The sequence below is a fragment of the Cryptomeria japonica genome, chromosome 10 (genome assembly GCF_030272615.1).
Source record: "Cryptomeria japonica chromosome 10, Sugi_1.0, whole genome shotgun sequence".
Lineage (NCBI taxonomy): Eukaryota > Viridiplantae > Streptophyta > Pinopsida > Cupressales > Cupressaceae > Cryptomeria > Cryptomeria japonica.
The window spans coordinates 537,991,324-538,279,681 of NC_081414.1; the positions used below are offsets into that span (position 1 = coordinate 537,991,324).

The window sequence follows — 288,358 nt, forward strand, 5'->3', positions numbered from 1 at the left end:
TCATGCCAAAAATTCATTGTCTCCACATGCATTCTGTAGATCATCGTGTCATATAGGTTTGCACACTAGGGGCATAACTAAAAAAAATCCTAAAAATCGGAAAAATTCCTCCAAAAATCAATCAAAAAAACATTCAAATATGTGAAAAACATAAAAATCCTAAAAATCGGAAAATGTCCTTAAAAAAAATCCAAAACATTCAAAAAGAGTAGTGAAAAAATCCAAAAACATTCACATAACGTCCTTTGAAAAATACTAAAAACATCTACGAAATATCCTGAAAAAAATCAATCAAAAACATTCAAATATCGATCCACATAATCCAAAAACATCGAAAAAGCTCTTGGAAACGAACTAAACAATCAAAAATCAATCAATAAAAAAACTTGCAATAAAATATCTCGCAAGAAAAAAATACCCTAGCAGATATCCAGCAAACGCTTCACACGAAGTTAACAAAGGATATGACTATCCAGTCAAACATCTGCAATCAACTGATTGAACTCTCTTATCAATCGTATCATATCAATATCAAGTGATCATTATCTTGTATTAAACAAAAGAGGATACACTCGATATCAAACAGGTCAGTCTTAAATGGGGTCCGCAATTTTATGAGATCAGACATTATCAACCATCACATCAAGCAACTGAGAAGGAAGGCACAAGGTCAGTATAGTTGCTGAATTTTATCTGGGTCAGTCTTTATTTTTTTTCATTTAGCGACAGATTATGTTCCTATGCTACTCAAGGATATCCACAAGTGACTAGAGGAGCTATGATGGGCATTATCTTTTTCTTTGTTTGTTGTTTGTGGTGTGAACCAATGAAGTTCTAGGGAAATTTCTCTAGTGGGTGTTTGTGATAGGAACATTAAGCTATTGAATGCCACACATACCTCGACCCCTAGTGTATTTCCCATAATGGAGGGGTTCACTCCTTGTCTGCTACATGTTTGTTTCTTCAATGAGATATCTTTGCATCTTGGTTCCTTATACCCTGATGTGCTAAGCTCCATTGTTACATAATAAGGCTTAGTGATGAATATATATTGCACAATAAATAATGACACAGGTTCGTGAATCAATCATTCTCATTCATCTCATTTGCTTATTGCTAGTTTGTTGATTCTTTTCTCATCATCTCTTTCTAAATCATTTTCTATCATCTAACATTATTCTATTTCATTCTAAGGTTCATTCTCTCATATTCTATCTCAATATCATCTTCACATCATCTATCTCTATCTCTAATCAACTAACCATTCTTCTATCTTTCATCTCATGTTCTTCTTTTTTCGAGAGATCATTCATATCTTTAATGCACCAACAATCTCTTGAGGGGGCATTAATCCCTAAGCGCCGTTGGGGCATACTGGGGTAGAAATTTTTTATTTTCTTTGAAACAACATCATTCTAACATTTTTTCAAAGAGGGGCAAATGTAGACACCTAAAAATGTCTCATTGATCATGTACTAATTATTCGCCTAATTGATTAAATAATTCTATAATTCTTTAATTAAGTTAATTAATTTTATTCTTCTAATTTCATATTTCCTCATAATCTTAATAATTATTCTATTTCTTATTCTATCATCATTTAATCATTTTAACCATTTTCTAATGTTAATTAAATATTCATTATTTAATTAATTCTGATTAATTCCCCAATTTAAATAATCTTTCTTATTTAAACAAATTCTATTTTCAATTTCTATTCTCTAATCAATTAATCATTAACCATTTTCTAAATATTAATTAAATATTAATTATTTAATTAATTGTGATTTAATCCTTTAATTTAAATAATCTTTATTATTTAATTAAATTCCATTTCTAAAATAATTAAATAGTTTCTTTAAATTATTTAATTAGTTAATTAATTCTTCTAATTCAAATTCAATTTCAAATTCTTCTAAATTCTTCTAAATTCAAATACATGTGCATGATTTCAAAAATCAAATTGAAAATCAAAGTCAAGTTCTAAATATATTCAAATACTAAATTGAATTTAAAATAAATTCAATTATTTGGATAAAATTTCATGCAAAGATTAAATTGAAAATCTAAGTTAAAGTGCAAGAACATGCTAGATTAATTAATTCAATCAATTAATTAATTAAATCATTTATCTCTCCAATCTCTATTTCCATCTTCTAGTTAGCTTTGTCATCTTCTTAATTTCCTCCAATCATCCTTTTTCTTCCTTCAGTTAGCTTTTTCTCAATCAGTTGACTCAATTAATCTATTCAATCTATTCAGTTTCACCTCTAAATCAACAGTTCAACTATCAATTTTCATGTGAGCTCACCCGAGTTCCACCTCTTGATCATTATGTTCTACCTTTCAATCAATCTTCTCCAAAAATCTATAAATTGAGCATTCAATCTCCATTTTCAACAATCTAGAACTTTGAATCTTTGTGTCAATTGCAGGTTGCCAGTGCAATATCTAAGAACCACCATACCACAAAGAGGAGAAGAGCAATGGAATCCATGATGCACAATAGGGAGTTTTATATTGTTTAAATTTAGTCTATTTTGCATCTATTTCATTGGTTTTATGTTTGGATTGCTTAGATAGTTAAGGGATTCGTGCTTTTACTTATTTCCTATTTAGCAATGATGAATTTGTGCATAGCACACATGTCACAATAGGCATTTCTCTTTTTTTTACCATACTAGACATTATTAAAGTGTATGGTGCACATAAGATAGAAATCAATATAGCTTGAGACATGCATTTTGTATTCATAGCATGAGAGGCATTCAAACTCATTATTAAGACCATCACCATACTCAATAAAATCTTTAACTTGCTCTGATGGGAATAAGAAGCACTCAAATGCAACCACATAACTAGGGTCATCATATTTCATTTCATGATCAACTTGCTCATCCAATAAAAAAATATCACATTCATGTTTAGGCAACCCATGCAAGAATTCATGTTGATTTAACTCATGCATTGAAACCTTAGATTGCATCCATATTTCATCTTTTGAACTATCATCCATCTCAACCTCATTAGCAACTTTTGTGCCAACCACATTTGTTTCATGTAGCCCCTTTTGAATAAGGATGGACCCCACCCCTGATTTGCATGATGATATTCATAATTATGAATATCATGTTGAACTTCAAATGCACAACGTTGGTCTCTATCAAATTCATCATCATATCCAAGTGTTAAATAATCACAAATTGACAAATTAGAAATAAAAATATCATCAACCTTTTGACATATCCCATAGGATAACATGATATCTTTATTGTTTGAAAGTGTCTTATCCTCATATAAGGAATTTTTAAAGTAATTGAAACCATATTCAGATGTGGTATGAAAAAACAACAACTAATTATCCTCAATGGTCTCATCATACAAAGGATTTGAAAAAAATATGAGAATCATTTTCAAAATTGGTAAAATTATTTATCAGTTGATCTTCTTCTATTGTGCCTTCACAAAGTGGGTTTGATTCATTATCGGTATAATCAACCTTGCAAACAAAAAAGGCATGAGAAAACTTAACACACTCACCCTCATTGTCAATAAAGGTATCACTATCACTGTCATATTCACAAGCCTCAAACATTTCCAACTCACAAGAGAAGTGTGAGCATCATGTTTACAAGCAATGTGATTCACACCATTAAGTAGTGGCATATGCGCAGATTCATAAGCAATGAAATCACTTTCATTTGCAACTTCGACACAAATACAATCAAGGTCATTATATATATTCTCACTTGTCAATGAATACATCCCTTGACTGCCATCATTACTTAACTACTATCCATCTGGAGCTGAATGCACCATCTCCCTTGTTTAAGTATCTTTGCACTCTTCACTTAGATTATAATTAACAATAGGTTGTTCATGATCTTTGGTTATGTATCTATATTCACCACTCGACAACATCCTTACTTTTTGATCAGTCAAATTTTGAACATAAACCATAGAATCAAGGATATTTGCATATTGTTAATATACACCTTAAGAATCATCCCGGTCTGTAATAGTGAATAATGCATTATCAGGGACAACCAATTTATAATTCTGAAATATTATCGTCAGGCACACAAACATTATTTGGAAATTCATGTGCCTAATCTAGAGTAGACTCGTGAGATATGGCTATTTTCTAAACCTTGTTAATTTCATTCATGAATCCTTCATTAGTATGAAGCTTAGTTATTACATTTGGACAAATATTATCGACAATTATTAAAACTTGGGGTGGCAAACTGATAATTTTTTGGGTAGTTACTTGCAACATCTAGTCCTCTATATTCAAAGTCATATGCATCTTTGTGAGAACCCACAGTTTCAGAACTATGGAATTTTACCAGCCCATATTTCATCATTCCTTCAATGTCCATTGCCATTTGAAATGCCTGGTGCAAACTTTGAGGCTCTTTACTTCTCATCTTGTAACTCATTTTATTGTCAAAGGAACCCAAATACACAACCAAGGCCATTGCATCATGCGGTCTACAATCATCAGGAATCTTCTTCAACATTTTTGCAAATCTGAAACTGAAATCAGGAATTGACTCTTCATTCTTAATATGAATATCTATAAAATCACTAAGCACTATGGACACACAAATTGTCTCACCAAATTGCTCATTAAATGATGATCAAAATTGTTTCCAAGAGCTGATTGATAGTGGAAACAAACTTGAGAACCACTCTTTGGCTTCATCCTTCAAAGACTGAATGGAAAATCTCATAATTACATCTTCATGATCTATTTCATAATCATCCATTAAGTCACTAAATATTTGAAGGTGCATCTCTGCTAATTAATGCTTTATACCACTAAATATTGGTAGCTTATCTCTCACCTCAAGTGGGATAAAATTTGAGTATGTGATAATACTATCAAAATTAAGGGCTCTATACCTTTCACTGCTGAAACTTATTCTATTATATGGCTAAGGATTATTACATGATGTGATCACATTAGGACCCATACAAGGGTACTCATACTGTTGATACATCCTAACAAATATACCCTTACAGATTTTTCTTTGCACAAGGGATCTTAAAATTACATTTTTCATAACATCAGCAACTAAGATCTCATTTCAAGAAACATACATACTTCCCTTCAAAATACACACAAAGTAAATAACAACTGAGAAGTACGTAGAAACTTAACCCCAATTTATCCCTAATTTAGTGCTCAGATCACTTGAAGGGAACATGTTGGAACCATAAATTTTCATAACAATACCCCTGACGTGATCACCAAGCTTTTGTGTTTAAAGTGGTGAAATGTTGAAGCTACAAAAGTTTTATTTTACCTAACACAAAATCCAATATATTGTCTCCATTATGCCCTAATGATATGTGAAAAAATCCTGATAAATCCAAGAAAGATTAGTAAATAACCTCACTAAGAAAACATTTCATGACTATATCGAAATAGCTATTTCGATCTAATAAATCAATCTTAGATACTAATATCGGGATAGCTAACTCGATCCAATGAATTAGTGTTGAATATAAACATTGGGATAGCAATGTCGAACATGAAGTCTTGATTTCCCGTCGGAATGACAAACAAAAGAGGAATAACAATTCTATGTGATTCCCATAGAAAAAGCTATTCCGATAAGCATTACATCGATATAGTTATACCGAACAAGATGTTTGAGGCACCTATCGGAATAACCACCAAATGCGGAGAAGCAGTATTATGTAATGCCGATAGAGTAAACTATCCCGATGCACATGTTTTGGGTTACATCATGCCGATACAAGTCTTGTCGAAATAGTATATGAGATCGGGGTAAGTTGAAAAAGCTATCCAGATGGTGTAACTTATCCTGACGAAAGAAAATACAAGAGGATGTATTATGCAGGTCCATCGGGATAACCAATGAAGTCGGAATAGCACATTAACAAGATTCTGATTACTAAAACTATCCCGATGATGGATAAACATGATGATATTAGGAGAACTATCCCGATTATGAACTTATGACTGAGAAATCAATATCAGGGAAACCTATGGCAATAAAAGGAAAATGGAGAAGGAATCCTTATCGGTATAACCTAATGAAATCGGGATAATGGTGTTAGGTTCTGGAGACAGCTGAGAGGGGGGGGGGGGGTGAATCAGTTGTCAAATAAATTCAAACCAAAATTAACTTAACCAAAACTTAATGCTTATTACCAGTAAACCAAACTTTATGTCGGTAGAAAATTTATCAGTTAATTGCAGTACCAGTAAAGATTAATGCATGAAACAGAAAGACAATAAAATCCACAACACATAACACAAATATTTGTACGTGGAAACCCTGTAAGGGGAAAAACCACGGTGGGAAGCCTTACCCACAATCAAATGATACTACTACAGATAGTATGTGTGTACAATATGGATTTTGCACATGCAGAAAGGCCAGCTGCCTAGAGCTCACTGCTCAATCACAAAATGGGAGTCACACTAACTACAATCGGATGGTTAAATCCAATGATAATGTACTGCACAAAATAACATCTTCATATGCTGGATTCAGTACCGATTAAGCTCTGATTATCTTCTCAATACCTTCCTTCAATCTTCAAATGATGTCTGCGTGTATAGCTCTGCTTATTTTCTCATATACCTTATTCGCACTTACTTACATTCCCCTATTAATCTCACAAATGAGATCTTACATTTATACCATAACCTAAAACCAATTGAATAGGTCGACTCACTAAAGATATTACAATAAAATCATTTACAAATAAATCAATATCCGATGCATCATGTCAAATCCATGCATTTACAATAATAAAAAAGCATCTTCATGACGTGTCGTGCTTATCTAGAATAGATATGCTTGCCGATGCATAACCTAGACCTATTTGCCGAAAACAACAAATATGCAAACCCGAATAAATCAATAACCAAATCGCCAATACCAAGTGATCAAATAGTGTCTTCGACATAACCAAGTAGTCTTCAAGTCATTCCAAGTGCCGATGAACAATATAACCTGTCGGTGAACCAAACACCAGTGACTGTGCATGTCACTGACTTGCCGGTGAACATAACCAAAGATCTCCAAGTGCTGATAAGTGTTGACAAGTGTTAACAAGTGTTGACATCAATGACAAAACCATATCAACATATCCAAAATACCAACAAATAGATTATATATAATCCGATAGTACAACCTATTTTTGTATATGTAATGACATCGGAATAGTTACTCCGACAACACACTCTCGAATGGATACCTCTATTAGAATAACTTACAACGAAAGGCAAAATCAAAGGTGAAAATATTCATCGGGGTGACTTGTGAAGTCGGGAAGACAATTTTTTGGTATCCCGATAGTTAAAAAAATCTCGATGAGCCCCACCCAAGAGGCATTCGACATAGGAAACCCGAACACCAATATCACACTAGTAACAACTCATCGATATAACCTATGCCGAAATGATGAAAAAGAAAGATAGTTTCCACCAGCGACAAAGCAGAAAGGTGCCAAAATAGAAGACATGATGGATGAATCGAAGGGATGTAACCCTAATATATTATATATGTAAAATATTAAAAGATGAAAGGGGGATTGTAATGAATTGTAAGAAGATATATAAAAAAAATAGATTTATAAAATATCATCAAGACGAATAAATAAAATATAGTCAGTGTCCCTTATTCTCTATTGTGTTGTAGTAAATTTCTCTTCAGATCAATTATTTGTTATTAACATTTGAAGAAAGTGCTTGTTATCTTAAATCATTGTGTGAAGATTTTATGTTTTAAATTACAAGTTAGAAAAATATAGAATGCATCTGAGACAAAAGGCGGCTATTTGTATTTTATTCTGATTGGTCTTTTTGTGAGAGTTAAATTCAATTAGGCTAATTGTAACTGAAGATATCTAATTGTAACATTGAGGGTTAGGTAATTGACAGATCTATCCAAGGGAGGATTTATAAATTGTCTTTCAGAGTTATACATAGGTTTTGCAAGTGAATGACTCTATTTCCCAAAATAAATAAGACAATGGTCTAGTTGTTGTAGTCATAAAATTGTGACCCTTGCAATTTTCGATTACATTAGGGTCTTCACATTGGCAAATCAAATTCTCGAGCTTGATCGGAGACCTGAGACTTGCTCAATCCTTGGAAACTGCACTTTTTCTGCCCTTCGCACTGCCTGAACCTGCTTCTTGTCCTGAGATAAGGGTAGGGCAGGGGCGTGGTGCCCCTATCCCCCCTAGGACAGGGGCATGGTGCCCTTGTCTTTGCCCTATTTTTGGGCCCCCTCTTTCATATTTTTGCATTGGACTTCGCACTTAAAGTGAGAAAACTTTTCCTGTGTCGGCCTATGACGAAAAATCAGTCAATTAAACCTAATTGATGAATATATAAGTTGCATTTGTCCTCTCATTTGCAGAAGTTCAAGAGGAAGACGTTAGAATACATGAGATCACACATTCAAGCATTCAAGAGAATTCAAGCATTCAAGCATCCCTTTCAAGCATTGAGTATTCTCAAGTCTCCCTTCAAGGCTAGGTGTTGCATTCAAGTCAAGGATTCAACCATTGAAGAGGATATCCCTTTCAACATGCAATTTCATACAAGCAATTCTATCTACAACCTCCCTTGAGGTGAATTACATTTTAGTCTTTCATTTACATTTACTTGCAAGTACTTTCTTTCATCATTTGGTTAATTTCAAATTTGGGGTTTGACCTGAAGGCAAAACCCCAATCCCAACCCCTTTTCCTCTCTTTTCTGTGTGTAGATTGCAGGTGTGCAACTGTGTTTGCAGATTCAAACTCCATTTGTAGAGGCAGAAAAACCCTTTTCGTTTCACGGATTTTTCGGAGGACTGTGTGCACTTTCAGCACGGTCCCAACAACTTTTCCTCAAATTCGCAAGGTGGCTTCATCTCAACATATTATAGCCAGATCCAGGTGCACAACTTCATCCCACGCTTCTATTTCAAGTTATAATCAGTTCTTTGCTACTTTTACACTTAGTCTCAAAACACATAATTCAACCATTTTCCATTCTAAAAGAAGGGTTAGCTTGTCATTTTAACACCATTATCAATTCATTTAGTATTCAATATCTTCCCTAAGAGATTGGATCTAGTGAATTTACTCCCTGTTTTAGTGTAATGTGGATAAAGTGTTTGAAGGGAAATCCGCAGTGAAACTTTCATCTCACCTCAGAGGGAAGAAAAGCTTTCCTCTTGATCTCTCCATCATTCAATTTCCCCCCCATCACATTTTGGTGAACCTGACATCTTACATGCTTTATTCGAAAAATCATTGCATATTTTTCACTTACAAGTTTCATTTCTCTGCAAACTTAGTGGTTAATTTATTCAAAACCCTAGTTTTTAAAATTAAAATTGAACTCGTGTCTTGTAAAAATTGCTTGTTATTGTCTTATATCTGAAAATTGCTTTGTTTGCCAAATTTAATTTCTTCATTGTCCAAATCAATTTTCAAATCAAATTCATAAAATTAAGAGGTTAATTGTCAAAACTCTAATTTTCAAAAATCATCTTGACATTGTGTAAAAATTGAATTTCCATTTAATTTTCAGATTTGTGACTATTTTTAGAGTTATCTCCTTTCCTAAAATTCAAAATTTCAATTTCCCTCCTTTTTCAAAATTCAAAATTTTAAAAATTAAGTGGTTAGGTCCTAAAACCCTAATTTTCAAATTTAATTAGATTTTGTGTTAATTTCAATCAATTTCAATCAATTTCAATCAATTTCAAATTTCTAAACATTTTTCAAGGTGTCCCTATCCATTAGGTTTGACCCTTTTCAAATTTTCAATTCAATTCCTCTTTTTTCTCAAAACCCTAATAGGGTCCTATTTTCACATTCAAACCTTAATTTCGCCTATCTAGAGATCGTAAAATCCACCAATTTTTTGGGGTTATCTTTAAAATCATCTTAACTTTTATCCTTCAAAATTTCAAAAAAAGTTGGTCGGACCGTGTACACTTTCAACACAGTCCCTCGCTTTTTTGCCAAAATTTTGGGAGATTGTTATGACCGTATTTAATAGCTTAAATCTAGAAAATTGGTTGATTTTGTCATTTTTTGATCCCTCTAAAATTAAAAATACCTTCAAAATTCAACATTTGAAATTTCAAGAAATTTTTTAAAGTAAAGTGGTTAATTGTAATCTACCCTGATTTTAAAATTAAGAGGTATCCCATTGGCCCTAATTTTAAATTCGAATTTCCTTTCATTTACCATAAAATTATTGCTGGAAATTGTGTCATTTTCTTCTTTCAACAAAGGTCAAATTGTTTAATCATTATTTTCTGAAATTTTGCATTATTCAAGTTTGTAAACTTTATTCCCATAATTCAAAATTCAAATTCAAAATTCAAATTTCTCTCTAGTGCATGATTTTTACCACTATTAGTCCTACCTATACTATCCTCATTAGATGAAGCACTAGAATTAAGGCTTCCCAAGGTTTAATTACCGAGGAGATGGAGCTTAATTTGGGTAACTTCTTTAATGAGGATTATGCTAATTCTTCTCATCCTAATCATGTCCCTATCTATGCCATTAATGAATCCAATGATAAAGAAGAAGCTTTGACTAGAGTTTCCATAGATCAACTTTCAAAATTGGATAATCAATTTGATAACTTTCAACAATGGATGTCCCAATAATACCCTAATAGTGAAGCTCTTCCCTTAATTGAAGGCCTTAAACACATGATTCAAAGTGATAAGAATGGAATTGATATATTGTGTGGCATTTCTCATATTGTTGATTCCAATGTCATGCCTATAAAGAGTTGTGCCGAAACCCTAGGTTATTCACAACCTCCTACACATATCAATTCTTCTATTCCTTTGACTACTCTTATGGCTAGTGTTCCTACTTTTACCTCAAACATAATGACTACATCAACTCAAAATGTCACTCCCACAACAATTAGTCATGGGGGAAATCCCTCTTATTCATTTAATCCTCTATCTTTACCTATGTCTTCAATAAGTATTCCTATTATCCCTCACCCAATCAATGTGACACAAGGGGGCAATTCGTTCAACAATTTTATTCCTCCTTTAAGTGTCCCATTTCCTACTCAATCATCACCTATGCCTACTTATCATAATGTCCCACCACCTTATTCTCAAACCATACCTTCCTTCAATAACATCACACCACCTTCTCAATCAGCCATGTCTAACATCATTTCTTCTACTGAAACGACCATTAACAATCTTTCTCAAACTGTGTTTTCCTTACAACAACAAATTTCTTCCATGAGTCAATCCAAGTTTAGTGTGCCCACATTTGATGTTGCAAGCCCACTTTCCCTTGATATTGCTAAATTCGTGCCACCTAAGCATGTTGAGGTCCCTCAATTGGAACTTTGTAATGGAAAAGGTGATCCTCTAACACATGTCAAAACATTTCAAACCTTGTGTACTGATTTTGCTTATGATCAAAGATTGCTTGCAAAATTGTTAACAAGAACACTAAGAGATAAGGATTTACAATGGTATTGCTCTTTGCCTTCTTATTCTATCACTTCTTTTCAACAATGAGAAAATTATTTCATTCAACAATTTCAAAACAACATTGGTCCTACAATCACTTTGACTGATTTAATGCATTGTAAACAAGGTGTTAAAGAAAAAATGTCTGATTTCATTGGTAGATATAAGCATTTGTGTGATCAAATTTATTTTTCTATATCTGATAATGATATTCAAAGAATTTTAATTTTTAATTTACAAAAAGATATTAGGGAAAAGCTTCTTTTGTTTGAGTTTACTTCCTTTCCGCAGTTGTGCACAACACTTTGCAATTATCAATTGGTTGTGAGGCAAATGGAGCAATCTACTCCTATGACTCTGAGTGATAAGGGGGAGAGTGTTCAACAACCGTTTGTGAAGTTCAAACCAACAAAAAGCTACATCAAGTTCAATGATACAATCAACAACAACAATGTGAATGCTACAACAGGTGTGCCTCCTATTTCTAAATTCTTTAAAAGAGAAAGACAATTTACTCCCTTTGAATGAATCTTTACATAATATTATGTCTCAGTTGTTACAAATAAATGTTATCAAACTTCCTCCTATAAAACCAATTGACCCATCTAAGCTTGCATCCCCTTAGTTTGATAACAATTCCTTTTGTCAATTTCATTGACAACCTGGTCATGATACTGAGAAATATTTTGCATTGGAAAGTAAGATTCAAGGTTTGATTGATAATAATACTATATCTATGGCAGATGTGAATGATAAGGGAAACAAATCAATAGCTCCTCCTAATCAAAATCTTAAGATATTTACTGATCCTTTGCCTTCTCATACCTCTAACTTGATTGAGACTGAACATACCTCTTTCTTTCCCTCTGATCTTACTACCACATCTCCGAATTTAGTGAATATGGTAGAGAAACAAGAGACACCTAAGGACCCTTGTATGACATTTGACCCTAGTGAGACCATTAAAGTACCTGATGGCCCTTTATACATAGTTGCGAATGTTAAGGACATACCTTGCCATGGTGCTCTTGTTGATCCCTCTTGCATGGTTAATGTCATCATTGAGGAGTATCGTTTCACTTTATGATTGCATAAACTGATCTATGATGACACTAATATGGTTGTGAAGTTTTTTGATGGATTCTCTTGTCCTACCATTGGTTCTATCACCCTTCTTGTTGAAGTTCAAACTAAATCTATGGATGTCAACTTTGTTATCATTCCCTCTTCCGAGAAATTTTGTGTGAAGTTGGGATACCCTTGGCTATCTTCCATGAAGACTATTGCTTCTCCAATTCATAAGTGTTTGAAATTTTCCCACAACAGAGAAATCATAACTGTTAACCATAGCTTGTTTCGACCATCCAAAAGAAGCCTAGGTGTTGCTATTGAATTCTTTTGGCCTAAGCAATTTTAATCTCTTCCACAAAGGAGCAATTCTCTTTACCAATCTCATAAAAAATGGAAGAAAGATATGATCTTATCCTTAAGTCAACCTAGATCCCCAATAATTGATATCCTCATCCTTCTTGAAGATGAAATCCTTCCCCTAATGGATAGGACTAATCTTCCTCAACCTATTCTTATGGATATAACTATGCCTTCTCCTAAGAAGAACAACAATATTTCTTCTAAGGTTAGACCTGTACCACCTCCCCATGATGGACCTGGTGTCCTTCCTACACCTAATATTCCTCCTTTATAGGGTGCAGTTCCACCTCCTTTCTCTTATAGATAGAACAGGCCCACCTCTCCTCTTTTCCAACCTAAAAGACCTCAACCTAAACCTTCAATTATCAAAGAGGAGAATATTCTTCCTTCAACAAATCTTCCTCCTTCTTCTCATCCTTCCACTAAGACTTGACAAAATCATTGTGCGAGAGAACATCGACGAAGGCATCGTGCTTGAGCTCGTGAAGATGTTCCTCAAACTATTCAATCTCTCAAGACTCCAACAGTTGACATTATTCACTTTTCTGCTAAGAAAGATGTTGAACCTACATCTCCAATCATAAATTACAAAAACATGTGATGGTTTTACTCCTATTCGTATTCGCGCTCCTCTGTCTATAAATCTAGATGAAGAAATGAGTGAAAATGTTATTCATGATGGCAATACAACTCCTAATGCTTTTGATAGTGACTATGAATATGTTGATGTGGACAAGCATTTATCAACTGAATTTTCAAAAACCCTATATCGAAGCTCCTAGAATCGAACAAAGTGACTTATCCCATGAGCATAGTCCTTGTTTGGATCTTGTGTTAACTCCATCTGTTGTGCTCAATGTCACTCCTCTAGTGTGTTGCTCGCCTTCCCGAAATAGTGATCAGCAAGATTGGGAGGCGGATGTCATGCTAGATTAGCAATATTAGTACTACAGATCTTCACCTTCTCTCCTCTCTTTCTCTTTTGTGACTATTCTTCTATGTGTATCCTTATTCTTCTATTTTTTCCTTAATGTCTACTTGTGGACAATACAAAGCATTGAGATCTCTTTTAGTCTCTTTCATGTTGACTCAAAAAGATACTTGTATTCCCTTTCTTCCAAGGTAGTGTCCTTTCTTTGGGGAATGACGATTATTATATGCACATACATATATGATATACATGAGTTATCATACAACATACTGACCCCGAGGAAAGTGAAACTACCTCGTGTTTTGTGTTCATTATCCTTGGTTTTATTCCTTGATTGGGGGCTAAATCCCTGCGATAACGTGCTCCCTCTCTCTCTTTTTATCTTGGGTGTATCCTACCTTAAAGCAATTTCTCCCGATAAGGCGTGCATGATCGCTTTAATGGTGGAGCATACACTCCGCTCATATTTTTCTTCTTGATACTTAAAGTTACTTAGTGAATTGGGCTTTGCTTTGTAATTTTTTGTATCATTCCTTTGATGACTCATAGTGAGGGGAACCTTGCTACTTGTAGTCATGGTTTTCCCTTCTTGATCTTCCCTTTTACTTTGTCAATTGATGTCGTAAGATCCTAAGTCTAGTGGGGGCTTGGTGCATATTGCCTCATTAACGTGGTAGAAGTCTTTCAATCTTGTTTCCTTGTACTTTACCAGTAGTATTGGCATACGCTTATACTCTCGCTAAAGTGGGGGCTAAATGTAGTGTCATAAAATTGCAACTCTTGCAATTTTTGACCACATTAGGGTCTTCACGTTGGCAAATCAAATTCCCAAGCCTAATCGGAGACCCGAGACTTTCTCAATCCCTGAATTTGTACTTTGTCTGCCCTCCGCACTGCCTGAACCTGCTTCCTATCATGAGATAAGGGCATGACAGGGGTGCGATGCCCCTAGGACAAGGGTGTGGCTCCCCTGTCCCCGCCCTATTTTGGGGCTCCCTCTGTCCTATCTTTGTATTGGACTTTACACTTAAAGAGGGAAAAATTTCCCGGTGTCGACCTATGACAAAAAATTAGTCAATTAACCCTAATTGATGAATATATAAGTCAAATTTGTCCTCTCATTTGCGGAAGTTCAAGAGGCGCAAGTTAGAATACATGAGATCACACATTCGAGCATTCTAGAGCAATCAAGAATTCAAGCATCCCTTTCAAGCATTGAGCCTTCTCAAGCCTCCCTTCAAGGCTAGGTGTTGCATTCAAGTCAAGGATTCAACCATTGAAGAGGAGATCCCTTTCAACATGCAATTCCATACAAACAATTCTATCTACAACCTCCCTTGAGGTGAATTACATTTCAATCTTTCATTTACATTTACTTGCAAGAAATTTCTTTCATCATTTGGTTAATTCCAAAATTGGGGTTTGACTTGAAGGCAAACCCCCAATCCTAACCCTTTTCCTCTCTTTTCTGTGTGTAGGTTGCAGGTGCACAACTATGTTTGCAGATTTGGACTCCATTTGTAGAGGTGGAAAAACCCTTTTCATTTCGTGGATTTTTTGGAGGATCCAGCATGATCCTGACAACTTTTCCTCAAATTTGCAGGGCAGCTTCACCTCAACATATTGTAGCTAGATCGAGGTGCACAACTTCATCCCATGCTTCTATTTCAAGTTATAATCAATTCTTTGCTACTTTTACACTTAGTCTGAAAACACACAATTCAACCATTTTCCATTCTAAAAGAGGGGTTAGCTTGTCATTTTAACACCATTATCATTTCATTTAGTATTCAATATCTTCCCTAAGAGATTGGATCTAGTGAGTTTACCCCCTCTTTTAATGTAATGTGGATAAAGTGTTTGAAGGGAGATCTGCAGTAAAACTTTCATCTCTCCTCGGAGGGAAGAAAAGCTTTCCTATTGATCTCTCCATCATTCACTTTTCCCCCCATCACAGTTGCATTCAAATTTCAAATCATTTATCCACATTTTTCAGTTTCATTTTCATGATAGTAGGAGATATAAGTAGAAGTTAGAAGGAAGGATAGTTAGAAATCAGACAATAGGAATTAGGTTAGAGAAAAAGATAATCAGTTAAAGAAGATCACCAAGAGAGTAGGAAAAATCAGATAATTGAACATATGCCACTTTGAGATAAACAATAGAGGTAAAAATTATAATATACAGATCTATAAAAACACCAAGTAAGAGAATCAATTGGTGATTAGGTACACCCGCCTAGGTTTTGCAGAGCCTGAAGTGAGGGAGTTAGCAACCTTGAAAGGTTCACTCTATTATTTGGCCAAATCAATTGGAAGATTTGATCATTGAGCAAGGCATACTCATAGAATTTTCCAATACGTTGATTTGAGCACCAACAAATTAACAACTCTGCTGGGGAACGATTACAGAATCTATGGTCTCCATTGGGAGAGAGTCAAAAATATTTTAAATTTAAAGTTTGTTTCAGAGGATTTGTTGCAATTGGTAAAAGGAACTTTGTTGTGGAGAAGAACTAAGAGGGAGAGAAAATAATTTTGTCCTCCATGAAGGAGGTGGCGACTCTGTTAAAATTATTAATGAAGAAATCAATTACTCCAACAATCTGGCATGCAAAATGTACCAATGCCCATATTCTTATGAAGCTCTATTTTCAGGGATACAACATACACATAAATCAATGTTAGATACTGATATCGGCATAGCTAACTCGATCCAATGAATCAGTGTTGAATATGAACATCGGGATAGCAATGTAGAACATGAAGTCTTGATTGCCTATCAGAATGACTAACAAAAGAGGAATAACAATTCTATGTGATTTCGATAGAACAAGCTATTCTGATCAGCATTACATCGGTAAAGTTATACCGAACAAGATGTTTGAGGCACCTATTGGAATAACCACCAAAGGTAGAGAAGCAGCATTATGTAATGCCGATAGAGTAAACTATCTCGATGCACACATTTCGGGTTACATCATGCCGATACAAGTCTTGTCAGAATAGTATATGAGATCGGGGTAAGTTAAAAAAGCTATCTAGATGGTGTAACTTATCCCGATGAAAGAAAGTACAAGAGGATGCATTATGCAGGTCCATCAGGATAACCAATGAAGTCAAAATAGCACATTAACAAGATTCCGATAACTAAAACTATTCCGATGATGCATAAACAGAATGATATCAGGAGAACTATCTCGATTATGAACTTATGATTAAGAAATAAATATCGGCGAAACCTATGGCGATAAAAGGAAAATGGAGAAGGAATCCTTATTGGTATAACATAATGAAATCGGGATAATGGATTATATATAATCCGATATTACAACCTATTCCGAAAGCGAGTATATGTAATGACATCAGATAGTTACTCTGACAACACACTCTCGACTGGATACCTCTATCGAAATAACTTACAGCGAAAGGCACAATCAAAGGTGAAAAGCTTCATTGGGATGAATTGTGAAGTCAGGAAGACATTTTTTTAGTATGTCGATAGTTAAAACAATCTCGATTAGAACCACCCAAGAGGCATTCGACATAGGAAACCTGAAGACCAAAATCACACTAGTAACAACTCATCGGTATAACCTATGCCTAAATGACAAAAAAGAAAGATAGTTTCCACTAGAGACAAAGCAAAAAGGCGCCAAACTAAAAGACATGACAGATGAATCGAAGGGACGTAACCCTAATATATGGTATTTATATGTAAAAGATTAAAAGATGAAAGGGGGATTGGAATGAATTGTAAAAAGATATATAAAAAAACAGATTTGTAAAATATCATCAAGACAGGAATAAATAAAATATAGCCAGTGTCCCTTATTCTCTATTGTGTTGTAGTAAATTTCTCTTCAGATCAGTTCTCTGTTATAACCATTTGAAGCAAGTGCTTGTTATCTTAAATCCTTGTGTGAAGATTTTATGTTATAAATTGCAAGTTAGAAAAATATAGAATGCATCTGAGACAAAAGGCAGTTATTTGCATTTTATTCCAATTGGTCTTTCTGTGAGAGTTAAATTCAATCAGACTAACTGTAATTTAAGATATCTAATTGTAACATTGAGGGTTAGGTAATTGACAGATCCATCCAAGGGAGGATTTAAAAATTGTCTTTCAAATTTATACATAGGATTTGCAAGTGAATGACTCTATTGCCCAAAAGAAATAAGGCACTGGTCTAGTTGCATACAAATTGCAAATCACTTATCCACATTTTTAAGTTTCATTTTCATGTTAGTAGGAAATATAAGTAGAAGTTAGAAGGAAGGATAGTCAGAAATCAGATAGTAGGCATCAGATTAGAGAAAAAGATAATCGGTTAAATAAGATCACCAAGAAAGTAGGGATAATCAGATAATTGAAATCAATAAGATAGTTTATCCTAAATACATATGCCACTTTGAGATAAACAACAGAAGTAAAAAGTATAATATACAGATATGCTGTAAAAAGAAACAAGTAAGAGAATCAATCGGTGATTAGGTACACCCGCCTAGGTTTTGCAAAGCTTGAAGTGAGGGAGTTAGCAACCTTGAAAGGTTCACTCTATTAGTTGGCCAAATCAATTGGAAGATTTGATCATTGAGCAAGACATACTCATAGAATTTTCCAATCTATTGATTTGAGCACCAATAGAACATTCAACATCATACATTCTCCTAAAAGACTATCATAACATCACTTCTTCAAAAATTAGGAGAATACCTAGAAAATTTTGTAGCAGTTGTTAGTCTCTTCAATTTTTAACTGAGAGCATAGTAGATCTGGAACTTTTCTTCATATTTCCATCAGGTTCTTCATTCAAAGTCCCACCTCTTTAGTAGAGGAAAACTTCAAACAACTGGAAGCCATTTGAGACGTATCTTCATTTTCGGGTTACTCCCAAAAACAAAATCACACAGTTCTTCTCAAATTAGCTGCAAATAATTCTTCTAGGTTTGAAAAACTCAAGATCTGAAACCAATTCCCAGACTCTAGGCTTTCTTTCACACCCTTGAATCTTTGTCGAATTAATTTACAACTTGTTTTTGCTCGATAGATTCACCATTTTGTTGGTGGTTCAAGTTGATGCCTCAGATTCACCTAAGAGTTAGCCTTCTTCTATCAACAGAAATACGAGATCAATGGCCAATTGATAAAAAATACCCAAGAAGTGAGTAATTCTTCTACTCTCCAGGCTTTGCAAGACCCAGGCGGTTAAACCTTTGAATTTCAAACAATTTATTGCAAATATTGCATATAGAAGATGACTCTTAACAAGATGAGTTAGAACATATATGAATTTCCTCATAATTGGCCTTATCCTGAATATATATCATTTAATACACTCCTAAGAGAAAAAGTAACCTAAGCAACATCAACTTAAAATTGATTTGGATAATTCAATATTTTGCTTCAAAAGATATATCAAACTTGAAATAAACCAATGCCTATTTTGGGCCACAAAGTCAAACACAAAAAGTAATTGATCCTTACAAACAATTCTATGCATACCAATAGGTCTCATAACTATCAATATCTTGTATTGACAAACCCATTTATGTGGTCATATGACTTTACTTACAGATCCAAATCATACATCTAATGTTACTGCCATAAGATTAAAGAATTTTAGTTTTCCCCTTGAGAAAAAGAAAGAATCATATGACACAAGATTAGAAGGAATGAAATGAAAAATTAATACATATTTTATATATTAAATTCATGTAGCAGTGAAATATACAAAATGGAGATAATCTTATGATTCTATTTCTTATACTGCAAACTGATATCATTTTTATGTAAGGAAATCCTTTACAATATGAATTTACTACCCAATACCCTGAAAATAGTACTACTCTACTCTACCCTTGCTTGATATTCTCAAGAGTATTTTTCTACGGCCATGATATTCCTTTTATAAGACAAGGAATGCAAATAAGCTACCCATCATTTACATGTGGCAATTTATCGTTTGCCATCCATTCACTCTCAAAAGAAGATTCTATCAATCACAAAATATGTTGCCCCTATTTTGTCCTCGAGTGAAACTACCAGATCATGTGGAGAAATACATGAAAGTGTTGGTGCTGAAACCCAAAAGCTTTCGGAGAAACAAACTGCCCCTTGAGCCATGCTACTATCACACATGTGCGACACCGAGTGTGAAGAGTTGTCAGGATGCAATATTTGCATTGCATCTTATGGTAGGGGAGAACTCTGAGAGTTATGACCAGGCAGGCATGCCTAACTCCAAACCCACATCTTTTGCGTTATTACCTAGTAGCCTCTCCATAGTCCTACCCTCATGTGGGGAATATGATGGTTGGTAGAGAGATTGGAATTATTTGTAACTATAGCTAAAGCTCACATATGTACTCATACCTTTTAATATCCCTCTGGCTACCTATGGCAGTTTTAATATCCTTTTGGCTACACGGTACTTTGTTCCTCTACTTTAATTTGAGGCTTTTGTAGATCTTCCATGATATGATTCCTCCAACACCACTAGATCATCTTTCTTTATGCCAGAACCTAGCTTCACTCTTAATGCACCCCATTTCACAACCTCTGCAAGCACAAGTAGGAACTCCTCCTAGCATAAATAAGTTGTCTATGGAAACACACCTATCTTTCATAGATCAATGATGTATCTTATAACATAACCACCCGAATTAGGAATGATGACTGGAGGTGATTGATTTGCCATCGCATTTAGTTTCCTTTCTTTTCAAACCTTGAAGCGGTTGCAACTAGATATCGAATCTGCACAATTTTATTGCTTTGATGTACTCACATATTGCAACAATCCATGTGAGCTATACTTTTCTATTATTTCCGGATATAGAATAACAGTAAAAACATGCTTTCATTCTCAAATTGTGCCCATAATTCTAACATTTGCACCTGATTCATTGATTCAGAAATCTCTCATGCTAGCATCCATGAGCCTTTTGAAGATTTATTAGGATACTCTTAGATTTTTGGCATCATAACCAATGGTCCTAATATGTCATTGATTGTCAAGGCTCTCTATAAGATAATAACTCTACCTTTAATTTCTAGTTGCATATCCTGTACATTCACACTGATCTATCTAATTGAGATACAACCCTCTCAACAAGTCCCAAGTTATCATACATCATCATATAACTATAGCCTCTTGGACATTTCATCATGGCACAATAAGACTTAGGACTCAGTAAGGGCCTTGAAACATTCCACTGAGTACCCGAGTGATAGCTATTTAAATTGTTTGCAGAAATACCCCACTCAAAACTCAACAAGATACTAAGAAAAACCTCACCGAACCTTGAACTATCATTTTTAACACCACCTAATTGCCACATCGAAAACAACTCAACACTCACCCAAACACATGGACGACTTCATCGAGCTCCCAAGCATATCAACCCTAGCACGATCTCGGAACTTGGCAAGAGCCTTGAAACAAGCTCGCCAAGTGCTTGAGTTGCACACCTAGAAACCTTACAGCCGATAACATTACTCGGAACTTGGCAAGAGCCTTGAAACAAGCTCGCCAAGTGCTTGAGTTGCACACCTAGAAACCTTACGGCCGATAACATTACTCAGAACTTGGTGAAATATCTTTAATAACTTCATCTTGGAGGACATGACCCAACTGCCATGTCAAATAGGACTTGGAGCCTCGGTAAGATGTGCAAATCACTTCAATGCATGCCGATAACTTGTGAAGTTATGACCCTCTTAAGCAGAACTTCTGAAGCACATGCATATAATCTTTATCGCTAGGACATCAAATGAGTAGGGCCAAATACTCTAGATAAATTAGATGAGTGGGGCCAAATACATTAAATAAATCAAATGCCTTAGTTATCGACTGGAAAGGAGGTGCTAGGACATGGGGCTGATTTTCAAATGATAAGAAACCCATGAGAGAACTTAAGTCACGAGTAACCAAAACATAAAGTCCCTAATATAATATAAAAATCCCACCAAAAGGACATTTGAATGCACTTTGTAACTGAGGCTAGGTTCAAGAACATACCCTAAAACATTTAATAGAGGTCCTTGCAGGGGCACATTAGTGTACACGATCTTGATTTTCACATTGGATGCTCATTATTTTTTCTTGAGAATTATGAGAGTGCCAATAGTGAGTATTTGGCACAAGAACATGAGATCATAACTGAAGAAGACCAGTTGAAAATAGTCCTCATTAATCAATCAAAATATGAAGGATTTTGGATCGCTGACAAGATGAACTTTGTGCAAATAGCTAAGTATCCAAAAAATCTCCCTTCTCATAAGAAAAGATTGATAACGAGTGCTTTCCCTCAAGGGCGAAATTGCAAATGAATAAAAAAAATGATAAATGATTACCTCGTGCACAAAATGCTAGCTTGGATCTTATGAAGATGATGTATGCTTGCAAGTCCTCAATGTGACATGATGTCCACACAAGGATGATACTTGAATATGCTTGATGTTGATCTTATGCTTAGATATGTCTGAAATTTGCAATAAATGACTTGAAATGTCTACATACAATTTCTCAATTTAAATGTTTTTGATTAAATTGTTTGAATTAGGAAGTTAGAGATCTTAGACTTTCAAACGGAAAAGTGAGTCACATTTATATGCAACTTGAATCTTTTTGGTTGCAAGTTTCTAGAAGAGGCCAACTAAGGGATACAATCGTTAAGGGCCCAACATCGACTTTCAAATATTTTAAATTGGAGCCAAAATAGGAGGACAAGGGTGCTAAGCACCTTAGTCTAGCCCAATTAGGTTGCACAAAGGTTGAGGCAAAAGTTTAGGTGATCCACATTACAGTTTTGGTCTCAAGGCAAGCACAATCAAACATGTTCAATCACAACCATCGAGACGAGTAATAAACCTAGCATGAAATTGTCAATGGTATATTATTTACGATGCTACATTAGGAGACCCTACAAAATTTGAAAAAGATGTTATACCAGAAAGAAAATACACCAATCAACTCTTCACATTATTTTATGTGATTTAAAAAAAATGACTTGATTTCAACTTCATATGTGAAAGTTAACATGCATTTAAAGTTTGCAAAGAATAGATAAGTTCGAACAAGTATACCTAAACATCTTACAAGAATTTGAATAAAAGATTTACATCACTTTGTAGTACTCTAAAGCAACTATCCTAAACTTGTGAATGGTGAAAATTGTTTGTATATACCTCTATAGCAAACTACATATACCTCTACAGAGGTGTAGGTCTATGTATATATCCTTTGCCGACTTATGCCACACACACACACACATGCTTGTACAAAGAAATGTGTATATGCCAAAAAACACAAATAGGTAGTAGAATCATATAGAATTCCATACAATCATAACTGTTTTCTACTAGGGTCTTTAGGAACCATAAAAAAATTGCAGATTATTTTTGAAATAAACATATATCGAGGTATATGGCAAAAGCTATTTTTCAACCCTCTCGAATGCAATTGTAATGTATATATTGTGACATGAGGCTTCTCTTAAAAAAAATTATCTTTGAAACCACTTCAAAAGATGTCAAAACCACCAATACCAAGTTAACCAAAAGCCACTACAAACAACAAAACAAATGAAAGAGTTAAAGAATCTTGTCCCACTAGGCATGCGAGAAATGTCAACAAAAAATAGAGACTAAAATTAAAATTTCATATACAATATTGCAACCTTAATCTATATCGAATGTGACCTCAGTTAAAGTAAAAAATTAAAATATGCATGGATAAATCAAAACAAAGTTGCCCACATTTTGATTCTTGTTGCACTATAAAAGCAAATTTGGTCAAAACAGTTGAAATGTGGCACTCGCACTTGACAACATAACAATACAAGAATTCAAGATCCAAAAATTGGTTCATGGAGAGTGGATTTATAGGCTTGTCAAGAGGACCAATGGTACAAATCTAAAGAAAAATGAAGAGTTCATATAAGTTGATGATTGAAAGATCTATGGTAGAGAACAATTGGAATTTCTAATTAATTTTTGAATTTTGGTGAGATGGTTGGAAATTGGTTGTGGTATAAATAATGGATTGTATAATGGAAATGGACATGAAATAAGAATTAAGACATAGGAAAGTGGAGTAGGGCATAGAAAAAATAAGAAAATTTAGGAGATTAGGATAAATTCAAATAAAGTCTTGATAATGAATTTATCTTGTTAGTGGGATATCAAGATTATAGGATGCAGGAAATTAAGATTTGGGTCTTTGATGTACAAAATTGAGACTTCTGGGAGATAATCAAGACTTGAAGTTTTGGGTAAATGTCAAGTGTTTAGAATATAAGTTGTAGCCAACAAGAGTGACTTGCATATGCAAAATACCACTAAATTTGTGTAGGTGTTCCTTAATCTTGATGTACCACCACAAAGGATACTTACCTCAACTTGCACAATTATATTATCAATCAAAACACTCAATGATCTTCACCTCAAACTTCAAATCCTTCAATTTGGTTCATATACATTTCTTCCAAGATTTACCCATTTATATACATGCTCCTCACAACCATTAAGGGGATGGGCCATCCAAATTGGCACAATAAGGCTACAAGCCTAATGACTTTTAACTTAGCATTGATGCAATATCACTTGATAGTTAATTTTTTCTTTAAATAATCTTAAGCAACCAAACAAGTCTCGTGTTTGTTAGTGTTACTATCTACCTAATATTTTGTCCAGAACACCTACGTGTATCCAATGAGTTTCTATCCCACAAACATATCGACATTCTATTTGCATTATTTAAGTCTTTTCTTCACTCTAGCTTTGAAAAAAATAAGTGTTGAATATTAATCATATTAATCATGTTTGCATAGTAATCAGCAATGAACAAGAAGTAAGGCCATTGAAAGTAATAAAAATGGTCGACATAGATCATTTTGAGCTATATTGAGTGCAATCATAGTAATATGTGACTTTGACATTTTCAAAGTTCATATTGTTGCCTCTTACCTACCAAATTTAGTTATTGTCCTTGATAGTTTCTAACCCATGGAGCATTTGTTGCTTGCTTTAAGCCACTAGGTAAGCAAATCTTAAATGCCTAAATTGCTAATGTAATAAGGAACTCGCTAAGCATCAAAGATAGAGAGAGATAGGTGTTGTTGAGTAGGTATTACATTTAAGATAAATATGCATCTTTTGTTAAAATTTTCAACAACTTTCGTGTTTGCACTTATTTCAAATCAAACAGGAGTTTTGACCTTCACATCAAAATCATTCATATCAAGCATTTGTCTATCAATGGATTCTTTCATTTGAGCAACAAGCTACATACATTGGGAATCACATTTTATGTGCCTGTGAAGATATCTCTACTAAAGATGCCTCTATATAGGTGAATATGGAAGGCCTCTATAAGTGTACATTGAAAGAAAAATATGCAAGGGAATAATTGAGCATGGCAACATGTCAAAGCAAGACGTAAGGCTATATGCAAGAGCAATATGTTACAACTAGTAATGTAAATATAATCAAACTAGCATGTATGGATAAAATGTAAGGGAGTGGAGAAAATGGATATGTGCACCTAGGATTTACTTTTTGGCATGTCAAAGTTGTCCATGGTTTGAGCACTCTTTTGTAGTAGTTTCTACAAGTGAAGTCAACAAGGTTGGACGATACCCTATTGGACTACAATAGAGAACTCCTAATACTTGGACTTTTCTAGACATGAATTCTTGATTATACAATCTCCAAGAGTTATGGCTTAACCTTCCTCGAGCGAACCTCCTTTACCCTAAAATCCTTAAACATCCACAAAGGAATCTATTACTTTCAACTAAACAACAAAGAAAGATTTGGCAATCTCTCTAGAACTAGATAAAGACAAACAATATATGTGGATGCTAAATCTTTAGTAACATCCCCTAATGGTTAAGATCACCATCTATAGTAAACTTCGCTCAAGAGGTTCCAAAATGCAAAGTGGCACTGGCCATTATAAGTGGCATCACTTCAGTGATTAGTGATGTCATAAAGACCTAGAGGGATAGGGAAAAAGAAATTGAGGCAGGGGAGAAGCTAAAGGAAGACTAGAGAAATTATTATAACATATATGAAGATGGTAAGACATGAAAAATGAATGATGACACATCTATCAATAGGAATAGTCAAGCTAACCCACCTAAATCCTGAATTTCAGATGTTAGTGTGCCAATAATCCCTTGGCAAAATGAAAAGTTAGTAAAGCAAATTTCAAGTGTACACACAATTTTTGTTGTTGAGAAAGAGAAATGGTCTCCAAGGTTGAATTGCCTACCATGCTCTTCAATTGTTTCCATTTGTAGAAGTGTCAGTAAACTTTATTCAACGTGATCACAAACACTAAATGCCACTATCCATTATCAGTGGCATCACTTTGGTTGTCAGTGATGTCATAGAGACCTAGAGGGACAAGGATAAGGAAATTACAAGGGAGAAGCTAAATGAAGGCATGGGAATAATAGCGAGGACAAATAGAAGGAAGGTAAGACATGAAATGATGGCACACAACACATCCATGTACAAGAATACTTGAGCCAAACCATCTCAATCCCAAATTTGGAAGGTCAATATACCAGCAGGTCACTGTATTACTTTCCTACAAGGGCAATAATGAGGAGAAATAGGAGGAAGTAAAGACATAAAACTAGAATACTCAAGCCAACCCATCTCAATCCCAAACTTGGGAAGTCAATTTGCCAACAGGTCCTACTATTTTTCCTAAAAGGGCAATAGTGAGGACAGATAAGAAGAAGGTAAGACATGAAACAATGATCTACAACACATCTCTCAACAAGAATGCTCAAGCCAGTTCATCTCAATCCCAAATTTGGAAGGTAAATGTGCCAACAGATCCTCATACTATTTTCCTACAAAGCTCACAAATATGTGGATAAAGACACAATAGGGGCATCGAATTTCTTCTCAAAGAATCCTTGAATGCTGGGGCATCTTCAAGCATATAACAGACCAAAAAATATCGTTACTGCTGCTTCCTTCTCTTTTGGTTTTGGATTGTTCTTCTCCCTTTTAGGAAGGGTGGTGACCAATTTACACAGCTGCTTTTCTCTGACAAGGGCATTATGCACAAATCAGAACAGAATAGTAGGGATGCCCTCCTTTCACATTTGTGTTTTCCTTTCCCATTGTGGCATCTGCAACCTACAACTCCCTCTTCCAGTTTACTTTTGAGCTGTCTACAACCTTACGTTTTGGAAATAGACTTCAACTGTACTCAAGCAAACCTTGAATAGCTTCATTCTTCAGGCAATTGGCATGGGTTTATTTCGGGACAAAGCTGTGCTCTAATACAAACTGATAGAAAAGCATGAAAATGATCGATGAAAGTAGGATCATAAGTGCACAGAAATGTATCCCAAAAAGCATTAAAAACAACAAAAAACTGGTACAGTTGGTATAATTGGCGACCTATACCTTAACTAATTCTAGAATCTAAACTGACCACTAACTTCCTATTAAGTTATTAACTAGTTAATAACCTAGTTAATATTAAGAATACCCATAAGAGATAAATAATTGGTTTGTAATATGTATAGTTATAAATCTCTCAGGAATATTAACAAATTTAACGATGTTTAACATTGCAATAGGTTTGATTAAGCACTGTTGACTCAATCACTCTTCTGGACAAGTTCCTTCTATTCGTAGGTGACAAAACAATGTGTTAAATATGGGTTTTTGAATTTAACAGGTCACGTACAATCATCATGTGGTAATTGAATTACTAAAGTTAATCATATCTGAAATCATTTTCACCTTTGTTAGTGGGATATTTGATTGTGTTTTTGGCACTCCAGCAGAAATATTTTGTTGCAACTCTGGTTTGCTATCAAAGGCAGAACTTTCTATGATCTTTATTAAATATGTTTGCAGAAAAACTAGGGCAAAATATTGTATTTCTTATTGTAGCAAAAGTCTGATTGTTAAATGTTTGACAGGAGAGGAAAAATGCTCATTAAAATTTGAGTTAGAATGTATGACTAAAAGCCTGCCCACGTAAATGCAATTGTTTGAAGTGATAACATTGGCATTCAACATTCCACATTTTATAAGGGCTTTATTCATTTTAAAAGTCTCAATAAATGAAATGCATCAATTCCTACAACATCCGATTGGCCCAATTAGGTGCCAAGAAGCTCTCATCTAACCTTTCAATATGGATGCCTTCAAATGAAAAACTGGCATTCAAATTCTCTGATTCTAAGAGAATGAGATTATAAACAGATTTTCCAAACAAAAGGTTCACATAGCTTTTGAGATCTTTTTAACTTCAGAAGTTATTGCATAAGCCAGTTGCTCTGCATTATACTCCAAACCAAACACTCTCGCAAATCCCATATTAGGGTTCATCAGGTACCTGCAAATTGTCAATATAATTTGAGTAGCGAGAAAACACAGTAATTATATAATTAAAAATGCTGCCTCAACTCTCCACCAATTCAGCATCATTTTTCTAACAATAAAATTAGAGATACACTCAAGTGTTGACACTAAGCATAAATGACAGATATCAAGTGCCCACTGAGTCCTGACCAAACATGCATGAAGATAAGTAGTATAGACTTCCATATTGTTCAATTCATTGGTGGTAGGGGTTAGCTTACATATCATGAGAGCAATCAATAAGGTAATCTGGTCCTTCTACATCAGTTTTCTTAAAAAAAACACGAAACTCCTGTGCTACCTGCCTTAATACATTTTCAGGTCCAGTAAGACCCATGATCCTTGGATGAAATTCTGCAAGATATAGACTTCAATGTCAAAATGAAACAGAGACACAAACATTCACTATTTCATGTTATTTCTGGGTAATAGATTAACCCAGCTTTCAACTTCTTAATTCCATAATGCAAGTAAAAAGTAGCAAGCCAACTAAACCTCGAAGGTAAGCACGTAAATGAGATGGAGTATCCCGGAAGGGATCGATAGTAAGAAAAACTGCATTGATCCTCATGTTCTCCTTCGTTTCTGAATGACAATTATGATGATCATAAGTTACACATGACTTGCAACTATAAATGATCATAAGTTACACATGAGACGCAACTATAAAGAAATGCATGTGAAAAGATAAATGGAGATTACCATGTTAAAATGATTTTTTACCTGTATAACTGGACAACAAATGATTGGCATATAAAATCATCAAGAGCCCAACAGAGAAGCAAAGCTTACCTAGAGGGAAAGAACCCAAAGGAGAAGCTCAGCTTACCCCAACAGAAAGACACCCAAGGAAAGCAAGGAAGATTACTAAGGAAAATCAAAGCCTTCCGAAGGGGATTTGAGGCCCAACAAGAACTCAACCCACCCAGAAAAGAACTGCAATGGTAAGACTAGAAATCCACTTCCCAAATGATGCTCTCGACAAAAAAATCAGAAAATTCCAGGAATGTGAAATGATAACCACCCCAGATTCACCAGAATGGACTATAGTTGATATCGGAATAACTCCTCATATCATGTTTCGAAGACAAAAAATGAGAAACTGAAATGAGAAACTGTTTTTAAATCATACATCAGACAGTGGGCAACACCTTAACTACATAGTCCTGTTTTTTTCTGACAAACAAATTGTGTGTCCATCTTGAACCATCATACTCATTTCTATGTACAGAATTTTTCTGTCACACTAAACAGATAATCACAAATGTAGCTCATCTGTTGATTCATAACACAGGCTTACAGTTTACTACATTTTGCAATTTTGTAAGCCACTAAAATTTAAGGTAATTTATTGAAAAACCATATTTGTGGATTCACAAAAGGAAGAAAAACCCAAAATAGTAATGCAGATACATTGAATAGCCAAAACTCTTTACATAATTTAGTAGCATGTAACAAATAGGCAGACTAGGCCACAGAAATGTAATAAAGTTCACTGCAGAATTTAATGTACAAAGGTGATTAACATAAAACCTTAATCTACACAATATTAAGTAGAATTTAGTTTCTGATCTCTGCTATCTGATTCCATAGTTCTCAGGAGAACCTACAGTACTTATGAAAACTAGAATGCAACTACTAATACTTGATTATACTCAAGTTGTCACTGTCATGCTAAGTTTACAGCCAACACACTTAACACAAAAAAATGTTGATTGGATGTTAATCCGCTCCAAACACTTATTATGCAACCATTTTCCAGTAGTTACTGTAACATATTTTAACATTCCTGCTATCACTGGTCCTCATAAATATTGGCTATCCCTGTTAAATCACTTGTTAAGGTCAACTCTTAGTAGTAATATTCTGAAGGACATATTTTCAAGTTAGTTCCCTTTCTTCATTGATTTCTTGGCATGCTGAGTGTGAGGAGTCTTACTAAGCACATATTTTAATATTCCTGCTATTACTGGTCCTCAAAAAAACTGGCCATCCCTGTAAAGATCAACTCTTAGTAGTAACATTCTGAAGAACATATTTTCAAGTAGTTCCTTTTCTTCATTGATTTCTTGGCATGCTGAGTGTGAGGAGTCTAGGCATATCAAAATATTATACAAAATTATGCAAGCCTTTGTGTTGTATGGAAACCTGACACAAATGAAGAATCTTACATGAGTAGTTAAAAAATCTATTAAGAATGCAAGAAAGCTTTCTTGAGTACCTATTGGTTTTGTGAGCATTTATAAATGATTTGCCCATAGTAGTAGTAGCCTTGTTTGTGTTGTTATATGAAGCCTAATCAGACTCGGAGGTTAAATTTTCCCTACTTCTATCGGCACGGTTTCGCCCAATATTTTTTGACGGGGGTTTTGGGGCAGCACCCCCAAGATGGGGTCAAGGGTCAAGGGCGAGGCCAAAAAGACACTTATTATTTTATAAAGGCATCGGGTGTTATTTTTCTATTGGCTGACATGTTGTAACCCTAATTTTGTAACCGACATAAATCTTGATAAAAAGGCTAAGGGTTAGGGTTTTCTGTAGAGAATTTTGTAGCATTTTGCAGCGGTATTGAGTTGCAAGAGGATTGCTGGTTGTAATCGGTTTTGATTTACTGGATAATAATATTGGACTCTTTGTTTGGTGGATGTAACCCGAGATTGGGTGAACCACGTTAAATATTGTCTCTTCGCTGTTATTATTTCTGTGTTTTTCATTCCTGAGTTTAATATTTACCTATATATAATTGATATTTTCTGCATGCAATTCCTAACAAGTGGTATCAGAGCTGGTTGTGTTCAATTATCGTTTGCAGGAAGATCTCACGGTTGAGTGGGAGTCTCATGGTTAAGTGGGAGCAATGGAAGACGAGGGTAAATTGTAATACAGATGCAAAAGCATATGGATTTCAAAGAATCAATGTTGTTCAATTAATCAAGGAGACAAAGCTCCTTTAAATAGAGTTACAAAGACGATGTTTCTTAAAGAAACAATTGTTAACTAGAGGCGAAATTAGAAACAACTTAAATGACCATTAATAATACGAAGAGAAAGATATTATTCTAATACCCTCCCTTAATGGTCATTGTTCTAACTACCAAGAGAAATAACAAAGAAGGTTGCCCCCTTCTCAGAACACGCTGCAACAGAAGACAAGAGCCTGCCACTTGAGATGAGTCTGCCACCAACCCTCCTAGAAACTGCATAACTTCTGGAGATACCCAAAACAACACCAACCGTCCAACCTGATGTTGGAGAATTGTTCCTCCCTGTAACTAGAGACACACCAAGAACAGTTGTCACGATTTTGACGAAAAAATCGACAAACCCGAAACTATTGCAGATGAGCAAGATGCCCGAAAATAGACTACAAACAAAAGACTAGTGCAGATGTTCGCACAACAACTCCAAGTGCGACTAAAAAGCAGATTGCAACAAAGTACAATTTTTGAGGAAAAAATCATAAACCCTCCCATGATTTTTTTCATAGACAAAAAATATTTAAAAACCCACAAATAATTTTTGAGGACAAAATTATTAAAACCCATCAGAATTTTTTTCAAGTAAAAAAATATTAAAAACCAAAACAAACATCGATGCCCAGAAGCCATCTTCACGCTTTCGAGGCACGAAAAAAGAGATACTAAGAAGATGTTGAATGCACAAAACCCGAGGTACAAAGTTTGATGCACTGAGACAAGTACAGGCACATTCCAAGGCAAATTCACTAGCACAAAATTCGAGGCACGAAAAACGAGGCACCCAGAAAAATCTGAGACCAACCCAAAAAATCTCTTGAAAAACCCAGAAGGAATCTGTAATTGAAAAAAAATTTCGACTTGAAACAAAGGGTATAAACCCTAGCCAAAAAAACAGAAACCCTAGGTCATGAAATAAAATTGTGCAGGAAGTTGAAAATTTTCGAATTTGATGTAGAAGAAATATTGAAGGGTTAAAAAACCCTAGCCACCGCAGACATAAAGTACCCGGATCGCAAAATAGCCACCATCAAAACTCGAAAAAAAAAATCCTGCCAAAAATTTCTGACGTGCAAACAGAAAATCGCGTTGCAGGCAAAATCGCGTCTAAAGAAAACGTGTAGGTCAAAGGGCATTAGGGTTAGAGTCGTCTCCACAAAATAAATGGTGTCTTTGTTGTAGAAGACCCACACAAAAATTGCACGATATGCAGAGATTATTTCGCATCAAGTTAAACAAAGAGACTGGCCTGAGAAGAATTCGCATCACACAGAGGATTAGTGGTATTGCATGACGAGAGTCGTGGCTAAAGAAAATCCGCGCAGGAGGATAGATGATCTCATAACTTTTTTGTTTTTTTTTCGAACCAAAAAACCGTTCTTCAAAAATTTCTTTCGAAATTTTAAAAGAATAGATTTTTGTTAATCCGGCTCTGATACCATAATACAGATGCAAAAGCATATGAATTTCAAAGAATCAATATTGTTCAATTAATCAAGGAGACAAAGCTCCTTTAAATAGAGTTACAAAGACGATGTTTCTAAAAGAAACAACGTTAACTAGAGGCGAAATTAGAAACAACTTAAATGACCATTAATAACACAAAGAGAAAGATATTACTCTAATAAATTGAAGGTAGAAAAATTCAATGGCCAAAACTATCAGTTATGGAAGATGCAGATGGAAGATTATCTCTATCAGAAGGATTTATGGAGGCCGTTGGAAGCAACAACCAAGAAAGACACAATGAGTGATGAGGATTGGAATATTTTGGACAAAACGGCACTGGGAACCATTCGGTTGTGTCTGGCACCGTCTGTAGCATTCAATATAACAAAAGCAACGACTACAGAACTGATGTTGGCACTGGCTAAATTGTATGAAAACCCTTAGCCTCAAATAAGGTATTTCTCATGAAGCGTCTATTTAATCTGAAGATGATTGAAGGTGGATCTGTGACAGATCATTTAAATGGGTTTAATACGATTACTACTCAGTTGACTTCTCTAAAGGTAGATTTCAATGAAGAAGTTAGAGCTCTCCTAATATTATGTTCTTTGCTTGAAAGCTAGAATAGTTTGGTAATGGCAGTTAGTAACTCTGTTTTTGGTTCAAATACCCTAAAATTTGATGATGTTGTTGGTGTTATTCTGAGTGAGGAAATTCGTAGGAAAAGATCAGGTGGATCCACATCAGGTAGTGTTTTGAAAGCAGAAAGCAAGGGCAGACCAAAGGAGAGAGGAAAAGGTTCTGGAGGTCGTGGTAAGTCACGAGGAAAATCAAAGGACAAGAGATCCCAATCTAGAGGACTGAAAGATTGCTGGTACTGTGAGATACCAAGTCATCTGAAGAAAGATTGCTGGTACTGTGAGATACCAAGTCATCTGAAGAAAGATTGTTGGTCTCGGAAGAATAAAGGAGGAGACAGACAAGAAGGTAATAAGGAGGCAAATGTGGTAAGTAATAAATCTGAAGAAGATGCTTTTATTCTTTCCCTAGATAATGCTGATGATTCATGGGTTTTAGATTCAAGGGCTTCATTTCATGTTACGCCTCATAGAAGTTATTTTCTTGATTATGTCCAAGGAGATTTTGGGCTGGTTTATTTGGGAGATAATGAACCCCGTCAGATTGTTGGAAAGGGAAGAATTAAGATTAAGTTGCAAAATGGCAATCATTGGCTACTACAAGAGGTAAGGCACGTTCCAAGGCTAAGTAGGAATTTAATTTCAGCAGGGCAACTAGGTGATGAAGGTTGCACAGTTACTTTTAATCTAGCTTGCCGGTTCAAGTTCGGGCATCGGTTCGGGTTCAAAGAACCGGTACGTCGATACGGCAAAATTTTGAAAAAGGGTTTGGGTTTGTTAGTACAAAAACATCTAAATTTTATATATATATATTAATAATTGTGCAGCCTGTAAGCATGAATTAAGATTAGCATGTCACATAGCATCATATAAACAACATAACAAACATAAACTTGTAATCATAGCATCATGATCATACCATAATAGCATCATATACATCAAGTTGAATATCAAAATGACAAAATATTCAAGTATCATTGTTTCAACTTTCAACAATATAAAGTTTAATCATCAAATGGATCAGCTAATTCATCATCCTCCTCATCATCATCCTCATCATTGACATTGATATTAGATGAGCCAACGCCACTTGCACTTGCACTATAAGTTTGCTCGCCCTCCAAGTCATCAAGTGTCAATGCAAGAAGCTGAGAAGTGGGAGCATCCAAATCAGTATGCTCTGGCTCTATATCCCACATCTTCGTTTCCCCTTGTGTGTAGTCACGTTGTTTGTGTGAAAGAAGACGTAGGTTGGAATGCACATATACTAAATTCTCCGCTCTTTTTGATAGCAACCTATTGCGCTTTACTGAGTGGATGAAAGAGTATGTGCTCCAATTTCTTTCTGAAGTAGATGAACTAGCAACCTATGAAGACAAAGTAAACAATTAAAGTTATACATTAATAAAATTAAAATTAAAAATTACTGGCAACCTATGAAGACAAAGTAAACTATAAATAAACTTGTGATAATTTTAATTAATTAAACAAACTTGTGATAAAACTTTTACAGCGAGGGGTTGTAGGTGTTGGAAGCATGCACCATGGAAGTACCACCAGCTATGAGCATCCTTCTTGGATCTATGACGAAGTACCTCAACACTTAGACCATTCCCATTTGCGAATTCAATGAACTCATTTGTAACAATATCTCGCAAATCATCATCAGGATATAGTCTAAGAAATGCTGCCTTGTACCCATCAGATACTTCTAGATCTCTCCATGGTAGAATCCTTTCTGGTTTATCAAGAAACTGATTGCTATAGTACTTTGGTGTCAATGCATAGGCAAGAAGATGCAAAGGAGTGGTCATCTTATTCCACCTTTCTACAATAATTGCTTTCACTTTTTTGAAGAGTTGCTCCTCGGGGTCATTCTCTTTTGCATTTATAGTGAACTTTATTTTTTCAAGCATTGAGTCAATGCCATCATAAATCTCACCAATGCAAGGCCTATCCATGTCGGTATAGCGAATCATACTCATAATGGGCTCAGTGATACTTAGGAGATATGTAACAAGATCCCACCATTTCTCATTCAATATTCTCTCCCTAATTTTTTCTGCCCTCTCACTGCTACTTTGCTTCCATACAGTCCGATTGTTGCTGATCACCATATTGCATAGTGCCACTGTAACTTTCACAAGTCGTCTTAAGACGATTGTGTTTGATGCAAAACGGGTCTCAGCAACCTATAACACAAATTAGTGCCAAAATGATTAAAAAATAAAGCCAAACTTTAAAGAAGAATACGCAATATAGCTTACACAATGATATTATGAACATTGAAATTAAAAAAATCAGAAAATGTAAAGTTAATTTATTATTTCACTTACCTTCAATAGATCCAAATTCGAAAAGGATCTAAAAATCCCTTGAGACATGGGGTGGTTTGTGATGAACATCTGGATGTCCTTAGCCTTTGCATACACATCTCTGATCCATTTTATTTTAGTCCCAATCTTTTGTAGCATAAAATTGAGTGAATGGACCGCACAAGGTATCCAAAAGATGTGATCATAGCGTTCCTCAACCAACAAACCAGCAGCTCTACAATTTCTTGCATTGTCTGTTATGACTTGGACAACATTGCGGGGTCCCACTGACTCAATGGCAAAGATGAGAATTTCTGCAATAAATTGGCCATCTTTTACTTGGCCCTCACAATCCACAACTTTCAAAAACATTGACCCTTTAGAGGACACCGCTATGACATTGATCAAGGGACGATTTTTAGCATCTTTCCACCCATCTGAAACAATTGTTACACCTGTATCTGCCCATGAATCCCTTATGGGTTTCAATGCATCTTCAACCCTCTTCACCTCTTTGTCCAATAATGTTCCACGTACCTTCTCATAACCTGGGCCCTTATACCCTCTTGGAGCTTCAATAACACTTTTTATCATTTGCTTCCAATATGGGGAGCGAGCTACATTGAAAGCCAACCCATTTGCACAATGCACCTTTCTATATCTTGGTCAACAATGTCTCTACTCTCATTTTGAAATGCGGTTTCTAAAGGCCCCTTTGTTCTTTTGCGTGTCAAGGGTGGTTCATTTTCAGGTTCATTTGTGGAAAAGAAGGGGTGGTCTTGTACTACAACATCAGGATGAGATGGGGCTTGCATTCCCCTTGTTTTCTTTGCAGAGGTTTGAGTCAATCTACAGGCTTCTCTCTCTTCTGCCTCCTCATGCTCCTTAAAATATTTCATCACTATCTCATTTGGTATAGGGTTACCATCTTTTTCAGGGCATTTTTTGATGCCTCTTCCTTTTATTCCACACAAATGGCCTACTACCTGATAATATGAACTATTACGTTCAATACCACATCCTTGGCATCTCCAACGGAATCCCCCACCTCCTAGAAGTGGGTTTTAAATGTCAACATACTTCCATAAGGGAGAATTCAGATCATTTCTTTGTTTTGTAATTGTTTGTTCATTGCCAACGGAGGAAGAGGTAGATGCCATTCTAGTTCCTATGGAAAGAAATAACATAAACATATTAAAAAACAAAAACAAAATAATGAAAAACAATTAATGTTTCATGTTTGAAAATTTGGGAAACAAAAATAGTTGGAAAAAAATGTTAAAAAATCTACCTCTTGTAGGCAATGGGAGCTTGCAAATGTATGGAAATGATGCTACAGCACTTGTTGAAGTTTCAAAAATTAGTCTTCAACTCCTCCTATTTGATCTTGGAAGACAAATTTTGTTCACCCTTTCTTCAACCTGCTCTCATAAAACTTTTGTTTGCAACACAAATGAGGTGAAATGAGTGGAATATAATGTTTTAGAAGTCACTTTTAGGGTATAAGTTTCACTTTTTACATGGCCGATTTCAAAAAAAACTAAAATTTTGCATAAAAAAGTGCATTTTGGGCTGCCCAACCGTCCGGGTTCGACCTGGGTCCGCCCGGGTTCGACCTGGTTCGATCTTGGTCCACCCGGGTTCGAACTAGGTCAAACCCCCTCTGGGAAATTCGAACCCTGGTCGAACCAAGGCCGGACCGGACCCGGACCAGGGACCCGGACCGTACCGGACCCGAACCAAGGGTGTCTAGGGGCGAACCCGGTAAGCTAGCTTTTAATGATAAAAATTGGAAGGTTTCAAAGGGTGCCTTGATAGTAGCAAAAGGTGTGAAAGCAGGCACCTTATATCTTTGTGCAGGTCATACTGTTCCTTCTAGTTTAGTTGTTGCAGAGAAAACCCAAACACATTCAGGAACAGTTGCTGCAGGTTCGCAGGAAGAAACTAAAACAATTGTTGTAGGTTTTCGAGACAACACAGTGGCACAACAAACTTGGGCATATGAGTGAATAAGGTGTGAAGGTACTTCATTCTAAAAAGGTTTGAAAATTTGAAATGCATTAATATGGATTTTGTGAAAGTTGTGTGTATGGCAAACAAAAGAGAGTTAGTTTTCTCAAGGATGGGAAGCAAAAGAAAGATGAAAAGTTGGAGATTGTGCATACAGATGTATAGGGACCAGCTCAGGTATCTTCCCTCGATGGATCTGGGTATTATGTTACATACATAGATGATGCAACTAGGAAGGTTTGGATTTACTTCCTTAGGCATAAATCTGATCTATTTGAAACATTTAAGAAATGAAGAAGCTTGGTTGAAAATGAGACACGTAAAAGATTAAAATGTCTCAGATCTGATAACGAAGGTGAGTATTGCAGCAAAGAGTTTGAAGATTATTGTTCCATTAATGGAATTCGTAGGTAAAAAACGGTTCCAAGAATTCCACAAGAAAATGGAGTGGTTGAGCGCATGAATAGGACAATAATGGAGTGTGCAAGGAGCATGAGATTGCATGTCGGGTTGCCTTTAAACATGTGGGCAGAGGCTGTCAATACTGTTGTATATTTAATTAATAGAGATCCTTCAGCTCCTTTGGGCTGTGGTATTCTAGAGGAAGCATGGACAAGTAAGAAGGTGAGTTATTATTTTCTCAAAACCTTCAGATGTAAAGCATTTACACATGTAGATTCTAAAAATAGAACCAAGCTGGATGCAAAATCAAAAAAGTGTATTTTCGTTGGATATGGCATTGATGAATTTGGTTATAGGCTTTGACATGTTGAAAATTTTAAAATTGTGAGAAGCAGGGATGTTGTATTCAATGAGAAGGTGTTGAACAGAGATCAGTTGCAACAGCATGAGAAGAAAGAAAAAGATTTTGTTGTGCTAGATGATATTCCTAATAGTTATGTTCTAGTGGTTCCTCATGCTCTGCAATAGCAACCAAAAATACCACAAACTCCAGTGAATGTTAGATGGTCAACAAGGCTAAGTAGACCTCCTAACAGGTTCTATCCCTCTTTGTATTCTATTTTGTTAACAGATGCTGGTGAGAACCAGAAGGATCTGATGAAGCTATGCAGGTGGATGCAAAGGTTCAGTGGGAGCTTGCCATGAAAGAAGCAATGGACTCCTTGCATAACAATTAGACTTGGGAATTATGTAAGTTGCCTGCAGGTAAAAAGGCTTTACAAAACAAATCGGTTTATAGGTTGAAAGAGAAAGATGGAGGTAAGCATAGATTTAAAGCCAGGTTAGTTGTTAAAGGCTTTGCACAGAAAAAGGGCATTGATTTTGCTGAATTTTTTTCTTCAGTTGTTAAGATGACTTCTATTCGTACTGTTTTAAGTATTGTGGTTGCAAAAGATTTGCATTTGGAACAGTTAGATGTAAAAACTGTCTTCCTCCATGGTGATTTGGAGGACATATATATGGAAAAGCCCCAAGGATTTAAGGTCAAAGGTAAGGAGAAATTGGTGTGCAGATTGCGGAAGAGTTTATATGGCTTGAAACAAGCACCTCGGCAATGGTACTTGAAATTTGATAGTTTTATGGTTGAGCAAGGCTACAACAAGTGTAATTCTGACCATTGTGTTTATTTTAAGAGGTTGGATAATGAAAGCTACATTATTTTGTGCTTATATGTTGATGACATGCTTGTAGCGAGGTCTAACATGTATCACATTAAAAAGTTAAAACAACAATTAGCAAAATCATTTGCTATGAAGGATTTGGGGGCAGCAAAACAAATCCTTCGTATAAAAATTTGCAGAGAAATGCAAAACAAAAAATTGACTCTACCAGGCTGATTATGTTGAACAGGTGTTGCAGAGATTCCATATGGAGAATGCAAAAGTTGTCAGCACACCTTTGCCTAGTAATTTGAAATTGACTAAGGATATGTGTAAAGAGACACAAGAGGAGAAAGACAAAATGTCCAAGGTACCTTCTGCTTCAGCTATAGGAAGTTTAATGTACGCCATGGTATGCACGAGACCGGATATTGCACATGCTATTGGAGTTGTAAGCGGGTATATGAGTAATCCCGGATTGGAGCATTGGAATGCAGTAAAATGGGTTCTCAACTATTTGAGAGGTACATCCAGTAAACATTTATGTTTTGGGGGCTCTAATACTGATTTAGCCGGTTAATGTAGACTCAAATTTGGCAGGGGATATTGATACCAAGCGGAGTACTACAGGTTATGTCTTTACTGTTGGTGGGACAACGGTGAGTTGGCTCTCCAGGTTGCAAAAGGTGGTTGCTTTATCCACCACAGAGGCAGAGTATGTAGCTGCAACAGAGGCAAGCAAAGAGATGCTATGGCTGCAATCTTTAATGGAAGAATTGGGCAAAAGACAAGCTAATAGTTATTTGTTTACAGATAGCCAGAGTGCCATCTATCTTGTAAATTTTTTTGCCTTGCATTCAAAGACAAAACACATACAGTTGAGGTATCACTTCATTCGGTCAATGTTGGATGATGGACAATTAAGGCTAGAAAAGATACATACAGATGAAACTCCAGTGGATATGTTTACAAAGGCAGTGACAAGGGAGAAGTTGAGCTCCTCTTCAGCTTCGGTTAGTCTTCAAGACTGAAAACAATAAAACAAAACAGTAGAGTCCAGGGTGTTTCATTCCAGTGGTAGCTACAAGGTCAGCGGTGTTATGATCAGTCTCCAGGTGGGAGATTGTTGTTATAAGGAGCCAAATCACACTCGGAGGTTAAATTTTCCCTACTTCTATTAGTGCGGTTTCCCCCCATATTTTTCGACAAGGGTTCGGGGCCAATGCCCCCAAGATGGGGTCAAGGGTAAAGGGTGAGGCCAAAAAGACTTATTATTTTATAAAAGCGTCAGGTGTTATTTTCTATTGGCTGACATGTTGTAACCCTAATTTTGTAACTGACATAAGTCTTGATAAAAAGGCTAAGGGTTAGGGTTTCTGTAGAGAATTTTGTAGCATTTTGCAATGATATTGAGTTGCAAGGGGATTGTTGGTTGTAATCGGTTTTGATTTATTGGATAATAATATTTGACTCCCTGTTTGGTGGATGTAGCCCGAGATTGGGTGAACCACGTTAAATATTGTCTCTTCGCTCTTATTATTTCAGTGTTTAATATTTAACTGCATATACTTGACATTTTCTGCATGCAATTCCTAATAGTTTGGAGGACTTGTGTAAAATCTGTCAAGTGGTAAATGATGCAGTGGTTACAGAGGCTTCACCAAGCACAAAGATCTTTATCGCAAAACTGATATCATGGAACTGAAATAAAATTGCTACTTCAATGAAAAAAGTTTGCCTGGGTGGGATTAGAAACAATAGGCAAAACTAAATATTTGTGGCAAGTATCATTGTCCAGCTGGTTAGCAAAGCATAATCTCATTATTATGAGGATTCCTTGATTACTGATGTGAGTTTCAACTGTAGCAAATATGAAGATATTTAATGTGTCAGTATGGTTGTCATTAATGTCAACATACTGATTCTGTGTTTCAGTGTTGGGTTTTGTTCCGCATTTTTTATATGGTGCAGATGTGTTCATGGTGTGTTGATGTGTTGTTGGATATTGCCTTGAGATATTTCTCTCATGTTTTGGTGGTTTGGAAGTTGTTCTCCGGAAGTCTACGTAATGACGATGTTTGTCTGGCAGAGTTTGCAGAGTTCTACGTTGCTCCGCATTTCCGGTTCTCTTGTTGTGTGTTTGGATTTATGCTATTCATACATAAATCTTTGTTGTTCTGATTCGGCACGTGTTGGTGTGCTTCGGAAATGTGTTTTTGGCTATGTTCTTTCCTGGTCCGATTGACCCCAAAATGCTTTATCTTTTGGTCCAATGATTGCGACGTTTGGATAACATGTTGCATCGTGGTGTGGTCAACTTCACATTCCTTTCCACCACGGGAATGCTTAGTGAAGACCTATTTTGAATTTTTGTTTCTTTGTCTCCTTTGCCGACTTGAAAATTCTATTTCGGAAATCAATATGAATGAAGAATGATTGAATAAGGAATATATACAGAAAGACAGAAATATAGAGGAATTGGATTGAAAAGAAGATCTATCTCCTATTGAGTTGTGTGAAGTTTTGGTTGCGAATGATCAATATGGTTGTGTGCTAATGCTGTTTGGTACAAGTGGTAGTGAGCCTAAGGTTTCTTCTAGCAAGTCAGTTGTGTGTTTCAGTGGTGGATTCTTTCTTTCAGTGTGTATTTTAGAAACAATAGGCAAAACTAAATATTTGTGGCAAGTATCATTGTCCAGCTAGTTAGCCAAGCATAATCTCATTATTATGAGGATTCCTTGATTACTGATGTGAGTTTCAACTGTAGCAAATATGAAGATATTTGATGTGTCATGTCAACATACTGATTCTGTGTTTCAGTGTTGGATTTTATTCCACATTTTTGATATGGTGCAGATGTGTTCATGGAGTGTTGATGTGTTGTTGGATATTGCCTTGAGATATTTCTCTCATGTTTTGGTGGTTTGGAAGTGGTGCTCTGAAAGTCTATGCAGTGATGATGTTTGTCTAGTAGAGTTTGTAGAGTTTCAAGTTGCTCCGCATTTCCAGTTCTATTGCGGTTTTGGATTTATGTATTCATACATATATCTTTGTTATTCTGATTCGACATGTGTTGGTGTGCTTCGGAAATGTGTTTTTGGCTATGTTCTTTCCTGGTCTGGTTGACCCTGAATGCTCTATCTTTTGGTCCGGTGATTGCGGTGTTTGGATAACGTGTTGTTGCATTGTGATGTGGTCAAGTTCACATTCCTTTCCAAAGCGGGAATGTTTAGTGAAGACCTATTTTGAATTTTTGTTTCTTTATCTCCTTGGCTGACTTGAAAATTCTATTTCGGAGATCAGTATAAATGAACAATGATTGAAATAAGATATATATAGAAAGATAGAAATATAGAAGAATTGGATTGAAAAGAAGATCTATCTCCTATTGAGTTGTGTGAAGTTTTGGTTGCGGACGATCAGTATGGTTGTGTGCTGATGCTGTTTGGTACTAGTGGCAATGAGCCTAAGGTTTCTTCTTGTTAAGGATGTAGCCTCATTAGGATTGAAGCAAACAACATATATATATATATATATATATATATATATATATATATATATATATATATATATTGATTAATAGTAACCGATTGCTTACGGTAGATTAAACCGAGGACTATCGAAGTCAAAGTCAAAGTCAAAGCATCATTAAACCCAGTAACATCAAGCACCATTAAATGTTTTGATGCATAACTAAAAATATGACTCTTGCATACAAAGAGTCATGTTCACGTAGGGTCATGACTCTACGTGGCATAAGCCACGTAGAAGTCATGCCTCTACGTGGACATGACTTTTCACATCCATACATATACTCCGACTTCGATACTTGCTGGTGATGGAAATCAATTACAGTGGAAATTTCATGATCCAGTAAGCAGTCGATAATATAGAAAAAGATTAATTGACAGAATATATTCATATCGGTAATCTCATCAAAAGATTGTTCTTCTATATATAAAATTAGACTATTGTTTTCTCTATCTCTGATCTAGATTCCTTAACATGGTATTAGAGCCAAGTTGGTAGAGAAATAAATAAAAGATAGTGACACTTTTAAATTAAAATTCAGACTTGCATTCAGAATCAAAGGAATAACAACAATCATGGTGAACAGTATTAGAGTGGAGGATAGACTCGAAGGCACATCCAACTTTGTCTCATGGAGAATCCAAATAATTTTAGCAATTCTTCAAGAACTCGAACTAGATGCATACATAGAAGAAGATACAAAGATGCCCGAAGACGAACCAGAGAAAACAACTTGGAAAAGACACAACAACAAGGCTAAGAAAATAATAATTGATGTTGTTAAAGATCACATTCTTCCAACCATATCAAAACTAACTACAACTTATGATATGTTCAAGACCATTCAAAATTCAAATGAAATAAATAATGCAAGCAGATTGCTCACCTTAAAACAGCAATTAATGCATATCTACATGAACAAAGGAGAAACAATCACATCCTATTTCATGAGGATTTCACAGTTGAAAGACCAATTGTCAACTATTGGGAATAATGTAGATGATATGGAGCTATCTCTAATAGCACTTAAGGGGTTACCATCCAGTTGGGAATCCTTTATTCAAGGCATTAGTGCTTGACCAACACTACCGAAATTCGATCAACTCAAGAATGATTGCACTCAAGAAGAATCTCGACTAATTACAAGAGGGATGGGTCCAAACAAAGGAGGAGAAATTCAAGCACTAAATGCTAACTCAAGCAACAAAGGGAAGAAAAGGAAGTTCAAACGGAAGAGAAGAAATAATCACAAAAGCAAAGACTTCTCCAAGATTCAATGCTACAGGTGTGATAAATTTGGACACACTCACAGGTTCTACCCAGAAAGAAAGAAAGCTCAAGCAACCATAGCTGAAGTTAAGGAAGTAGAGAATCCTCTATTCTTCTTAGCCTTATCAAGCGAACAAAACTCAAACAAACATATGTGGATAATCGATAGTGGAGCATCATGACACATAACCGGATTCAGAGATCAATTTGAAACCTTTGAAGGGCACTCAACTGAAGAAGTTACAATAGGAGACAATTCTACCTATCCAGTGAAAGGAATTGGGACCTGCTCAATTCAATTAAGAACAAGAGTTACATTACAATTGAAAGATGTTCTTTTTGTACCAAGTATCAAAAGGAATTTGGTCTCTATATCAGAACTAGCTGATCAAGGATATCGTGTCACCTTCCATGAAGATAAAGTTCTACTTTGACCTAAAAATTCTAACATAAAGAACGCTATTCCTATAGGATCTAGAGATGGTAGTTTATACAAACTATGTAATACTAAAAAACAAGCACTAAATCATGAAGTATCAAATTCTAATGAAATATGGCATAGAAGATTAGGACATCTTCGATTTAGTGCCCTACCTTTCTTTAGGAAATATCACCACAGGATTACCCAATCTAAAATCTGATCATGTTGGAACTTGTAAAGGATGTGCTCTAGGGAAGAACTCAAAAGGGTCTTTTCCATCAAGTGAACACAAATCAAAAGTTGTACTAGAACTTATCCACACTGATTTGTGTGGTCCAATGTCATTACCATCACTGGGAGGATTTTTGTATTACATGATATTTGTTGATGACTACTATAGGAAAACTTGGATCTATTTCATAAAACTCAAAGAATCAAATGAAGTGTTATTAAAATTCAAAGAATTTAAAGTCTTAGTGGAAAATCAAACTGGCAAGAAAATAAAGACTCTAAGATCAGATAATGGGGGTGAATATATCTCTGAAAATTTTAAAGAATTTAGCATTTTTGTTGGGATTAAGAGGGAGTGTACAATACCTTATAATCCTCAACAGAATGGAGTTGCAGAAAGGAAAAATAGAACCATCATCGAAGCCGCTAAAGCCATGATGCATGATCAAAATCTACATATCTCATTCTGGGCTGAAGCATCAAATATAGCTGTGTACATTCAAAACAAATGCCCTCATTCAATCCTAGAGGATATAACACCTGAAGAAGCCTTTGCAAGGAATAAACCAGATTTAAGCCATCTAAGAATCTTTGGTTGTGTTGACGTGTATTTTGTACACTATCAAACCCAGAATAAAATACCCAAGGGTACCTCATCCTCTCTTGAGTAAAGTCTCCGAATGCTGAAGATATCGCGAAAAGGATCAATCGGGATGACTTCAAGGTTCTTGTATGTAGGATCTCTACGTGTGGATAAGCTCTCTGTGGTATGATGTGATTTGTTAGAATCACAAGGGGACTTACACTTGATGACTGAACTTCTGATTTGCTTTGAATATTGCTGGAACACAAGATTTTACTACCTTAGATTTGAAAAAAAAGGAAAAAAGACGAGGGCGAGGAAAGGATCTAATCCTAACACTAAGAATGTAAGAGCAATGAATGATCTTTGATGAAATTCTAACTAAGTCTTGTTTTGACATCCCAGGACCATCTCCACAAGGTTAGTGCGATCTTCGAAGGAAAGCTTTATGATGTTCAAATCATCACTGCAGGCATAGACACCATCAGGTTGATGCATATCAATGAAGAAGCGACAATTGAAGTTAAGCTTAAGCTGAATGATTCCAGTTGACTACACAAGGCAAGTCTGCAATCAACAAACTACTAGTAGTATGGATATACGAATTCCACCATCAATCAAGCACATTTCTTCCATTCATCTAATCATCTACCATCTAGGATTGAAGATTCAACAAGAAACCATGCATATTGCAAGAAACGACACACTTCACCATTACTTCAATGAAAATGGAGTTTGTTTACAATCAATGGCAACAATTTCTTGCCTTGTCCTCCTATTCTACTCTAATTGCGAGACTAATTCGCTATTCTAACTACTGACTCTCTATCTTCTATTCTATTCTCCTTTTTAACTCCTTCTAACTCCCTGCCTTTACAAAATGAAGAGTTGGGGCTTATATAGTGCCCATAATACAATTCGATGGCTCAGATCAATTTGAGATCAATGGCCAAGATTCAATAATGAAAACCCTAATTAGGGTTTGTTACAACCATTACATAACATTTAATGCTCGACCAATGATAAAATTATATCTTTAGGACACATGTCTTCTCTGGAAAATTCCACCAATGGATAGCTGGGGTAGGTACATCGGAGTTTGTGCCACCTTCCATGAGTTAGGTACATTGAATCTGGACATGCTGAGGTGGACCACACTGACTGGAGAAGTGATGACTAGGATGCCACCTCGTCTGACACTTGTAACTTGGCAGATATTCAACTTGATGTTGTTGAGAAGCTAGCTTTAATTAACTCTTCTGGAACTATCTGCTCCTTCAACGAACCCTTTGCTCTGACTCCTTTTGTCTTTGATGTGCAGGATGATTGATGTACCTCGTCTTGGAATGCTGGATTAGAAGAAGTTATTCCTGATGATGCTTGACCGAAGAAGGTCGTCCTTGTCGATGCTAGACTGGAGGAGGTCGCCCTTATCCTTGCTTGATCTTCCAACTTCGGGATCTTCATTTGATGCCTACACAACATTTCACAATTAGTATTATATCTTGAAGTCTAAAAATTAAACTTAAAAGGAAGATTCAAGATTTTAAGTAGGAAACCTCATGATAAATCTAGAGTTATCATTTCCTAATTAACCATGTAATACTTAGATTTTTCCAAAAAATGTCTAAAAAAATCAAACCTTGAATAAGGGTGTCAAGATGATTTCGCCATACCTCCTCTTTTGAGTTTTAAACTCTAAGAAATGATGTAAAAAATAGATTTCGCTAGGCAAAGTGTAGATCAAAGCCTTCTCTTGAACAAATTGCGCCTCCTCTAGCTTGGAAAAGAATAAACTCCACTAGCCTCTTCAAAAATCTGGAAATTATCCTCCAATCTAGCAAGAAAATCGCCTCTCCAATAGCCTTCAAAATGAATTTCGCCCTCCTTAGTCTCCACACTTAGTAGAAATTCGCTCCACTCCAGCTAGATTTCACACCTTCAATTAGCTCTCCAAATTCGCACTTGAAAGGATGATTGAATGATTTGAATGATGAAAAAAAACACACCTCCAATATATAGAGTGCTTTACCTTGATTCTTGTTGAGGCCGACCTGTCAAAATAGGCCTAAAAATAAAATTAAAAAAACCACCAAGAAGAAGGCCGACTTGATAAATAAAGACAAAATAATGCCTTGTTCGCTCAATCTTTAATCTTTTAATTATTTAAATTAATTTTAATACCTCTAAGATGTTTATTTTGATTATTTCAAGGTACAAAAATAATTTATTAAATTGAAATGCCTTTAATTTAATGTGAATTTGATTTAATCTTCCAAAGGCTTCGAAGTGAGCAAATTTGGCGAATTTTAAGAATATCAACGCTCAAACAATGTCAAAATGAAGGATATCACCAATTTCGCCTTGGACCCTTGGTGAAGGTCAGGGGCGACTTTTCAGTCTAGACCTTGCATACCTCCTTTTTTTCACCCAAAACTTCATCTAGACATTTAAATGGCATTTTTAATTGAAGTTTTGAGTTTGATTTCATTTGATCTCTAGGAGGGAAGTGCATTAGGACATTTTCGCCTTGGACCCTTGGAGAGGGACAGGAGCGCCTTTTCACTTTTGTCTTCAATCCTTCATCTTTAATTGCCAATTCTCGTTGCGGGATAAGTGATGATCCCTTTCACTTGTTCCATGCATGCTTAAATTGTTACTGCAAGGCAAAATAGGCTCTCCCAAGATTTTCGCCCTAGTCCTCTAGTGAAGGACAGGAGCGACTTTTGCATTTGGCCTAGGATCATCAAGTTTTTGGAGTCAAACCTTTGTTCATCATGATTTAGAAGACCTTTCCAATCTTGCTCAAATTTGCCCTAGCATAATCTCGGAGGGAATTTGTTGATTTTATAAAAATCGCCCTGGTCCTTCAGTGAGGGACAGGAGCGCTTTTGAGTCCTTGTGCAAATTCTTGATTGTTTCGATCCTCAAATTACCCTTAAGGCGTAGAACATCATTCCCCACTCCTTCTTGAGCCTTGGAAACAAAAATAGCATCTCAAAATGTAAGATAAATGGGCATATTTGGAGATTTCGCCCTGGTCCTTCAGTGAGGGACAGGAGCGCTTTTGCCAATTGTCATCAAAATTTGCAAATCTTGCATCTCGATTCCACCTCGAAGCATTTTAAACATCATTTCAAACTTGCCTTGGCTTGGATTTGTCCCAATTTGGAGAGAAGAGCTAGATAATATGTTTTTCGCCTTGGTCCCTTGGAGAGGGACAAGAGCGCTTTTGTAAATTCAAGCTTATCTGTCCTTTGCTAGCCTTCCAAATTATCTTCAATGGGCTAATCATGCCTTCTTCCATTCATTTCAATCACAACACTTGCCTTGTCTTTGCAAGAAATTTACACTTTTTAGAAAATCGCTCTGGACCCTTGGAGAGGGACAGGAGCGCCTTTTTACATCTTGCTATATTTCTTTGTTCTTTAAACCCTCAATCGCATCTAAGGCATAAAACATCATTGCTCCCTCCTATCCAAGTCAGGATTTGCCTCAAAATCTTAAACAAAGAGGAGAATTTTGGAAAAGACGCCATGGTCCTTCAGTGAGGGACAGGAGCATTTTTTGTCATTTGGGTTGATTTCCTCCTTTGTGGACCACTTAAATTATATTCAATGGATAAATCATGTTTTCTTTGGTCTCTTCAAATCATAAAATTGTCTTGATCCTGCAAGAACAATGCAAATTTGAAAATCAAGCTCTGATCCTTCAATGAGGGACAAGAGCGCTTTTTGCCCTCTAGGCCAAAATGCTTCATCTTTCATCATGAAATGCCTTGGCTAAGGAAGATATCATCTTGTTACACGCCATGAATAAGAGTTCAAGTCCAAGAAAGGTCTAAAAATGTGTATCTAAAGAAAATCGCTCTGGTCCTTCAGTGAGGGACAGGAGCGAAATTACCCTTCTAGGCAAAACTCCATCATTTCATTGTCTTCAATCAAGTCCGGATGCTCTATCACGTTCATTTTGTCCTCCGCCATGCCTTTGATGTCTCAACTTGACCAAACAAGGTCAGGAATGACTCCAATAAGCCTTTTCGCCCTGGACCTCCTGAGAGGGTCAGGAGCGAAATTCGCTCTGGATCCTCAGTGAAGGACAGGAGCGAAATTTGACTTTTTGAACTCTCTAAGTGACATTTCCTTCTATCTTTCTTCTTTCTTATACTTTAAGTTATATTCCATATATACTTTCAGGATGTTTGAGAGTGGTTTCAGACCTCCAGGAGCTATATTGCAAAATCTAGTTTTTTGAGGTTTTTCAGTTTCCAAACTTAGTCAAATTTCAGGATCAGGACTTTCAGACTTAGCCAAAATTTCAGGATCACGACATCACTCAAGCAGGACTTGCTATCCTATTGATCTCCCTTGGCGACACTCAAAATGCAAAGGCTAACGGACATAACCCTAAAAGACCTAGAAAACAAACCCTAGAAAGCAAAAAGCAGGGGTCCCTATTTGCAATGGGGCGATGTGTGAAAACGTCACAACATCTAGCGCCACCTTGAATAAATGTTCGTGAAACATTTCAGAGATAAAGACTCAATCGACACCTAGAACCTCCGGAAAATTCAACCTAGCTCATCAAGAGATTAGAAAATGTACTCAAAGTGGAAGGAAAATCCCTAACCAGATCAAAATGCCTAGTCTTTGATTACCCAGGTGTGTGCAAGTGTATTCATTCCTCTCGACAAGACAATTATAACCTTCAGGTTCCCTTGTGATTAGCTACGTAGTTTATCTGAACTTCAAAAGCATCCTGGATAGAGCCTCGCTGCCAGTCAGACGTCCATAGTCCCGACGAGGTTATCGCCGCAAGCTCACGAACATTGCTCCATTGCTAGCCAGGCGTCTATAGCCCCGATGGAGTTACTCGCATATTCCCCCTTAGCCAGTTTTGATATTTCATTTCATTTCATTTTTATTTTTTTTTCATTTTTCTCTTTCATTTTCTCATTTTTCTTTTGATATTGCTTTTTCAGTCCGTCAATTCCTTTGGCTCGTAAGTAGTGAAGCTTACTAGGGTTTGAGGATTGCGGTGGCACTGAAGTCAGATTTTAGATTTTTCAACAATCACAGCTTTGCCTGAAAACCATAATGATTCGAAGTCTATTAATGTGTAAAGATATAGTAATCGACAGATGTCGGCATCAAGATACGAAAAATGATTCCCTTCCAAGTCAAATACAGGTCCTGATCGGATGATAAAGCTGGAGAGGAACAACCTCAGATTCCGAGCACTTCATGAATAGATATCTAAGAAATGAGTCTAACATAAGATCCAGGATGTAGCCAGTGTGTGAGCAACAACACAAACGCCTTTCTCACAAGATGGAGGCTCCTCCTCAAGACACCTAAACTAAAGCAAACGACCGACGGACTGACACAAAGCAAACTAAGCTAAAGCGCACACCAAAAGCAAACTATCTAAAGAAAGCAAACAACTAAACTACCTGAGACACACTAGATCATGAGCCAAAAGACTCAAGGCAAATCAAGAACAAGGCTCAAAAGACCTCTAACTAAAGACACGAAAAGAAAACCTAAACCTATATACAAGAGTCCTAGACTCAACATGACTCAAAGAAGCAAAATATGTACATGACTTCACATGATTTCTCAGGTTGTGCAACAGGAGCATGGCAAACGTGATGGTTCTCAGTAGGGCAAATTCATCCTTAAATACAGAAAGGCAAACTCTCACCATGCATATCTCATACTCAAGCAAATTTTCACTCAAAATGATCAACTGGGGTAATTCATCAGGACCATGATCAATCCAAATGCAAGTTGTTTTCCCAAAATCCCCATAATCAGAATCATAATAACTTTCAAGGCTAGGATTAAGGAAAGAGACAACCTGGCATATTTCAGGCTCAGACGGAACTGCATTGTCGGAAGTGAGGTCACCAGCTGCTTCAGGAGGTCGCCATTGATGATGAACTATTCCATGAGCATCCACAACATGTTGATCTTGATTTGGAAAGTCCTCTTGAAACAAGCTCAGCGCCCCTTTGAATAACCCAAGATTCTTTGTTTTCATTGAAATATCTTGCATAAACCAGGCATCTTCATGAAACTTTGTGAGCATATCCTCAAAAATGAGTCTCCCTGATGGATCGAGCTTCAAACATCTCCTCTAGTGGATCAAATATAATCTCTGGTGGCCTTTCTCCTTCATGCATAGTCTCAGGAGGTCGAAGTTGATGATGGATCATATCACTCACAATAACTTGCTTATCTAGAAAAAAATTTGGCAGTGATTCCATTTGTGTTTCCTCTACAAGATCCTTCAACACTTCCTCAAATAGCATAATGGTGATGAAATCTTCAAGCGCCCCTTTGAATTGTTCTTCATACCTGGGCTCACTTATGATGATCTGTAATTCTTCATTCAATATCTCAACTTGATTGTCTTCTTCAATGAGGCCATTTGAAAACTCCTGCAATTCAATCTCAAGGATCTCCTTTTGTAGCATAAGCGAGAATTCTTCAAGGAATGAGTCATCTTCTCCTTTGATCGCTTGTTCAACTCCTAGATCTTCCTTTATCACCGTTTGAGTATTCTCAACTGATTCTTCAACTTTTGTTTCATGGTATTCCTTTTCAGGTACATGGCATGGCGAGCTATCCATACATCGATCATTAGGTGTATTTGTATTGTCAACCTGCAACTGATCCTTCTCACAATTAGATGCCGGAACGATGTCCTGTTCATAGGTTCTCCTGAATTCAACTGCAAGATATGCACCCCAGGATCTATTAATAATACATTCTTCCTCGGACAAAGTTGGCATTCCAAACTGGTTTCTGACTTGATTGATAGCCATTTCACATACTGAGCAAGTAAATTCAGAGTGAGGTGAGTTGTGAATTCTACACCACAATGGTAGCAATATGTTTTCTAAGCGCATTTCGCCATTCAAAATGAGTTGACTCTCGATCATCCACATGAAGCTTAGAAGAGGATCTTTGGTTTCTGGGACACTGAAATTGCTTTCTTCTGTTTCTGGCTTGGGGACATCCCAAAAGAAGATTTTTCCCTGCACTGCCGATTCCATCCTTGATAAGTACTTCAAGCAATGCATTTCATCATGTTCTTCTGTCTTATGGACTCGACACCGCCCGGGCCTTGCAAACTCGGACAATTTGCGTGGATAAAGTTGTGTATCTAATCTCCACCAAAGTTCAGGAAAATCTACTTGTTGCTCCTCGTGAAACTGTTGTTGCTCCATTGAGAAATCTTTTCTTTTTTGATTTTGATTTTTTGATTTTTTGGTTTTTTGGATTTTCTATTTTTCACTTTTTTTTTGGATTTTCTGGAATAAGAGAGATCTTGAATATCTCAGATTCAACTTGAACGTTCAATTGGTTCCAGCTTAATTCCTTCTTGCGTAAGTCCAACTGACGTTCTAGCGACCACCTTCCTTCTTTGTATCACTTCCGTCGAGTGTTTGAGAAAAAGCTTTCCACTGATCTTCCTTGGATTCAAGAGTTCGTGTTCGCTCACCTTGCTTAATGCTATCGAGCGTGGAGGAGGGTAAAAGGCTCTGGATAATTTCTTCAAATGCGATGTGACTTGACAGGATCTGACGTTCAAATGCTCAGCCCTCCTTCTAGCGCCAATTCTGTTGACGTGTATTTTGTACACTATCAAACACAGAATAAAATACCCAAGGGTACCTTATCCTCTCTTGAGTAAAGTCTCCGAACCTTGAAGTCATCCCGATTGATCCTTTTCGCGATATCTTCAGCATTCGGAGACTTTACTCAAGAGAGTATAAGGTACCCTTGGGTATTTTATTCTGTGTTTGATAGTGTACAAAATACACGTCAACAAGTTGCCATGTGTATATTCATGTTCCTAAAGAAAAGAGAACCAAACTAGAACCCTCCGGGAAGAAAGGCATATTTGTTGGCTACAGTGAAACCACTATAGGATACAGAGTCTATATTCTAGGACGAAGATCTATTGAAATCAGTAGAGATGTCAAATTTGAAGAAGATGCTGCTTATAAACTCTAAGTGCAGAAGCTGATCAAACCACAGAATCAGATGAAAATCTCACAATTGAGAATCAAAGGGAGAATAGTATAGAAGATCATGAACCTCAATCATCTAATTTTGAGAATGCTGAAAATCCTAACAACAAGAAAAGACCACTATGGGCAAGAAAGATGATTGAGGAAAATAACGTGGAACCTGATGAAATCTTCAAAGAGAATAAGAAAACAAGAAGTCAATCATGCTATGTTGCACTCATGACCGAGCTTACAAAATCTAAACCATCAAATGTTGAAGAGGCTTTAACATGTCAAGCTTGGAAAGATGCAATGATTGAGGAATACCAGTCTATCTTAAAAAATGATATCTGGGACATTGTACCTAGACCAAAAGACAAATCAGTTGTCTCTTCAAAGTGGTTATTCAAAATTAAATATGCACCAGATGGTAGTATTGAAAAACACAAAGCCATATTCATTGCCGAGGGGTTTTCTCAAAAGGCTGGAATTGATTACAAAGAGACATTTGCTCCAGTTGCCCGATATACTTCTGTAAGAACCATTATTTGCATTGCAGTGTCTAAAGGGTGGAAGGTACATCAAATGGACGTAAAGACCGCATTTTTGAATGGTGTTATTGAGGAAGAAGTATATATAGAACAACCTAAAGGCTTTGCTACACATGATAGAAATCTCTCTGTGTGCAGACTGAAAAAAGCCCTCAACGGCCTTAAGCAAGCTCCCAGGGCATGGTACGAAAGGATAGATAGTTATCTCTCCAAGCTAGGATATTCCAAAAATGAAGCAGATTCTAACATATACTTCAAAATATCGGATGGTGACATGTTAATACTTGTTCTCTATGTTGATGACTTGTTGATAACAGGAAAAGATCATCTCATTGCAAAATGCAAACAAGATCTTGTGGCTGAATTCGATATGAAGGATCTAGGTCTACTACACTATTTTCTGGGTCTAGAAGTATGGCAAAAAGAGAATTACATTTTCCTAAATCAAGGAAAATACACCACTGATATCCTGACCAAATTTGGTATGATAGATTGTAAACCTCTATCTATTCCAATGGAAACAAATTTTCATAAGCTCAAAAGTGAAGCAGTAGATTCAGAATCTACAGATCCTACATACTATAGACAAATTATTGGATTCCTTATGTACCTAGTAAACACTCGCCCTTGTTGGTTGAAAATTTTGTACACTTGGGGAAATATACAAAATTGTGGTTTCAACCACAGCACATGAGTAAAAACTCTCCTAATTAAGGAAGGCTCCCCCTATCTAACTACAACTTGGAAAATAAAATGGGATGGGACAACAATCTTTCTTCTTTTTTCAAGAAAGACAATATCCTTTTCTCTTCACAGAAAAGGATAGCAATTGAATAACAACAGTAACCACTTTTAAGTGAAATAAGAGAAAGGAAATGAAGTTTTCTGAAAGCGCAAAGACTTCCGTCACTTCCTTCGGGACGGGACAACAATACCAAGCTCAAAGACTTGACTATTGGAAGTCCTATCTACCCTTTGCTATACTAAATTTTACAACGAATAAAAGATAACAGCTCAAAGACTGGAATAATCTATTCTTTCAACACAAAGACAAGAACTAATGCAAGCTCAAAGACTTGCTACTATTTCTTATCAAACAGTAATTTTTCCTCAAGAATAGACGCAAGCTCAAAGACTTGCTGCTCTTTCAAGAGAGTTTCCTATTTTAATTAATCTTCTCTACTTGCAGCTCAAAGACTTCAAATCAGATTGGACTAAGCTCCTTTAGAAACACTTGGCATAGAAGAAATAAAAGATTCAAACTCAAACATGTAGCTCAAAGACTCAAAACTTGAGTAATCCTTCTTTATTATTCTTCAAAAACTTTCAATCCACATACATAAGCTCAAAGACTTCTTGCTGTAAATTTAGCAGAGTTTTTGCTTGCTTTCCCCAAAAGATAAATATTACAATAGACCCCCTCAAGTATTTATAGAAGAGGAGCCTTGAGAAAAAGGTGGGAGGATCCTAACTAACTTGAGAGATTCTCTCAACCACCAAGACTCATTCAATAACTAACTGAGACTTCATTAACTAACTAAGAGTTACTCCAACTAACTAAGACTTATTCCAACTACAGTCCTAATCGGACACAACTTGTAGTTGCCTTACATGTAATTACAAAAGTGCAAGTAATGTGTAACTTGTATTTTACAAAAAAAAAAAAAAAACTTTTACATGTAACTTGTCAAAACTAAATTACAACTAAAGATTACAAAAAAGGGAAAATTCAACTAAGTGTTGAAAAACACTTAAGTTGCATTTTGTGAAGACACAAATCCTTGAAATTTCTGGATGCTCGCTTGTAGTTCATCGGGATTCGGTTCATGGGTGTTTTTGGCAACAACCATAGTCTTCACAATAGTGTTGTGACAGCGGAGGAGAGCAGAATTGTTTTTATCCAGGATAGACTGGATTTCATGCAGAAAAGCTTGGTGTTTCATCAATGCTTGAATCGAAGCTGCTGAGAATTGTTCGCTCCTCCATTCATTATGAATCCTCATTTGTAAATCAGCAAGAACTTCTTCTTCTGGAATCAGCTCTCCATCCTAACTTACTACGTTGCAAGAGGCCCTTTCACAATGTGAGACAATACCTCGGTAAACTTCACCCTAGAATCTCCTTGCATCACCGATCTCCTCAATGAGGGATTTAAGAACAAGGGTCTTGTTTTCCATGAGTTCTTCAAATTCCAAGTACATGACCCTGGAAGAGATGATGGCATGCTCCTGCAAAATACTCAGCTGTTGTTGGGGCATGGTACGCCAGATTGTCAAACTTTTCTCAACACTTTCCAAGTTCTTTTTGAAAGTATTAGAAGTCTGATCCAGTTTCTCCTCAATAGTCTCTAGTTTAGACATTATTCGAAAAATGTCTTTTATTACTTGTACACATTGATCATGAAGTTGATCAACCCAGGAATCCAGTGCTTGTACTTTTTGAGCAGCCCTTTCCACTCCACAAATCGATTCTTGGGAACCAGAAGAACCTATGGAGTTACTCCCTTCAGTTGTGATTTTATGAATGTCTGCCATAAGCTGTCGGTTTTCCTCTTCTAGCTTGTCTTTCTTCGCTAGAAGTTCATCACACCTTTGCACCAGTGAAGCAACGGAAAACTGAGCATCATGTTTAATGACCTCATGCGTTTGCTTGCCCAACTCTATCCTCGTAACCTTATAATCAGCAGCTAACATTTCATCAAGTGGCTTATCTACAATAGGTTCCACAATTTTAGCTACTTTCATCTTGTTACTGTTAACCGTTACTCTGGAGATAGTCTTGGCCTTCTTAGCAACTTTAGATCTGGACTGTTTTAGTTGCTGATAGTCAAAGGCATCAGGTGAGATCTCTTGCTTCTTCCTTTTCGGGGTGAAAGAACTAAGCCATGGAGGCAAAGTCATCAACTCTCTTCTAGTAGCAGCCGTAGGCAAAGGAGAAGCAGTTTCTATTTGAATTACCCTGGTCATCCTAGGAGGAATATCTATTTGGACAACGACCACGGTTTGCTCAGTTACCAATGGGCATGAGGATTGCCTCATGAATTCTTCAAAACTAGAAGTGGAAGTATCAATTTCTGATAACTGAATGCAAGTAGGAATATCTTCAGGAACTTTCAACACACTTTCTTGTTGATGATCAGGAGATGGCTCGTATGCTAAAATGGGAATTGCATTCTGAGGAGACTCATCCACAAGCAAATCAAGAGGAGAAAGAGGCGTCTCAATGGAAACTGGAGGAATGGCCTCATGAGGCGAGTCTGAAACTGGAGACTTAGGAGCGTCATCAGATTGTTGCCCCTCTTCTGGATTATCCAGATCGATCACCTGAACATGGAATTGTGATTTTTCCTTCCCACGAATAGTCGTCTCCTCAGGAGGAAGCACTATTGCACGATTGACTCGTAACTTGATCCTTGTCCCCGAAGATGAAGTACCCTCCTTGTTGTCAATCTGAATCTCAGATTTCCGTCCAAGAGGCCCCGTAGAATCATCTTCTTTACCAACCTTGATTTTGATAAGTCTAACAACATTACTTTTTAGCCATGCATTAGTGTTGGCCAAGATAGGCTGAAATCTGTCAAGGATGGAGATGCACTCTTTGTGCGACCATTGGATCAAAGGAAGTGGAGCTTCCTCAACCCTCCGTGAAGTGTATTCAGGATCAAGTATATGCCCGTCATCAATCATCCCTTGTGGGATATCCGCCAAGTTCAAGTCAACAATTTGCTCAACAGTGAGCCTGCAGTAATCCATCTTGAGGACTTCGGCTTCTGTGCGGAGATCTACCCAAATGTCTTCAATGCGATAAACATGCACAAAGGATTTCTTGATCTTCTCCTTCATACCTCTATAATCAAAATCAGCTCTAGGTTTAAACCTTTTGAGCTTGATTTCCTGCAATTCAGCCTCCATGGCATTAGCCTTCACAGATGTGACAAGGGAGTATCAGCCAATTTTCAATGGGTTTGTGGTAGAGATCCCCATTCCAACCTTGTGCTTAGCAGACTGAAAAGTGTGAACAGCCATAATCTGTCTTCCCAACTCCATAAGAATTTTCTTATCGGTTGGGTATCTCGGAAGCATGTATGGCTGACCATCATAGCATCCTATCCTCATATAGGTGAAGGTGGGAAATTGCAGAAACAAACACCCATACTCAGACACCTTGACCCATGCCTCATCTGATACTCTTTTGTTCCTGAGATTTCTGTCAAACTGACACATGAAATATCCGAAGAATGCATCTTGGATCCTTCTGAAATGCAGTCTGCTGGGTCTCAACAGCAACTGGTCATAATATTCCCAAACTGGTATAAGCGAGCGATCACCCTTGGTAGAAAGACCTGGAAAGTGTCTAAGTGATGCTGCTAAATATACCAAATAAGAATTCATGAAGAAGGTCATGGTGGTAGGAACTGCTGCAATTTGTTTGCACAAGGCATCGCTGATGACTTCCCCCCATGAAATGTGATGTGACTGCCGTATGAACATAATGAACTGATACATCCATGGCTCAAAGACATTGGAATGCTCAAGGCCCGTCATCCTGCTGAGAAGAGTGATGGTGTCTCCTATCTCCCATTTGAAATCACAATGGTACAACTTTGCCCACCTTGAGAAGGAAGGACGTGGCTCTTGGATCCACCTATTGATGTGCCGCTTGCAATCTTTTTCCCTCTTCACGTAATATTCCGCTGCACTTTCTTTGGTGATTTCCATATAAACAGGTGCAAGAGGTATTCTGAAGACCTTCTCAATTGTATCCGCATCGAGGCGAATTATAGCTTCACCATCATCATTTTTTATGACTCTTGATTCCTTGTCAAAATGATGGGCGCATGCAAGAACGAACTCAGGTTCTAAGGCAGCCACTGGGAAGGAAGATGCATGATGGATATGGCTGTCCAACAGCCGCTGTAAGTTATTATCTTGTGGATCTTCTACCCGGTTGATGAATTCTGCCATATCAACGTGCCCTATCTCCGTGTCTCTGATGCGATCCAAAGGAGAAGAAACCTGGGAAGGTGCAACCTCATTCTGATATTTGTCATATTTGTATTTCATTTTCTTTGGAGTTGGAGATGCCGGCAAATCTAACATTGATTGTGAACCTGGAATACTGTGATGAAGACTTAAAAGGGTTAAGACAACATCATAGTCAGCTGCAAATATCATTCTTTCTTCTCCATATGGGTAAAACTTTGATCCTTGAACTTTACGATTTTGTGAGAGGAAGAGGGGAAATATGTAGAAATGGGAAAATCTTGACTTTGACCAATTTCGGATCTTGGGAGAATTTTCACAAGTATACAAGTTGGAAAGGACATACATGCAATCGGGGTTTTAAAACCCGAAAAAAGTACACTTGTAAATTCAAAAATGTAGAAATGGGCGAAAAATGAGATTTTGACTTACGGGAAATGATGGAAATGGAAAGTACGGATATGGGGAACATGAATGGATAGAAATGGGAAAATCCGGGAAAGTCATTTTCATGAAAATGGGAAGAACTCTTCAACATGTAATCCGGTTTTCAAAACCCGAATTTGCAAGGGAGTGGTATTTCACACTTTTTAATTTGGAATTTTAACCAAAAATGGTTAAATTCCTTAACCGTAGGGGAAGAACAAGAATTTCCAGCGAACTTGTAATCGAGATTAAAAATCCCGAATGCAAGTAAAGAGGGAATTTTTAGGGAAGAACAATGCAATTCAAAAATTGCATACCAAGGGAAGAATCCTCTCACATAAACCAATTTTTTTTGGGGGGGAAGAACAACACATAATTAAAAATGCAACTAAGAACGAAAATTAAGAAAACAAGAAAATAATAAAATGAAGGAAAGAAAGGAAAGAGAACATACCTTTCTTGAAAATGCAAAATGCTTCTCCAATAATGCAACAATTCTTGGAATGAAGAAGCAAAATCAATTAATAGAAGCAATCCGTAATGCAAAACCCTTATCACGTTTTTGCAAGAATGTCTTATATGGAAAAACGTGGCAGCAAACAAGAGTAAAATGTCATGGAAAATGCTCGAATACTTCTTAACCCTCAACGCCTTGGTACTTCAAGCCAAAACGATTCATCCCTTTGAAGATTCGTGGCATCAAATGCTTCCAAAATGGAGACAAAGGAATCACGTGTTAGCTGAAAAACGTGGTATTTGATGCATTTTAGATGGATCATTAAATCGCTTAAATCTTATCCCAAACTCCACGCCTAGGTGAGAGAAGGGAAAACGATTTAGGAGAATGCAGATTTGTGGAGTGAAAAACGCCCAAAATGTGGATTGAAGGAACCACGTGTTAGCTGATTTAGCTCAAAAAACCAGTAACAATAAACCCTAATGGCGTAAAATGTGTTTGTAAATGCATGAGAATAGGATAGAATCCTGAACGCCTTGCATCTCCAACAAATCTCCACAAAAAATCACTTTGACATCTTCAACAAATCCGTTTTTCTTGCAAATCGGGTTTTTGGAGACAAACAACAAGTTCGAATTGCCATGAAACAATGAAAATCGGGTTTTGGAGAGGAAATAACAAATTTGAATTTCACTTTTTCAACTTGCAAGCCAAAATCGGGATTTTTTTAGACAAATGACAAGTTTTATTTTTCACTTTTTCAATTACTAGCCAAAATCGGGTTTTTTGGAGCAACTGACAAGTTTTATTTTGTCAAAAAAGCACTTGCAAGGCAAAATCGGGTTTTTTGGAGAGGAATACAAGTTTTAATTACTTGTATAAGGGAAATAAAATCCCTACAACAAGTTAGAAATACTTGCACATACGTAACGGGGATTTAAAATCCCTATTACATGCAAAAACCCTAAGTTACCGGTTCTTGTGGTTTTAGCTTGGGTCCGGGTCCTGGTTCGTGCCCGGTCCTGGTCGAACCCAGGAGGACCCGGGTGAATCCAAGAGGACCCAGGTGAATCCAGGAGGACCCGAGTGAACCCAGGCCAGTGGGTTCCCAAAAACGGGGCCCATGGGTCAAAACACAATAAAAAATTATTTTTGTATGGATTGTATATATTGAAAATATATATAATATGTGTATATATATAAATTTATAATTAATATATGTATATATGTACGGATGAACCCATACCCGTACCCAAGAAAAAAAAAAAATTGCCGAACCCGCGAATCCGTACCCGAATCTGAACCCAAACCGGTAACTTAGCAAAAACCATTAAAGTAGGGGTTTTTCGACCAAACTACAAGTTTACTTGTAATTGAGTCAAAAAATCCCTATTTTAACTAAACAAGACCAAAAAACAACAAAAAAGACAAAAACAAGAAAGGGAAATTTAAAACAAATTGCAAGTAATCATCTTTTAATAAAGATGCACATGTAATAAGCTAAAAATTCCCCTACAACCAAAACAATGAATATCATTAAAACTTGCAGTTTGAAGAAAATTCTCCACCTGCAGTCGGGGTTTTAAAACCCGAAATTGAAGGAAAGACATAGCGAACGAACCCAGAATTTGACAAAATTCGAAACATAGTTTGAGGATGGACTGAGGATTAAGCCAGTCCAAGGATTCGTCAAAATTCTGCCTCGGGAAGCATGCCATAGAGTAATTTTTTTCATTTTTTCACAAAAATTTCATGTAGTGGTCCTTCATTTTTGGAAACAAAAATGAGGACAACAGCCCTGATATTTGTTATGCTACTAATGTGTTAAGTCAATTCATGTACGAACCCAAGAAGATTCACCTAATGGCTACTAAGCATATTCTGAGATACTTCCGTGGTACTATAGGACTTGGCCTGAAGTATAAAAATGTTGAGATACAACTCCAAGGGTATTCTGATCCCGACTGGGCAGGCAGTTCCATTGATCGTAAAAGTACAACGGGGTGTTGTTTTAGTCTTGGATCGGCTATGATATCCTGGTTTAGCAGAAAACAGTCAGCAGTTGCTCAAAGTTCCACTGAAGCCAAATATATGGTGCCTCCATGGGAGCTCGTGAAGCAGTGTGGTTAAGGAAATTGCTAGTTGGACTATTTGGGAAGCCCCTGAACCCCACTGTGATTCACTATGATAATCAAAGCTGCATCAAACTTTCTATAAATCTAGTTTTTCACAATCGATCCAAGCATATAGAAATCCCTTACCATTACATAAGAGATATGGTAGAAAGAGATGTTATCAAATTGACCTACATCAGCACTGAAGAGCAAAGTGCGGACATATTCACCAAACCTCTTGCAAAGTTGAAAGTGGAGTACTTTAGAGGTAAAATTGGTATGACTAAATTATAATTGAAATTGAGTCTTAATCATATTTAATTTGATATATTCATGAATATCTTGGATGCAATATTGCGTGTATGTGTTATGTCATGAAAGGTGACGATCTTCCATGAGATGTATGTGTAAGATCACTATTGTAAGGTGACGACCTCCACAATAGCCTAATCTGTTATCAAAATTGACTACGTTAAGTTGCTGTCCCGGAATGTGCCGGAAATCTTGATACTAAATTTGTTATGTTGAGTTATTGATTTGTTGTCATTAAGTGTTGTTCCGAAATGTGTCCGAAATTATGATAAGAATCATATCATGATTGACTACATTAATTTGCTATCCCGGAATGTGCCGGATATCATGATACTAAAATTATTGCATCTGTGATAATAACAATTTTACTATTGTCACTAGGATCAAGGATGTTATCTGATAAGACTTCATGTAGTTGTTGTCCCAGAGTGTTGGATATCAGATAATCCATATCTCTCTGAGATATGAAGTATTTCACTAGTAAACATTACTGATTGAATGTATATGATTATGCCAAATGAATATATATATCTAGGATGTTGTTCCTTACACTTAATTATGAAATTCAATCCTCATTTGCTAAGAGGGAGTGTTAAGGATGTAGCCTCAATATATATATATATAGTGACTGTTGAAGTCGAAGTCAAAGCATCATTAAACCCGGTAACATCAAGCACCGTTAAATGTTTTGATGCATAACTAAAACGGTGACTCTTGCATACGAAGAGTCATGTTCACTTAGGGTCATGACTCTACGTGGCATAAGCCACATAGAAGTCATGCCTCTACATGGACATGACTTTTCACATCTATACATATACTCCGACTTCGATACTTGCTGGTGATGGAAATCAATTACAGTGGAAATTTCATGATCCAGTAAGCAGTCGATAATATAAAAAAAGACTAATTGACAGAATATATTCATATCGGTAATCTCACCAAAAGTCTGTTCTTCTATATATAATGTTAGACTATTGTTTTCTCTATCTCTGATCTAGATTCCTTAACACTTCTGGCAAGTTAGTAGTGTGTTTCAGTGGTGGATAAATTCTTTCGTGTGTGTTTTAGAAAGAATAGGCAAAACTAAATATTTGTGGCAAGTATCATTGTCCATCTGGTTAGCAAAGCATTAACCTCATTATTATGATGATTCCTTGATTATTGATGTGAGTTTCAACTGTTGCGGTTTGCAAATATAAAGATATTTGATGTGTTAGTATGATTGTCATTGATGTCAACATATTGATTATGTGTTTCAGTGTTGGGTTTTGTTCCGCACTTTTGATATGGTGCAAATGTGTTCATGGTGTGTTGATGTGTTGTTGGATATTGCCTTGAGATATTTCTCTCATGTTTTGGTGGTTCAGAAGTTGTGCTCCATAAGTCTATGCAGTGATGATGTTTGTCTGGCAGAGTTTGCAGAGTTCCGCGTTGCTCTGCATTTCCAGTTCTCCTGTTGCGTGTTTGGATTTATGCTATTCATACATATATCTTTGTTATTCTGATTCGACACATGGTGTGCTCCAGAAACGTGTTTTTGGCTAATGTTCTTTCCTGGTCCGACTGACCCCAAATGCTCTATCGTTTGGTCCGGTGATTGCGGCCTTTGGATAACATGTTGTTGCATCGTGGTGTGGTCAACTTCACATTCCTTTCCACCATGGGAATGCTTAGTGAAGACCTATTTTGAATTTTTGTTTCTTTATCTCCTTGGCCGACTTGAAAATTTTATTTTGGAAATCAATATAAATGAAGAATGATTGAAATAAGGAATATATACAGAAAGACAAAAATATAGAGGAATTGGATTGAAAAGAAGATCTATCTCCTATTGAGTTGTGTGAAGTTTTGGTTGTGGATGATCAATATGGTCGTGTGTTGATGTTGTTTGGTACTGGTGGCAGTGAGCCTAAGGTTTCTTCTGGCAAGTCAGTTGTGTGTTTCAGTGGTGGATTCTTTCTTTCTTCTTGTTTCGGGCAATGAGCCCTTCTTTCCTTTTCTGGCGGTTTTAGCTGAGCAGTGAGCCCACTTGCAATGAGCATTTCTAGCAGTGAGACATCTTGTAAAAATCACCTTAACCAGTGTCACCCTAACAAGTGTTTTTATATTGAGAACTAACATTCTCCGTGGTTTTTCTCTTCTTGGGTTTTCCAAGCCATATCCGATGTTTTATGTGTATGATCTTTCATGTTTGTATCTGTTTATTTGTTTACCGGATCTATTTCTGTGAGAAAGGTTAAATAGTTTTAATGTACAATTGATTCACGTCCCCCCCCCCCTCTCAGTTGTCCGGGATATTCAACATCTGGTATCAGAGCTTTGGTTCCTAGAAAGTGAGACTAACCACTCGAGGAGATCCTATGGCGCATAAATTGACTATTCCTACTTTTGAAGGATCCGAATATAGTTTCTGGAGAGTGAAGATGCGAAGATATTTGATTTCTCTAAGTTACAAGACCTAGAAAGTTGTGGAGACTATGTGCAACCGACGAATGGACCTACTACACCGGATGAGATTGAAGCCTATGAAGAGAATGAGCGAGCAAGGTATGCTATCTTTAGTGCATTATCTAAGACTGAATTAGCGAAGGTTGTTGCATTAGATACTGCTTATGAAGTCTGGGAAAGATTGAAAAATATTTATGAAAGAAATGATAGAGTTAAGCTACCTACGATGCAGACTGCTAAAGGTAGATATGAGAACTTGAGAATGGAAGGCGAAGATATAACAAGCTATTTTCAAAAGGTTGACAGTGCAGTAAATAAAAATTAGAGATCTTGGTGGTACCTTGGATGATAAGGATGTGATAGAAAAGATCATGAGGACTTTACCGAAATGTTACAGTGACAAGATTTCAGCTATTGAAGAAACTTATGATCCGTCAAAGTTTATTAGAGAACGGTTGTATGACACCCTAACAACATTTGAGATGAGGAAGTTTGGTAAAGACAATAAAAATAGAGACAACTTTTAAAGCATCAAAAGTTGCGGATGAAGATTCAAATGATGATGAGAGCTTGGATGAAATGGAAGCAAACTTTGTAAGAAAGTTGAAGAGAGGAACCGCCAAGTACAAAGATATGTTCCCCCTTAAATGTTTTAAGTGTGGGAAGATTGGTCATTATGCATCTAGATGTCCGAAAAGAGGATAAAAAAAAAACTTAAGGAAAATAAAGGGAAGTTTAATAAGAAAGCATACTATGTTAGAGATGATGCTAGCATTTTAGATGATGAATCAGATTATGAGGATGGTGATAGCTTATTCTTGGTAGAAAAGGATTGACCTAAGTCTAATATTAATTATAAGGTTGTTGAGATTGTTACTATTGCATTGCATGTTAGAAGAGATAGAAATGAATGGTTGATTGATAGTGGATGTTCAAATCATATGACCGGTGACAAAAGTAGGTTTGTAAAACTTGAAAAATATGATGGTGGTTCTATTAGATTTGGAGATGATCAAACTGCTCAAATTCTTGGAATTGGTTCTATTACCTTTGATGGAAAGCATAACACTAACAATGTTTACTGTGTAAAAGGATTACATCATAATCTCGAGTGTTGGACAGATGCGCAAAAATGATTACAATGTTGTTTGTGAGATCCGGAAGAGATCCAGAACTATTATTGCTGCGGGGAAAAAGACAGGTGGAAACATGTATCAATTGGAAGTTGTTGGACACTACTTACTATCTCAAATCAATGAAAGTTGGCTATGGCACCGGAAGATGTGTCACATCAATTTCGCTAAAATGGTGAAGATTAGCATGAAAAGAGCTATGAGAGATTTACTGAGACTAACTAAACCGGATAACAGTATTTGCAAAGAATGTCAAGTGGGAAAGTAGACAAAAGGAACATGTTGGAACCCTAATTATTCACAAAATTTGCAGTTCCATAGAAAATCAGTAATAACCCTAAAAATGCCTCCTTAAATTTGATGACTAACAAGCAAAATTCACTCTTCCATCGTGTTCACTTCTCATAAATATGTATGTGTGTCCATTTCCAACCCCTCACAGTCAAATCTGACATGTTTTTGAAGCACCAAATTTTAGGGTTTTGAAATAGTTTTTACTGTGCATATCCTAAAATCTTTCGAGTAAACCACTCCAAAGTCAATAACTCGGTGCCTAGTGAATTTCCCACCGAACCAATTGCTCCGCACAATTTTCCTTATGCTAATATACCCCTTTACCCATTTTTAGAATCTCAGGACCTCATTTGCTATTTTTCCCAAGGCAATTCCATTTGCAAATTGTTCAGATCTACACAATGCAATGTGCATAAACTTTTTGAAAGGCAAACTTTGGGAATTTATTTCTCAACACCTGTTGATCATCATGAGAAACCATTTTGCAAACATTCTCATGGCACCTTTATGTACATGCTCACCAGTTCCCGTAACCATTGGACATCATTTGATACTTTTTCCAAGCTTCAATTTTTCTTGATTTCAACTGATTTCAGAGCAGTCTTTTGTCAAAACAGCCTCAGTAGCTGACTTTGACAGATAATATCTTGCACTCTAGGATGAATTTCTAACACGCGTTTGTTGTTGTGAATTCTTTGGTCAAATGTCTACATGCCTACCAGTCGTCGTGGTCTCAGGACAAGGTTTGATCAGTTTTCCAAGGCGATTTCAAATGCAACTTATTCAGTTTTAGGGAATTTGAAAAGTGACAAAAAGTGGTTTTTGGTAATCTACTTTGTCTTTTTGGCCCTAGATGCATTCAAGACAAGCGTGGTTACAATTTCAGGACATTTCAAATTCAATTGTTGGAAAATGAAAATTTTTAAGTCAGGCCCACAAGGGGACCCAACATTAATTATGACATCTGAATTTCATATTATTTAAAACCCTTCTAATTTAAATAATTGAGTGCACTGGCATAAATCTCAATATGCATCCTAGCATGGTTCTCGAAAAGTTTTGATTAATAGATGCTTTGAAATGATTTGAAAATATATTATTACAAACAAGAAACTGAAGTTATTTTTAAATCTCTCGAATGATTTAAAATGTATATAGTTTCCTGCAATAAAAGTGGAAAAATAAAAAATGGTGGGGCCATTCAAAGTAATAATGCGAGCACATGATATTGATAGCTCCCTCATAAAGGATTAGGGTTTGAGCATAATGATGGTTGCGATAATGTGGGAAGCCTCGCCATTTTGCAAGAGGCCGGAGGTTTTTTGAAAAGCTACTTGTGAATTTGCAATAGGAAGCGAAAACATTGAAAAGTGTTTTAATTTTTAAATCCGCACTAGGGTTCCATTGTGTTCGTTAAACCTTGCAATGGCCAAGTTGAAGTTTCTTCTGCAATAGTAAGCCAAGCTTATTGTGACCACAAAGTCCGAAATATAAAAGTAAATTGTAGAGAATGGCATGTAGCTGCATAGGCATACAAAGATGAGGCATTCTTCGAGAGTTTTGAAAATATAATACACATTCAATGTGCTCACGCCAACTTCTTTGTGCTCCTCAAGGTGAAGTATGCAAGGAAATTATGATATCAATGTCCAATCAAAAGCACGAGACGAGACATCAGTGAGGAAGCCCGTGCTTATTCGAGATTGCTCCTTCAAAATTGTGCTTCAAGTGCACATTTTTCTAAGTTACGCTTGGATGAGATTTCATTGCCAGCATCAAATGTGAATGGTCTACATAGACAACCATTTGTCATTGGGGTTGCAAGTGGTATAGCTTCTGGAAAGACTACAGTCTGTGAAATGATCATCCAACAACTCCATGATCATCGTGTAGTTCTAGTTCATCAAGATTCATTTTATCATGGTCTAACTGCAGAAGAATTGGAACATGTTCAAGAGTACAATTTCGATCACCTAGATGCATTTGACACTGAACAACTTCTTGAGTGCATCACTAAGTTGAGGCAAGGACAATATGTTCACATTCCAATTTATGATTTTAAGAATCATCAAAGGTGTACTGATAGGTTCTGTAAGATGCTGATGTAAGGCTTGCTAGGAGGATAAGACGTGATACAATCGAGAGGTAGAGATGTGAATTATGTTCTTGAGCAGTATGCAAAATTTGTAAAGCCAGCATTTGATTATTTTGTATTGCCATCAAAAAAGTATGCTGATGTTATTATTCCCGGTGGAGACAACCATGTTGCAATCAATCTTATTATGCAACACATTGAGACAAAGCTTGAGCAACATGATCTATGCAAGATTTATCCTAATGTTTTTGTCATCCAAACAAATTTCCAGATTCGTGGGATGCATACATTGATACGAGACTGTCAAACCACAACACATGATTTTGTTTTTTTATTCTGATCGTCTTATTCGACTGGTTGTTGAGAATGGTTTGGGGCATTTTCCGTTCACTGAAAAGCAAGTGATCACTCCTAATTTTGTCTACACTGGGGTTGATTTTTGCAAAAAGTTGTGTGGAGTGTCAATTATCCGCAGTGGGGAAAGAATGGAAAATGCATTACGTGCATGTTGCAAAGGAATCAAAATTGGGAAAATTTTAATCCATCGTGATGGAGACAATGGTAAATGGCTTACTTATGAGAAATTACCAAGTGAAACATTCAAAGCTTTAAAAAAAAAATATATGCAGTCTGCATGATTTACACAAATGATTTGATGAACAGGCTTTAAAAACTACGAAGCAAATATAAATAACAGACGTGAAACCCTATTCCACAACTTGTACCAGCATCATATGTTGTACCAGAATGGGAGTTACAACATAGGGTGTAGACACCTATCAAAACACATCGAGAGGTAGATTTTTGTTGAGCACTATGATTGAGAATGCTCGGGAGGATATGCACACAAAACATGGAAGAATTGGCATATCGCATGAATTGTTTTGGTGACTTATGTTGAGGAAAAGATAGGGCATTCGAACTGTTATCAAAATACCTCACAAAGATGTGGTTGCCTGAATGCCATGATTGTAAAACGTATGCACAAAATACCTTGGCACAGGTTGTAAGCACATTTGGCACGTATGAAATTGATTTATTGAAGAGTTTCAAAAAGGTTTCAAGCAAATACGACTCACAGGTATAAAGCAAAGTCCACAACTTTTGTTAGCATTTTTCCTGCACACACGGTTATGAGAGCCTTGGGAATAGTATATCAGCATTCATTAAAGTGCATCTAAAAGACTTTTCAAAAGGAGAATAACAATAAAATAAGTTGATAGCTATGTAACAGACTGGTTATTTCAACGGATGCCCAAGATTCATTAAAAGGATTAGGGCAAAAATTAAAGTAAAACCTTGATGTGTAAAAGGGGCAAAATGATCAAATTAAAAACAGATGCAAAGTAGATTGATTATTGTTTTATTCAAAGTAAAAACATTTAACAGAAATTTAAAGTATCAACATAAGATGTTTCCACTCAACAATAAAGTACTTTCACATAAATAGAGAAGGGAAAATAACTTATTTAGAAATGAAGGCAAATTGGCAAAAGATGGATGACTGAACGAAGATGAAGCATAACTACAAGGTAATTATTCCTACTGAAGGGTGAAAGATTTTTACAGAGATGTTAAAAGGGTGAATTTGAAACTAAACATCAGGTGGAAAGCTTACTAATAAAAGGTGAAAGAGTTTACTTGAATGGAAAGAAGGATTTAATCATGAGGCCACAAAATATATAGAAGGGAGATGCATATGAGAAAATTATTCTGCGAAGAAACAAGGCGTGAACATATATCATAAATATGCAACCACAAATAAATGATTATAATATTATTGCTAACCAATAATGTTAAAATGATTAGTTATTTTATTTTTGTTTTTAGTTTTTGGGTGGTAAATGAATAGATTTTCAAGAGATGTAACGATCTGAAACGCTCACTTAAACCTATAAAGGGAAATCAAGACTGAATTATTTTAGAGGATTTAGAGGGAGAACTCTAGGAAAGATAAGATATCTTTTTTAAACATTGTATTATACATTTTTAGGGCTTCCAGAGGAGAACATGCAGAAAATATTTTGTTCTGATGATGTTTTCAATTGTTTATTGGTTTAATGTGAGGATATTATTAAACTGTCTCCACATTTGTATTTTCCTGATTTTATGAATTAATGTATTAAGGATACCTGATTTGTCAGTGTACTTTAAGGCTCTTGTGTATTTAGTTTAGCAGGTCTTTTCAAGGAAGAGTTAAATTTTGTTGAATGAATATAGTGGTTTGGAGAAAACAGATTGGATCAGTAAGTAGGGTTTAGTAATTGACATATTTGCATGTTTATGCTAAGAATACAAAAGAACAGTGCTGAGCAGTTAGAATTTCAAGCATCAGATGAACAAAGATTCATTATGACTCTATGGCCCAGGACAAGGCATTGATTGAATTTTATTTCCCGGATTAATCAAATCAAATCATTACATATTTTATTTTCAGTTGTAGAGATAGGAGTAGGAGTTAGTTTGTATATTATTATCTATTTCAGATATTCATGCCAATCTGAAGTAGAGACTTATTCAAAGTTTTAAAGAGAGTTAAAATCTGCTCAAATTAACAGGTACACCCGCCTAGGCAAAGCACAACCTGAAGTGCAGGAGAATTTTGATCATTTTGATCAATCTCGTTCGTTGGCCAAAATCCAGTGTTGAATCTGATCATAAAGCTTGGCATACTTTTAGGGTTCGACAATCTGCGGATTTGGGAACCAACAAAACATTCAAAGGAAAAGAACAATCTTCTATTGGATTGCTAAACTTAATACATACAAACCTATGCGGTCCAACCAGAACAAGGAGTCTACAAGGTGAGAGGTATTTCATGCTCCTAATAGATGATCATTCTAGAATGACTTTGGTTGCATTTCTAAGGGAAATATCAGAAGCGTTGGAAAAGTTTAAAATATTCAAAGCTAGAGTTGAGAATGAAGTTGATAGAAGGATTAAGTGTCTAAAATCTAATAGAGGAGGAGAATTTACTTCTGATGAATTTGATGATTTATGTGAGAAATATTGAACTAGAAGACATTTGTCAACTCCTAGAACACCTCAACAGAATGACGTAGTTGAAAGAATAAACATGACTATTCAAGAGGTGGCAAGGACTATGACCAAAGCAACAAAACTACCGGAAATTTAATGGAGAGAAGCAATACACATTGCTATGTACACCCTTAACAGAGTTCTATTCAGGAAGAAGTATTGAAAGACATCAGATGAGTTATTGCAAGGAAGAATTTCCTCAGTAAGGTATTTCAAAGTTTTTGGAAGTAACTGCTATATCCGGAGAGATGAAGGAAATCTTGAAAAATTTGATAGTAGAGCTAATGAAAGTATATTTCTTGGTTATCCTACAAAGAGAAAAGCTTACAGATGTTATAACAAGAGGTTGCATAAAATCGTTGAAAGTGCAAATGTGAAGTTTGATGAGAACATTTCAAAAGAAACCAGTATTCAAGCAGGTTATTAATCTGATGAGTCTACAAGTAGAGAATAACAAAAGAACAAAGATGAAGACAACCAGAAAGAAACTCAGGTTGCTCCGGCAACTATATCAGAAACCCCGAGGTATGTGTAAAAAAAACATTCTGAGAATCAAATTATAGGAGACAAAAACAAAGAAGTTATTACAAGAAGCAAAGCTGCCGAAGAGCACATTCTTCTGTGTTTACTCTCTGTGTTGGAACCTAAGACAGTTGAAGAAGCCTAAAAAGATCAAAATTGGATAAAAGCAGTGAAGGAAGAGCTGGATCAAATTGAGAAAAATCAGACTTGAAAACTCGTATTCAAACCGCCAAATAAGAATGTTATTGGAACAAAGTGGGTGTTCTGGAATAAGCTGGATGAAGATGGTCAGGTTGTAAGAAACAAAGAAATATTGGTATGCAAAGGTTACTCACAAGTTGAAGGCACTGATTTTGAAGAGACATACGCTCTTGCTGTAGGAATGAAAGCTATCAGGATGTTTTGGCTTTTGTAGTATATAAAGATTTCAAAGTCTATCAAATGGAGGTGAAGTCAACATTTCTGATGGAGAGTTGAAAGAAGTCTACATCGAACAATTGGAAGGATTCAAGTTATCAGATGTTGTTTGCAGATTGAGAAAGCGCTATATGGGTTGAAGCAAGCACCTAGATGTAATATCCCCCTTAATTTTTTCAATTATTTCAGTTTACAATCAACACAAACACCCGTTAGGGTTAGAAAATGAAATCCCAATACTGTTGAAAGTAACCCTTTCCACCTTTTGATCACCGAGAGCCCAATCTGGGAGGGTGAGAGCATACAGTGTTGAGGGAATCGTTAGATGCAAGAAACTGAAATTGATTACAATACTTGGGCGGCAAGCCAGCCCCTTCCACTTTTCAGCAGGATAATGAGAATACTGAAAGATCACTTGGTGGTAAACCAGCCAAGGACAAGCCAAGAAACTGAAGAAGCAATCACTCAACCACTTATCCAGTGGGAGGACTAGAAATGAAATTACAATCAACTTTACCACTTTTACAGCGGGAGGACAGTATAACAATATTCAAAATAGGCGCAAAGCCAACCTCTTCCACTTATGCAATGGGACTAAGAGCAATAATCCAATTAGATAGTTGTTAGTACTACTAACCAGCTTTACAATGCACAATATGGATTACAATTTAAGGGAAATCACTATTCCAAAGATAGGCGGAAAGGCCAGCCTCTTCCACTTATGCAATGTGACAAGAAAGAACAATAGAAACTGTTGTTAGTACTACTACTAGCATTACAATATGAATCATAGCATATAAGAGTGATGAACCAAGTGTAATAACATGACCAATAGCTGCAAATGAAACCAAGTCCTTTCTCTTCACACCAATGAACTCACACACCCCAAAAACAACTCCAAACACCAAAAACTCTAATTGTGATATACTCCCAGCAAGCTGAAAACACACAGACCAGCAACACCAAAGTAGGCGATCATTCCTAGGACAACAAAACATGGCAAACCGACCCCAATAATTTATGCACTCATTCCAAAGCGCCCAGGCACATGGTACAACCAGCTAAGGTACGATTTTGCAAAAAAAATCCAAAACACCATTTTAAGCTCTAAAAACTTGCAAAATGAATCACCTAAACCATAAAGAAAGATAGATGAAATACCCAGAACGAGCTAACACACACACAAGGAGCTATGAGCGAAAACACACTTCAGCTACAATGCAAAGAACAACTTGTAAACACACTACAACACTCCCAAATATCAGAAATCTAATACATAAATTTGTAACATTATCTTCAATCCACTACTCTAAATGAAGAGCAGTCTCTGGCTCGACTAATTGTTGTATTGCAAGTAAGAAATCAAGCTATGGATAGGAGGTAAGCGTTCCCCGAAGCTATCACTCTGCATTTCGACAGCATTTCGTTATAAGATTGTTCTTGGATACCAAGAATGAGGGCCAAGGTGAATATTTATAGGTTTCTCCTCAAGTCGAACTTCCTTTCCCTTCAATATTGGATTATAAAACCACATTCAAATCTCCTTTAATTTGCACTCATTTCATTTCATCACTTCCTCCACAATTGCCTAAGGGATAATAATATTTCATTTAGAACCGAAGTATTTTCTCCCTTTAGTGGCCGCCCCATATAGACAAATATTAAGTCAATTGCTAGGATATAATTTTAATGAGAAAATACCTCAAAAGGGACGTCCAACCCAACATGAGTCAAAACTAATTCTTAATTCTTCAACTCGACCTCCTCAAGGTAGAAAATATACTTTATGAAGTATTCATAAAGTGAGATATGGCGTCCAAGGAAACAAAGTGAATTATTTTCATTAAATTAACATATTTCTTTCTAAGGCATCCGTCATGCCTTAAAAATATTTTTCCCTAAGCATAAATCGCCCAAAAAAAGCTCCAAGAATGTTGGAAGACAAACTGCTCAAACTGACCTGCCGTTAATAGCCATCTGAACTAGCTTGCTGAAAATAGAACTGAATCTTTGGATCATCATGCCAAGTTGGACTGCCATAAATAGCCTATGTTGCAGTGGCTCAACTCAAAACCCTAAAAATAGTGTCTCCAAACTCCATTAGGGCACAAACCGGGAAGCATCTGCCACTTACTAAAAATAGTAAGTGTGTCCAAATGCAATTTAACCACATATTGAGTAGCCGTCACAACTTACTAAAAATAGTAAGTTCGGAAAAGTCTTCAAATTCGTTTGCATGTCACACCATCATGAGGCTCTTTGAAAACCCAGAAAAGTAAGTTGTGATGATTCAATGATGAACGGATAGTACCAAACTGGTACTGAGGGGGGGGGGTGGTGAATCAGTACAGACAAAAACACAATATTAAACCGGTTTGCCAGCAGATACTATGCTTTGGCAAACAAACAGTAACACCGGTCTTAAACAGAGTACAACCGGCAAAACCCAAAGTAACTGAGACAAGCATAAACTGGTTGACACTTATCTTTTCATACAATCTAATACTTCATTTACATTTCACCCTAGTGCATGAACATGTAATCTATTATCAAAAGATATATAACCAGCTAGATCAACATGATTTACCTTCAGACACAAATTTCTCAAACCGTCACAAGAATATCACCACACATGACACACAGATTTTTTCACGTGGAAACCCAACTGGGAAAAACCACGGTGGGGATGAAAACCCACAAGCTATTTTTGAACTCTTTAGAAGTCCGCTCTGTTAGGAGCCTTGTCCGGTTAAAGACTGATACAATAGGTTATGTTAGGAACCAATCTTGTTAGGGATCACCCGGTTAAGGGATGGCTAGAATACCCAGTTAAGGGTTAAACCTTGTTAGAGGTTACCTTGTTAGAGGATTTCAAGAACTCAATGGTTTTGAGTCACCCTATTAAAAGATTTACAGTAAGCCGGTTAAAGCTACCCTGTTAAGGGATTTTCCAACTGTTGAAGTGGTTAGAGATCAACAGGTATTACAATGATCCGGTAAAAACACTCAATGCCAATGCAGATCCGCTTTAGCTCCTCTTCACCTTCTGCACTTACACTCTGCAGGTATCACTTCTCTCTTTTGGTCTGGCAAGAATCACGTATCTCTTCTCTTGGATACTCACACACAACTTTTGCCAACAACCTCAAAAAGAAACACAACATCGACCTTATAGGAAACAGATAGGTCAGTAGCATAAACCCTAAATCCTAAACCTGTTAAGTTAAGCAATTCAAACGGTTCAATCCTGACCGTTGAGCACATTGCATTAAATGCAACAGTCTTGAACCAATCTCAAGACGTTCTCCATCGTTCGTTTTCCACCGATTTCATGGCGGTTGATAACCCATCACATGTTATCACTGTTTACAGACTTCGCACATTCCCGAGGTAGATAGGAACAATCTCCTTCATGCAAGATCCTTCACGCGCACATTAAGGCTGACGTGGCAACACGATCTATTCTTCGTTACAATGCTAACTCATCACACAAAGTCACCGATTGAGTCACACAGGCTTGAGGCACTTCAATCAGAAACCCTGAAGTTGAGACTACCAACCAGTAGTCATACAAAGCTTCCATGTGCCGGTTCCCATTACCACATGCCGGTTCACCTTAAACAAACACACCGCTTCACTTTGGCACAAATGCCGGTTCACAGTGTTATACCGGTTCTTGGTAACATACCGGTTCTCACATATACCAGTTCACTCCTCTTTAGCATATTGACATCAATGACAACATACAATGTCATTATGTCCTCATACCAGTTCACATAATGCCAACAATCTCCCCCTTTGGCATTGATGGCAATATACAAAGATATCTCTCCGCTTCACATCTTCTCCCCCAATTTCTGTAGATATCTTCTCCGCTTCTCTTCTTCTCCCCCTTTGACAACAATGCCAAAGTGGAGGCACAAGCTTCCCTGTTCCATTATGCTGCTCCCCCTGAGGAGTAGCATCCTTCAACACATCAATCCAAACTAAATTTGACTATGCAATACCTGACTGATGTGGAGCATATACCTTTAGTTTACCTCCTGAAGGGGCAGCACCCCTAATTCACCTCTTAAGTACATAAATGTAGCCTTTGGAAGAGGCTTGGTGAATATGTCTGCTAACTGCTCCTTACTGGAAACATGTTCCAGTGCAATCTCTTTGTTCTGAACCTTTTCCCTCAAGAAATGATACTTAAGCTCAAAGTGCTTGGTTCTAGAATGTAAAACCAGATTCTTGGAGATGTTAATTGCACTAGTGTTGTCACAAAATATACTTACCGATTCAGATACAAGAACTTTGAAGCCATTCAATTCCTACTTCATCCAAATTGTCTGAGTGCAGTTCATGAAAGCTGCAACATACTCTGCTTCCCCTGTAGACTGAGAGATACAACTCTGCTTCTTACTCATCCATGAGACCAGTCTACCACCAAGAAAGAATGTACCATCGGTTGTGCTCTACCGATCGTCCACATTACCTGCCCAATCAGCATCTGTGAATACTTTCAAGTTGAAATCCTTGTTGTATGGATACCACAATCCATAATCAATTGTTCCCTTCAGATACCTAAGAATCCGCTTGACTGCAACCAAGTGGGATTCTCTTGAGCTTTTCTGGAACCTTGCAGTAATGCCAACTGCATGTGCAATATCTGGTCTGCTATGCACTACATAATGCAACTTACCAATCATTGATCAGTATTCCTTCTCATCAACCAATGCTGAGTCATCCTCTTTGGATAGTTTACAGCCGGTCACCATCGGTGTACCAACCGGTTTGCTATCTTCCATGCCAAAGGTCTTCAACACCTCTTTGACATACTTGGACTGAGTGATAAAGATTCCATCTTTCATCTGCTGAATCTGCAGTCCAATGAAGAACTTAATCTCCCCTATGAGTGACATCTCAAACTCTTTCTTCATCTCATCTGCAAACTCATGATTCATCTTGTCATCTCCACCAAAGATAATGTCATCAACAAATACCTCACAGATCAGGATCTGATCTCCTTCAGACTTCAAGTAGATATTGCTATCTTCGCTTGTTCTCTCAAATCCAATCTTCACAAGATAGGAATGCAGGCATTCATACCATGCTCTAGGTGCCTGCTTTAGACCATATAAGGCTTTATGTAGCCTACATACCATGTCACTGTCTTCAGATAGGGCAAACCCATCTGGTTGCTCTATATACACCTCTTCTTCAAGTCCACCAATTAGGAATGCAGATTTTACATCCATTTGATATACTTTGAATCCTTTAAAAGCTGCATATGCAAGAAGCATACAAACTCCTTCCAATCTGGCTACAGGAGCAAAGGTTTCTCCATAGTCTTCTCCTTCTTCTTGGGCATATCCTTTGCACACCAGTCTGACTTTGTTTCTAATCATTGTGCCATCCTCATTCAGCTTATTTCTGAAAACCCATTTGCTGCCAATGACATTTTTATTCTCCGGTCTGGGTACCAAAGACCATGTACCATTTCTCTCTATCTGGTCAAGTTCCTCTTCCATTGCCTTGAGCCAGTCTTCATCTTTATGTGCCTCTTTGAATGATTTAGGCTCAAATTCAGAGATCATACATGAGTTTTCTTTGACTTTTCTTCTTGTGAGAATTCTTGCATCCTTATCTCCTATGATCTGCTTAGGATCATGATTCAGCTTGACATACCGAGGAATGGTCTTGATAGATTCCTCTTGCTTTTCTTCTTCATCCTCATCTCCATCAGTATTAGCATCTACATCTACCGGTGTAGGAACATTGTTACTGGTACTTGGTTGACTGACAACCAGTTCCCATAAGGTTACAACCGGTTCATTTACTGCTTGCTTACTGTCAGTTTCCTCTGTTTTCTCAGAGGTTTCATCAACTCTTACATTGATGCTTTCCATAATTCTCTGAGTCCTATTATTGAAACACTTGAGAACTTTGCTCTTGGTGGAATATTCCCTCATCACATTTCGCATCAAATTTGCTCTGGTGTTCGCTCCTCTTGATGTAACATTTGCTACCAAACACTCTAAAGTAGCTAACCACAGGTGTCTTACCAATCCAATACTCATAAGGAGTTTTATCCTTACCTTTCTTAATGAATACCCGGTTCATCATGTAGACTGCAGTGCTCACCGCTTCTCTCCAAAAGGTGTGAGCAACTTTTCCTTGAATCAACATAGTTCTAGCTGCTTCAACCACAGTCCGCTTATTCCTCTCTGCTAGGCCATTTTGCTGTGGAGTCCGGGGGGCAGATAGTTGCCTCTTGATGCCATGTTCTTCACAGCACTTGTTGAATTCACCGGAAGTGAATTCCCCTCCTTGATCAGTTCGCAGGCACTTGATCCTTTTACCGCTTTCCTTCTCCACTAATGCTCTGAAAGCTTTGAATTTTACAAAAGCTTCAGACTTATCTTTCAAGAATGTGACCCACATCATTCTTGAGCAATCATCAGTGAGAATCATGAAGTACCTATCACCCTGCACACTCCTAGTTTTCATAGGACCACACAAATCAGTATGCACAAGATCAAGCAAATTGTCAGCAGTGAAAGGTTTACCTTTAAAGGTTGAGGAAGACATTTTCCCCAGTTGACACTCTCTGCACAAGGTATTTTCCAGTTTGCTTAGCACCGGCAACCCTCTAACTGCCTTGATCTTACTAGCCTTCACAATGTTATCAAAGTTTACATGGCAGAGTCTCCTATGCCATATCCAGCTATCATCAAATTTAGCCATAAGACATGTACTTATATTTGCATTCAGCTGAAATAGGTTACCTTTGGTCTGCATGCCGGTGGCCACCAATTCACCATTCTTTCCTTTGATTCTGCACACTCCATTCTTGAATTCCAGAGTGAGACCACTGTCATTCAGCTGAGCAACACTCAGAAGGTTGTGTCTTAGACCATCAACCCAATACACATTGTCAGCGCTACTCTTTCCATTCAGCGAGATGGACCCTCTACCTTTGACCATACATGGTGCATCATTACCAAAGCGAGCCACACCACCATCATACTCTTCCAAGGATAGAAACTTGCTTCGGTCACCAGTCATATGGTGAGAACAGCCACTATCAATAATCCACTCATTGGAATTATCAAAGCGGGAGACAAGAGCCTTCTTGTCTGACACATCTTCCTTGACAACAACAAACACAATATCTTCATTTTCTTCATCTTCTGACTCCTCATCTGTGACACCTTCATCAACTGCCACAAAACAGTTTTTCCGATTTCCTCCTTTGAATTTCTTGAACCTTTCGAGTTTGTCCTTGTTGTCGCCATTAGGACAGTTTACAGCAATATGTCCTATCCGGTTACAAGAATGGCATTTCAAAGGGAGCTTACCTCTGTATTTGTTGGTTCCTTTAGGAAGTTTCCTGACAAGAAGAGCTTCAAATGCCATCAAAATCTCCTCATCATCCATTTCTCTGCTCTGTCTTGGTTCACCACTAGTGCTAGCTTCTTTTCCTTTTCTGGATGGTACAACAGAAACTTTAAAAGCTGATTCAGTCTTTTGAACACTGCCATCAAAACTATTTAGCTCATAGGCTATCAACTTTGCCATGATGGAGTCTAGGGATACCTTAGTCTTGTTTATTGATCTCGACTCCTGAATAGCAGCAACCTTTATTGCATAGACCGGTAATAAAGATCTCAGAACTTTGCTTACCACAGTGGAATCTTCCATTTTACCACCTGCACTCTTGATATCTCCAACAACAGTTTTGATTCTTATTCCATACTGTTGAATGGTCTCACCTTCAACCATCCGCATGTCTTCAAACTTCCCTCTAAGGCTTTCTTCCTTAGCTTGTTTTACATGCTCATCACCACCATAGATATTTTCAAGAGTGTCGCATACCTCTTTGGGATTTACCTTATCTTGGACATCAATAAACTCAATGTCAAATAAACTACTAATTAGGGCTTCCATGACTTGCCCATTCCCTTATAGACCTTAATTTCATGTTTGCAATCGGGTCTTTACTTGATTAATTAAACAATATTTGTTTAATTTTTTAAGTTCCCTATTATCTCTTTTTACACTTAAGCTAACATTAGGTGCATAATAATTAATTCTTTTATTAATTATTATGTGCAAGCCTAGGTTTTCCCTTTTAGGGTTTCTTGACCTATTAGAGGTTAATTTTCTTTTCTTTGTATCATTATCACATTATCACATTACACATTTTGTGAATATTGAGCTCTCATCTTTTGAGCATATTTTCTATGTTTTGCTTTTAGTTATTTTTGCTTCCTTGCTTCTCCTTGTAACAGATTATTCAGCTTGCAGAAGATCTTTAGCTCCTATGGTGTTGTGTTTCTCAACTCTCACATGGTATCAGAGCTTCAGATCTACAACTATCTGTTCTTGTTTTGAGAATTTTTGCATTGGAAGCAGATCTGGGGTTTCAGGAAGTTTTTCTTTTGCACTTAGGGATAGGCCTTTTTTTTTGAGCACTTTGGGCCTAAACGGACCTCACCATTGTGCTCAGAAGGCCCAAAGACCCCTATAGTCATATAAAACTTGCCTAGTTTTGACTCATGAGCATCAGCAAGCATTTTTTTCTTCAGTACCAAGCCATACGGCCCTGGCACGCAGTTCGAGAAAAAAAATTCAAAAACAATATTTTTTGCCTTTTTACGACATGCAGGCCGATTTTTTATTTTTTTAAAAAACTCAACAAAAAATCAAAACAAAATCAAAAAAGGCGAAAGAGGAAAAAAAAAAGTTTAAAAAAACAAAAAAAAATTTTGGGCATTGGGGTTTCAACGGGTACCGTACCCCTGACAGTCCGGCCGCCGTACGGCAGACCGGACCTGTCAGTATCAGCCCCCGCCAGCCCTCCAGCAGCCACCGACCCCCACCGGCCCCACCCTCCGGCTCCCACCGGCCCCAACCTGCCAACCCCCGTCGTCCCTCCGGCCGCCGCCAGTCCCGGCGCCCGCTCAACCTACCACCACCGCCCGGCCACCGCCTCACCTACCTCCACCTCGCTCTACTACTCCACCCCAGAGCGCCACCGAAGCGTCGCCCGTGCACCACCGCCACTTGGCCCCTCCACCGGACCACCACCCTCTTGCCTTTTTGAGGGGGGTTCGGGTTTTGGTCATATCTTGGACATCTGGAGTCGTTTTTTGGAAAACGAATAGGCATCGGAAAGTTGGTTTCGAACCGGACCTCATGGTGTTGGATTTTTTTTCCGACTCTGCTGTTTGACTGTACTTTTTTCCAGTCAAATTTGGGACTCCTTTTTGCACTTCCGGGGCCGTAGAATGGGCAAACGGACTCCGTTTTTCAAAAACGAAGAGGCGTTGGAAATCTCTCAACATGCTCTATTCAGATATGTGATCTTATTTCTCAGAATTTTTATCAGGTACATGAGATTTCAGTTTGAAGTTTTTTTGCTTATGCACTACTTCCTTCTCATCAATATGTACTAGGGTTTGGGTTTATCTATTGTGGGGGGGTGTTTTTTCTCGCTTTCTGTCATTTATATCGGAAATCAAGAACACCAAAACTCTCAAAACAAACAAACCCTTCTGCATCTTCTGTCTATTCTGAAAGATCACATAATAAAAAAAACCAACAAGCAGGTGCAGGTGCAGAGTTTTTTCATGTCAGATCCTTCAGTTGAGTTGTTGACTTTACACAACTATCACACCTGGAAGCCCCGCATCACAAGGCTTCTTCGGGCACGAGGGTTGTGGTCTTGTCTGGATGAGGTTCAGCCTCTCTTGCAGCGTCCTTATGAGCTTCTTCAGCACAGAAACAAGATGGATGAGGCCATGGGTTTTCTCTCTTTGCATGTCTTCGACAGTCTCCTGTTTCACCTTGATGAGTTGCTCACTCCTCGAGCTATGTGGTTGAAGTTTGAGTCTCTCTTCGGGAGGGTTAATGAGATTCAGGCATTACAGATTGAGGCAAAGTTGGTTTCCTTGTCACCTGATTCCTTTCCCACCATTGAGGATTTTTTGAACAAGTTCAAGACTACCAGATCTGTTCTTCAGGGATGTGGCAAGACCAAGACAGACACAGAGTGCATTCACTTAATTCTTTCGAAGCTTCGGGGTCATTTTCAGTTTTTTGCCTCTGCTTTCTACTCCACCATGGATGGCTTGGGTGCTCGTTTCACCATGCCTACCTTTGATGTTTTTTGTGAGCGTCTGTCTCATGAGCAACCTCATCTTTCTCAGCTGGATATGCTCTCAGGATCCAAGAACAAAGCATTGGTTGCTCAGTCCTCTAAGGAGAAGCAAAAGCAGAAACCGAAGCCAAAGAAGAATTTTGCAGGCAGTGAGCATTCCTCCAAGCCTCCTCCTAAGTCTGATTCTAAACCACCATTTCCTCCGAAACATGGGAAATCTTCACAGTCTGGTGAGTCTTCCTCCAAGACTAAGAAAAAATCAGGAGACACTTGCACTTTTTGTGGCAAGGAAGGACATCCAATTTCTAGGTGTTGGAAACGCTTAGAGGCTTTAGAGGACGCCATGCAGCACCATCACATCTCCTCACCTCAGGCGTCTTCTCCTTCCACAGAAAAAGGTCATGCTCTCACTGCTCGAGCTTCGACCTATGGGTCCACATGGATACTTGATTCTGGTGCTTCTCACCATATGACTCACACTCAGCAGTTGGTTACTTCTCTTGCCTCTTGTGGTACTTCACAGATTGCAGTGGGTGACTCAGTTCAACTTTGAGTCTTGGGTTCAGGTTCTATCTCTTTGGATGGGGGTACTCTGCAGGATGTTCTAGTTGTCCCTGACATCTCGACGAACCTCCTATCCATTTATCAGATTTGCCATTCTGGCTCTGGTAAGACAGTTGAGTTCTCACCACATGATGTGGTTATTCGGGACCTCCATGACTCTGATTTGGTTGTGGCTATTGGGAGTGTTGATACTGCATCTCGTTTGTACAAATTTGATGGATTTGAGCCCTCTGCGGGTGCAGGTTCATCTCTTATAGCACATGCAGATTCAATGAGTAAGCTTTGGCATGAGCGCTTGGGCCATGTCAATTACAGATATCTTCAACAGATGAGTACGCAGGCACTTGTTCTTGGGCTCCCACAGATTTCCTGCACTGATGGTGTTTGTCATGGTTGTGTGCTTGGCAAGCATCACAGAGATCCCTTTCCGAAGGGAAGAGCCTCTCGTGCTTTGGCACCCTTGGAGTTGATTCACAGTGATCTCATGTCATTTCCCACTCCTTTTTCTAGGGCCAAGTATGTACTAACTTTTATTGATGACTTCTCCAGACGCACATGGGTGTACTTTCTTAAGTACAAGTCTAATGTCTTTGATTCATTTCGAATCTTCAAGACATTTGTAGAGAAGCAGTCTGGCTGTTCTATTCGGCGGATACGTACAGATAATTGGGGGGAGTATGTGAATCAAGCTTTCAAAGATTTTTGCACTGAGCATAGTTTGCAACATCAGTTTACTGTTCCCTACACCACTCAGCAGAATGGTGTCGCTAAGCGCAAGAACAGAACTTTACGGGAGATGGCGAATTGTATGATTCAGTCCAGGCCCATGGATTCGTCTTTTTGGGCTGAGGCAGTCAATTGTGCCAACTATATTCAGAATCGGATGCCTCACAAGGCTATTCGACATATCACTCCTGAGGAGGCTTGGTCTCATGACAAGCTTGATGTTTCTTTTTTCCGAGTATTTGGCAGTGAGGCGTGGGCTTTTATTCCTGATGCTCAAAGGAAAGCCATGGAGCGGAAGAGCCGACCCCTCATTTTAGTTGGCTACTGTGAGGATGTTAAGGCGTACAGGTTGTTCGATCCTGATTCCAGAGAGGTCCTGTTTCAACGGGATGTTCAGTTTGATGAGCGCCTTCCCACAGTGGATACCCCAACTCCAGTGTCTACTCCTCTGCCTACTCCTTCCACTGCATCTCTTCAGGATTATTTTCAGGATGATTCTAATGATGGTGCTGATGATCCACCTGCTCCACCTCAAATGCCCAAGTGGGCTCGCTTTACTGCTGAGGCGGCAGATTCTATGGTCGGTGATCCTTCAGATACTTGTCGCACCCGTTCTCATATTGTGGGTTCTAGTCTTTTGAGTCAAGCCATTTCAGATGATCCTCAGAAGTTTTCAAAGGCTACAGGACTCCCTGAGTGGGATTGTGCTATGGAGGAATATTTTTCTTTGATGAGGAATCATACTTGGGATCTTTGTCCTCTTCCTAAGGGCAGAAAGATGATTAGGTGTCGTTGGTTGTATCGCACTAAGTATGTTGCTAATGGTTCCATTGATAAGTACAAAGCATGTCTTGTTGTGAAGGGTTTCTCACAGGTTGAGGGTGTTGATTACTCTGAGACCTTTGCCCCTGTCGCCAAGATCAACTCTATTCGCTTTGTACTATCTCTTGCAACTTCTCGGGGGATGGCCTGTTTTTCAGATGGATGTGAAGAGTGCCTTCTTGCATGGGGACCTACAAGAGGAAATCTACATGGAGCAGCCTTGGGGATTTGTGCAGGACAGTTCTTTGGTTTGCAGACTTAGGCGTTCCTTGTATGGTCTCAAACGGGCCCCTCAGGCTTGGTATGAGAAGATGGATTCTTTCTTGCTCTCCACTAGTTTCACCCGCAGTCATTCTGATCACACAGTGTATATTCAACTTCTTGAGGGTGAGATCCTGATTCTTGTGCTCTATGTTGATGATCTATTCATCACAGGTAGCTCATCCTCTATGATTCAGCATATTCAGCGAGCCTTGATAGACCAGTTTGAGATGACAGACCTTGGTCTTCTGCACTATTTCCTTGGTCTTCAGGTGATTCAGTCTTCTGATGGGATCTACATTTACCAGCAAAAGTATGCTCTTGACATGCTTCGGCGTTTTGGTATGCTTGATTGCAAGCCTGCTCCCACTCCTTTTCAGTCAGGGGTTGTTTTGATTCCTACTTGTCCCACTCCTTCATTAGATTCTACACTTTACAGGCCGTTGGTTGGTAGTTTGTTGTACCTGACTCACACCTATCCTGATCTTTCCTTTGCGGTTGGCCTTGTCTCTCGATTCTCCCATGATCCTCATGAGAGTCATTGGCAAGCTACCAAACGCATCTTGCGGTACATTCAGGGCTCTAGTTCTCATGGCATTCACTACACATTAGGGGAACCTCACATTGTTGGCTACACTGACTCAGATTGGGCTGGTGATGTCACTGATCGGAAGTCTACTTCTGGCTTTGTTTTTTGTCTTGGCTCTGGTCCTATCACATGGTCTTGCAAGAAGCAGCCTGCTCATGCATTATCATCTACAGAGGCTGAGTACCGAGCTGCTATGCTCGCTAGTCAGGAGATCTTATGGCTTCGACAGTTGATGACTGAGTTTGGTTTTCCTCCTGATAGTCCCACTGTTCTTTGGTGTGACAATCAGAGTGTTATTCATATTTCTCGCAACCCAGTAGAGCATCAGCGGACGAAGCACATTGAGCTTCACATGCATTTCATCTGCCAGTTGATTTAGGATGGTTCTCTCAGTCTGGAGTACATTCCCACTACCAAACAGGTTGCAGACATCTTCACGAAACCTTTTGCATCGCCGCACTATCTTCAGTTGCGCTCTATGTTTGGGGTGAAGGAAGTTGTCCTTGGGGGGTCTTTATGAGGCCTTCCTTCTTTATTCCTCTTTCAGCATGTTCTTTTATCTCTTTTTGGAGAGGAGTTTTTTCCCACTGGGTTTCCTCCTTTTTTCTCCGTTTCATAGAGATTTCATTGGATTTGGGTACCTAATCGGGGCTTTTTGTCGAGACCCATCTTTCCCGCTTTTAGTAGTTGTTCTAGGTTTTAGCTTCTCCCTATGTCTAGCTTAAGGGGGGGTGTTAGAGTAATCGGGTCTCTACTTGATTAATTAAACAATATTTGTTTAATTTTTTAAGTTCCCTATTATCTCTTTTTACACTTAAGCTAACATTAGGTGCATAATAATTAATTCTTTTATTAATTATTATGTGCAAGCCTAGGTTTTTCCTTTTAGGGTTTCTTGACCTATTAAAGGTTAACTTTCTTTTCTTTGTATCATTATCACATTACACATTTTGTGAATATTGAGCTCTCATCTTTTGAGCATATTTTTCTGTGTTTTGCTTTTAGTTATTTTTGCTTCCTTGCTTCTCCTTGTAACAGATTATTCAGCTTGTAGAAGATCTTTAGGCTCATGTGGTGTTGTGTTTCTCAACTCTCACAATTTCATCGTTATGCACCACGACTTGCACTATTTTAATTGGATTTTGAGCAGGAAAATTGGAATCTATCAGGACAATGTGCAATTTTGACTTAATTTACCTACTAGGAGCAAGAAAATGACCACTAAAAAAACTTTTAACACCGCACAAAATTCACATCATTTTGCAACATTTAAAACACATTACGCTCACATTTAAACGAAAAATTAAAACTCAACACTAAGCCAAAATAAATCAAAACTCTAAGGCAACCTGACACTTGGGATTATTTTAATCATCTCTTGCATTCTGACATGACACCCTCTCATAAGCAAAGGCTGAAACTAGAGACTACTGCTAAACTAAGACAACCTAAGCGAAACATCTACCCTAAAAAGCAAAATGTGGGGGGGGTCCTGTTGTGACCATTTCACACATCGCCCCATTTAAAATGGGGACCCCCTCTTTTTGCTCGTTTTTCGCTCGCCTTTCGCTTCGTTTTTAGGGTTTTGTTAGTTTGTCAATTGTCTGGATTTAGGGTCAAGCCTTAGGGTTTTAATTGCCATCTTTTCAGGCCAGAATCCAGTCAGTTTTGAGAGCTTTTTGAGCCTCCTTTCGTAGGATGCAATTTTGAATGCAATGAATTCGCCAGAGTGGTCTACTTTCAATTGGAATTTTGAGTGCAGGGTCTAAATTTGTCTAAGTGTTGAAGATGAAATGTGAATTTTTGTCCAATTGACTAATTTTGACCAAATTTTGACCTTTTTGATTTTTGATCCTAGGCATTTGAAATGATTTGTTTTCGCCTTGTGAAGTGATTAAATTTGTGAAATCTTCATATTTTGGCCTGTAGGAGCAAAATCGCTCCTGTCCCTCAGTGAAGGACCGGAGCTCGTTTTCAAAAATCTCACTGTCTCTGCAGGATCAAGATGAATTTCGAATTGGAAGTGGTGAGGGAAGGCGAGATCTTTCCGTTGAATATAAATTGAAGAATTTCACGAACACGAAAGTGCCTCAGGGAGCAAAATCGCTCCTGTCCCTCAGTGAAGGACCGAAGCTTAAAATCAAATATTGCTTTGTCCTTGCAAGATTTTTACGGCTTGACGATTTGAAGAGGTCCAAGGAGATGTGTTTCGCCAAATGAATATAACTTGAAGTGCCGTCGTGAAGAAGAATAACCCAAGATGCAAAAATCGCTCCTGTCCCTCAGTCAGGGACAAGGGCGAAATCCATTATAGCTCCCGTCCCTCTCCAAGGGACCAGAGCGAAGTTCTTCATAAGGCAAAATTCAGGCAAAAATCAAGTAAGTTTTATGTTTGAAGGCAAGAAAGGAGGTGAATCGAACCCGTTGAAGATAAATTGAAGATTACAAAACGTCAACAAGGGACCTAAATGCTCAAGTTCGCTCCTGTCCCTCAGGGAGGGACCAGAGCGATTTTTTGTCTTAGATGATTTTCTTGCCAAGTTACAATGGATCCCAAGGTATGGATGAGTGAAAAGGTACATTACGAGACCATTGAAGATAAATTTTGAAGGAGATAAGATGAAATGAAGCCTACAGGACCAATATCGCTCCTGTCCCTCTCCAAGGGACCAGGGCGATATGATGATTATATTGCCGTTCCTCCAAATTCAAGACACTCCAAGACAAAGAACAAGGTGGCAAGGACGTTTCGAGGTGTTTCAATCAAGCATAAAGCATCAAAGGTCGCCAACATTGAAAGATTTGCACTAAAATATCCCAGTTCGCTCCTGTCCCTCAGGAAGGGACCAGAGCGAAATTTGTATAAAGGCATAAATTTTGAAAGTTTATCACACATCAAGCGACTAAGAAGGATCAAAGGACTTCATTTTACGCGTTGAAGGTAATTGCAAGTTGGTCGAAACAAGGACAAGCTCAAAATGTTGAAGTTCGCTCCTGTCCCTCAGGAAGGGACCAGAGCGATATTGATTAGATTGGCTAAATCTCTCAAAAATCACGTGAGGTTAAGGTTTTGCAAGGAGGTAAAAGGTCCAAGGCATGGTTAGATGATGATATTCAAAGGCTTCAAACGTTAAACGATCATTAAATTGAACAAAGAGACTATATCGCTCCTGTCCCTCTTCAAGGGACCAGGGCGATTTTTATTAAAACCTTCATTTTCCTTCAAATGCATGTCAAGGCAAGTTCACACAAGATCAAGGACGTCCTTTAAGAGGCAATGAACGAGGAACCAAGGTTGAAAGATAACGCATTTTGGCTAGAGCTTTAAGATCGCTCCTGTCCCTCTCCAAGGGACAAGGGCGATGATCTTCTAAAACATCAAGGTGTCTTCTGGAATTCAAGCAAAACGAAAATGGAATGAAAGAATAGCGTTGTTTATCCTTCACAACAAAGATTGAAGTTTAAAGCTACAAAGGTCAAGGAGAAATTATGAGGATCGCTCCTGTCCCTCTCCAAGGGACCAGGGCGATATTTGCTAAGTTACTAGTTATCCTTCGAAGATCACGTTAAAGCAAAGTTGCAAAGGGTTTGAGACATCTTTTGAAAGATAATGAACGTGGAGTTAAAATCAAGAACGAAGTATTTTAAGCTAGAAGACAAGGATCGCTCCTGTCCCTCTCCAAGTGACAAGGGCGATGATCCTTCCAATGTCTAAATGCCTCATAAAAGTCAAGTGATACAAGCGTGGAGTAAAGAAACAATGTTATTTTTCGCCTTACAATGAAAATTTGAGATCGAAGATTGCAAAGTAAAGGAGAAAACACCAGGATCGCTCCTGTCCCTCTCCAAGGGACCAGGGCGATAATGGTCATGAGAGGCATTCATTCGCACAAGCAAGTCGATTAAGCTCGAAGGACCCAACGAAAATATCGATTTCAACGTGAAGATGAAGACTTTGAACGTCAAAAGTGCAAGGATCAAGACCCAGTTGATGGATCGCTCCTGTCCCTTAGTCAGGGACCAGGGCGATGAGGTTTGTATATTTCATTTTCAAATTTTGGCGCTCAAAGCAAATATTTTTGAATTTATTTAAATGCTAAAAAATCGATGGATTGAAAATTTAATTAAAAATGGCATTTAATATTTGCGCTTGGTATTAATTAATTGTTTTTGCCTTGTAAAAATCGAAATTGTTAAATTAAAAATAAAGGCATTTAATAATTAATTATTAATTTAATAAAAAAATCAAAGGGAGCGCTTGGTTTTGGAGAGTCGGCCTTGTTATTTATTAAAAATCATTTAAATTGCCTTATTTTTTACACAAGTCGGCCTTAAGGTAATTGTGGTGAGAAGCGCTTATAAAGGGGGAGGTGAAGATCGTCATTTTCACATTATCATTTTCATCTCTTACATGCGATTTGAGGAAGACAAAATAGAGGAGCGAATTTCATTTCAAGCTAGAAGGCGCTAGTAACATCCAAGGTGGTGCGAATTTAAAGTTTCATATTGTGCGAACTTGTTTTAATACCAAAGGTGGCGAAATTGCTAGTTTGGAAGATCACGTAGAAGGCCATCTAATATCGATTTTGCCTAGGCGAATTTTATTCATTTTGCATTCTAGAGTTAGCTCTCTATTGAGGTATGGCGATTTTGCTTTATTGTTTTAATTTTGAACGTTGATCGTCATAGTCTAAATTTTGAAATTTTGAATTTTGAATTCCTAGCTCAATCATTTTTTAGGAAATGATAACTCTAAGACTTATCATGACGTTTCCTAAAAAAATTATTCTCTAATCTATGTTATTTATTGCAAGATCTAGTTTCTCATTGTGAAATGTTGTGTAGGTATGGCAACCCCGAAGGCGGGAGCATCCACCAGTCGTTCAGCTCTTATGAAAGAAGATCAAAAGACCGAAGAAGTGGAGACTAAGATCGTGTCGAAGTGGAGCAACATTGGAGATACTAATTTAGGCAACTTCAGCACGAAGAAGTTTAGAGAGGTCCCTTACATTGGCAAGCCATCACCTGTCGCCCGGAGAATAATCGAGAGTGGCATCATTAAGGCGGCCGGCTTTCCTCCAGCTGTTCAGTGCCATGAGTTGATGATCGAGTGTGCTCGTCACTATGATCCACAGTCCAGAGCGATCGTGTCTAATGAGGGAAACACTTTGGCGTACCTTTCAGAGGAAGCTATAAGTGAAGCTTTCCATCTTCCAGAGCACAGGGACATGATATACAAGAGCATAGAAGGAGCCAGGTCAATGTACGAAGATGATCCAGATGCTTGTCTAAGCATAATTAACAAGAACTGGCTACTTAAGAGACGTCCCCGTCTGAGCAAGATCCCGAACACACCGCACAGGATTGATTTCCAGGAGGAGTACAGAGATTTGATCACGATGCTCAACCGAGTTACAGGAGCCCCTCACGCCTTCTATTTTGAGAAGTGGATGTTTTACTTCATCCAAGTGATTGTTCAGGGAAAGGGTACGATACATTGGGCTAGGATGATTAGCCATTGCTTAGACGTACAGTTGAGGAGACTCAAGGCTACTAAGTCCTTCCACATGAGTTCATACATCATCTATGCCTTGATCAGGAGCGTTGAGTACGCAGGACTACCTCACAGAGGAGTGATTCGAAGAGGACTCGGCGAGGTCAGAGCTTGTGATTCCTATGCCTACTTGCATCATCCGCTAGGGAGCAACTATAAGTTGGTTAATGATACTTTCACGATGAACATCACAAGGACGTTGCAAGGTGGGATTCACAACAGATTATCTCAAGATGCACAGGAATTAATCAAGAGGTACGGTGCTTGGTTTATCCAATTTCCGAAGTTTACTTATATTAGAGTGCATGGATGTCCTTTACCTCCATACATGTTGCCAAGATATCCGACAGATAGAATTGTGTTACTTGAAGTAACAAGACAATTGGCAGCATATGCGAAGGCATTCAGACATAGACATCAGAATGGAGTTCCAGTACCTATCATTTTGGGCAATTCAGTTGAGGTATGTCCTAATGCTTTAGCTATGGATGACGCAGAGAAGGAGTTAGCCTTGTATTCTTTTTCATCTTTTGCTTTGAGAGAAAGCTTCGATCCACATGGACATTTAGAGGAGACCGTCGGTAGGAAATTTAAGCATGAGTACCAAATTGAAGATTCTATGATGAATCTCTTAGATGATCTCGAAGTAAAACGGAAAATGCATTCTAGATTGCCTTTGGATTTCATCAGGAAATGCAGGATTTACAGAGTGGCCGACCAAGCACAGGACAATGGCAGACATATCCAGTCATCCTATGATCGAGAAAGCAAATCAATAAGGTTAGATTGGAATGAGCCCGAGGTCGTGGAGTTAGATACTTTGATGGCACCAGTCTTGTCTTGTACTCGCAGATGGGTTGACGTACAGCATCAGAAGTTGAGAGAACAAGGTATGGCTATGACTTTCACTTTGGAAGAGAAACCAGCCGAAGGTGGAGCTAGTGTGAGTGAAGGCAATCCTAATCCTAGAAATTCAGGTGAAGGTAACCTTCGATGTGCCAGTGAGGGCAATCTCCATCCAAGAGGTTCGAAGAGGAAAGAGAGAATCTTCCAAGAAGAAACAAGAGGCCAACCGAGATCGATCATCCGGTACATCTTCTAGACCAGAAAAGAGGACACTTCAAGTGGAAGAATCCATGGAGTCTATGGTACAGAACGATAGGCAAGAAGAAGGACAGGCACAGCAAGGGTCACCAGATGGATCTCTCCAGGACTATGAGTTAGATGAAGATAAAGAGGACAATGCGATGACATCTCCTCCCAGAGAAGAAGAAATAGTGCATAAAGAAATACAAGTTCAAGAAACAAGATCGATTATTCCAGATTGGTTGAAGGAAAGATTAACCAAGGTGATCGTAGTAGAGGATGAGGACAATGCAATTGATTTAGAGAGCCTTGTTGGACGTTCACATGAAGTAACAGAGAAGAAAAAGGCTACCAAGATGTCCAAGATGATTCGAGATGAGACTGGATCCAGAAAACTGCAGATAGCTACACCAACAGTAGACAAATATGAAGGTGAGATCTTAGCAGAGGAATATGATATACAGACATTTGAGCTAGGACCATCCACAGCAGAGCAGACATTGGATGATGCCACCGATTCATTTGAAGCATTGAAAGACAAGCTTAGAGAAGAAATGGAGAAGAATAGAAAGCTTGAGAAAGAGGTCGGTGCATGGAGGACATATTTCAGTCACATCAATGAACCTTTGGGACGTCAGGATCCAGCTAGATCACCAGTGCAGGCACTTCCACTTCAATCAATCAATGAGGCAGAAAGATTCAAGAACATGGTCCAACGTACAAGTAATTGGATGGATAGATCTCATACAGTGGCCATAGAATTTATAACAAGAATGATGAAGATTATTCATCAAGCTATCCAGGTTCTTGAGATAATCCACAATTTGATGATAACAGTAGCCGCATTTGCTCATACCAAAGATGTTATCATTCCTATCTTGAAAGTAATTAGACATACATCAAGGAAGGTCTTAGCACAAGAGAAGATCATAGATGGAGGACCTCACAGTTTATTTCAGTGGTCAACCTTACTTCATATGAAGAATGTTCTCTTCGAGGACATCAGTACTAGATGTAGCCAAGTTGAGGAGGTGATCAATCCGATCCAGGACAGAGTATTTGAGGTACTTCGTACCATTCTTGGCAGAAGGATCGAGGTCGAGACAGATGTGGATATGCAGGAATTAGAGGATAGAATCAAGGTCATCTTTGGCAAGGACGCTAATGTTACAGATGAGCAATATGATCAGATGTTTGCCACCATGCTCCTGATTGAAAGAACAAAGGAACTTGAATATACTTGGGACGCAGCTCTTCTAGATGCATTCGATCAGGTCATCCACTTGGAAGAGAGTATGAAGAATCTTCCCGAGATTCCAATTGCAGAAATCGAAGGAATCGTGTCAAGATTCATTGCATATGCTAAAAAAGAGAATTGGAAAGGGAATAAGATTCTAGATGAGAGGTTGTTATAGATGACATGACATCTTATTTGTCATTGGTTTATGTCTCCTAGGTTTTTGTGCCAAATTTAATATTTGGCTATGCATTTAATATTGTTCAGTAAAAAGGAGGCCATTTGTAACAAACCCTAATTAGGGTTTAGGTGTCATAATCTTAACCGTTGATCTACTTTCAATCTGGACCTTTCATTGTAATTGAGGATGCTATTTATACCCTCATTTTTCATTTCATTTGTAACTAGAGTAATAGTTAGATATCAAAGAGTTTGTTGTATTAGAGAGATTAGAGCTAGAAGCAATTTTATTTTGTAGCAAGATTGAGTTTTGAGGAAAGGAATTCAAGCAATTGTTGTATATGATGACTTGGAAATCAATGAAATATTGAAGTTATGGTGTTTTGTTGCAACTTGGTTATCTTCATGGTTGTTCAATTCACTTGAATCATGCTCAATCAAAGTAGTGTGTTAATTTGAAGGACATAGTGTAAGACTTGATCTTTGGTAGGATTCGTAATCCAAACCACTAGCTTCTTGCTAATTGTAGGAACGTCTTGCGTGGTCGACTGGAGAATACCTTGAATCCCTTAATCTTCAATCATTATTGTACCTTAGATATGTACCTTCGTGGTAGTATCTTTGATCTTTGATGTATTGAATATCATCTTGTTACCCTAGAAGATCGCATCAATTTCAATTGAGTTGTTATCTTATGGCAAAATTGAAGTTGGTTGAATCTTGCCAAGTCATGTCTACACGAAGTCATTCTTAGGGTTAGACTAGATTATACCCCTTGAAAACCCTACTCTTTTGTTATTTTTTGAAAGTTTCTTTAGTTTAGTAAAATCTTGAACTTTCGGAAGCGTAAGACCCCTTGAAGGATACAGCAAATCACATCATACCGCTGGAAGCTTGTCCACACGTAGAGACCCTACTAACCAGAACCTTGGAGTCTTCCTAACTGATCCTTTATGCGAATCTTCAGCAGTTAGAGGCTTTTTCTCAAGAGAGGATAAGATGCCTATTGGTATTTTATTCTGTGTATGATGGTGTATAAAATACACGTCAACAGGTCCCCATTTGCAATGGGGTGATGTGTGAAAACGTCACAACAAGATATTTCATGCATATTTCAGTTTGGGCTAATGTTCGGGGCTTCCTCTTAGGGGGAGCAGTGAGATTTTTGAGTTGAATTGTTGTTCACCTTTGTCCTTGATGTCAAAGAGGGAGAAGTTGGACAAAGGTTGAGAGAGAAATTGGAGAAGTTTGTGTTTGTCGTTGATAAATGTTGCCATCAATGACATAGGAGGAGATTGTTGCAAATATGAAGATATTTGATGTGTCAGTATGGTTGCTTGATGTCAACGTACCGATTATATGTTTCAATGTTGGGTTTTGTTCCGCATTTTTGATATGGTGCAAATGTGTTCATGGTGTGATGATAGTGAAATCAACTAAAAAGATTAACATTACAACCCTTGATAATAAAAGATTTTACATGCTCCTTAAGTAACAAGAGTTCTGCATAATACTAAGTTGCCATATCACCCAGAGATTTATGGAAATACATGAGATGGATATCCAGCCTCAATATCAAATGATTAAACATGCTTCTAAAGTAACAATAGCTTCACATAAAACTGAGTTACTATGTCACCAAAAGATATTTAAAAACCCTTGATATAGATATCTTTCTTGGAACACCTTCAAAAGTCAAATTGCATCCCACTTCCAAAGGTATGTGTTGATGCAAGAAAAGTGCATGCTAATCCTTTGTCAACATAGAATAGAATGCTAAGTATACTATCCTCTCTTGAATAAGGAAATCCCTAATGTTGTTCAGAATGATCAAAGGGGGCAACCTCAAGGCTCCAACTGTCAAGTCTTGACAGCTTAGGATAACTCAACGATAATGTGTTTTGCTGGTAAACACCAAGGGGACTTACGAATACAACAAGCCGGTCTGCATCTAACGTTGCCTTGATTCTCAAACTAGGGAAGATAAAGGCAAAAGAGATAGGGTTTAGGGATCCTATGGACAATGATAGTAACAATTGATGTTGTGGGTAGACAGATTTCAAATAAACTAACCCCTGCTTAGCCAGAGATATACTCACAACTCCATAGAGATGGTGCGGGCTCCTAGGAAATTAAGGATTTTCAGACTATGGACATCCATCCAGGCACCCAATTTTGGCGCAGCCTGAAGCAAACACCCAAAGTTGAACTAAGAACAATTTTGGGTTCAAACTAACCATACACGGAGACAAGCAAGCCCCCAATGGTATGAACCTGAAATCAAATCAAATACCCTCAAATTTCAACATTAGAATCAACTAGCTAATTTGATGGAAAGAAACCATGCAAACAAAAGAGAACAAAATGGCAAACACCATACTTCAATGTTTATTGATTTGTTCCAACTACCAGTACAACAATCTTTGTCCAGCAGTCCTATTCTACTCCTAATTTGCTAACTGCTAACCTCTAAAATCTAACTATCTAACCTCTAGAATCTAACCCTTTACAAAAGAGAGGCACTGACCTTCTATAGATTTTACAATTTCAATCAGTGGTCAGGATTGACTGCATCCAGTGGCTATAATCTGCCTTCTAGAAGCCTGGCAGCTTTAGCCCATAGCTAGTAACTTCCCAACTCCCTCTTCAACCACTTTCTCAGCTACCTACAACTGTTTTACATCAATTCTGCAAATCAGGTAGCCGAGATATAACTAACCTGTGTTCCCTCTGTTTTAAGTGCATTAAATGGGGCCCACGGGTAGTCACATTACAATAAAGCAATTCTGTTTTTACAAATAAACTAATTTTCTGATATTTCCAACTGTGCATTTCTTGAGTTTGCATACTCTGGGTAGTATTCTAAGTGTTGTTACTTTGTCGCTATCTCACACCCTAAGAATGACATCGCTTTAGCCCTCTGCATCGCAGCGGTGATGAGGGTCCTTGCCTGTCCAACAGTTCCATCTTTAATTGGTGCTTCAGGCTCCCTCTAAATCTAGCGTACTCCTTCCGGTGGCGTTGATCTACAAAAAGAAAACGAGTTCGACTTAAATCAATTACCTTGGAATTTTTAAGTAATTGGAGATAACTCATATGCATAGTCATAATCTAGGTGACAAACAAAACACCCCCAGCATAAAACTCCATCATATTTGTGTATAGTTTCATTGTAAGACTTCATCATCTAAACGCGTCAGAGAATTTGGGCTATTATGACCACATTTGGCATTTTTACTAGCAAAATCAAAGACGAAGAAACTACGTGTTTCTCTTGCCAAATAACATTAAAACTTATTTTCTTTAGTTTTGGCCTTCGAATTTTAAAACATATGCCTTTTTTCAAGATTTATATGGGGGCTTCTCAACAGGCAATGACAAAGATGATTTTATTCCTTCAACATAAACCCCCCAAACTTACTTTTTCGACTGCCTACAACTTGGCTGAACACCCATTCGGTATTTCCTTCGGCAATTTGGAGGCTTTAGTGAATAACATTTTGTAATTTTGAAATGCATTCGAACTCTACTTGATTTCAGCCCTTTCAATCTTGATATTAACTTTGGCGATATGAAAGGGGCAAAAATTAAAAATGCTCTCCATGAACTTAACTTATGTTGACCTCCCTTTTTATTATTTTATTAACACCTTGGCACCTAGGAGTTTTCGGTATATTTATCGAGACTTTAGAGGGATATGAAAGGCGCTCTACTCTTAAACACATGAACTTTATTTATTCTATATTTGTGCTAGCACCCCTTTTCGGTGCTTTTCTTGGTGAATGAAAGGCGATGAAAAATGTCTTGGCTTTAATCCCAAAGGCATGCGAACTTTATTTCAAGCCCCTCAACTTAGACTTGACCTTTTGGTATAAATTCAGTGCTTGTAAAGACATTTAAAAAAAACACAAATTTAACCCTACTTGTCTCTCTTTACCTCACCCTACTCTTTTTGGTACTATTATCGGGCCTTTTGAGGTGATGGAGGCCCTTTCATTTGAACGCCAAAGATACTTTTCCTTGGCTTACGTTGCTAAACATATCGTGGGGCTTAGTTCGGCATTTTCATCGCACTTGACAGTGGAAATAATAAGAAATGATTAACATAGAAAGCCCAAATTTTGTCATTTTCGATTTGATTTTAAAAAGTTATCACCCTCGGCATTTTTGACAGGCATATTTTCGACCTTTGACAGAGGTGATAAAGAGAACATGACCTTGGGGACTTCGGCATTCTCAAAAAGAACGAAATAGAAACATTCGTATTTTGCTTTCGGCCTTTTTTCACGATTAATATAAGACATGCGAGTTTATTTAATCGACCTCCTTCCTCTATACTATCTCATTCGCCAAACTTTGGCACTCTCAGGATTTCTTCAGAATCTACAAGGGGGGTCGAACAAGAGATGTCTTTACCCAAAGTTGTGGCGTGGACATTGTCTTTCCTATCGGAGCCTATCTTGGCATTCTTCACTAGTAGGGAATAGAAGTTAGGCATTTTATCGGGGCTTGGAGGCAATACAAAGGATCAACTGTGAATAGGTCCTCTCCTCTCTCTCTTTCGCATAGAGCAACACAAGCACAAAAAAGGGGGGGGGGGGGGGTGGGAGGGTGGAAGGGTCCCTGTTGAGGAGATGGGGTGTGATCTGAACACAACAGTATGAAATAGAAATCAACTAACAAACTTAAAACTAAACCCCTCAAAAATCCAATGATTGTACATCCTTCTGAAGTTACAAGTGCTTCAAAAAAAACCAAGTGGCTATGTCACCCAAGTATATATAGAAATCCATGATATAGATACAACCCTCAAAATCAAATGATTGTACATGCTTTTTGAAGTAACAAGAGCGTTGCATAAAGATAAGCTGCTATGTCACCAAAAAATATATAGAAATCTTGTTAGAAAATCTTGTTGGTTCCAAAAATCCTACAAAAAAGTCTCATTTCTGTACTTGTTCTTATTTATTTCCAATTGCTATTACTTTTCTGTGAGGAGAAAAGAGTATAGTTTTTCTTGAAAGAAGAAAAAAGACTCGTCTCACCCATATTGGATTAGCTTAGTTTGTAGATAAGGGGAGCCTTCCCTAAATTAGGAGAGTATCATACTCGCACACTGTGGCTAAAACCACAATTTTGCACATCCCCCAGGTGTACAAAATTTTTAACCAACAAGCAGCACAAAGTCTGCAAATATAATGCGCTTCTAAGACTATAATGCAAATATAATGCGCTTCTAAGACTAAAATGAAAATTATCACAAGCTCAAAGTCTTGTGATACCTTCTCAACTTCAAATTGTGAACTAAAACTAATTTCACCTTTGATATCTGCAACACAAAGTCTGCAATTATTTGGGGTGAAGCTCTTTCCAACAACCTTCTACAATCTCAAGTAAACACAAAGATATATCCCTCAATGACACAAGACCACAATGGGAGCCAAGCAATATTTCAACACACAGTCTGAAATCTTACACTTCTCTATATTACTCAAAAGATGACAATTTACAACTATAAATGAAAGATGCCGACATGGATCTTTGCTGAAATGGTACGTTTTATGTCCAAACAAGTCTTTGGCCAGCGATTGTTATGTTTAGGTTTTTACTATCTTTCTGATTTTCAAGTATTGAGCAAATTGGAATAGCCTAAGTGCAAAATGAAACTAAACAATAATGCGAATGGAAATGCAACTATTCTGAATCTTAATTATTTGAGCATAAAACTGAGATACAAATGTCGTACTGAGTTGAACATGCAACAAGGAAAATATATGGAATTCATTGATTCAAATTCATAGACAATTTTGAAACAGTATGCACCATACCATGGAGGTCTGCTACCATAAATGAATTCTACCTGTAGACTGCAATTGTTGATCAAAACTCTAGCCTGGGAATGTGACGCTATTGTCTGGAGATGTATATTAATACTGGAAGCAGTCTAACGAATTTCCAATGCTGATCAATTCATCCAAGCACACTGCTGCTGACATTCTAGGGTTGGCACTAGGTGAAATAGACTGCTGCAGCAATAAATATGTTTTCACATTACCCTGTTGCTGTTATTCTAGCCCAACATCATGGTTGTAGGTGTATTTCAGGATTGCTAGGTCTATACGGAAGCCATATACGCTGTCTTCTTGCTGGAAAATAAATACCACTCCTCAATTCAATCCTCAATGACTGCGATCTGTGGCCTGGAGGTTGTCAAACACATAGCAACTTCAAAACATGCCAAAACACACTTCCCCATAGGTTGACATCAGCTTCTGGAGGTTGCACGACTGGTCTGGGAAGCTAGATTCTTGCAATTTCTCTTATCTGTAATATATATGTGGAATTTCCAATTCCCCTTACTCCAAAATGAATTACCAAAAACAAATCTGATCACCAATTGCTCTTAAAGCTGATATATCAATTATTTTCTCAATCTGCAACCAATTGGATGTACGTCCAATTAATTCCCTTCAATCAATTCTTCAAAACAAGAATTGGGTTCACCGTCCAAATCCTGAAAGCTTGGGGTTTCCATCCCTGGCTAGTCGCTTGGACAACTTTTGCCAAAATTCTAGAAAAATCACACAATATTCATCGTTTTTTTCTTGCTGCCGCCTTTTCTCCTAGTTCACCGATTTCTCCCAGACTGGTGCGATCCAAAATCAGCTCCATTAATCACGCCAAACACTTCCGTTTCCACTCTTGCAACTAGCCACAATTGCAGGACTTCCAATTCGTGAGCGTTCGAAAAATATGACTCGGCCTCCATGGCTAATTAAATTTTATTGCTGTCTTCTCTATAGTTGGAGAAGAAATATTTCACCCATGTTGAAGTCTTCACGGGAATAAAACTCTTATCGGCTCAAAACAAATATTTTTTACCTTGAGACTAAAGTCCAGGAAATATTTGGGGATTGATTATTTTATGCCTATATAGTTGCCAAAAATATATTAAAATTCCAAGTCTTAGTGCGGCCCCCACCAAGTTATAAGAAACTTTATTTCACGAGAAATTATTTATCTATGACTTTGCCAAGGATGTAAAATAGACTTGATTGCCTCCCATTTATTCAATAGATAATAAACAATTTATTCAAATAATTTATTAATTTATTTCATTTTTTTTTTTTTTAAATTTTATTTAATATTTATCCCTTTTATTAATAGTGGAAATTGGGATAAATGAATAAATAAAATATATTTATTTATTTAATTAATTTTGGGGACATTACAGTCCTCCCTTCCCGGGATTGCTTTCCCTCAAGCAACACCAAGCAACCCGCTGCTCCACTCTAATAAAAATTCCCGAGCAAATCAATACTCAAATCCCATACCCAAATGAAAAATCCACAGTAGGAGCTGAAATAGGAAAACGCGACAGCACATAAGTTATCAAATATACTGTCAAACCAACACCAATCAATGTAATATTCCCCTGACTCTATCTCTATCTTCAAAACACACCTCTGAATAGTCCCATACTGCTGAAAATTTGGTGTAGTCCCTGCCAAGTCCCAAGGTGTCAAATGATCTTTACTAGAACAGTCACTAATCCCTCTGAAACCAAGGAAGATATAATCACCAATCAGAAAGGATACTGCTGTCATGTGAAGTAGAATCGGTGACCAATCCACAAGTGAGTGATGGATACCTTCTACTATTATCAAAGGCACCTCTTGAGTAGCTGGCCCACTAAAAGTATCATCAATCACAACTTCATTCTCATTAAAGGAGCAATCGGCAACTGAGTTTTCAGAATTAGACAAACCTCGTCTATCATTCAATATAGGATAGTGAAGGTCATGAATATGTAGGAGACGTTTCTTAGCTTGTTGGGCTATCAATTTGGCTTGTCGTGCTCTTGCCAACCAATCCTCATTCAACCTTTGGGATTATTCTATATCAGCTGTTCCAAAGTGCACAAAATCTGTTTTACTACAAGATGCACCATTATTAGCTTCCGACCAGTATGTTGTCATTCCTTTAGGCTTGCCCTCCAATGAAGCTCTCAACACCACTTCCTTCCCATTCACTGAGAACTCTAACTGCATCTTATGATAATCAAATGTGTACCTACCAATGGATTGAAGCCACTGCATACCAAGAACCACATCATATTGCTCTATTGGTATCACATAGAAATCATCTGTCAAGAGATAAGTTCCCAACTAAAGGCTAAGTTGAGGATCTCTCGTAGTGCAACTCAAAGTACCGCCACTAGCAGCTATCACCCTAAATCCTGAAAATTCCTCAACCTGTAATCCAAACTTCTCAACTGACTGCTCATTAAGGAAGTTGTAGGTAGCACCAGTATCTACCAAGCAATCCACTAGCTGCCCCTAAGAGTTCCCTTCAATCGAAGGGGGTAATACCAAGGTACTCCGGACAATGAGGCAATTGTAATGTTGGCAGAAGCCAATGTATCCTCATCACCTGTATCCTGCATCTGCGCATCCTCGCCATCAGAAAAGACCTCTATAAGATGTGCCTTGCCTTTTCCAAGGCATCTATGACCTGGTTCCCATGGCTCCTTGCATGAGAAACACAATTTCTTCCTCCTTAATTCATTTTTTGATTCATGATTCATCTTAGGAGGAGGTGGTGCATTGGGTAACTATGAAGATGAACTCTGAGAAGGTTTAGAACCTTCGAAAGATTTCTTGTTCTGCTGAAATGTAGGCGGAGGAGAGGTATCGAGGTCCAAAGTAAGTTGTATGGCCTCCTGCAGAGTCCAAGGCTTTAAAGCCTTTACCAAACCACAAAGTCCCTCATGTAGACCCTCGATGAAAAGCATCACTACTCTCCTATCGGACATCTCTGGCACCATAACTGCTATAGGCTGAAACTCATTAATGTAAGACTCCACATGTCCAGACTGCTTCAATAGAGCTAAGTCCCTGTAATATAATTCCACATCCTTCTTGTCAAACTTGGCAATCAGTCTCTCTGTGAACTTTGGGTGTGAGTGAATAAGGGCATTGTTGTCCTCATTTTTGTTTCCAAAAATGAAGGACCACTACATGAAATTTTTGTGAAAAAATGAAAAAAATTACTCTATAGCATGCTTCCCGAGGTAGAATTTTGACAAATCCTTGGACTGGCTTAATCCTCAATCTATCCTCGAACTACGTTTCGAATTTTGTCAAATTCTGGGTTCGTTTGCTATGTCTTTCCTTCAATTTCGGGTTTTAAAACCTCGACTGCAGGTGGAGAATTTTCTTCAAACTGCAAGTTTTAATGATATTCATTGTTTTGGTTGTTGTAGGAGAATTTTTAGCTTATTACATGTGCATCTTTATTAAAAGATGTTACTTGCAATTTGTTTTAAATTTTCCTTTCTTGTTTTTGTCTTTTTTATTGTTTTTTGGTCTTGTCTAGTTAAAATAGGGATTTTTTCGCCCAATTACAAGTAAACTTGCAGTTTGGTCAAAAAACCCCTACTTTAATGGTTTTTGCATGTAATAGGGATTTTAAATCCCCATTACATATGTGCAAGTATTTCTAACTTGTTGTAGGGATTTTATTTCCCTTATACAAGTAATTAAAACTTGTATTGCTCTCCAAAAAACCCGATTTTGCCTTCCAAGTGCTTTTTTGGCAATTTTTAACTTGTCATTTGCTCCAAAAAACCCGATTTTGGCTAGTAAGTGAAAAAGTGAAAAATAAAACTTGCAGTTTGCTCCAAAAAACCTGATTTTGGCTAGTAAGTGAAAAAGTGAAAAATAAAACTTGTCATTCTCTCCCAAAAACCCGCTTTGCATTCCCTTATGCCAAATCGAACTTGTCTTTCATTCCAAGAAACCGGAAATGCAAAAAAAATGGTTTTTGAAGAATTCAAAGCAATTTTTTGTGGAGATTTTCTAGGGAGGAAAGGCGCTTTTGCTTCTATCCTATTTTCATGCATTCATGGACATCTTTCACACCAAATGGAGGTTGCATTGACTGGTTTTTCGCCCTAAATCAGCAACCACGTTTTTCATAAATGCCACTTTTTGAGGGATTAAATCTTCAACAAACTCCACTCTCCTAAATCATTTTGCCCTTTCTCATCTAGGCGTGGAGTTTAGGAGGATTGTTGAGCTATTAAATGATGCCATTTGGTGTGCAAATGATGGCCACGTTTTTTCCACGTGACTCCTTTGGCTACGCTTTGCAAACACTTATCATCATTTCTTCTACTTCCTCCTTAGGCGTTTTGTTCTAATCCTCTTGGGTGTACTCTCTCATTGGCACTTTGATCTTCCAAATTTGGGATTGCTGCTACATTTATCAGTTTGGGGATTTTTTGCAAAAACGTGTTAAGGGTTTTGGCATTGCGGATTGCTTCTATTTTTGGTCTTCCTTCTTTTTTCCAAAAATTGGTTGCATTATTGGAGAAGCATTTGCATTTTCAAGAAAGGTATGTTCTCTTTCCTTTCTTTCCTTCATTTTATTATTTTCTTGTTTTCTTAATTTTCGTTCTTAGTTGCATTGGTTTTGGCATGTGTTGTTCTTTCCCGAAAAATCAGTTTTTGTGAGAGGATTCTTCCCTTGGTATGCAATTTTTGAATTGCATTGTTCTTCCAAAAATTTTCCTCTTTACTTGTATTCGGGATTTTTAATCCCAATTACAAAGTTCGCTAGAAATTCTCGTTCTTCCCCTACAGTTAAAGAATTTAACCATTTTTGGTTAAAATTCCAAGTTGAAAAGTGTGAAACACCACCTCCCTTGCAAATTCGGGTTTTAAAAACCGGATTACATGTTGAAGAGTTCTTCCCATTTTCATGAAAATGACTTTCCCGGATTTTCCCATTTGTATCCATTCATGTTCCCCATATCCATACTTTCCATTTTTGTCATTTTGCGCAAGTCAAAATCTCATTTTTCGTCCATTTCTCCATTTTCGAATTTACAAGTGTACTTGTATTCGGGTTTTAAAACCCCGATTGCATGTATGTCCTTTCCAACTTGTATACTTGCGAAAATTCTCCCAAGATCCGAAATTGGTCAAAGTCAAGATTTTCCCATTTCTATATATTTCCCCACTTCCTCTCACAAAATCGTGAAATTCAAAAATCAAAGTTTTACCCATTTGGAGAAGGAAGAATGTTATTTGCAGCTGACTATGATGTTGCCTTAACTCTCTTAAGTCTTCATCACAGCATTCCAGGTTCACAATCAATGTCAGATTTGCCGGCATCTCCAATTCCAAAGAAGATGAAATATAAATATGACAAATATCAGAATGAGGTTGCACCTTCCCAGGTTTCTTCCCCTTTGGATTGTATCAGAGACACGGAGATAGGGCATGTTGATATGGCAGAATTCGTCAACAGGGTAGAAGATCCGCAGGATAATAACTTGCAGCGGCTGTTGGACAGCCATATTCACCATGCATCTTCCTTCCCGGTGGCTGCCATAGAACCTGAGTTCGTTCTTGCATGCGCCCATCATTTTGAGAAGGAATCAAGAGTCATCAAAAATGATGATGGTGAAACTATAATTCGTCTCGATGCGAATACAATCGAGAAGGTCTTCAGAATACCTCCCGCACCTGTTTATATGGAAATCACCAAAGAAAGTGTAGCGGAATATTACGTGAAGAGGGAAAAAGATTGCAAGCGGCACATCAATAGGTGGATCCAAAAGCCACGTCCTTCCTTCTCAAGGTGGGCAAAGTTGTACCGTTGTGATTTCAAATGGGAGATAGGAGACACCATCACACTTCTTAGCAGGATGATGGGCCTTGAGCATTCCAATGTCTTTGAGCCATGGATGTATTAGTTCATTATGTTCATACGGCAGTCACATCACATTTCATGGGGGGAAGTCATCAGCGATGCCTTGTACGAACAACTTGCAGCAATTCCTACCACCATGACCTTCATGAATTCTTATTTGGTATATTTAGGAGCATCACTTAGACACTTTCTAGGTCTTTCTACCAAGGGTGATCACTCGCTTATACCAGTTTGGGAATATTATGACCAGTTGTCGTTGAGACCCAGCAGACTGCATTTCAGAAGGATCCAAGATGCATTCTTTGGATATTTCATGTGTCAGTTTGACAGAAATCTCAGGAACAAAAGAGTATCAGATGAGGCATGGGTCAAGGTGTCTGAGTATGGGTGTTTGTTTCTGCAATTTCCCACCTTCACCTATATGAGGATAGGATGCTATGATGGTCAGCCATACATGCTTCCGAGATACCCAACCGATAAGATAATTCTTATGGAGTTGGGAAGACAGATTATGGCTGTTCACACTTTTCAGTCTGCTAAGCACAAGGTTGGAATGGGGATCTCTACCACAAACCCATTGAAAATTGGCCGATACTCCCTTGTCACATCTGTGAAGGCTAAGGCCATGAAGGCTGAATTGCAGGAAATCAAGCTCAAAAGGTTTAAACCTAGAGCTGATTTTGATTATAGAGGTATGAAGGAGAAGATCAAGAAATCCTTTGTGCATGTTCATCGCATTGAAGACATCTGGGTAGATCTCCGCACAAAAGCCGAAGTCCTCAAGATGGATTACTGCAGGCTCACTGTTGAGCAAATTGTTGACTTGAACTTGGCGGATATCCCACAAGGGATGATTGATGACGGGCATATACTTGATCCTGAATACACTTCACGGAGGGTTGAGGAAGCTCCACTTCCTTTGATCCAACGGTCGCACAAAGAGTGCACATCCATCCTTGACAGATTTCAGCCTATCTTGGCCAACACTAACGCATGGCTGAAAAGTAATGCTGTTAGACTTATCAAAATCAAGGTGGGCAAAGTTGTACCGTTGTGATTTCAAATGGGTGATAGGAGACACCATCACTCTTCTCAGCAGGATGAGGGGCCTTGAGCATTCCAATGTCTTTGAGCCATGGATGTATCAATTCATTATGTTCATACGGCAGCCATTCATAAAATCACAAAACCTGCTGCTGAAGAGAGTAACTCCATAGGTTCTTCTAGTTCCCAAGAATCGATTCGTGGAGTGGAAAGGGCTGCTCAAAAAGTACAAGCACTGGATTCCTGGGTTGATCAACTTCATGATCAATGTGTACAAGTAATGAAAGACATTTTTCAGATAATGTCTAAGCTGGAGACTGTTGAGGAGAAACTGGATCAGACTTCTAATACTTTCAAAAAGAACTTGGAAAGTGTTGAAGAAAGCTTGACAACCTGGCGTACCATGCCCCAACAACAGTTGAGTATTTTGCAGGAGCATGCCATCATCTCTTCCAAGGTCATGTACTTGAAATTTGAAGAATTGGAAAACAAGACCCTTGTTCTTAAATCCCTCATTGAGGAGATTGGTGATGCAAGGAGATTCCGGGGTGAAGTACCAAGATATTGTCTCACATTGTGAAAGGGCCTCTTGCAACATAGTAAGTCGGGATGGAGAGCTGATTCCAGAAGAAGAAGTTCTTGCTGATTTACAGATGAGGATTCATAATGAATGGAGGAGCGAACAATTATCAGCAGCTTCGATTCAAGAATTGATGAAACACCAAGCCTTTCTGCATGAAATCCAATCTATCCTGGATAAAAACAATATCCTCCGTTGTCACGACACTACTGTGAAGACTATGGTTGTTGCCAAGAACACCCATGAACCGAATCCTGAGGAACTACAAGAGAGCATCCGGAAATTTCAAGGATTTGTGTCTTCACAAAATGCAACTTAAGTGTTTTTCAACACTTAGTTAAATATTCCTTTTTTGTAATCTTTAGTTGTAATTTAGTTTTGACAAGTTACATGCAAAAGTATTTTTTTTTTGTAAAATGCAAGTTGCACATTACTTGCACTTTTGTAATTACATGTAAGTCAACTACAAGTTGTGTCCGATTAGGACTGTAGTTGGAATAAGTCTTAGTTAGTTGGAGTAACTCTTAGTTAGTTAATGAAGTCTCAGTTAGTTATTGAATGAGTCTTGGTGGTTGAGAGAATCTCTCTAGTTAGTTAGGATCCTCCCACCTTTTTCTCAAGGCTCCTCTTCTATAAATACTTGAGGGGTCTATTGAAATAGAGATCTTTTGGGAAAGCAAGCAAAAATTCTGCCAAATTTACAGCAAGAAGTCTTTGAGCTTATGTATGTGAATTGAAGGTTTTGAAGAATAATAAAGAAGGATTACTCAAGTTTTGAGTCTTTGAGCTACATGTTTGAGTTTGAATCTTTTTATTTCTTCTATGCAAAGTGTTTCTAAAGGAGCTTAGTCCAATCTGATTTGAAGTCTTTGAGCTGCAAGTAGAGAAGATTAATTAAAATAGGAAAGTCTTTGAGCTTGCGTCTATTCTTGCGGAAAAATTACTGTTTGATAAGAAATAGCAACAAGTCTTTGTGCTTGCATTAGTTTTTTTCTTTGTGTTAAAAGAATAAATTATTCCAGTCTTTGAGTTGTTGTCTTTTATTCGTTGTAAAATTTAATATAGCAAAAAAGGGTAGATAGGACTTCCAATAGTCAAGTCTTTGAGCTTGATATTGTTGTCCCGTCCCGAAGGAAGTGACGGAAGTCTTTGCACTTTTAGGAAACTTCATTTCCCTTCTCTCATTTCCCTTGAAAGTAGTTACTGTTGTTCATATTCAATCGCTATCCTTTTCTGTGAAAAGAAAAGGATATAGTCTTTCTTGAAGAAAGAAGGAAGACTGCTGTCCCATCCTGTTTTTATTTCAGTTTTAGTTAGATAGGGGGAGCCTTCCCTTAATTAGGAGAGTTTTTACTCGTGTGCTGTGGTTGAAACTTGAAACCTCAATTTTGTATATTTCCCCTAAGTGTACAAAATTTTCAATCAACAGGCATGATTCTGAGTGACTAATCCATGGTGCCATCAATCGTATGCAACACCCTCCAAATGCAGGACAGCAAACTGAATGGCTTTATTTTCAGCCATAGGTTTCAAGGACAAGTATATGTCCAACTTATGGACCCATGCTCGTACACTAATGGAGCCACTGCCATCAAATGTGGATAAAGTAAGCTTATCTGTAGCTTTCTTCAAATCATTATTTCACTGTTGTCTAGGCTACTTGTCATTCTGTCCCCTCATAGAGTCTCTGTGATGCATACAATATTGATGCAAAGGGAAAGCATCTCCGACGTGTGCCAGAAGTCAAGCCCACTTGTCACTGGCGGCCATAACTGTATCCTTAAAAGTCACTCCATTCTGTGGATCAGCCAATGGTGGTTCATCTCTAGGAGTGAACCTAGGAAGCATATGTCTATCGGTTGTCCTATTATGTGTCTTGTCTCTCCGTGGTGAAATAGATGCACTTCCTAGGGAAGATGGAGTCCTACTGCTGCCACGACTCCCTGCAGCTGAAACTGATCAACCATGGCTTCTGCGCCTACCCCTGTGATTTCCCAAATCCATCCTATCCAGTGTATCCTGTAACCTGTTAATAGCCTGAACAATTCTCGGCTACAGATTAGCCAAGCTTCTCATGATCTCATCAGGATATAGACGCTCTCGTCTTCCTTCATCCCTGTTATTCTCTTGATCAGCCATATTATTCTCTGATGGTTGTTCAATAACAAGGTTCAAATCCACCCGTGGCCTTCTGCGTGTGTAAAACCTATAAGTGCCAAATATGCCCCGATGTATAGAATCACCCTGATGACCCCCAGGCATGCAGGATCATCACTCTGATACCACTGAAAGATGCCGACTTGGATCTTTGCTGAAATGGTAGGTTTTATGTGCAAACAAAACTTTGGCTAGCGATTGTTATGTTTAGGTTTTTACTGTCTTTCTGATTTTTGAGTATTCAACAAATTGGAATAGCCTAAGTGCAAAATGAAACTAAACAATAATGCGAATGGAAATGCAACTATTCTAAATCTTAATTATTTGAGCATAAAACTGAGATATGAATGTCGTACTAAGCTGAACATTCAACAAGGAAAATATATGGAATTCATTGATTCAAATTCATTAGACAATTCTGAAACAGTATGCACCATACCATGGAGGTCTGCTACCATAAATAAATTCTACCTATAGACTGTAATTGTTGATCAAAACTCTAGCCTGGGAATGTGACGCTATTGTCTGGAGATGTATATTAATACTGGAAGCATAGTTTTAAAACTCGTGGACTCGCCACGGACTCGCGAGTCCATGGGAGCCACGAGTCCTGGCGAGTCCATCTGAAAGACTCGCGAGTCTTTTGCAAGGACTCGCGCGAGTCTTTTGCATGGACTCGCGAGTCTTTCAGATGGACTCGCGCGACCCAGAAAAAAAGTCATGCAAGCTTTAAAATTGAGTTTAACATGTGAAAAAATTTAGTCTCTCTGTCAGGATTCATGTATGGAATATAACATTTAAGTATAAGTCTTATACTTTAAGTTATATTCCATATATACTGTCAGGATGTTTGAGAGTGGTTTCGGACCTCCACGAGTTATAATGCAAAATCTAGTTTTTGGAGGATTCTTCAATTTTCCAGACTTAGTCAAATTTCAGGATCCTTCGGCGATGCCCCTTGACCCCAACTTGGGGGCGCTGCCCCAAACCCCCGTCGAAAAATATAGGGGGAAATTGTGCCGATGGAAGTAGGGAAAATTTAACCTCTGAGTCTGATTAGGCTCCATATAAAAGCATAATTAGCATTGAAGAAATCTTGGTATTATACATTTTAGAGTTGAAAGTTTGAAACTATGAGTATGTGACATGTGTAATGTTTCAATTATGGCTCTTATGTTCTCTAAATGCATTATTTTCTTTATGTTTTTTTGTAAAACTACTGGTTTTTTTTTGGCCGAGTCCTTGCTGAGTCTTTCACAAGTCCGAGTCCGAGTCCAAATTTTTGGTTTGCCGAGTCCGTGGTGAGTCCGAGTTTTTCAACTATGACTGGAAGCTCTCTAACGAATTTCCAATGCTGATCAATTCATCCAAGCACACTCCTGCTGACATTCTAGGGTTGGCACCAGGTGAAATAGACTGTTGCAGCACTAAATATGATTTCACATTACCCTGTTGCTGTTATTCTAGCCCGACATCATGGTTGTAGGTGTATTTCAAGCTTGCTGGGTCTATACGGCAGCCATATATGTTGTCTTCTTGCTGGAAAATAATCCCCACTCCCCAATTCAATCCTCAATGACTGCGATCTGTGGCCTAGAGGCTGTCAAACATACAACTTCAAAACATGCCAAAACACACTTCCTCATAGGTTGACATCAGCTTCTGGAGGTTGCACGACTGGTCTGGGAAGCTAGTTTCTTGCAATTTCTTTGATCTGTAATATATATGTGGAATTTCTAATCCCCCTTACTCCAAAATGAATTACCAAAATGTCATGTCCCCTCCTTGATCGTTATATATATCTGAAATGAACCAATTATTATTATTAATTAATATATTAATTACCAACAAATAATTATTTATTTATTAAATATTATTATTTAATTAATATTAATTATTAATAATATTCTTGAAATATTTAAATTAATAATATATATTACATAAATTATAAACAAAGTTTATTTCTGAAGAGTCAACAAATTACTAATCAGCGATTACATAGTCATCCGATATATACATACGACTTGCTTAAAAGTATTAACTAGAATTAAAGTCTCGATACTATGGATTAAGAGAATGGTCATCATGAAATTATGCCGAAACAAATACAAAAAAAGATTATTAAGTATGAAAAAGTATGATTTATATAGTTATTGAATACTCATAACTGAATAGTTGCGTATTGAAACAATATAGTCTTTCTTTGAAAGGTTACATGCAAGATATTTAGGGGGATTTAAAAAACAAAGACTCAGAGGAGGGAAGTCACAAAAAACTCTATACCAATAGAATAATAATGGCAACAAAGTATAAGGAGATTAAAATATAGCATCAGCAATAAAGATAATAGACAGACTAGTATTTTCTGAACATATACAAGTATCATCAGATCATTAATCTGTCAATAAACTACAGAAAATTAATGATATAAATCTAAGGGCATGTATTAATAATAAGGAAAAAGCCACGGGAATTCATCTTTGAGGATTAATGCATTTTGGGATAAGTATGTTTAATATATGAAGCCCCATATTGTCTTTATGCAAAATAATAATAATAATAATAACATGGATTGAAATATGTATTATGGTGTTGATGTGTTTTTTATGCACATGCGAACACAGAATAAAATACCAAGGTATCTTATCCTCTCTTGAACAAAGTTTCCCCGAATGCTGAAGATTTCGCCTAAGGATCATTCGAGAAGACTCCAAGGTTCTTATATGTAGGGTCTTTGCTTGTGGATAAGCTCTTGCAGTATGATGTGATTTTGCTGGAATCACAAGGGGACTTACATTCGATGACCTAAACGTCTAATTTGCTTTGGATATCATTGAGACATGAGACTTTACTAGTCCTTGATTTTTTTTAAAAAGAAAAAAGGATAAGGGTTGGAGAAGGATCTAATTCTAACACTAAGAATGTAGGAGCAATGGATGACCTTTGATGAAACTCTAACTAAATCTTGCTTTGACATGCTAGCATCATCTCTACAAGGTTAGTGCGATCTTCTAAGGATACCTTTATGATGTTCAGATCACCACTACAAGCATAGACACCTTCAAGTTGATGCATATCAATGAAGAAGTGATAATTCAAGTTAAGCTTAAGTTGAATGATTCGAGTTGACTACACAAGGCAAGTTTGCAATCAACAAACCACTAGAGTATGGATATACAAATTTCACCATTGATCATACAAATTTCTTCCATTCATCTAATAACATGAAAGTAAATTTGAGAAGTATAGAGACCATGCAAATTGTAAAATCGACACATAGAATTCACCATTCCTTCAATGAAGTTTACATGTCTTTTGCAACAATGTCTTAGCAACAATCTTTACCTTCTTTGTAGTACCCCTACTCGTTTGAACTCATTAGACTCATATTTTATTATTGTTTGTTTTCAGTGGATACATTACCATGATGTGTTAATCAGATTTTTATGACATTATTTCATGCTTTATCTAGATATGAGATGCATAATTTATTTGCAGTATTTCAGTACTTGTGATTTATGGCATTTTATGGATCATTGCTATATGACAATTTACTTTATCTATGCAATGTAGAATTATATGGTGTGTCTGAGAGTGTATTGGATGCAAGGGGATGATTTTTCTTCACTCATTTCAGTGAGACAGGAACGTCGCGATTCTCCTTCAACGGTGTGTATGCCGTGTTTTCTATTGTATATATGCATGTGTGGTTCGGTGATGCAGGATATTGCAGGTACAAGTACCGGCTAGGTACGGGTATCGTCTCCACCTGGCTTCACAGGTTTGAGCGTGCCTTATATTTTTCGATGGAAGTGGAGGAGATAGTAGTTGACCTTATTTTACTCATTTACACTCGTGTGAGTGTCATCAGTTGGTCGTCCTGTCAGTTAGTTCGGCCTTCGTATTTTGTCGTTTGATCTTTTTATGAGTACTTGCTTGAGATTTGTTCAGTTTGTGTGTTTTAGTGGATTTGATTAATTAAGTTTATGGAGTTATCTCATAGTTGAATTAGCTATGCATTGAGATTATAAATTTAGTTAATTAAAAAAAGTTATTAAAATAAGTTGCAAGTTGCATGATTTTAGAAATATAATTATCTAAATTTTAATGGAAAAATAAATTGGATTAATTGCATTTATTGTTTTCTAGAATTTTAAATAGAATAAAAGAATAAATTAATTAATTAATTAATTAGAATTATAGTATTGCTTTAAATTTCTTTATTTGGAAAATTAATTGCATGAGAAAAGAAAAGAAAGAAAAATGATTTTTAATTATTGCATGTTAACTTATCTTTTGTTAGGAAATTAGAAAAGAAAATAAAATTGCTTTTATTACTAAATTTAAGTTTTTTGAGAAAAAGATATTCAACCTAGAATTTTAGTTTAAAAAGGGGAATAGGTCATTATTTTAGGATAACACAGAAAACAAGTCAAGGATTTAGGTGAAAAAATTTATTTGGAAGCTTGTTGAAGGATTGGTTCTCTTCTACAAATTTCTTCCAGGAAAGCTATACCAGGTTGGGTGGCTTCTTTTGATTGTTTGTTTTATAGAAATTATTTCTATTTCTTCTATATTTCTGAATGATGTGTGTGTTAAGATGTTTGTCAAATCTAAAATCCTGTCTGATTATTTCTTGTTCTTGGCTAAAGTCCATTCCTGAAGTTAATTTCTAGTTTATGGAAAGAAGTTATTTCCTAGGTGTTTGTAGATTAAATTTTAAGAAAATTGGAAAAAGTTAGTATGGCAAATTTCGCCAAGATTTTTATTGTGCATGGAAATTGCAAGATTTGGGAGGAATGAGATTTACCAGAGAAACCATTCCCTCTTGTTTGATTTTTGTTTCGATATTTGGCTATGGCAGTCCTTTTTAATATTGGTGTATCTCCGTGATATAATCAGTTATTATAGAAATAAATTTAATCATTAATTAAATTTATTGTATTATTAGAATTATATTATTTTGGAGAAATTGTGTAATAAATAATTTGTCTGGAAATAAATTGGTTTGGAAATTAATTCTGTTTAAAACAAAAAAAATTAAATTTATTGTTTTGAAAGTTGTGAATTTTCAAAAAAATTAATTAAAAAAGAAAAAAAGAAAAAAAAAATATTATATATATATAGTATTTTCTGTGGTTTTAATTATGTTATTTTGGAAATGAAAGATATTTCAAATTAAATCATCTTTTTATTATATATTTTAATGTGTTATAATTATATAATATTATATTCGTAGAATATATATATTTATGTAATTATATTATATTATTATATATAATTTGGAATTTGGAATTTAATTTAGATTATTGATATAATCTAATCGGGTTTATTTGTAAATTAATCATGAACATATAATTAGGGGGTTAATTTTTATGTGATTTTATTTAACTTTATTGGACAAATAACAAATTGAATTCTTGTATTAATATAGTTGTATTTTCTTATTGTCTGAAAAATCTTTAATTGCAAGTTATTTATACTTTTGGCTGTTTTAAGAAAAGATTGCTTGTGTTAGGATCTTGTGTAAATGGTATTTGCAGTCAAGCTTAATTTCGTTGCAATTCTGGTTGAGTTGTCATTATGTCATATGTTATTATATCTCCTTGGTCAGGTGTTGTTGTATAACCCCGTTAATGTGAGCCATTGTGTGTTTTGTCCAAATGGTCAATCTTGGGTTAGTGATTGTGTATCCTTCACCTGTGGTTTGTCAGGATTAGTTATGGTTGTCTGTTTTGCCATAGAGTTCTCGTAGAGAGACCTTTCTTGTTAGTGTCCTGTGAGAGAGAGTGGCTTTTGAGCAGGGGTCGTACCCGAAGTGGATGACAGGATAACCCGTCGAAAGTCAGTTAAAAAGTGATAACCTAATAATATATTGGGGGGGAGTGAAATAAATATTAATTAAGATAATGTACCTCATGCATAGGTGTAGTGCTTGTACAGGGCTCATAATGTTACGAGAAGGCCTGGAATGGCAAACTTACCACCTTGTCTTCACGAAAGGATTGGTAGGGTCCGCATGAGACTTAGTTGGAGCCGGAAGCCGGAAGAGGTTACCAAGATAGAGAGTCGGGACCTGGGAGAGGTTACCAAGATAGAGAGTCGGGACCTAGGAGGCCTACCATGGTAACCATCAAGCTATGCGATGACACTCTCTCCTTAGAGTCACTAGTGTTTTGTGAGTTGAGTCACATGGATGTTTGCGGAGTCTTGTAGTTCTTTCGTACTTGTCTTACTTTGCTTGCTTGAGGGTTTTCTACTATCTCCTAGCACGGTGGGGTGGTTCCCTTTCGGGATCACATGGTCGGTTGGTAGTTGAGACCTTGTGTTCATTGTATCAAACTTTTATGTAACCTTAATATTGTAACTTTGTAATTTATGGCATTATTGGAAGCCATGTATTTATGGATATTGTAATATGATGTCAGTGGAATGTATGTTAATTCAGTTGCTTTGATCTTATGTATAAATGATTTATGGAAAATTGAATGCATGGGAATACTTGCTTTTTTCATTATGGAATTTAGATGTATGTGTAGTTTTGAACTTAAGCATTTACTTTATCTAATTAAATGGACAATTGGATTAACCATGGTGTTAATATAATCTACGATTAATCTTCATTGGTAACCCTTAGGAAATCATGTGTTAGTCTTCCGATGTGATATTAGACGTGCAATGGCTATAGTTAATGCACTTAATCTTTAAAAAAAAAATTATTTCACCCTTTAGTTGCCTAGTTGTGTTGTTTTCCTTTAGGGTTCCTGGCGGGGCATTACATTCTCTTTCAACTCTACTCTAAAATGCTATCCAAGATTGAGCTACTAATTACTATCTCTCTTTTTGCTAACTCCTAACTATTCTCTAACTATTAACCCTTACAAATGAGGAGCCAAGGCTTTATATAGAGAGCCCTTTACAAATTGACGGCTCTGATTGACTTAGAATCAATGGGTAGGATTAAAGGATAGAAACCCTAATTAGGGTTTGTTATAACAAACTTCCTTAGCCAATGAGAAAATTACATTCCAAGAGTGAGGACCAACAGGAAGCAGGGGTAAGTACATCGAAGTTTGTGCCATCTCCGATGAGTCAGGTACATTGAATCTGGACATGCTGAGGTGGACCAATCCAACTAGAGGAAAAATGACTAGGATGCCACCTTGTCTGATGTCTGTATCTTGGTTGATCTCTTTTCTGTCTTTTGACGCAATGAATGATGTACCTCCTTGACTCTCATATGCTTGATGAGGCTTCCTCATTGTCAAGTGTTCTTTCTCTAGTAGCATACCTCGCCGCTAGCTTGCAACTCCTCGAACACTTGAAGTCTTCCAACGCTTCAAAACACCTTGAGTCCTTTATGCATCTAGAACGTTCTTGATGGTGATGGGCTTAGAATAGGTCGTCCTTGTCCTAGCCTAATTTTCTTCCACCTGCAAAACAAACCAAAAGATGATTAAGTACACATGATATATTTATCTCACATGGCATTTTCTACCTTAAATCATCAACAAAAAGGCATTAGAATGAAATTTGCTCAAGATCCTCCCCAAGGAGAGGCCCTATAAGAATTTCACTCTGGACCCTTTGGAAGGGTCAAGAACAAAATTTGCATTTTAGCTCAAATTTCATCATCTCCTTGCCTTGAACTTCTCGACCTTTCTCCTGAAGACATCATTGATTTGACCTCAAAAAAGACCAAAAAAGAGGATTTCGCTTTGGACCTTGGCCAAGGACAGGACCTATAAGGAATTTCGCTCTGGACCCTTTGGAAGGGTCAAGAGCGAAATTTGCATTTTAGGACAAATTCTATCATTTCTCTACTCCAAAATGCCTTCCAAGGCAAACATACACTAGTCTTTTCTCCATCAAGGCCTGGGAATCCATCTCTTAATCTCAATCATGGGAAAATTAGGTGATTTTGGGAATTTTGCTCTGGACCCTTTGGAAGGGTTAGGAGCGAAATTCCTATTCTAGGTTGATTTCACACTTCTTTCATTCAATCCATCTTTAAAATTGGTCAAACTCACTTCTCCTTACCACCATCAAGTCCATTTGCCATCCACTTAGCTCAAAATCTTCACTTTTCAATGCCTTAGGCAAAATAGAGGGTCAAATGAGGATTTCGCTCTGAACCCTTTGAAAGGGTCAAGAGCGAAATTCTCAGTCTTGGTTGATTTTTACCATTTCATCGCCTCAAACCTCCTCTCAAAGGCAAATATGCATCAAAGCCTTCCCAACAAGCCTTAGAAGTCAACAAATTTGGTCATATTAAAGAGCAAATTTAGAGGAAAAGTGGATTTCTCTCTGGACCCTTTGGAAGGGTCAGGAGCGAAATTTTCATTTAAGGCTCATTTCTCACTTCCTTTCTCCTTTCCTCGGCTTGGATATAACTTGTTAGGCCTAAGAATCCATCTCTTCCAGTTCAAATTGGCATTCTCTTCAAGATTTTGTGAAAAAATAGTCTTATATGAATTTCGCTTTGGACCCTTTGGAAGGGTCAGGAGCGAAATTCACCCTTTGGCTCAAATCTTGACTTCATTTTCACATTTCTTCATCCAAACAAGTGAATTGCCTTCAATAATACCTGGGATATGGATTAGTTCATAGTTTTGGTCAATGTAGAGTGTTTTATAGAGGAATTCGCTCTGGACCCTTTGGAAGGGTCGGGAGCAAAATTCCTGATTAGCTCAAGTTTCTTGACCTATTCTGCTTATCTCACCAAGTTTGGCCTTGTCCAAGGCATTCCCAAATCATCTTCACATCAAATCATGCCTAGGACTTCATCTTTCGTCTATTGGATCAATCTTAAACCCTCACAGATCATACTGACTCGGAAAACTTCACTGACTTCTTCGAACTCAGACCAGACACAAAAGCAAAACTTGACCTAAGGCCTTCCTTAAAGAAACCCTGACCTGGACCATCTACTGACTCACCCTGGCTCAAGCAAAGCTTGCATCTTAGTGATCCCTCTGGCAACACTCAGCATGAAAAGGCTAATAGACAAAACCCTAAAAGACCTAGAAAACAAACCCTAAAAAGCAAAAAGTAGGGGTTCCCATTTGCAATGGGGTGATGTGTGAATACGTCACAACATATGGTAATACATAATTTCATGACAGTGGCAGACCAAATCTGCCATGCGTCAGTTCTATCTGCCATTACTAGCTACTAAATATATTAATAACCAATATTTTTAACTAGTGATAGTATTAATAATTTATAGAATTGGTAATTAGCAAGTACATAAATTATTGGTAATGTTGTTTAATTCATTTATTTATTTATATATATATATATATATATATATATATTCCAATCAGAATAAGGAATAATATAAGGGTTATAAATATAGATATTGTTATGATAATAGATATTACTATAATGATTATAATTAATATAATATATATTAGTAAGACATATAGTATAATACCATCTGAAAATAAATATATATATATATAGCAATAGTAATTTGAATAAACAAATAAATCTGAGACTATAAATCAGATTGAATTATCAATTCAGTATCGGGAAAAAGATTATGTTATCACTGGTTTGATTCATGTAAAGATAGATTTGTCTCCTAATCAACTTAGTTTAAGTCATAAGTATATTGAATTAGCTTAATTTTGGTTAAAACAAGCCTAGAACTAGTAGGGGACATTACACAAAAACAAATCTGATCACCAATTGCTCTTAAAGCTGATATATCAATTAATTCCCCAATCTGCAACCAATTGGATGTACGTCCAATTAATTCCCTTCAATCAATTCTTCAAAACAGGAATTGGGTTTACCGTCCAAATCCTAAAAGCATGGGGTTTCCATCCCTGGCTAGTTGCTTGGCCAACTTTTGCCAAAATTCCAGAAAAATCACACAATATTCATCGTTTTTTCCTGCTGCCGCCTATTCTCCTTATTTAACCGATTTCTCCCAGACTTGTGCGATCCAAAATCAGCTCCATTAATCATGCCAAACACTATCGTTTCCACTCCTGCAACTAGCCACGACTGCAGGACTTCCAATTCGTGAGCGTTGGAAAAATATGACTCGGCCTCCATGGCTAATTAAATTTTATTGCCGGTTTCTCTATAGTTGGAGAAGAACTATTTCACCCATGTTGAAGTCTTCACGAGAATAAAACTCTAATCGGCTCAAAACATATATTTTTTCCCTTGAGACTAAAGTCCAGGAAATATTTGGAGATCGATTATTTTATGCCTCTATAGTTGCCAAAAATATATTGGACTTCCAGGTCTTAGTGCAGCCCCCACATGAGGAATTATTTATCCATGACTCTGCCAAGGATGGAAAATAGACTTGATCGCCTCCCATTTATTCAATAAATAATAAATTATTTATTAATATATTTCATATTTTTTATTTTATTTTTATTTAATATTTATCCCTTTTATTAATAGTGGAAATTGGAATAAATGAATAAATAAAATATATTTATTTATTTAATTAATTTTGGGGACATTACAATAAAGCTCAAAGTCTCTATCCCAAATGCTAACTTAAATATTTCCAAGAGATTATAATATAATATTAATTTATTTAATTTGAATATTTCAAGAATATTATTATTATTTAAATATTTATTAATTAAATAATAATATTTAATAAATAAATAAATAGTTAATAATTCCAAATAATCATTCCTTGATAAACATATTAATTAATAATAGTAATTGTTTCATTTAGGATATAAATAATGATCGAGGGAACATTACAGAAAATATATTACTAATGCCCAATTTGTGTTGGTTACAGTTGTTTTAACAACTCACTAAGTCTAGTTTTAGGTAGAACCATACAAAGGAATTTTGATCCTTTATATATGTACTATTTTGGATGGTTTGGGACGATAAATATCCAAGCGATATTTTATTAATGTGCAGCTTGGAAAAACAATAAATCCATGATATAAATATCCTTTTTGGAACGCCTTCAAACGTCAAATTACATCCCACTTCAAAAGGTATGAAAGAGAAATCAACTGAAAAGTTTAACATTACCACCCAACAGACATCCTACAAAACAAGGGATCACCAAAAGTAGCTTCCCTTCAGTGAAAAGATCTACCTAAGATTCATTTTGTTGGATTTAGTTCAGTTAACTCAGAACCAATTTGTAAATACTAAATACGTTTGCAAGGACCATTTTCGTCTTAAAGGTTGAAACAAATTCCAAAAATACACTTTCTCTGATATTTCACTGTACTACATAGGATTGAAATACATCCAATTCATTCAAATCAATTTCATTGGTTTGCACTTTGCAGCACAAAATTTCAAGTAAAAAAAAAAGATTGTCTAGAGATGAACTGAAAAGCAAATAGGTCTAGAATTCATTATAAAATGAGTTCCAAAGCATGATGAATAAATCTTTTCATTAAGCTTTTAAAAATATGAATAGAAAGACAATACACCTTCACATCAGATATCTGGTAATGCCACTGTAAAGTGTAAAAACATATAAAACAGCGCACCTAAGATTTCAACAACTTTGGCCATCTTTTGGACTTCATCAGGATCAATATCAGGAGAAGATGTGTATCCAAAATAGATCAGGGTCCAATTCCCACAAAAGTCACTGTCTGTAACAGGATTTTCCTCATAATTAATTAGCTTAAAACGGCCTCCAATTGTCGGTTTACTGACTTCCATGTTTATTGAATGACCCTGTGAAGCTGAAAGAGCAAATTATAGAAGAATAAGGCATTCTCACAAGAAAAAATATATATCAAATCCTATCTATAAAAAGGATATCTTGCAATCCACTTTTATTTCCAATAAGACAAACTTTGAGACCACCTTACAAATGCCTTTAGCAAGAAGATATGCAAAACACAGTACTACCTACGCATGGAATAAATGCACTCTCAGATTTAAGCAAAACATCTTTCCAGAATGTTTCACCAGATCTTTACGATAAAACAAACAATTATCATGTATATTAATTCTTTTAGACTGTTGTGATAGGTTGGACCTGTTAAGGAGGTGGACTAAGCTCTCGATGACTGTCCTGTAGCATACTAGGTAGGTATACTGAGAGATATGTGAGTATTACATATTAAATATATAACCATATAGATATACAAATATGAGATTTTAAATAAAATTCCAAGAATGATCCCCCAATGATCAGGTAATAGGTAATCAAAGGATTTGTAACTACGCAAAGTGGATTTCCCCCAAGTAGCTTTCCAGAGCTGAAGTTTAGTAGCGCCACTAGAGGCAATCCTCATGTACTTTGGGCTAGGATAGTAAATAGGGATTCCTCTGGATATTTTGTGAAGGGCAATGCCTTTGTCTTGGGAACTAAATCTAACAATGAGGCTGAGTGGAAAGCAGTGGTGTTGGGTCTTTCCATGACTTTCACTGTCATATGCAAAAAGCTGATTATGGAAGGGTATTGGCACTTTCAAGGCTTGAGTAGAATGTCTTGTCCAAATTGGAATCTTTGCAGTCTTTTTGAAGAAGCGTGTTATTGTTGCAATGGTTTTGAGTCTTGATGATATCTTCTTCACTCATTGCCTTAAGGAATGTAATTAGGTGGCCAATTTTTTGACTAATGCTGATGTTGATCAGATGCCCTTCTCAACACTTATCAATGAACATCCTAAGTCTTGGTCAGGTTTGGCAAAGTTCCTTTTTGATTTAAGACCTTCTTAGGTTCTGCCTTTGGATGGTTTTGGTTCTTGAGATGGATCTCAGAATTTCTACATGGATACCCCTCCTCTTTTGGTGCCATCAAGGTTCACTATTTCAAGTGTTGGGATTTTTTTGTGGCCTCTCCATGTACTTCCTTGTTATTTGAGGTGTCACTCATACATAAGTGTGCAAAAGTTTTATTTCAATCCTCCATGGAATTGTCCATTGTCTTAATTATAGCTTTGTCTTTTGTTGGATGGTTGTGTGGTGCTCATTAACAACTTCTTGTTTCAATGTTAGTCGCTTGGTGGGATGTTGCCTTGTATTTTTTGTACACAAGGTTTACCATGGCAAGGAGGAATGTTTCTATGAAGACTCGGATTCCTTCATCCAAGGTAAAGTTTTTGATCATCATTTGTGCACAAGTTTTCAGTGTCTTGACTCTGTCTTAAAATTTCATCAAAAGTAATTTAGGTCTTCAAGGCTATCAGGACAACAGCTTGTTAATGTCGCATAAGTCTGTTCTTTCAGATTTCATGGCAAAATTAGAAGTTATTGTCTCATTTACGGAAGTGCTGCTTTGATTTTTATGGAATGGTAAATTTTTATTTCTATTTTTCACAAAGAATATTGTACAATCTTTTGTGTGATCTTGTGTATGTTTTGTTCAAGACTTCAAGTAACTCAAACTGCTTTTATTGAAAATTGCAGGAATTGTATTGTAGAATTCATTTAATTTCTATCATGCTTTAAGTCATGAAGTGCCCATTAGAGGACCTAAATGCACTTTTTTATGATTTGAAATTCACACGAAGTGGCTTGGGTGTGTTGCTAGGGGTGGCATTGCATTTTTTTGTTTTAATCCATCATTCACTCAAGTGATTTTCTCTCTCCTAACATGCCCCTTATTGATGCACTTTTTGTTGTGGTTTGATGTCAAGTTTTAATATTTAAGTGAAAAAAACAGCCTCCAAGTTTAGACATCAAAAGAAAAGGTCACAAGGTCTAAAAAGTCATGAGCCAGCAAACATAATTCAAGAGGCACTCGAGGGTTGTAAAAGGGCAACGAATGATGAGAAGAAAATAAATCAGTTTCTAGCAAATGAGTGATTTCATGAGGATTGCAAAGCTTCAAGGAGAGCTATCAAGGAGCTAGGTAAAGAGGACACACAGAGTTACACAAGCAGATTGTATAGTTAAAAAAGGGTGTTCATGAAGATGAATAACCCCAAACTATTTTGGAGGGAACTTCAATCAAGAAAAAAGCAAATGAAGAATAACATAACAGCCACTCAATGGCTTGAAAATTGTAAAACAATTGTATGGGCAGGAGTCAAGGGTTGAAGCCCACCCCCAAGGTCAATACGACAACAAAACTATTTAATTTACAAGAGATGAAGTATCAAGAAATTGAGTGTAGGCTAGGTTAGGGACATGACTGAGCTTCAGGTTATATACCTAAAATGGTAAACAAAATTCCTTGCACATCACATTGTGAAAATACTCAACAACATCATCCAACATGGTTTTCCAAGAGATTGGGTTACCAACTTAGTGTAAAACAAAATTCTACTACTGAGAAGTGGGGAAGAGGGGGGGTGGAGGGTGAATCAATAGTAGATACAAACTTTTGATCCTTAGTCAAATTTAACTTTTAATAAAACTTGTCAAACTTCAAACTGAAATCTGAAAATTATCGTAACTGAATCCAAAAGAGATGCAACCACACAAGAAACAATACACAAGATTTTAGGTGGAAACCCAGTATGGAAAAAACACAGTGAGAAATGCTGCTAGGATCTACTGTCCTAATCCAGCCTCACGAATAATTCAATTACAATGTTCAAGGGCACCAACCCTAAGGAGTTACCAAACCCCTATTCTAAGAGCACCAACTCTTTCAAATATGAGCACCAACCCAGCACCAATCACATTTACAACTTACAGCTGTTTTTAGCCTCAAAAGTTTTACACTTCACAATATCAGGAATATATGAGCATGTTATTACAATCTGAATATTGTCAACCTTCAACTATTCTATGTAGTATTATTTCTTTTGATAAGAGAACACTGCAAAAAATGATTTCTGAAAACTGAATGCTGTCAGTGATACCAAGAATGTGCAAACAAAAACTAATTCTTCTTAGTGTCAAATCATTAAACACTTGCAGACACGCATCTAGAACATATCTGTTAGCAGCACCCTTAAAACCCTTTCTACACAAATTCAGAACGTACTTTAAAATGAAAATAACTATTATACCTGATCACAACAATTCACCCAAGCCACTGAACTTCTTATCTTCATACCAGTTCAGACTTCTTCACAACTTTCAGAAATATTGCAGCAGAAAAGAATGTTCCTTAGTCACAGAAACTCCTCTCTCAGCCTTTTCAAAATCTTTTAATCAACTTCTTCATAGACTGCATTCCTCATTCATAAAGCATACTCAGAAAGCTTTCATTGAACTTTCATAGAATGATTTTTATAATCAACAATTACATACATTCATTGCTCTCCCAACTCCACCTTTCATTGATGCCTTTGCATTCTTATCTTCATTGATGTATGGTTAATTAGATTCAACTGCCTTAAGCAGTTACAACTGTTGTATGGTTAATTAGGTTCAAAACTGAAAACAGTTGGTAGTTGTTAGTTCCAACTGGATCAACTAAGCACTTAAACTGATTCATAACCAATGCCTCTATCTAAGAAGTGTATGAAAAGCAACAAAACTTTGCTACAAGAACCATAGTGACGGTGATATCCTGAGACTTATCATCAATCTGAAACAATCAACAAACGTCTTCTGTCATTCGAGACATAATCAATCTTGACTATTAATATGTAGATCAATCTGTGCAGATCGTACCAGTGACAGGATCAAACTTGTAAAATGTCTGTATGTATCAATCCAATCTGTATGTGTTTGGTTTTCCGTATAAATATAAATAAATCTGTTTGTTTATCATATTGACAGTTATGTTTTTGTTCTTCATCAGGAGCAGTTTTATTCACTGAACAATCAAAAATAACTTCTGCATTTCATCAGAATGTCTAACACCAATGACAAATATTCTAACAATGACATCAATGACAAATATTCTAACACTTAGGAATATCTCTCTTTAAAAGTGGGAATGCTAACAATCCTTTAAAATATCAAACAATCATAATCAATCATTTGTTTGCAAAGTTGTTTGCCAGCATGGTTGACCACAAAATTGAAAGAAGGCGAAAGGAAAATAAAAGAGTGCAAAAGGGCAAGTAGGGTTCAAACCAGAGCAGTCAACACTCGATCACAAAATCACTTTGAGGCATATCATTGAAAAAATTTAGAATGAGAAAGAGGAATTTTTTTTTTTTTTTGCTGATTTCAAGAAAGCTTTTGACACAATTCCTAGGAATAAGTTACGGCATAGAATGAAGGACCTTGATATCCCAATGCAATTTGGAGCAATTGTCCATAGGCTTTATGAAGAGATTCAAGTAAAAATCAGAACTGAAGTAGGTATATCAAGAAGTTTTAGGAGCAACATTGCAATTAAGCAAGGTTGCTCATTATCTCCTACTCTCTTTGGCCTTTATATGAAAAAACTTGAACAATTGAATCTAAAAGGTGGGGATGGTGTTCTTTTGAGAGAATAAGTAGGCAAGCTTCTATTGTATGTTGATGATCTGGGAATGCAAGTTAATACTAGCAAGACCAAGATCATGATCTTAAACAGAAAGAAAAATAATCTTATTTTAAAGTAATCCAAAGGAAGCAATGGAGTATAAATACCTTGGGGTTGACTTCAACAAGCAGCTTAGTTGGGAAACTTGCTGAAGAAAAAATGACTTTTGGAGGGTGGAGAGAATGTTGTGCTCTTCAAAATAGATGCAAAGAGGCAAAATTATGAGATTGGATGTAGTGCCTTCCCTGATTTGTCCTAATGATAAGGGTTATGTTAGATACTTATAGACTTGTTTGTGTTCCTAATACTCCTAGCTTCTTGTTTGACTCTTTATATTGATATTCTCTTTGGTGGATTCATTTTGATTATTATGATGATGTTGATTTTATACTCCGGATTAATTATTGATGTTAGGTTTATAATTAGCTTCGTGATTATTTACTATTTAGGAGATGTGATTCATGTTTATTGCTTATGATGATTTATCATGAGCTAACCCTAAATCAGTGGTTACATTAAATGTGAATGATTGCTGTCATTAATTATGTTATACCTTTGCTATGTTGTCTTACTGTTGTGGATGTGAAAGGGACGATGTCACATCACTCATATATGAGCGAGGTGTGATGTTGCAATTCTCCTTCACCTGCTTGTGTGCCTTATGTTTGTATATATGTTGTGTATAGACATTTGGTGTTATGTAGGATGCAGGTACTAGGCATCGACTCCACCTGGTCTCACAAGTTTAAGCGACTTTAATCCCAATGGCAGTTGATCAGAAGTGGCATTAAGGCCCTACCACATTCTAACCCTAGTCAGTGTCCTGTGTGTTCTTGTATTCTTGGCTAGCATCATCTTGTTAGGTTTTATGTGGTTTAGGTATGATGTATTTAATTTATTTGTTGATTTGATGTTATTAGTTATGGTGATTAATAAATATATTATAATATATAGTCCTAAATGTGAGTGATTAATTATGTGGGTTAAATTGTCTCATATTATTATATTAATATTATTTTGTGGAATTATTTTATTTAAGTATTTATGCTTATTTATGGATTTAATTACTCAATTATATTTTATTTTATTTTTGGGAGTTGTAATTGGTAATTTATAATATTACCTTTTCTTTCAATTGTTCATGGGGAGTGAGATTGTGTTTGAATAGAGGGTTGCTACAGGTGTCCTCAGTGCGAGAGAAAAGTATAGTTTTGGTTTTCGAATGGATTTGGTTTTGGAAAAGAGTGGTCTTCTTCATGGGAATGGGGTTGTAAATGGTATTTTGGGAAAATCAGAATGTGGGGAGAGTTGCAGATCTGCATTTTGTCTTGAAGGTTGAATCTTGATCTTTGGTTTTTTTGAGGGAGTTTTCTTGTGCACGCTTGGGAGTGGGTTTGGGAGTGCTTCTCGGAGTTCATTGTTGTTGTGTGTATGTTGGAGAAGCTTGGACTTGCTGTGGATTGATTGACATGTCAGGGTTGATCGTGTGGGATCGTCTTCCTTCTCAATTCCTTTGTCCAATTCTTCTTTCTTCTAGGTTGGTGGTTTTCTTGATCTTCTTTTATTTATGTATTTTGCTTTAGAAATAGAAAAAGATTGTTTATTGTGTGTTTACATGATGTCTTTATAGTTCTATAAAAATTCTAGGCCTTTGTTTCGTATTTTGTTATTTAGGTGTAACAGGTACTCCCATTTCACTTCTTTAAGAGGCTGTTTTTGTTGTTTGAAGTCTTGTGAATTGTTTTTTTGGTCTTATGGTTGTCAAATCATGTTTTTGTGGTAGGAAACACACCTTTCTCAAATGAATATGCATTGGTTTTTGGTTGTAGTGTCATTTCAAAGTCCGTTGGTGGGCTTGAAGTTGACCCAGTGTAGTATTCTTGCCTCTGTTGCTAGAACAGAAGGCAAATGCAGTCAAAGAATTGGCACATCCGCTAAAAGAATTAGCAAAAGCACCTGAATAAGTGTCATATGTGCTAAAAGAAGTAACAAAAGCGCTACTTTACAGTTTTTCACTCTCGGCTTGGTTTTTGGAGTCTATGTCGGTATAGGTCAAACCAGAGGCTTGTTTAGGGGTCTGTAACTTTTTGTTGTAGTTTCCCAGATTCTATGTGATGGTTTCATGTGTCTCCTATTACTTGCATGTGTTTGTTTATTGATTCTGCATTTATGAAGATGCTTTAAAAGCGTTTGGTTCAAGGAAAGAATTGTGGATCAGAAGTGATGTCATGGTTCAGATTATGTTATGGAACCAATGATTTATGATTCTATGATATTTCACCTATGTTATCCCAAGTTTCCGGGACGAGGGGCAAGGGGGACAAGGAAATGGGTTTCTGCTACAGATTTTTTAATTGCCATTTTTGGGGACAGGGGGACGACTATATGAAAAATAGGGAAAATTTAAAATATATAGGGAAATTTCAAATATTCATATGATAACATTGATAAATCATTTATCATATACATTATACATAGCAATTGAGTTGAATTGAGAGTTCAAATGAGAGTTGAAATTCATAAATTCATATACATGATGTAATGTAATAGTTAATACATGAGGAGGCGTCCCCTACCATCCTCGGGGTGTTTCCGTTTCCGAGACTCTTGATTTTTCCCAAGAAATGCATCCCCGGTATGTTTCTGTTTCTGGTACGCTTGATTTTTCCCAGGAAACGCGTCCCCAGGTAACACTGTATTTCACATTATCATGTATGGATTTTTGGAGTTGGATTGGTGTTTATAGGCCCAATCTCGTGCTTGATGTTAGTGAATCAGTGGCTATGTATATGTTGTTGATTCATGACTTAACCCCCTTTTGTTGATTGGGTTTTATGGAAGTCCTATTTCTACTTATGAGGTCTTTGCTTATGAGACATGGTTATGATGATTTATTATGTGAACCATGGATGTTATGATATTATTGTGATCGTCATGCTATACCCATAGGTAAGTGGTGTCTAGGTGTAAGTTAGGGGGAGTGACTCTCAAGTGGGTGTTGGGGCCCTAAAGTGGCTGTCAGGACTCAGGATATCTCATTGAGAGTTGGTTAATCAAGTGATAACATTAAATTAAATGAATTGGGTTGGGTCGAACACAAATTAATAAGATAATTATTGGTGCCCCAGTCATGCCTCGTCTGCTCGTATAGACAAAGGATGAAATCTCATGGCCTGGAGTGCTTGTTTAGGCTCAGGATTGGAAAGGCCTGTATGGTAGATCGAACTTCCTTGCCTCCATGGAAGGATTGTTTGAGTCCACGTGTGCAATCAAATGGGCATCGAAGTCTAGAGTTTGGAGAGGGTCGGACCTAAGGATAACTCATGTTGATACCATATGATGACACTCTTCCCTAGTTGTAGCCTGGTACCCTATCCTATGTGGTGTTGTGGAAGCCTCTGGTGACTTTGTGTTTTGTGGTTGAGCCTATTTCTTGTGGTGTTTCAATTCTTGTATATGTTTGTTCCTTGTGTACATTTGTGTTCCCTTGGATGTATAGGTGTCGGCCTAGGTCAAGTGATGTGTGTACGGGGGGTGGACTTTTTGGTTCCACATGGTCGGGTGGCTGATGCCTTCTTCCATTGGGATATCTGGTGGTTTGTTCGAGAGCTTGATGGACGGTTATTTCTTCTCTTCAATTCCACTGCTATGGATTTATGATGCGAATGTAATCTTTGTTATATGTAAAAATTCATCTATGTACTTGTATTTGTATATCGTTCATGTGATCATTGTAAAATGTCATTCTTATTGTAAAAATTGGTGTAATCTAAAATGTAAACTATGCATAGCGTGTAAGATGTAATGTAATGTTGTTATCATATGTTTAATCTATGCAGTGTTGGTACCGGCTATAATATAGGAATGGTTAGATTCATTATGTTAGCAAGATTTGATAGGATGGGAACATTTGGTATTCGTGCTTAAAATGAATGTAATATCTTAGAATTGTTATTTGTGCTATATCTCATGGTCATTATTTCTATGTTTTAAAATGTGTACGTTCTTATGCCATGTATAATGATTAGACATTAGTTTAAGTAGGAGAAGCTTCATGTATCTTTAGTTGTTGCTTAATCAGTAATGACGTTAGGACACCTTAGAGGATGTAGGTATAATATCAACAGTTTATTTCCACTTGCGCATTGATGTTATATAATCATGTTAGTGTAAATGTATGAATTTCTTTAAGTTTAATGTGATGTTGTATCTCTTTTTTAAAAAAAAATTATCTCTAAGTTGTTTAGTTTAGATAGTTAGTTGGCTTTATTCTCTAGGGTTTCTTGGCGGGCATTACATTGGAAAACTATTCAAACTGTATTTAGGCTATTAGTAATTCCGATAGTGCTTTATGGATGTGAAATGTAATGTCCCCACTTTCAAAAATAATTTAATAATAAACAATAATAATAAATTAAAGTACAAAAGAATAAAAATAAAAAATTAAATTAAAATATAAAAAAATATTATTAAAATTTGATTGAAGTTAATGAAAGGTCAAAAGCCATGAGATGATAAGTTGAGACTCCCCCAAATATGAAGTATAAAAGGGAGAGGAGAACTCATTTGAAGGGGTAATAATTTGGGAACCAGAAGTGTGTTTACCCTCATGGGTGAATAACTTAAAACATAAAGCACGTAATGTAGAATAATAACACCATAGATATCAAACAAGGATATGAGATATTATTCCATTCATAATCGTGTGTTGCAAGTTACATTCTGAAGTATATAAAGATGCCGAGGGGGTGCGAGTGCCAACCGTCGCACCGCAACTACCACCGCTTGGTTGCCAACTAACAAACCCAATTACAACTTAATTAACTAGTCGTATTACCGTATACAATAATGCGGCTAACATCATCCCCCCAAAAAGAAAAGTCGTCTCCAGGCGACTTACAACAAAAATGGAGATCATGCAACCTAGACTATATACATATCAGAAAAACTAGGGAGGGGGTTGAGGAAGCATCCCTGAAACAGAAGGCTGAGATGCCGGTGTCTGGGCCGCCAAACAGGCGCGGAGCTCATACGCCTGCTGAGTGCATATAGTCACATCTCGCTCTGCCACCAATACTTTCTCCAAAGCTGTCTTCACCATGTGTGCGGCTTCCAGCAACTCCTCTTTTGTATCCGCTGCCTCCGTCACGCAGACCAACCGAGTCTGCAACAAACTCCTCTCGGTACTGACGGCATCCAACTCCTGCTGCACGTGGCTCCTCACACTCTGCTCAGCCGCCAGACGAATCTCTACCTCGGTCGTCTCTGCCCGAGTCTCAGTCGTCTCTGCGCAGGCCACCTCAAGCTGTGCCAACAACTGCGCCCTCTCGGTTGCCCAGGAGGCCTGCTGACTGGCCATCTCCTTCTCCAACGCTACTCATGCAGCCTCGTGGACCGCAAACTCCTGTTGTGTACGCCTCAATGTATAATAGGCATCCCGATAGACCTGCTCGATCTCGCGGACAACTACTGTCACCCGACTCTCCACAACGAGCTGACGCAGCCTCCAAGCCTGGAGCATCTCCTTTGTCTCAGTAGTCGGCCAACCCTGAGACTCAAAGCAGGTAGCAAAGGCTACCGGGCAGCCCATCTGCATAAACTATAAGACCTGCTCTAGCTCCACCACCACCTGCTGCAATGCTTGCGTTTGGGCAGCGGCCACCACCCGCCTACCCCTCGTCACCATGTCAGCTAGATAGGTCTCAATATCCTCCCCCATATGCGCCGAAGGCTGTGAAGTCTCTGGTGGAACGGACACAACGACATCCTGCTGTGAAGGTACCTCCTCCGCCACCGAAGGTGTACCATCTCCTAGCGCTTGCCAAGCAGAGGCAACCTCCCCCACCTCATTCCCAACTGTGAGTCCATGTGCCTCTCCTGATGAGTCATCCAAGTCGACTACCTCTGCTCTAGTCTCTCAACACGGTGAGAATACAACAGCTCCCTCCGGTTGTGCCAGTGTCATCTGAAACCGCTGTGTGAGCCAGCTCTGCATAGCCACGAGGTCAGCATGCATCTCTACGATCGGGGGATGGTTCGCTGTCGTCGGCTCCTCCAACAAGGAAGCAGAAACAGTCACCACTACGTCACTACCCACAACGTCCAACCGCACCTGAGGCTCGGTATCCACCACCTCCATCAGCCCCTGCTCCTCAGCGACCGCTACCCGATGCGGTGACTCCTCCGTCCCTGACTTTGCCACGTCTTCGATAAGTGCCACCGTGGTTGGGCCCGGTGATGCTCCCTGGTGCTCGTGCTGGAGGGGACCAAGTGTAACAGGCGTACGGCTCTGCCCGAAGGCCGGAATATAGGGGCCGCCCACTCCAGATGATGGCACAGGCGTGCCCATCGGTAGTAGGGGTGGGGCAAATAGGACTCGTACCAGCTCCTCTGTCGCCCGACTGCTATCGTCCTCCTCATCTTCCGCTTCTGAATCCTCCGTACTGCTGGAATCCCTCCCACTGTCAGGCTCCCCTGAGGCCGAGGCCGTATCTACCACCCGTTTCCACTTCGCGGAAGAGTGCCCAATGTTCAAGTGCCTCCAATACATTATTGGAGGCTCACCTGCTGCCAACGATCCCTATGGCCGTACCTCCAACTCTTCCTCGGGCACTGCTTCCCGCGTGGCCTCCAGGAACAACCCTATAGCGTAGTGAGGCATATAGAATGTGCGATGCTGCAGCGTCAAAAACTCATACATGCGCTCTGCGAGTAACGCGGCCCAATCATACACGATGCCATTCATCAACCCGTTCATCAGCATAATCTAAGGGAGGGCGATGTCCGACGCCCTACCCGACCCTGTCAATCTGCTCTTGATGACATCCATAATGCATCTCCAGTGGCCCTCCGCAACAAAAGTCTTACGGATTCCTCGACCCTTCGTGGCACTAGCCACGCTGTCCAACTCTGTTGTCGTCAAGTTCGTGGAGATTAATTTAATCCACCGCTCCTTCTCTTCCCACTTCATCTTTTTAGCCTTCAATTCTATTTTCTTGCCCTGGCTGCCTGCCGAATACCCTCGTGAAATCCCCTGCTTTGAAGGATATAGTAACATCCCTCCCGAGGTATTCAAACATGCTGGTGCATGTGTGCCTGTCGAAGGTGTCTACCATGAACCAGAGGGCACCCACATACTCCAGGATAGGAAATACAGGCATCCAAATAGCCCACTCTACTTGTGCCTTTTGGAGATTTTGCTTCACGAGATCATTGTCGTGAGTGTCCTGCCACCATTTCCGACACTCCGACCCGTTCAGGCCTTCAAAGGTGATGTTCTGGGGGGTTAATGTATTTTTCACACTTACGGCACCCTATGGTGCCTTCTGCTTTTGCATTTGTCAGGCGCTAGCATCCATGGTGCCGCCTACAACACGTATGCCGGACGCTAAAACCCTGGTATTGCTATCCCTCTGACTGCTACTGGAGGAAGCGTGCAGCTGTGTTTTCCAACTTCTTTTCCCTACTGAATCCATTAATCTCTGTATAACTGAACTCCTGAATTCCTGTTAAAAAATCGTATGGTCTTAGGCACCTTCGTAACGACCACCTTTTTCTTGTGTGGCTGCGTGGTCTACCTGTGGCGGTCCTTTTTCCCTTGCATGGCTGTGTGGTTTACTTCTGGCATGGGCTGCGTGGGATTGTGTGAGGCTGTGCGGGCGTCTTTCTTTTTGCGGCTGCTGCGTTTTCCGTTGCTTCTTTGTTTGCCTTTTGCGCGGGGTTTATTGTGGCCGTGTGCGGGCTGCACGACGTTGTGCGGCGTGTGCGGGCTGGGCTTTTCTTCTCGTTTCTCCGTTTGTGCCTTGGCGGTTTGCGTTTTAATGCTTTGTGGAGGGTTTTAATGCTGTGCGGGGCGATGTGCGGGTGACCACCGCACGGTGGTTCCACCTTTGGTGGTTCCACCTTCGGTGGTTCCACCGTACGATGGCCCCACTTTCTTCTTTTTTTTTTCTTTTTTTTTTCCCTTTTTCTTTTAATTTTTAGCGGACTGACAAACAGCCTGACTGGAGGGTCCAGGTTCCCTCCGTTCGTGATAAGCCTTTAATTTCGACCCATTGACGACGTCTGGCACCTCCTTCCTGTCTAGCGTCCACAACTTAATCACGCCGTTGGTATTGACCTCACGCACCTTGAAGGGCCCTAGCCATCGCACTTTAAATTTCCCAGGTCTGATTTCGTTCTTCCCATTGAATTTCAACACTAGCTGTCCGGGAGTAAACTTCATTCGCCGAAGGTGGTTGTCGTGCCAAACCTTTCGTCTTTGTTGGGCTGTCTCTGTGGCCCATTGTGCCAGCATTCTTTTTCGTCCAACTTACTTAAGGCATACAGTCTCTCCCTCAGGCTTTCCATATCCCCGAGTCTGTTCTCTACTACAATGCGAAGGCTTGGCACCATGAATTCTGCTAGCACCACCGCTTCCTGCCCGTACATGAGTTGGAACGGAGTCTGACCCGTGGTCATTTTGTAAGTTGTTCTGTAGGCCCATAGTACAGAGGGTAACCTCTCCTCCCAATCTTCCTTTCTACCCCACAGGACTTGTAAATTACCAATATCAATATTTTGTTTGTGGCCTCCGCCTGGCCATTGGCACGTGGGTAGTATGGGCTCAATAATGAGTGAAAAATCTCGAGCTCTGATGTCAATAGCCGTATGACATGGTTCACAAAGTGGCCCCCCCGGTCACTGGTCAACTGAATAGGTATACCATATCGCGTAATGATTTGTTCGTAAATAAATTTCGCCGTGCTTACTGCCGAATTATCCGGGAGAGCCCTTGCCTCCACCCACTTGGTCAAGTATTCTATCGCAACTACAATGTACTGGCACCCTCGTGTGCGGTTGGCCTTAAGAGGACCCACAAAGTAGAGTCCCCATCGTTCAAAGAGCTCCTGTGCGTGCGACGGGTTGAGAGGCATGAAGTCCCGCTTCAAAGGTTTGCCCGTCCGTTGGCAAGTGTCGCACCCCACAACCCACTCCCTGGCGTCGTGATGTACGGTTGGCCACCAGAGTCCTGCCAGAAGCACCTTGCGGGCTGTAGTGTCTGGGCCCATATGTCCACTTGCGAGTCCTTCGTGTGCCTCCCTTAATACGCTCGAGACTTCTTCCTCCATGACACAATGCCTTAATACCTGGTTCGGCCCCATTTTGTAGAGTAACCCGTTGATGAGCGAAAAAGTCCTGCTCCTTAATACAAGCTTTCTCCGTTCCGCTGGAGGCATACCCTCCGAAAATCGAGACGTCGATAGGTACTCTCCAATCTTCCTGTACCACAAAGGGAGTACGGCTATTTGGAACAAGTGTGCATCCGGAAAATCATCATTTACTCCCTCTGGAGGTTCCCCCGACTTAATCCAGGACAACTGGTCGGCTATGACATGGCTTTGCCCTGGTCTTACCACAATTAAAAATGTGAACTCCTGTAGTAGCAATAGCCAACGGCTTATCCTCCCCTAGATAATAGGCTTGTTTACAAAGTACATGAGTGCCTGGTGGTCTACGTAAAATGTGAATGGTGTGGCCAGGAGGTAATGACGGAATTTCTGTACGGCATAGACCATACCGAGGGCTTCACGTTCTGTGGTACTGTAGTTCTTTTCCGCTTTCGAGAGCAGCCTACTCGCAAAATAAACGGGGTGGTCCAACCTGTGTCCTCCTACCTGGGCTAATGTAGCCCCAATGGCATAGTTTGAGGCATCCACATGAACGTGGAATCCCTTATCCCAATTCGGGTATGCCAGTATGGGTGCTCCCATCAACCTCGTCTTTAGCTCTTCAAAGGCCTTGCTCTGTGGCTCTGTCCAGATGTATGGTTCCCCTTTCCGTGTCAACTTATCCAACGGGTGGGACACCTCAGCGAAGTTCTTGATGAACCTCCTGTAGTACCCCACATGACCAAGGAAGGATTTTATCCCCATGACGTTCGTAGGAGGTTCCATTTCTACTATTACCCGAATCTTGTCCGGATCCGTTTTCAATCCTTCTTTACACACAATGTATCCCAGCAATCTTCCCTGTGGTACCATGAATCTACATTTCTTCGGGTTGAGGGCCAACCGTGCCCTCCGACATCTCTCTAGGCACTCCCCGAGGGTTTTTAAGTGGATGTCTTGTCCGCTGTAGATAGACCAATCATCCAGGAAGGCTTTAAAGTTCCCCACCGACATCTTGTCGAAGATGTGCCAGATGATGCGCTGAAAGGTGGCAGGTGCATTGCATAGACCGAAGGGCATTCGGTTGTATGTGTACACATCGTCCTCCACCACGAAGGTTGTTTTCAACTTATCTTCCTCCGCAATGGATATCTGGTTGTACCCAAAGAACCCATCCATGAAGGAATAGATTTCATGTCCAGCTACTTCCTCCAAGATGCTATCGGTGAAGGGTATGGGAAACGGGTCTTTAATAGTGACAGTGTTCAGGCACCGGAAGTCTACACAGATCCGGATCTGATTGGCCTCTTTCTTGAGGGAAATCACAATGGGAGACACCCATTGGCTTGTCTGCACTTTGAAGATTATGCCCGCTTCCAACATCCGCTCAATTTCGTCGTTCACCCATGCAGCAAAATTTTTGTTCATACGGTAAGGCCGCTTCCTTACCGGTTGGGCTCCCGGTACTAATGTTATTCGGTGTACACACAACTCTGGGGGCACGCCCTTCAAGTCCTTGTATGTCCATGCAAAGACATCCTTGTATTCAAGGAAAATTTTGGAGGCTGCGGCCTTCAGCACTAGATTCCAATCATCTCCGACAAGGATGATCTTGGGATCACTCGTCCCCCGAGATTTGTCTCCTTTAAATTGGCTTCCTGATATTTAATGGGCTCCCCCTTCAAGAATTGGTGTGTCGGCGTCTCATTCACCGAGGCCTCCCCTTCCTTGTACTCGCCATATTCTAGGGGGAATATATCCGGTTCTTCCTCGATGCTCAATACATTGCACGAGGGTGTAAATAATTCATAATCTCCCATTTGCCAATGGAAGAGGCCATTCAAGAAGTCCCCGTCATCCCCTGACCATACCTCCAGTTCTAACACCCCTTCGTCACTAGGTTCCATGCGGCGTCCGTCTCCGCCCTCCGCTAACTGGTCTCCCTCAGATTTCGAGTCAGAGGAGGAGGCTAACTCCTCACTCACCATCTGCGTACGGAGATCGATCACGTACTTCCTCCCAACGTTTTCCAAAGAAAGGGTATTCCACTTCTAGTTATGGTTCGCTCTTGCTGCAATGAGCCACCCACGGTCGAGAATGGCATCATATCCTTTCTACTTCAGGGGGATTACTACAAAATCCAGCACGAATGGCTATGTGCCAACCATCACCTACTGGCCCATGAGGATACCAAGGGGTTTAATCCTGTGTTGGTCTGCCCCTAGTAGGTTGAACGTAGGGGGCCACAACGTTGGCTTTCCCAGTTTTTTCCATGTCGCTTCTAGGAGTACATTTACTCCTGACCCTCCGTCCACAATAGTGTCTGTCAAGGTAGTCCCCAGTATACCCATTTCTACCGCCGTCGGGTGGCGTCCGCTGTTGACTACCAACAACATGGGGTCGACCGTGGGGCTTACGACCTCCCTAAACACGAGGTCGGTTGTGGGGCTCACGACCTCCCTCGTTTTTACTTGTGGAGGTACAGAGTTTAAGATAGCCGTTTTTAGCTGCGGCATGGTCTCCAGGAGGTCTTGAATTCTCACAGGTACCTCTACCTGCAATATTTGCCATAAGATTTCTTCTTCTCCCCTCGTCCGTGGTAGACTTGCTGTCTGGTGGCTGTTCTGTCCTTGTGCGGCCATTTCCTTTGTGATCTCGTCTCTTGCCTCCCGCACTCTCTCGGTCTCCGTGTGGGGATTTGGGTAGGCAACCTTTTTAGCCTGCGCCCTTGTGATTGCCAACACTTCTACCTTCGTGGGTTCTATGTTTAGAAGGTTGACACCAAGCTTCGGGCAATTTGCGTCCTTGCGGTCACCTGGCCCGCACCATCGGCAGAGGTGCTGAGGGTTGGCTTCGTTTGTGCAATCGCGAACGAAGTGTCCCCACTGATTGTAGGCCCTACACTGGATCATTGGCCGGCCTTTGGCATCATACTGGATCCGGTTTCTGTTATTGTTATTATTTCTTCCGTTGCCACGTTTGTTATCCCGGTATCCTCCAAATGATGCCGTTGTGTTTGTTTGTTGGCCCGTACCCGCTGGTGCGGACGTTGTGGCCTGCTCCATGAACAACACCTAGTTCATTTGCGTGTTCTGGGTTTTCATGTTGTATGGGCACTCCTTGGTGGAGTGTCCCATCACTTGGCAAATCTCACAGAATGCCTTCTTCTGGCAAGTACCCTTTGTGTGCCCCTCCTCTTTGCACTCAGTGCACCATATGTCCCCTTTGGTCCAACCGGTGTTTCTCATTGTTTTGAATTCCCTCCTCATTTGCTCCATGTCTTTCTGGAGCGCTTGCACCCGTTTGCCAGCCTCGCTGTTGCTGCTGCTTTCCTGTGACGAGTCATCCTCCTCGGACGAGCTATCCTCCTCCTTTTTCTTCGATGTCTTGGTCTCGCTCTCGAGATCCATCGCTCTATTGTATGCGTCTTCGTACGATGTAGGTGGAACGATTTTCATCTTCTTTCGGAGGGAATGCTTTAGTCCCTCCACGAACCATCGCTTTTTCAACCCATCTGCTGGTTGACTCTCCATTTTTCCCAGTAGTTCCTTCAGCCGCCGACTATAAGCTCGCACTGTCTCGTTCTTATTCTGCTTCGTTCCATAGATCTCGGCGACTATTTCGTTGTCATCTCTCAGGAGACGAAACTCTATCCCAAACTCCTTCAGGTCGGGCCATGTGCCGACTTTAGCTTTGTCCATATCTGAGTACTAGTCTATGGCCACTCCCCTCAAGGTTGCTGGGAATTGTGTTACCCATTCATCTTGATCGATAACACCGTTTGCTGACCAAATGGTTTCGCACGTTCGACAATGGCGAACGGGATCCTCTTTGCCGTCGCCATTGAACTTCAGTAGTTTCTGTTTACCTGCCATTGATGGGGGTCCTCTCCCCTACGGTGGCTGTTGCTGTGTCTGAGCCCCTGCGCCGCTTCCTCCAGCGCCCGTGGTCTGTCCTACGTGGGTGACTAGTGGTACCGTGTTCTGCCTGCCGTGCATCGCACCTACGGCCGTACGGTTGCCCTCCCCTTCGCTCTCACCCGCACCCACTCCTGGTTCCCGTTGGTGATCTTCACTCCATGGTGTAAGGGATAAGTTTCTAAACTGATCCCGAGTCTCCTCAACTAGATTTCGCCGTAACCTTGTTTCTTCCAAAAACTCTTTGTGGCTCCGCATCCTACGATGCTTTGGCGACGCGTAGAAATTTCCGTCGGCTTCTGCACCCTCCGTGACACCTCCTTGGTTCCCCTCGGGCCACCCTTCGGCAGGTCGTCCTTCGGCAAGTTGCCTCAGCCTCCATCTACGTTCTACTTGCTGCTCCAGAATCAAGGCCCTCTGCGCAGCCTCCCACTCGTCCGTTTCTGCTTTTTTGTTTCTATCTTTATTCAATAGGTTGGCCATTAATTGTCGCACATTTCCATAATTCACAATACATAAATCAAAACACGTCTTTATTAATTCATTTCCTCCAATACAACTCATGTCAATGACACTTTTATTTGAATATAAAAAGTTCAAGGTTCAATTCCCTCCTAGCCAGGTGCCATCTCGTTCCGTTTCCTGTCGGCTGTTTTCTTCGTAGCGTTGAAGGATTTGTTGGCGTCGCTCTTCCTGGGCAATCTCCTCCAGGCGAGCCTGTTGTGCCAGCGATGCCTGTGCAAGCAACCGAGGGAGGCGGTTCATCAACCGGTTTATTGTTGGGCTAACCTCCAGCACTGTCCACACGACACTTGGTGGGATTTCCGCCTCTCGTCGGACGTAGGTCTGGATGGCTACCTGGAGTAAAATTGAAAATTCTCTCATTGCCGTATCTTCTCCTGTGTAAAGTTTTGTTCACGCGTTGTCGGCCTCTGGGTTTATTTCACCAATGGGTAGGCCCATCGTGTCCGTGCGCCATCCGCGTATTCCGTTCCCGAGTACGTTTAGGCAATGACGCCAAATGTTTACCCTCTCGGATGAATAACTTAAAACATAAAGCACGTAATGCAGAATAATAACGCCATAGATATCAGACAAGGATATGAGATATTATTCCATTCATAATCGTGTGTTGCAAGTTACATTCTGAAGTATATAAAGATACCGAGGGGGTGCAAGTGCCAACCGTCGCACCGCAACTACCACCACTCGGCTGCCAACTAACAAACCCAATTACAACTTAATTAACTAGTCGTATTCCCGTATACAATAATGCGGCTAACAAAGTGCAAATCTGATTGTGGAAGGTTGTGTCCCTTTCAAAGGGCAGAAATAATGAAGAGTTGCACTCTTTCAAAGGGTGCTAATGGTGAAAGGGTGTATCTCTTGCCAAAGGGCATACATGATGAAGAGGTGTGACCTGTCCTTCACATTGAGAGATATCAAGGAAAGGAATCAAAAGCATCCAAGGACATCAATATTCATCAAATAAGATAGAAGAGCAGTTAATAAGAACTGGCTCTCAAGCATCGACCAAGTTTAAATTGCAATCTGCCATCAGACCACAGCCTGGTACACTGAATCTATTTATTATTAGAACAATTAATTATTACAATTTCATAAAGTTAATAATTAAAGATGAAAGGCCAATCTATGAAAAAATAATATGAGCAGACTTATGTTTATCTTTAATATTCATATGTTATAAGCATTAATAATGAGAATAATATATTCATTCTAAATAGAAGAATACATATATAAAATGGATATATGCAAATGGACTAAGATAGTAAATTCATATAAATAAATGATTACAATATGTTCACAACATTTACATTCTTAACACATTAAGAATTGTTATATGGTAGCCTAATCTTTAATCTTTCCTATTGTCCCTAAGAAGAATTGAATGTGGGAATGTTAGGGAGAGGTGGTATTAATCCCTTACAAGATAAGTAGATCCTGTGGTGGAATGGACCATACTACATCATACAAGGGCAATAGATAAGACCTGCGGTGGAATGGGCATGTGTTACATCATACAAAGGCACTATTTGTGAAGGATAGTTTCTAGCGCCCTAACATGGTTATTCCCCATCCTTCGTAGGGTTGAGGATTAGGTTAGAGGTAGGGATTGGGGATTAAATATAATGCACAATAGTTATATGTTGATCTTCCTAGTAGAAAGTAGAATAAACATTACTTAGTTAAGAGTAACCCTAACGCTAATTTGTTATAATTATAATTTTAGGACAAAAATTGGAAGAAGACATTACATGAAATGTGGCCTAATAGCACTTCAGACACCAAATGGATGTAAATAGAGAGAATCCAAAAATATATGATCACAAGCAAATTCAAGTTTAAAACGCCAAACCCCTATGAGATTCTTCTAGTTGAAACAACTGCAATTGCTATTGAAGCCATTGCTGTGGTGCATATTTTAAGGTATCTAAAAAGATTTTACCAAATGGAAGCAAGGTGCTAGTCCAATGTTGTCTTTAAAGATGTCTTGAACAAAAGAAAGAAGAAATGGATGAAGCAAAATTGCAAGTGGATTAACAAATGGCCAATTCGCTTGAATGTTTTCCCTAATAATGGTAAAGAAATAAAGACATTGTTGTAGATAAGCATCACAAGGCCTATTTAGAGGCCAATATCCCTTGCAAATCAAAGATTGGCATTGCCTACTTGATGACTAGCCCACATTATCTTCTATGTGAAACAAGTAGATGGGAAAGGCCAAATGACGTATGGGAAGAGAGGGTATGTGTCTTTTGCACAACTGGGACAATTGAAACGGGAAAACGCTTTATTTTGGATTGTAAAGCTTACAAACACATCCAAGTCAAATACATATGTAATTTAGCAGCAGCTTCTTTTCAACGTTTATTCAATAAGATGGTTGAAAATATGGAAGAATTCATAATCAAATTGACTAGTTGAAGATCAACACATCACAAAGAAGAAAATAGTAGGGTTTGTTGTCCCATAGGCTATCTTTGGCCTCATGGACAATAAAAATCTTCTATTTTATTCTTTGTCATTGACATTGGAAAGTTAATGCACTTTGTCCACTTAACGTTCGCTTTTTGTTCTAATTTCATGTTGACTTGCTATAGCCCATCTACTTTTTTACTTAAGTGACCAAAAGTGTGCCTTTTGACCTGCTAGGATCTCTTTCACGTTCCAAAGTACTCATTTTGAATTGTTGGGACCTATTTCCACTTGAAACTCACTCAAAAGTGACCTTTCTTCTTCGATGCATGCCTAGAAAATTTAAGCACTTTTTTCATGGCCTAATGCTCCAAAACTTGTCTAAGTATGCTCTTAGAAACCTTGATGTCTCATTTCCCACCTTGAACCACTACTGCCTTTCCTTCCTACCCAAGTATTCATATTTATCTTGCCTAATGCAATGGAAAGTTTGTATTGTTGGCCCTACACAAGTGTTTATTAGAAACAAAAACAGCAATATGTTGAACATTGTGTTGTCATTGATGTCAAAGGAGTCAGAAGATCAATGAGAATTAAATGTAATTGTATGAGATAACATGTGTTTGGTGGCTACAACAATTTTAATTGCTTCTAACATGACATGACTGAGCATTTGAGTTCTGAAATGACAAACTACATTGGATAGCTCTCTTAATGTTATCATCATGCTCCGGTTTGAGTCATTCCTAATTATCTATCACATGCAATGTTATCTAGGAGAATTTGTTGTGTGTTTCTGAGATTTGTTGCTCAGGAACAATAAGTGTACTTAGTTGCATTGTCATGGTGTTTGGTTCTGAATTATGCTGCAATTGAGTCTCATGGCCTACAGTTTGGAAGTTAAGTAAGAATATGTATGATGTGTCATGTTCCAAAGTTTCAAAGGTTGAGCTTCAACAGATAAAAAGTTAGAAGTGACAGAGTGTTCATTGTGCTAGTTGGTCGACTGTGTTGATGCTCCTGTTTGATATGCTAGAGGATTGTAACATGCGCCAGCCGGAGATAGTGTGTTGATGTACTTTGGGGCCAATAGAGTGTGTTGGGTCATGCATAGCATGTCCCTTGTCCTGGAGTAACATGTGGGCTTTTGGACCAAGCCTATTACATGTTTGATGTAAGGTTTATTCTTGTGGCCAACTTGCAAATGCAATGATCTTGTTCTAGGCCGACATGTGAATGTAATTATCATTGTAATTCATATATATAGTTGATTCTGGTTCATCCCTAGAGTGTTCTTTTGATGTGCATATTTGAAAGGTGTGGTTGATGTGTGAAAGTATGTGGGTTATGTTGTATGAGTAGCATCTTGATCATAGTGCATCGTTTCATTTGAAGATCATATGTGTTGTATGAGGAAGTTCTGAAGTTGATCAGATCAGAAAGAAGCTGAGTATTCAGCCCTATATATCTTTTGCATTCTAATGAGATTGGTTTCTCAAATGTTGAGTTGGTGCTTCGATCTTGGAGTAGGGGATCGGTATCTCCTATAGGTTGGTGCCTACAAATGTAATTAGAGATTGGTGTCTCCGGTAGGCAGGTGCCTACTTCACATTGTAAATTCCTTGTTATTTCTATGAGGTTGGATTCGGGCAATTTCCAAGCAGCTATTCTCACCATAGTTTTCCCATTTTGGGTTCCCACATTAATCTAGTGTTTCTTTGAGTGGATGTGTTCCTGTGTTCATCATTTGGTAAGTAGCTTAATTAATAAGGAAAGATTAGTAAATGCCACTAATGAAGTTTTGGGATTGAGGATAGTTGTACAAGTTGCTTGGAGAAAGTTATTTATGATAATTAATGTTCAATCAAGTTGAAATTTGCATATACTAATTCACCCCCCCTCCCCCCTCTCAGTCTATTGGTGTGCTTAACAATTGGTATCAAAGCCAAGTTCCTTGGAAGAAGCTTAACAGCTTGAGGTAGATGAGATGGCACACTTAGTTGCTTAAAAAGGTCTTTCTTCAAACAAGGCACCACATTTTGATGGAGCCAATTATGCATTTTAGAGCAAGGATGGAAGCATATTTGATGGCCCTAGGGTTTGATGTTTGGAAAGCAGTTGTGGACGGCTATGAATTCCCTAGGAGTCCTCCAAGAGATCAGGCCGGAAAGAAGGCTTGTGAAAATAATGCCTAGGCAAGAAATGCTATATTATGTAGTTTATCTAACAATAAGTTAGTAAAGATAATGCATTTCAAGACAGCAAAGAAGTGTGAATTAAGTTGCACAACATATATGACGGAGATGACAAGGTCAAACAAGCAAAGCTTCAGACCTATCGAGGTCAATTTGAGAGTCTAAAAAATGAAGAAAAAAACATCGCCACATTCCTGCTTTGGGTTGATGAAATTGTCAACTTCATCAAAGGACTTGGTGAAGAACTAAAAGATAAAGTTACTATGAAAAAGGTACTCAAATCTCTTCCCCCAAGGTTTTTGTTGTTGAAGAAGCTAAAGATTTGTATACAATGACAATGGATGAGTTGAATGGAATTTTGGTTGCTTATGAGAAGAGGATTGATATTGACAAATTCACAAGAGGCAATGTTCAAAGTGTCCAAGAGGCAAGATGATCCAGATTCTAAAGATGAGTCAGATCTGGAGGAAGCAAACTTTGTCAAAAAGTTGCTGAGAGGTTCTAGAAAGTACAAAGGTAAGTTGCCTTATAAATGTTTCAATTGTGGTGAAGTAGGACATTTCGTGGCTAACAAAGATTCTAACAATGAAGATCAAAGGAATGGGGATAGCTCCTTTTCAAAAAGGAAGAATGTTCAAAAAAATCAAAAACGCTTGTGTACTAATGAGGAAAGTTATTCATCGAATGATGATGATCAATGCAACTTTGAGAATGAACGCGAAAAGGCTCTATTCATGGCTATGGAGACTACTGAGAATGATGCAAGAGGAATTAAGTCTAGAAATGAAGATGATGAGATAGATCTTGTGGAAATTGTGTACTATGTTGGCAAAGAAATCAAAAGATTAAAGAAGAGGATTGTGGAAGAAGTAAAAACTAAAGACAAGTTATCTCAAAATCTTGAGAAGACGGAGAAGCTGGTCATTGACTCGAAGATACAAGAGGATAGAATAAGTTATGACAGAAAGATTGCTAACAAGAAATAAGTACAATGAATGACTTTAGACAAAAATTGTGACACTGAGAAAGGATCGAGAGAAAACAAACAATCGAATAAAACTGAAGTTTAGAAAAAGCACTGAGATCTAGATGAGATCATATACAACCAAAGATAGCCACATATCAAACCTAAGACTCAAAAGAATGAGGTAATGGAGCAGTCCATGAAATCAGTTACTGAGAATTTAGAAGGATCGGGAAGTTCAAGATCTAAACAAATCAATATAACCAAAAAAAGCAAGGTTGATGATGGTTTCACTGAAGTGTAATGGAAAAATAGAAGATCCGAAAGACAAGTTTAAAGAGGACAAGCATACGATACCAGGTTCAATTATTCCCTTTCCGGCTATTGTTTTAATTGCAATGAATTTGGTTATAAGGCAATGAGTTGTATAAAGGTCCCTACAAGAAGAAGTAATTTTATTAGCAGAAATGCTTTTGTACCTTTCTTCGATTTCAATATTATTTGTCATAAGTGCAACAATTTGGGGAATATTGCAAGAAACTGTAGAAGCAATTTTGTGAGTCCTTCTAAGCCGAGTATGAAAGAAAATAACTCAATAAAATAGAAGAGTGTCACGTAGAAGGTTTGGGAAAAGAAACCAAAAGGACAAAGATCAAAAACATCCATGGTTGCTCAAATTGCACTTCATGCTCAAAAGGAGAAGAATCTATAGATCATTGATAGCACCAGTATGGGAACTAGTGGCAGGGGTGCTACAGTTGTATCCTCAGCAAGAATGGCCTCCTCCACGTCCTACTCTGACCATACCTTCACTGCCACTAAAACTTCATCTGCACTCTCACTAGAAGAAGACAACTCGATTGCCTCACCCTCGCCACTGCTCTCTAAGTCTTCCCTTTGCTTCCTATTCTTCCTGGTTGGCTATGTTGGCTCCTCACCACTCGACTGCACTCCCAGGTTGGCCTAGTAGAACACAGTCGACCACAAAGCGTCGAGATCGCCAATTGGCTGCAATCTTTCCACTTGTCTGGGATACTTGAGTATGAACCACATCGAGGAAGAGACCAATCGTGTGCTGAGTCATATAGAAAGCCTTGTGCTTCAAGCAAAAGAACTCTTTGATCCTCTTGAAGAGTATGCTTACCCAATTGTACACCTTACCAATGCTGAAACCCACCATGAAATCTATCATCCAAACTGCAATGTCGAATGCCCTTCCCAAACCTATGAGTCTGCTCTTAATCAAATCGAGCACACATTACCATTCAGACAGGGCAATAAAATTCTTCTAAAGTCCCCTACTATTACTACTACTCCATATGCTATCTTGTTCATCCTTGGTGAGATTTAAGCAGCATACTCTCTTCAGAAGGGCATCCTTACACTGCTATGTCATCTTTCCACTCGGCTTGGCGATAGAAACTCCTCTCAAAGGTATCCTGAATACCTTTCTAAACTCAACAGGCCAATGGGATACAGTGATCTCACATCCCTTATACTGGATAACAAATTTGTGGGAATGTTGATCGTATAGAACCACCACAGCTCTCAAATAAGGCTCAAACTCCTGAGCATTAAAGGAAGGTAGTTGTGCAGCCTTATCTACCTACACATGGGTGAGTGCCATCTTGAGCGGATGAGTATCTTCAATGCCCTGCCACCAAGTGCAAGACTCGTTGCAACTCAAGCTCTCCCAAGTAATTGTGCCAACTATAATAATGTAATCTTTGGTTGCCTTCCCCAATTTAATGTAGGTACTGAATCTCTTCTCTTTGCTACTATTGGTTGCCATGGCTGCAACTTGTACTCTTGGCAATGAATAATAACCCTTGAGTAATGCTTGCAATATAAAATGTCTCTTGAAACAATTATGATGTCAAGGCAAGGTCATCGTGTGAGGTGTTCTAGGCTAAGATTTATTGTGCTTGACCATCGTATGACTATATGCCAGAGGATGAATTTCAAGCAATCTTGATAATAGTGGTATGGAGTCACTATGGACAAAGCCGTATTGTGTCTCTATGGAAATGTAATCATCATGCCAACAAAATACTTGTATACCATACTGTACTAGTTCATTGTCGGCTCGTACCAATATGTTGCCACCGTACCAGTTTTAAGGGTCGTGTCTTACCAAAATGTTGTCGTCATACCAGTTTAAGTGGTCATACTATACCAATATGTTGCCATCATACCAATTCCAAGGGTCGTACTATGCAAATATTTTGCCACTATACCAATTTCAAGGATCGTATAGTACCAATATTTTGTACTCTACTAGTTTCAGGGGTCAACATATCAATTTGAAGAGTCATACGTTGCCAAGAGGAGGCTATATGATGCAAAGCAAGGGTAGGAATGATGTCAAACTCTCAATCAAAAAATTAGAAGGGCATTTGGGGCATCACACTAGACACTTTCTTCACAAACCTTCACTAGGCCTTGTAGCCCTCCTAATAAGACTGATCCTTCATAACTTTTTGCATAGACATGATAACCAAACTGTAAACACATATTTGGATACCCATTTGGCCCTTATAAAAACATATCTAAAAATGAGATAGGGTTCCTTTGTACGGAGAGGGTCAAAAATTGATTGTTACAGTTGGAATTAGGCCTAATTAGGCTTATAAGCTTATGGGCAACTTGGGGTTGGTCTCCCAAATGATACCAAAAGGTTGTTTAAGCATATATTTGGTTTGGGCAAGGTTCATACACACTCCTTAACATTCCACAATGGTTCCACACTTCCTTGTATGGATACAATGCACATTTAGTCCTCTACACCAATGTTTCAGCCTGATACATAGAGATATCAGGCCTAGGGCATCATGTTTTCATAGGCAAACCTTCCTCCTTGTTCCCGCACCTTTGACATATTGAAGAACACATAAATACAGGGCATCCACAAATTTTGGGGAGATTTCACCGGTGGAATGGGGTTTTATTCATTTTTCTCTGTCACTAGATACCCTTGGTAGGGTTTTTGACTCACCTAAAGAGAATTGCTTGTATCTCCCTCAAAACTTAATGAAGTTTAACCAAACCAAAGCCAAATGAAAGGTAACTCGTTTATCTTTCCAACCATACCACGTGCAAGTCGTACACAAGCTATACAAATCCGTACAAAACGCTGCAACAGTCAGAAACGTGTTTAGATTTGCAGGAAACAGTGATTTTATTGATTGTTTCAACCTCCAAAAACTTCATTCAACCTCTTGGGTCGAAGATACAAGGCCTTCTACATGTTTACAACCATTTTCCAACTGTCCCCCAACCAATTTTCAAATTAGAGACTAACTAAAACATCATTATGCACTCTATGACAAAAATATGTAAAAGTTGCTTGGCAACATTGTGCAACTTTAACAATTTTTACATTTTTGCATTCTCTATCACCTAAGATCACACAAAACCAAAAATCCAACTTTGGAAACTTTGGCCCTAATAGACCTAGGGTGCTCTTGCACCATCTCCCAAGGGCAAATAAATCTTAAGTCCCACTTGAGGAGAGACCTGCAATAGTACACCCATGCTTCACAATATTTTCTTCTGTCATCCAAGAGGCATCCTCCATTGGAAGACCTCTCCATTTCACCAAGTATTGGTAGTAGACCTTGTGCCTTGTACACTCAAGTTCTTTAGTATCCAAGATGCATTCCAACTCTAAGGGTTGGCTTGGAGGAAGATCCTTGATCCACTCATCATCTAAACCTGCATAGAACTTGCAACCACGTCCCCTTTATAAGGGTAAAGATCAGAAACATTAAAAATAGGAGAAATTGCTATCCCGGGGGGAAGTTCAATCTCATAGGCATTGTCTCCAAATTTGTGCACCACTCTACATGGCCTAATCTTTTTCATGTGGAGTTTGGAGTATTGCCCTCTAGGAAACCTCTTCTTTCTCAGATGTGCCATAACTAGATCTCCCACTTTGAAATGAACTTCTCTCCTCTTCAAATCTGCAACTTATTTATACCTCTCTACACTCTTTGAAGAGTGTCCTTGACCTGTTTGTGTATGTATTGCATAGCTACAGCAAACTCCTCTCCCTCAGCACTCCTCTCCATTCCACTTACATCTCTCAGCTCAAAGACACCCCTAGGCTGCAACCCACACACAATTGCAAATGTACTTTTCCCAACACTCCTATTGACTGAGTCATTATAGGCAAACTCGGCTTGGGGTAAGATCAAATCCCATTGTGTGGTGTGCTCTTTGGTTAGGCATCTTAGGAGGTTCCCAACGCTCCTATTCACCACCTCAGTCTGCCCATCAGTTTGAGGATGATAGGCAAAACTAAAATTCAAATTAGTCCATAGTTTTGCCACAAAGTCCTCCCAAAATGGCCAAAAAAGTTTGCTATCTCAGTCTGAAACAATTCTAAGGCGTAAACCATGAATTCTAACAACTTCTTTAAAGAAAAGACCTGCAATATATGAGGCATCATTGGTGCTCTTCCAAGGTATAAAGTGAGCCATTTTGGAAAATCTATCCACAACAACATATACTGAATCAAAACCCCTTTGAGTTCTTGGTAAGCCCATCACAAAGTCCATGTTGATTGATTCCCAAGGCCTATTGGGAATGGGAAGTTGTTACATCCCTCTTGTGCCCTAAAATTTTGGTTATGATTCACACAATTTTCTAATGCTTTATTTTGCAATGGTGAAATACGAATGCCCTAATTTAATGTGAAATAATTTAAACCCTAGTTAATGTTAATTTCATGTCATTTGATGCCCTAGATTGATGATAAAATTCATGTTCATTTGATGCCCTCATTTGGGGTTAATTTCATGTGCAATTTAGACTATGATAATGAGATTTTAATAGTCAGAGAGAAAATGTAAACATATATTCAAAGTGTATCTATTTCTTTTGGATCCGAGATTTAATGTAAAGACATACATGGTTATGAATGATTAAATTCTTGGCACGTAATATATTCGTAAAAGAAATGATTGCAATATCATTAATCCATTTGTACTTGTTTTGAGTGTGTGCAAAGACTATCGTCCTTCGCAAGAGGGAAAATATCATCGAGTACAAGGAATGAAAAGAGAATTCTATGTCTTCTTGAGCCAGCCAGTAAGTAGATTGTGTTGTTTTAATATTCCATCAACCAATTTTTGGTCTTGTCAATGTCGATTACCGTCAGACTATCTTATCACCTTGGCCTTCTGTTGCCACTCCACCCTATCCTTGGTCAGCTGAATTTTGGGAAATGACTCAATATGAGTTCATTAATAATTTCTTATTTTTTTTAAAATACATAATTAATTTTTAATTAATTCCTTCATAAATTAACTAAGGATATTTCATCAAAAAGAAAATAATTATAATAACATTTATTTTTAACGTTATACTGATTATTGAATTTAATTCTTAGCAACGTATTTTCCTCAATTTAATAAAGCCAACATTAAACAAAAATCTATTAATATAGTTTTAAAACTAAATTAATCTAGGCACCACCACCATGTGGTTGCCACCCCAACTTCGGCCTACTAGTGTGTATTTAGATTTTTTTTTAAAACGATAATGTATCTTGGGCGACAATGTATTGTTTCTTTCCTTGAAGCGGCAAATTAAAACGATAAATACTTGAGCATGGATTACCGAATGGAAAAGTGGTTTATAACTTTTGATTGGCCAAATGATAAAGTATTCAAAATTGATTTATGCTTTGTTTTCCTTGAAACGGAAATACGAATTAGGTTCGACGTATTGTGTGGATTTCATATTGCTTTGAAATCCGAAGTTATAAGAGGAAAATTAAAAACAGTTTTCATTCATTATTTTTCTTCCTTACGGTAGCAAACAAAAACGGTTAGGGATTTTTCTTTCTTACAAAGAAAAAAAAGAATAGGAGATGAAGGAGTTGACGGCAAGTGGAGCTGGAACTGGAGACGTTGACAGTAGCTGGAGTTGAAGACGGTGGAAGCAGGTTGAACTAAAGATTTTTGGTGGACAAATTACAGCTGTTAGATACTAAAGATTTTTGGTGGACAAATTACAGCTGAAGTATCTAACAGGTCCACAATTGATCCCCTACAGGGCCAGTATCATATATGATGGATGGCCCGTGAGTCAGGCTTCATTTCTCGGTTCAAATATAGATCTTATCTTGTTGGGATAACGAGTTCAAATATAGATCTTATCTTGTTGGGATAGCGAAGGTTCACCCACGCATGCAGAGCTTCCCATTCACCGCTACCACGCGATTTGATCGAATCTAGTGATGATCTGGGGGAACTCCTACCCTCATGCAATCAATGCTTCCTCCCGCAGAGATCATAAGAAAATTTATTAAGCTGAATAGGAAAGAATGTGCAAAAGAATTCTTGTTTGAGCTGGGAGTAATCTTAGTCATTAATGCATATAGTTTGAAGGAATACGTTCGAGGGTTTATTCTCAAAAAATTTAAAAGATTCATGTGATAAAATATAGTCTTTAATAAGTGAAAAGAAAGAGCCTTTTTCTTCTTAATTTTGAGTGCTAGAAAAGAGTTCAAGGAGAAATTAAGCTGTTTAATTCCTAGCTCTGCATGTCTGAAGAAAGAAAGAATATATTTAATTCAAAAGATCTGTTTACTTGGTAGGAAAGAAGGATTAATTCTTTAGCTTTACATGTTGAAAGAATGGAAGGAGATTTATATTCTTTGTCCAATGCGAATGAGAGTTTGTGCTTTCCAAGACTGTGTGTGTAAAAAGCAATAAAGAAAAGATTGTGCTTCGTGTATCTTTGCATTGTAAAGAAAAGACGGAACTGATTAGTTATTTTTGTACTTGAGGAAAAGAACATTGAATTTTTGAATAATTCCAGTCAGTCCACTGAGCCTTAACTTAGATAAAAATTATGGTATTAAATGGGCAAACTTGTTTATGTTATTTTAAAACGAAAATCTAGCCTTTGGCAACTCAGAAAACTAGTTATTTAACTAAGAAACTTCGAAATTGGCTTTGAGTCTTAGAGGAAGTGAATCTTTCATTCGGCATACATATTAGTATTCTTATACATTTTCAGTTGTGTAGGAATTGTAGTATGTATACCTAATGCAAGTTACATTATCGGGGTAGACTCCAAGAAACTAGAACAATGGTTGGGAAGACCCTTTCAATGATTGGAAGAAACAGAGAAATTGGTGCTTGCTATATTAAATGGCTACTCATGAGTTTTGAGACTGAAAACATACATCTGCTTATACCTTCAAGACTGAAATTAAACCACGGGCAGCCATAATACATTATGTAGAACTTAAAATAAATAATTACGTAACTTTGAAACAGCAGATTGCTGCCCTTGTAAGAAAACTAAACAACATACATTAATGGGTGTTTCAGCTGTCCAATCCTATCTCCCAGTAAACTCACTGAGTAGACTACTTGCGAGCAGGCAAGTAATACCTTAACTGGTTGAATGAGTCTCCTAAGCCAACAATAACTTTGTCTATTTATCACGGTCAGAGTGTAGTAGCACGGGAGACTGATGATAATTGAAAATGACATAGACTATGCCAAGCAGGGTGTATCTGACTTCACAACAAAATTCGTGACGTGCCAAAACTAAAACCTTGGCCAAGGTGTAACTATTGAGTATAGTTTTCAGTCAGACATGTACCCAGATTCACACCCAATCAAGAATCATACTAGTAGGATATACCTTGGTGTATGACTGATTAGGGATTTGTGTAGGGACATCACCACAGCTCAGGTGGCATTGGAATTCTCTCTTCATTTCTCTGCAAAGGGTCGGGTTCTTCCTTATGGAATGACACCGGGGGACTATTAAGGTTCGTGGTTGGGCGGAAAATCGCCCCGATGATATTTTCCCTTCTTTCGAGGCATCTGTCAAAGAACTCGGGACACAATCCGAGACACAGTTATCTGGTAAACTTAAAGTAGATTAAATTTTAATCCTTCCTTAAGTTATATGAAATAATGTTAAATATTATGTATCAAGTTGTTTCTAGCATTATTTTCTTCTATACTTTTATTTCATTTAAAAAATAAATAAATAAAATTCTCGTTCTTTCTAAAAATAGTAATATGTATCTTTTGTCATCTTTCATTTATTTTTGGAAAGTTGCAAAGTTGTTTAAAATGTTGCATTGTTGTATTTCACTTTATGGGTAAGACTAACCTGTTACAAAAGTGGTTGGTATAACCCTGCATTAGTGCTTGTTCCCTTGGCCCTCTAACAAACGGTACACTTCTCCATAAAGTTTCTCACATCAGTCTGCATTCTAGGCCAATAATAATGCCTCTTAACCTGCTCCAAAGTTTTGTCTAGCCCAAAGTGACCTGCAAGGCTGCCACAATGCTTCTCCTTGATCAAGTTAGTCCTCATAGAACATTTAGGAATACATAATTGTGCCCCCTTAAACAGTAAACCATCTTGAATCAGAAAATCCAACCATTTCTCATTGTTACTACTACAAGGCTGCATACAATTTGTATAAATGTCTTTAAAATCTTCATCATCCATGTACATACCCTTCAAGGAATCAACTCCCACGCTATGCATTTGAATTTCTTGTATCATTAAAGTCCTTCTACTGAGTGCATAAGTCAACTTATTACATTGACCTTTCTTATGCTTAAAGGTAAAAGTGAAACCAAGAAACTTTATAAAGGGTGGTATGAGGAAGCCTTTTCAACTTTTCTACCATCTCTACATACGCCAAGTTATTTGTGCTTCCTGAATCTATAACCACCTTGCAGGACTTACCTTGACACTTACAAGTTGTCCCGAAGAGAGATTCCTTTGTGGTGGCTCCTTCTCTACTGGTACCTGTTCATGTGTTTTATAGACACAATCTAACACAGAATTAAATACACAAAAGTAACTTATCCTCTTTTGAACAAAGTTTCTCAAATGCTGAAGATTCGCATAAGGATCACTTAAGATAACTCCAGTTGGCCATTGTGATTGTTGTTTCTTCAAGGGATCTTACATTATACATGAATGTTTGAATTGTTGGAACTTAGATTCTATCTATTTGCTTGGAGAATAAGAAAAAAAGAGCAAAAGAGAAGGGTTTAGGAATTCTAGTCTAATCCTAAGAATGCAAGAGAAGGGTGAATGATTCGATGGAATCCTACTAGGCGAGGTCTCACCATCAAACTGAATAATTTGACACAAGCTTAGTACAATCTTCTAAGGTTCATTCAAAGATGTTCAAATCATTATCATCAAACATTGATTACCATTCAAGTTAATGCATAAACAATGGACGTATAACAATTAGAGTTAAGCCCATATAATTCCAATTGACCACGCAAGGCACACTTACAATCAGCAAGAGGCTAGTGGAATGGACAAAATGGATTCCACACAAATGCATTCAACAATTTCCTCCATTCAATCTAACAACATGAAAGCAAATGAGAAGTAGAAACCATGTGACTTGTTGAAATAGCACATTTCACCATGACTTCAATGAAAAGAGTATCTCCATTTACAAGTCTTAACAACAATTCCTCCTCCTAATCTATTCTAACTGCTAACTATTAATAATTCTCTACTACTGACTATTTGCTATTCACTATTAACTCTTAACTATTATATTAACCTTTATAAATGAAGAGCTTGAGCCTTTATATAGAGAGCTCATTACAATGAGTGGCCAGGATCAAACCCCATCAATGGCCAAGATTTTACAATGAAACCCTAATTAGGGTTTGTTACAACAAACTTTATTCTAGCCAATGAAATAATTACAATGCTTTGACACATGTCATCTCTAGAATATTCGACCAATAGATAGTGGGGGTAGGTACCTTGCAGTTTGCGCCCCCATGGGTGAGCTTGGTTCAGTGAATCAAGACTTGCTGAGGTAGGACTCTCTTTGATTGGTGGAGTAATGACTGGGACGTGTTGTGACGTTTTCACACATCACCCCATTGCTAGCGGGGACCCTCTCTTTTCCTGCTTTCTGTGTTGTTAGGTTAGGGTTTTGGCTGCTTAGTGGGCAATTTTGTGTTTCTCATGCCTGAGTCTCGGAGTTTTGATCATGCCTAGTGTCGTTTAGGGTTTTTTTGAGGTTATAGGATCAGGCGCATAAATTGAGATTTTAATGATCCTAATTTTTTTTGTCCAAGTGTCGACCCTTTTGGAGCATTAACATGTTTTTTAAATAGCCTTATCGGTGATTTTAAGTGCTAAGGTGTTTTCAGAACTTTTGGAGTTGTTTTCTCGCTCCTAGAGAATTATTCAAGTCGATTTCGCACTTTGTTTCGATAGATTTCCTTGTGTCACGCTTCAGTTTTGATGAATTTGCCCAAGTCCAGTTGAGTTTTATTAAGTTTCGAAGTTTCTAAATGATTCTACGTGGAAAAATCATCATTTTCCGGAGTAAAATCCATATTCTAAGGGTTAAAAGGTCAAAATTCCATACTAAAGGTGCTTTTCCCCTCATATTCCTGACTACCCATGGTTTTCCCCTCTCAGAATCCAGACTAGACATGGATTTCCCCTAAAATCCATACTTGCCTCATTTTTCCACTACTGTGAATCCATACTAGGGTCGTTTTTCCCCTGTAAGCATTAAAATTTGACTAAGTGTTAGGATTTATCCTAACTACCCACCTTTTTCCACCAAGGAGGTATGGACAAGGTTGCGGATGATGTTTGCATTTATTCCACACCTGGGTCGATTTTCCACCAGGTCTTTTGTGACAAATTTTTGAGGATTTTTCTCCGGATTTTCATCCAGACACGTATCGATTTTCCACTGAGAGTATTTTTCATGACTATTGAGTCCGGATTTTCATCCAGACTGAGCTCATTTTTCCACCAGAGGGGTATTTTTTGTGTGATGACTTAATTTTAGGTGGAATTTTGCATTCCACACTCATCGATTTTCCCCTAGCCCCATTTTGTGCACATTCAATGATTTTGAGTCCGGATTTTCATCCAAACTAGGATTGATTTTCCCCTAAGGGGGGTATTTGATGATTTTTAAAGTGATTTTGTGAGGATTTTTTAATTCTTACTAGGATCGATTTCCCCCAATTGGCCCATTTTTTATTTAAATTGAAATATTTTAATAAATGAGCCTCATTTTAATTGTTTTTTAATAAAAGGCAATGATTATTTAAAAGATGAAAGCAATTAATAAATGATTTGCAATGAGCATTTAATGTTTTCAACCTAGAAGCAAATTAGTTTCACCCAAGCAAGTATAAGAACAAGTGTTTTATCCCACATTGCTTGTGTGGTGAAAATTGGTGATGAAAGTAAGTTTAAAGGGAAGAGTCCATCATTATTTTATTATTAAGTTTGCCAGGTGTTTCCATGCAAGCGCGATTTTCTCCGTAGTTGGCGATTTTGGAGCGAGTGTTAAAGTGAAGTGTTTGATTGACGACTTATTTTTCCAGCTGGGCAATCCACTCCATTGCTGCCATTGAAGCTTACTCACTCCATTGTTTCAGATTTTCGATTTTTGGGAGTTAACGATTTTTTCCTAGTTTGGCAACTTTGATGATTTTAGAGGGCTCCTATCTCTAAGTTGGCAATTTTCCTTGGGGCTGCCATTTTTGCTGCTGTTATCAGACTGGTTTGCTGCCATTGAAGACCCCCCATGCCACGATTTTGGTGAAGTTCGCCATTTTAGGTGAAAATCGTGATTTTTGTGTAGGGCGATTTTTTGTGTTTGGGGTTTCATCTCCATACAAAGGTGATTTTCCTTGATATTGCCTGGTTGTTTGCTGTCCTCAGTCCATTGTTGGCAGATTGGAGGGTGCATTGAAGATCATTTTCAGACTTGTGTGAAGTGGCGCGATAGCTGGAAAATACGATTTTATATTTGGCAAGTGTTTGGAGCATGCTTTGGTGGATTCCATGCATGTTGGATGGCGCCATTGCTCCCTACTTGATACCATTGCCTCAGATCTGAGTTTTAACACCATTGCTTCAGCTGGTTTGACCTCCATTGTTGGCTGTCCATCAATCTTCAAACCTAACTTTTATTGCCCAGCCAGCTGCAACTTTAGCGATTTGTATTTGGAGACATTTTGGAGGCATTTTGGGATCATTTTCAAGCCATTGGAGGGCTGTCTCAGGTCTGCAACTATGTTATTGGCTGCTTGTCCTCAAAAATTTATCTTTTACCAGCAATACCTATGCTCCCAAGATTGATTATTTTCATCATCAAGACTGATTTTTATCAAGTTTGTGCATATTTTTGAATGATTGCAACATGTTTTGAGAGGTTTATTCATATAGTTGCAGGTTGTCTTCAGAATTGTGACCTCCATTGTTGACTGCGGAAGGTGTCTTCAAACATAAATTTTGTGAATATACAACCTTTCACACCTTTCCCTAGTCACTCTTAATCCAATATACTCCTTTGCACTATGATTTGCACGAAAATTTCTAAGTATAAGGAGGTGTTGATTTCATGAGGGTTTCATACCCTAATCTTGTCAAATTTTGTATTTAAATTGTTAAGATCTACCTAGAGGGTGGACTATTTTCCTGACTTCATACTCTAATTAGCCTAAATCATTAGGAAGTCAGGAATTCTATTAAGAATATTATATTTTTCCTAAGTTCTAACTTCAAGCTTCGTACAGGTGCGATGTCGAAGTCCGGATTTAAGGAAGAAGAGAACAACAGAAGATACTGGAGACTGGATTCTATCCACATTCCAAGATGTCATCCAGATGGAAGGAGATTACGGATACAAACATGCATTTCCTGAGCCTGAACCTGATGCGACACCGGATGTTTGGAGTCAGAAATCAGATTCATTCCCCAGCGTACGTAAACATTATGAAGAGTGGTATTTTTCAAGCCACTGGATTTCCACGGTCCATACAATGCAATGAGCTTATCTTGGAGTGTGCACGATGTTATGATCCTCGCTCGCGAATGATCAAGATTCCTAAGGGCGTTGTCATTGCCTACCTTGCTAAGGATGCGATTGCTGAGGTGTTTGGAATTCCACGTGGAGCAAATATGAAGAATGCAACTAGGGATGAATATGAAGAGCGGTACACGAAGAAGATGGATGTGTGTAAGAGTATAATAAACAAAGAGTGGATGATTGAGCCTAGGCTTCATCATTCCAAGGCTCCCAAGACACTCATGTGCACAAACTTCAAAGAGGAATATAGTGACTTAGTATTCCTGCTTAACAGAGTGATGGGGATGCCACAGGGTGCAATATTCAATGGATAGATGTTCTACTTCATCCAAAATTGTCTTAGAGGGACATTGATAAATTGGTCTAGAATCATAAGTGACAATCTGGACTTTCAGCTGAGGAATGTAGAGCGGTCCAAGTCTTTCGCCATGACTTCCTACTTGGTATACCTACTTGCATGGTTTGTTTCATACAAAGGATTGATATGCAGAGGTGAAGTCAGGAATAGGCAAGGGCAATTCAAGAGTCATGAGTGCTATCCCCAGCTGAACATGTATAGAATTGAAGACTATAAGAGAGTGAATAATGTATTCACCATGTACATCACGCGGATGCTGCAAAGCGGAATCCACAGAAGATTGTCCAAGGAGGCAACAGAGCTAATAGACAAATATGGATCGTGGTATATTTAGTTTCCCACTTTCACGTACCTTAGGATTCATGGGTTTCAATCCGAACCCTACAGGCTTCCTAGGTATCCCTCCGACAGAATGATTTTATTGGAAGTGGTGAGACAGCTTCTAGAGTTTGATTCCATTCAGAGAGAGAAGCATAGGATAGGCATGACATTCCCTATTTCAGTTGGGAAGAAGTTGGAGGTTTGCCAGTCTGCCTTAGCCGCCAACACTGCAAGTGAGGAGTTTGCATTCTATCGATTTGCAACCTTCCAAAAAAGAGAAAGATTTGATCCCGATAAAAAAGTTGGAAGGATCAGGAGAGAGAAGTTCATCCACAAGGTAGACATAGAGGATTATTGGGCCAACCTGATGGACGAGCAGGCAATGGAGAGACGAATGTGGTCTAGAATGTCAGTGGATTTCATGAGGAAGTGTGGACTTTTCCTCATTCCTGATCAGGTGTTAGATGACAGGGATCATACGCATCCACAGTATGAAAATGAAATGAAGAAGGCAATCTTATTGCCTAATTTGTCAAAATCAGAAGAGATTGATTTGAATGTATTGATGAGAGAGGCCTTGAGTTTCTCCCGTACATGGGTAGATATTTAGATAAATAAGTTAGTTGATATGGGTGTTTCCTTCACTTATGAAAAGATGAAACCGGAAGAATCTACTTCTGAAGATGATCAGAGGACTATCAGTGATGTCAGGATTCATGCAGATGAAGAGAGTCAAGCTCCCAAGAGAAAGAAAAACACGCCAGGAGGAGTCAAGGCCAGAGGGAAGAAGATTGAGGAGGTCAAGAAGAAGAAACAAAAGACTATTATTCCTTCACCTATCATTCCTTCACCACCTCTCAATATCTCATCAATTAAGGAAATTGAAATAACATAACAGAATAAGGAGACCCGGCAATGTTATAGGGAAAGGGATAACCTTTCGCATTGAGGGGCCCATAGAATTGTAGGGCTATCAAGAATAACTCTGCCTACAGTGATACTACCAGAGAATATTCAGGAGTTACATACCACGGCAACATCTGCTCCACTAAATGAGAATGATGATCAGTCGGGATCCCCTACTGTCCTTTTGGAGGTTAGTTTGGGAAATAAGGTATATAATTTGACCAGGAGTAATCCTGATGATGATGACGATGTTATCTCGACATTGAGAGGACTCGATCGAGATATGTGTCTCGATGATGGTATAGACATGGCCGCTATTCCTGATTGGCTGATGAAAAGTATGGAAAGAGTAAGAAGATGATAGAGGTACAGCCTATTGATAACATTGATGACTACCTAGCTAGGAGCAATAAGGAGAAAGAACCCAAGAGAGCTAAGATTTTGTCGCACATAGCTAGAGATGAGACAGGAATGCGGATAGCGCAGGTGGTTGTTCCTATTGGAGCTGTGACAGTAGAAATTGCTACTCCTATGGATTTCCAAATTACTTCAGTCGCCCTTGGCCATACATCAAGAGAGCAAGAGTTTCAGAAGGTTGGTGATAACCTTTAGGCGATCAGCGCAAGGTTAGATAGAGAAATTGAAGAGAAGGAGAAGTACAGAGAAGAGAATATCAGACTTAGAGAGTATATTGCGGGGATAAGGCATGAGAATCCTACCCTTATTTCCCCTATTGCGGTTGATCGTGGACTACATTCACACTATGAGGCAGCGAGAGATACACTCTCGGAGGTGGAGAAGTGGATTGAAAGTGCAAGAAAACAGGCAGATGATTTCCTTACTCAGCTTGTCTAGGCATATGATAGGACAACAAGGCTCATGTTTAGAATCCAATATTTGGAGGGAGTTTGGGAAGAATTCCGGCCTATTTAGGAGAAGACTATTCCACGCCTCAGGGCTTTGAAGAAGATTCCTAAGTCCACGTTGATCAGCGAGAGCATTGTGCACAGTGGAGACAGATACGATTTCCATGGCTGATATTGTTCATTGGCCGGAAGAGATCAACTTATGAGAACGCCCAATTGAGTTGTACAAAGATGGAAGGATTGATTCAGGACATTCAAATGAAGATCCTTGCCTCAATTGAGGAGTTATTGGGTGTTGATGTTAGTGATGCTAGTGGTTTACACTTAGCCGAATTAAGAGACAAGATGAAACTTATGTATTTTTGTCAGTTGGACTCTTTGAAGAAGAGTTGGATAGATGAATTGGTCTCTTTGTTGATTCATGTTCATAGTTCACAGAAGCTCGTGCCAGATTGGGAGAACACTTTGGACGCTTGCTCGGATTCATTGGACGTGATTGATTTACAGCAGGATACCTTGCCTAGCATTTCCATAGAGGAGTTAGATTTTGTATTGGCTAGATTCTTGGAGTATGCTAGGGGAGAGAGAGAGAGAGAGAGAGATGCAGGGAGGAATCTTCTAGAAGATTCCCTATTTGATGACTAGGTATCTTTTTATTGGGCCATATGTTGGTGGCACCATTTTTTATGTAAACCCTAATTAGGGCAATTCTAGGGTTTTGTTGGCATGATCTTGGCCCTTGATTTAGTTTTAACCTTGGCCATCCATTTTGTAAGAGACTCTATATATACCTCCTGGTCTCTCATTTGTAAGAGAGAGTTTTTGTAGAATTGTTGGTATATGCTGCAGCTGTTTGAATCAAAATCATTGTTCAATTGTTGGTGATTTTGCTCTTCAAATGTTGTCTTACATCCCCTGTGTCCACACCTCTTCTTTGGTTTGTCTCTACTACAGCAAGCCTGGCTTGAAGGGATTCAGTCAATTCTTTCATCTCCCTCATTTTTCTAGCATGCTTCTCCTTCAATTCATTTACTTCTCTAGCCACTAGGTTCCCTTTTTGAGACATCTTTATTCCTTTTCACTTCAACTTGTTCCCTCGTTTTGATCAGCCTATACTCTGATACCAATTTGATGCAGAGCAGTGGTAGGAATGATGTCAAACTCAATCAAAAAATTAGAAGGGCATTTGGGGCATCACACTAGACACTTTCTTCACAAAACTTCACTAGGCCTTGTAGCCCTCCTAATAGGACTGATCCTTCATAACTTTTTGCACAGACATGATAACCAAACTATAAACATAGATTTGGATACCCATTTGGCCCTTATAAAACAAATCTCAAAATGAGATAGGGTTCCTTAGTACGGATAGGGTCCAAATTTGACTGTTACAGTTGGAATTAGGCCTAATTAGGCTTATAGGCTTATGGGCAACTTGGGGTTGGTCTCCAAAATGATACCAAAAGGTTGTTTAAGCATATATTTGGTTTGGGCAGGGTTCATAAACACTCGTTAACATCCCACAATGGTCCACACTTCCTTGTATGGATACAATGCACATTTAGTCCTCTACGCCAATGTTTCAGCCCGATACATAGAGATATCAGGCCTAGGTCATCATGTTTTCATAGGCAAACCTTCCTCCCTATTCCTGCAACCTTGAAATATTGAAGAACACAAAAATACAGGCCATTCCACCAATTTTGGGGAGATTTCACCAAAGGAATGGGGTTTTATTCATTTTTCTTTGTCACTGGATACCCTAGATAGGGTTTTTGACTCACCTAGAAAGAATTGCTTGTATCTTCCTCAAAACTTAATGAAATTTAACCAAACCAAAGCCAAATGAAAGCTAACTCATTTATCTTTCCAACCATATCGCATGCAAGTCATACACAGGTAGTACAGATCCGTACAAAACACTGCAACAGTCAAAAACGTGTTCAGCTTTGCAGGAAACAATGATTTTAGTGATTGTTTCAACCTCCAAAAACTTCATTCGACCTCTTGGGTCAATGATACAAGGCCTTTTACATGTTTACAACGATTCTCCAACTGTTCCCCAACCAATTTTCAAATTAGAGACTAACTAAAACATCATTATGCACTCTATGACAAAAATATGTAAAAGTTGTTTGGCAACATTGTGCAACATTGACAATTTTTACATTTTTGCATTCCCTATCACATAAGAACCCAACCATGATTCCAATCAACCTAGGATGGTCACAAAAGACCTTATTACATGAAATAACATCACACAAAACCAAAATTCCAGCTTTGGACACTTTGGCTCTCCCAAGTAATGGTGTCAACTGTAATAATGTAATCTTTGGTTGCCTTCCCCAATTTAATGCAGGGACTGAATCTCTTCTCTTTGCTACTGTTGGTTGCCATGCCTGCCACTTGTACCCTTGGCAATGAATAATAACCCTTGAGTAATGCTTGCAATACACAATGTCTCTTGAAACAGTTCTGATGTCGGGGCAAGGTCATGGTGTGAGGTGTTGTAAACTAAGATTTATTGTGCTTGACCGTCGTATGACTATATGCCATAGGATGAATTTCAAGCAATATTGATAATAGTGGTACGGACAAAGCCATATTGTGTCTCTATGGAAATATAATCAGTATACCAACAAAATGCTTGAAGACCATACTGTACTAGTTTATTGTCGACTCATACCAATATGTTGCCACCGTACCAGTTTTAAGAGTCGTGTCTTACCAATATATTGTTGTCATACCAGTTTAAGTGGTCATACTATACCAATATGTTGCCATCATACCAATTCTAAGGGTCATACCATACCAATATTTTGCCACTATACCAGTTTCAAGGACCGTATAATACCAATATTTTGCACCGTACCAGTTTCAAGGGTCGACGTATCAATTTAAAGAGTCATACGTTGCCAAGAGGAGGCTATACGAAGCAAAACAAACAAGGTCGTACCATAAATTATCATACATCATGAGGTAAATGCTAAGGCCGTACAAATTGGTACAGATTTGGCTATACACTATTATCACCCTGTCAAGGTCATACAATGCAACCCCGAAATTGACACTGTACCAAATCTTGTAAGAGTCGTACCAATTTTTCAAGATGTACTAATTTTGGAGGAAGCCATACCAAGTTTGCAAGATGTTGTACCAAGTTTGTAGGAGGCCATACAAGATGGTATAGAAATAGCCATAGGGGTTGTACGGTGATACTTTGCACAAACCATACACAAAAAGATGAATATTGTTGTACCAAGGATTTCATAACAGTTCATACAATGGAAAGAGAACAATGTCATACTACATGAAAATGAGAGCTTACAATTTCAAACTAAGACTGTCGAACACCAAGAAAATGTAACCATACGGAAAGAAGTCGGATTCCCACGTAATAAAGTTGTCGTATAGTGTGGTATGGATGCCACCACCAAGACTAAGAAAAATTATAGTTGTCAAAAATAGTGAAACCCTTCTACAAGTGTTTGCTAAGAACCAAAATGATATTGCCAAATGTGTGAAATAAAAATTGGCCGGGTGTGAATTATAAAGTGGTCGAAAGTGAGAAAACACCTTCACTTTTTCCAATTTTTTAATTATCAACTTTTTTTTTAATTTCCTTGTACTTTTTTAAATTTTAATTCACACTTTATAATATTTTTGAATTTGGCCCCCTCATTAATTTTTATCTTCAGCATTTTAATGATATTTTCTAACTTCAATATTTTAATAAAAAAATTTCCTTTTCTCCACTTGCCAAATTTTGTTCTTTTTTATTTGGATTTTCTAAGCCATAGTATTCCAAAAAAGAAAATCCCCTTGATTTGCTCAATTTTGAATTTTCTCATTTTTTCTATAATCCTTGTTTTCTAATTTACGTTCTCATTTTGTTTCTCTTATGTCAATTTTCATTTTTTTCCTTTGACTCCAATTTCCTATTACTTTCATATTGTTTCTCCATTTACATGTCTTCCCAACCATTTAAAACATTCTCACTCACAACAAGTAAAAGGCTCTATATCAAAAATCTTGTCTATTACCATACCTTTTTCGACATTGTTGTAGCCGTCGAGTATTGGATCCCAGTCATCACCGACCTTGTTGACTCTCAGGTTGTCCTTGTCACTGAGGTTTACCTTCTTCACACTCGGCTCCTCGTACATTATTATCTTGTCTCTATCAAAATGATGAGCCAAGGTATCATTCACACATTCTACTCCCTCATATTCTTCGTACTCCAAGGAAATGTGTTATTCATGGTACCTTGGTTGCCTTCTTCAATTTCCCCAATTTGTAACATATTGCATCCACGGTGAAAAACTTCATAATCCTCCATCTACCAGTGAAATAACCCGTTCAAGGAACACGTCTCATCTTCATCATTTGGTTCCATGCATTTCCTTTCTTTGTCCATTCCCAACTCTTTGTCTTTTGACTCTGACTCGAATGATGCCAACTCTTCACTCGTTGCCTAATTCCTTAAGTCAATGATGTACTTTCTTCCTTTGCTCTCGATGGTCAGGGTGTTCCGCTTCTAGTTGCGTTCATCCCCTCTCAAGCAATGCGTTGTACGCCTTCTTCTACAATGGGATCACTACAAAGTCCAAGAGGAACTATTGCATCCTAATTGTTACCTTTTGTGCCATCAATGTTCCCAATAGTTTGATACTGTGTTGGTTGACACCTACCAAGTGGAATGTTGGCAGACAAAGAGTTGGTTTTCCAAGACACTTCCAAGTGTCTTTAGGAAGGACATTAACTCCCAAGCCTCCATTGGCGATGGTGTTTGTCAAGTTCTTCCCCATAAATTCCATCTCGAGAACAACCAGCTTTTTTGGATGCTCACCATCAACAGCATGGGATAAGTAGCCTGATTGCCCCTGAGTGGTGGTTCCACTATCGATTCTTCTTGTGGTTTGCATTGGTTCTCGCTGACTGTGTTGTCACTGACTATGTTGGTGATTGCCACTTTCAGTTGTGGTAGAGCTTGTAAAAGGTCTATTACCTTTACTGGTATTGTTGTCTACAACATTTGTTGTACTATGTTTTCCTTAGACTCCGACTGTAGTGAAGTACTTGTGGCTTCTTTCGAGGTTCTTCTCTCATTGGCCATCACTTGTTCCACATCGTCTTTGGCTTCTCAAATTATTTCTTTCTTAGTACAAGGATCTGGGTACACTGCCTTCTTTGATTGTAATCAAGTGATCACCAAAACTTCCTTGTTTGAATCCTCCACGACCAGCATATTTACTCCTTTCTATTCTGGGCAGTCGATGTCTTCGTGATTACCCAATCCACACCACTTGCACAACATTCTTGAACTATTTTGACCGCTTTGGCATTCTCGGGTAAAGTGACCACATGCGTTGCACTTTCCACACCGGATCATTAGTCTCCCTTTGGTGCCGTAGTCTATTATGCTCCTTGGGCCATTGTTGTTATTGTTGTACCGATTATTCCTATTGAGGTATAAACCAAGTGATAAATTAGAATTGTTGGGTGGTTTTGGAGGTGTGGTCGAAGGGGTTGATTGTTCCCCTTGAGTAAAAAGCACTAGTGTGCTTCTTGTCTTTAGATTGTATGAGCATTCTTTGATTAAATGTCCCAATACCTAATAGATGTCACAGAACAACTTCTTTGGACACTTTGTTTCTATGTGACCTACTTTACAGTCAGTGCACCACAGTTCCTTGCTTTCCTTAGAACTCTCCTCCCCAAAATGTAACATTTTTATTGCATTGAAGGCATTAATTGACTTCAAGAACACCAACTAATCACTTGAAACCACGACAAAGTTAATTAGAGTGTGATTCCTTCCATCAATCCACCCATCAAACAAAATAGTGCAATTGTTTATTTGTGAAACCCTATTAGTTAACTAAACAACAACAAAATTTTCAAAGCAAATAATAATACCTTAAAATGTGAAGGGAAAACAAAACAAATCTCTAAAAAAAGGAGAAATGATGAAGGGACAATCAGCTCAATGTCACTAAAAATCAAGTAAAATCACTTGATATTGCAAGAAATTATGTCAATGCATCAAGGAGTGAGAGCTACACGAGTGAAAGTGTGAAAAATAGTGTTCCAGTGAGTTTGGGGACATGCAGATGGGGGGACAAGGGGACGCATCTTGGGGCCTAAAGTTTGGGAATGCCAAGGGGATGGCAGGGGGGGCAGAGGGGGAGCGACGGTGACATAATACATATAGTACTTGAAAAATTAGTTATAAAAATTTTCCATATAAGGAATAAGTAAACACTTTGCAATGATTGCATTGAACTTTGAACATTAAGTTATAAGTAGAAAGATTGTGTTAGAGTATCTTAAAAGGATCTAACCCTAAAGACTATAAAAGCTCTAATTACCCCTATCATTTCAGCTCAAGGTATAGAAATAATAGCATAAATATATTTCAATATTATCATCATGAAAAACATCTTTATATGTGTAATGACCACTCTAGACGATCTTTTATTTTTTAACAAGCCTAAGAACCATGCAAACTAAAACAATGCTATCTCTACTATTAGGTACTGATAAATATTACAAGCCTGAAACATCACCATTGTAGGTCCAGACAATCCCTTAAAGCCTCCTAAAACCCACTCTATGCAACCATGTTCGCCCCCAAACAATGCCAAACAGCCTAAGATAAACTCAACAATACCAATTAGTCTTAAAAATTTGCAAGTCTCCTCCAAGGTTGAGGGACGTCTGGGAATCTCAAGGACGTCATAGCGTCCCCTTTGGCATTGTTGACACAAGAAACTTTTGAGAAACATCCCCCTGGTGAGGAAACTTGGTGGCTATGGAGGAACGGTACAAGGAGGTCCCCCAGGCATCCCCACGTCTTGGAGGCATCCCCATGTCTTGGGAACGTCCCCGCCTCGGAAATGCCTGCATTTTCAGGGGGGACGCATCCCTATGGAACACTAGTGAAAAATAAACTATTTTTTGCCTTTATCATCACAAGCTGATGTTTTGCCCCAACTAGCAAGTTTTCAAGTTGGACTGTCGATTATTCAGCAAGCTTCACACCAACCATTTGCTCTTGAGTTTTAGGGCAAGTGATTGGGAAGCAATTTTGACTTGTAATAACTCAAAAATCAAACAAGTTTTTTATGATTTTTTAATCTATGGAATTTTGCATACGACGATTGCGGAAAATTGCAGGTATGAAACTTCTCTGGAAAACCCTACAAATGATCAAGTTTCTACATTTGTTCCATAACAAACTTTGTTTTGCATGAATTTATCTGTCCTAGCACACCCTATTGCATCCACTTGGTCCTAGCACTCAACCCTCTACACCCTATGAGGATTTCTTCTCAGCCAACAAGTTTCTACTTGATTTTTTGCCCTGTCTCTGTACACAATTCCCGCAATATACACACATAATGTTACCCTTAGCTATAACAACCAACTCTAAACATACAAATTTTGCTCCACCTCTGCCTAGCTGTCTTAAATCAACAATTGACACTAATTTGACAATGGTTGCAATCAACTTTGAAGGGTTTTTGGGAAGGCTCTAATAACAAATGTTGTAAGGAGACACTGTTGGAAAAGAGCACACCAAGAAATATGTTTGCACATTGAATGATTAGAGAGAGAGGAAGTTAAATTAATTATAACTTTCATTGTGTTAAGTTAATATTATATGAACATAGTTAATATATTAGTCATTACATATGCGTTAATACTTTATGTCAAAGCATAAATAATGTTTATATAAATGTCTAATATCTATAAGCTAGGTACATAGATTAAGTCTATAGCTGATATTCACATTCAATAAGTGGAAGATCAATAAAACCTAGCTTAGTTGAACACAAAAAAATACCATTCGCACAAACATAAAGCTTGAAAGCAAACAGAAAACAAGTAGATCTCTCAACTTCAACTAATACACGAACAAAATCCCAAACAAAACAGTGTGAACTAGAATGTGGAGTACAAGATGATACATTGTTTAGTATAATACATATTACAAACAATAGACATTGGTTGCTTAGGCAAACACAATAAACATTGAGTATGTGGGGCCAAGTATCTGGCAGGTTGAAAAACAATATATAGGGAAACATCCTCAATCTAGGACCAACATCCGTGGGGCTTCACCAACATTTCAAGCAAGGAAATGAAGTTTTTGGCCCATTCCTTTATCCCCAAAATGCAGGAAATACATCCCAGATCCCTAAGAACACATCCTTTACAGAACATTCTTTAGGTGCCTTGTGCTCCTCTTCCTCGAGAACCAAAAGAAAAAGCCTTTGAAAGCCATGAAAAGAAAATATTTTTTATCAGAATCTCCAGATGCAAGCTTGCATCTTGCTTGCTTGCTTGCACAAAGAGCATTACCACAAAAATCTCACAAACCTAACCACATGCATGGTTAAAATATGTTAAATCATGCATCCTCATACCTTTAGGAATCGCCCTCCTCTCATCATTGTAGCGAAGCAGAAGGCCTACACTGATAAGCACCAATAGTGCTGAAGGCTGCAACACCAAATTGTAATCTTGGTCTTAGATGTTCAACATTTCATTCATAATTGAAAATCAAAAGGTCAAGTGTTAAACTTGTGACCTTCAAAATGCCTCAAGAAGAAATTATGGAAAGTACAAACAAAATATAGCATACAACCAAACAGAATTATGCATGTTGAACCTTTCGCAAATACAAAAGCCAACTCAGGCATACATGAGACATACAACAATGCCAAGCCTCCATATTCGTGCACTTCGCCTGGATCTATTCTCCACTAAGGAAACACGAACTTCAGGTCCGTTCTTCTTGGAATCTGATGATGTTGTATATCTGAATACATAATTATTAGAATGAGGAACCTGCATTGACAAAACAGTAAAGGAATAACCATTAATAACTAGATATTATGGCAAGAACAACCACAACCAAAAAATACATTAAAAAATCCAAACATATCATCAATGAAATCCTGCATAAAAGTGAATCTTTAATGATTCAAATATTAATATTACAATTCTAATTGAGTTACTGCCCTCCAGTAATCCATGTTAATACCTTAAAATTTTATAGTTTGTAGGGATTATTAATGTGAAGTATCAGCAGAAACTTTATTATAATAATATAATATATTAAAACAACAAACTAAACTGTTGACAGTATCACTTAAATCAGGGCCACTGTCCAACAGTACTGGTAATAACATACAATTACATCATTATAGGATACTAAAAGGATCTCCAACCAAGTCAGAGTCGCAATATAAAGTATAGTTAAATTTTTTTTAAATATTTTTTGAAAATTCAAGTATTTCTCGTGCAATAGGAAATCAGCAGAATTGTCTGAAGGAGGTGGGTATTGTGGGCATTACCTCTAGATCCCCACTGAGGTTGCTACTCCCAAATCCCTGCTCTAGTTTTGAAAACTGAAAAAATGATTTTCTTTTTGGGCCATGTTGGATGGACGAGCAACACAATTTTTTATTTTTCATTTTTTTCCGATTAAATTCATAGTAATTAAATTACATTTATACTTCTAGTTTGCTAAGTCAACCCCTATCCTAAGTAATGCTCCTAAGGCTGTAGAAACATTTACAGACTTGTCTGAGATACAAATGAATGACTCTACACAAAGCCAATAATGTTGGGCTGAGGGATACAAGCTCCTTTTTACCATAGTTCATGACTCTATATTGTGATTTTTGTTTTTGATGTTATAGATATCATAATCCATGATTTCTATACACCTTAAACACTTGATAATATTTGTATATCTAACAATGTTGTTTCCTTCAGCTACTATCTTCAAGGACCTATCATAGATGCTCAAGCAAGACTTCTTGTATAGCTACAAATGTTGGACAAGTGATGCAAGCTCCTTCGAGCCACAGTTATACTTTTAGTTTGATATTTTGTTTTGATGCCACAGTTTTCATAATCCACGAGTTTTGTATACACTTAAGAATATTTATATATTTAAAAATATTTTTTCCTTTCGCTTAAATCCGTTTTTGTACTTTGAGTTATGTGATTGATGCATACTTGTGTATGTGATCAAAGTAGCTTCTATTTGATTAGTTTATTGTGTCTTTAAAGTTAATGTATTAAAGAGTGCATGAAACTAGTTTTAAATCCTTAAAAGTCTATATATTTCACTGTTTTTTCAATTTGCTGAGTCTTCACCAAGTTTGGGCACCGAGTCTAAATCCAAGTCAAAAATCAAGTTGCCAAGTCTAAGGTGAGTTCAAGTCTTGTAACACTTGTCATGAGAGCACGTTGTTGTTCAATCTTCTAAGGAGACGAAGGTAGAAGGGATTAAGTCTTCAATGTGTTTGTGCTTAGTCAAATCTTTTGAAGAGATCCCATGGCTTGTAATGAGATCCAACATTGTTGTAATGCCCAAATTTTACTAAGGATAATAGCAAAATAAAACAGGCTGAAAAATATTCATGTTCAACAATACTAGTGCTGCAACACACACACATGCAAGTGTTGTCGTCTCCTTCACAACACTAGCAAAAGCACCCAAAACATGCACTTGAGAGACGTGATAATACAAGACACGCAATGTTGCAACACACGAGTGTTGTTGTCTCTTTGACATCACTAGTACAAGCACCTAAAACATGCACATGAGAGAGGCACAATGTCCATCTCAACAAGAAAGGAGTGGCAAGCATATCAATGCAAACACAACAAAAGCACCAAAATAAGAGATTCACATAGAGAGAGTCGTCTACAACTTGATCTAGACAAGAAGACAAAATAAGGCACTACAAGCACAAATAACAATGAAAGACTACAACAAGAAAAAAGACACCAAATGAATCGTTCCTAAGTTTCATTAAATAGAGTGAATAAGTGAATTAGACTCATTAAGAAGACAATCCAATACTCATCCTTGGCACTTCCATAAGAATCATACAACATTCACTTCCTTATTAGGACTATCTAATATATTCAATTACTCATTACAACATCACAAGCATGAGAGAAATTATGCACATTAATCAAAAACCTATTCATTGAATTTTCAAAAACACAAGGCGATAGAGATATCAACAAGTAATCCTCAAAAGATCTTGTTCTTGTTTACCAACAAAACCCATATTAGAGGGAGAAGAGAAAACTACATTTATTAAACATACACAAGCGATTCAATTTTTGGCTCAAATGTTGCAACATACATCATAATGCAAACATACACACAAGTTTCCTTTCAAAACATAGAGAGGAGGAATAACAATCACAAAATCATCTTATCGAACTCACCATTTCCTTCATTTTCACAATAAGAACTAAAGAGTGATAGAGAAGGTGCTTTCACAAGACATCCTAAAGAAAAATGTCTTTTGACAATCCTAGTCCAACATATTCACAAGAGTTAGCGTTACTATTCAATTAGTAGCAATATACTAAAAGACACTATTCACTCAATTACCAAACTTAAACACTAAGTACAAAGACGGAAAAAGAGGGATAAAACACATGCCATAAAACTAATTAATCTCTACTTCAATTACATTTTAGGATGCAATAAGATAATCTGCCAAAGTTCTATGTCGCTTAATTTCTTCAAAGTCAACACTAACAGTTGCCTTTTACTCAGATTCAGTGGAAGAGATATTGTTTGCTAAAGCTTTACTTTGCCAAGAAATGGCTTTTACTCAGCTTCAATGGAAGAGAAAATGTACTCAATAGTGGATTGTTGAGTATCAACTAATCCTGCCCAATCAAAGTCTACATAACCAATCAAACCAAAATCTGCTGTCCTATGAAAGAGTATGCCAAAGTCAAGAGTACATTTGACATACCACATAACTCATTGTGTGGCTATCCAATGAAAAAGTTTTGTTTTGACAAACTCAAGAGAGATAGCTAACAGCAAAGTAGAAATCCAATCTAGTGGTTGAAGATATATCAAACTGCCCACCAACTATCTATAGAGTGATTTATAGCCAAGGATGAATCATCAAGGCTAATAAATTCAGCAAAACCTCCATAGGTGTAGAAGAGTTAAAATATGTCATCCAAAAATGTTTTAGAGGACTTGTGGCATATTTGAAATGAACCATGAAGATGCAATGATCAGATTGCCAAAACTCAATTTGTAAGGACCTCCATATTATTAAATTAACATTATACATATAAATAGTTATCAATTAAAGCAACTTGCTCAAATAGATACATGAAGTTATTCTTCAACAACAATGTCTAAATACATAAGCTCAACATAAGCAAAAATATAAGGAACTATTTCCTTTACAAGCGACCATAAGGTCGGCTACAATAATGCATGATGTACATAGCTGATGATAATCATGTTGGTTGAAAATTTGGTACACCTGGGGGATGTACAAAATTGTGGTTTCAGCCACAGTGTGTGAGTATGATACTCTCCTAATTTAGAGAAGGCACCCCCTATCTACAAACTAAACTAATCTAATATGGGTGGGACAGCAATCTTTCTTCTTCTTTCAAGAAAAACTATACTCTTTTCTCTTCACAGAAAAGTAATAGCAATTGGAAATAGATAACAGCAAATATAGAAATAAGACTTTTTTGTAGGATTTTTGGAACATAAAGGGAAGCAAAGTTTCCATGAAAGCACAAAGACCTTCGTCACTTCCCCGGGACGAGAAAACAGAAAGAAAGCTCAAAGTCTTCAACTATCTATTCTCCTATCAACCTTTTTAGATGATTTTCTACTAACCAAGCACAATATGTAGCAGCTCAAAGTCTAACTACATGATGCACTTCACCTTACATGCACAAGTCTTAAAAATAGAAGCAGCACAAAGTCTACAAGCTATCTTCCCACTTGAGCTTTCCACACTAGCTTCAATTATGATAAGCAGCTCAAAGTCTACAAGACCAAATCTGAAAACCAAACATATAACTCTAAATACAATTAGCAGCTCAAAGTCTGCAAGATTGAATTTAAATCCCTCTTAAACAATAGAACAAAAATCACAATCAACTCCAGAAAATGTCGTCACATAACAACTTGAATTGGCACAATGTCTCAACACAACTTGCCTCTTTTATTGAAAGCAATCTGATTTACATCTAAGCTCAAAGTCTTAGAGTGCACATACAAATTGGCAGAATTTTGTTGCATGCCAAAAGATCTCAATTACAATAGATCCCCTCAAGTATTTATAGGAGAGGAACCTTGAGAAAAAGGTGGGAGGATCCTAACTAACTTCATAAATTCTCTCAACCACCATGACTTATTCCAGCTACAGTCCTAATTGAACTCAACTTGTAGTTGCTTTACATGTAATTACATTTTTACAAAAGTGCAAGTGAAAGTGACACTTGCAATTACAAATTTGACATTACATGTAATTTGTCAAAATAAAATTACAAATGCATAATTGAGATTATCTATGTGTCTGAAGCCACGACTCTAACTACATCATCCTTTGTCTGTGATGATCTTCATGTTGCTTCAGGATGCTAGAACTTGAATTATTCTGAATCGGTGAAGACATCTTCAACCGGAAACGGGAATTTGCATCCTTAATGATCTTTGTATCCTTGGCCAACGAACTTCAACCTTATCTTCTTGCTTGGGGTAGTGTTGATGTGTTTTTTGTACACGACCAAACACAGAATAAAATACCCAGAGGTATCTTATCCTCTCTTGAATAAAGCCCCTCGAATGCTGAAGATTTCGCAGAAGGTTCAATCGGAGCAACTCCAAGGTTCTGTTATGTAGGTTCTCTACTCGTGGATAAGCACTAGTGGTCGTTGTGTTTGCTGTTTTACAAGGGGCCTTACGTACTTTCTAGGAAAGCTTGTTCTTGCAACTACTTTTCAATGAGGAAACTAAATTCTCCTAATACTAACTGATGTTTCAAAAAAAGGCAAAAGATAAGGGTTTTAAGGAGGTGATACTAAACTAATCCTAGGAATGACTAAATGAGGATTGGTCTTGATAAAACTCTACAAATTTCAGTATTGCCAAAAGATTACAACTCTACTGGAATTGGTGCGATCTTCTAAGGGGATTCAATGATTTTCGAATCATCAATGGGATAGATACTATCACTAAGATACATATCAATATCTCCAATAATGATTGAACTCTTAAACAATCCTAATATCTCCAGTTGACCACACAAGGCGTGCTTACAATCAGTAAGGAGCTAGTGGTTTGGACTATGAGTTTTACCAAAGATCAAACACAACATTCATCCTTCAATCTAATTCTAAAACTTAAGTACTCTCTCTACTAAGAGTAATTCAAGAAGATAAACAACCATGAAAATAGCCACAAGGATTGCAATAAAACACCATAACTTCAATATTTCATTGATCTCATAGCAAAATAAAACAACAATTGTTCAACTTTCTTTCTTCACTACTTTCTCTGCTGCTAACAATCTTAGTCTTTTTTCTCTAACTCTAACCTTCTAAAATGAATTGAGTGAGGGCTTATATAGCACTCTCAAATACAATGAACAGCCTGGATCTAAAGAAGATCAAAGGTTGAAATTTTGACACCTAAATCCTAATTAGGGTTTGTTACAAAACGGACCCCATTTAGATAAACATTATCAATCCATAGCCAATAGAAATTGGCACAAATAACGAGGAAACGTAGCCCAAAAGGAATTGAATTGCCACATCATTTCATAACAACTTTTCATCTAGAATTTTGTTCCCTTTTCTATGTTCTCTTCTGGCATATTCAATGAATCTGGACGTAATCCCCTCAATCTCAGCAATGGGAATCTCATGCAGGTTTTTCATTCGTTCTTCCAAGTGAAGGACTTGCGAGAAGGGTCATCTCCCATCCAGGCTCTAGCTCTTTTGTTTTCTCAATCAGGAACATAGTGTTGTGCGTTGCACATGCTCCCTGTCGCCGACAAGGTCCCCTTTCCTCTTTTTTTGTCTTGTCGCCTTCGCCCCGTTGTGTTCCGCGCAAGGTGTCTCACGTCCTTTTGAGTGTGCCCGTAATCAGTCCATGAGATGATGGTGTCGTGAGCGGAAGCTTGTGAATTCACAAGGTGAGTTGAGCCTACGGGCATTAAAATTCCAAGAGATCGTTCAGACTTGTAAAATTGCCTCAGATAGGCGTAGAATGATAGAAGCTGGCAGAATCCCCCAAGAAAAGATAAAGTGTCTTAAGGTCGCATGAGGACCCAAAGTGTTGATTTTCGTCAAGGATATAGGAGAGATAAAAGGATGCAAAAAGTTTAAAGTTTTAAAAAACTCCAAATCCTGAAATTCGCACTAAGGAGGAAATTGCATGAGTTTCTGAAAAGTTTGCAAAATGGGTGAAAATCCCGAAATTCGCCAGTATTGGGCAAAATACAAGAAGTGAAAACTTGCAAAAAGCTCTCCAAGTGCCGAAGTTTGCAAATGACCCCAAAACCCCAAAATTCGCACGATAGGGGAATAATGCGAAAAGTTTAAAGTTTGAAAAGTGCATGGAAAACCCAAAATTTGCATTATTGGGGTAAATTGAAACTTTTTTAAGTTTGCAAACTCCTTCAAAAGCCCGAAAATCGCATAAGGAGGTAAAGTGCGTGGAAGTGAAAAATTGGCAGAATGGGTCAAAACCCCGAAAATAGCATTATAAGGTAAAAGTGCGAAGTTTGAAAAGTGCACTAAAGTGCCGAAATTGGCAAAACCCCCGAAAATGCCCGAAGTTCGCACAATAAGGGAATAATGCGAAAGTTTAAAGTTTTCAAAGGCAACCCAAACGCCGAAATTCGCATTTGGAAGGTAAAGTGCGAAAAGGGTGAAACTTGCAATAGGTCTTAAAATGCCGAAGTTTCAAAAACCTCTGAAAAACCCCGAAAATCGTGATATAAGGGATAAAGTTTTGAAAGTATAAACTTGACAATCCTCCTCCTATCGCCGAAAATCACATAAAGGGGGAAGTGCCGAAGTTTTCAAATGCCTCAAAGCGCCGAAGTTCACATTTCGAGAGAAAAGTGCAAAAAGTATAAACTAACAAAGCAGCCCCAACTGCTGAAAATCGCAATTTGGGGGATGAATTAGAAAAATTGAAAGCTTGCAAACTCCTCATAAATTGCGAGATCGCGTTATAGGGTAAACGTGATAGAAAGTTTAAAGTTTTAAAAAACTCGCAAAAGCAACCGAAAACACCGAAGTTGGCATTCCAAGGAAAATCGCGATTTTCATATAACTTACAAAGACTCCCAAAATCCCGAAAATCGTGATTTAGAGGGTATGCGTGAAAGATCAGTTAAAGTAAAGGCTTGCAAAAGCACACAAAGTGCCGAAAATTGCAGTATAGGGTATAATCGCAATTTTTAACATGTTTGCAAATGGCATTCAATATGCAAAAGTTTGAAAAGACTTTCCAAAATCCGAAATTTGCATTCCATCTCAAAATCGCGCAGTAAATGGTTTTCGCCGAGCTCCCCTCTCCATCTGCGAAAATCACCAACGAAGAACCATGCAGAAGGTTTAGAAGATTCTCCGAAAATGCCCACCCCTGACGCAGCTAAAATCGCGATTTCTGAACGTTGCAAACCCCTTTCGAAATCACTATTAGGTGAAAAACGCCCAAGGTAAAATTGCTATGTCCAAGTTTCTAAAACTGCATTTTCTTTCCAAATCTTAGGCGCGAAAATTTGGAATAGAGAGTTAACCGTTGAAATTCGAAATTGTAGAACTCTCCCATTCCAAATTTACAAATTGTGAGTTTGTCTTCTAAAACGTAGGGCATAAGAAAGACATTTTTCAAAATCCAAAGGAAATCATTCTTGCAAGACAAGTTGTGCGGATTCACGCTATTCATTTCGCCAGGTAAGTCTGCCTCGCCTCTCTTGAAATCGTTTGAAATATATGCAAAATCGTATAGATGTGTGTGCGAAATGAATTAAAATGATTAAGTCTTAAAACCGCATCTTTTCCCATTTATAAGACATCAGGCAAAGCAATTGAAATCAGAGTGTGTTCCTAGGAGTTAACCAGAAGCGCATTTTCATACTTAGAAAAATCTTAACTTCGTCCATTCTAAAAATTGATCCTAAAATGCCTAAGTGTAAATTTAGCAGTCGAAATCGTCTAAACCGCAACCGAATAAGTAAATTCGTAGTCGAAAAGCTTCATAAATATTCATGTCTAAATCAATCAAGCTTTTTAGCTAAAGTATCATGCTATACTTTAAAATTTGGTTTTCAAATTAATCCTTGTATGCTGGCATATCCTTTTATCTAACCCGCTTTGCTTCCTTTATATCGTCTCGTAATCTGCGTCTTGCTGTGCAGGATAAATGCCTAAATCGGCGGTAGAATCATCAAAGACACCTGGTGCAACCGAGACGTCACGAGCATCCAAGTCAGATGTTCCTCGCAAAGTCGAAAAGATAAAATATCAATATCAGAGAGGAGGACTGAGGGAATCAAAAGTTCAGAGTGTATGGGAAAATGTAGGTGATACTGACCTGGGGCATATTGATATTCAAGATTTCAAGGACCAAGTTTTCTCCCCTAATGCCTATGGCAGGCCTAGGCAGATGATGGAAAGTGGCATCGCCCAAGCAACAGGATTTTCCCCGTCAGTGCAAAACTATGAGCTAGTAGTAGAGGCTGCCCGGCATTACCAACCAAACTCCAGATTGGTGCTCCTCGAGAATATGGTCCTCGCTGACTTCACTCCTGAGGCCATTGGCGACACATTTAATATTCCCCTCCCAAACAACCCCATAGCAACAACTATAGATGAAGCGCAGGTGGCATATGATATGAACCCCGCCAAATGCAAAACACTGATAAATGAGGAGTAGTACAAGGAGAGAAGACCTCCAAGCATCAGGATTGGGAAAAAGACCCCCAGGAGTGACTTTCACAATGAGCATGGGGACATGGTCACATTGGTAAGCAGGATTATGGGACTCCCCCAATCCAACTACTTTGAAGAGTGGATGTTCTACTTCACAGAACAAGTCTTCGTTGGGAAATCCAAGTTCGACTAGGCCCAGATCATAAGTGACAACATTCATACCCAATTGATTGAACTTGAGGCGAAAAAGTACTTCACTATGACATCCTATCTAGTCTACATGTTTGTCAGGAACCAGCCACTGCCAGGTTTAATCATGAAGGGTGAAATTGGGAATGGGCCCAATCAGGTGAAGGTATATGATTGTTATCCACAGCTACACTATCTAGACATAGTTCAAAGGGAAAAGAATAGCCCTGCCTATGCAGTTGGTCAGTATGAGCGCGTCAATGACGCCTTCACAATGTGCCTGGTTAGGCTGATGCAAGGAGGACTACACATAAGGCTCTCAAAGCAAGCTACCATTCTGGTACAGAGGTATGGCGCCCGGTTCATCCAGTTCCCAAGGTTCTCCTACATCCGAATAGCTGGCTTTGACGGCACTCCTTTCCGACTTCCACGATACCCAACCGACAAAATAGTTCTTTTGGAAGTCGCAGAGCAGTCACGTCCGATGAACAATTTACTCAAAGACAAGAAGCAATCTAGATTCGCCTTCCCATGATCATAGGTAACCTCGATGTCCATCTCAAGAGCCCAGCCCATGCAGAGGAATCCCTTGCAGAACTAACCTCCTACGGCCTACAAGAGCATTTCCCAAGGAAATGCTTTGATCACGACAATCTGGCGAAGAGAGCCTATGGCAGGCGATACAGAGTGAAGGAATCAATTGAAGATTATTGGAAGAACTGCTCTGATGACTATGAAGTCCGAAGGCACGAATATTCAAGGCTAAGTGTGCAACAAATGCGACTCTATGAATACCGTCGGGTCCCAAATCAGTTAACAGATTCGGAAAATTGCCTATAGGTCCGAGAATTCGAGGCGGTAAGACATCTTTTGACAGGCATCGATTGGTCGCAAGATCCAATCACTGATTTTGAGGCGGTTATGGCAACCCCAGGAAGATACACTGACCAGTGGTTGCACCAGCAGATTGAGCGACTGATTCATGAGGGAGTCCAGTTCACCTACCACATGATGGGTAGCCTTGATTCTCAGTCCTCTGATGATGAAGGAACTTCCAGTGCACCTAAGGAAGAGGTGGAAAAGCCCGAGAAAAGGAAGAAGGCTAAAGCCAGCAGAGGGACTCGGACATCTAAAAGAACAAGAAGGGAGAAGATCCCTATTAGGAGACCAGAGGTCACTTCATCATCAAAAGACCCCAGTTCATCTGATGATGTAGTGGAACTAGATTATATACCTGCCCCGCCTTCCCAGAGCGATATTGACGCATTCGGAGCTGATGATTCTCCTGAACAAGACAGGCTAGATACCAAGGTAAGAGCCATTGAATCTGCCGAACCTGAGAATCAAGTAGAGGAAGGAGAAATTTTGTCTACTCAGGGGCTTGAATTGCATGAACCCACCCAGCAGAGCCACCATGAACTGCAGCTGCATAGTACTGCCAAGGATGACTCCACTGTTGAAGGAGAGCAAAGGACAGATGAGATTCGCGAGCCTGAAAAGACTGAAGAACAGCCATCACATGAAGATACTAGACAGTTGTTCAGTGAAGTGGGAGAGAATTCAGTTGTGAACAAAGGACTTGACACTTCATCCACTCCTCCTGTAACAGAGAAGCTACAAATATGCAATGAGCCGGCTGAAAACATTAAAGAACTGAGTGCAAATTTAACTATAGCATCAGCCCAGACCGTAGCTCAAGATTGGTTAGTTGCTCGAGCTCAGCACAAGGCAGCCACCAAGCCACCCATCGACTTGGAAGACATCTTCTCACTCATAGACCAAGCCAAGGCCAAGGGGAAGAAAAAGCCTAAGGCATATTCCCGGATAACCCATGATGAGCAAAGGAACCGTACCCTTCATATCGCCACCCCGCCTATCGATAAGCCAGCAGATCGAGTTACACTGGCTGATTATAGCATCACAACTGTCCCCATCGGACGAGCCACTAAGGAGCAGGAAAGGGAGGAATTCAAAGACTCTGTGCAAAACGTGCTCAGACAACTTGAAGAGATAACAGCTAAGAAGGACATGTATCGAGTTTGTGCTGAGCAAGTCGAGGGATATATTGACCAACTCTTGAGACCGTTGCATAATGCCCCCGAGTCCCATATTCCCCTTACAGCATTGGCGCAAAGGACCACCACAGAATTTGAGGGAGTACGAGATACCGCCAGGGCCGTCAAGGAATGGATGCGAAGCATTAAAGAGAGGGGAGAACAAATCATTGGAGAAGTAAAGGAAATGGCCCAATACCGGGAGACCATTTTAGTCAAGTTGCTTGAGGTAAAACGGGAGTGCCTCAAAGTCCATGAGGTAGCTGCTACAACTCTTCCTCTCATAAGAGCCCTTTTCTGGACCTAATCGCAAATTCCTACATTGCCCACCATTCTGGATCCCCACGGCATCAACATTTTTAAAGAATGGTACTGGACCATCACTATGAAGAGGGAGACAAGAGAAACCATTGACAAAGAACAGGCGGAATGCGACCAAATTTTGAAGAACATGGAGGAACTTGGCAAGACAATCCTCCGATCAATGCTTTTCGGCTGGAAGAATGATCTATCTGATGACGTAGTGCAGCCGGACTGGGAGGAAAGATTGAGAATAGACAAGATCGCCTACTCCACTGAGGACCTGAATTTTGCCGGTAAATTACATTCGGATATTTTGCACTTTGAGGTTAATCGGTCCAGCTGGCAAGATGGTTTGAAGCACGTAGATTGTCATCTGGAAGGCATGCAGTATAAAATACGTCATCCCCCTATGCCTCAGTTCACAGTGTTGTTCCAATTGTGCATTAAATTTCAAGAATATGTCCGTGAGGAACGCGTAGTAGGTCGGGACATTTGGAAGGAGTATTTGCATGCCGAAGATGAATTTTTAGTAAAGGAAAAAATGCTTTCCTAAAAAAAGCATTCTTCTTTCAAATTTAAAAAAGTCACTTTTTGGCTAAAGTTCATAGTTGACTGCCAAGTCAACTATAAACTTTAAAACTTTTGTGCATGTGCACTTTTTGAATTGTTATGGATAATTTTAATTACCTTTTTAGGTAGTTATTGCTCCCTTTTGGGTGGTTGCTGATATTTACCCTCCATTTATGGGTATGAGTACCTTTTGTAAAGATGAATCTGGGCCACTTGTTTAGTTTAGATCTTGGCCATTCATCTGTTTTTGGAAACCTATTTAAAGGGGACCGGTTTTCCCTCATTTTGTAAGAAGTTCATGGATTGTTGCTGAAGCTCTGGCGAAATTTACACAGGATTTAATGCAAAGTTAAGGCTGTTTCTATTTCATTGTGAGTGCATGGTCTCCTTCTTCACCATTTGAATTATTTTGTTATGTTTCTTTCATTTCTCTGTAGCATTTTCTAGAGAAACATCTCATAGAATCCTCGTTGTTCATACCATTAGGGACTGATTGATTGTCATTCCTTTTGCATAGTTAATCTGAACCTTCCCATATGCTTAGTTCAGTTATTGAACATTTACTGAATGAATATAAAATTCTGAATCTTTGTTTAATAGCATGAAAATCTTAATTTTCCCTTGAAGATAGCACTAGATTCTTACAAGCGTTGTACTTAAATAGCTGATAGTGTTTAATCTGGTTATTTGGAGGCATGTGTCTGCTTTTCTTGAATATGCTATCTTGGTTAGTTAGTTAGATTTTTTGTATCTCTTTTCTCTATCCCTCTTTTTCCCCGTTTTACCAAGAAGAATCCGCAGTCCTGCTGAGTTAGTATCAATCCAACTGAAACCAATCGATAACGAGACCGTTAGAATTTTAGGGAACTCATCCAACAATTGCCCATCTCACCGTAAGTCCCCTTATGTTTCCAGCAACACACATCAAACCACTGAGTAATCCTGCAGTCAAGACCTGACAATCAAACCTTGAGGTCGTCCCCTTTGATCAAACGCAAAAATAGCATTAGGGATTTCCTTATCTCAAGAGAGGATAGGATACTCAGTGAGTACATTCTATTTTGCGTTGGCCAGATGGAGTTTGCAGCGATGCGACTTTAGACACGTCAACACATAGTAGCATATACCTGATCTCGCTGCTTTTTGTGACCATGTTCTCCTCTTTGCAAAAGATAATCTTGATTCTGTCTTCCAATTCTTGGACATCCACATTTGTTTCGATCTCTATCCTTTTGTCAAGGATTGTACATAATACATCAAACACCTTATCCTGAATAGGATGGATGGTGCCCTCAACTCGGTTGCATCTACTATTGATGTCCTCGAATAGAACTTCCTTCATTTGGAGCAAAGTTGACCATTGCAGAAGGTTATGGGTTCCTCCATCCATTATCCTCTCTTGTGCTAAAATCTGCCTTGGCGTCCTTCTTATCACTTGTAAGACCGGGACGACAATGTCTCTTGTGTGAGTAAATGCATCCACAATTATCAATAGATTATGAATGATCTCAAGGACTTGGATAGCCCTATGGACTGTCTTCATCATTCTTGTTACAAATTCAATGGCTACCTTGAAAGATTCATCAATCTGTGAACTCATGAGTTGGGCTAAGTTCTTCATCTTTTCTGCCTCATTTATTGATTCAGGAGGAAGTGCATGCAAAGGTGATATTGTTGGATCCTGTCGCCTTAATGGTTGATTAAGGTGGCTAAAATAATTCCTCCAAGTGCTAGCCTCCCTTTCTAGCCTCTTATTCTTTTCCATTTCTTCTTTGAGTTTATCATTAAGTGCTCTCACTAAATCAGTCGCTTCTTCCATGGCCTGCTCGAAGGTAAGTGGACCAAGATCAAATGTCTCTAAATCATATTCCTCTGCCATAATCTAATCCTCATACTTGTCCATTACTGGTGTAGCTACCTATATCTTCCTGGATCCTGCATCATCTCTAATTACCTTTGACATCTTTGTAGCCTTCTTCTTTTCTATTTCTTCTTGGGAATTTCCTATGAGACTTTCCAAATCAAATAATTGTTCTTCCTCTTCAACTACAACTACCCTCGTCAGTCTTTCTTTTAGCCAATTTGGAATGGAAGACTTTCTTTCCCTCACCTGTATTTCCTTAGGTAGAAGTCTATCGTCTCTCAAAGGAGATGTTGCTTCATCATCATTCTTTTCTTCTTGTTGTTCATTAGCACCAACTTGGAGAGGAAGAGATTGACTTGATGAGTGTTGAGGTGTTCGTCCTTGCCTTGTTTATCATTCTGCACCATGGATTCCATAGACTCATCAACTTCATACACTATCTCTCTTTGATCCTCTCCTTGACTTATCTCTTTTTCATGTCTAGAAGAAGTACTCGGTGGACGATCAGGATTCACCTTTTGTTTCTTCTTGGATGGTTCTCGTTTCTCAAGTCCTTTTCTCTTTGACCCTTTGGAATGAGAAGTATTTTCACTCACACTTGCTTCTCCTTCTTCTGTTCTTGTTTCTAGGGTGAATGTCATGGCTATATTCTGCTCCTTCAATTTTTGATGTTGTACGTCCACCCATCTGTGAGTGCAATTTAAAACAAGGTCCATCAATGCTCTCAGGTCTGCAACTTCTTGCTCATTTCAATCTATCTTCACTTCTTTATCTTCCTTCTCATAGGATGATTGGAGATATCTACCACTGTCCTGGGCTTGATCAGCTACTCTATAAACTTTACATTTCCTGATAAGATCCAAGGGTAATCTAGAATGCATCTTTCTTTTCACCTCCACATCATCTTGAACATTCATCCAGAAGTCCTCTACTTGAAACTCATGTCTGTACTTCTTCCCAACTGTCTCTTCCATATGACCATGAGGATCGAAATTCTCTCGAGGCAAAGGATGTGAATGAATACAAAGATAATTCCTTTTTTACATCTTCGGCGGCTTGAGAATTAGGACACACTTCAATTGGATTTCCCAATAAATAAGGTACGAGGATACCATTTCCATGCTTATGTCTTGATGCTTTAGCATAAGCTGCCAACTGTCTAGTCACTTCAAGTAATATTATTCTGTCTGTAGGATACCTTGGCAACATATAGGGAGGTGAAGGGCATCCATGGACCTTGACGTAGGTGAATTTTGGAAATTGAATGAACCATGCACCATGTTTCTTCACGAGCTCCTGTGCTTCTGGTGACAGTCGATGGTGAATCCCCCCTTGCAATGTCCTAGTGATATACATTGTGAAGGTGTCATTGACTAGCTTGTAGTCATTCTTAGGCCGATGATGCAGTTGAACATAAGAATCACATGCTCTTATCTCTCCTGTCCCTCTCCCAACAACTCCTCTATGTGGTAGCTCTGCATACTCAAAACTTCTGACTAAAGAATATATAACATATGAACTCATGTGGAATGACTTAGTAGGGACTAGCCTCCTCAACTGCACGTCTAGGTTGTTGCTAATGATTCTAGCCCAATTGAGCATTCCTTTTCCTTGGACGATCACTTGAATAAAGAAGAACATCCACTTGTCGAAGAAGAAGGCCTAAGAGGCACCTATAACCCGATTGAGCATGGTTATCAAGTCCCTGAATTCCTCTTGGAAATCAATTCTATGTGGCGTATTAGGTATCTTGTTCAAGCGAGGCCTACTCTTGAGTAACCAATTCTTATTGATGAAGTTCGGACAAGTATCAGGATCATCTTCGTAGATAGACCTAGCTCCTTCCAAGGTCTTATAGATCATATCTCTCGACTCTGGGAGATGAGAGGCTTCACTTATAGCTTCTTCTGAAAGATAGGCTAAGACATCCTCGGCTATGATTGTCCTTGAATGTGAATCATAGTGTCGGGCACATTCAATCATCAGCTTGTGACATTTGACTGCGAGAGGAAAGCCTACGGCCTTGATTATGCCACTCTCAATTATTTTCTTGGCTATGGGTGATGGCTTGCCAATGTAGGGTGCTTCTCGAAACTTCTTTACATTGAAGTTCCCTAAGTTGGTGTCTCCGATATTGCTCCATTTGGGCACGATCCTGGTCTCCAAATTATCGTTCTTTTGATCTTCTTTGATGAGAGCTTGCCGGGTAGTGGATTCACTCGCCTTCGGGGTCGCCATTTGCTACCTACAAAAAGGGGCTTAAGTTAAGTTTAAGTGTAGAATCTTAGCTAGGTGATTTGAGATTCCTTAAAAAGATAAAACCTTAAAAATTAAGAATTTTCAAACTAGGCACCACCTAGAAATTAAACTAGATATAGAAGACCTAACCTTAAGAAAATTTAAAATAGAAACTTGAATTAGATCTTCAATACCTTGCCTAAAAAAATCAGATTAAACACCTTACCTTCGATTTCCACTTATTAATTTGAAAAGATGGATAAAAAATGAAGATTTCTGCTGGGTTTGCCTTCCTTCCGAGTGGTATTCTAAGAGTTTGAAAAGTCTTTGATCTGCACTTCAGGTTCGCCTTTGATGATTCAGCCCTTAATCAGCCTACATGGATCAGAAATTCACCTTCCTTTTTGCAATCTGCTCTGCTATTTCTGCTCCTAAAATTCGCTTTAGGAAAGACACAAATGAATGAATGATTAAACTTCACAAATCTCCTCCCCTTTATATGGCGATTTCTCCATTTCCTCAAGAGGCCGACCTCTTAGAGGAACAAATAAAATTTTAAAAATCATCTTCAAGGTGGCCGACCTAGCCATAAGATTTTTAAAAAAATATAATTGGGCGGCAAAGGATAATTTTTTTAATTTTAAGACTTAAAAAATCAATTTACGCATTTGATAAGTGTCTACTTTAGGCGGATTTGCATTACTTATCCAAAAGAGGTTTGATTAGCAATTAATGAGAGGGAAAATGTGTCTTGAATATGGCTTAATTTGCGAATTTCTTGAGAGGGTATAGGCAAGCCTAGAAGATATTAATGTTTTTTAATGTTTGCCATTTTCTCCATTTTTCGTTATTATTCCACCATCTTGATCCTTCTTATAATGTTTTTGCCATCATGAGTTTTGCCTTTAATTATGGTGAAAAATGAGGATCTCTAAGGACTTCACCCTAGACCCTTTGGAAGGGTCAGGAGTGATTTCCATGATTAGGTCTCAATTGTCTCACTCCTTCACTCCGAAGTGCTCTTCAAGGTAAGCATATGCTAGTCTTAGCTCTTCCAAAGCCTGGGGATTCATTTTTTTAGCCTCCATCATGGGTGAATTAGGTGATCTTGAGAATTTCGCTCTGGACCCTTTGGAAGGGTCAAGAGCGAAATTCATCCCTTAGCTCAAAACTCTTACTTCTTGAACTCATAACGTACTCAAATGCATGCTTGTGGCAATCTTCAAGTCCAATTCACCTTGATCAATGTTTTGTCTTAACACAAACTTGAAGAAAACATGATATTTTGTGAATTTCGCTCTGGACCCTTTGGAAGGGTCAGGAGCGAAATTCAAGTTTTAGACTTGATATTTCATTTCCTTCACTTCAATCCATCTTGCAAGGCGAAAATACATCACTCTTCCTCCAATCATGCCATAGGGATCAAAGTTTTGGCTTCACTTAAGGAGAAAATAGGTGGTTTGAAGAATTTCACTCTGGACCCTTTGGAAGGGTCAGCACCGAAATTCACTCCTTGCTTGTCTTCTCTTACTTAGCTCCATTCTTCTCACTTTGTTTCCCCTTGACTCCCTCATTTGGATCCATCTCTCATCCTGTCAACACTTGCTTGACCCCCAAAAGGCCTGAAAGGGGAAATTCGCTCAAAAATGGCCAGGGTCGGGACCTATTTAGGATTTCGCTTTGGACCCTTTGGAAGGGTCAAGAGCGAAATCCTTGTCCTAGCTCAAAATCTTCATTCTTGGTGGCCAAAATCCATCCAAGGGCAATCCTAGGGGCATCTCCCAACTTCTCTCACCTTGGTCTAGGCTTGGCTAGGCACAAATTTTGGAAGATAGGATAGGTTTTAGGATTTTCGCTCTGGACCCTTTGGAAGGGTCAGGAGTGAAATCCTTGCTCTTGAGCATATTCCTTCATTCTTCCATTTCATTTCACCTCAAAGGCCAAGAAAACGTTATTCCATTCCTATCTAGGCCATAAGAACCAAAAGTTTGATTTGTTTTGAAGGGGAAATAGGTGATCTTAGGAATTTCGCTCTGGACCCTTTGGAAGGGTCACGAGCGAAATCATAGTTTTTGCTTTAATTCCTTCACATTTGTTGATTTTTAGCAACCCAAAGTTATGCCCAAGGACATCCCCAATCCTAATTCACCTTGACCCACACAAGACTTGGCACAAAAATGAGAGAAAAGAGTGGTTTTCTGGAATTTCGCTCTAGACCCTTTGGAAGGGTCAGGAACGAAATTCACATTCTAGGCTAGACTCTTCATCTTTCCAACCCCAATCTTCTTTGCAAGGCAAAAATACATCACTCTTTGCCCAAGGAACAAGGTTTGAAGCCTAAGCAAGGAAGCAAATGAGGTTTATAGTGAATTTCGCTCTGGACCCTTTGGAAGGGTCAGGAGCAAAATTCATCCTTTAGGCAAAATCTTCATCTTCCAATGCTTTCAACTACTTCTCAAGGCAAGAACATATCAGCCCACCTTCCAACATGCCTCAGAAACCAACACTTGGCCAAAACAAGGAAGAAAATGAGAGTTATGGGGATTTTCGTTCTGGACCCTTTGCAAGGGTCAGGAGCGAAATCCTCATTCTTGGTTGATTTTCCACTTCATTTATCCAATTCTCTCTCAAACTTGATCAATTTCAAGGTCCTTTCATCATATCCAAGGCAATCTATCATCAAACTAGCTCAAGACAAGGCCACCCTAGAGTTTAAGGCAAAAAGAAGGTCAAATGGAGGATTTCGCTCTGGACCCTTTGGAAGGGTCAGGAGCGAAATTCTCCTTCTAGGTTGATTTCTATCATTTCATCGCCTTAGACCTCCTCTCCAAGGCAAATATGCATCCAAGCCTTCCAAACCATGCCTTAGAAGTTCCAAACTCGATCAAGCTAAAGAGAAAAAAAGAGGAAATATGAATTTCGCTCTGGACCCTTTGGAAGGGTCAGGAGCGAAATTTTCTTTCTAGGCTCATTTTCACCCTTTTTTCTCCCTTCTTTAGCTTGGATATAACTCATTAGGCTTCTCCTAATCATCCTCCAATCCAAGTTAGCATTCACTTCAAAATTTTGTGAAGAAAAAAGGGGTCTTGTATGAATTTCGCTCTGGACCCTTTGGAAGGGTCAGGAACGAAATTCTTGTCTTGGTCAAAAATCCTTCACTCTTTCACATTCTATCACCTCAAAAGGCAAAGATACATCATTTACTCCCGCCATGTCCAAGGAACAAAACTTTTAGTGCAAACAAAGAGGAAAAAAGGTCTCTTCTAAGAATTTTGCTCTGGACCCTTTGGAAGGGTCAGGAGCGAAATTCTAGTTTTGCTTCATTTCCTACCTCTTTCATCCAATCCATCTTCAAAATTTGGTCAAATTTGCTCTCCTCTCGCCACATCCAAGTCCATTTGCCATCCACTTGGCTCCAAAGTCTTCATTTTCAATGCCTTAGACCAAAATTGAGGGTCAAATGAGGATTTCACTCTGGACCCTTTAGAAGGGTCAGGAGCGAAATCCTAGTTTTAGGCTAGTCTTTCACCTCTTTTCTCCTTTCTACGTCTTGGACACACTTTGTTAGGCTTCCTTCCATCATGATCATGCAAATTTGCTCTTCAAGTCGACATATAACTCAAGGTTATTTTGAAAAATAGGGTTTTACATGAATTTCGCTCTGGACCCTTTGGAAGGGTCAGGAGCGAAATTCATCCTTTGGCCATGATCCTGACTTCATTTTTCTCATTTCCTCATTCAAACAAGTGTTTTTACCTTCCTTCAAGCCTAGGAATGGGCTAGCTCAGAGTTTGGGTCAAGATGGAGTGTCTTGTGGAGGAATTCGCTTTGGACCCTTTGGAAGGGTTAGGAGCAAAATCCTAGTCTTGGCATGATTTCCTCCAAGATTGACTTGACTTTACCTCCAGACTCATCCCTTCATGCATAACTTATCCATTTCCTTGCCAATTCGCTCAACAATTCTTAAAATCTCCTCCTGAATCCTTACTTTGCCACTGGCTCTGTTTAATCGACTTCGACTTGACAGAAGACAAGATTTTGACTCGAAAACTAACAACCCTGACCTATCTTGACTTACGACTTTTATCCCTTTTGCACAATTTATCCATTTTCCATCTCCTGAAAGGCAAGATCCTTCTAAGATATCACTAGGGTTCAAGGTAGACAACATATGACTTCCCCAAGCCTAGGTCAAATTTAGCTCTGAAAGAAACCCTGGATGAGCTCTTCGAAGGAAACCCTAATCTACCCAGCCCAGGCGACCACTAACTCACTCAAAACACCTAGCAAGCAGAGAAAAAACCTAGCTAAGGGGAAGCAAAACCCAAGAAATAAGAGGGGGGTCCCCATCTTGATGGGGCGATGTGTGAAATGGTCACAATAGGTAGTACTGGCTTTTCAGGAGGGAAAGGGCTGCCTTCCTCTTTTCATGTCATGACCATCTCTGTCTTGAAAGCATTCTATAATTTGCATCCATGAATTTTTGTTGTATCTCTTCTTTGTATCATCCTCCAATCTTGGAACCTGCTTGCAAAATAAGGCCCATGCCTTAATTCATTGATTTGGTAGGTCATGTGTGCAAACAAGACTGACAAGGGAAGGGATAAATTGATGCAAAAATGGGCTCACAAGTGAATTTCGGGTTTTGGAAGCTGTATTACATGTGTGGAAAAACAAGAGCATTAACTTGCAAATATGGCGAACAAACATGCAACTTCATATGTGTAATGGGTAACTACAAGTTTGCAGTTGTAATTAGACCTTTAAGACTCATTTTCAAGTGTTTTTTAGTGCATTTTGGACCAATTTCGGGTTCTGGAAGGCTGACTGCAAGTGAAGATACAACTGCAGTCGAGTTTTAAAATTCCGGTTGCAAGTGGACTTGTAATGGGAAAAATGATACCAACCGGTAATGGCAAACTTTATGTGACCATGGATAGATATGGAGAGGGACATTCTCACCTTGGCAACTTGGAAAATGGGAAAAACTCTCAACATTGTAATTTTTGTAAAAAGAAAGTTAGCTCTTTTTACCAAAGAGAAGGACAACATAACCAAAGCTACTTGTAATCGGGTTTTGAAATTCTGAATACAAGTAGAAATGAAAAGGGGGAAAATCTTGCACATTCAGAAATTGCTTTGCAAATAACTTATCAATTTGGAGAAGATCTTGAAGAAACCCTAAATCTGAGCAAGAGCAAATGCCCTAGATCAAAGCAAATGGACTTGAAAGAAACCGAAATGTTCTTTAAATAGGTTAGGAAGCCACCACATTATGATTGCAACTAGCAAACCAAATCGGTTTTGTCTTCAAATCTTCCCACTAAAAACGGCTTGGAGGAAGAAAGATACTTGATCTCAAACACTCATCAATGGGGGACGTGTTGCAAATGTGGCAAGCAGGAGATTCATGCCCCAAACGTGGCAATACCCAGCAAAGACGTCTTCCAAAAACGATGATTTTGCATGCATATTGGACGGATTTAGTGGAGAAACGCCATAAGAAACGGATTTGGAAGAACAAATGTGCAGATTGGGTTCTTCATTTGCAACTACAAGCAAAATGTGCCCTCCAAAAGGTGCATTCGGTTTCTAAAACCCCTTTACAAGTTTTAAATTACATCATTTTTTCCTTCATTTGGGCAAATTCGGGTTTTAAAGGAAGAACACAAAAATAAAGAGCAAAACAACTTGTAATAGGGAAAGAAAATCCCCATTACAAGTTTTTAAAAAAAACACAACTTAAAAGAAATAAAAACTTAAAAGCTTGTAATAGGGAAATAAAATTCCCATTACAAGTAAAAATAAAACATAAAAGACTTAAAAAACTCAAAAATAATTGTAATAGGGAAATAAAATCCCTATTGCAACTAAAAGCAACACATAAAAACTTATAATAGGGAAATAAAATCCCTATTACAACTTAAAATCACTTAAGAAGGAACTTTTAAAAGAAATTACAAGTTCTTTTTAAACTTATAATTTTAAATTCACTTGCAATTTGTCCAAAAAGTTTCTACAATGATTTAAAAGACATAAAGAGCAAGGGGGAAATAAAAAGTAAGCTACAAGTGACAAGTTTTAAATAAAGTGCACTTGTAATTGTTTTAAAATTTTCCTACAGCACTAAAACAAGAGAAAATTAAAACTTGCAATCAAAGGAAAATTTCCTACCTACAATTAGGAAGAAAAAACCCGAAATTGAAGGAAAGACATAGCAAATGAACTCGAAACACGATGAAATTTGAAAAGAGGATCGAGGATGGACTGAAGATCAGCCCAGTTCAACAAAAAGCAAAAATTTTGCCTCGGGAAGTGTGCCATAAGAGTAAAATCTTCAACCTGCAGCGACTACTTTGAAACCCGAAATTGCACAAAAGCTAGGAAAATGAAGACCAAAACTCACCAAAACTTGGACAATAATGGCAAAGACACCCGCCAATGATTTGACACTAACAAATGTGAGTTTTGCACCTTGTAAAACATGCCTTGGAGACAAAAACAACACATTTAAACCAAAATTTTCTAGGGGTTGTCACATTTTTTAATTTTCAAAAATGAGGACAACAAATACTGACAAGAGCTCCTGACATCTGTCTCCCAAAAGCACACCACGGGCGAGAACATTGCCAGAGCACTTTTCTGCCCAACCGCCAAGCAATTATGCTTCTCCGGAGTTCTTCATGCACAAAGAACCACCGACCCTACACGAGGACGCCTAGCGATTCGAAACTGGCAAGGTGATGGAATCTAGTGCAACATAGTATATTGACATTCTAAGATGTTAATATATCGACACTATGATATCAAAGAGTGTAAAACATAATGATTCTAATAGTAAGCACATACTAAGAGATCAAGCAATAAACTTTGGCCAAAGTACTTTTTGAGCCAACGAGGTAGATAAGTTAAGTAGAGATTTTCTCCTCTGGAAACTTATCCTTCTTTTCACTCCACATTTGACACTCGTCCCAACACACATAATACACATTGAAAATAAAACAGTCCATATAAAATCTCACAAAAGAATACATGAGCACACAAAGGAATATATAAACACACATGTGGATACAAGTGCATTGGTTTTTCCACACGCCTTCTTATGAAGATTGAAAATAACTTTAATTATCGTTATTCTATGAAATGCCCATGTCAACAAGTTCATGAGTCTATTAAGTACATGTAAACAAGAGATGAAAAATGATACCCAGCATCTTTTCATTACATTCATGAAAGAAAATCTATAAGTCTTCATCAATGGCTACAATATGATAATGTTCAATAATATATAAGATAACACACCCTTATTTTCCTAACATATTATTTCTTCAATTGATGATACTTCCAATGTGTTATAACATCTATCCTTTCAGAAACAAGAAACATATATCAACGTTTCTCTATAGATCTTTTAAGAGCATACAATGCATATTCTCAAAATAGTTGATTATATAACATTTTCCTTTAATAAATCATGGTCTTTACCTATTCCTCATTATTCCTTAATCCTTAGGAACATATAATAAATCTAAAAGAAAAATCATAGAAGATTGTATTGTAGTTGATATTCTCTAGAGGTATATATTATCTTTTCTTGACCCAATTGGTTATAAGACTCGAAATCCTAAGAAAAGGTTATAAGTTATAACCTTTTCTTAGGATTTCCTCAAGATTCTACCATGAAACTATATAATATTTTATATTTTATAGTTCAATAAAAGAGGAGAGTAACAATCAATCACTTGTTGGGTAGAATAAGTCTATTTCATATATTACAAAGGGAAATAGATAGTAAATAGAGAATAGCAAACAATTACAAATATCCCAAGGATATAAATTTCATAAATTTTAAATCTATGATACATTAATATCATTAATTAAGTAATAACTTCTTTAGTCCTTAATGTTTTTATACTTAGGGTTTTCCCCTAATGGTTCTACCTTGTGGTTACCCTCTTAAATGAAATCTATTAACTCTTTGTAGAGGATTTCTATCATTACTACCTTCTAGTTTGTAGAACTAGATCCTTTAGCTGTCAGATTTCTACAAGTTAACTCACTTGTTGCAAAAGTCAAAGTAACAATTTGTTTTCTCAATGAACATGAAAATGCTTATAAACAATATAGAGTAAAAAGAGCTTGCATTGAGATGATAGTTAAAAATAAACTAGGACATTTAAGAGCTCAAGTCTCTAATATGTCTTGATAAGATTTAGCAGACGGTAATTTGTGAGAAGAATCTACTAAGAGTCAAGACTGATTCCATATCTCTACCTAAACAAATTGAGCTATGTTTGCACTAATATTAAAGATTGAAGAATTAAAAACTTTAAAGGTCTCTTTTACATCTCTCGTGTTGCTAACTATGTAGCTCAAAGGAATTAATATGAAAGGGCTACAAAATCCAACTACTACTCATTGTGGGAAATACAAATTTAGTTAGATGACAGAAAAGATAGTTATTATTATTAAGTACGATATAAACTATAAAGCTTCATTAACATTAGCTACACAAGGGATAGCATGAATCTACATTTTTCGATGTGTAGCCTCATATAAATTCAACTTCTAACAAATAAGCACAAGGATCAAATGCTCATAAAATTTGTTTAAAAGTGGGTAGATGCATGAGTAGAATAAGCCTAAAAACTAAAAATAGATTGTGAGCTTCCAAATTGACTATCATAGTTACAGACCACTTTTTGTTCTAAACACTTCTTGAAATCATCATGAAGATAGTCAATTGGTGCTCCGTTAACATTAAGAAAATCACAAACATATAAGTGGATGAGCTAAAGTGATTCAGAGATCTAATGATCCTGTCTACATCTCATAACTACAGATGGAATGTTTGTGCTGAAAATAATCACTTCGATACAATATCCTGAGCGTAGCAAATGAATTATAAAGTGGTCCTTAGGATTTAAATGATTAAATTTATTATCGTTCTTGTCATATATAGGAAATATTTTTATTCCCAAAACCATCAAACCTCTTGTATTTGAAAAGGAAAATAGATGGTTTCAACCTGAATGATTATTTCTAGAGTGTAAATATAAGAAATTAAAAATTATCATGGTATTGCCATCAATCTATCCTATTGACCAAAACTCCAAGTAAGCTCCCAAGGAATATTAAATAGAATATAGCTCTAAATTCAGAGATAAGTACTGCATGGGGCATAAGGTGGAATTCATGAGTGCTAAATATGATAAAAGATTGTCCATGAATCGGATTTTAGCTTAACCAGTGCATGCCAGAGTAAAAATAAGCAGTGGTAAGGAATGGTTTATTTACTACAAAGAAATACGCAAAAATAACAAACTCAAAGAGTCAAATGCATAATAAAGTTTATCAACAGACCTTGCGCAGACATGACACATGAACCGACTGGCAAAATACCTCAAGAAAAGAAGAGAAACATTATGAAATGTACTAATTGCAAGACCTACAGAGAATGGATTTGTTGAAAGGGCATTTGGAATTTTCAATTAAATGCAATTGGCAGGCATAAAGCCAAATTCTTTGCCAATGATTCCTCCCTCGTACATCAAAATGAGAGTATTTAGATAGGGTATGAACTCGCATCAAAGCATAATGGTACAGAGATTTTCTTTTCGTCAGTTGTTATAAAGGATTAAACTCACCATCTACCTGTTGTGCGTTGCACATGCTCCCTGTCGGCGATAGGGTCCCCCTTCCTATTTTCGGCCTTTCCGTCTTCGCCCTGTTGAGTTCCGCGCAGAGCATCTCGCGTCCTTTCGAGTGAGCTCGCGATCAGTCTGTGAGATGATGATGTTGAACAAAGGAGCCGGTGATTCCATTAGGTCAGTTGAACCCTCAGGCACGAATTCCAAGGGATTGTTCAAGCTCGTAAAAACGACTTAAATAGCCGTGCGATGATAGAAACTGGCGAAGTTCGCCAAGTAAAGAACAGTGCATCTAAAAGTCGCGCAAGGACCCAAAGACGCCGATTTTCGCATATGAATGATGGGAGAGATTACATGATGTTGTTTTTACAAGTTTGCGAGATTTGTATAAATGGCGATTCTCGCCAGCTAAGAGGCAAAAGAAGGGCGAAATCTTTAAAGTGCCTCAAGGTGCCAAAATGCCCAAAAGGGCCGAAATTCGGACCTTAAGGCGGAAATGCCAAAAAAGTGAAATATTTTCAAAATGCCCAAAAGGGGCAAAATTCGGACCTTAAGGCCGAAATGCCAAAAAAGTAAAATATTTTCAAAATGGCCAAAAGAGCTGAAATTCGAACCTTAAGGCCGAAATGCAAAAAAAAAAAGAAAATTGACAAAAATTGGAAAAGGTCCAAAATTCACTGAAGGCACTTAGATTGCGAAATTGGCAAAAACAATAGAAGTCGCCGAAGTTAACAAAATTGTCAAAGGTCCAAAGTTGGCGAAAAGGCTAAAAGTGCCGAAGTTCGCACTTTCTGGTAAAAGCGTGAAAGAATGGGAAGTTGACAAAGTGTCCCCAATCGCCGAAATTCAGAGCTTTGGGGTAAGTTGAAAGTTTTCTTTTCAGTTTGCGAACTCCTTGGAAGGCCCGAAGTTCGCAATTTAGAGGTAAAATGCGAAGTGTTTAAAGGTGGAGAATAGCCCAAATCCGCCGAAGTTCAGATGAAGTCCGAAAATCGCCAAAACGGTAAACCCTGCGCAATGTTTTAAACTTGGCAAAAGGCACTAAGGGTCCAAAAATGAGCGATTTTGGGAGATGATGGTAGATAGTTCAAAGTTTAAGCTTGCAAAGGCAACTGGAAGTTCGAAGATTACATACCAAGGAAAGGTCGCGATTTAGCTAAACTTTGCAAATCGTATGAAAGCTCCATGGATCGCAATTATTGCGAAGTGTTAGGGTTTCGAAGTTTTAAAATCCCCCAGGAATGCCAAACTTTGGCGGCTATGGCGAAGTTATAAATTTGTAAAACTTGAAAAAGGTTCTAAAACCCCAAATTTTCCAATAGGGTGTGAGTCGCATTTTTTTTTAAGATTGAAGAGGTGTTAAAATTCAAAATTGCAGAAACCTCCACTTTCCACATGCGAAAATCTCACCAAGAAGCAACAACGTAGAAGTGCGGAGCTAGGAGCTTTCACAAATCGCCCAAGTTTGAAGCCATAAAGGGAAAACACGCAAGGTAAAATCACACTTAAATAAATCGTCCATATCACCTAGGTAATTAAAATCGCTAAGTCTCGAATTCAACTTCAAAGTAAAACTGCAGGTCCTTTTCAAGCCATAGGCGCGAAAATTTGAATAAAGAAGTTAACCGTTAAGATTCAAATTGCAGACCCCCCCCAATTCAAAATTTGGAATTCATTCTTGCAAGGCAAATCGTGCAAATTCTCGCCATTCATTCTCACCAGGTAAGTACGCTTTACCTCTCTCGATCCTCTGAAATATTTACAAATTGGATGGATGTCTGTAAAATTGATTAAAATGCTCAAGTCTTCAAGTCGCATTTTTTCCGTTTGTAAGGCGTCATGCAAAGCAATTGAAACATAGCCCAAGAATTAACCAAGAAATGCATTGTCAAACTTGGGAAAGTTTCTCAAGCTTTGTCCATTTTGAAATTAATGCCTAAGTGTAAATCTGCAATCAAAAAGCTTCATAAATATTTATGTTTAAATCAATTTAAGCTTTTAGCTAACGAAATTATGTTGTTCTTTCAATTCGGTTTTTGAATTGATCCTTGAATGCTGGACCCGTTTTACTTCCTTTTATCGACTCGTAATCCGCGTATGCCTGTGCAGGATAAATGCCTAAATCGGCGGTAGATTAATAAAAGACGCATGCTACAGCCGAGACATCGCGAGCATCCAAATCAGATATCCCTTGCCGAGTCGAAAGGATGAAGTACTAGTATCAAAGAAGGGGATTAAGGGAGTCAAAAGTTCAGAGTGTCTGGAACAATGTCGATGAAGTACTTCACTATGACCTCCTATTTGGTCTACATGTTCGCCAGGAACCAGCCACTACCAGGTTTAATAATGAAAGGTGAAATTGGGAACGGACCTGATCAAGTAAAAGTATATGATTGTTACCCAAAACTTCACTATCAAGATATAGCTCAAAGAGAAAAGAGCAGCCCGGCTTATGCAGTTGGCTAGTATGAGCGCGTCAACGATGCCTTCACAATGCGCCTGGTCAGGCTAATGCAGGGAGGATTACACATAAGCCTCTCGGAGCAAGCTACTATTCTAGTACAGAGATACAGAGCCTCGTTCATCCAGTTCCCAAGATTCTCCTATATCCGGATAGTTGGCTTTGATGGTGCCCCTCTCCGACTTCCACGCTACCCAACCAACAAGATTGTTCTTATGGAGGTCGCAAGGCAGTCATGTCCGGCTGGCACCTTACTCACAGACAGCAAGCAGGCTGGATTCACATTCCCCATGATTATAGGCAATCAGGATGTCCATCTAAAGACCCGATCCCAAGCAGAGGAATCCTTACCAGAGCTGGCCTCCTATGGCCTAAAGGAGCATTTTACAAGGAAATGCTTCGATCATGACAATCTGGCAAAGAGAGCCTATAACAAGCGGTACAGAGCAAAATAATCAGTTGAACATTATTGGAAAAACTGCTCTGATGACTATGAGGTCCGAAGACGTGAATATTCGAGACTGAGTGTGCAACAAATGCGACTCTATGGATATCGTCAGGTCCCAAATCAACTCACAGATTCAGGAAACTGCCTGCAAGTCCGGGAATTTGAGGCAGTAAGGCATCTTTTGCCAGGCGTTGATTGGACATAGCAACCGATCACTGATTTTGAGGCGGTCATGGCAGCCCCAGGAAGATATACAGACCAATGGTTGCATCAGCAGATTGAGCGACTAATTCATGAAGGAGTCCAGTTCACTTACCACTTAATGGGTAGCCTTGATTCTCAGTCCTCCTAAGATGAACTTCCAATGCACCTAGGGAAGAAATTGAAAAGCCCGAGAAAAGGAAGAAGGCTAAAGCCAACAGAGGAACTCGGACATCCAAGAGAACAAGAAGGGAGACGATCCCCATTAGGAGACCAGAGGTCACTTCATCGTCAAAGGACCCCAGTTTGTCCGACGATGTAGTAGAACTAGATTATATACCTGCTTCGCCTTCCCAGAACGATATTGATCCATTTGGAGTTGATGATCCTCCCGCACCCGACATGCTAGACGCAGAACTAAGAGCCTTTGAATCAGCTGAGTCGGGTAACCAAATTGTGGAAGGAGAGATTCCATCCATTCAGGGGATTGAATTACATGAACCCACCCAACAGAGCCGCCATGAATTGCCGCTCCATAATACTACCAAAGATGACTCTACTGTTGAAGGAGAGCAAAAGACAGAGGAGACTCGCGAGCTCGAAAAGACTGAAGAGCTACCATCACACGAAGGCACCAGACAATTGTTCAATGAAGTGGGAGAAAACTCTGCTACAAGCAAAGAACTTGACACCTCCTCCACTCCTCCGGTAACCGAACAACTACAAATTTGTGATGAGGCGGCTGAAAACATCAAAGAACAAAGTGCAAACTTAACCATAGCATCAGCCCAGACTGTACCTCAAGAATGGTTAATTGCTGGAGCTCAGCGCAAGGCCACCACAAAGCCACCCATTGACTGGGAAGACATCTTCTCACGTATAGATCAAACTAAAACCAAGGGGAAGAAAAAGCCCAAGGCATATTCCAGGATGAGCAAAGGAACCGTACTCTTCACATCGCCACCCTGCCTGTAGACAAGCCAGCAGATCAGATCACACTGGCAGATTACAGCATCACAGCCGTCCCCATCGGACGAGCCACTAAGGAACAAGAAAAGGAGGAATTCAAGGATTCAGTACAGAACATGCTCAGGCTACTTGAAGAGATAACAGCTGAAAAGGACATGTATCGAGCTCGTGCCGAGCAGGCCGAGGGATACATCGATCAACTCCTGAGACCATTGCACAATGCTTTCGAATCCCACATTCCCCTGACGGCCTTGGCATAGAGGACCACAACAGAATTTGAAGGAGTACGGGATACTGCAAGGGCCGTCAGAGAATGGATACAAGGCATCAAAGGGAGGGGAGAACGAATCCTCCAAGAAATAAAAGAGATGGCTCACCATCGAGAGACCATCTTGGTCCGGCTATTAGAGGTAAAGAGGGAATACCTTAGAATGCATGAAGTGGCTGCCACTACTCTTCCCCTCATGAGAGCTCTCTTCTAGACCCATGCACAGATTCCTACATTGTCCACCATCCTAGATCCTTATAACATCAACACTCTTAAGGAATGGTACTGGACTATCACCATGAAGAATGACACAAGAGAAATCATTGATAAAGAACACGATGCATGCGAGACAATTCTGAAAACCATGCAAGAACTCAGCAAAACGATCCTCCGTTCAATGGTCTCTGCATGGCAAAATCACCTGTCCGATGAAGTGATACAGCTGGACTGGGAGGAAAGACTAGGGATGGATAGGATAACCTATTCCTCTAAGGACTTAAGTTTTGCTGGTCAATTCCATTCAGACATGTTGTGCTTCGAGCGTAATCGTTCCAGCTCGAAAGATGGTTTGAAGCACGTAGACCAATACCTTGAAGGCATGCAGTATAAAATTCGTCATCCTCCTATGCCTCCATTCAGTTTGCTATTCCAATTGTGCCTCAGGTTCCAGGAATATGTTCGTGAGGAACGTACAGCAGGTCGGGACCTTTGGCAAGAATATTTGCACGACGAGGATGAATTCCTAGAAAAGGGGTGTGAAGCTGAAAAAGAAAAAGTGCTCTCCTAAAGTGTTTTTTCCTTTCTAATTTTGAAAAGTGCACTTTTTGGCCAAAGGGTCATGTTTCACTTCCAAATCAACTAAATGTAAAACTTTATGTGTATGCTTCTTTTTGGATTATTTTGGATAAGTTTTAATTACCTTTTTGGATAGTTATTACTCCCTTTGGGGTAGTTGTTGATATTTACCCTCCATTTATGGGTATGGGTACTCTTTTGTAAGGATGAATTTGGGCCTCTTGTTTAGATTAGATCTTGGCCATTCATCCATTTTTGAAGGCTATTTAAGGGACTAGTTTTCCCTCATTTTGTAAGAAGTTCTTGGATTGTTGATGAAGCTCTAGCGAAATTTACAGGATTTAATGCAAAGTTAAGACTGTTTCAAGTTTCCCTGTGAGTGCATGGTCTCCTTCTTCATTAATTTAGAATTTTCAGTCATGTTTCTTTCCTTTATATAGCATTTTCTAAGTAAACATCTGATAGAATCCTTGTTGTTCATACTATTAGGGAATGTTGGCATATGCACACTCCAATGAGACATTGTAGGAGATCGAAGGTTTTGTCATTGATGCCAACCTTACAATCCTATGGCACCGGCAAGGCATTACACCGGCAAGATAGTTCACCGGCATCAACAGATCACACTCTACACCGGCACTCAGACCTTCAGCACCGGCACAGAGAAAGGAAGCATACCGGCACAGAGGCCGACAAGATTTTTGATATATTATATTTTGTTTATTATTGTAAAAACTTTGTAAGCCGACTTGGCAAGTTGTAAAATGACTCTTATATATAAGAGAGATCATTGTAGACATTTTGTAAGTAAGGTAAGCGAGAAAAAGAAGAAGATATTAGGTAGACCTATTATGCGAAATATAGGTTAAAGGTTTTATGTAAAGAACAGAGCAGAGCAGAAACCGGTACTAGATCTGGCATTATAGATGCTATTGTAAAGCAGTACAAGATATTGGATTTGTATAATCCACATTGTAAGTCAATGAGACTTCCCATTGAGCAGTGAGCTCTAGGCAATTGGCCTTCCTACATGTGCAGGCCCCTCTTGTAAGTAATATTCTCTTATTGGCCAGTAAGTGAATATTGTGGGTCACAAATCCCACCGAGGTTTTTCCCACACCGGGTTTCCTCGTTAAATCCTTGTGTCATGGTGTGCTTTTCATGTGGATGCTTTTAATTCTGTTTATTGCATTATTTCTTGCATACCGGTATACTGTTATAATATGTTCTACATGTTTTAAGTTAAGAAATTCAATCCACCGGTTAGATACTGATTCACCCCCCCCCTCTCAGTATCTGTGGGAATCCTAACAGGGAATGGCTGATTGTCTTTCCTTCCGCATGGTTAATCTGAACCTTTCATATGCTTAGTTCGGTTATTGAATGCTCACTGAATGAATGTCAAAATTCTGATGTTGTATTTAATACCATGAAAACTCAATTTTTCCTTGAAGATTGCATTAGATTGATGCAAGTATTGTGCTTAAATGGTTGGTAATGCTTAATCTAGTTATTTGGAGGTATCTGTCTGTTTACTGAATCTGCTATCTTAGTTAAAGTTTATATTTTTTGTACCTCTCTCTCCCTATCCCTCTTTTTCCCTTTTTTTTTACCAAGAGAATCCACAGTCCTGCTGAAAACAGTATCAACCCAACTAAAACCATTCGATAAGCAAGACTATTAAAGTTCTAGGGAACTCATCCAGCGATTACCTATTTTACCGTAAGTCCCCTTGTGTTCCCAGCAAAAACACATCAAACCACTGAGTAATCCCGCAATCAAGACCTAACAAACGAAACCTTGAGGTCGTCCCCTTCGATCAAACGTAAGAAATAGCATTAGGGATTTCCTTATCTCAAGAGAGGATAGGATACTCAACGAGTTCATTCTATTATGTGTTGGTCGTATGGAGTTTGCAACAAAGCGACTTTAGGCACGTCAACAGAATTGGCGCTAGAAGGAGGGCATAATAATGCAGTATGGTATTGTTCCATGAATTCTCGCTCAACATTCCCCTGGAACAGCCTGGTCAAGGACTGAACCAGTCATATATTGCAGACCAGTTACGAGCACTTGCTTGGAAATCAGAAGCAAATCACCCTCATTTCGGACAAGTAAGTCGCACTATTAATCAAGAAGAAGAAAGGGGTTTGCAAATAGAAATTGTGATCAAGGAAGATTTAGACAGACAAAGGATCGCTGCCCTTCACAAGCAAGTTCTTAAAGAGGTCCGACAGTTTTTCCTCCAGTCTGCAAACATGGTTAGTGATGGGCCTGCCCATTAATCCTCCTCAACCAGGAAGACCCCGAACCAGTGATACAGCCAGATTTAGATTTCAGCGACGAACAAGAAAACCTCATCATGGAGCTCTATAGTTTGACCTGGTCCGTAAAAAGAAATTATCTAGACTGGTCTCGGAGGCGTTTTATCCTTGAGGAAGAACAGGAGATTGCTGATCGCATCGACGCACAGAATCAGAGAGATCAAGAAGAGGCTAATTTAGCTCCTGCACCTGCTCCTGCACTACATCAGCAGATTTGAAATTGGAAATAACTCACGCTGGAACGAATTGGATCTTTCTCTCCAGAGAGATTCGAAAGAGTCCTAAAATCTAGCCCGGAGCGAGAAAGATTTGCTGGATTTCACTTTTACAGGCGCAAAAGTTATCGCCAGGCTGCAGACCCCAGTGAGCCCAGTTCTTCGAACCAGCAGTTTGTTGTCCCAGCAAGTACAGTTTTTACAGCTCCAGCAGTTATAACTCCAGTTCCCATTGTAACTCAATTAAACAGCCACAAATGGCGCACAACCCACCTGCAAACGGTGCTACTTGGTTGGTAGACAATCCGTCACCCATCGTTTTCCCAGCTTACCATGATATGCCTAAGAGCTTGGACAAGTTTTGTTCCATTTTTCATGTAAACGATCCCAACAAAAGAGCAGAAGAGCATATTAAAATATTTGAAGATGCGTTACGCAATAGACAAATTGAGTATGTAGACGTTGCATGCAGACTTTTCCCTTATTCCTTGGGAGAAGACGCATTTTACTGGTTCATCCATTTACCGGTATCTTCTATTGACTCTTGGGAGAAGCTGAAGACAACCTTTACGAGAAAATATGGTATCCCCATAACCCCTACAAAACTATGCAGACAGTTTGTAGAGGTCAAAAGACAGGGACATGAGCCAATCAGTTCCTTCAACAATAGGTTCCATAAAGCCTTTACCCGATTGCAAGACCTGTACGTGGTAAGTGATGCCTCAGCAAGAGAAATCTACTATTCAGCTCTAGACTATTTAACAGCCATGTTTGTCAGACAATCACAACCAGCACCGACCATGCTAACGGAAGCCTATGCTAAGGCTATGGAGATTAGTAAAGGATTAGGCCAAAACATCGCCGGACCATTGGTGCAATTAAGACCTCCCGCTATGCCTAACCAAATTCAAGAAATCAGTCAGGCTTTGGCTCACCAAACACCTATTATGAATCCTATACCACAATTGGCATATCAGCCTTAGCAACCCACAAATCAATTGGTGCTCCACCCAGGACCACCTATATCCCAGATCCCTCCTAAACAACCCGTCTATCTGCAAAATACTACAGTATCGTCTAGAACTCAAGAGGAGAAGGATGAGATGCGAGAATTGACCGAGCAAATGAAGAAACTTTCCTCTAAAGTCACTTATCTGTGAAATCAGAATAACCAACTGTAGAGTAGTCAGAGAAATCAGCAGCAAGGTCAGCACCAAAGTCAATACCAAAACCAAGGATATCAACGACCTACAAGGAGGTGGAACACCTGTCCTAAAAACGGAGGAGTCCCTACTCCACTTGATAACCCACCAGCATCAGAGAGCAGGCCGACAGATAGGGTATTCCTGGCAGAGGCAGCTCTATCTAATTGGTGCAGGTTGCATAATACTAACCAGCACTCAGAGCTGCAATGTGACGAGTTTCAGGTGGCAGCAAATATATTCCAGCGAGAAGTTGAGAACACAATACCTCAACCAGTGCTTCCTCCCACCGAGTTTGAAATAGTTCCATCACCGAGGTATGATACAGCGCTTGTCTTAGAGACCTACATTCCCTCGTTCTTCTTCCCTAGTCAGGACGAAAATGAGGTGGCAAACCCAAACCAGACCGCTGATGTGAATGCATTTCAGCAGTACCAACACGGCAATCGGGGGTATTACAACAATAATAACCAGAACAGCAATAGTGGCCCTTATACTACTTCCACGCCTCCCAAGGATATTCAAGTTCCTCTAGATCAGAATGCCAATAACAACCCAAGTTATCCTAAGGCATCGCAGCAGTATGCAAGCCAAAGTCAGCCGCAAAAGACGCAAGCCCCTCCGAGAATACTTGTTTCTCAGAATCAGCCGACTGCTGCCACCAATCAGGGCCCGACTGATAAACAATCTAACATTATAGAAAGTACTAAACTAGGTCAATTGGTAACAGATGAATTCAAGAAGATTAAAATCAGTTTATCCCTTGCCGAACTGATGAAAGTTTCCGAGGTTAGGGATATGATCTTGGGCAGCCTTAAGGAACCCTTGCCGGTTCAGTCTAAAGGGACCAATGAGAACTCCGGACAGAGAATGCCACCAGGGCTGCCCCAAAAGATCAGCAATGAGGTAAGAGGACCAACGAACCCCAGGGGTGCAACAGTAAATTATGCTGCGCAGCCTGAATCCTCAAATGATCAGCCCATGGAAACTGGTTTTGGAGTACGTGCACGAAGGAGGACTCAAGATATCTCAATCATGAACAACGACACCCTCCCATCCGAGCCTACTATCAATTTGTTTACTGAGAAGCTGGAACCTCCACCTTTCCTATTGACTCTCAGAATCTTTGGTAAGAACCTGCACAATTGTCTAATAGATTCAGGAGCTTCAGCTAATGTTATGCCTCTGTCGGTATGCACTGCTTTAGGCCTAACCCCCACCAAGACTAACCGAAAAGTTACTCAATTAGATAAATCTGAAGTGACCGTGGTGGGAGAGTTAAATAATATACACATGCAGTTGACAGCAGATCCACGTATCCAGATGTATATTGATATCCAGGTAGTGGACATCCCAGGAGCATATGGCATGTTGCTTAGCCGAGATTGGACCCGTGTCCTTAACGGTTGGCAGCATTCCAGTTTTACGCATATGTGGTTACCATGGACAGGTGTAGCGAATCAAATCCGGATTGAGTCCGAACCTAGGCTTAAATTGATGATCATCAAATATAACCAGGCCAATGAGACCTTGTTTCTAGAGTCAGACATGGGCACATACAGGGCTGACATAAGCTCAACAAACGAAGTTTTGCTAGTGCAATGTTCAAATCCAGTTCAGACTCTGGAAGGAATCACAGAAAATTATTATAAGGAGATCCCACCACAAGAAGAAAATCAGCTATTTACCAGCTTTAAAGATTTTTTCTGCAAATACACGGAGCAGATGCAGCATCTAAACCGTCAAGATTCTATTAAGGATTTACTTTTAACCAGCTGGTGCAGAGTTCACAATGCCACCCATTCATAAATAACATGTTCATTATGCAGAACAGCATTAAGTCAAGTATGGAAGAGACATTCAGAGGTCCTGGAAGCCCATACTCTCAGGCCAAAAGACACCACTTCCTCCGAGATTCCTGAAAGAAGGCCCCTTGAGCACGAAAAGAATGAAATAGTAAGTCTAACAATCGCAACTAGTAAGGTTGCCAGCCTAAATCAGACTTGGACTTTGAGGTTTGATGGTTCGAAATCCAAGTGCGGAGCCGGAGCCGGAGCCAGGGGTGGAGCTTATAAGTCCTACCGGTGAAACCTATTTGGCCTCCTACCGACTACAGTTTCACTGTACTAACAACATAGCAGAGTATGAATCTTTGATTCATAGTTTGCTGCTAGCCATCAAGAAGGGAGCTCAGATCCTACACTGTTTCGGAGATTCAAAGGTGGTGGTCCGGCAAGTTCGAAAGCAATACACGTGCCATGATAAAAGACTCAGCGTTTATCACAACCGCGTGTGGGATATAATTGAGAGTTTTGATGATTTCAACATCAATGCCATCTTCAGATCATAGAATCAGGTTGTTGATTCACTGGCAGAGGCCGCAAGTTCGCTCGAGCCTCTGTCGATGCAAAGTTTAAAGAAATTTACAGTGGAGTTGACATCAGTCCCATCTGTTCCGGACAATGTCACTAATTTTCAAGTGTTCGGTGATGATAAGCATATCATTGACTTCATTGCAAGCTCAGATGTGTTTGCAACACAGATTATTGATGAGGAAGAACCTCAAGAAGCCGAGATCGACATAGAAGGAGTCTTGAATCTTAGGACAAATACCATCCCCAGAGGTATGGTCCAGTTAGAAAGGATCTTCGATTGGGACCAGCTCAAATCTCGCAAGGAAGGTACTTCTAAAGGAGGCGCTTGCGATAAGATCAACATTGGCACACAAGAAAATCAAAAGAATGTGCTGATCGGCAAGGTATGTACAACTCAGGAAAGAGACGGAATCCTCAAGAACATGAGAGAATTCCCAGATATCATCGCTTGGGGGTATGAGGATCTCAAAACTTATGACACTTCAGTGATAACTCATACCATACCCCTTAAGCCAGACTCAAAACCTTTCAGACAGAGGCAACAGCCAGTGAATGCCCTCCTCGAGCCTTTGATCTATCAAGAAGTAAAAAAATTGCTGGCTGCTCACATCATCTTTCCAGTACGACATTCTACCTGGGTCGCTAACCTAGATCCCGTGAGGAAAAAGAGCGGTGATATCAGATTGTGTGTCGATTTCCGCAATTTGAATAGAGCATCAAAGAAAGACAACTACCCGCTGCCTTCACTTGATGAAGTCTTGCAAATGGTCAATGGATCCCAGATGATGTCTTTCTTAGACGGTTATTCCGGGTACAACCAAGTAATGGTCGAGTATGAAGATCGGCTGAAGACCGCATTCACCACCAAATGGGGGGTATTTTCCTACAGAAGGATGCCTTTTGGTTTGATCAACGCAGGAGCCACATTTCAGCGCGCCATGGACATCCCATTTAAGGATCTTGTAGGCCGGTGCATCATTATCTATATGGATGACTTGACAGTTTTCTCCAAGCAAAGGGCGGACCACGTGCTTGATTGCAAAAAGTTTTTCAGCGTTGTCGCCAGTTCGGGATATCTCTTAATCCCAAGAAGTGTATGTTTGGCGTGACCGAAGGCAAGCTTCTCGGTCATGTTATTTTAAAAAGGGGGATCTCAATCGATCCTAATAGAATCAAAGCCATATTGCAAATCAATCACCCCACAAGCAAAAAGGAACTTAAGTCATACTTCGAGAAGATAAATTTTGTCTGAAAATTTATAACTGGATTTGCCGAAATAGTTCGCCCGCTCAACGACATGCTCAAGAAAGATGCTAAAATAGAGTGGACCCCGATAACTAGAAGAGCGTTTGAGGAGATCAAACAAGCTATTGTCCAGGCGCCAATTTTGGTGAGCCCAGACTAGCTAAGGTCATTCTACATATATTCTTTCGCTTCTGAACACACCTGTGCAACAATTTTGACTCAGCGAAAGGAAGAGGAGGGAGAGCACCCGATAGCATTCATGAGCACTCCGCTGAAAGAGGCTGAGTTGAGATACCCGAATATTGAGAAGCAAGCTTATGCGCTAGTCAAAGCTATTAGGAAATTCCGGCACTATATACTAAGGAGTAAGATATATGCCATAGTGTTGGATGTTGCAGTAAAGACATTGTTGATGCAGAATGAGCTAGGTGAAAGGAGAGGAAAATGGGTGACCATTATCCAAGAGTATGACATCGAAATTCAGCCCATGAAGCTAGTACAAGGTCAGGCCTTGACACAGACTCTCGCATCTAAGTGCTCAGGGATCGTACATCAGCAATACCCGATTGAACAAGTCTCGCCAGACGAGTGGTATGATGACATAACCTTCTATCTTCTTAATCAAAAATGTCCATCACACCTTAATCCAGTGCAGAAGAGGGCTTTGAGAATGAAGAGCAGTCGTTTCATGTTGCAAGGTGTTGCCTTGTATCGAAGAAACCACGAAGGCATCTACCTAAGATGTGTAAATAGAGATGAAGCACGCCAAATTATAGAGCAGTTCCATGCTAAGTTTGGGACAGGTCATGGGTCAGGCTTAGCAACAGCCCACCAAATCCTCAGGGCAGGCTATTATTGGCCTACTTTATTCCAGGACACCCATGAGCATGTGAAGATCTGCCATATTTGCCAAGTAGCCACAACTAAGGAGCAAACCCCAGCCATGCCACTCCGACCAGTTATAGAGGTAAAACCATTCGGCCAGTGGGCTCTCGACTTCAAAGGTATGATCAACCCGCCCCCCTCTGCACAGCACAGGTACATTCTAACCGCTTCTGATTATTGTACGAGGTGGTCTGAAGCTCAATCTTTGAAGCAATGCAATGCTGATGCTGTTATTAAATTCTTAGAAGAAAACATTATCACAAGTTTTAGTTGTCCTCATGCTTTAGTCTGTGATAACGGTTCTGCATTTGCATCATTAAAATTTTCAAATTGGGCCTTTGATTACGGGATTACGTTAAAGTTTTCACCTAACTACTATCCCCAAGGTAACGGTTTAGCAGAGTCCACTAACAAAAACCTGTTGCAAGTGATCAAGAAGCTTCTTGATAAGAATCTGAAGGATTGGCACACCCAACTCTGATTTGCCCTTTGGGCAGACCACACTAGATCTAAGTTCGCCATCGGAACTTCACCATACCATTTGGTATATGGCCTCGACCCCATCTTTCCTATACAATTGAGAATACCAACCTTGCAATTCATGAAAGAATATCTAGGAATAGACAACGCTGTAGAGGCCAGGCTGTCCCAACTGTTATATTTGGAAGAAAAGAGAGACAACGCCATCGAAAATTTTGCTAAACACCAAGAAGTGGTCAAGCGTTGGTTCGACAAAAGGGCAAAAGTAAAAGCCTTCCACATTTCTGACCTTGTCCTTTATTGGGACAAAGCTCATGAGCGAAAAGGAGAGCACGACAAGTTTGATAATCTATGGCTCAATCCTTTCCAGATTTCTGAAATTTTGGGAGAAAATGCATTTCGACTTAGGACCCTAACAAGTGAGGACGTCCCTTTGCTCGTGAACGGTCAATTCCTCAAGCATTATTTCCAACCTTAGGTTTCCCTAAAGCCTTTCCCCCGGTATATATTAGTTTAGTTTTCCGTTTTCTTGTTTTAGTTAGTTTCTTCCTGCTTTAGTTTAGCTTTTCGTTTCCCTGCTTTGTTTTGGGACCCCTGTCAATTTTGAAAGGAAGCCTATGTCGTGTACAATTTTGGTGTGATGCTAGATTTTTGTAACCTTCTACTTCTAGGATCCAATTTCGGGGGAGGACTCTTGATTGTTGGAGCGCCCCATGACTAGGTCGGATTGATCTAGAATCCCTTTCTTTGTAAGATCTTGTTTTTGTCAAAACTTATCCCGGATATCGTGATTACTACACGAACACATTCTAAAATCGCATACAATTAGTTGTTAATCAAAGGGACACTACGTCGATGATAAGCTCTGAGGCTATGCTTCAGCGACCACTGTTATGCTCAATCCCGCGTAGGCTTCACTGCCTACTATGCCAAAAGAAAAAAGAAAGAAAAGAAGAAGAATCAAGAGTAAAAACGCTTCGAAATCAATTTGATATCAAACATAAGATTGGCAAATTGGAATGCAAGCATCTCTGCCGGTACAAAGCAAAAGTAAAACTTTCTTGCCGGAAACAGAGCAATCTCTGAGAGCTAATAGGCGATAACTCCACCGGGGCTATGAACGCTTGCTAGCAGCGGGGCTCTATCCAGGTTGCTTTTGAAGTACCAGCTCGCTGGACATCTTGACACTGTGAAACATTGATGCCTCAACTTTTTCTAGGCGGGAATGAACTCCACTTGCACACACTAGCTAATCCGATTTGCATGTGATTCGATTTGATCCTTGACATTATCTCGTTTTGAAAGGCCTTTTCTCCTTTTTCATCTGAATTGTGGTGGCTAACCAGAGATTTTGAGTTCGATCCGGACTTGTGTCCCCGAAATGACTGGGAGCATTTCTCCATCAGAGTCGCCATTTGTTGTGCGTTGCACAGGCTACCTGTCCGCAACAGGGTCCCCCTTCCTTTTTTGGGCCTTTCCATCTTCGCTCTTTTGAGTTCCGCGCAGAGCATCTCGCGTCCTTTCGAGCGAGCCCGCGATCAGTCCATGAGATGATGATGTTGAGCAAAGGAGTCAGTGATTCCATTAGGTCAGTTGAACCCTCAGGCACGAATTCCAAGGGATTGTTCAAGCTCGTAAAAACGCCTTAAATAGGCATGCGATGATAGAAACTGGCAAAGTTCGCCAAGTAAAGGACAGTGCATCTAAAGATCGCGTAAGGACCCAAAGACGCCAAATTTCGCATAAGAATGATGGGAGAGATTACATGATGTTTTTACAAGTTTGCGAGAATTGTATGAATGGCGATTCTCGCCAGCAAAGAGGCAAAAGAAGGGTGAAATCTTTAAAGCGCCTCAAGGTGCCAAACTCGCCAAAATGCCCAACAGGGCCGAAATTTGGACCTTAAGGCCGAAATGCCAAAAAAGTAAAATATTTTCAAAATGCCCAAAAGGGGCGAAATTCGGACCTTAAGGCCGAAATGCCAGAAAAGTGAAATATTTTCAAAATGGCCAAAAGGGCCGAAATTCGGACCTTAAGGCTGAAATGCAATAAAAAAAAGAAAATTGACAAAAATTGGAAAAGGTCCAAAATTCACTAAAGGCACTTAGATTGCGAAATTGGCAAAACACTAGAAGTCGCCGAAGTTGACAAAATTGTCAAAGGTCCAAAGTTGGCCAAAAGGCTAAAAGTGCCGAAGTTCGCACTTTCTGGTAAAAGCGTGAAAGAATGGGAAGTTGACAAAGTGTCCCCAATCACCGAAATTCGGAGCTTTGGGGTAAGTTGAAAGTTTTCTTTTCAGTTTGCGAACTCCTTGGAAGGCCCGAAGTTCAGCGGCTATGGCGAAGTTATAAATTTGTAAAACTTGCAAAAGGTTCTAAAACCCCGAATTTTCCAATAGGGCGTGAGTCGTATTTTTCTTTTTAGATTGAAGAGGCATTAAAATTCAAAATTGTAGAAACCTCCCCTTTCCACCCGCGAAAATCTCACCAAGAAGCAACAATGCAGAAGTATGGAGGTAGGAGCTTTCACAAATCGCCCAAGTTTGAAGCCATAAAGGGAAAACACGCAAGGTAAAATCACGCTTAAATAAATCGTCCATATCGCCTAGGTAATTAAAATCGCTGTCTCAAATTCAAATTCAAAGTAAAACTGCAGGTCCTTTTCAAGCCATAGGCGCGAAAATTTGAATAAAGAAGTTAACCGTTAAAATTCAAATTGCAGACCCCCCCCATTCAAAATTTGGAATTCATTCTTGCAAAGCAAATCGTGCAAATTCTCGCCATTCATTTTCACCACGTAAGTACGCTTTACCTATCTCAATCCTCTGAAATATTTACAAATTGGATGGATGTCTGTAAAATTGATTAAAATGCTTAAGTCTTCAAGTCGCATCTTTTTCCGTTTGTAAGGCGTCATGCAAAGCAATTGAAACATAGTCCCAGAATTAACCAGGAAATGCATTGTCAGACTTGGGAAAGTTTCTCAAGCTTTGTCCATTTTGAAATTAATGCCTAAGTGTAAATCGGCAATCGAAAAGCTTCATAAATATTTATGTTTAAATCAATTTAAGCTTTTAGCTAACGAAATCATGTTGTTCTTTCAATTTGGTTTTTGAATTGATCCTTGAATGCTGGCATATTCTTTATCTAACCCGCTTTACTTCCTTTTATCGCCTCGTAATCCGCATCCGGCTGTGCAGGATAAATGCCTAAAACGGCGGTAGAATCATCAAAGACGCCTTCTACAGCCGAGACATCGCAAGCATCCAAATCAGATTTCCCTCACCGAGTCGAAAGGATGAAGTACCAGTATCAAAGAGGGGGATTAAGGGAGTCAAAAGTTCAGAGTGTCTGGGACAATGTCGGTGATACTCACCTAGGCCATATCGATATCCAAGATTTCAGAAGCCAAGTCTTCAACCCTAATGCCTAGGGCAGGCCTAGACAGATGATGGAAAGCGGCATCGCCCAAGCAGCAGGATTTCCACCGCTAGTACAAAACTATGAGTTAGTAGTAGAGGCTGCTCGGCATTACCAACCAGATTCTAGATTGGTGCTCCTCGAGGACATGGTCCTCGCTAATTTAACTCTTGAAGCCATTGGCAACGCATTCGACATTCCCTTCCCAAACAATCCCACAACCACGACTATAGACGAAGCGCAAGGGACGTATGATATGAATCCTGCCAGATGCAAAACACTCGTCAATGAAGAGTGGTACAAGGAGAGAAGACATCCAAGTGTCAAAATTGGGAAAAAGACCCCAAGAAGTGACTTTCAAAAATGAGAATGGGGATATGGTCACATTGCTCAGCAGGGTTATGGGACTCCCCAAATCCAACTACTTTGAAGAGTGGATGTTTTATTTCACAGAGCAAGTCCTCGCTGGGAAGTCCAAGTTTGATTGGGCCCAGATCATAAGCGACGGATTCCACACTCAGCTAATCGAACTCGAGACAAAGAAGTACTTCACTATGACCTCCTATTTGGTCTACATGTTCGCCAGGAACCAGCCACTGCCAGGTTTAATAATGAAAGGTGAAATTGGGAACGGACCTGATCAAGTAAAAGTATATGATTGTTACCCACAGCTTCACTATCAAGATATAGCTCAAAGAGAAAAGAGCAGCCCGGCTTATGCAGTTGGCCAGTATGAGCGCGTCAACGACGCCTTCACAATGTGCCTGGTCAGGCTAATGCAGGGAGGATTACAAATAAGCCTCTCGGAGCAAGCTACTATTCTAGTACAGAGATACAGAGCCTCGTTCATCCAATTCCTAAGGTTCTCCTATATCCGGATAGCTGGCTTTGATGGTGCCCCTCTCCGGCTTCCACGGTACCCAACCGACAAGATAGTTCTTATGGAGGTCGCAAGGCAATCACGTCTGGCTGGCAGCTTACTCAGAGACAGCAAGCAAGCTGGATTCGCATTCCCCATGATTATAGGCAATCAGGATGTCCATCTAAAGACCCCATCCCAAGCAGAGGAACCCTTAGCAAAACTGGCCTCCTATGGCCTACAGGAGCATTTTCCAAGGAAATGCTTTGATCATGACAATCTGGCGAAGAGAGCCTATGGCAGGCGGTACAAAGCAAAAGAATCAGTTGAAGATTATTGGAAAAACTGCTATGATGACTATGAGGTCCGAAGACGTGAATATTCGAGACTGAGTGTGCAACAAATGCGACTCTATGAATATCGTCGGGTCCCAGATCAACTCACAGATTCAGGAAACTGCCTGCAAGTCCGGGAATTCGAGGCAGTAAGGCATCTTTTGCCAAGCGTTGATTGGACACAAGACCCGATCACTGGTTTTGAGGCAGTCATGGCAGCCCCAAGAAGATATACAGACCAATAGTTGCATCAGCAGATTGAGCGACTAATTCATGAAGGAGTCCAGTTCACTTACCACTTAATGGGTAGCCTTCATTCTCAGTCCTCCGAAGATGAGGGAACTTCCAGTGCACCTAGGGAAGAAATTGAAAAGTCCGAGAAAAGGAAGAAGGCTAAAGCCAGCAGAGGAACTCGAACATCCAAGAGAACAAGAAGGGAGAAGATCCCCATTAGGAGACCAGAGGTCACTTCATCGTCAAAGGACCCCAGTTCGTCCAACGATGTAGTAGAACTAGATTATATACCTGCTCCGCCTTCCCAGAACGATATTCATGCATTTGGAGTTGATGATCCTCCCGCACCCGACATGCTAGACGCAGAACTAAGAGCCTTTAAATCAGCTGAGCTGGTTAACCAAATTCTGGAAGGAGAGATTCCATCCATTCAGGGGATTGAATTACATGAACCCACCCAACAAAGCCGCCATGAATTGCCGCTCCATAATACTACCAAAGATGACTCTTCTATTGAAGGAGAGCATAAGACAGAGGAGACCCGCGAGCTCGAAAAGACTGAAGAGCTACCATCACACGAAGGCACCAGACAATTGTTCAGTGAAGTGGGAGAAAACTCTATTGCAAGCAAAGAACTGGACACCTCCTCCACTCCTCCGATAACCGAACAGCTGCAAATTTGTGATGAGGCAGCTGAAAACATCAAAGAACATAGTGCAAACTTAACCATAGCATCAGCCCAGACTGTACCTCAAGAATGGTTAATTGCTCGAGCTCAGCGCAAGGCCACCACAAAGCCACCCATTGACTTGGAAGACATCTTCTCACGTATAGATCAAGCTAAAGCCAAGGGGAAGCAAAAGCGCAAGGCATATTCCAGGATGACCAAAGATGAGCAAAGGAACGGTACTCTTCACATCGCCACCCCACCTGTAGACAAGCCAGCAAATTAGATCACACTGGCAAATTACAGCATCAGAACTGTCCCCATCGAACGAGCCACTAAGGAACAAGATAAGGAGGAATTCAAGGATTCAGTACAGAACATGCTCAGACAACTTGAAGAGATAACAGCTGAAAAGGACATGTATCGAGCTCGTGTCGAGCAGGCCGAGGGATACATCGATCAACTCCTGAGACGATTGCACAATGCTTCCGAATCTCACATTCCCTCGATGGCCTTGGCATAGAGGACCACAACAGAATTTGAAGGAGTACGGGATACTGCAAGGGCCGTCAGAGAATGGATACAAGGCATCAAAGGGAGGGAGAACGAATCCTAGAAGAAGTAAAAGAGATGGTTGACCATCGAGAGACCACCCTGGTCCGACTATTAGAGGTAAAGAGGGAATCCCCTAGAATGCATGGAGTGGCTGCCACTACTCTTCCCCTCATGAGAGCTCTCTTCTGGACCCATGCACAGATTCCTGCATTGTCCACCATCCTAGATCCTTATAACATCAGCACTCTTAAGGAATGGTACTGGGCTATCAGCATGAAGAATGACACGAGAAATCATTGATAAAGAATACGATGCATGCGAGACAATTCTAAAAACCATGCAAGAACTTGGCAAAACAATCCTCTTATCAATGGTCTCGGGATGGCAAAATGACCTGCCCGATGAAGTGATACAGCAGGACTGGGAGGAAAGACTAGGGACGGGTAGGATCACCTATTCCGCTAAGGACCTGAGTTTTGCTGGTCAATTCCATTCAAAAATGTTGTTCTTCGAGCGTAATCGTTCCAGTTGGAAAGATGGTTTGAAGCACATAGACCAATACCTTGAAGGCATGCAGTATAAAATTCGTCATCCTCCTATGCCTCCATTCAGTTTGCTATTTGTTGATGTGTATTTTGTACACGACCAAACACAGAATAAAATACCTAAAGGTACCTTATCCTCTCTTGAATAAATTTTTCGACTACTGAAGATCTCGCCAAAGGATCAGCCGAAGCAACTCCAAGGTTCTGTTATGTAGGTTCTCTACTCGTGGATAAGCTCTTTGTGGTACGATGTGATTTTGCTGGAATCACAAGGGGACCTACACTCGATGATTTGAACGTCTGATTTGCTTTAAATATTACTGGAACACAGGATTTCACTAGCCCAGATTTTGAAAAAAAGAAAAAAGGAAGAGGGCGAGGAAAGGATCTAATTCTGACAGTAAGAATGTAAGAGCAATGAATGACCTTTGATGAGATTCTAACTAAGTCTTGTTTTGACATCCCAGGACCATCTCCACAAGGTTAGTGCGATCTTCGAAGGAAAGCTTTATGATGTTCAAATCATCACTACAGGCATAGACACCATCAGGCTGATGCATGTCAATGAAGAAGCGACAATTGAAGTTAAGCTCAAGCTGAATGATTCCAGTTGACTACACAAGGCAAGTCTGCAATCAACAAACTGCTAGTAGTATGGATATACAAATTTCACCATCAATCAAACACATTTCTTCCACTCATCTAATAACATGAAATCAAATCTGAGAAGTATAGAGACCATCCAAATTGTTGAATCGACCCATAGATTTCACCATTTCTTCAATGAAGTTTACAAGTCTTTTACAACAACATCTTGGCAACAATCTTTGCCTTCTCTTTCTATTCTACTCTAACTGCTATTCTATTTGCTATTAATCATTAACTATTCTAACCTCTATGAACTAACTATTAACCTTCTAGCTATTAACTAACTATTATCCCCTCTTTACAAATGAGGAGCCAAGGCTTATATAGCGCTCACAATACAATTCAATGACCCAGATCAATTTGAGATCAATGGCTGAGATTTTACAATAAAAACCCTAATTAGGGTTTGTTACAACAAACTCAATTTTGGCCAATGAAATAATTGCATTATTTGGACACATGTCTTCTCTGGAATATTCAACCAATGGATAACCGAGGTAGGTACATCGAAGTTTGTGTCATTTTTGATGAGTCAGGTACATTGAATCTGGACACGCTGAGGTGGACCAATCCAACTGGAGGAGTGATGACTGGGACGCCACCTTGTCTGACTATCTGATGATGCTGAGAAGCTAGCTTTAATTAACTCTTCTGAAACTATCTGCTTCTCCAATGGACCCTTGCTTTAACCTCCTTTGTCTTTGATGTGCAGGATGGATGGTGTACCTTTCCTTCAAATGTTGTACTGGAAGAGGTCGTCCTTGATGATGCTGGACTGGAGGAGGTCGTCCTTGCTGATGTTGGACTGGAGGAGGTCGTCCCTGTTGACGTTGGACTGGAGGAGGCCGTCCTTGCCCTGGCTTGGTCTTCTTTCACCTGCAAGACAAACCATAAAATGATTAAGGACATGTTGTGACCTTTTTCACACATCGCCCCATTGCAAATGGGGACCCTCTCTTTTCCTGCTTTCTAGGGTTTTTGTTAAGTGTCCTATGACCTTTTGCTGCAGTTTCACCAAGCCTTGTCCAGTTCAAAGCATTTAAGGCCTGACGATTGAAAGTTAGTTTTTGCAAGTTATGTGATTCCGAAATGCGAACACCACCAGAGTGCTTAGAGAAGCCAAAGGACGAAGATCGCAATTGATTTGGACGAATTTGGACAACTTTCTATTTTTAGAAAGTTTGCTTTTTTTGCTTTTTCCTATTTTTTAGGAAGTTTCGTTTTTGGTGTTTTTAGCCCAATCCCCGATATGGCTATTTTTAGAAAGTTTTCCCTATTTTTTAGGGATGTCTGCTTTTTGCTTTTTCAGGATGCAAGCCTAGGGTTTACACTTGCACAACTGCCCTGCTTCGACTGGAACTCGAAAATTCCAAGTTTTGATCTAAAAAAGCTAAATCCCTAGATTTTAGGCTTTTTTTTGCTTTTTCGGGATGCAAACCTAGGGTTTACACTTGCACCACTGACCAGCTTCGACCGGAACTCGAAAATTCCAAGTTTTGACCTAAAAAAGTTAAATCCCTAGATTTTAGGCTTTTTGCTTTTTCGGGATGCAAACCTAGGGTTTACACTTGTACCACTGACCTGCTTTGACCGCGATCCAAAATTTTCAAGTTTTGACCCAAAAAGCTAAGTTCCTATATTTTAGGGGGTCATGGCACCTTCAAAGGATAATCAGCTCGAAAAATCATCCTGATCCTCAAATGTCCTGAAATTTGGCTAAGTCTGGAATGTCATCCTGATCCTGAAATTTGACTAAGTCTGGAAAATTGGAGAATCCTTCAAAAACTAGATTTTGCATTATTAGTCCTAGAGGCCCGAAACCACTCTCAAACATGCTGACAATTTATATGAAATATAACTTAAAGTATAAGTTCTTATACTTAAATGTTATATTTCATATATAGTCCGCCCTCTTGAGAGACCTTCAAAGTCTTCCATGGGTTGGGAGGTCATGTGGGAGCACTCTTCAAAGTCCGCCCAAGCATGTGGAGAGCGCCTCAAAGTCCGCCCAAGGTGGGAGCACCCTTTAAAGTCCGCCTAAGCATGCCAAGTGATGGAGAAGCCTTGTCCAAAGTCCGCCCAAGAAGAGAGGTCATGCGGGAGCTAACTTCAAAGTCCGCCATGCCTTAGGAGAGTCATGAGGAGGGACCTTCAAAGTCCGCCCCATGCCTTAGTTAAATTTACACCTTGATGGAAGCCATGAAGGAACATTCACCAAAGTCCGCCCAAGAAGAGAGGTCATGTGGGAGCTAACTTCAAAGTCCGCCCCATGCCTTAGTCAAATTTACACCTTGATGGAGGCCATGAAGGAGCAATGTCTAAAGTCCGCCCCATGCCTTAGCCAAAATTTCGCCTTGATGGAGCCAAGTCTAAAGTCCACCAAAGGTTAGAGAGCCATGTAGGAGGTGCCACCAAAGTCCGCCATGCCTAAGGGGACTCACCAAAACTCCGCACATGGTGTTGGTCATCCAAAACTCCGCCCAAGGTGCTGCTAAGTGAATGGCCTTGAAACTCCGCCCTATCCTTCCATGTTGGTGGCCAACCCTTCAAAGTCCGCCATGTTTTGGAAGAGGCCATGATGGCCAACACTCTAAAGTCCGCCATGTGTGTGGGGTGCCCAAGGGGTGAAGTCCAAAGTCCACCCTATGTTGGAGACACATCAAAACTCCGCCCTACCCTAGCAAAATGATGCAAAGGTCTAGAAGTCCGCCCATGTTGGAGATGTCTTAGAAGTCCACCTAGGGGGTGTGTTCCAAAGTCCGCCCTATGCCTTAGCTAAAAATTCGCCTTGATTGAGCTTTGCTCAAAGTTCGCTCTCCATGTTGAAGGGACCCTTCAAAACTCCGCCCAAGGAAGTAGATGCTAAGTATGATAGGGGGAGGCCCTCTAAACTCCGCCATACCTTGGAGAGGTAAGCAAAGTCCGCCAAAACTTGAAGAAGATGAAGATAAACTTCCAAAAAGTCCACCTACACATAAAAGTCAAACAGAAATCAATGAAAATACAAAATGATGTCATGAAAATCCTTCAAGATTTCGAACTTAAATCCAAAATAGAAAGTTTTCAAAAGGAGAATATTGGAAGATTTAATAAATATTTCGAACTTATAGCCAAATTGGAAACTTTTGGAATATATTTTCTTCGAATTTGGAAACATGACAACACTTTCCTAAAGAATGAAGTTAAAATTGGAAACATGAGTTGGAAGATTTTAAGGGTTTCTAATTGAGGATTTAACTTTATTTAAAAATACTTAGTGGTAAACTTCATTTCTACACCAAGAAGTTTGAGTTACTAACGAGAGCTTAGTAAAGTATTTTCGGTTTGAAGATCATCTGGAGAAAGTTTTGAACAGTGTTGGAGGTTGGATAAACTTTTTGACAAAAGTTTCATAGATTTTTTTGAGAAAGACAACCAGCATAAGGAAGAGTTATTGAAACGTTCTTGAATTTCCTGAGTGTTCTTGAGAAAATCCAGCCTTACTTCCATCCATTCGAAGGTGAAATGGAATTCATGAGGCAGATTTATGAATTTTCTAAGTATTTTTCAGAGTTTAAGAAATGATTTTTAGTAAACTTATTCGAATTTCTAGAGAATGAAAATCATTTTTTTTTGGCTAAGTATAAGAAATTTTCGGAGTTATAACACTTGGTGTTGATTTATGATCACAACCACCCTTGCAGACTGAAGGGTTTTGAGGATGAAATTTCAGTTTTTATGGCTAAGTATGAAAATGAAGTGAAATTTTCCAAACACTTAGCCGTTCGCAGCCTCGATTTTCTTTAATCCAAGATAGATTTCTAACTTATTTTCCTTTGGTTTTACAGGTCGCAAGAGGAAATAGAAGCGGGATCATCATAGAGATCGCAGTTGGAGTTCACAGGCAAGGTTCATCAGGGCGTGAAGATAGCCAAAATTTGGCTAAGTATGGGAAACGTTGAAGGCATGTCAGGGTATCGAGAAGAAGGACATGATCATAGCGAATGCCTGAACAGCTTGATCCCATCATTTCATATTTGCAAGGGGTTACCCAGAGCTTTTTAACCCTCCTCCCACGCAACATAGATTGGCAACTGAAGGCAGGATCATCACAGAAAACACAAATGGAGTTTCGAGCCAATTTCAGAATTGAAAACGGGACCACGAGCAAGGTTCGTCCGAGCATAGAGAGGGACAAAATTTGGCTAAGTATGAGAAATACTTCGCGAAGAGATTTCTTCTCCAAATTCGAGGCACTTGAAAGAATCTCAAGGCATCAAGAAAGAAAAGTTCTCAGACTTGGTGAAAATATGGTAAAGTTAAATAAACTTCCAACTTCTTGAAGGATTTCATCTTCGGAAGGAATTGAAAAATACAAGCTCCCAAGCAGAATCAAATGGTGACAAGAAGGAATCAAATTTCCATACTTAGACAATTTCTTGACACAAATTGGAAAATTCAAGGAAGACATTCAACACGTTGAGGTGGCGCCTCGTCATCTTCCAACCAATCAGATCGCTCCAAGTCAGCATGTCCAGATTCGATGAACTTGACTTATCCAGAAGCTTCTAGAAGGGCACACTTCACAATGCAACAACCTTCTATTTTTATTGATGGTTCATATTTAGCAAGGAGGACAAGTGTCCCAAATGTAATTGGTCGAGGGTAGTTAGTTTTGGGAAACCCTAATTAGGGTTTATAGCTTTCAATCGGGGCCCTTGATCACTGTTTGATCTCGACCGTTCATTTATTCTTGAAGCTATATAAGGTTGCCTCCTCTCATTTGGAGAGGGTGAGGTTTTTGATGTATTGTTGCTTAAGGTCATTTCTAGATAATATATTGCATGTGCACTGCTTTGTAATCTCTATTATTTGAATGATTTGCATGGTTTCAATTGCCTCAATACTTAGTTAAAAATTAACTTAGATTTGCTTTCATTGTTGTTAATTCGAATGAAGGATTTGATAAGTGTCAATTGATGGTGTATCTCCGCTCATACTTTTGGTGTATGGATGATTTCTATCTCACTGTGCAAAGTTAGTCTGAGCCCATCCCCTGTGCATCCCAACATCTCGATCATAAGCACAACCCATTGAAGATTGCACCGGCCTTGTGTAGTTGTCCCTAGTGTGGCGAAGCAAGGTTTGGTTTCTCGAGAGCACCCAGTTGATACCATCTCCAGAATTCGTAGGATTAGATTAGCCTTCCTAAACCCTATCCCTTTTTCCCTTTCTTTGAAAGTCTAAATCCCAGAAAATCCCAAAAAAGAAGAAGAGCCTAAAATTGCTAAATCCATTTAAGTTCAAGATACTTGTCAACGTAAGTCCCCCTTGAAATTTCAGCATACACTACCCAAGAAGCTATTCCACTAAAGTCGCTTGTTCGCACATATAGACTTTGGAATCAGTAGTGATTTTTCAGGAGAGGATAGAATACCTTCGGGTATCCTATCCTAATGTTTGGTAGATGGTAAAACAGACACCAACAGGACACATAATATATTTATTCTAACATAGATTTTATACCTTAAATCATCAACAAGAAGACATCAAAATGAAGTTTGCTCAAGGTTCTCCCCAGGGATAGGCTCCATAAGAATTTCGCCTTGGACCCTCTGGAAGGGTCAGGAGCGAATTTTGCATTCCTGGCCAATTTAGACCTCTTTTCAACATTACCTCACAATTAGCTCCTTGCCTGGCCCAAACAAGGTGAAAAATAGTAGTTTCAAAGGATTTCGCCCTGGACCCTCTGGAAGGGTCAGAAGCGAATTTTGCATATTTGGACAAATTCCATCATGTCTCTACTCCAAAATGCCTTCCAAGGCAAGCATACGCTATCCTTCTCCTCACCAAAGGCTGGGAATCCACAACTTGACCTTCCTCATGGGCAAACTAGGTGATTTTGGGAATTTCGCTCTGGACCCTCAGGAAGGGTCAGGAGCGGAATTCTTTCTTTAGGCTTCATTTTACACTCCCTTCACTTCAATTCATCTTGCAAGGCTTAAATAACCTCTCTCCAGTCTTTTCATGCCTTAGGAATCAAAATCTTGTCTTGACACAAAGAGGAAATAGTGGCTTTGATGAATTTCACTCTGGACCCTTTGGAAGGGTGAGAAGTGAAATTCACCTTTTGCTTGCCTATTCACACTAAATTTCACTTTCTTCACTTCACTTCATCTGGACTCCCCCATATCGAATCCACTTCCCAACTTGACAACATTGGTTTGATCTTCACAAGGCCTAAAAAGTCAAATTCGCTCAAAAACCTAGCCAGGGACAAGACCTATCCAGAATTTCACTCTGGACCCTTTGGAAGGGTCAGGAGCGAAATTCCAATTTTAGCTCAAAATTCACACTTTTGATGGTCAAACATCTTTCCAAGGCATTCCAAATAGTTTTTCTCACCCTAGTCTAGGCCTGACTTAGCACAAAATTTGGAGAAAAGGATGGTTTTAGTGTTTTTCGCTCTGGACCCTTTGGAAGGGTCAGAAGCGAATTTTTTGTTTTGAGCTCATTTCTTCATATTTGGAGACCAAAATCCATTCAAGGGCAATCTCAAGGGCTTCTATCATCTTTGTCCAGGCCTGGCTTGGTCTGGACCCTTTGGAAGGGTCAGGAGCGAATTTCCTATTTTGAGCTTGTTTTGACTACTCCATTACCTCAATCCAATATTCAAAGGCAAGAACACATCAAAGTCCTTCTAACCATGCCATAAAACTCAAGAATTTGACCATCTCCAAGAAGAAAATATGAGTTTCCAAGAATTTCGCTCTGGACCCTTTGGAAGGGTTAGGAGCGAAATTCACCCTCTTGGCTATAAAATCCTTCATTTTTCAATGCTTTCAAACATTTCCAAAGGCCAAACATTTCCATTCTTCCTTTCAAGATACCTTGCAAATCAAAATTTGGTCAAACAAGGAAGGGAATGAGGTCTAAGAAGATTTTCGCTCTGGACCCTTTGGAAGGGTCAGGAGCGAAAATCATGATTTGGGCTTGTTTGTTCAATTTTCAAACTCTCAATCTCATTTGGGAGCAAACATAGATCATTCTTCATCTAAGGAGCAAGGTTTCAAGCTAAAACAAGGGAGCAAATGAAGTATATAATGAATTTCGCTCTAGACCCTTTGGAAGGGTCAGGAGCGAAATTCATCTCCTAGGCAAAAACTTGATTTTCTAAAGCATCCCACTCCCTCTTAGGACAAGAAAATACTAATTCCTCCTTCATCATGCCAACGCCTAGCCAAAACAAGGAAGAAAACAAGAGATATAAGGATTTTCGCTCTGGACCCTTTGGAAGGGTCAGGAGCGAAAATCATGTTTTGACCTCGACTCTTGATTTTTCAAACTCTAATCTTCCTTGGGAGGCAATCATAGACTACTTTCCTTTCATTTCCACCTTGGTCCTAACTTTGGCTAAAAGAAAAATGAGTGTTTTCAAGAATTTCGCTCTGGACCCTTTGGAAGGGTCAGGAGCGAAATTCCTAATCTTGGCCAAAATCCTTCACATTTTCACATCCCATCACCTCAAAACTAGAACGTTGGTCTAAACAAGGGAAAAAATGAGGTTTTCAAGAATTTCACTCTCGACCCTTTGGAAGGGTCAGGAGCGAAATTCCTACTTCAGGCTAATTTCCATCATTTTGTCACCTCAAATCTCCTCTCAAAGACAAATGTGCATCAAAACCTTCCCATCACGCCCCAGAAGTCAACAAACTTGGTCATGTCAAAGAGCAAAGTGGAGAAAAATGAATTTCGCTCTGGACCCTTTGGAAGGGTCAGGAGCGAAAATCATCCTTGGGCTCAAATCCTGACTTCATTTTCACATTTCCTCATTCAAACAAGCGTTTTTACCTTCATTCAAGCCTAGGAATGTGTTAGTTCTAGGTTTTGATCAAAGTAGAATGTCTTATGGAGAATTTCGCTCTGGACCCTTTGGAAGGGTCAGGAGCGAAATTTGACATTTTGGTCTCTTTGTAAAGATCATTTTATGGAATATTAAGTTATATTCCATATATACTGTCAGGATGTTTGAGAGTGGTTTCGGACCTCCAGGAGTTATATTGCAAAATCTAGTTTTTGGAGGATTCTTCAGTTTTCCAGACAATCAAATTTCAAAATCAGGACATTCCAGACTTAGCCAAATTTCAAGGCATTTGAAGATCAGGATGACATTCCAGACTTCATCACTCACCAACTTGACCTAGCTCGGACCTTCAAGAATGATACTTACTCACCAGGCAAGACACAATTAGCAACAAGAGCAAAACCAGACCCTAAGGAAGACTTTCAAAGAAACCCTAATTTTGGGGCCCCAAAGACTCAACCTAGCTCAAGCAGAGCCTACCATCCTATTGATCCCCTGGCAACACTCAAAATGCAAAGGCTAACAAACAAACCCTAAACACCTAGAAAGCAAACCCTAGAAAGCCAAAAAAAGCAGGGGTCCCCATTTGCAATGGGGCAATGTGTGAATACGTCACAACACTATTCCAATTGTGCCTCAGGTTCCAAGAATATCTTTGTGAGGAACGTACAGCAGGTTGGGACCTTTGGCAAGAATATTTGCACGGCGAGGATGAATTCCTAGAAAAGGGGTGTGAAGCTGAAAAAGAAAAAGTGCTCTCCTAAAGTGTTTTTTGTAGTATCCCTTGCTTATGTATGGAAGAATTGATGATTTTGATTCAAGGAATATTGTCCAACAAGTTACATACAATCTACAACTAAGCACTTTACTGATTTGCAAAGTATATAGGAAACATATATCAATTTAACTACGAAGGGAACAACTTAATTTTTCATCAATACTAGAATTGACATTATGTCAAATAGATGTCATACATGCTTCAGAAATATGGGAGTTTGAAGTATACAACTGTTGCAATTAATTTCTGATCACTATTTCAGACTTTCTAAGATAGACAATGACATTCATTGATACATGAACAAAGATGTAAGTTGCAACTGATCTCTAAATCGAACCTTGACAAGATAGGATTTCCAATTAAGCACACTTGAATTGGCTGAGTACCAATTCCGAAGAGCAACCCTTCAGAGGATCTTTCACCCCCTCAGTTATGCAATCACTTGGGAGGTATCGTTCCCAATGATTCAGCTGAATACTTGCAGACCTTCAAGCTCCACAAATGCTCAAGTAGATGCACTAGAGAAAATAAACTTGGATGCCAAATGAGAGACCCATGGGGTCTATTTATACACATAATAGAATCTTCTAGAAGCCTCTTAGTCTTTCTAGAAGTATCCATAACTTTCTAGAAGTATCCATAATAGAATCTTCTAGAAGCCTCTTAGTCTTTCTAGAAGTATCCATGACTTTCTAGAAGTATCCATAATAGAATCTTCTAGAAGCCTCATTGCACTTTTTAGATAAAAAGTTACTTCATAAAATAAAAAGTGCACCTCAATTTAAAAATATAACATCTTGGCCCCAAATAATAAAATATAATGTCTCCAAGAGCATAATGAGCCATCCATTCACCAAATAAACGCCAAAATGACTCTCTCACCACAACCATCTGCCTACGAGAGTCTGGAATAGGCAAATCCACGTAAAGTGTCATGTCATACTAAAGAGGGGACATGACATTTTTTCCTTTCTAATTTTGAAAAGTGCACTTTTTGGCCAAAGGGTCATGTTTCACTTCCAAGTCAACTAAATGTAAAACTTTGTGTATGCACCTTTTTGGATTATTTTGGATAAGTTTTAATTACCTTTTTGGGTAGTTATTACTCCCATTGGGGTAGTTGTTGATATTTACCCTCCATTTATAGGTATGGGTACTCTTTTGTAAGGATGAATCTGGGCCTCTTGTTTAGATTAGATCTTGGCCATTCATCCATTTTAAAGCCTATTTAAGGGACTGGTTTTCCCTCATTTTGTAAGAAGTTCTTGGATTGTTGCTGAAGCTCTGGCAAAATTTACAAGATTTAATGCAAAGTTAAGACTGTTTCAAGTTTCCCTGTGAGTGCATGGTCTCCTTCTTCATTAATTTAGAATTTTCAGTCATGTTTCTTTCCTTTATATAGCATTTTCTAAGTAAACATCTGATAGAATCCTTGTTGTTCATACTATTAGGGAATGGCTTATTGTCTTTCCTTCCGCATGGTTTAATCTGAAACTTTCATATGCTTAGTTCGGTTATTGAATGCTCACTGAATGAATGTCAAAATTCTGATGTTGTATTTAATAGCATGAAAACTCAATTTTTCCTTGAAGATCGCATTAAATTGATGCAAGTATTGTGCTTAAATGGCTGGTAATGCTTAATCTAGTTATTTGGAGGTATCTGTCTGTTTACTAAATCTGCTATCTTAGTTAAAATTTATATTTTTTGTACCTCTCTCTCCCTATCCCTCTTTTTCCCTTTTTTTTTACCAAGAGAATCCACAGTCCTGCTGAAAACAGTATCAACCCAACTAAAACCATTCGATAAGCAAGACTATTAAAGTTCTAGGGAACTCATCCAGCGATTACCTATTTTACCGTAAGTCCCCTTGTGTTTTCAACAAAAACACATCAAACCACTGAGTAATCCCGTAGTCAAGACCTGACAAACGAACCCTTGAGGTCCTCCCCTTTGATCAAACGTAAGAAATAGCATTAGGGATTTCCTTATCTCAAGAGAGGATAGGATACTCAGCGAGTTCATTCTATTTTGTGTTGGCCGTATGGAGTTTGCAGCAATGCGACTTTAGGCACGTCAACACTACCTCATTAATATAAAATAATCTAGCTCTTACATTAGATATGATGAAAGTTTGAACGGTTTGGAAGTACATGGAAAAACATTGTTGTCGAGCTAAAAAATTTCACACAAACTTACGATGATAAGAGATTTGTAGACTCTACCATTTGCAGGTCGAGGACCATAATCGGGTCATAAATAATAGTACGCATATGCACTAAGGTAAAGATATTTTAATAGGTGTAATCTTGGACTGACCTATCAAAGAAGAAACATTATACAACAGATCGATATACAGACACAAATGGTATGCCGATGCATCTCTGATGGAATTTATCTTTGATACTGCTCTAAAAGTTAACTCTTTCTATAATGAAATGTAAGGATCTATTACTGTTTTCACAGTTCTACAAGATTGTTAAAGAAACAAAAAAGGGATTTGATGTTATATTTTTTTTATTTCACCATCAAAGCACGAGATTTAACAAAAGATCATTAACTTGTTATACATACTTGGACGTTGGCTTCGATATTACTGAAAGTTCCACAACTTATGCGAGCTCTCTCTCAAATTTCAGCTGCAACTCTTCCCACTATCCTCGCGGTCTTTCTTCTCCTCCATTGCCTAATTCTTATGCCTCCTGTATGCATTCACCTCTAGTAAGCAATCACCTCCTCCATCTTTCTTCATCAATCTCTCTCCTAAATGCGCTACAACAACAAAGTGCGCTAATTTTCTCTCCCTTGAGTAAAGTGAATCCCCCATTTTCTTCTACGCAGCCTCCCTTTTGTCTCCATCAGTTCTCCAATTTGTGCTTCTTTATTCCCAAAAAAAGCAAAGTTGCATGAGCGTTTTTGACAAAATCCCTTGCAAACTTTTCATTACTCCACATGTAGCCGATTTCCTCCCTTCATTCATGGGACTTGCAAGTTTCTTGCTCTAGTTTTCTTCATGCATATTCTTCTTATTACAAGCCCCCACTCTCCATAACAACAGGAACTCATCTCTACTCGGTGTGGCTATTTTTAGCATCCACTCGATGTCATTGTGGAATTCATCATGCCATTTTAACTCCCACTTCAGCCATTACTAAAGAGAGAGTCATTGGGCATTACAATGGAGATTCTAATTTATGAAAAAGGTTATAGAGGGAAAACAAGTATTAAATATCCAAACATCAATCATTAAGTAACAAAAATCACAATTAATCTTGAAAAGGATTAATATCAATCATGTATAAATATTCATATGTTCAATATTCTATTTAAACATTGATATAGAAAAAGGGTTGTGACACAATTCCTAGGGAATACAACTGGAGGCCTAGATCAAACAATCAAAAGTTGCACAAAAGTTTCATTTATAGGAGGATCGTCAATATATATATATAACAATAATTACAATATCATCGCCATTGTTTTTGACATAAATATTTGGATCAAAAAACCTTCTAAATTCAAAATATTTTAGAAGTTTATCAATGTTGAAATACCAAGCTTGACAAGCCTACTTAAGCACATACAAGAATTTAATCAACCTACAAACTAGATACTCCTAACAAGGAATCTAAGAACCCTCAAGCTGCACCATAAAGACCTCCTCATCCAAATCTTCAATCAAAAAGGTGCTTTTGACATCCATTTGGTACACCTTCCAACCAAACCAAGCAACTATGGAGAGAAGTAATCGAAGTGTGATCATCTCTACATGAGGAGCAAAAGTTTCTTCATAGTATATCCCTCCTATCATGAAAAACCTTTAGCAACGAGACATGCCTTGTACTTATCCAAGGAACCTGCACTTTACCTTATAAACCCATTTGCACCCAATGGGTTTTTTCCTTGGTGGCACTTTTTTACCACCTCCCAAATATGATTTTTCAGCAAGGCATCATAGTCAACCTTCATAGCAACTTCCTATTCTAGTTTCCCTTAGGACTCAAAGAAATGTTGTGCTTCACAAACTTAAAAAAAGTAGAAGAAAGCGCAAAATAAACATGCTCAGCAACTTAACCGGAAGTTGATTACATTGTTCTCTGAGGCCTGTCATCTGGTCAAGGAAGTTCATCCTCATGCACTCCTTTTGAAGTGGAAGAGAACCATTTGAGCATCTTATGTACTTCAAACAAATGTTGTCAAGGTAAAGAGCCATTTCAAGTCCTAGTTGGAGCGGAAACAATGGTAGTGCCAAAGGCTAACTCACAAGCTGACCTCATGAACTAGAAGATTTAAGTTCCAAATGTACCTAAGTACCTTAAGACTAGATTCAAGAACTAGGTTGACCTACTACTAAACACAAGAAAAATATGGCTTTGTTTCCTTTACATCAACATCCCAACTAACAATGACTTTGTTAGTAGAAATATCAACAAGCCAATACGTGTTAGACCATAAACTATATCCAACAAAGATATATCTAAAAATTTTGGAATATAGCTTATGCCTTTTCTATTCAAGAACAAACATGTAAGAAGTTGAAACAAACTAGTGGAAAGAATGTACCTTAGGTTTGTGATTGAACCAACCATCCTCCAATGTGGAATTTTGCAAGGCTTTGCAAAAAACCCTGCTAAGGAGAAAAATTGTTGTGTTCATAGCTTCTCCCTAATATTAGCAAGGCACACTATTGTTGTGCATCATACATCATACCATCTCCATGCTGGTCCTATTTCACCTTTCAAATGCTCCATTCTATTGTGGAGTGTTGAGTACAATTGATTGACACTAGTTGCCTTCAATTTCAAAGAATTCCTTGAAATGAGTGGAACCCCCTATCAAACCTTAGACCCTTGATCTAACACCCTATTAATGTCTCTACCAACACCTTGAACTTCAAGATTGCACCATAGCAATCAAACGTCTCTTTCAATAAATAAACCCACACCTTCCTAGAGAAATCATCCACCAACAACAAAAAATACCTCGAACCAAATATACTAAGAGATTTCTAAGAAGGCTCATAGATATTTGTATGAATGAGATCCAAGGGCACATCAACATGCCATGTACTTTATGTAGGAAATTATTTCCCTTTTTACTTTTTAGCCAAACTTCCAACAAACAACTCATGTTTTCCTATATATGAGGTAGCCTTTTAACCATGTGGGCTCTACTGGCTAAATATTGAAGAATCAAGTTTCCATACCTTCCATGCTAATGAACCATTATCTTGAAGAGTACACGGTTATATTGAGAGAGGGGGGGGTGAATCAATATAACAATTTTTACCAATTTAAACTTTATCAATCAAAATAGTATTATTTACTAAATTCCAACAATCATGCACATAAGAACCAATAACACAATGTTTATGTGGAAACCCTAATAGGAGAAAACCACAGCAAATTAATGCTATTATATAATTCTTATTTTACAAAATTTGTAGGTACCAACCTACTAGAGGCACCAACCCTTCAACCCCTTATTCAAATTTTCACCTTGTCAATGTTACTTCTAGAACGGATGATGGATGATCTTATTCTTCACAAATGATGCTATAGTTCTCTTCTTCAAGTTGTTATAATCACCTTCTCAAATTGATCACAAGTCTTCCAATAAACTCTCTTTACAAGTTTGCTGTAATGTTGCTCTTATATTATCTTTAAATCTGCCTATGAAACTTCTCACCATCTTTCTATACACTTCTTATTCTTCTCACAAATCCACTCTTCAAGAATTGGTGTATTAGCTTGTTCTATCTTTGAAGACACTACTTACATATGTCTGCTTCCAAAACTCTTTATAGATCTGCCAATAATCCTCTTAATATATATGCTTCATTTGCTGGTGTATATGATCAAATATATCATCTTTTCTTGCAGACACTACACACACAAAGTCTTCACAAGTCTGGATTAATATTCTATATAATCTTCTTCATTAAATCTGCACTCTTCTTCTCAATTTCTTCTTATTAAATCTGTAATAATCTTCTCTTCAATGATCTTTGGTGCATAAGCTTTATTGTCTTTCAACACTCATACCTCACATTTCTTCTTCAAATTCAATCTCTATTGTATCTTACATTTTACTTTGAAAGACATACCTTTTCATAAGTGATATGCATCTTTCACAAATGGACACATCAAGAACTGGTCCTACATCTTCAAAGTGCTTTCTTTCATGACTCGCACCATCTTGCAAACTTTTATCTTAATGAGTCATATCTTAATGCAAATCACACTTCTTGGATTATGAATCACTGCTTATACTCATTTTCACATTAACTATGAATCAGCTTGTCTACATAAGAAATCGCATCATTCAATATTAACCACCTTATTAAATAGGAATCACTGCATTATGAATCGGACTTTATTTGCATTCTTCTGTATTACATGTTGTTTGTTCTAAACAACAAAACCGCTGCAAACAACAAAACTGCTGATTAGTAAATTCATTGTGCGTTAAGGAAGTCACCAATATCATGAAGTCAACCATTGCTTGTTTCAAGATCGCTGCATACCAATTATTGTATCGCTGATCAACGCTTCTTATGAAGTCGGAAGAAACTCACTTGTATTAATGCCATATTCTGCTTATCGCTTATATACATCTCTGCATTTGTAATCAATCAAGTCATCAATGACAATTTAGTCTTTATCTATGCTATCATCATTGGCCTCCTTCATTATTTGATCGCTTGCCTTCATCAAAACTAATCGCTACTTTCGTCTTATAACATCTGTTATCTTTATTCTTTAATTTCTGATTATTTCTCCCTTGACTTTGCTGCCTTCTAGCTTGTTATAAACTATGTTGCTGCATTCCTCATATTATACATTGACCCCTTATATAAATCTCTACCTTGTAAACACATTGACATATTCATCATGACAATGAGATCATGCTTTCAGACATGTAATTTCCATCGTCATATACCCTTGACGTCAATGACATCATTTTGCCACTATAGACATCAATGACAAGCTTAGTGCTCGTGACATCAATGACAATATTTCCAACATATCTTTGACAGCTAATGCATAGAAATTAACTCTAGCAATATCAACAAGCTCGTACAAGACACCTTGCCCAATGTCTAGACTCCAAGGTAACAAGTTTCTCCTGCTTCACATAAGACACAATACACTTCACTTTGCAAAACTTGACATAAATATTAGGGTTTGTAGACGGCAAATATGCCACGACTAAATAAATAATACTTTATTTTGTTAAATAATGCAATGTAATGAATTATACTTCCCATAGGGGTAGTTGTTAGTTGTCGGTGGTCGGTACTCTTGACCAACCGCCAAGTGGTATATATATCTCATCTTGTATCGGGAATGGGAGGTTCATGGTTGTACACATTACATGTGGTGGAATAAAAGATAGATCATTCAGCCATATGTTACTCTGAATTCCATATGTTGTGGTGTTCATGTTCCTATTACATCTCTCATTTACTTCCAATAGTTAAAGCACACATCCCGTAGGGAGTAAACATTTTGGTGTTGTTGCCGATACGAACTTGGAGATCAATATGGCAGGCAGTATGCATGCATAATGGATCGATCTTTCCAACAGCAAGTACGTGTAAATGAAAGTGACAATGAGGGAGTGGTAATTGTTATCACAAAAGCTTGCACCCGTGTTGAGCTATCAACTCAACAACCTCGTGAAACATGGAAACAACCCCGAAGTGTGGGACCTTGTGCAAGGGGGTTGAATCTCCGGAGAAGGCCGGCTTCCTTCTCAATCCAAGTGCAGGTGTTGAACCAACTCAACACTTCAAATCTTACTCCTAAGCCTATCCTAGCAGCTTGCAAAGGAAAAGGGAAGAGAGAGATGCTTAAAATGAAAGGAGGTGATGCACCAAGATAAGAGATGTTTCTCTCCCCACCTGAAATGGCACAAAGAATCAACTGAAACACCCAGGAGATGCACAAACTTCAGCTGCATGAATGACCTCAACGCATGTATGGAGGTTAGAACTTGTTGAATGTCAAGAGGGGAAAAGGTTTCCCACAAGTCACACCCAGAAATAGGTTAACACAGCATATATGTGAAAGAAAGTCACAAACATACACTTATAATGAAGGTAAGAACACATACACAACATTCATAAGTTGAAGTAAGGCAAGAATGGTAATTTCAATTCATTCAAAGGCCAATCGCCAAACTTACAGTTGCAGAAATGCAAAAATATACAAATCAAGAGAAGTGAAAGAGCATAGAATAGCTCAAGCCAACAGGGAGAGAACCCTTTACAATGAGGCATGAAAACCTTAGATAGAAAACTGGTTGCAAGAGTTGTTGGAGCATTAAAAACCTTGAGTGTTGATCACACCATCTAGAAGTGTTGCAAGCCGGAAAGAAACTGGAAGACTTCGGAAACTCGGGTTCCCGAAGTGAGGAAGACTAAGGAAGGAACTTTGGAACCTCGGGGTTCCGGAGTTCCGGAGAAAAGGAGAGGAGACAACTAAGCAAAGGAAGTTCGGAACCTCGGGGTTTCGGAGTTTCGGGGAGGAGAAGGCGGCAACGACTTGGGAACTTCGAGGGTCTGGAGTTCCGAGGAACAGGAGAGGAGACAAGGAAAAGAACTTCGGAACCTCGGGGTTCTGGAGTTCCGGGGAAGGGAAGAAGAGACTAAGGAAGGAACTTCGGAACCTCGGGGTTCCAGAGTTCCGGGGAAGAGGGAAAAGGCAGCAAAGGAAGGAACTTCAGAACCTTGGGGTTTCAGAGTTTCAGAGAAGAGAGAAAAGGCAACAAAGGAAGGAACTTCAGAACCTCGAGGTTCCGGAGTTCCGGGGAAGAGAGAAAAGGCAGCAAAGGAAGGAACTTTGGAACCTCGGGATTTCGGAGTTCCAGGGAACTAGAGAGAAAAGGAAGCAAAGGAAGGAACTTCGGAACATCAGGGTTCCGGAGTTTCGGGGAAGAGAGGAAAGGCTAAGAAAGGAACTTCCTCCAGACAAGACAACACTTCACACTTCATAATTCCACTGCTTTTCTCTTTGATCAACTGGGGCAGCACTGGTCCAACATATATCTGATCGGTTCTCACTGATGGACCAAGGGTGTCATAAAATGACAACATTTTCGGCGATCTCTACGGGAGCTTGCCTGCTAAGCATGAAGTCCAGAAGCCTTGAGCATCCATTAGGCACTTAGTCATTAAAAAGACCCAAAACATGTGTGCGCCATCACTTGGAGGGAAACTGGAAACTAGAGTGCACACCCTCTTAAGGAGAATGCGGCAGGTGCACAAGCACTTATGAAAGCAAAACTTCTAGTCTAATATTTACATAGTCATCAACACCCTCTTCAGAAGCAAGGCTTGAGATGAATCCCATTCACTGGAATTGGAAGAATTTCGCCATCAAGCCTGGAGAGATGAAATGCATTGGCCTCCTTGCAACTAGTGATGACATATGGACCACTCCAGATAGCATCAAATTTGGAGTGTCGTGCAGCTTTGGCTCTGTCTGCATCCCACTTTAGAACTAGATCTCCCTCTTTGAAGACCCTATTAGTAGCCTTTTTGTCAAAAACTCTCTTGAACTGTTCTTGATGAGTCTCAAGCATATGCATAGCCTGACCTCTAGCCTCCTCCAGCTCCATCAACTCAGCTAGCCTTACTGTCATGGCATCATTCTCTGTCAATTCCAGCTGATGTGCTAGTTCAAGAGAGAGTAACTCTAGGGAAGTTGGGAGTCTTGCTTCTTTCCCATATACCAGCATGAAAGGGGAGTTACCGATTGCCCTCTTGGGTGTGATCATGTCAATCCATAAGGTTGTCCTCAACTTAGTGTGCCACGACCTCTGGTTGTCTTCAATCGTCCTTTGAATTATCCTGATGAGGTTCTTGTTGGAAGATTCAGCTAAGCCATTACCCTGAGGGTAATAATTGGATGACGTCTTCAAGTATACACCATGCTTCACTGCCCAAGAACTGATTTGGGTTCCAACAAATGCCTTGACATTGTTTGATATGATGGTGGAGGGGATACCGAATCTTGTCACAATTCCATCAAGGAATTCCAATACTGAGGCCTCAGTGGCATCCCTGAATGCAACTGCCTTTGCCCACCTAGTGAAGTAGTTTGTTGCGGCCAAGATCCACCTGTGGCCAGCACTACAAGGTGGATTTATCATGCCAATGAAGTCTAAACCCCATTGTGCGAATGGTTGATCTGCTCGGATGGGGTGAAGAGGTAGGCCAGCTAGTCTTTGCTTTCCAGAGAAGAAAGCACATTTCTTGCAATTCTTCACCCATCTATGTGAGTCATTGAATAAGGATGGCCAATAATAACCAGCCCTCATTATTTTGATAGTTGTGGTCCTTGCAGAGAAGTGGCCCCCTGAAGAGCCATCATGAAATTCTTCTAACAATCTGCTGACTTGATTTTTCTCGATACATCTTAACAAGACTCCATTAGAGTCTCTTCGAGAAAAAGGGTGTCATCCACTAAGTCATAGGGGATGGACTGCAACCTGAAATGCCTTCTTTTGGTCCTGTCCAGACCTTGGGGGTATCTACCTTCCATTAAGAAGGTGGTCATGTCACTTACCCAATTGAATTGAGTGTCGTTGCTAGTTGGTTGATCCTCTTGTAACACAAGAGCGACCTCTAGAGTAGTCTCAGAAGATGAGACAAGTTGTTCACATAGGCCCCTGCCTCTTACAAGCTTGGTGATCTTGATGTTGATGGCGTATTCCATGAACCCCTCTTCTCGCCGATGTCCTTGTTTAGAAGGAAATCCTTGACACTTGCATGTGGAACTAAGAGTTGGATCCTGTTGTTAGACAACATGTGTTTGAACTTTTTTAATGCCCTTACAACAATGAGGACTTGCTTATCTACATAGCTATACTTTAGCTCATAGTCCTTTAACCCCTCACTAAAGAAAGCAATAGGTTGCTCCAAATTATCATTGTTCAGTTGTGTTAGGATAGCTGAGATGTTGGATTCTCCTTCGAAGGTATAGAGGATAAAATCCCTTTCATAGTTAGGACTAACAAGGGTAGGGGCCTGAGCAATTGCTTGTTTAATCTCTTCAAAACCGGCCCTCCCCTCCTTGGTCCAACAAAAAACCAAATTTTTCTTCAACATGGAGGTGAGGGGTTTTACCATGGTGGCAAGGTTAGGAATGAACCTCCTCACAAAGTTGATCCTAACAAGGAAACTTTGCAGCCCCTTCTTATGACTGGGGAATGGGAGAGAAAGAATAGCCTCCACTCGCTCTGGATCAATGGTCAAGCCATCTTTGGATACAATGTGTCCTAGCAATCTTCCTTGATCAGTAGTGAATACACACTTGCTAGGGTTCAAGGACACACCATACTCCCTGCATTTCATGAGCACCTGCTCAAGATGACCAAGATGGTCAGCTGCATGCTTTGAATAAACAGTTATGTTGTCAAGGTATATAAGCAAAAACTTTGCTAATACCCCCTTGAAAGCCATGTCAATTGCTCTTTGAAACGTGGCACCTACATTGGTTAGCCCAAAAGGCATTTTGTAATAAGCATAAGTACCCCACTTAGTAGTAAATGCAGTCTTGTATTGGTCCGATTCTTGGACTAAAATTTGATTGTAGCTTGAATATCCATCCAAGAATGAAAATCTTTCTGAGCCACTGACCTTTTGGAGAATCTGCTCCATGGAGGGAAGGGGATAATGATCCTTGAGGGAGGTTCTATTGAGGTCCCTAAAGTCTACACACAGTCTGATTTCCCCATTCTTATTCCTTACAGGGACAAGGTTGGCCACCCAAGAGGAGTGCTTGATAGGGAAGATGATATTGGCTTCTATGAGCTTGGTCAACTCCTTCCTCATTAGTGGCTCAATCTTGGGGTTTATTGGCCTTTGCTTTTGTCTAACTGGCTTTGCATCCAGGTTTAGCTCTATAGTATGCTGGGCTAAGCTAGGGTCAAAACCCTTCAAATCTTCATAGGTCCAAGCAACTATGTCATCATATTTTTGACAAAGCTCAACAAAGGCCTCTTGTTCAGTTGAGGAACATACCTTGCCCAAGTTTAGAGACGTACCCTCGGCAACAACAACTGGTTGTAATCACCCTTCTTTGCAGCCAGGTTCATCTTCTTCTTCAATTGATCATCCGAGTAGAAAATGCCCTCCAAGGTAACTAGACCTTTAGGCAGCTTGTTGCAGTTGAGCTGCATGATTTGATCTCCATACTGGTCTTGCAACTTAGACTGATTTTTAGCAGAAAATTATGCTTCATTTTGCAAGAAATTAACAATCTGCTGATCACTTTCAAATACTTGCCAATTTGCCTGATTGTTTGGGACAGCAGGCCTCACAACAAGCCTGATGTGTTGTTCCTTCTTGCTTGCGACATGCATTGGTATGTCGAACTGAGCACCAACTGCTGCAAGCCTATCGGCATGTTTGTTCTGACTTCTAGGAATACTTTGGATGTTGAAGGCCTCGAATCCTTCAATCAAGTCCCAAACCCTGTGTTTGTATGATTTGAGTAGGTTGTTGTTTGTTATACTTTGAGCTCAAATATGATTAACAACCAATTCGCTATCTCCAAATACTTGTAAGGATATGATCTTTCTATTTTGTGCAAGTTGGAGACCTTGGATCAAGGCTTCATACTCAGCGACATTGTTAGTGCAACCAAACTAAAGCCTAAAAGAGAAGAAATATTTCTCATGCTCAGGAGAAACAAGCATCACACTGGCGCCTACACCGTTCTTGTTTCTTGAACCATCAAAAAACATGCTCCATAACCCCTTTGAATCTCCTTGTGTCTTGATGAGGTTAGGGATAGGAGTATCCTCCTCATGGATACAATAGGTGCCAAGCCCAGTCTCTTCAGTCTCAGCTAATGGATCAAACTGAAAAGCATTGGCCCATTCATCCAACAAACAATCAGGGACCTCTTGCAAAAGAGTAGCAGGCTCACAGACAGTACACTCCTGCCCCTCTTCGTGCAAAGTGCAATTCATGTTTACAAGGCTGAGGGTGTAGGGCTCAATGTAGTTTTGCACAATTGGCTCTGCCCTTATGGTAACCTTGGTACCATACCTTGTTCGAAATAGCATGTGGGACCAATCAGAAGATAGGTACCCAACTATCTTGGCGGGTCTCTAGACAGGCAAGGCAAAGAAGGCAGGGAGGTCGATGATTGATACGTCTTGCAAGACAGTGCAACCAGGGCATGCATGCAAGGTTAACTTCAAATTTTTAACAACCCCTACTGTCTTAATAGAAGTGCCATCCAATTGGACCACTCCTTTAGTCACAAGTTCGTATTCTATGCCAAGAAGATCAGCTACTTTCTTAGGCATGACTGAGCTACTAGCTCCGGAATCTATTATGCAGTTGTGAACTAAGTTATCTCCTATGATTAAGGAGAGATAGAAGGGGGGAGGCTTGCTGATCTTGCTTGAATCTTCCTCCTCCGTGGGTTGCACCAAACTGGTGGAGACTGCCTTTCTGTTGATTGCTGCCTCATCACCTAACTGGTTGATATCCTTCAGTGCCTCCTTGAGCAAATCCATTTGAGATGGGATGGAAAGGGCCTCCCACATAGTGACATTGAGGTTGGCCTTCTTCATCTGATCTACTATATTGAAAGGAACACCAACTGATTTTAGAGGCCCCTTTGAGGCTACAAGGTCAACCTTTGCCTCTTTGGACAACTTGGGCCTCTTCCTGCCTCTTGCTCCCTTGCATGGTATCTTGGCTTGCATCCTGGACAGCTACATTGGGCATTAGAGCTTGGGCTGATGTTGAAGGTGAGGCAGCTTCCATGGCTCTCTTCTTCGACCTTGTATATTGTAGCATAGACTCACCATTTGTTTGGTTCATACCACAGAATTCTGCCTCCTGCCAATTGACAAAGGTAGAATCACCTTGCAAGTAAGCCTAGTGTAGTAAGCCTGAGTGCCAACACTAGGCTGATTTGGGTCATATTGCTGGCCAGAGGTGGTTGGCTCATCTTGCATCACTAAAGCTTGGACAAACGCTCCATTTTGGCATGCGCCTTGGTTGTGTGGCTGACTGCATGGTTGACACCAATCCTGCTCCTAGGTGAGGTTGTTCTGCATTTGAACCATTGCTTTTAGGTTGCTTGCAGCTATGGGGTTCACACTATTCAAAGGCCTGACGTTGCTCCATTGGTTTTGCCCTTGAAAGAGTGGCCTATTCTACTAATAGTTCTGATTTTGAGCTTGATAAGGTCTGCTATGCTGGGCTTGTTGCCTCTTTAGTGTCACCAACTCATTGCCAAAGATTTGCAATAGAACCTTGACTTCATTGAGCACATTAGAGGATGTAGAGGATGTGGATGGTTGACCTACGGGCGCCATGGGGATAGAGGCCAAGGCGGGTAGTTGAGCAGGAGCTTCTGGGAAGAGAGGCATTGGAGGCCTTGGAGCTATCGTCCCAGCCTGTATCAAACAATTTTCTGCCCTTATGGCTATGTCATATGCACCCGGTGGAGAGGCTCCACCCATTGATTGTATCATGACAGCTATATCGTTGTTGAGAGCTCTAAGATAATACAAGAAGGCATGATTTGGAGATGGCTTCACTAGAGCAGGAATTCTATTCCATGTCTTATGGAATCTGAAATTGAAATCTCCCATGAACTCATGAGGTGCCCTCTTAATTGTAGTCAACTGCTCCACAAGTGATAAGTGATCGCTTTTGTCCTCGAAATGGTTGCACAACCTCTCCCCCAATTCATCCCAATTGTGAATGGAGCTAGACGGCAACCCTCTATACCACTGCAAAGCTTTTCCTTTCAAAGAGGTGGCTAAGATTCTGACAACAACATCATCCTGAGTGATATTATGGATAGAGCAGATGTTCGCAATGTCTTGAATGTGCTCAATGGGGGTGGTAGTTGTTTCACCAGTGAAGTATGGCATACTCTTTAACACAGCTAGTGGTATATCATTCCATTGAGTCAAAATAAGAGGACTCCCCCCATTAAAGGTAACAAAAACCTGATTTTTGGCCATGTGAAACAATGGTCTATTGATATGAGTGGTGGAAGCCCTAGACAGTAATGGTCATGTAAATGGAGGGGTAGAACGAGACCTGGCAGATGGTGTTTACAACCCTGACCCCCCTGACTGGGAACAATGAAGGTCTACCTCTCCGCCTTCTAGAGCCTAAAGATGAGAATTCTACAAATTGGAAGCTACCTCTAGAAGACGCCCTTGTATGAATTATGGGCATGAAATCCGGAGTTGCAACAAGTCATGAACAAGTAGTGGACTTGTGAGTAGAGACTTCGGAACCTCGGGTTTCGGAGTTGAGGACTTAGGCACTTCAGAACCGACTTGTGAGCAGAGACTTCGGAACCTCGAGGTTTTGGAGTTGAGGACTTAGGCACTTCGGAACCTAGGGGTTCCGGGATTCTGGACTTGGGAACTTCGGAACCGGCTTCCGAAGTTTTGGACTTGGGAGCCTGGGGGTTCTGGGGTTCCAGAGCTAGGAACTTCGCAAGAACAAGAACTGGACTTGTGAGCAGAGTCGCCAAGTGCTTGAGAGATGACTCCCTCTAAAGGCTAAGACACTAAGAACAGCACTGAATCCTTAGCATGTACATCGAAAGTGTGTCCCACCGGGCATGGCAAAAACTGTTATCCCAAAAGCTTGCACCCATGCTGAGCTATCAACTCAACAACCTCGTGAAACATGGAAACAACCACGAAGTGTGGGACCTTGCGCAAGGGGGTTGAATCCTCGGAGAAGGTCGGCTTCCTTCTCAATCCAAGTGCAGGTGTTGAACCAACTCAACACTTCAAATCTTACTCCTAAGCCTATGCTAACAGCTTGCAGAGGAAAAGGGAAGAGAGAGATGCTTACAATGAAAGGAGGTGATGCACCAAGATAAGAGATGTTTCTCTCCCCACCCGAAATGGCACAAAGAATCAACTGAAACACCCAGGAGATGCACAAACTTCAATTGCATGAATGATCTCAACGCATGTATAGAGGTTAGAACTTACTGAATGTCAAGAGGGGAGAAGGTTTCCCATGAGTCACACCAAGAAATAGGTTAACACAGCATATATGTGAAAGAAAGTCACAAACATACACTTATAATGAAGGTAAGAACACATACACAACATTCATAAGTTGAAGTAAGGCAAGAATGGTAATTTCAATTCATTCAAAGGCCAATGGTCCAACTTACAGTTGCAGAAATACAAAAATATACAAATCTTTAAGAGAAGTGAAAGAGCATAGAATAGCTCAAGCCAACAGGGAGAGAACCCTTTACAATGAGGCATAATAGCCTTATATAGAAAACTGGTTGCAAGAGTTGTTGGAGCATTAAAAACCTTTAGTGTTGATCACACCATCTAGAAGTGTTGCAAACCGGAAGGATGTCGGAAGACTTTGGAAACTCGGGTTCCCGGAGTGGGGAAGACTAAGGAAGGAACTTTGGGACCTCGAGGTAGCGGAGTTCCGGAGAAAAGAAGAGGAGACAACTAAGCAAACGAAGTTCGGAACCTCGAGGTTCCGGGGAGGAGAAGAAGGCAGCGACTTGGGAACTTCGGGGGTCCGAAGTTTCAAGGAACGGGAGAGTAGACAAGGAAAGGAAATTCAGAACCTCGAGGTTCCAGAGTTCTGAGGAAGGGAAGAAGAGACTAAGAAAGGAACTTCAGAACCTCGGGGTTCCAAAGTTTTGGGGAAGAGGGAAAAGGCAGCAAAGGAAGGAACTTCAAAACTTTGGAGTTCCGGAGTTCCGGGGAAGAGAGAAAAGGCAGCAAAGGAAGGAACTTCGGAACCTCAGGGTTCCAAAGTTCCGGGGAACTAGAGAGAAAAGGAAGCAGAGGAAGGAACTTCAAAACCTCGAGTTCCGGAGTTCCGGGGAAGAGAGGAAAGGCTAAGGAAGGAACTTCCTCCAAACAAGACAACACATCACACTTCATAATTCCATTGCTTTTCCCTTTGATCAACTGGGGCACCGCTGGTCCATGGAACATATCTCTGATCGGTTCTCATTGATGGACCAAGGGTGTCAAAAAATGACAACAGTAACACAAGAAGAAGCACGAGAAGATCGCTTGACGGAGGACTTGGTGGATCTGTGGGAAGATTTGCAGAACGTGCAGAGGGAAGCTCGAGAGCAGGCGATCCCTGAAGGCACGATACGCGATGAACTCACAATGAACCCTACGGTCTTTGATCTTCTCGGAAGGAATTCCAAGGTTGTTGGCACGAAACCTAATTGAATTACAAAACCAACGGGAGGTGACTAGTCAAGAGCAACTTCGGCAATAAATACTACAATGGTACAAAGAGAGGACTCCTAGGCAGGAAGAAGAGCGAGATACTGGCAGATGTAGTACCACCCCCAGTAATTACTGCCCCTATACCCAAACAAGGACCGACGTACAAGAAACACTCAAGAGAAGGGAGAAACATCAATATGGAGATCCCTTCGCTTAAGAGAACAAAGTGAAAGGAGACGGTGGTTAAGAGGAATCGTCGAAGGTTTGGAGAGCCCACGAGAAGTAGGAGTGCAAGCAAAAGCTATAGTCGGAAGAGGCAAAAACCATGTACGTGGAAGGAGGTAGTAGAGGTTGCTAGGAACCTACCACTTCCAGAAGTAGCGGAGGAAGATCTTGTTGACCAGGTCATACACCCTAATTCAAGTGACGACTTCAGAACCAAGTTCGAGAACAGCCCGTCCGTACACTCGATACGTGATGATGAGGTACGAAACCTCGATACCAAGGTTGCCAAAATCCTTTGAAACAAACTTATTCCGGATCGGGAATCTGTCCCTCACCGACCAACCAAGAATAGGGGGGTCTGAGCCAAAGACTCCGGGGAGGAGAGAATACAGAAGCAAAGAAGGTGACCAAGGTGTAGAAGACACAGAAGGTGGTTGCATAGGGAGCTAGCGCGTGGCTGAGAGTGCAAGAGAGGCAGAGGAACGCAAACAAGAGCAAGACGATCCAATCTGGTCGAACACACATGGTACTTTCCAAGTGAAGACAATGAAGACAATGTTGAATACCCAGGAGAGGCAAAAACTCTCAAAATTCACAGGGGATGGATCGGAGGATCCAGTATGCCATTGCAAGACTTGCATAACAATATGGGAGGCGAATGGTCAGGATGACCAAGATTATTGGCTGAAAGCATTTCCAACTACCCTGCAGGGAATTGCCATCGATTGGTATACAGACCTTGACGCTAAGCACAAGATGCAATGGAGTGAATTGAGGAAAGCATTTCAAAATGAATTCAAACTGCTTCGTGATGACAATGAGATTGTTGCAGAGATTGACAACACCTGACAAGGGAAGAACGAGAATGTACGAGCATATAATCATAGGCTCAAGGAACGGGTGAAAAAGATGGAAAACGAACCAGCAAATGGACTCAAGGTTGGTTGAAAATTTTGTACATCTGGAAAGATATTCAAAATTGTGGTTTCAACCACAGTGTGTGAGTATAAAACTCTCCTAATTTAGGGAAGGCTCCCCCTTTGCTTTCTACTTTAAAAATTCAGAAATAAAATCTAACTCTAAATCTATTCTAAATTTTGGGTGAAACTCTATCTTGTTCTCTTTTTTCACAAAAGACACTTATTCTTTTCTCTTCTTTCAGAAAAGAATCACAGCTAAAAGCACAAATGATTAATAAAGTAAACTAAATAAAAAAGCAAAGTTTCCATAAAGGCACAAAGTCCTTTGTTGCTTCTCTGGGACAGGAAAACAGAAAGAAAGCTCAAAGTCTTCACCTATCTACTCTCCTATCAACCTTTTTAGATGATTTTCTGGTAACTAAGCACAATATGTAGCAGCTCAAAGTCTAAAAATGTTTCATGCACGTGCACGCAATCTACGAGAAAACCAAAACACAAAGATGGAGTCACCAGGTGAATGCAAGCTTCTAGGAAGCAAAAGCCCTTTCAATCTTCATGAGAAACAAAAAGAGTATTCAATCAAAGAAAATATATTGTTAGAACACCCCCTAAAAACAATTTAACTTTACCAATGAAATTTAACAAGAATCAAAGCACATGAACATACAAATTAGAGAATTCTGATAACACAAAATTCTGATATATTTGGCAATATGTCATCTCTGCTGTTACAAGGGCTGCTGTGATATTTGCATTTGATTTACACCTGTTGAATTCAAGTTTGGATGCAAATATAAATACAATGGAAATACAATGTAACACCCTAGCTGGACATTAACTTGCAAATATATTTAAATACCTTGAAGACAGCAAGCAGTAGTCGATTTGCAGGTCTAAAATGGTATTTTGCAGGTTATAGCAAAGAAGACTACATTCAATACCACTTCAACACACCTGAGTCAGACCCAGCTAATAACAGTGGTCAAAACATGCACCCAGCTTCACCTAGCACCATTATTAAAGAGGCAAGTTTCATGTGGTTACAGGTCTGATATGGTAGTTAGTAGTTACTACTGTTATAGGGCAGCTGTAGGTGATTTCCAGTCACAATATCATATAAAATGTAATGATCTCATCATCCTAACACATCTAACACTTCTTAAAGGGGTATACCATCTTCTTATCATTGTAACAAGCCCATAAATGCACCCAGCTGATAATACAATGCAAGGAAATGGACTGATTTCAGTTTCAGATCTGCTCAAACCCAGATCTGAGCAATGTCTGTGTTGATAATGAACTGATGTAGCTTCAAACAAGAAGGATAACTCTCAACAAAGATCACCCACAAACATAGTTCATCCCTCCAATACACAAACTAACCTACAGCAAAAACCCTTAAAACAACTATCATATCCTAGCCACCTTGCTTTGGAAAACTGTATGATCAATCACCCACAAATTTAAACCCTTTCTAGCTTCTTTTTTTAATGCGAAGAGAAGGTTTTGCAACTAAGGCATCACCCTAAAGTACGGCCAGCATTAAGAGCACCTGAAAACACGATCAAAAAACACCCAAAAATCTTTGCTAATCATCAAAAAGCAAACCCACACATCTGCAATCAAAATACCTTGTATATTTTCATTTTCTTCAAGCCCCGATTCCCGGAAAATCTGTGAAAACCAATGTATTTCCTATGTGAAAACACCAAACCAGCTAGAAAAGATCTTTCACCACCGAAACTAGTGTATTTGATGACGGTTTCCGTCCTCAATCAATCTCAGAAGAACTCTATTCATTACAGAATTATCCCATTATGTGTGCAACATCTGAATTGAGAGAAATGAAAGTCAAAACTCCAATTTATAGAGTTTGGAGGGACGGCATTTTAAAATTCAAATATTTTATTTTCCCTCAAAAACCCCATAACATTTTAAAACAACTTAAGTCCCCCACATCTCCTTGGCATCCAACTTGGAGAACTTAAAAACACATTTTTAATATTTAAACACTAAAGTGAATAATAAAACATCACTTTATTACTTTAGTGCAAATATTAAAATATTATCAACCACCTTATAGAAAATTCACCAAGACACTAGAAAAGGAAATAGATCAAGCTGAAACGTGACTGATGCTAACGGTTGATGATTGGTGCCGAAACAAGCACTGGCTATAAATAGCAACGTTATCCAAGGACTGATGAGAACAACCTAGAAAGACTGGTGCCAAAATGAAAAATTACCATAAATAGCAATGTTCTCCAAGGACTAAGGAGGACAAACCCGGAAGGCCCCAAGCACTACAAAGAGTGTCACTACAATCCAAGAAGCCATCAAAACAGCAAACCATCACCGAATGCCACAAAATCCCGGAAACTGAGCCAACTCTCGTAGAATAAGAAGGTTTAGAAATGGGAACATTACATATATGTAAGATTGCATAAATAGTAACTTCAAATATCGAAAACAATGGTAAGATTGAGTCAAGTCCTAGTAGGTGTTCCAAAAAAATTGGTGGCAATAGATTTTCAGCCACAAATGTTGGAGGGGGAAACTCTCACAAGGAGATAGACCAAGGGCACAAACACTTATAGATGAGTGTGGCTCTTTGATTTTCTTGGGTGTGTGAAACTTGCAATGCACAACCACCACTTACCAGATTTGATGAGAAGCTGTGCCCATGAATTTTAAGCTAGTACTTGAGAAAATTCAACATGGGAACCTACACTTCAAAACAATCACAAACTTGTGTAGAAACCTCCAGATATGGCCGACTTCCTTTACTATTCAACTAGCAATTTACAACTAAGTTAAAGCTACTCTAAGAATACAAATTGAAACCTAACGTAGCCTATGCTAACAGATTTCAAAGGAGATGCGAAGGAGGATAAAGGTTAGAAAAAGAGATACTGTTAGGGGGAAATAGGGTTAGAGAAATGAAGTAAAATAGTGCACAAAGGTGTGCCAAATGTAGTAATCATTCAACTTTCTCTTTTGCACTCAACCAATTTTAATCCATACACATGTGAATACATAAGGCAGTGTTACCAGCTTACCCTATGCAAATCTACCTGCACACTAAATGACATTAACTAGCATCTATGGCTACTGAGCATTCAACCATATGCAAATATTTCACTTCAATCCAAAGGGCATAAGAAAACAAACACAAACATACTCATGAATTCAAACCAAAAGGCATTCTTCAAGACAAGTTATGATAAACAAAATCCAAACAATGTACTTTCATTAATCAAAAGCTAAAATATGAATGGTTAGTCAACTATCTAAGAAAAGACCAAAGGATGTCCTTGTATTAAAAAGTCAAAACACAAATATATCAGGGTTGAGCCCATATTTATACAACCACAAAGATCCTCATGCAATTGTTATGTCTCAAACTAAAACATCTCTGCCTTTTGCAAATTCACAACGGACAAAACATGAAACCTTAAAACTTCCTAATCAACAAGATCATGATGTGGGCAAGGTGAGAGCATACGATGAAAGGGATTAACTGATTAGTACAAAAACAACTCAATAAATCAAGTTTCAACTGATAGAAAAACTGGAAGTAATGTAATACTTTCTAGTGGCAGCCTTCTAGATTGAATACAAATACCAAATCTAGCAGAGAACTGCACAAATTATCACTAGAAATAATAATGTCGGAAAGTAAATGATTTTCTAGTGTGATGGCATCATAGCCATCCAAACTTACAAAGCAAGAATCAACTTCCAAACTTATAATATCTATGGCCATAAACCTTACCAAAATTTACAATGAAAAAATACTGTTTAAAAGATCCAAAGTGCTGATTTTTATTTGCAGAAACATCACTGAAATATTTATTAGAATTTAGAAATTATCAATATCTTATAAGTACTGGAATATCGAGCCATACCTAAAGTTGCAACCTTCCCTCAGTGGTACAACTCATTCGGCATTATTAATATATCAGCAGCCTTTAAAGGCTTGTTGATCCCCCTTTTTTGTTAAAAATAGCAAACATTTAGAAAAGTTTTCCATTTAAATAAATAACGTAGCCTCCCTAGTTGCTACTGCAGCCTTAGTTAACATGTTGCCTCCCAAACAAACAATTATTACACATGAAAGTGGCAGCTGGAAAATATTGGAGAATAAAAAGGATATGGCAGCCACTTACCTCCCCAAATATATTATTTAATGCTTGTTAGAACTTAGTACCTTCCAAAATATTAACAGCCATATAAGGTGTGGCTGGAAAAAATTAAAAGGTACAGCCCACCTAGAAATAGCCAAGAAAATATTTAAAGATTTCACATAATAATCTCATCAAAATAATTAATTTGAAATCATCTTAATCAAGTACTATAATCTACACACTGCCACAATTTTTGAGCGAACTATGGCCATGAATGATCAAACAAATTCAATAGTAGACCAAATAGTAGATCTTGCAAAATATTTGAAGATGGTTGCAATTGATCTATACGCAATCCACCTCTTCAAGATCAACTAGATTTCAAATAGACTTTGTATCTGATTTGGATACTTAAGAGCAGATCAATGAGTGTCCATTTCACATCAATCATCCAATTGATCTTTTACTAAAAGTACTAGGGCCAAGCCAATAGGTCAACTCTCCTCTCTATAGTTCGCCCATGCCTCGTGGGAGCCATTAACGTTCAAGGCCAATGGTTGAGCCCTATTGTCTATCTATCACCAAACTAAAATATATGGTGTAAATCTCACACAACCAAAATAATTGAAACTAGAATAACTCTACAACAAACCAATAGAATAATTGTTGGAATAATTAGGACACTTTATCTAATTATTTATTAATTAGGTCCTTTAATTACTCTATTGACTTGAGCAAAACTTAGGTGATTTTTAGCTTTTATTTAATTAGTCTAATATTAGCTTCACTTTAGTTTAGCTATAGTTGAGCTTTATTTAGCTCCCCATGTTTTTTCTTTAGTTCTCCTAAATTTAGTTTAGGGCATCCTTGTGCTTTCATATAAGCACATTTTTATGCATTATAATTTCATCCTGTAATCTTTGCTTTTGAGGAATATGGCAGATTTTTATTGCTACTCTCGTTTGTGGATAGTTTGTTGTTTGATCTTGCAGGCTTGTGTTGCAAAATTCAACATGGTATCAAAGCATAGATTCAGCAAGCCCCTTCTCAAGCTTTGAGGGTTTCTTTTCTCAGAAGCATTGCAAAGTCTCCAAGTTTGCCTTGTGTGGATTTAGAATTGGACAATTTTTTATCAGCATCTGGAGCAAAACGGACATCAAGAATTTTTTGGAAATTGTCCATTTTTGGAAACTTTCTATTTTCGGATGTTCCTATTTTCCGAAAGTTTCCATTTTCGAAAAAGTTTCTATTTTGGCAAACCTTCTATTTTCGAAAATTTCTATTTTTCAATAAATTTCTATTTTTAAAAAGTTTTTATTGTCAAAAAGTATCTATTTTCGAAAACCCTTCAATCCTTCCAAGCCCTAATTGACATGCAATAGGTTTTTTGGCCATAACTTAGTCATACGGAATCGAAATCACACAAACCAAATATCATCAAAAAGCTAGTTTTGACGCAGATCTGAATCTGCTAGTTATTTTGTTAGATTCTATTCCAATTTCTCGTATCAGGCCTCCAAATTCAGTCTTCAGTTTTGCACTTTCAAGGCCATATCTTACACATCCGAACTCTATTTTTCAAAAACCAAGCATCCTTGGAAAGCTCATTCGATGCTCTATTCAAATATACTACTACCCCAGGTATATTTTATTCAATTTTTTGTGTTTTCATTATCTAGTCAATTACTTGGATGTTTTGGCACCTGGAATGGATCTATTTGTTGGATGGTGTTTTATTTGATGTGCTTTACATGTGCTGAGATCCTTGGGGTCTAATTATTTCATTTGAGGAGGTATCATGGGTTTTTTTGTTCATCCTTCTATTATCAACCTAGCAAAGGACAATTATGAGCCTTGACAACATGGCATCCTGACACATCTCAGGTGGCTAGATATGCTATCTTATTTGTATGGACTCATACCTAAACCAATCACATCACGAGGTAAATCAGCTTGGGGTAATTACATAGACCATGTTGTAGGATTGATTTGTTTTAGTGCTGATCATGACACTATGTGTGCTATATCGAACCTTGAGTATCCTTGCACACCTTGGACTCAACTTTGGCAGATGCATGGAGACCCTCATATCTCTCCATTCCTAGAGGATCCTACAACAGATTGTCTTCTTCCCCTTGCACATTAAGATTTCATACCCTTTGATGATGATACTTTAGAGGAGCTTGAGTACATCAGAGGTCTTGTATGTTCCGATGGATCATAGGCCTGTCGTCATTTTCCTAATCCTCACATTGAGATCCCATCTCAATCATCTTCATCTTTTGTTGAACATTCCTAATCAGATTGGCATTGGCTCATGCATAGCCTCTATTGATTCAATGCAATAGGACATTGTTCTTCTAGTCAACTATTTGGGATTCGTATCTTATAGACATATCATCCTTGTTTGTGAAGCCTCATATTGCAGATTTGGAGAATTATTTTGAGGACATTCATCTCCTCTTTGTTGATAGACAAATCAGTGTTGTCAGCCCATCTTCATCGCCTGGATTTATCTTGTTCTTCATCAGTTTTTGCAGAGTCCTAATTTGTCACCTCCTACATTGATTGGGCATATACCTGGTTGGTTTGTGGCATCATCATATATCATGGAAATAGCAGCATTTAAGTAGTTTCCAAAGGCACGCATAGTTTGGATTTGGATTCCTACATCTTCCAGTTTATGGGAGTTTCTTCTCATATCTCCAATGGATTTGTTTCTTACTTTGGGGAGAAATGTTGTTTGCAGACAGTGGATCATATTCTGTCTTTAGGCGTTCATCATTGGCACAAGAGCTACTTCTTCATTGGGGGGATTCCTATCCTCATTTTCTCTCTCTTATAGGGGGGCATTCATCGTACAATTGTGACAGAAGCAATCCTTGGGGGGTCACATTGAGTCCTCCTTTCCTTCTTTCTCTAGTACAGTTATTTCATTTTCTCTCTTTTGGAGAGGAGTTTTATCCCATTGGGTTTTTCTCTTTTTTACCTTTTGTGAGAGTTGCATTGGTTTGAGTAGCATTAGTTTGTATATGAGTACCTGATCAAGCCTAGTTGTCGAGACTTATTCATGCATGCATTCATCATTAGTTTTTTAGCTTATCCCTAAGTTAATCTTAAGGGGGGGGTGTTGGAGTAATTATGACACTGTGTAGTTATTTATTAATTAAGTCATCTAATTACTCCACTCACTTAAGCTAAACTTAGGCAATTTTTAGCTTTTATTTAATTAGGCTAATATTAGCTTCAATTTAGTTAAGCTAGAGTTGAGCTTTATTTAGCTCCTCATACTTTTTCTTTAGTTCTCCTAAATTTAGTTTAGGGCATCCTTGTGCTCTCATATAAGCACATTATTATGCATTGTGATTTCATCCTGTAATCTTTGCTTTTGAGGAGTATGGCATATTTTTCTTGCTACTCTTGTTTGTGGAAGGTGTTCTAGTTTACTGTTTGATCTTGTGGGCTTTTGTTGCAAATTTCAATAATAATAATTCCTGGATAGAATTTTTCAAAAGTATAGTAGATTTTTCGTCCTTGAATCTATTCTTTGCCAAAGGGTTTTCAACCTTTTTGTAAGTCTCACACAACCAAAATACTGAAATTGGAAGAACTTTGCACCCGATTACCACAATTGTAATTCATGGATGGAATTATTCAGTGGAATAGGAAATTTTTCTTCCTCGAATCCACTCTTTGCCAAAGGGTTTTTGCCCTAGGATAAAAAAGAACAATATTTGCACTCTCAAGATAAATGAATTTGATAATATGAATTGGTAACCCTTGTTGGTTGAAAATTTTGTACACTTGGGGAAATATACAAAATTGTGGTTTCAACCACAGCGTGTGAGTAAAACTCTCCTAATTAAGGGAAGGCTCCCCCTATCTAACTACAACTTTGAAAATAAAATAGGATGGGACAGCAATCTTTCTTCTTCCTTCAAGAAAGACAATATCCTTTACTCTTCATAGAAAAGGATAGCAATTGATATAAACAGCAGTAACCACTTTCAAATGAAATGAGAGAAAGGAAATGAAGTTTCCTGAAAGCGCAAAGACTTCCGTCAATTCCTTCGGGACAGGACAGCAATATCAAGCTCAAAGACTTGATTATATGAAGTCCTATCTACCTTTTTCTATACTAATGCTATAAAGGACAAATTATAACAGCCCAAAGACTGGAATATCTTATTCTTTTCTACTTAAAAGAATGGGAAGTAGTATAAGCTCAAAGACTTACAGCTATTTCTCACAAAATCTACTCCTAAATTCTCCTAAGAACAAGTGAAAGCACAAAAACTTACAGCTTCTCTCAACAAAATATTTATTTTAATCTATATTAACCTCAACTACTTGCAGCACAAAGACTGCAAATCAGATGTGATTAAGCTCTTTAAGAAACACTTGCAAGAAAGATAATATAGAACATAAACTCAAGTATGTAGCACAAAGACTCAAAGCTTGAGCAATTTTCTTCTATTCCTTTCAATTCTTGAATTTACACATGAAAGCTCAAAGACTTCTTTGCTATAAATTTGGCAGAGTTTTTGCTTGCTTTCCAAAAGATAAAAATTACAATAGACCCCTCAAGTATTTATAGGAGAGGACTCATGAGAAAAAGGTGGGAGGATCCCAACTAACTTGAGAAATTCTCTCAACCACCAACACTTATTCAATAACTAACAAAGATTTATTCCAACTACAGTCCTAACTGAAAACAACTTGTAGTTGCCTTACATGTAATTACAAAAGTGCAAGTAAATGAGTTAACTTGCATTTTACAAAAAATACTTTTACATGTAACTTGTCAAAACAAAATTACAACTAAAGATTACAAAAGTGGGAAAATACAACTAAGTGTTGAAAAACACTTAAGTTGCAGCACGTGAAGACACGAATCCTTTAAACTTCTGGATGATCATTTGTAGTTCCTCAGGATCCGGTTAATGGGTGTTCTTGGCAACAACCATGGTCTTTACGATAGTATCATGACACCGAAGGAGCGCAGAGCTGTTTTTATCCAGGATGGACTAGATTTCATGCAAAAAGACTTGGTGTTTCATAAACATTTGAATTGAAGCGGCCGAGAATTGTTCGCTCCTCCATTCATTATGAATCGTCGTCTGTAAATCAGCAAGAACTTCTTCTTCTGGAATCAGCTCTCCATCCTGATTTAATATGTTGCAAGAAGCCCTTTCACAATGTGAGACAATATCTCGGAAAGCTTCACCACAGAATCTCTTTGCATCACCGATCTCCTCAATGAAGAATTTAAGAACAAGGGCCTTGTTTTCCAGAAGCTCTTCAAATTCCAAGTACATGACCCTGGAAGAGATGATGGCATGCTCCTGTAAAACACTTAGCTGTTTTTGGGGCATGGTACGCCAAATTGTCAAACTTTCTTTAACACTTTCCAGATTCTTTTCGAAAGTATCAGAAGTCTGATCCAGTTTCTCCTCAATGATTTCCAACTTAGACATCATCTGAAAAATGTCTTTCATTACCTGTGCACATAGATCATGAAGCTGATCAACCTAGGAATCCAGTGCTTGTACCTTCTAAGCAGCCCTTTCCACTCCACGAATTGATTCTTGGGAACCAGAAGAACCTATGGAGTTACTCCCTTCAGCAGCAGGTTTTGTGATTTTAAGAACGGCTGCCATAAGTTGCAGGTTTTGTGATTTTATGAACATGATGAACTGGTATATCCAGGGCTCAGAAAACATTAGAATGTTCAAGGCCCATCATCCTGCTAAGAAGGATTATGGTGTCTCCTATCTCCCATTTGAAATCACAACGGTACAACTTAGCCCACCTTGAGAAGGAGGCTCGTGGCTCTTGGATCCACCTGTTGATATGTCACTTACAATCTTTTTCTCTCTTCACGTAATACTCAGCTGCACTTTCTTTGGAGATTTCCATGTAAACAGGTACAGGAGGTATTCGAAAGACCTTCTCGATTGCATCTGCATCAAGACGAATTATTGCTTCACCATCATCATTTTTTACGACTCTTGTCTCCTTGTCAAAGTGATGGGCGCAAGCGAAAACAAATTCAAGTTCTAGGGCAGCCACCGGGAAGGAAGATGCATGATGGATATGGCTGTCCAACAGCCGCTGTATGTTGTTATCTTGTGGATCTTCCACCCTCTTGACAAACTCTGACATATCCACGTGTCCTATTTCTGTGTCTCTGGTACGATCCAAAGGGGAAGAAACTTGGGAAGGTGCAACTTCTTTTTGATACTTGTAATATTTGTACTTCATCTTTTTTGGAACTGGAGATGACGGCAAATCTGACATTGATTGAAACCTGGAATACTGTGATGTGTTGTCCTCATTTTTGTTTCCAAAAATGAAGAACCACTAAGTTGAAATTTTTGTAAAAAAATGAAAAAAATTTACTCTATGGCACGCTTCCCGAGGCAAAATTTTGACGAATCCTTGGACTGGCTTAATCCTCAGTCTATCCTTGAACTACGTTTCGAATTTCATCAAATTTTGGGTTCGTTTGCTATGTCTTTCCTTCAATTTCGGGTTTTAAAACCCCGACTGCAGGTGGAGAATTTTCTTCAAACTGCAAGTTTTAATGATATTCATTGTTTTGGTTGTTGTAGGGGAATTTTTAGCTTATTACATGTACATCTTTATTAAAAGATGTTACTTGCAATTTGTTTTAAATCTCCCTTTCTTGTTTTTGTCTTTTTTATTGTTTTTTGGTCTTTTTTAGTTAAAATAGGGATTTTTTGACTCAATTACAAGTAAACTTGCAGTTTGGTCAAAAAACCCCTACTTTAATGGTTTTTGTATGTAATAGGGATTTTAAATCCCCATTACATATGTGCAAGTATTTCTAACTTGTTGTAGGGATTTTATTTCGCTTTTACAAGTAATTAAAACTTGCAGTTTGCTCCAAAAAACCCGATTTTGCCTTGCAAGTGCATTTTTGACAATTTTAAACTTGTCATTTGTCCAAAAAAACCCGATTTTGGCTTGGCCAGTGAAAAAGTAAAAAATAAAACTTGTCATTTGTCTAAAAAATCCCGATTTTGCCTTGTAAGTGGAAAAAGTGAATTTCGAATGGTTATTTCCTCCCCAAAACCCAATTTTCATTGTTTCATGGCAATTCGAACTTGTTGTTTGTCTCCCAAAACCCGATTTGCAAGAAAAACGGATTTGTTGAAGATGTCAAAGCGATTTTTTGTGGAGATTTGTTGGAGATGCAAGGCGTTTAGGATTCTATCCTATTCTCATGCATTTACAAACACATTTTTCGCCATTTAGGGTTTATTGTTACTGGTTTTTTGAGCTAAATCAGCTAACACGTGGTTCCTTCAATCCACATTTTGGGTGCTTTTTACTCCACAAATCTGCATTCTCCTAAATCTTTTTCCCTTCTCTCACCTAGGCGTGGAGTTAGGGATAAGATTTAAGCTATTTAATGATCCATCAATGATGCATTGAATACCACGTTTTTGCAAAAACGTGATTCCTTTGGCTGCAAATTGGAAGGGTTTAATGCCACGAATCTTTGACAAGATGAATCGTTTTTGCTTTCCATGCTAAGGCGTTGGGATTTGAGGAAGATTTGACCTCTTCTTGTGCCTCCAAGTTTGCATTTTGCTGCCACGTTTTTCATATAAGACATTCTTGCAAAAATGTGTAAAGGGTTTGGCATTACGGTTTGGGTTTATTGAAGGATTTTGCTTCTTCATTCCAAGGATTGTTGCATTTTTGGAGAAGCATTTGCATTTTCAAGAAAGGTATGGCTTCTTTCCTTCCTCTCCTTTTTTTTACTATTTTCTTGCTTTCTTTGTTGCTTTTTTGTAAATATGTGTTGTTCTTCCCCCAAAAATCGTTTTTTGTGAGAGGATTTTTCCCCTTTGTATGCAATTTTCGAATTGCATTGTTCTTCCCAAAACTCCCTCTTTACTTGTATTCGGGATATTTAATCTCGATTACGAGTTTACTGGAAATTCTTGTTCTTCCCCTACGGTTAAGGAATTTAACCATTTTTTGTTAAAATTCCAAGTTAAAAAGTGTGAAATACCCCGCCCTTGCAAATTCGAGTTTTGAAAACCGGATTACATGTTGAAGAGTTCTTCCCATTTTCATGAAAATGACTTTCCCGGATTTTCCCATTTCTATCCATTCATGTTCCCCATATCCGTACTTTCCATTTCCATCATTTCCCGCAAGTCAAAATCTCATTTTTCGTCCATTTCTCCATTTTTGAATTTACAAGTGTACTTGTATTCGGGTTTTAAAACCCCGATTGCATGTATGTCCTTTCCAACTTATATACTTGCGAAAATTCTCCCAAGATCTGAAATTGGTCAAAGTCAAGATTTTCCCATTTCTACATATTTCCACTCTTCCTCTCACAAAATCGTGAAATTCAAGAATCAAAGTTTTACCCATTTGGAGAAGGAAGAATGATATTTGCAGCTGACTATGATGTTGCCTTAACTCTTTTAAATCTTCATCACAGCATTCCAGGTTCACAATCAATGTCAGATTTGTCGGCATCTCCAACTCCAAAGAAAATGAAATACAAATAAGACAAATATCAGAATGAGGTTGCACCTTCCCAGGTTTCTTCTCCTTTGGATCGCATCAGAGACACGGAGATAGGGCACGTTGATATGGCAAAATTCATCAACAGGGTAGAAGATCCACAGGATAATAACTTGCAGCGGTTGTTGGACAGCCATATCCATCATGCATATTCCTTCCCAGTGGCTGCCCTAGAACTTGAGTTTGTTCTTGCATGCGCCCATCATTTTGACAAAGAATCAAGAGTCATCAAAAATGATGATGGTGAAGCTATAATTCGTCTTGATACGGATACAATCGAGAAGGTCTTCAGAATACCTCCTGCACCTGTTTATATGGAAATCACCAAAGAAAGTGCAGCGGAATATTACGTGAAGAGGGAAAAAGATTGCAAGCGGCACATCAATAGGTGGATCCAAGAGCCACGTCCTTCCTTCTCAAGGTGGGCAAAGTTGTACCGTTGTGATTTCAAATGGGAGATAGGAGACACCATCACTCTTCTCAGCAGGATGATGGGCCTTGAGCATTCCAATGTCTTTGAGCCATGGATGTATCAGTTCATTATTTTCATACGGCAGTCACATCACATTTCATGGGGAGAAGTCATCAGCGATGCCTTGTGCAAACAACTTGCAGCAATTCCTACCACCATGACCTTCTTCATGAATTCTTATTTGGTATATTTAGCAGTATCACTTAGACACTTTCCAGGTCTTTCTACCAAGGGTGATCGCTCGCTTATACCAGTTTGGGAATATTATGACCAGGTGCCATTGAAACCCAGCAGACTGCATTTTAGAAAGGTCCAAGATGCATTCTTCGAATATTTCATATGTCAGTTTGACAGAGATCTCAGGAACAAAAGAGTGTCAGATGAGGCATGGGTCAAGGTGTCTGAGTATGGGTGTTTGTTCCTGCAATTTCCCACCTTCACCTATATGAGGATAGGATGCTATGATGGTCAGCCATACATGCTTCCAAGATACCCAACCGATAAGATAATTCCTATGGAGTTGGGAAGACAGATCATGGCTGTTCACACTTTTTAGTCTGCTAAGCACAAGGTTGGAATGGGGATCTCTACCACAAACCCATTGAAAATTGGTCGATACTCCCTTGTCACATCTGTGAAGGCTAAGGCCATGGAGGCTGAATTGCAGGAAATCAAGCTTAAAAGGTTCAAACCTAGAGCTGATTTTGATTATAGAGGTATGAAGGACAAGATCAAGAAATCCTTTGTGCATGTTCATCGCATTTAAGACATTTGGGTAGATCTCCGCACAGAAGCCGAAGTTCTGAAGATGGATTACTGCAAGCTCACTGTTGAGCAAATTGTTGATTTGAACTTGGCGGATATCCCACAAGGGATGATTGATGACGGGCATATACTTGATCCTGAATACTCTTCACGAAGGGTTGAGGAAGCTCCGCTTCCTTTGATCCAATGGTCACACAAGGAGTGCATCTCCATCCTTGACAGATTTCAGCCTATCTTGGCCAACACTAACGCATGGTTGAAAAGTAATGCTGTTAGACTTATAAAAATCAAGGTTGGTAAAGAAGATGATTCTACGGGGCCTCTTGGACGAAAATCTGAGATTCAGATTGACAAAAAGGAGGGTGCTTCATCTTCGGGCACAAGGATCAAGTTACGAGTCAGTCGTGCAGTAGTGCTCCCTCCTGAGGAGACGACTATTCGTGGGAAGGAAAAATTACGATTCCATGTTCAGGTGTCGATCTGGATAATCCAGAAGAGGGGCAGCAATCTGATGATGCTCCTAAGTCTCTAGTTTCAGACTCGCCTCATAATGTCATTCCTCCAGTTTCCATCGAGATGCCTCTTTCTCCTCCTGATTTGCTTGCAGATGAGTCTCCTCAGAATGCAATTCCCATTTCAGCATACGAGCCATCTCTTGATCATCAACAAGGGAGTGTATTGAAAGTTCCTGAGAATATTCCTACTTGCATTCAGTTATCAGAAATTGATACTTCCACTTCTGGTTTTGAAGAATTCATGAGGCAATCTTCATGCCCATTGGTAACTGAGCAAACCGTGGTCGCTGTCCAAACAGATATTCCTCCCAGGATGACCACGGTGATTCATACAGAAATTGCTTCTCCTTTGCCTACGGCCGTGACTGGAGGGGAGTTGATGACTTTGTCTCCATGGCTCAGTTCTTTTACCCCGAAAAGGAAGAAGCAGATGCCTTTGATTACCAGCAACTCAAACAGTCCAGATCCAAAGTTGCTAAGAAGGCCAAGACTATCTATAGGGTAACTGTTGATAGCAACAAGATGAAAGTAGCTGAAATTGTGGAACCTATTGCAGATAAGCCACTTAATGAAATGTCAGCTGCTGATTATAAGATTACGAGGATAGAGTTGGGCAAGCAAATGCATGAGGTCATTAAACATGATGCTCAGTTTTTTGTTGCTTCATTGATGCAAAGGTGTGATGATCTTCTTGCGAAGAAAGACAAGCTAGAAGATTAAAACCGACACCTCATGGCAGCCATTCATAAAATCACAAAACCTGCTGCTGAAGGGAGTAACTCCATAGGTTCTTCTGGTTCCCAAGAATCAATTCGTGGAGTGGAAAGGGCTGCTCAGAAAGTACAAGCACTAGATTCCTGGGTTGATCAGCTTCATGATCAATGTGTACAAGTAATGAAAGACATTTTTCAAATAATGTCTAAGTTGGAAACCATTGAGGAGAAACTGGATCAGACTTCTAACACTTTCAAAAAGAATCTGGAAAGTGTTGAGAAAAGTCTGACAATCTAGCGTACCATGACCCAACAACAGCTAAGTATTTTGCAGGAGCATGCCATCATCTCTTCCAGGGTCATGTACTTGCAATTTGAAGAACTCCTGGAAAACAAGACCCTTGTTCTTAAATCCCTCATTGAGGAGATCGGTGATGCAAGGAGATTTCGGGGTGAAGTTTACCGAGGTATTGTCTCACATTGTGAAAGGGTCTCTTGCAACATAGTAAGTCAGGATGGAGAGCTGATTCCAGAAGAAGAAGTTCTTGCTGATTTACAGATGAGGATTCATAATGAAAGGAGGAGCGAACAATTCTTGGTAGCTTTGATTCAAGCATTGATGAAACACCAAGCCTTTCTGCATGAAATCCAGTCTATCCTGGATAAAAACAATTCCGCGCTCCTCCGCTTTCACGACACTATTGTGAAGACTATGGTTGTTGCCAAAAACACCCATGAAACAAATCCCGAGGAACTACAAGCGAGCATCCGGAAATTTCAAGGATTTGTGTCTTCACAAAATGCAACTTAAGTGTTTTTTAACACTTAGTTGATTTTTCCTTTTTTTTGTAATCTTTAGTTGTAATTTAGTTTTAACAAGTTGCATGTAAAAGTATTTTTTGTAAAATGCAAGTTACACATTACTTGCACTTTTGTAATTACATGTAAATCAACTACAAGTTGTGTCCGATTAGGACTGTAGTTGGAATAAGTCTTAGGTAGTTGGAGTAACTCTTAGTTAGTTAATGAAGTCTTAGTTATTTACTGAATGAGTCTTGATGGTTGAGAGAATCTCTCAAGTTAGTTAGGATCCTCCCACCTTTTTCTCAAGGCTCCTCTTCTATAAATACTTGAGGAGTCCATTGTAATTATCATCTTTTGGGAAAGCAAGCAAAAACTTTGCCAAATTTACAACAAGAAGTCTTTGAGCTTATGTATGTGAATTGAAGGTTTTGAAGAATAATAAAGAAGGGTTACTCAAGTTTTGAGTCTTTGAGCTACATGTTTGAGTTTGAATCTTTTTATTTCTTCTATGCAAAGTATTTCTAAAGGAGCTTAGTCTAGACTGATTTGAAGTCTTTGAGCTGCAAGTAGAGAAGATTAATTAAAATAGGAAACTCTCTTGAAGGAGCAGCAAGTCTTTGAGCTTGCGTCTATTCTTGAGGAAAAATCACTGTTTGATAAGAAAGAGTAGCAAGTCTTTGAGCTTGCATTAGTTCTTGTCTTTGTGTTGAAAGAATAGATTATTCCAGTCTTTGAGCTGTTATCTTTTATTCGTTGTAAAATTTAGTATAGCAAAGGGTAGATAGGACTTCTACTAGTCAAGTCTTTAAGCTTGATATTGTTGTCCTGTCCCGAAGGAAGTGACGGAAGTCTTTGCGCTTTCAGGAAACTTCATTTCCTTTCTCTCATTTCACTTAAAAGTAGTTATTGCTGTTCATATTCAATCGCTATCCTTTTCTATGAAGAGAAAAGGATATTATCTTTCTTGAAGAAAGAAGGAAGACTGTTGTAGCATCCTATTTTTATTTCAGTTTTAGTTAGATAGGGAGAGCCTTCCCTTAATTAGGAGAGTTTTTACTCGTGTGCTGTGGTTGAAACCACAATTTTGTATACTTCCCCAAGTGTACAAAATTTTCAACCAACATGATGCAGACTTAAGAGTGTTAAGGCAACATCATATTCAACTGTAAGTAGCATTCTTCCTTCAAATGGGAAAAACTTCGACTCTTGAACTTCACGATTTTGTGAGAGAAAGGGGAAATAAATGGAAATGGGAAAATCTTGACTTTGACCAATTTTGGATCTTGGGGAAATTTTTGTAAGTATACAAGTTGGAAAGAACATACATGCAATCGGATTTTGAAAACCCGAATGCAAGTACACTTGTAAATTTGCAAATGGAGAAATGGATGGAAAATGAGAATTTGACTTGCGAAAAATGATGAAAATGGAAAGTACGGATATGAGAAACATGAATGGATAGAAATTGGGAAATCCGGGAATGTCATTTTCATGAAAATGGGAAGAACTTTTCAACATGTAATCCGGTTTTTAAAACCTAATTTTGAAAGGGGGGGTATTTCACATCTTTTCAACTTGGAATCTTAACCAAAAATGGTTAAATTCTTTAATAGTAAAGGAAGAACAAAAATTTCCAGCCAACTTGTAATCGGGATTTAAAATCTCAAATACAAGTAAAGAGGGAAAATGGGGAAGAACAATGCAATTCAAAAATTGCATATCAAGGGGAAAATCTCTCTCACAAAAACCAATTTTTGGGGGAAGAACAACATATTTACAAAATTACAACTAGAAAGGAAAACTAAGAAAACAAGAAAACAAGAAAATGAAAGAAAGAAAGAAAGGAAAACATACCTTGATTCAAACTGAAAAAGCCTCTCCAAAAAATGCAATCAATCTTGGAATGAAGAAGACAATCCAATAAATAGAGAGAATCCACAATGACAAACCCTAGACACGTTTTTGCAAAAACGCCTTATGTAGAAAAACGTGGCAGCGAATACAAGGGAAATGGCATGAAAGATGTTTGAATCTCCTTCAACCCTCAACGCCTTATCAATCCAAGCAAAAACGATTCATAACATTGCTGATTCGTGGCATTCCAAATGGCAAAAAACGTGGTGGTTGTTATAAAGCTAAAAACCAGCAATCTTAACCTCCATGTGGCGTGAAAGGTGTTTGACAATGCATGAAAATAGGAAGGAATCCTAAACGTCTTCCTCCTCCAACAAATTCTCCACAAAAATTTGCTAAAAATCCTCAAAAAACGTTTTTCCCTTGCAAATCAGGTTTTTGAAGACAGTGCAAGTTCGAATTGCATAAAACAATGAAAATCGGGTTTTTTGGAGGATATAACAAGTTTAAAATTTCACTTTTTCAACATGTTAGGCAAAATCGAGATTTTTTGACCAAATAGCAAGTTTAAAATGTCAAAAATGCACTTTATAAGCAAAATCGGGTTTTTGGAGACAAAGTGCAAGTTTAAAATTGTCACTTTTTCATTCACAAGGCAAAATCGGGATTTTTAGAGAGAGATGCAAGTTTAAAATCACTTGTAAAGGGGAAATAAAATCCCTATAACAAGTTATAATTTACTTGCACACATGTAATAGGGGTTTAAAATCCCTATTACATGTAAAAACCATTAAAGTAGGGGTTTTTGAAAAGAATTACAAGTTTACTTGTAACTTAACCAAAAAATCCCTATTTTAACTGAAAAAGCCAAAAAACAACAAAACAACAAAGGGGAAATAAAAAGCAAATTACAAATTTTAATTTCTCAATAAAGTGCACATGGAATAAGCTAAAAATTTCCCTACAAAGACCAAAACAATGGAAACCATTAAAACTTGTAGTTCAAGGAAAATTCTCCACCTGCAGTCAGGGAGAAAAAACCCGAAATTGAAGGAAAGACATAGCAAACAAATTCAGAAAGCGACGAAATTCGAAACGTAGTTCAAGGATGGACTAAGGATTAAGCCAGTCCAATGATTAGTCAAAATTATGCCTCGGGAAGCGTGCCATAGAGTAAAAATTTTCAGTTTTTTCACAAAAAATTTATGTAATGGTCCTTCATTTTTTAAAACAAAAATGAGGACAACAACCCTCTCCATCCATCAACACATCCTTATATAGGCTTTTTGACATAAAATAATTATTTTTTCTTCTTTTTTTCTCATTTTCCTTCCAAACTTTTATTTTCAAATTTGAACCCATTCCTAACATCACTTTTGATTCCTCTTTTAAAGCGACATTTTTTTATTAACAAAACATAAGTTGTCTTTTTGAATATAACTTGAAGTGACTTTTTCAACAACTTAAACTAGATTATTAATTATTTTCATTGTAGCACCCTATTAGCCTATGGGAACTAAAATAATCAGCTAAGGATCTTCATTGAACTTACGCTTGAGAAGGGAGCATGACAACAATTGCAACCAAATGAGCTCAAAAGAAATTACAGAGTATAGACAATAAGAGGAAGAGTAGGTGCAAATGCCAAAAGATATGCACACTCTATCGAATGATCTTCAATTGATACCAAATCAAAGCTAAGGAGAGGCACAATAAAGTAGTTAGAAACTCAACAACAATCGCTCAAGGCCATGAGAGCCTCTATCAAATGCACACACCATTTGTTACATTTTGGTGCAAGGTGTCGATGGAATTCGATAGATAAGAAATCTTAGTTATCCAAGCAAATATTTGATGGCGACTACAGTCAATGGTCATGGAGGTGCATGCTAAACACAAGGTGTAAGCAGACACATCCAACTAATACCATTTGATGAAGAGGTCAAATATGCTTGATGGAAGAAGAGGCATGTTGATGTAACCAAGAGCGAAGGTAGCTTCATACACAAAGATCATCAAATGAAGTCTTGTTTCATTTTGCAAAGGGAAGTCTAGGAAGCTTCAAACAATTGGATTAACTTCATCAGCAATAGCTAGCACAATAGGAAAGACTCCAACATGGCAAGAACTCCAAAAGTTCTCAAAAAGGAGGAAGGGAAAGATAGAGTAGGGCCCGCAGTGAAGTTGGGCTTGACAACACACAAAGGAGGAGGATGCAAAGAAAGCTACACCATTGAACACTACCATAGATCAACGAATAGCACATCCCAGGGAAATGCCAACATTGTGAAGGTTGAGGAAACCTCTTAAAAGAGAAGAGACAAGAGGGGTGGGGCCCATTGTGATTGGAATTCAACGGAAGTTGTTCACATCATTGGATGGGCAGTAGATAACCTGCAAAGACATTTTGTTGCCAAGTCATCAAAAGGATACAAAAGGTTGTGAGTCCAATTGCAAGAGAGGTGAGTAACACATGAGCAAGATGCTTGCAAACAAAGTGACTTCCAAACATGCTAGATGTTGGGACCTCAAAAAACTCTGCCAAATTTTGATGGCCTATGGGAAATTTTGCTTATGATACTCAAAATCACCTTTGCAGAATCCTCCTAAGTTGCCCACTTTGAGTGCCTATATTTTGGCACCAGTTAATCATCAGCCGAAATCAATGCTTTTCCATGATTGTCTGCATCTTTACGAAGCCCTGTGTCAATTGGTATGACCTCACGAATCCATCAGATGAGTTTTCAAAGTCAATCTTTTACCCTAGCAGGATTTCGTTGGGACTTCATCTGGTTCCACCGAAAAATGAACTCCTTATATGTAGGAAAAATCATATCGACATAACAATAAAGGCCAACAAGGTAAAAATCAGGTCTTGTCGAAAGCCAAAGTTAAGCTGAAAAGGGATTTTTGATGAGACACCTCCCATGTCTCACCGAAACATGAGTGTCGGTGTGATAACACAGGTCTGATAGAGCCAAAAGGATCCTGCCGAAAAGTAGGGTCTCACCAAAAATTGACTCATCGAGGAGACATTTTGAAGGTCTTACCGAAATGTCAATTTTGGTGTAGAAGTGAAAGTCTACCATGGCCAAAGGGAGTCTTGCCGAAGGATGATGTCTTGCCGGAAGCAGTGAATGTCGAACAAAAGAAAGAAGGGCCCCACTTGAACAAGTCGTGGCTCGAGTGGACCAATGAACAGTCGCCTAATAGGTACCTGTGGACACATGGACGAGGTGGACCCAGTCTTCCAATAATATTCATCGCACTAAATGAAGAGCCATTTTTATAAATATAACAACCTAGATGCTCGTGCGATTGCGCAATTGATTGAAGACACACACAGAGCTTAATTCTGCAAGGCCACAGTGTCAATGAGACATTTCTAAATATTGGCAACAACATGAATTTCGGTGTGACTTCAAGTTTCGGTAAGTCTTTCCAAGTAGTTAACCGAAGTCACATTCACTACCGATGAGCCGTTTTTTGTGTAGCCTTTGGTGTTCTTAGCGATAAGCAAAGGAGTTCGATGTAACATTCGAGTTCGGTAAGATGATTCTAAGGGAGTGCCGAAAGACCTAGCTCTTGCCGACAAGCCATGACATAAAGTGAGGACCACAGCTAACCCATACTGACATGAAAGCCAGTGGTTGGGCCATGTTGGAGCTTGCGTGGCACATGGGCCCAATGCCCCGTCTCTTAAGTGAAGATAAACAGAGATAGCTTGGCGAAGGATCAACGGCTGAGATTGCGCGACTGAGTAGAGATGTGCGACCAAGCTAATTCCGCAGTGCCGAGAAAGCTTAAAAGGGAAACAGCAAATAAAAAATAATAAAGTTTCTACGTGTCGAGTTCTCATTCACTGTCGACTGACCGGGATCTTGTTGTTGGGGCCCCAACGTTCAAATATGAATTGTAACGGCTCTCTCCCACCATCACACCAGCCTACGTGCCTGTAGTTAATGAGCTCAATCGCCTGTTATGATCCAGACTTCCCTAGCTCTATTAGCACCGTTTTTGGTGAATTCTATATTTACAGTGCTTTGGATATGCTTTGAGTCTCTCTGTATTTTCTTGCTATCACAATTAGGGTTTATGTGATAAGGGTTGTTGCAATATTATCCCTGAATTTGCTATATCATACCATTGCCTTCTGTGTATTCCCTTGACTGTGTATAAGTCTTTAAGCATTCAATTTGAAATCTGAGCATGAATTCTGAAGTCTTAAGTTGCTATCTCAACAAGCTTGAGCAAACCCTAACCCCAACAATGGCAGAATCTTCCAACCTAGGAAAAAGAAAGTTTTCAGAAGAACTAATTGCTCAACTCCCTGGCTCAACTAAAACACAAAAGAGGTCGAAACCGGGGTCTAGGCCAGATGAATTTATCATTGATCACTTAGCCAGAATTAGGGATGCACTAGTTCCACCATGGGGTTTTAGCCTATGGAGAAGAGGTTATAACAAGAAGAAAGAAAAGGTTCCAGTTTCAAACATATAGAATTGCAATTTGGCAGACTGGTGGTCCCAAATGTATATGTAAACACTGAATTGATCACTACCATTGCTGCAAACTACAAGCCAAATACCAGAAAGATTGTGGAAAGTGAGGGTGGTAGGCTCACTGAAATCACAAGGGATGTTATCAATGAGGTTTTCATGCTTAATCCCAATATGGATTGGGCAGTTGACCCACAAGAGTTGGATGCAGAATATAAGAGCAATGAAAACCTGTATAGGAGGAGGTTGGCTTCATTTAGGCCTCCGAGGATAAAGGGGGATGATAGAAAGCTGACTCCAAAACAAACTGCCCCCTATAATATTGACTTATTTGTTGGTTACTTCATAGATACCTATTATGCTCTATGCCAGGTATGTGCTACGGGTGCAAGGGAGTTGATTCCTAATTGGATGTTGGTAATATGCATGGATATCCAAAGCAAGGATATTAACAGGCCTTTTGATTTTGCTTCCTTGATGACTGAGGGTCTTCACAATGCCTTCTGTGATTTCAAAACCGGAAAGTCATCAATTTGCAAGTATTATTCTCTATTAATGCACATATTTTTGTACAAGGGCCTCAAGGTTTGGCATTCAAACCTACAAATCACAAATATGGTTAGGGGGGAGCAACTCCTAGTCCAAGAATGGACTTACATCTGAGACTCTCATATGAGTGAGTCTAATTACTTAGTTTTTGAAAATCTTTTTGTTAGAAAGCTCTTGAGTATTTTGCAGAAGGAGGTTAGGTGGGGTCTAAGCCAAGGAGCCAAAGAGTTTTTGAGACCCAAGGACCTTAAGCCTAAATTGGATATCCCTCATAATTGGGGATCATGGTTCTATTTCAAAGATCATATAGTTATTAGGGTATTTGGTAGCCCTATCACTCCTCGAAAGCTACCTATTACTGTTCAAGATAAGGTTGCCATGTTAGATATTATGCATCAGTTAGTTGAAGCTAACAAGTCTTTGGTTAAAGGCTCTCATAAGAAAGGATCAATGATCCCATCACAAGTTGTGATTGGAATGCATCATTTCTTGAATAGGAAAGCATATGAGATCCTGGATACAATATTGAATAAGTATAGGCTACCCCAAGTTAAGTATAGATTATATGACTTTGAATGGTTTGTCAAGAAGCTTGGGAAAGCAAAGATACCAGAACATGAATGGGACAATGAGGAAGACCTCATTAGAAATGCAAAAGACTATAATGATGTGCTGAAAAGAAAGGAAAGGTGGTACAAGATCTAGTATGAAGAACATACGAAGAAAAGGGAGGATAATTCTTATTCTCCTACATGGAAAATGTTGCTAATCCCAAAAGCAAGGATGAGGGCTATCTTTGTTGCCTATCCAAATGTTGACAGTATCCCTTTGCCTCGTGAGAGGCCTCAACTGGAAATTGTGCCACTGGTTCAGAGTGTAGAGGAGGAAAAGCCAGAGTCTCCTCAGTCAATTGGTTCTCCTATTGGTCCTGCCTCCCCTCCACCAAGTTATGATGATCCCCCTCTGACCTCTACTGCTGTTTGTATGCCTTCTGACCCCTCCCCTTCACAGATACTGCTTGCAGAGACTGCTATGAAAAAACCTATGGTTGCATCATCCTTAGGTGGCCCCCTTTCTCAAGTACTAGAAAGCCCAAGAGCTATGACCCCCTTGCACATATTATCCTCGAGGAGAGATATTCCATTTTAGTCTTATGAGGGTTTTGAGTTCCAAGGAGATGAGCCTTTACCCCCTCATAGGTTTGACACAAGGCTAGGTGTCACCATTCAAGATCCTCCTAAGGAGTGGGCCCTTGATGCATTTAAACTTGGGGGTGATCTCAATGAGGATTTGAGATTAAATGCCTATGAGCAGTTTATGAGTTATGATCAGTTTGTGAACACCAGAGAATTCAGGCATTCTGTAATAAGAAATTTGACAAATGAGATGGAGAGGAAAAGGAGCATTGATTTTGATAGTCTACGACAGGATGAGAGGTTGAAAATGAAGGATGAGATATTACAAGCTGCAAATCAACAATTGGCAACCATGACCCCTGAGGTGGGGAGGGAAATTGTAAAGAGAAGCAGAGTACTCCTTTTAGAAAGGTGGGATATTTCTTCTGCCATTGTTTTTGATGAGCTTAGAAGGAGACATGACATTGATTTAGAGGCAATGGGTCTAGAACAAAGAGAAAAGGTGCTCACTGGAGCGATTTTTGATGACCAGCTGGTGATTTGGTGCCTTCACCAAGCCACTAGGAGACCAAGAATGAGCAATGAGATGGACCAGTTATATGGGAGTCTACTTGTCAAGAGAGTGGCTGACACATCTATTACAGAGGCAATTGGTTTGAATTTGAATGTGGCAAAGTTTGCCCACAAGGCAGCCATCAAGACCGAGGAGGAGGTCGTTATTCTAAGGGAAAGGATAACAACGCTACAAGAACAGTTGTATGCAGGACCTACATATAAACCTCTCAGCACGATTGAACATTCCTCTGATGAAGTGATGGGATTGAGGAATGATCTAGCCCAAGCTAGGCTAGACATAACAAAATTGAACAATGAGATAGATTTGTTGAAGGCAGATGCTTCACAAGTAGAAAGGAGAATGAGGGTAAATATGGCCAAATCATTGTTGGAGTCAAAGATCAATGAGATTTTGGGCCATGCAGATGCAGCATGGGATGAACAAAGAGAGTTACTAAGACTATCTCAGGAACATTTGAAGTGGCAACGCTTTTTGGCATGCTCATGATCTCATATGAGCAAGGTAATTGCAGCATTCGAAGTTTCACTAGTTAACCCTCTCCCGGACTACCTATGTCTGATAATCATGAGCTTCAGAGAAAAATTTGAGGTGGTCAAAAATATTTTTACTATCCATAGGATGTATACACAAAGAATTGGTGATGAGCTTAGGAGCTTTCAATGTTTGGTGACAAGCCATATGCCCACACTGTTTGACAGTGAAAAGAGCAAAGTTGAAGGTGGGAAGGTTCTCAAATCCAAATCAGAATGGAAGGCTGACATCAGCAAAACACAAAACCAGATACTCCCTGATATCACTGTAGATGATGCACAGTTGTAGAATAAATTAGGATCTTATATGGATGCATTGTCAAGAATTGATAATGGAATGGCCAGAATGGAGGTGGTTAGAACAGAAATAGAAGACAAAGTATTGTTGTGACCTTTTCACACATCGCCCCATTGCTAACGGGGACCCCCTCTTTTCCTGCTTTCTGCGTTGTTAGGTTAGGGTTTTGGTTGCTTAGTGGGCAATTTTGTGTTTCCCGTGCCCGAGTCTCGGAGTTTTGATCATGCCTAGTGTCGTCTAGGGTTTTTGAAGTTACAGGATTTAATGATCCTAAGTTTTGTCTAAGTGTTTGACCTTTTGAGCGTTAACGTGTTTTTAAACACGCGCATCAGTGATTTTAAAGTGCCAAGGTATTCCAAGACCTTTTGGAGTTGTTTTCTCGCTCATAAGGTATTATTTAAATTGATTTCGCACTTTATTCCAATAGTTTCCTAGCGTTTCGCTCATATTTTTGGAAAATTTGCCCAAGTCCAGTCTAAATTTAAAGTTTCTAAGTGATTTTGAGTGGTTTAAATGATAAAATCCTAAGGGAAATCCGTATTCCAAGGGTTAGAGGGTCAAATTCCATGCTAGAGGCACTTTTCCCCTCACATTCCAGACTACCCAACCCATTCCCCCACTCAAAATCCACACTACACATGGGTTTCCCCTGAAATCCATACTGGCTATTATTTTTCACCACTATTTATCCATACCCAAGTCGATTATCCCCTGAGAGTGCTAAAATTTGGCTAAGTGTAAGGATTTATCCAGACTGCCATCGATTTTCCACCAGGAGTGCGGACTGGAGTGCGGATTATAGTGCGGACAACGATAAGGATGATTCCATGCCTGGGTCGATTTCCCACCAAGACGTTTTGTGACAAAGTTACTGCGGATTTTTGTCCAGATTTTCATCCAGACAGAGGTCGATTTTCCACTGAGAGCATTTTAATGAATTTTGAGTCCGGATTTTTATCCAGATAGAGGTCGATTTTCCACCAGGGAGTATTTTTCCAAGTTAAGTGAGTTTGGAGTGTGGATTTTTTTAATCCAGACTACCATCGATTTTCCCCTGGTGAGTTTTGTGTGCATTTTTTATGAATTTGAGCATGGATTTTTTTCCAAGCTAGGATCGATTTTCCCTTCTGATGAAATTTTTGACACTTAAAAGATTTTTAAAGGGATTTTTCAATCCCAACCCAAGTCGATTTTCCCCTAGAGGCTTAATTTGGATTTTAATTGCAATATTTTAATAATTAAGCCCCATTTTAAAAGCTTTTAAATAATGATTAATGATTATTTAAAATTTTAAAAGGAAAATTTAATAACTTGCAATAATCATTGAATATTTGGAACCTTCTAGAAGCAAGTTAGTTTTTTACCAAGCAAGTATTTATACAAGTGTTTCATCCCACATTGCTTGTGTGGTGAAAGTAAGTAGTAAAAGCAAGTATAAGAGAGGAGCCTTAGCATTATTTTATTATTAAATCTGCCAAGTGTCTCCATGAAAGGCGATTTTTTTCCAAGTTGGGCAAATTTTAGCAAGTGATTGAAGTGAAGAGTTGGGTTGAGGATTCTTTCCTCCATTTTTTTCCAGCTTGTTGATCTATTCCCCTCGCTGCCATTAAAGACCAGTTCCAGATTTTCGATTTTTGCTAAGTTTGGCGATTTTTCCAATTTGGCGATTTTTGGTGAAAAGTGCCGATTTTGTCTTTGGAGACTTGGGCGATATTTTCCTCCATTTTTTGCTTGTTGTTCCAGACATCCATTGTTGCAGATCAAGGCTGCCATTGATGACATTTTCAGAATTTTGACTTAGGCACCATAGCAGGGAAAATTTCGATTTTGTTTGGAGAAGTGTTTGGTGCCACATTTTGGTGATTTTCATGCATTTTTGGTGGCTGCCATCATTTCCAACGCGCTAATTTGCTTCAGATCTGAGGTTTGCTTCAGATTTGACCTCCATTAATGGCTGCCCATTAATTTTCAGACTTAAGTTTTTATTGCCCAGCCAATTCCAACTTAGGCAATTTGCATTTGGAGGTATTTTGTGGAGTTTTCTATGCATTTTCAGAACCATCTTATCGCTATTGCAAGTCTGAAAACTCCATTGTTAGGTGGTTGTCTTTCGAAATTTTCATTTCCAGCCACCTAACCATTTTGGCGATTTTGCTTGGAGCTGATTCCTTAACCATTTTTCATCATTTTCAGGGATTTTTAACTACTCTGCAAGGTGCTGGTAAGTCTGAAGTAACCAATTTTCAGACTTGTCCTCATAAATTATTTTTTTACCAGACACACTTACGTTCCTGAAAATGATTGTTTTCATCATTAAACTAATTTTTATCAAGTTACGCACATTTTTTAAGATTGCAACATGTTTTTAAAGTCTGATTTTCAGGTTGTCTTCAGAATTGTTGACCTCCATTGTTGACTACGGAAGGTGTCTTCAGACATACATTGTGTGAAAACACAACCTTTCACACCTTCCCTTAGTCATCGTTGATCCAGTATACTCCTTTGCATTTTAGCTTGCATATTTTCTAAGCATAAGGAGGTATTCATGAATTTTATGGAAGGTTCCCACGCCTTAGTGTCGTCACACTTTGAACTTAATTGTTAAAATTTACCAAGTGTATGGATTATTTTCCTAACCCCATGCTCTAATAACCTAAAATCTTTAGAAAGTCGGGAATTTTATTAAGAGCATTATTTATTTTCCTAAGTCTAACTTCGAGCTTCGTATAGGTGCGATGTCAAAGTCTGGATATAAGGAAAGGAAAGAACTATTGAAGATGCTCGAGACTGGATTTTATCCAGAACTTAAGATTTCATCTAGATGGAAGGAGATCACAGATACAAACATGCATTTCCTAGACTTCGACCAGATGCAGCGTCGGATGTTCGGAGTCGGAGATCAAGTTTCTTCCCCAGCCTATGCGAACATTATAAAGAGTGCCATTTTCCATGCTGCTGGATTTCCACAGTCCATACAGTGCAGTGAGTTTATCCTGGAGTGTGCACGATGTTACGATCCACTCACAAGAATGATCAAGACTCCTAAGGGCGTTGTCATTGCCTACCTTGTTGAGGATGCTATTGCAGAGGTGTTCGGAATTCCACGCGGAACAGACATGAAAGATGTGACCAAGGATGAATATGCAGAAAGATACACGAAGAAGATGGGTGTATGCAAGAATTTGATTAACAAAGAGTAGATGATTGAGCCTAGGTCTCATCATTCCAAGGCTCCCAAGACAATCATGTGCATAGATTTCAAGGAGGAGTATAATGATTTGATATTCCTACTCAACAGAGTGATGGGGATGCCACAGGGAGCAATATTTGATGGATGGATGTTCTACTTCATCCAGGATTGTCTTAGAGGAACACTAATAAACTGGTCAAAGATTATAAGTGACAACCTGGATTTTCATCTGAGGAATGTAGAGCGGTCCAAGTCATTCGCCATGACTTCTTACCTGGTATACCTGCTTGCACGGTTTGTTTCAAACAGAGGATTAATATGCAAAGGTGAAATTGGGAATGGGCAAGGACAATTCCGGAGTCATGAGTGCTACCCCCAGCTGAGCATGTATAGAATTGAAGACTATAAGAGAGTGAATGATGCATTTACTATGTACATCACACGGATGCTGCAAGGCGGAATCCACATAAGATTGTCCAAGGAGGCAACAGAGTTAATAGAGAAATATGGATCGTGGTATATACAGTTTCCCACTTTCACATACCTTAGGATTCATGGGTTTCAATCTGAACCCTACAGACTTCCTAGGTATCCGACTGACAAAATGATCTTGTTGAAGTGGTGAGACAGCTTCTAGAGTTCGATGTTATTCAGAGAGAGAAGCACAAGACAGGCATGACATTCCCTCTTTCAATTGGGAAGACATCAAAGGTTTGCCAGTCCGCCGTAGCCGCCAACACTGCAAGTGAGGAGCTTGCATTCTACCGATTTGCTACATACAAGAAAAGAGAAAGATTCGACCCAGAGAAGAAAGCAGGTAGATGATTTCCTTACTCAGTTTGTCCATGCATATTGTTGTCCTCATTTTTGTTTCAAAAAATGAAGGACCACTACGATGGAATTTTTATGAAAAAATAAAAATTATTACTCTATGGCACGCTTCCCGAGGCGAAATTTTGACTAATCCTTGGACTGGCTTAATCCTCAGTCCATTCTCGAACTACGTTTCAAATTTCGTCCAATTCTGGGTTCGTTTGCTATGCCTTTCCTTCAATTTCAGGTTTTAAAACCCAGACTGCAGGTGGAGAATTTTCTTCAAACTGCAAGTTTTAATGATGTTCATTGTTGTGGTCTTTGTAGGGGAATTTTTGATCACTTACATGTGCATTTTTTTATTTCAAATATGTCACTTGTAATTTGTTTTAAGTTTCCCATTTAATGTTTTTATCTTTTTGTTGTTTTTTGGTCATTTTTAGTTAAAATAGGGGTTTTTTAGCTCAGCTGCAAGTAAACTTGCAGTTTGTCCAAAAAACCCCTACTTTAATGGTTTTCACATGTAATAGGGATTTTAAATCCCCATTACATGTGTGCAAGTGTTTAATACTTGTTGTAGGGATTTTATTTCCCCCTTACAAGTATTTTTAAACTTGCAGTTTGTCTTTTAAAACCCGATTTTAACATAAAGTTCATTATTGACAATTTTAAACTTGTCATTTGTCCAAAAAAACCCGATTTTGGCTTAATGAGTGAAAAAGTGAGATTTTAAACTTGTTGTTTTATATTCAAAACCCGATTTTAAGCATGAAAGAGCAAAAAAGTGCAAATCGAACTTGTTATTTTGTTTTCAAAACCCGATTTGCTCCCTTTTGAAGAAAACAAACTTGCCATTTGTTTTTCAAAACCCGAAATGCAAGAGGGAAGTGATTTTAGACTTTTTCAAAGCAAAATTTGTGGAGGAATCGCTAGATGAAGGAGGCGTTTTGGGTTTGCATCCTATCTTCTTGCATTTTTGGACATCTATCATGCCATTCCAAGGACAAATTCGCTGGTTTTTACCCTAAAAACAGCAACCACGTTTTTTTTAACATGAATCATTAATGCCACGTTTTGAGGGGTTGAATCTTTAACATTTCGCACACTCCTAAATCGTTTTGATCTTTCTTCCTAAGGCGTGGAGGGTAAGAGAAGTTTCGCACCATTTAATGGTTCATTGAATGTGTAATGTGTAATGAATACCACGTTTTTCACAAAAACGTGACTCTCTTTGGCTGCGTTTTAATCCTTTGGCATTAATACCTCTTCAAACACCTTTGGTGTTATTGCTTTAGCAAATACCTTGATCGTTTTGCTTCAACAAACTTGAAATGAACACTTTCATTGGCATTTTACTCTTGCAAGTTTAAGATTGCTACCATTTTTGGGGGCATTTTCACAAAAACGTGATAAGGGTTTAATAGTTCAGTTTTGCTTCTTCATCTCAAGAAGTATTGCATTGTTGGAGAAGCATTTTGATTTTCCAATCAAGGTATGTTCTTCCTTTCTTCTCTTCTTTTTATTTTCTTGTTTTCTTCATTTTTCGTTATTAATTACATTCTTCACATGTGTTGTTCTTCCCTTAAAATTGGTTTTCATGAAACAAATCTTCCCTTTGAAATGCAATTGTTAAATTGCATTATTCTTCTCAAAATTCCATCTTAGCTTGTATTCGGGATTTTTAATCTCGATTACAAGTTCGCTGGAAATTCTTGTTCTTCCCTTACGGTTGAGAAATTTAATCATTTTTGGTTAAATTTCCAAGCTTGAAAAATGTGAAATACCCCTCTCTTGCAAATTCGTGTTTTGAAAACCGGATTACATGTTGAAAAGATCTTCCCATTTTCATGAAAATGACTATCCCGGATATTCCCATTTCTATCCATTCACGTTCCCCATATCCGCACTTTCCATTTCCATCATTTCCCGCAAGTCAAAATCCCATTTTTCATCCGTTTCTCCATTTTCGAATTTACAAGTATACTTGTATTCGGGTTTGAAAATCCCGATTGCATGTATGTACTTTCCAACTTGTATACTTGCGAAAATTCCCCCAAGATCCGAAATTGGTCAAAGTCAAGATTTTCCCATTTCTACATGTCTTCTCTCTTCTTCTCACAAAACCGTGAAATTCAGAGATCAAAGTTTTACCCATTTGAAAAAAGAAAGAATGATATTTGCAGCTGATTATGATATGGCCTTAACCCTTTTAAGTCTTCATCACAGCATTCCAGGTTCGCAATCAATGTCAGATTTGCCGGCATCGCCAACTCCAAAGAAAATGAAATACAAATATGATAAATACCAGAATGAGGTTACACCTTCCCAGGTATCCTCTCCATTGGATCGCATCAGGGACACAGAAATAGGGCATGTTGATATGGCAGAATTCATTCACAGGGTAGAAGATCCACAGGATAACAACTTGCAGCGGCTGTTGGACAGCCATATCCATCATGCGTCTTCTTTCCCAGTGGCTGCCCTAGAACCTGAATTTGTTCTTGCATGCGCCCATCATTTTGACAAAGAGTCAAGAGTCATAAAAAATGATGATGGTGAAGCCATAATTCGTCTTGATGCGGATACAATCGAGAAGGTCTTCAAAATACCTCCTGCACCTGTTTACATGGAAATCACCAAAGAAAGTGCAGCAGAGTATTATGTGAAAAGAGAAAAAGATTGCAAGCGCCACATCAATAGGTGGATTCATGAGCCACGTCCTTCCTTCTCAAGATGGGCAAAGTTGTATCGTTGTGATTTCAAGTGGGAGATAGGAGACACCATCACTCTTCTCAGCAGAATGTTAGGCCTTGAGCACTCTAATGTCTTTGAGCCATGGATGTATCAATTCATCATGTTCATACGGCAGTCGCATCACATTTCATGGGGTGAAATCATCAGCGATGCTTTGTGCGAACAACTTGCAGCGGTTCCTACCACTATGACCTTCTTTATGAATTCTTATTTGGTATATTTAGCAGCATCACTTAGACACTTTCCAGGTCTTTCTACCAAGGGTGATCGCTCTCTCATACCAGTTTGGGAATATTATGACCAGCTGCCTTTGAAACCTAGCAGACTACATTTCAGAAGAGTCCAAGACGCATTCTTTGGATATTTTATGTGTCAGTTTGACATGGATCTCAGAAATAAACGAGTATCAGATGAGGCATGGGTCAAAGTATCTGAGTATGGGTGCTTATTCCTGCAATTTCCCACCTTCACCTACATGAGGATTGGGTGCTATGATGGACAACCATACATGCTACCAAGATACCCGACCGATAGGATAATTCTTATGGAGTTGGGTAGACAGATTATGGCTGTTCATACTCTTCAGTCTGCTAGACACAAGGTTGGAATGGGGATCTCCAGCACAAATCCGTTGAAAATTGGTCGATACTCCCTTATCACATCTGTGAAGGCTAAGGCCATGGAGGTTGAATTGCAGGAAATCAAGCTTAAGAGGTTCAAACCTAGAGCTGATTTTGATTATAGAGGTATGAAGGAAAAGATCAAGAAATCCTTTGTACATGTTCATCGCATTGAAGACATCTGGGCAGATCTCCGCACAGAAGCTGAAGTCCTGAAGATGGATTACTGCAGGCTCACTGTTGAGCAAATTGTTGACTTGAACTTGGCAGATATCCCACAAGGGATGATTGATGATGGGCGTATACTTGATCCTGAATACACTTCACGGAGGGTTGAGGAAGCTCCACTTCCTTTGATCCAATGGTCACATAAAGAGTGTGTCTCCATTCTTGACAGATTTCAGCCTATCTTGGCCAACACTAACGCATGGTTGAAAAGCAATGTTGTTAGACTTATCAAAATCAAGGTTGGTAAAGAAGATGATTCTACAGGGCCTCTTGGACGAAAGTCTGAGATTCAGATTGATAATAAGGAGGGTGCTTCATCTTCAAGCACAAGGATCAAGTTACGAGTTAGTCGTGCAGTAGTGCTTCCTCCTGAGGAGACAACTACTCGTGGGAAGGAGAAATCACAGTTCCATGTTCGGGTGATCGATCTGGATAATCCAGAAGAGGGGCAGCAATCTGATGATGCGCCTAAGTCTCCAGTTTCAGACACGCCTCATGAGGTCATTCCTCTAGTTTCTATTGAGACGCCTCTTTCTCCTCCTGATTTGCTCATTGATGAGTCTCCTCAGAATGCAGTTCCCATTTCAGCATACGGGCCTTCTCCTGAGCAACAACGAGAAAGTGTGTTGGAAGTTCCTGAAGATAATCCCACTTGCATTCAGTTATCAGAAATTGATACTTCCACTTCTGGTTTTGAAGAATTCATGAGGCAATCTTCATGCCCATTGGTAACTGAGCAAACCGTGGTCGCTATTCAAACAGATATTCCTCCCAGGGTGACCACAGTGATTCAAACAGAAACTGCTTCTCCTTTGCCTACAGCTGTTACAGGAAGTGAGTTGATGACTTTGCCTCCATGGCTTAGTTCTTTCACCCCGAAAAGAAAGAAGCAAGAGATCTCACCTGATGCCTTCGACTACCAGCAACTCAAACAGTCCAGATCCAAAGTTGCTAAGAAGGCGAAGACTATTTCCAGGGTAACTGTTGATAGCAACAAGATGAAAGTAGCTGAAATTGTGGAACCTATTGCAGATAAACCACTTGATGAAATGTCGGCTGCTGATTATAAGGTTACAAGGGTAGAATTGGGCAAGCAAACACATGAAGTCATTAAACATGATGCTCAGTTTTCTGTTGGTTCACTAGTGCAAAGGTGTGACGATCTTCTTGCAAAGAAAGACAAGCTAGAAGAAGAAAACCGACAGCTCATGGCAGCCATCAATAAAATCACAAAACCTGCTGCTGAAGGGAGTAACTCCATAGGTTCTTCCGGTTCCCAAGAATCGATTCGTGGAGTGGAAAGGGCTGCTCAAAAAGTACAAGCACTGGATTCCTGGATTGATCAGCTTCATGATCAATGCGTGCAAGTGATAAAAGACATTTTTCAAATAATGTCTAAGCTGGAAACCATTGAGGAGAAATTGGAACAGACTTCTAACACTTTCAAAAAGAATCTGGAAAGTGTTGAGAAAAGTCTGGCAATCTGGCGTACCATGCCCCAACAACAGCTGAGTATTTTGCAGGAGCACGCCATCATCTCTTCCAGGGTCATGTACTTGGAATTTGAGGAACTCATGGAAAACAAAACCCTTGTTCTTAAGTCCCTCATCGAAGAGATCAGTGATGCAAGGAGATTCCAGAATGAAGTTTATCAAGGTATTGTCTCACATTGTGAAAGGGCCTCTTGCAATATAGTAAGTCAGGATGGAGAGCTAATTCCAGAAGAAGAAGTTCTTGCGGACTTACAGATGAGGATTCATGGTGAATGGAGGAGTGAACAATTCTCGGCAGTTTCAATTCAAGCATTGATGAAACATCAAGCCTTTTTGCATGAGATCCAGTCCATCCTGGATAGAGACAATGTCACGACACTATTGTGAAGACTATGGTAGTTGCTAAGAACACTCATGAACCGAATCCCGAGGAACTACAAGCGAGCATCCGAAAATTTAAAGGATTCATGTCTTCACAAAAGGCAACTTAAGTGTTTTTCAACACTTAGTTGAATTTTCTCTCTTTTGTAATCTTTAGTTGTAATTTCGTTTTGACAAGTTACATGTAAAAGTAATTTTTGTAAAATACAAGTTACACATTACTTGTACTTTTGTAATTACAAGTAAGGCAACTACAAGTTATGTCCGATTAGGACTGTAGTTGGAATAAGTCTTAGTTAGTTAGAGTAACTCTTAGTTAATTAATGAAGTCTCAGTTATTTATTGAAGGAGTCTTGGTGGTTGAGAGAATCTCTCAAGTTAGTTAGGATCCTCCCACCTTTTTCTCAAGGCTCCTCTTCTATAAATACTTGAGAGGTCCATTGTAAATATATCTTTTGGAAAGCAAGCAAAAACTCTGCCAAATTTACAGCAAGAAGTCTTTGAGCTTATGTATGTGGATTGAAAGTTTTTGAAGAATAATAAAGAAGGATTACTCAAGTTTTGAGTCTTTGAACTACATGTTTGAGTTTGAATCTTTTTATTTCTTCTATGCAAAGTGTTTCTAAAAGAGCTTAGTCCAATCTGATTTGAAGTCTTTGAGCTGCAAGTAGAGAAGATTAATTAAAATAGGAAACCCTCTTGAAGGAGCAGCAAGTCTTTGAGCTTGCGTCTATTCTTGAGGAAAAATTACTGTTTGATAAGAAATAGCAGCAAGTCTTTGAGCTTGCATTAGTTCTTGTCTTTGTGTTAAAAGAATAGATTATTTCAGTCTTTGAGCTGTTATCTTTTATTCGTTGTAAAATTTAGTATAGCAAAGGGTAGATAGGACTTCTAATAGTAAAGTCTTTGAACTTGATATTGCTGTCCCGTCCCGAAGGAAGTGACGGAAGTCTTTGCGCTTTTAGGAAACTTCATTTCCTTTCTCTCATTTCACTTGAAAGTAGTTACTGTTGTTCGTTTTCAATCGCTATCCTTTTCTGTGAAGAGAAAAGGATATTGTCTTTCTTGAAGAAAGAAGGAAGACTGCTGTCCCATCCTGTTTTTATTTCAGTTTTAGTTAGATAGGGGGAGCCTTCCCTTAATTAGGAGAGTTTTTACTCGTGTGCTGTGGTTGAAACCACAATTTTGTATTTTTCCCCCAAGTGTACAAAATTTTCAACCAACACATATGATAGGAAAACAGGGCTCGTATTCAAAATCCAGTATTTGGAGGGAGTTTGGAAAGAATTTCGGCCTATCCAAGAGAAGACTATTCCACGCCTCCGGGCTTTGAAGAAGATTCCTAATTCCACCTTGGTCAGTGAGAACATTGTGCACATTGGAGACAGATATGATTTCCATGGCTGGTATTGTTCATTAGCCGTGAAGAAATCAACTTATGAGAACGCCCAGTCGAGTTGTATGGAGATGGAGGGATTAATTCAGGACATTCAGATGAAGATCCTTGCCTCGATTGAGGAATTATTGGGTGTTGATGTTAGTGATGCTAGTGGTTTACACTTAGCCGAATTAAGAGACAAGATAAGATTTATGTATTTTTGCGAGTTGGACTCTTTGAAGAAGAGTCGGATAGATGACTTGGTCTCTTTGTTGATTCATGTTCATAGTTCGCAGAAGCTCATGCCAGAATGGGAGAACCCTTTGAATGCTTGCTCGGATTCACTGGACGTGATTGATTCACAACAGGATACCTTGCCTAGCATTTCCATGGAGTTAGATTCAGTATTGGCTAGATTCTTGGAGTAGCTAGGAGAGAGAGAGATGCAGGGAGGAATCTTCTAGAAGATTCCCTATTTGATGACTAGGTATCTTTTCATTGGGTCATATGTTGGTGGCACCATTTTTTATGTAAACCTAATTAGGGCAATTCTAGGGTTTTGTTGGCATGATCTCGGCCCTTGATCTTAGATCGATCCGGGCCATCCATTTTCTAAGGGACTCTATATATGCCTCCTTGTCTCTCATTTGTAAGGGAGAGTTTTTGTAAAATTGTTGGTATATGCTGCAACTATATGAATCATAATCATTGTTCAATTGTTGGTGATTTTGCTCTTCAAGTGTTGTATTTGCATTCATGGTTCTCAATTCCTCCAAGTTAGATTAAAATTTTAGTTTAGAATTTATTTTCATGTATGTTAGATTGAGTGGAAGATTTGTTGAGTATATTTGTGTGGAATCCTTAATCCATACCACTAGCCTCTTGCCAATGGTAAGTGCACCTTGTGTGGTCAACTGGAATTTAAGTAAGCTTAATTTCAACTATTACGCGTCCCTTGACAAGCATCAACTTGGATGGTGTCAATGTTTGATGGTGATAGCCTGAAAATCTTTAATTATACCTTAGACGATTGCACTAAGCTTGTGTCAATACCTGATTGTGAGACCTTGCCTGGTTTGATTCCACTAGATCCATTCATCATTTCCTACATTCCTAGGCTTAGAGTAGATTTCCTGAACCCTATTCCTTTTGCCCATTTTTTAGTAAGAAGTAAATCCAGAGCCATATTGATAAATCTTAAGTTGTCAGCACACCTATTCTGCATCATTCATGATAATCCAAACATTTGCGTAAGTCCCCAAATGAACACAGCAATTCACATCAACCATTGAGTTACCCACTCGTCAAGACCTGACATGTAGAAACCTTGGAATCATTTTAGTTGATCTCATTCTTAGCATCTGAGGTGATTTTGTTCAAGAGAGGGTAGATTACCTTGGTAATTTATTCTGTTATATTATGTGCCTAAAACACACATCAACAAAGAATTGGCGCTAGAAGGAGGGCCTGAACGCAATGAATGCGTAAACAGTTAGACTTCGAATTTGATCAATTTATGTTTGCGGGAGTTATCCAGGACTTTTGTCCCTCCTCCCACGCTCAACAAAGAATTGGCGCTAGAAGGAGGGCCTAAATGCAATGAATGCATAAACAGTTAGACTTCGAATTTGATCAATTTATGTTTGCAGGAGTTATCCAAGACTTTTGTCCCTCCTCCCACGCTCAACAAAGAATTGGCGCTAGGAGGGCCGAGCATCATCATGATGAGCATTATCATGCTGTGAGCAGTTAGACTGCAGATTCTATCAATTCATATTTGCAAGGAGTAATTTACAATCATTCGAAGATTATGTTTCGAAATGGTGTTGCCTGAGGAAGAACTTATCCAAGGTGAACAAAGAGATATCATTTCACAATTTAACACTCTTGCTTGGAGAAACCAAAGTAGTCACGCTGAATTCAAACAAGTGAGAAAAGTGATAGACAAAGAAGAGCAGTTGGGAAACTTGCCTCCGATTATCATTGTTCCTGGAGCAGTTGATCGTGAGAACCAGCCTACTAATTAACCTAGAAGAAATTGAACCTATTGAAGATTTCAAGTTAGTATTAAATACCATGGTGCTGCATGATCCTGATAGAACGAACGAGCTTGAATTGGACCAACTTGAGTTCAAGCAACCGAACCTGGGAGACAAAAGAAAGATTATATCTAGTTTGAACAACTTTGCCTAGGAAGTGAAAACAAAGTGCACCACAATATATCGGAGTTTCTCTTATCTTGGACGAAGAAGAAGAGATAGCTGAACGAATTGACGAACAAATTGAGGAGCAGATTGAAAGAGATTTACTTGCTCAAAGATTACAACAAGTCCGGATTGATCGTAGATAGATCACACTGGATCGCATCAATTCCTTTTCACCCGAGAGACTTCAGAGAATTCTAAGATCAACTCCTGGAGATCGAAGACATATTGAGTTGAGGACTCCTCCCAGATCCAGACTTGGAAGGCGGGAGGCTTCACCGAGTTCAGATATAGCAGATAGAGATAGATTATTCAATTGAAGGGATGTGATGAGGGAAGACAATACTTTCCCAGATCCTCCAAATCCAAATCAAGAGGAAGCTCAGCAATTTCAACAAGAAGACCAAGAGATGGCCAAGAATAAAGGACCACCTCCAAACGGTGCTACTTGGTTGGTTACCAACCCGTCACTGCTCACTTTCGAGGACATTCATGAGATGCCGAAGAATCCGGAGAATTTCTGTTAGAAGTACAATGCTAGCAACTCAAGCCGGACTGCGGAAGATCACATCAAGATGTTTGAAGATCATTTGAGAAATAGACCAATTGAGTATGGAGATGTTGCTTGTAGACTTTTTTCCTATTCCTTGGGAGAAGAAGTGTATCATTGGTTCATCCATTTACCTGCAGGATCCATCACCTCATGGGAGGAATTGAAGGAGACATTCATTGGAAAGTTTGGAATACAAATTTCCCCATCGCAGTTGCATAGACAGTTTGTTGAGTGCAAAAGACGAGAATGAACCTATATTCATTCAACAACCAATTCCAGAAAGCTTATACAAGGTTGCAAACTCCTTATCTCATTCCAGATGCTCGAGAGATATACTATCATGCTCTAGATCCACTTACAGCTATGTTTGTGCGAACTCGTCCCTCTCCAACAAATTTGAACGAAGCATACGCAAAGGCGATAAAGTTAGTAAAATATTGCGTCAGAATCTCAGTGGACCTTTGCTCAATTTGGGGTCGCCCGCGGCCGCAAATCAAATTCAAAATTTAAGCCAAGCTTTGGTGCATCATACGCTGATAATGAATCAAGTTCCACAGCTGATGTATCCAGTTGCTCAGCCATCAAATCAATTGGTACTCCATCCTGGAGCACCCATTTCTCAAGCTCCACAGACGCATCTAGTGTACTTGCAAAATGCTGTGACATCCACGAGGACACAGGAGGAGAAAGAAGAAATGAAAGAGTTCATAGACCAAGTAAAGAAATTATCTACAGAGGTTACTCATTTGAGGAACCAGAACAATCAGCTCTACAGTATGCATAGAAATTATCAAGGTGGTAATCAAAACCATAGTTGAACTACTCGCGACTCGGCTCTACTCGCCAAGCCCTTGAGAAAAAAACTCGGCAACGTAAAAACACGCTTAATTTTAATAAAAAATGCATTTTTTTTGCAAAATTTAATGAGAAGATGCATCCAATGAGTCAATAAATGATAACACAAAAGAAACAAGCTGATTCTAGATATATTTAAATGCAAAGTGTCTACAAAATCACATCCTCATGAGAAATGCTGATGGCTGGAAGCAAAATAGTAAATAGTTTTTGTAAAACCAAAAGTAAATACAACTTCCTCTTCCCAGCTCCAGCTAAAACTAGTTTCAAACTTTCATCATATTTGAAATTTCATCATTCATACTCATAGTTTCAAACTTTCAACTCAAAAATGTATAATATCGGGATTTCTTCAATGCTAATTATGTTGTTATATGGAGGAGCCTAATCAGACTCGGAGGTTAAAGTTTCCCTACTTCCATTAGCGCAGTTTCCCCCTATATTTTTCAATGGGGGTTTGGGGGCAGTGCCCCCAAGTTGGGGTCAAGGGACATCGTCGAAGGATCCTGAAATTTGACTAAGTCTGGAAAATTAAAGAATCCTCCAAAAACTAGATTTTGCATTATAACTCCTGGAGGTCCGAAACCACTCTCAAACATCTTGACAGTATATATGGAATATAACTTTAAGTATAAGAATTATACTTAAATGTAATATTCCATATATGAATCCTGGCGGAGAGACCAAATTTTTTCACATGTTTCGACCTCTTTTTTTAGTCTACCCGAATTTTTAAAAGAAACTCGCTTTGCAAAAAACTCGGCGATTACTCGGCGAGTTTTTTCTACGAGTTAAAGTCAGAAAAACTCGCAGAGCTCAAAAACTCGACGAGTTTTTGAAACTCAACGAGTACTCTATGAGTGTGTCATCTATGATCAAAACAACAATCAAGGTTACCAATGTAACAATCAGAATTATCAGAACAACAATCAGAATAACCAAGGATATCGTGGCAATAATCAGAATTATCAGAAGAGAACATGGAATACTGCACCCAACAATGGAAATGTGTCGTCACCTCTGGACAATCCGCCCGCTTCGAAAAGTCGACCGGCTGACAGAGTCTTCCTTGCAGAAGCTGCCTTATCAAATTGGTGCAGATTACACAACACTAGTCAGCATTCAGAGTTGCATTGTCCCGAATTCAAGGTTGCTGCTGATATTTTTCAGCAGGAAGTGCGAAATAATGAAGCATCAGAAAGCATTCCAACAACGGGGTATGAAATTGTCCCGACTACAAGATATGACCAAGCATTAATCATTGAGGATTCCAAGTTTCCTCCAGTTTGTGAAGAAAGTCTAATGTGCAAACAAAGTGGGAGATTTCCTCCAGAATCGGCGAATGGACCTATGGTTCCGCCTAATTCTCAGTTCCCACCTGCTTCAGCCAATGGACCTATTGAAGATCCAGACTACTATTTCCCACCATTGAATAATAGTGTTTTAGTTGAAGGAATTAAAGAAGTGTTTCATCAGTCATCAGGAAACACTGGACCAAGAGTTTATCAGAGGAATCAAGAGCCTTTAACTACTTCCGTTCCTCCGAACAGTTTTGCTATGCCACCAAATCCAAGTGCTAGCAATACACCAAGCTATCCACAAGATTCACCTGAGTATAGATAGAAGAACATTCCCCCTCCCAGAGAGGAGTTGAAGCAACTGAGTCTGTGTGTGTTAGAAGAATTCAAGAAAGTCAAGGTAAGCCTACCATTGTTCGAACTAATGAAGGCACCTAATATCAGAAATACATTGATGAATGGACTAAAGGAGGATACTGCCGGGAGAGCAACAACTCAAACCAGTTCCAACATTCAGAGAAGTTCAAATGTTCCTCAAGCAAGCATAAATGTGGTTCAAGATGAACCAAATATTCAACAGTCATCAGAAGAGGCATGTGCAGTTCAAGATTCATCTAATATGCCCAACAAAGAAGAATTATTAAAGACGGCAAATGTGCCAAAGAAAGAAGATATGCTAGAAGGCAAAGCTTTTCTCACAAGAGATAATGTAAAGAGAGTAAAGGATTCACCAGTTATGACTGAAAATCCTACCAAGGGTGAAATCCTTCCTAAGAGTGAGATTGCTTTTGTCGAAAGCGCGGTCAAGAAAGATGAAGTTTCCAAAGAAAGTGTGAAAAAAGAAGAAAGCTTGCAAGTCCATAGGGATAAGCCAGCAGTGAATTATCAAGATGAGCCAGCCCCATTCTTGCTTTCAGTAAGGATATTCGGTAAGCTTTTGCATAATTGTTTGGTGGATTCCGGAGCTTCAAGTAATGTAATGCCAAAGGCTATATGCGAGAAATTGGGTCTCATTCCCATACAGACTAGTAAAAGAGTTACGCAATTAGACAAGATAGAGGTAGCTGTGATTGGAGAGTTAAACAATATTCATATGCAGTTGGCTGCGGATCCAAGAGTCCAGCACTACATAGACATATCAGTTGTAGACATTCCAGACGGATATGGCATGCTCCTGAGTCGAGATTGGTCACGAAGACTGAACAGTTACTTTTCGACCGATTTCTCTCACATGTGGCTGCCATGGAGAGGTGTACCAAACCAGATCAAGATAGATAGTACCCCAAGATTAAGATTAATGATAACAGAATATGGGGAAAACAATGAAATTCTTTTCCTAGAAACAGATCTGGGAAATTACAGACCAAAAGTTGCAGAGGTTTTGATGCTTCAAAACCAAATTGAAAAGATAGAAGATCATGACATTGTGAATTCCACGGAAATTGTAGTAGAAAGTGATCATGATAGAGATGAGGAAATTGATATGTTTGAAAGTTTCAGAAGATTTGTATTCAAGAATATTCAGCAGGGAGTTGAGTTAGGCAACTGTGCTCGCATTCAAAATTTATTGTTGCCTAAATTGGTGCCGAATCCACAATACTGCTCATTCTGAATTCTCTTGCGCAATGTGCAAGGTAGCTTTGAATCAGATACACGAGAATTCCTGAAATTCTGACACTTGAAGAAATTAGAGAGGCCTCTCCTAGGCCAGATGAAGAAATTATAGATAAAATCAAAGAAAAAATACATGACGAAGATCAAGTTTGGACATTGAGATTTGATGGTTCAAAATCAAAGAAAGGATCAGGAGTCGGATTCAAATTAATCAGTCCCTCAGGGGAAACTTATTTGGCCTCCCATAGATTGCAGTTTCCATGTACGAACAATGTTGTCGAGTATGAATCCCTAGTTCATGGATTGTTGTTAGCCATTCAGAAGAAAGTGAAGATTTTACATGTATTTGGAGATTCAGAGATTGTAGTAAGACAAGTGCGGAAGCAATACGTCTGCCACAACAAAAGATTGACAAAATACCGCAACAGGATATGGGATCTCATCGAGAGCTTTGATGCTTTCAATATCAAGTCAATATACAAATCACAAAATCAAGTGGCAAATGCGCTTGCACAGGCTGCTAGTTCCTTGGTACCCATCGCCATGGAAGAATTAAAGAAGTTTACAGTGGAACTCGCATCAGTTCCATCCGTACCAGATAATGTCACCAATTTCCAAGTTTTTGAAGATGATAAGCATATATTGGATTTTCTGACCAATACAGATATTTTCTTGAGTTAGGTTATTGATGAAGAGGAAGCTGAAGAAGCAGAATATGATTCAGATGGTATCCTAGATTTGAAGACAAACTTCATTCCTAAGGGAATGATAGAGCTAGAAAGAATATTTGATAGAGATAAAAAGAAGATTGAAAGATTGCATGACTCAAGTGGAAGTGCCTGTGAAACGGTGAATTTGGGAAATGACAAAGAAGTTAAGAATGTATTCATAGGGAAAACATGCACACCCAGTGAAAGGGAAGGCATATTAAAGAACATGAGAGATTTTCCTGATGTGATTGCATGGGGATATGATGATTTGAAGACATATGATACATCAATCATTACACATACTATTCCCTTGAAACCAGATAGTAAGCAATTTAGGCAAAGACAGAGGCCAGTGAACCCTTTGCTGGAGCCCCTCATATATCAAGAAGTGAAGAAATTGTTGTCAGCAAGGATTATCTTTCCTGTGCGACACTCGACATGGGTCGCCAATTTGGTCCCAGTTAGAAAGAAGAGTGGAGAGATAAGGCTTTGTGTTGATTTCAGAAATTTGAATAAAGTGTCAGAAAAAGATAACTACCTGCTTCCATCATTGGATGAGGTTTTACAGATTGTGAATGGATCGCAGATGATGTCCTTTTTGGACGGATATTCAGGATACAATCAGGTGATGGTAGAATATGAAGATAGATTAAAGACAGCCTTCACCACCAAGTGGGGTACGTTTGCATACAGAAGGATGCCATTTGGCTAAATCAATGTTGGAGCCACGTTCCAGACAGCTATGGACATTTCAAGATTTAATTGGAAAATGCATCATTATTTACATGGATGACATTACAATTTTCTCAAGGAAAAGAGAAGATCACATTGAAGATTTGAGAAAAGTATTTCAAAGATACAGAAAGTACGGGATATCTCTTAATCCCAAGAAATGCATATTCGGGGTTACAGAAGGTAAATTGTTAGGACATATTATCTCGGATAAAGGAATCTCCATTGATCCAGAAAGAGTTGAGGCTATATCCAAGATAAACCTCCCAAGCAGTAAGAAAGAATTGAAGTCCTCCTTTGGTAAAATCAATTTTGTGAGGAAATTTATCTCCGGATTTGCTGAGATAATATGACCACTGAATGAAATGTTGAAGAAAGATGCTAAGATGGATTGGACGACAGAAGCAAAAAAAACATTTGAAGAAATCAAGTCCACCATCGTCGAGGCTTCTGTATTGGTCAATCCTGATTATGCGAGACCTTTTTATGTGTATTCATTCTCCTCAGAACATACTTGTGTTGCAGTCCTTACACAGAAGAACGAAGATAAAGATGAACATCCCATAGCATTTATGAGCACACCGTTGAAAGATGCGGAGCTGAGATATCCGAACATAGAAAAACAAGCTTATGCTTTGGTGAAAGCAATAAAGAAATTCAGACATTACATTTTGAGGACAAAAGTTCATGCCATTGTCCCAGATGCAGCAGTTAAGACACTCCTTATGCAGAATGAATTAGGAGAAAGAAGAGGGAAGTGGGTTGCCACTATCCAAGAGTATGACATTGAGATACAACCAATGAGACTTTTTCGAGGTCAAGCCTTAGCGCAGACTCTAGCAGTTGATGGACCCAGATTAGTCCAACAAGTCTATGCAATTGAAGATGTCACTCCAAATGAATGGTATAAAGATATTGTTTTCTATTTATTGAGCCATAGATGCCCCGCGCATATGGGCCCAGCTTAGAAGAGAGCATTAAAATTGAAGTGTCAACATTTTATGTTACAAGGCTCAGTTTTATACCGAAGAAATCATGAAGGAATATATTTGAGATGTGTTGGAAAGAATGAAGCTAAACAGATTGTGGAACATTTTCAAAACAGATTGTGGATAGGTCATAGTGCAAACTTGGCTACTGCGCACCAAATTTTGAGAGCAGGCTATTACTGGACTACCTTGTTATGAGATACTCATGAAAATGTGAAGACGTGTCACACATGCCAAGTTGCTGTCATTCGAGAAAAGAATCCAGCCATGCCGCTGCAGCACGTGATCGAGTCCAGACCTTTTGCTATGTGGGGTATCGACTTCATTGGTATGATCAATCCGCCTTCCTCTGCGCAACACAGGTACATTCTAACCGTGACTGATTACTGTACTTGGTGGTCAGAAGCTCAAGCTTTGAAGTTATGTACAATTGATGCCGTGATTAAATTTCTAGAGGAGAACATCATTACCAGGTTTGGTTGTCCACATGCTATTGTTTGCGATAATGGTTCTGCCTTTACATCATTAAAATTTTCAAATTGGGCTTTTGAATATGGTATAACCCTTAAGTTTTCATCGAATTATTATCCTCAGGGTAATGGGTTAGCTGAATCAACGAATAAGAATTTGCTGAGTGTGATTAAGAAATTGTTAGAGAAAAATCCGAAAGATTGGCACGCACAATTGAGATTCGCCCTTTGGGCAGATAGAACAAGAGTTAAGAATTCATTGGGAACATCCCCATATTTTCTGGTATATGGCCAAGAGCCTGTCTTCCCCGTACAACTGAAAATTCCTA

The 288,358-nt window shown here is 38.7% G+C and overlaps 1 protein-coding gene across 1 annotated transcript; it reads right to left on the minus strand.

Moving 5' to 3' along the window:
• Positions 1-27,762: 27,762 nt before the first annotated feature.
• LOC131060846 (protein SCO1 homolog 2, mitochondrial) lies at positions 27,763-168,616 on the minus strand. The gene is made up of 7 exons (XM_057994263.2): positions 168,599-168,616; positions 168,294-168,428; positions 168,005-168,080; positions 120,242-120,442; positions 28,771-28,860; positions 28,497-28,629; positions 27,763-28,249 (listed from the first exon to the last, which is right to left on the minus strand). Exons 1-7 carry the CDS (start codon positions 168,614-168,616, stop codon positions 28,135-28,137), a joined length of 768 nt encoding a protein of 255 aa, XP_057850246.2. The 3' UTR covers positions 27,763-28,134.
• Positions 168,617-288,358: the final 119,742 nt, after the last annotated feature.

Coding starts and splice junctions, on each gene's coding strand:
- LOC131060846 (XM_057994263.2), bottom strand. Junction 168,081..168,293: donor TATGGAGGCTTGGCATTGTT/GTATGTCTCATG, acceptor TTGGTGTTGCAG/CCTTCAGCACTATTGGTGCT. Junction 28,630..28,770: donor TTTACGTGCTTACCTTCGAG/GTTTAGTTGGCT, acceptor TATATCTTGCAG/AATTTCATCCAAGGATCATG.